Below are 288,358 nucleotides of genomic sequence, written 5' to 3' on the forward strand. Positions count from 1 at the left end.
TGTGTGACCCCCTCCCTCACTGCGTGTCCATCGCTCTGTGTGACCCCCTCCCTCACTGCGTGTCCATCGCTCTGTGTGACCCACTCCCTCCCTCACTGCGTGTCCATCACTCTGTGTGACCCCCTCCCTCAATGTGTGTCCATCGCTCTGTGTGACCCCCTCCCTCACTGCGTGTCCATCACTCTGTGTGACCCACTCCCTCACTGCGTGTCCATCGCTCTGTGTGACCCCCTCCCTCACTGCGTGTTCATCGCTCTGTGACCCCCTCCCTCACTGGGTGTCCATCGCTCTGTGTGACCCCCTCCGTCACTGTGTGTCCATCATTCTGTGTGACCCCCTCCCTCCCTCACTACGTGTCCATCACTCTGTGTGACCCCCTCCCTCCCTCACTGGGTGTCCATCGCTCTGTGTGACCCCCTCCCTCACTGTGTGTCCATCACTCTGTGTGACCCCCTCCCTCCCTCACTATGTGTCCATCACTCTGTGTGACCCCCTCCCTCCCTCACTGGGTGTCCATCGCTCTGTGTGACCCCCTCCCTCACTGTGTGTCCATCGCTCTGTGTGACTCCCTCCCTCACTGCGTGTCCATCGCTCTGTGTGACCCCCTCCCTCACTGTGTGTCCATCACTCTGTGTGACCCCCTCCCTCACTGCGTGTCCATCGCTCTGTGTGACCCCCTCCCTCCCTCACTGCGTGTCCATCGCTCTGTGTGACTCCTTCCCTCACTGCGTGTCCATCACTCTGTGTGACCCCCTCCCTCCCTCACTGCGGGTCCATCGCTCTGTGTGACTCCTTCCCTCACTGCGTGTCCATCGCTCTGTGTGACCCCCTCCCTCACTGTGTGTCCATCACTCTGTGTGACCCCCTCCCTCCCTCACTACGTGTCCATCACTCTGTGTGACCCCCTCCCTCCCTCACTGGGTGTCCATCGCTCTGTGTGACCCCCTCCCTCACTGTGTGTCCATCGCTCTGTGTGACTCCCTCCCTCACTGCGTGTCCATCGCTCTGTGTGACCCCCTCCCTCACTGTGTGTCCGTCACTCTGTGTGACCCCCTCCCTCACTGCGTGTCCATCGCTCTGTGTGACCCCCTCCCTCACTGTGTGTCCATCACTCTGTGTGACCCCCTCCCTCACTGCGTGTCCATCGCTCTGTGTGACCCCCTCCCTCCCTCACTGCGTGTCCATCGCTCTGTGTGACCCCCTCCCTCCCTCACTGGGTGTCCATCGCTCTGTGTGACCCCCTCCCTCCCTCACTGCGTGTCCATCGCTCTGTGTGACCACCTCCCTCCCTCACTGGGTGTCCATCGCTCTGTGTGACCCCCTCCCTCCCTCACTGCGTGTCCATCGCTCTGTGTGACCACCTCCCTCCCTCACTGCGTGTCCATCACTCTGTGTGTCCCCCTCCCTCACTGCGTGTCCATCGCTCTGTGTGACTCCCTCCCTCACTGCGTGTACATCGCTCTGTTGACGCCCTCCCTCACTGCGTGTTCATCGCTCTGTGTGACCCCCTCCCTCACTGCGTGTCCATCGCTCTGTGTGACCCCCTCCCTCACTGCGTGTCCATCGCTCTGTTGACGCCCTCCCTCACTGTGTGTCCATCACTCTGTGTGACTCCCTCCCTCACTACGTGTCCATCGCTCTGTGTGACTCCCTCCCTCACTGCGTATCCATCGCTCTGTGTGACCCCCTCCCTCACTGCGTGTCCATCGCTCTGTTTGACCCCCTCCCTCCCTCACTGCGTGTCCATCGCTCTGTGTAACCCCCTCCCTCACTGTGTGTCCATCGCTCTGTGTGACCCCTCCCCCCCACTCCGTGTCCATCGCTCTGTGTGACCCCCTCCCTCACTGTGTGTCCATCGCTCTGTGTGACCCCCTCCCCCCCCCCACTTCGTGTCCATCGCTCTGTGTGACCCCCTCCCTCACTGCGTGTCCATCGCTCTGTGTGACCCCCTCCCTCCCTCACTGCGTGTCCATCGCTCTGTGTGACCCCCTACCTAACTATGTGTCCATCGCTCTGTGTGACCCCCTCCCTCACTGCGTGTCCATCGCTCTGTGTGACCCCCTCCCTCACTGCGTGTCCATCGCTCTGTGTGACCCCCTCCCTCACTGTGTGTCCATCACTCTGTGTGACCCCCTCCCTCCCTCACTACGTGTCCATCACTCTGTGTGACCCCCTCCCTCACTGCATGTCCATCGCTCTGTGTGACCCCCTCCCTCGCTGCGTGTCCATCACTCTGTGTGACCCCCTCCCTCCCTCACTGCGTGTCCATCGCTCTGTGTGACCCCCTCCCTCACTGCGTGTCCATCGCTCTGTGTGACCCCCTCCCTCACTGCGTGTCCATCGCTCTGTGTGACCCACTCCCTCCCTCACTGCGTGTCCATCACTCTGTGTGACCCCCTCCCTCAATGTGTGTCCATTGCTCTGTGTGACCCCCTCCCTCACTGCGTGTCCATCGCTCTGTTGACGCCCTCCCTCACTGCGTGTCCATCGCTCTGTGACCCCCTCCCTCACTGGGTGTCCATCGCTCTGTGTGACCCCCTCCGTCACTGTGTGTCCATCACTCTGTGTGACCCCCTCCCTCCCTCACTACGTGTCCATCACACTGTGTGACCCCCTCCCTCCCTCACTGGGTGTCCATCGCTCTGTGTGACCCCCTCCCTCACTGTGTGTCCATCACTCTGTGTGACCCCCTCCCTCCCTCACTATGTGTCCATCACTCTGTGTGACCCCCTCCCTCCCTCACTGGGTGTCCATCGCTCTGTGTGACCCCCTCCCTCACTGTGTGTCCATCGCTCTGTGTGACTCCCTCCCTCACTGCGTGTCCATCGCTCTGTGTGACCCCCTCCCTCACTGTGTGTCCATCACTCTGTGTGACCCCCTCCCTCACTGCGTGTCCATCGCTCTGTGTGACCCCCTCCCTCCCTCACTGCGTGTCCATCGCTCTGTGTGACTCCTTCCCTCACTGCGTGTCCATCACTCTGTGTGACCCCCTCCCTCCCTCACTGCGGGTCCATCGCTCTGTGTGACTCCTTCCCTCACTGCGTGTCCATCGCTCTGTGTGACCCCCTCCCTCACTGTGTGTCCATCACTCTGTGTGACCCCCTCCCTCCCTCACTACGTGTCCATCACTCTGTGTGACCCCCTCCCTACCTCACTGGGTGTCCATCGCTCTGTGTGACCCCCTCCCTCACTGTGTGTCCATCGCTCTGTGTGACTCCCTCCCTCACTGCGTGTCCATCGCTCTGTGTGACCCCCTCCCTCACTGTGTGTCCATCACTCTGTGTGACCCCCTCCCTCACTGCGTGTCCATCGCTCTGTGTGACCCCCTCCCTCACTGTGTGTCCATCACTCTGTGTGACCCCCTCCCTCACTGCGTGTCCATCGCTCTGTGTGACCCCCTCCCTCCCTCACTGCGTGTCCATCGCTCTGTGTGACCCCCTCCCTCCCTCACTGGATGTCCATCGCTCTGTGTGACCCCCTCCCTCCCTCACTGCGTGTCCATCGCTCTGTGTGACCACCTCCCTCCCTCACTGGGTGTCCATCGCTCTGTGTGACCCCCTCCCTCCCTCACTGCGTGTCCATCGCTCTGTGTGACCACCTCCCTCCCTCACTGCGTGTCCATCACTCTGTGTGTCCCCCTCCCTCACTGCGTGTCCATCGCTCTGTGTGACTCCCTCCCTCACTGCGTGTCCATCGCTCTGTTGACGCCCTCCCTCACTGCGTGCTCATCGCTCTGTGTGACCCCCTCCCTCACTGCGTGTCCATCGCTCTGTGTGACCCCCTCCCTCACTGCGTGTCCATCGCTCTGTTGACGCCCTCCCTCACTGTGTGTCCATCACTCTGTGTGACTCCCTCCCTCACTACGTGTCCATCGCTCTGTGTGACTCCCTCCCTCACTGCGTATCCATCGCTCTGTGTGACCCCCTCCCTCACTGCGTGTCCATCGCTCTGTTTGACCCCCTCCCTCCCTCACTGCGTGTCCATCGCTCTGTGTAACCCCCTCCCTCACTGTGTGTCCATCGCTCTGTGTGACCCCTCCCCCCCACTCCGTGTCCATCGCTCTGTGTGACCCCCTCCCTCACTGTGTGTCCATCGCTCTGTGTGACCCCCTCTCCCCCCCCACTCCGTGTCCATCGCTCTGTGTGACCCCCTCCCTCACTGCGTGTCCATCGCTCTGTGTGACCCCCTCCCTCCCTCACTGCGTGTCCATCGCTCTGTGTGACCCCCTACCTAACTATGTGTCCATCGCTCTGTGTGACCCCCTCCCTCACTGCGTGTCCATCGCTCTGTGTGACCCCCTCCCTCACTGCGTGTCCATCGCTCTGTGTGACCCCCTCCCTCACTGTGTGTCCATCACTCTGTGTGACCCCCTCCCTCCCTCACTACGTGTCCATCACTCTGTGTGACCCCCTCCCTCACTGCATGTCCATCGCTCTGTGTGACCCCCTCCCTCGCTGCGTGTCCATCACTCTGTGTGACCCCCTCCCTCCCTCACTGCGTGTCCATCGCTCTGTGTGACCCCCTCATTAACTGTGTGTCCATCACTCTGTGTGACCCCCTCCCTCACTGCGTGTCCATCACTCTGTGTGACCCCCTCCCTCACTGCGTGTCCATCGCTCTGTGTGACCCCCTCCCTCACTGCGTGTCCATCGCTCTGTGACCCCCTCCCTCACTGCGTGTCCATCGCTCTGTGTGACCCCCTCCCTCACTGTGTGTCCATCACTCTGTGTGACCCCCTCCCTCCCTCACTACGTGTCCATCACTCTGTGTGACCCCCTCCCTCACTGCATGTCCATCACTCTGTGTGACCCCCTCCCTCGCTGCGTGTCCATCACTCTGTGTGACCCCCTCCCTCCCTCACTGCGTGTCCATCGCTCTGTGTGACCCCCTCCCTCACTGTGTGTCCATCACTCTGTGTGACCCCCTCCCTCACTGCGTGTCCATCGCTCTGTGTGACCCCCTCCCTCCATCACTGCGTGTCCATCACTCTGTGTGACCCCCTCCCTCACTGCGTGTCCATCGCTCTGTGTGACCCCCTCCCTCACTGCGTGTCCATCGCTCTGTGTGACCCCCTCCCTCCATCACTGCGTGCCCATCGCTCTGTATGACTCCCTCCCTCACTGCGTGTCCATCACTCTGTGTGACCCCCTCCCTCCCTCACTGCGTGTCCATCGCTCTGTGTGACCCCCTCCCTCCCTGTGTGTCCATCACTCTTTGTGACCCCCTCCCTCACTGCGTGTCCATCACTCTGTGTGACCCCCTCCCTCCCTCACTGGGTGTCCATCGCTCTGTGTGACCCCCTCCCTCCCTCACTGCGTGTCCATCACTCTGTGTGACCCCCTCCCTCCCTCACTGCGTGTTCATCACTCTGTGTGTCCCCCTCCCTCACTGCGTGTCCATCGCTCTGTGTGACTCGCTCCCTCACTGCGTGTCCATCGCTCTGTTGACGCCCTCCCTCACTGCGTGTTCATCGCTCTGTGTGACCCTCTCCCTCACTGCGTGTCCATCGCTCTGTGTGACCCCCTCCCTCACTGCGTGTCCATCGCTCTGTGTGACCCCCTCCCTCACTGCGTGTCCATCGCTCTGTGTGACCCCCTCCCTCACTGCGTGTTCATCACTCTGTGTGACCCCCTCCCTCGCTGCGTGTCCATCGCTCTGTGTGACCCCCTCCCTCATTGCGTGTCCATCGCTCTGTGTGACCCCTCCCTCACTGCGGGTCCATCGCTCTGTGTGACCCCCTCCCTCACTGCGTGTTCATCGCTCTGTGTGACCCCCTCCCTCACTGTGTGTCCATCACTCTGTGTGACCCCCTCCCTCCCTCACTACGTGTCCATCGCTCTGTGTAACCCCCTCCCCCCCCACTCCGTGTCCATCGCTCAGTGTGACCCCCTCCCTCACTGTGTGTCCATCGCTCTGTGTGACCCCCTCCCCCCCCCCCCCCCCCCACTCCGTGTCCATCGCTCTGTGTGACCCCCTCCCTCACTGCGTGTCCATCGCTCTGTGTGACCCCCTCCCTCCCTCACTGGGTGTCCATTGCTCTGTGTGACCCCCTCCCTCCCTCACTGCCTGTCCATCACTCTGTGTGACCCCCTCCCTCCACTGCATGTCCATCGCTCTGTGACCCCCTCCCTCACTGCGTGTCCATCGCTCAGTGACCCCCTCCCTCACTGCGTGTCCATCACTCTGTGTGACCCCCTCCCTCCTTCACTGCGTGTCCATCGCTCTGTGTGACCCCCTCCCTCACTGTGTGTCCATCGCTCTGTGTGACCCCCTCCCTCACTGTGTGTCCATCACTCTGTGTGACCCCCTCCTTCACTGCGTGTCCATCGCTCTGTGTGACCCCCTCCCTCACTGCGTGTCCATCACTCTGTGTAACCCCCTCCCTCACTGCGTGTCCATCGCTCTGTGTGACTCCCTCCCTCACTGCGTGTCCATCGCTCTGTGTGACTCCCTCCCTCACTGTGTGTGCATCGCTCTGTGTGACCCCCTCCCTCCCTCACTGCGTGTCCATCACTCTGTGTGACTCTCTCCCTCACTGCGTGTCCATCGCTCTGTGTGACCCCCTCCCTCACTGCGTGTCCATCGCTCTGTGTGACCCCCTCCCTCACTGTGTGTCCATCGCTCTGCGTGACCCCCTCCCTCACTGCGTGTCCATCACTCTGTGTGAACCCCTCTCTCACTGCGTGTCCATCGCTCTGTGTGACCCCCTCCCTCACTGCGTGTCCATCGCTCTGTGTGACCCCCTCTCTCACTGCGTGTCCATCGCTCTGTGTGACCCCCTCCCTCACTGCATGTCCATCACTCTGTGTGACCCCCTCCCTCACTGCGTGTCCATCGCTCTGTGTGACCCCCTCCCTCACTGCGTGTCCATCGCTCTGTGTGACCCCCTCCCTCACTGCGTGTCCATTGCTCTGTGTGACCCCCTCCCTCACTGTGTCCATCACTCTGTGTGACCCCCTCCCTCCCTCACTGCGTGTCCATCGTTCTGTGTGACCCCCTCCCTCCCTCACTGCGTGTCCATCGCTCTGTGTGACCCCCTCCCTCCCTCACTGCGTGTCCATCACTCTGTGTGACCCCCTCCCTCACTGCGTGTCCATCGCTCTGTGTGACTCGCTTCCTCACTGCGTGTCCATCGCTTGTGTGACCCCCTCCCTCCCTCACTGCGTGTCCATCGCTCTGTGTGACCCCCTCCCTCCCTCACTGGGTGTCCATTGCTCTGTGTGACCCCCTCCCTCCCTCACTGCGTGTCCATCGCTCTGTGTGACTCCCTCCCTCACTGCGTGTCCATCGCTCTGTGTGACCCCCTCCCTCCCTCACTGCGTGTCCATCGCTCTGTGTGACCCCCTCCCTCCCTCACTGCGTGTCCATCACTCTGTGTGACCCCCTCCCTCACTGCGTGTCCATCGCTCTGTGTGACTCGCTCCCTCACTGCGTGTCCATCGCTCTGTGTGACTCGCTCCCTCACTGCGTGTCCATCGCTCTGTGTGACTCCCTCCCTCACTGTGTGTCCATCGCTCTGTGTGACCCCCTCCCTCACTGTGTCTTCGTCGCTCTGTGTGACCCCCTCCCTCACTGCGTGTCCATCGCTCTGTGTGACTCCCTCCCTCACTGTGTGTCCATCGCTCTGTGTGACCCCCTCCCTCACTGCGTGTCCATCACTCTGTGTGACCCCCTCCCTCACTGTGTGTCCATCGCTCTGTGTGACCCCCTCCCTCACTGCGTGTCCATCACTCTGTGTGACCCCCTCCCTCACTGCGTGTCCATCGCTCTGTGTGACCCCCTCCCTCCCTCACTGTGTGTCCATCGCTCTGTGTGACTCCCTCCCTCCCTCACTGGGTGTCCATTGCTCTGTGTGACCCCCTCCCTCACTGTGTGTCCATCACTCTGTGTGACCCCCTCCCTCCCTCACTGCGTGTCCATCACTCTGTGTGACCCCCTCCCTCCATCACTGCATGTCCATCGCTCTGTGACCCCCTCCCTCACTGCGTGTCCATCGCTCTGTGTGACCCCCTCCCTCACTGTGTCCATCACTCTGTGTGACCCCCTCCCTCCCTCACTGCGTGTCCATCGCTCTGTGTGACCCCCTCCCTCCCTCACTGCGTGTCCATCGCTCTGTGTGACCCCCTCCCTCCCTCACTGGGTGTCCATTGCTCTGTGTGACCCCCTCCCTCCCTCACTGCGTGTCCATCGCTCTGTGTGACCCCCTCCCTCCCTCACTGCGTGTCCATCGCTCTGTGTGACCCCCTCCCTCCCTCACTGCGTGTCCATCGCTCTGTGTGACTCGCTCCCTCACTGCGTGTCCATCGCTCTGTGTGACTCCCTCCCTCACTGTGTGTCCATCGCTCTGTGTGACCCCCTCCCTCACTGTGTCTTCGTCGCTCTGTGTGACCCCCTCCCTCACTGCGTGTCCATCACTCTGTGTGACCCCCTCCCTCACTGCGTGTCCATCGCTCTGTGTGACTCCCTCCCTCACTGTGTGTCCATCGCTCTGTGTGACCCCCTCCCTCACTGCGTGTCCATCGCTCTGTGTGACCCCTCCCTCACTGTGTGTCCATCGCTCTGTGTGACCCCCTCCCTCACTGCGTGTCCATCACTCTGTGTGACCCCCTCCCTCACTGCGTGTCCATCACTCTGTGTGACCCCCTCCCTCACTGCGTGTCCATCGCTCTGTGTGACCCCCTCCCTCCCTCACTGTGTGTCCATCGCTCTGTGTGACTCCCTCCCTCACTGCGTGTCCATCGCTCTGTGTGACCCCCTCCCTCACTGCGTGTCCATCGCTCTGTGTGACCCCCTCTCTCACTGCGTGTCCATCGCTCTGTGTGACCCCCTCCCTCACTGCATGTCCATCACTCTGTGTGACCCCCTCCCTCACTGCGTGTCCATCGCTCTGTGTGACCCCCTCCCTCACTGCGTGTCCATCGCTCTGTGTGACCCCCTCCCTCACTGCGTGTCCATCGCTCTGTGTGACCCCCTCCCTCACTGTGTCCATCACTCTGTGTGACCCCCTCCCTCCCTCACTGCGTGTCCATCGTTCTGTGTGACCCCCTCCCTCCCTCACTGCGTGTCCATCGCTCTGTGTGACCCCCTCCCTCCCTCACTGCGTGTCCATCACTCTGTGTGACCCCCTCCCTCACTGCGTGTCCATCGCTCTGTGTGACTCGCTCCCTCACTGCGTGTCCATCGCTCTGTGTGACCCCCTCCCTCCCTCACTGCGTGTCCATCGCTCTGTGTGACCCCCTCCCTCCCTCACTGGGTGTCCATTGCTCTGTGTGACCCCCTCCCTCCCTCACTGCGTGTCCATCGCTCTGTGTGACTCCCTCCCTCTCTGCGTGTCCATCGCTCTGTGTGACCCCCTCCCTCCCTCACTGCGTGTCCATCGCTCTGTGTGACCCCCTCCCTCCCTCACTGCGTGTCCATCACTCTGTGTGACCCCCTCCCTCACTGCGTGTCCATCGCTCTGTGTGACTCGCTCCCTCACTGCGTGTCCATCGCTCTGTGTGACTCGCTCCCTCACTGCGTGTCCATCGCTCTGTGTGACTCCCTCCCTCACTGTGTGTCCATCGCTCTGTGTGACCCCCTCCCTCACTGTGTCTTCGTCGCTCTGTGTGACCCCCTCCCTCACTGCGTGTCCATCACTCTGTGTGACCCCCTCCCTCACTGCGTGTCCATCGCTCTGTGTGACTCCCTCCCTCACTGTGTGTCCATCGCTCTGTGTGACCCCCTCCCTCACTGCGTGTCCATCACTCTGTGTGACCCCCTCCCTCACTGTGTGTCCATCGCTCTGTGGGACCCCCTCCCTCACTGCGTGTCCATCACTCTGTGTGACCCCCTCCCTCACTGCGTGTCCATCGCTCTGTGTGACCCCCTCCCTCCCTCACTGTGTGTCCATCGCTCTGTGTGACTCCCTCCCTCCCTCACTGGGTGTCCATTGCTCTGTGTGACCCCCTCCCTCACTGTGTGTCCATCACTCTGTGTGACCCCCTCCCTCCCTCACTGCGTGTCCATCACTCTGTGTGACCCCCTCCCTCCATCACTGCATGTCCATCGCTCTGTGACCCCCTCCCTCACTGCGTGTCCATCGCTCTGTGTGACCCCCTCCCTCACTGTGTCCATCACTCTGTGTGACCCCCTCCCTCCCTCACTGCGTGTCCATCGCTCTGTGCGACCCCCTCCCTCCCTCACTGCGTGTCCATCGCTCTGTGTGACCCCCTCCCTCCCTCACTGCGTGTCCATCGCTCTGTGTGACTCGCTCCCTCACTGCGTGTCCATCGCTCTGTGTGACTCCCTCCCTCACTGTGTGTCCATCGCTCTGTGTGACCCCCTCCCTCACTGTGTCTTCGTCGCTCTGTGTGACCCCCTCCCTCACTGCGTGTCCATCACTCTGTGTGACCCCCTCCCTCACTGCGTGTCCATCGCTCTGTGTGACTCCCTCCCTCACTGTGTGTCCATCGCTCTGTGTGACCCCCTCCCTCACTGCGTGTCCATCACTCTGTGTGACCCCTCCCTCACTGTGTGTCCATCGCTCTGTGTGACCCCCTCCCTCACTGCGTGTCCATCACTCTGTGTGACCCCCTCCCTCACTGCGTGTCCATCGCTCTGTGTGACCCCCTCCCTCCCTCACTGTGTGTCCATCGCTCTGTGTGACTCCCTCCCTCACTGCGTGTCCATCGCTCTGTGTGACTCCCTCCCTCACTGTGTGTCCATCACTCTGTGTGACCCCCTCCCTCACTGCGTGCCCATCGCTCTGTGTGACCCCCTCCCTCCCTCACTCCGTGTCCATCGCTCTGTGTGACCCCCTCCCTCCCTCACTGTGTGTCCATCGCTCTGTGTGAACCTCCCACCCCCACCCAATGTGAGGCCATTGCTCAGGCAATTGTGACCATTCCTCTTGAGTGACCCACCACTCTGGATGTCCGTCGCATTGGAGTATAACTGTACAATGTGCCAAAAGAAGCAGCCCAGCCGAATTTGAAGCCGTTCTTCCAGTGCATCCATGCATACACGTGTACTTCTGTTGGGGGGGGGGGGATCACCCTGTAGCTACAGGGGTCCATATCTATTAAATCTTTGCTGTGTTAAATCCTTGCTGTGGTTGGGATGACTTCACTCCGTACAGATCAGGATTTGAACCTTCCAGCCCATGTGTCTAAGTGCCACGTTGAGTGGTGCACTGTCATCTGAGCTGCTCTGACACTTCTATAGTAAATAAAAGCACACTTGCTCAAAAAAACCCTCTATTTTTAAGAGTTGATCCAAAGCCAACTTCGATCCAGCTGGTTCTACCTGCAGATCGCTGTACCATGTGCTACTTGGCAAACAAGTTTAGGATGTGGGTGGAGATTGGTAACTTGCCATTGTCCTTTAGACTCCTGGTGCTGGTACCTCCTCTCATGATGCAACTCCTCGATGTGCCGACATTTTGACCAAGAGATGGATGACACCAATAATGCCGGCAAGACCGATGTTGGGGTTTCTAACTGTGTCACGGCCAGCCACGCCACTCCAAGCCAAGGCAGTAGTAGCCCACCTGAGAAAGAAGCCAGCCTCGGTTCTGCACAGGCTGGAGGCAAGTAATTCCGTTTTCTTTATCCACAGATTGTCCACGGAGACTTTGTGACGTGAGCAGCAATATTTGCAAACTGGAGCGCGACAGCTGGGAAAATAAAGTCACTTTTTTTTTTCAAACACGTTCCTTTTTTATTTAAATGCTTCCTGAAGTGTTTGTCCTCTCCTAATGGTTGTGGCTCATGTCGTTTCCATGGACACTAGCAATTTGGCCATTCTTCAAGAATGAGCATATGAGTGAGTGTTGCCAGCCTATTTAACTGTAGAGGGCTTCGCACTTGATCTTGCCCTTAGCTGCACTTTCCAGCAGGGGGCACTAAATAGTGATTGGGATGGGGACCCTCGCTACTTGGGCACCGACACCTAATTGTAGAACTGATATCAATTAACTCTGCACAGCCACCCGTGTCCACATTGTTCAGTATCACAGCAGTGAGTGGCTTTTGTCCTTCGAGCTGTTGTGCGAGTTAATGGACAACTTTGTGTGTTTTGTCACAGCCATACACGAAGGGGAGATTACCTGCTCCAACATTTCCACCATGTACTGGAGCCTATTATGGGAAAATTACAAGCACTGTGATTTTCGGTGCGCTGGTTTTAAAGAATGGGATGTCAGAAATTGGAACGCACACTACTCCCCCATTGGACACTCCTGGTGCAGAGCTCCCCGCAATGTGGTCTCTAGCAGAGCCGCAATGTGGGCGGAATGGGAGCACAGTGGGTTACCACTGTGTTGGTGTTGGTTTCCTCCGATCTCCTCCCACAGGTCGTGAAAGACGTGCTTGTTAGGTGAATTGGACATTCTGAATTCTCCCTCAGTGTAACCGAACATGTGCCGGAGTGTGGCGACTAGGGAATTTTCACAGTAACTTCATTGCAGTGTTAATAATAATAATGATGTGGAGATGCCGGCGTTGGACTGGGGTGAGCACAGTACAAAGTCTTACAACACCAGGTTAAAGCCAGATCATCGACATGGATACCACTATTACACGTGAGAACACCACCCACCAGGTACGCGGTACATACTCGTGCGACTCGGCCAACGTTGTCTACCTCATACGCTGCAGGAAAGGATGTCCCGAAGCGTGGTACATTGGCGAGACCATGCAGGTGCTGCGACAACGAATGAACGGACATCGCGCAACAATCACCAGGCAGGAATGTTCCCTTCCAGTCGGGGAACACTTCAACAGTCAAGGGCATTCAGCCTCTGATCTCCGGGTAAGCGTTCTCCAAGGCGGCCTTCAGGACCCGCGACAACGCAGAATCGCCGAGCAGAAACTTATAGCCAAGTTCCGCACACACGGGTGCGGCCTCAACCGGGACCTGGGATTCATGTCACATTACATTCATCCCCCACCATCTGGCCTGCGAAATCCTACCAACTGTCCTGGCTTGACACAATTCACACCTCTTTAACCTGGGGTTACCCCATCTCTGGATCTGTAAAGATTTAATCACCTGCTAATGCTCGCATTCCTAGCATTGTTTGGCATCTTTGAATTTGTCTATATATGTGTTTCTGGAACAGACCTCTTCATTCACCTGAGGAAGGAGCAGCGCTCCGAAAGCTAGTGACATCGAAACAAACCTGTTGGACTTTAACCTGGTGTTGTAAGACTTCGTACTGTTAATAATAATAATCGCTTATTGTCACGCGTAGGCTTCAATGACGTTACTGTGAAAAGCCCCTAGTCGCCACATTCCGCGCCTGTTGCTGGCCTTGTTCTGCATTACAAGCTAGCTGTTTAGCCCACTGCTAAACCAGCCCCACTAGTGGGCCTACGTGTGCCACTAATAAAGATTATTATGATCTACACCTACCCAGTGCTTTATTTAATTTTGAATTTCTGCCTTTTAGCGCAAGTTAATTTAGAATTGAAATGTCTTCATCTGTATTACTGTAGCGGAGGAAGACCGACCGAATCGTGATTTGGCAATGGGAGAGGGAAGTGGCAATCGTGCAGGGAATCGAAGCTGGGATTGTCCAGATTCTGTTTCCTCCGAGTCGGACGGATACACTTCTGATCTGGACAGCGTCCTGTCCGACGAGGAACTCTCCGAGAGACATGACTATCTCAGGTACCCCCTGCAAGACGTATCATTTAACTCTGCTGGCTTCTAAAGTGCTCCGCAAACTCCCTGTGTGTTCTACTGTCGAGGGAAGTGTTGAGTCAAATATTGATGTTTGGACTGCTATTTGGACTGGTTTTGGTAGCTATTCTGTGTAACACCTAAGGCACTGTTGTGTGTAGATTAGTGCTTTGTGCCCACATGGTTAAACCGGACACTTCTTGAAGGCCCAAGCTTGGTCCATACCCAGGTACTCGCTGGATTATCTGGCCCGAGAGATTAGTCAGAATCAGGAACCTGAGGCCACCAGAGTTATGTATGCCTGGCATCTGATTTCTGAATGTTTCCCGCTGTGTTCCTGTGCCATCAGTTCAGCAGTGTCTAAACACAAACGTTTTCTGCCACAACGGAACTGTTTCCTCCATGCAGCTGACATGGGAATTGCTGAGACCATATTAATATTCTCCATGGGGTACAGTCTGAAATCTGATGCTCTACGAGGAGTCGGTCCAGGAAAACATGCATGGGTAGCATGGTAGCTCAGTGGCTAACACTAGGGTTCGATTCCGGCCTCGGGTGACTGTCTGTATTGAGTTTGCACTTTCTCCCCGTGTCTGCGTGGGTTTACTTCAGGTGCTCCAGTTTCCTCCCACATCCAAAAATGTGCAGGTTAGGTGTGGTTGTGGGTTGCAGGGATAGGGTGGGAGCCTAGTTAGGGTGCTGTTTCAGAGGCTTGGTGCACGCTCTGATGGTCCGAATGGCCTCGTGCACTGTAGGGATTCTACACGTTAGCTGAGGGTGAAAGGAAAATCTACCTTAGATCCAACTCTTTAAGTATCCCAGTCCCCTTGCTAGGACACATTCTGGATGAGCCTCCACTCTCCAATAGCTTGGTAGTACCCAATTTGTCGGTTTAGAGATGAAGAATTAACACATGGCAACTCTCTGGAGGCCTGAGGAAATATACATTTTTTTCCCAATTAAGAGGCAGTTTAGCGCGGCCAATCCGCCTCCCCTGCACATCGTTTGGGTTGTAGGGGCGAGACACACGCAGACACAGGGAGAATGTGCAAACTCCACACAGACAGTGACCCAGAGCCGGGATCGAATCTGGGTCCTGGGTGCCGTGAAGTAGCAGTGCTAACCACTGCACCACCGTGCCACCCTTGGCCTAAGGAATTATAACCCAGCAACAATCGGCATTTACAAAAAAGAAATACTTTTATTCCATCACTCGTAAATATCCATTGTTGCCCGTAGAAACCTTTCCACCTCTAGATTAGCAGAGCTTAATGGCTCCAGTGCAAAGTAGTTTAACTTGCAGATAACACCAGGCTTGGGTTGAGGAAAGGGTGGGCAGCGGAGCATTGGACTTGGAGAACGCAGTCAGGTTTGCATTGGACTGGTAAGTAATGAATTGAGCTTTAATACAGACAAACCTGAAAGAAAGATAGGAGGCATCTGCCCCCCATCCATGAACAAAGAGTCCCAAGATGTGCAGGTTAGGTGGATTGGCCAGGATAAATTGCCCTTAGTGTCCAAAGTTGCCCTTAGTGTTGGGTGGGGTTACTGGGTTATGGGGATAGGGTGGAGGTGTTGACCTTGGTAAGGGTGCTCTTTCCAAGAGCCGGTGCAGATTCGATGGGCCGAATGGCCTCCTTCTGCACTGTAAATTCTATGATAATCTATGAGCTGCAATTGCTGAAAATCTTTTTTTTTTAAAATAAATTTAGAGTACCCAATTCATTTTTCCCAATTTAGCGCGGCCAATCCACCTACCCTGCACATCTTTGGGTTGTAGGGGCGAGGCCCACGCAGACACGGGGAGAACGTGCAAACTCCACATGGACAGTGTCCTGGGGCCAGGACCGAACCTGGGCCCTCAGTGCCGTAGGCAGCAGTGCTAACCACTGCGCCACCACGCCGCCCGGGGGAGTTCAACATTCTCAGCACTGTCTGGAGAAAGGGATTTCTCCGGAACTCCCGACTGGAATTATTAGTAACAGTCTTCAAACGAAACAGAAAAGGCTGGGATCACTCAGTTGAGTCTAGCAGCATCCATGTGAAAAACCTAGTTGAAAATGTAGTTGTCAGATCAGTTAAGGTCGGGTTGGTTTCTTCAAATATGCTGACGACCCTGTGACTGATTGTTGTCCTTTTTACTGTAGGTCTCTGTTGCGGATCATTGGGGATCCTCCCCCATTTCAATATTACACTGAGTTTGTGAATGCTATGAACAGTCCTGGAGTAAAAAATTCTTTCTCATTCCTGCATGCTGGAGGTAAGGGGTTTGATTAGATTACAGGGAGGCAACACTGTGTTTTCTGATTACATATCTCATTGATTGTTGTATTGGGAAATCACAAAAATATCATGTTTCCTTCCGCCTGGCTGAGCGGGGCGCTGGGAAGGCTGCATTTGCTGCCCGTCCTTAGTTAGCCTGACAATAATTGAAATACCCCTGCATTTGGCTATGATTCTGTAAAGTTACTTTGCTCATGTCCCCAAGTTGTGATGTTTTATTGCATGTTATTAGACTCATTCAAATATTTTATCCTGTAGTAACCAGGTTGATGCACGACAGTTACTATTACAGGTGTTAGTTACTCCACTACGTAAGGCGTCATCTACGGTAGTAATTGCTAATTTCATTGAATACATTTTTCTCTGATAGACAGTTTGAAGGTAAACGACTTGTCTTTCTAGGGAGGGAATCTCAATTACTCCATTCCGAAAACATGAATGACTCCTGGAGCTATTTATAAAGTTGGACATTTTTGTGACCTAAAACTGATGGGTGGTACGGCGACACAGTGGTTAGCACCGCTGCCTCGCAGCGCCAGGGACCTGGGTTCCATTCCGGCCTCGGGTGACTGCCTGTGTAGAGTTTGCACTTTCTCCCAGTGTCTGTGTGGGTTTCCTCCGGGTGCTCTGGTTTCCTCCCACAGTCCAAAGATGTGCAAGTTGGTGGATTGGCCGCGCTAAATTGCCTCATAGTGTTCATTGGTTATCTGCGATTACTGGGTTACAGGGATGGGTGGGCCTAGATAGGGTGCTCTTTAAGAGGGTCGGTGCAGACCCGATGGGCCAAATGGCCTCCTTCTGCACTGCGATGATTCTATGATGGAAGAGCATACTCTGACCATTGGTGGTGGGCCTAAACTGGGAGGCCTCTGCAGCATAGAACCTTCATTGGAGCAGGAGGCCTATCGGCCCATGAAGCCTGCACTGGCCCTCTGAAAGAACATTGTACATAGTCCTACTCCTGCTTATCTTTGTAACCTTGCACATTGACTTTTTTCAGAACGCAATCCAATTCCATTTTGAATACTTCAAAGAACAAAGAAAAGTACAGCACAGGAACAGGCTCCCCAACCTGCGCTGACCATACTGATGGTCTAACCTAAAACCTTCTGCACTTCCGGAGCCCGTTTCCCTCTATTCCCATCCTATTCATGTATTTGTCAAGATGCCCCTTAAACATCACTATCGTCCCTGCTTCCACCACCTTCTCCGGTAGCGAGTTCCAGGCACCCACTACCCTCTGCGTAAAAAAACAACACATCCCTCATACATCTCCTCTAAACTTTGCCCCTCGCACCTTAAACCTATGCCCCCTAGTAATTGACTCTTCCACCCTGGGAAAAAGCCTCTGACTATCCACTCTGTCCTTGTCCCTCATAATTTTGTAGATCGAATCTGCCTCTACCACCCTTTTGGGAAGTTTGTTCCTGATTCCAACCACCCTCCGGATGAAAGACCTTTACCTCACATATCTTCCCCTTCTGCGCATTATTTTGATGTACTCTTGAGAAGGAACAGTTTCTCACTTTACTCTCTCTATATCCCTCAGGATCTTGAATACTTGTATCAAGTCTCCTCTCAGCCTTCGTTTCTCCAACGAAAACAGATGCTACTTCTCCAATCTAACCTCATAGCTCCAGTTGTTTGTCGCTGGAATCATTCTTATGAATCTCCTCTGTACTCTTTCCATCCTACCTCAAGTATGGCACCAGAACTGGAAGTACTCCAGATGAAGCCTAACTATTGTCTTATACATGTTCAACATGACCTCCGCACCCTTGTACTCAACGGCCCATTAATAAAACAAAAGGATACCATCTGCTTTATTAACTGATCTCTCAACATGCCCTGCTGCCTTCATTGACTTGGGTTTAGATACACTGAGGTCCCTTTATCCCTACACCTCCCCGTTTCTCCCTTTATACTGTTTCTCCACATTCTTCCTGCCAAAATGAATCACCTCACACTTCTCTACTTCATCCGCCACTTGTCTGCCCAATTCACCAATATGTCAATGCCCTTTTGAAGTTCAAGACTATCCTCATTTCAGTTGACAACCCTTCCAATCTTCCTATCATCCACAAATTTTGAAGTCATGCCCTGCACACCACAGATCATTAACATATATTGGGAAGAGCAAGGGTCCCAACAGTGACCCCTGGGGAACCCCACTACAAACCTTCCTCCAATCGGAAAAACAAATATTTATCTCTGTTCCCTGTCACTCGGCCAATTTCTTATCCAGTTGCCTACTTTCCCTTTTATTCCATGAGCTAGATTTTGCTCACAAGTCTGTTGTGTGGCACTGCATCAAATGCCTTTTGAAAATCCATGTACACCACACCCACCGCATTGCCCTTATCAACCTTCTCCTTTACCACCTCAGTAAGTTCCAGCAAGTTAGTTAAACATTTTCCCTTAATGAATCCATGCTGGCTTTCTTTAATTATCCTGCACTTATCTAAGTGACTATTGATTTTGTCTCAAATTATAGTTTCCAGAAGTTTCCCCACCACAGATTTTCATCAGTGCCTCTGTAATCTCACCCCCACTCCGTATCCTTGGAGGTATCTCATCCTGGTGCCGTATCGATTTTGAGTAAAGATAACCTTTCCAACACCTCCTCCTTCTCAATTGTAAATTCCTGCAGTGTACCAGTTACCACCTCTCTCACCTCGGCCTGGGCAGCATCCTCGTCCTTTGGAAAGACTGCTGCAAAGTACTTATTTAACACCTCTGCGAGTTTGTACATTTTTCCCGTGTCTGCGTGGGTCTCATCCCCACAACCCACAAAGATGCGCAGGGTAGGTGAATTGGTCACGCTAAATTGCCCCTTAATTAGAAAAAAAAGAATTGGGTACTCTATATTGATTTTAAAAATACTTCCGCTATTTCTTCTGCCACCACATTGCAAGTCTCCTTTTTTTATTCTTAATCAGTCCTACTCTTTCTTTTATCTCCCTTTCATTATTTATATGCTGATAGAAGACCCTGGGATTACCTTGGGTTTCCCTCTTATCATAGATTATCATAGAATTTACAGTGCAGAAGGAGGCCATTCGGCCCATCGAGTCCGCACCGGCTCCTGGAAAGAGCACCCCACCCAAGGTCAACACCGCCACCCTATCCCCATAACCCAGTAACCCCACCCAACACTAAGGGCAATTTTGGACACTAAGGGCAATTTATCATGGCCAATCCACCTAACCTGCACATCATTGGACTGTGGGAGGAAACCGGAGCACCCGGAGGAAACCCACGCACACACGGGGAGGATGTGCAGACTCCGCACAGACAGTGACCCAAGCCGGAATCGAACCTGGGACCCTGGAGCTGTGAAGCAATTGTGCTATCCACAAGGCTACCGTGCTGCCCCAATAGCTTATCTTAGCTATTGGCCTTTATTCGTGTTTCTTCCTTGCTTTTCTGAGTTGTTTTTTCATCTCTCCTCTAGTCCTTCTCTATTCTGCCTGATTCTCCATTGCATATTCTACCTGGCATATGCGCACTTCCTAAACCATAAGATATAGGAGTAGAATTAAGCCGTTCGTCCTGTCGAATCTGCTCCGCCATTCGATCATGGCTGGTTTGTACCTCATTCCCATTCTCTTGCCTTCTCCCATAACCCCCGATCCCCTTATTAATCAGGAAATCCCCTCATTAATCAAGAACTCCAGTTTTGAGTTTGAGGTGCTGTTACCTACAGGGCTAAAGACCAAGAGCTGGAGGATGGAATCAGACAGAATAGTTCTTTCCTAGAACGTCAGTACGAAGTGAAGTCAATTTAGCCTCTCGTGCCTGCTCCACCGTTCAATAAGATCATGAGTGATCTCATCATGGCCTCTTCATCTGCACCTCTATCTGTCTCGTCATCCAGGGTGCTCTGAATTTATTTCTCCTCCCTTTCCCCTTCAAGGGAATATACCATGACATTGCCTTCAATACTTTTTTTTTAATTTAAAAATTTAGAGTACCCAATTCTTTTTTTTTCCAATTAAGGGGCAATTTAGCGTGGCCAATCCACCTACCCTGCACATCTTTGGGTTGTGGGGGCAAAACCCACGCAGTCACGGGGAGAATGTGCAAACTCCACGCAGACAGTGACCCAGAGTCTGGATCGAACCGGGGACCTCGGCTCCGTGAGGCAGCAATGCTAACCACTGTGCCACCGTGCTGCCCTTTGCCTTCAATACTATCTCTTTGAAGGTAGCCCATTCTTCAGCCATCGTCTTTTCTGGCAACATTTGATTCCAACTCACTCGACCCGGACGCATTATCGTCCCATGGAAGCTGCCTTTCCCCCACTTGACTATCCCATCTCTGAATTGCTCCTTGTCCTTTTCCGTGGCCAACCTAAACCTTATGATACAATGGTCATGGTCCCCTAAATACTCCCCATGATCCACTTGGGTCAACTCATTTCCCAGAACCAGGTCCACCAGTGCCTGCCCTCTCATTGCACTGGAAACATACTGCTACAGTATGTCTTATTGAACACTTGCCGTGCCAGAATGGGAGATCTGGGGATGGAATAATCTTCTCCAGCAGTGACAATGGAGCGTTTCTGTTTCCCGACATGAATGAGAAAGTGTGCTGCGATGGTCTTGGGGAGTGGGATTCAGGTCTGCATTCCCAGCACTGGGGTTTGCTTTGAAGCTCGGCAGTGGACCACAGTGACTGAGAAACCGCAGCCCTCTGAGCCAGCCACTTCCAAAGATTCACAGCGGTTATAGGTGAAGAAATGTCTGCTGAGATCTGAACTGTCCATTCAACCACGTTACCAGTTCCATAATATAGTTTTACCTTAAATTAAACAGGAAAGCAGAATCAAAAATATGCTAGACTCCGGAGATCAGTCAACATTTAGGGGATATGGGGCAAGATAAGTTGCAGATCAATCATGATCTCATTGAGTGATAGGACAGGCTCTGAAGGACTGAATGGCCTCTGCCCATTCCTGCAAGCTAGATATGTTCTTCACACGCTGAAGCCTGACAGACCCATTGTGTAATCCCAACCCTTTTCTTATTCTTTAACTGTTATGCAGACTCTGGTAATAATGCTTCCTTTTTACCCAGGAGGGGGAGAGCCTGTCCACGATCAGTACGCAGCGTTGTCATCGAGTAAAGATAAATCCTCGACATTTAACAGCACCGAAGAGGCGAGCACATCCAGTTTAGGAAATGCTTCCCAGTATAGAAAGGTTTGAATTTAACTTACCAATATCTTTCTTCCCCCCACTATTTTGTTGGCTCGCCAGTGCAATATGCCCAGGCCACAGGATTTCAGGCCTATACAAATACCACTTTGTAATCAACCTTCGAAGTATATGAAGACAGTTGGATGACGGATCCTCCTACCCTTTCTGGGGAAGCACCTCGTCTCAGCACGCCGATTTTCCTTTTCAGAATAGAAACTGATCAAAAGCTGTAGACAAGACCCTGTGTGCAGTGCTTCGTGGCACAAAACTCCCAAGAAATTTGGATGGTGGTCCCAGATTGCACCTTCCATTGATCTCCATTCATTCCATTCAGTCTGTGGGGATCAGTGGCAGATCCTATCATTTAAATTTTCGCGTCAGGCGCCTGAAATGTTATGATTCATCTTTTTTTTACGAACTGCTGACTGCGTTGGGGCTGGATTCTCCGATTCCCAACGACAAAATCGCGTTCGGCGACGGGGCACAGAATCCAAAATGACGGCAAAATCGGGGGCGGCGCCGCTTTCGCGATGCTCCGCCCCCTGAAAAGCAGCGTGCTCAGAGTACAAGATTTATAATCATCTAGATAGGAATGATATGATCAGGGATAGTCAGCATGGCTTTGTGAAGGGTAGGTCATGCCTCACAAACCTTATTGAGTTTGAGAAGGTGACTGAACAGGTAGACGAGGGTAGAGCAGTTGATGTGGTGTATATGGATTTCAGCAAAGCGTTTGATAAGGTTCCCCACGGTAGGCTATTGCAAAAAATACGGAGGCTGGGGATTGAGGGTGATTTAGAGATGTGGATCAGAAATTGGCTAGCTGAAAGAAGACAGAGGGTGGTGGTTGATGGGAAATGTTCAGAATGGAGTACAGTCACAAGTGGAGTACCACAAGGATCTGTTCTAGGGCCGTTGCTGTTTGTCATTTTTATCAATGACCTAGAGGAAGGCGCAGAAGGGTGGGTGAGTAAATTTGCAGACGATACTAAAGTCGGTGGTGTTGTCGATAGTGTGGAAGGATGTAGCAGGTTACAGAGGGATATAGATAAGCTGCAGAGGTGGCAAATGGAGTTTAATGTAGAGAAGTGTGAGGTGATTCACTTTGGAAGGAATAACAGGAATGCGGAATATTTGGCTAATGGTAAAGTTCTTGAAAGTGTGGATGAGCAGAGGGATCTAGGTGTCCATGTACATAGATCCCTGAAAGTTGCCACCCAGGTTGATAGGGTTGTGAAGAAGGCCTATGGAGTGTTGGCCTTTATTGGTAGAGGGATTGAGTTCCAGAGTCGGGAGGTCATGTTGCAGCTGTACAGAACTCTGGAACGGCCGCATTTGGAATATTGCGTACAGTTCTGGTCACCGCATTATAGGAAGGACGTGGAGGCTTTGGAGCGGGTGCAGAGGAGATTTACCAGGATGTTGCCTGGTATGGAGGGAAAATCTTATGAGGAAAGGCTGATGGACTTGAGGTTGTTTTCGTTGGAGAGAAGAAGGTTAAGAGGAGACTTAATAGAGGCATACAAAATGATCAGGGGGTTGGATAGGGTGGACAGTGAGAGCCTTCTCCCGTGGATGGATATGGCTGGCACGAGGGGACATAACTTTAAACTGAGGGGTAATAGATATAGGACAGAGGTCAGAGGTAGGTTCTTTACGCAAAGAGTAGTGAGGCCGTGGAATGCCCTACCTGCTACAGTGGTGAACTCGCCAACATTGAGGGCATTTAAAAGTTTATTGGATAAACATATGGATGATAATGGCATAGTGTAGGTTGGATGGCTTTTGTTTCGGTGCAACATCGTGGGCCGAAGGGCCTGTACTGCGCTGTATTGTTCTATTCTATTCTATTCTATTCTACACCGAATGCCATATCCACGGTGCTCCGTCCCCTGAAAAGCAGCGTGCTCAGAGTACACCGAATGCCATATCCACGGTGCTCTGTCCCCTGAAAAGCAGCGTGCTCAGAGTACACCGAATGCCATATCCACGGTGCTCTGTCCCCTGAAAAGCAGCGTGCTCAGAGTACACCGAATGCCATATCCACGGTGCTCTGTCCCCTGAAAAGCAGCGTGCTCAGAGTACACCGAATGCCATATCCACGGTGCTCTGTCCCCTGAAAAGCAGCGTGCTCAGAGTACACCGAATGCCATATCCACGGTGCTCCACCCCCTGAAAAGCAGCGTGCTCAGAGTACACCGAATGCCATATCCACGGTGCTCCGTGCCCTGAAAAGCAGCGTGCTCAGAGTACACCGAATGCCATATCCACGGTGCTCCGTGCCCTGAAAAGCAGCGTGCTCAGAGTACACCGAATGCCATATCCAGGGTGCTCCGTACCCTGAAAAGCAGCGTGCTCAGAGTACACCGAATGCAATATCCACGGTGCTCCGTACCCTGAAAAGCAGCGTGCTCAGAGTACACCGAATGCCATATCCAGGGTGCTGCACCCCCTGAAAAGCAGCGTGCTCAGAGTACACCGAATGCCATATCCAGGGTGCTCCGTGCCCTGAAAAGCAGCGTGCTCAGAGTACACCGAATGCCATATCCACGGTGCTCCGTGCCCTGAAAAGCAGCGTGCTCAGAGTGCACCGAATGCCATATCCACGATGCTCCGTCCCCTGAAAAGCAGCGTGCTCAGAGTACACCGAATGCCATATCCACGGTGCTCCGTCCCCTGAAAAGCAGCGTGCTCAGAGAACACCGAATGCCATATCCACGGTGCTCCACCCCCTGAAAAGCAGCGTGCTCAGAGTACACCGAATGCCATATCCAGGGTGCTCCGTACCCTGAAAAGCAGCGTGCTCAGAGTACACCGAATGCCATATCCACGGTGCTCCGTGCCCTGAAAAGCAGCGTGCTCAGAGTACACCGAATGCCATATCCAGGGTGCTCCGTGCCCTGAAAAGCAGCGTGCTCAGAGTACACCGAATGCCATATCCAGGGTGCTCCGTGCCCTGAAAAGCAGCGTGCTCAGAGTACACCGAATGCCATATCCATGGTGCTCCGCCCCCTGAAAAGCAGCGTGCCAGAGTACACCGAATGCCATATCCACGGTGCTCCGTGCCCTGAAAAGCAGCGTGCTCAGAGTACACCGAATGCCATATCCAGGGTGCTGCACCCCCTGAAAAGCAGCGTGCTCAGAGTACACCGAATGCCATATCCACGGTGCTCCGTGCCCTGAAAAGCAGCGTGCTCAGAGTACACCGAATGCCATATCCAGGGTGCTCCGTCCCCTGAAAAGCAGCGTGCTCAGAGTACACCGAATGCCATATCCAGGGTGCTCCGTCCCCTGAAAAGCAGCGTGCTCAGAGTACACCGAATGCCATATCCACGGTGCTCTGTCCCCTGAAAAGCAGCGTGCTCAGAGTACACCGAATGCCATATCCACAGTGCTCCGTGCCCTGAAAAGCAGCGTGCTCAGAGTACACCGAATGCCATATCCACGGTGCTCCGTACCCTGAAAAGCAGCGTGCTCAGAGTACACCGAATGCCATATCCACGGTGCTCCGTGCCCTGAAAAGCAGCGTGCTCAGAGTACACCGAATGCCATATCCAGGGTGCTGCACCCCCTGAAAAGCAGCGTGCTCAGAGTACACCGAATGCCATATCCACGGTGCTCCGTGCCCTGAAAAGCAGCGTGCTCAGAGTACACCGAATGCCATATCCACGGTGCTCAGTCCCCTGAAAAGCAGCGTGCTCAGAGTACACCGAATGCCATATCCACGGTGCTCCGTGCCCTGAAAAGCAGCGTGCTCAGAGTACACCGAATGCCATATCCAGGGTGCTGCACCCCCTGAAAAGCAGCGTGCTCAGAGTACACCGAATGCCATATCCACGGTGCTCCGTGCCCTGAAAAGCAGCGTGCTCAGAGTACACCGAATGCCATATCCATGGTGCTCCGCCCCCTGAAAAGCAGCGTGCTCAGCGTACACCGAATGCCATATCCACGGTGCTCCGCCCCCTGAAAAGCAGCGTGCTCAGAGTACACCGAATGCCATATCCACGGTGCTCCGTACCCTGAAAAGCAGCGTGCTCAGAGTACACCGAATGCCATATCCACGGTGCTCCGTACCCTGAAAAGCAGCGTGCTCAGAGTACACCGAATGCCATATCCAGGGTGCTCCGTACCCTGAAAAGCAGCGTGCTCAGAGTACACCGAATGCCATATCCACGGTGCTCCGTCCCCTGAAAAGCAGCGTGCTCAGAGTACACCGAATGCTATATCCACGGTGCTCTGTCCCCTGAAAAGCAGCGTGCTCAGAGTGCACCGAATGCCATATCCAGGGTGCTCCACCCCCTGAAAAGCAGCGTGCTCAGAGTACACCGAATGCCATATCCACGGTGCTCCGTGCCCTGAAAAGCAGCGTGCTCAGAGTACACCGAATGCCATATCCACGGTGCTCCGTGCCCTGAAAAGCAGCGTGCTCAGAGTACACCGAATGCCATATCCACGGTGCTGCACCCCCTGAAAAGCAGCGTGCTCAGAGTACACCGAATGCCATATCCACGGTGCTCCGTACCCTGAAAAGCAGCGTGCTCAGAGTACACCGAATGCCATATCCACGGTGCTCCGTGCCCTGAAAAGCAGCGTGCTCAGAGTACACCGAATGCCATATCCACGGTGCTCCGTGCCCTGAAAAGCAGCGTGCTCAGAGTACACCGAATGCCATATCCACGGTGCTCCGTGCCCTGAAAAGCAGCGTGCTCAGAGTACACCGAATGCCATATCCACGGTGCTCCACCCCCTGAAAAGCAGCGTGCTCAGAGTACACCGAATGCCATATCCACGGTGCTCTGTCCCCTGAAAAGCAGCGTGCTCAGAGTACACCGAATGCCATATCCAGGGTGCTGCACCCCCTGAAAAGCAGCGTGCTCAGAGTACACCGAATGCCATATCCACGGTGCTCCGTGCCCTGAAAAGCAGCGTGCTCAGAGTACACCGAATGCCATATCCACGGTGCTCTGTCCCCTGAAAAGCAGCGTGCTCAGAGTACACCGAATGCCATATCCACGGTGCTCTGTCCCCTGAAAAGCAGCGTGCTCAGAGTACACCGAATGCCATATCCACGGTGCTCCGTACCCTGAAAAGCAGCGTGCTCAGAGTACACCGAATGCCATATCCACGGTGCTCCACCCCCTGAAAAGCAGCGTGCTCAGAGTACACCGAATGCCATATCCACGGTGCTCCGTGCCCTGAAAAGCAGCGTGCTCAGAGTACACCGAATGCCATATCCATGGTGCTCCGCCCCCTGAAAAGCAGCGTGCTCAGAGTACACCGAATGCCATATCCACGGTGCTCCGTGCCCTGAAAAGCAGCATGCTCAGAGTACACCGAATGCCATATCCACGGTGCTCTGTCCCCTGAAAAGCAGCGTGCTCAGAGTACACCGAATGCCATATCCAGGGTGCTCCACCCCCTGAAAAGCAGCGTGCTCAGAGTACACCGAATGCCATATCCACGGTGCTCCGTGCCCTGAAAAGCAGCGTGCTCAGAGTACACCGAATGCCATATCCACGGTGCTCCGTGCCCTGAAAAGCAGCGTGCTCAGAGTACACCGAATGCCATATCCACGGTGCTGCACCCCCTGAAAAGCAGCGTGCTCAGAGTACACCGAATGCCATATCCACGGTGCTCCGTACCCTGAAAAGCAGCGTGCTCAGAGTACACCGAATGCCATATCCACGGTGCTCCGTGCCCTGAAAAGCAGCGTGCTCAGAGTACACCGAATGCCATATCCACGGTGCTCCGTGCCCTGAAAAGCAGCGTGCTCAGAGTACACCGAATGCCATATCCACGGTGCTCCGTGCCCTGAAAAGCAGCGTGCTCAGAGTACACCGAATGCCATATCCACGGTGCTCCACCCCCTGAAAAGCAGCGTGCTCAGAGTACACCGAATGCCATATCCACGGTGCTCTGTCCCCTGAAAAGCAGCGTGCTCAGAGTACACCGAATGCCATATCCAGGGTGCTGCACCCCCTGAAAAGCAGCGTGCTCAGAGTACACCGAATGCCATATCCACGGTGCTCCGTGCCCTGAAAAGCAGCGTGCTCAGAGTACACCGAATGCCATATCCACGGTGCTCTGTCCCCTGAAAAGCAGCGTGCTCAGAGTACACCGAATGCCATATCCACGGTGCTCTGTCCCCTGAAAAGCAGCGTGCTCAGAGTACACCGAATGCCATATCCACGGTGCTCCGTACCCTGAAAAGCAGCGTGCTCAGAGTACACCGAATGCCATATCCACGGTGCTCCACCCCCTGAAAAGCAGCGTGCTCAGAGTACACCGAATGCCATATCCACGGTGCTCCGTGCCCTGAAAAGCAGCGTGCTCAGAGTACACCGAATGCCATATCCATGGTGCTCCGCCCCCTGAAAAGCAGCGTGCTCAGAGTACACCGAATGCCATATCCACGGTGCTCCGTGCCCTGAAAAGCAGCATGCTCAGAGTACACCGAATGCCATATCCACGGTGCTCTGTCCCCTGAAAAGCAGCGTGCTCAGAGTACACCGAATGCCATATCCAGGGTGCTCCGTACCCTGAAAAGCAGCGTGCTCAGAGTACACCGAATGCCATATCCACGGTGCTCTGTCCCCTGAAAAGCAGCGTGCTCAGAGTACACCGAATGCCATATCCACGGTGCTCAGTCCCCTGAAAAGCAGCGTGCTCAGAGTACACCGAATGCCATATCCACGGTGCTCCGTCCCCTGAAAAGCAGCGTGCTCAGAGTACACCGAATGCCATATCCACGGTGCTCCGTACCCTGAAAAGCAGCGTGCTCAGAGTACACCGAATGCCATATCCACGGTGCTCCGTACCCTGAAAAGCAGCGTGCTCAGAGTACACCGAATGCCATATCCAGGGTGCTCCGTGCCCTGAAAAGCAGCGTGCTCAGAGTACACCGAATGCCATATCCACGGTGCTCCGTCCCCTGAAAAGCAGCGTGCTCAGAGTACACCGAATGCCATATCCACGGTGCTCCGTCCCCTGAAAAGCAGCGTGCTCAGAGTACACCGAATGCCATATCCACGGTGCTGCACCCCCTGAAAAGCAGCGTGCTCAGAGTACACCGAATGCCATATCCACGGTGCTCCGTCCCCTGAAAAGCAGCGTGCTCAGAGTACACCGAATGCCATATCCACGGTGCTCCGTGCCCTGAAAAGCAGCGTGCTCAGAGTACACCGAATGCCATATCCAGGGTGCTGCACCCCCTGAAAAGCAGCGTGCTCAGAGTACACCGAATGCCATATCCACGGTGCTGCACCCCCTGAAAAGCAGCGTGCTCAGAGTACACCGAATGCCATATCCACGGTGCTCCGTCCCCTGAAAAGCAGCGTGCTCAGAGTACACCGAATGCCATATCCACGGTGCTCCGTCCCCTGAAAAGCAGCGTGCTCAGAGTACACCGAATGCCATATCCACGGTGCTCCACCCCCTGAAAAGCAGCGGGCTCAGAGTACACCGAATGCCATATCCAGGGTGCTCCGTCCCCTGAAAAGCAGCGTGCTCAGAGTACACCGAATGCCATATCCACGGTGCTCCGTGCCCTGAAAAGCAGCGTGCTCAGAGTACACCGAATGCCATATCCAGGGTGCTCCACCCCCTGAAAAGCAGCGTGCTCAGAGTACACCGAATGCCATATCCACGGTGCTCCGTCCCCTGAAAAGCAGCGTGCTCAGAGTACACCGAATGCCATATCCACGGTGCTCTGTCCCCTGAAAAGCAGCGTGCTCAGAGTACACCGAATGCCATATCCACGGTGCTCCGTCCCCTGAAAAGCAGCGTGCTCAGCGTACACCGAATGCCATATCCACGGTGCTCCGCCCCCTGAAAAGCAGCGTGCTCAGAGTACACCGAATGCCATATCCACGGTGCTCCGTGCCCTGAAAAGCAGCGTGCTCAGAGTACACCGAATGCCATATCCATGGTGCTCCGTCCCCTGAAAAGCAGCGTGCTCAGCGTACACCGAATGCCATATCCATGGTGCTCCGTCCCCTGAAAAGCAGCGTGCTCAGAGTACACCGAATGCCATATCCACGGTGCTCCGTACCCTGAAAAGCAGCGTGCTCAGAGTACACCGAATGCCATATCCATGGTGCTGCACCCCCTGAAAAGCAGCGTGCTCAGAGTACACCGAATGCCATATCCACGGTGCTCCGTGCCCTGAAAAGCAGCGTGCTCAGAGTACACCGAATGCCATATCCACGGTGCTCCGTGCCCTGAAAAGCAGCGTGCTCAGAGTACACCGAATGCCATATCCATGGTGCTCCGTCCCCTGAAAAGCAGCGTGCTCAGAGTACACCGAATGCCATATCCACGGTGCTCCGTACCCTGAAAAGCAGCGTGCTCAGAGTACACCGAATGCCATATCCAGGGTGCTCCGTACCCTGAAAAGCAGCGTGCTCAGAGTACACCGAATGCCATATCCATGGTGCTGCACCCCCTGAAAAGCAGCGTGCTCAGAGTACACCGAATGCCATATCCACGGTGCTCCGTGCCCTGAAAAGCAGCGTGCTCAGAGTGCACCGAATGCCATATCCACGGTGCTCCGTGCCCTGAAAAGCAGCGTGCTCAGAGTACACCGAATGCCATATCCACGGTGCTCCGTACCATGAAAAGCAGCGTGCTCAGAGTACACCGAATGCCATATCCAGGGTGCTCCGTCCCCTGAAAAGCAGCGTGCTCAGAGTACACCGAATGCCATATCCACGGTGCTCCGTACCCTGAAAAGCAGCGTGCTCAGAGTACACCGAATGCCATATCCACGATGCTCCGTCCCCTGAAAAGCAGCGTGCTCAGAGTGCACCGAATGCCATATCCAGGGTGCTGCACCCCCTGAAAAGCAGCGTGCTCAGAGTACACCGAATGCCATATCCAGGGTGCTCCGTCCCCTGAAAAGCAGCGTGCTCAGAGTGCACCGAATGCCATATCCAGGGTGCTGCACCCCCTGAAAAGCAGCGTGCTCAGAGTACACCGAATGCCATATCCACGGTGCTCCGTGCCCTGAAAAGCAGCGTGCTCAGAGTACACCGAATGCCATATCCACGGTGCTCTGTCCCCTGAAAAGCAGCGTGCTCAGAGTACACCGAATGCCATATCCACGGTGCTCCGTCCCCTGAAAAGCAGCGTGCTCAGAGTACACCGAATGCCATATCCACGGTGCTCCGTGCCCTGAAAAGCAGCGTGCTCAGAGTACACCGAATGCCATATCCAGGGTGCTCCGTCCCCTGAAAAGCAGCGTGCTCAGAGTACACCGAATGCCATATCCAGGGTGCTCTGTCCCCTGAAAAGCAGCGTGCTCAGAGTGCACCGAATGCCATATCCAGGGTGCTGCACCCCCTGAAAAGCAGCGTGCTCAGAGTACACCGAATGCCATATCCACGGTGCTCCGTGCCCTGAAAAGCAGCGTGCTCAGAGTACACCGAATGCCATATCCACGGTGCTCTGTCCCCTGAAAAGCAGCGTGCTCAGAGTACACCGAATGCCATATCCACGGTGCTCCGTGCCCTGAAAAGCAGCGTGCTCAGAGTACACCGAATGCCATATCCAGGGTGCTCCGTCCCCTGAAAAGCAGCGTGCTCAGAGTACACCGAATGCCATATCCAGGGTGCTCTGTCCCCTGAAAAGCAGCGTGCTCAGAGTGCACCGAATGCCATATCCAGGGTGCTGCACCCCCTGAAAAGCAGCGTGCTCAGAGTACACCGAATGCCATATCCACGGTGCTCCGTGCCCTGAAAAGCAGCGTGCTCAGAGTACACCGAATGCCATATCCAGGGTGCTCTGTCCCCTGAAAAGCAGCGTGCTCAGAGTACACCGAATGCCATATCCAGGGTGCTGCACCCCCTGAAAAGCAGCGTGCTCAGAGTACACCGAATGCCATATCCAGGGTGCTGCACCCCCTGAAAAGCAGCGTGCTCAGAGTACACCGAATGCCATATCCACGGTGCTCCGTGCCCTGAAAAGCAGCGTGCTCAGAGTACACCGAATGCCATATCCACGGTGCTCCGTGCCCTGAAAAGCAGCGTGCTCAGAGTACACCGAATGCCATATCCAGGGTGCTCCATCCCCTGAAAAGCAGCGTGCTCAGAGTACACCGAATGCCATATCCAGGGTGCTCTGTCCCCTGAAAAGCAGCGTGCTCAGAGTGCACCGAATGCCATATCCAGGGTGCTGCACCCCCTGAAAAGCAGCGTGCTCAGAGTACACCGAATGCCATATCCACGGTGCTCCGTGCCCTGAAAAGCAGCGTGCTCAGAGTACACCGAATGCCATATCCACGGTGCTCCGTGCCCTGAAAAGCAGCGTGCTCAGAGTACACCGAATGCCATATCCAGGGTGCTCCGTACCCTGAAAAGCAGCGTGCTCAGAGTACACCGAATGCCATATCCATGGTGCTGCACCCCCTGAAAAGCAGCGTGCTCAGAGTACACCGAATGCCATATCCACGGTGCTCTGTCCCCTGAAAAGCAGCGTGCTCAGAGTACACCGAATGCCATATCCACGGTGCTCCACCCCCTGAAAAGCAGCGTGCTCAGAGTACACCGAATGCCATATCCACGGTGCTCCGCCCCCTGAAAAGCAGCGTGCTCAGAGTACACCGAATGCCATATCCACGGTGCTCCGTGCCCTGAAAAGCAGCGTGCTCAGAGTACACCGAATGCCATATCCATGGTGCTGCACCCCCTGAAAAGCAGCGTGCTCAGAGTACACCGAATGCCATATCCACGGTGCTCTGTCCCCTGAAAAGCAGCGTGCTCAGAGTACACCGAATGCCATATCCACGGTGCTCCACCCCCTGAAAAGCAGCGTGCTCAGAGTACACCGAATGCCATATCCACGGTGCTCCGCCCCCTGAAAAGCAGCGTGCTCAGAGTACACCGAATGCCATATCCACGGTGCTCCGTGCCCTGAAAAGCAGCGTGCTCAGAGTACACCGAATGCCATATCCACGGTGCTCCGTCCCCTGAAAAGCAGCGTGCTCAGAGTGCACCGAATGCCATATCCAGGGTGCTGCACCCCCTGAAAAGCAGCGTGCTCAGAGTACACCGAATGCCATATCCACGGTGCTCCGTGCCCTGAAAAGCAGCGTGCTCAGAGTACACCGAATGCCATATCCACGGTGCTCCACCCCCTGAAAAGCAGCGTGCTCAGAGTGCACCGAATGCCATATCCATGGTGCTCCGTCCCCTGAAAAGCAGCGTGCTCAGAGTACACCGAATGCCATATCCACGGTGCTCCGTACCCTGAAAAGCAGCGTGCTCAGAGTACACCGAATGCCATATCCACGGTGCTCCGTGCCCTGAAAAGCAGCGTGCTCAGAGTACACCGAATGCCATATCCAGGGTGCTCCGTACCCTGAAAAGCAGCGTGCTCAGAGTACACCGAATGCCATATCCATGGTGCTGCACCCCCTGAAAAGCAGCGTGCTCAGAGTACACCGAATGCCATATCCACGGTGCTCCGTGCCCTGAAAAGCAGCGTGCTCAGAGTACACCGAATGCCATATCCACGGTGCTCCGTGCCCTGAAAAGCAGCGTGCTCAGAGTACACCGAATGCCATATCCAGGGTGCTCCGTACCCTGAAAAGCAGCGTGCTCAGAGTACACCGAATGCCATATCCATGGTGCTGCACCCCCTGAAAAGCAGCGTGCTCAGAGTACACCGAATGCCATATCCACGGTGCTCCGTGCCCTGAAAAGCAGCGTGCTCAGAGTACACCGAATGCCATATCCACGGTGCTCCGTGCCCTGAAAAGCAGCGTGCTCAGAGTACACCGAATGCCATATCCACGGTGCTCCGTGCCCTGAAAAGCAGCGTGCTCAGAGTACACCGAATGCCATATCCAGGGTGCTCCGTCCCCTGAAAAGCAGCGTGCTCAGAGTACACCGAATGCCATATCCACGGTGCTCCGTGCCCTGAAAAGCAGCGTGCTCAGAGTACACCGAATGCCATATCCAGGGTGCTCCGTACCCTGAAAAGCAGCGTGCTCAGAGTACACCGAATGCCATATCCAGGGTGCTGCACCCCCTGAAAAGCAGCGTGCTCAGAGTACACCGAATGCCATATCCACGGTGCTCCGCCCCCTGAAAAGCAGCGTGCTCAGAGTACACCGAATGCCATATCCACGGTGCTCCGTGCCCTGAAAAGCAGCGTGCTCAGAGTACACCGAATGCCATATCCACGGTGCTCCACCCCCTGAAAAGCAGCGTGCTCAGAGTACACCGAATGCCATATCCACGGTGCTCTGTCCCCTGAAAAGCAGCGTGCTCAGAGTGCACCGAATGCCATATCCAGGGTGCTCCGTCCCCTGAAAAGCAGCGTGCTCAGAGTGCACCGAATGCCATATCCAGGGTGCTGCACCCCCTGAAAAGCAGCGTGCTCAGAGTACACCGAATGCCATATCCAGGGTGCTCCGTCCCCTGAAAAGCAGCGTGCTCAGAGTGCACCGAATGCCATATCCAGGGTGCTGCACCCCCTGAAAAGCAGCGTGCTCAGAGTACACCGAATGCCATATCCAGGGTGCTCCGTACCCTGAAAAGCAGCGTGCTCAGAGTACACCGAATGCCATATCCACGGTGCTCTGTCCCCTGAAAAGCAGCGTGCTCAGAGTACACCGAATGCCATATCCACGGTGCTCCGTACCCTGAAAAGCAGCGTGCTCAGAGTACACCGAATGCCATATCCACGGTGCTCTGTCCCCTGAAAAGCAGCGTGCTCAGAGTACACCGAATGCCATATCCAGGGTGCTCCGTACCCTGAAAAGCAGCGTGCTCAGAGTACACCGAATGCCATATCCACGGCCTCAGGCTATTGCCTGAGGCCCGCCCCGCGGTGCTCCATCTCCGACCGGCCGAGTTCCCAGCGGCGTGGGACTCTCATGGTCCCACCCGTCGGGAACTCAAGCCTGGCTGCTACGGACTCAGTCCAGCGCTGCCACTGTCGGGCGAGGGTCAATCCGCGGGCAGGGGGGGGCTTCATTCGGGGCTAGGGGCACTTGGGGGGTGGGGGGGGGTGCGGCTGGCCGAAGGAGGGGCTATTTTTGCGGTCCGCGGGCTGCGTCCGCCATGATGCACAGCGCAGCAGTTGGAGGCCTGCGCATTCGTGGCCACAGACCTGGATCTTATCGGCCGCCAGAGCTGGGAGCTCTTCGCTGCCTGGCTGCTAGATCCCCCGGAGCAGGGAATCGGTGGTCGTTTTGCCCCAGTTTTCCTGGCGTAAAACACCACCGTTCTCATGCCGGTGTGGGCAAAGAGAGACTCCAGCCCCTGGTGTATATTCCCAGCATTTCAATTTCCTACATTTGTTGTTGATTGTTTGGCCAGGTTCCTAGCAACTGTTTTCCTCCGTGTTGAGAATCAGCTTTTATAGTTTCCAGGGAGAGAATCCCTCCTCCTGATGATGCCGGTGCAACTGCTAAAATGCCAGTTTTGGGCTTTACTCTCCCCTTCCTGACTGCACGGCCACCAATAAATTAGGCTCTGGATCAGAGGCTGAAACAAACCAACCTTCCCAGAGCCAGACTTTGTGACATAATGTAGTTGCCAGGCTGAACGATTCTATGCTGGGGCACCAGTATCATGCAGGCTACCTTTCAATGCCTGTGTCGGACTTGAACACCACATGAACGTCTTGGGCTGAATAACTGTTTTTTGTGTGCTGTTCTCAGGGGAGAGGTCCTCTGAAGATAACCCTGAATTATTCTTGTAGTCCTAGGAGCAGGAATGTGCCTCGTGGGCCCACAAAAAGTATCCGGGCCGTTGCCGCCCTGGGACTGCCATGCTCTCCTCATCTGATATCCAGTTCCTTTGAATAATTGGGCGAGATATCCACAGGCAGCCAATGCAATCCTGACCACTTTGCGCAACTTTCAAACTAAATTTCTGCCCCCTCTGGGCTAATGTTGGTCACGTCACGGCAGCTGAAATGGATTTCTGATTTCAGGAACTATTTCAGGACATAAGTTATTATCGTGGTTCAGTCTTGTGTCAAACTTTGGTACTTAACAGCTGTGTCTCTCCCGTTTGTCCAGGTGGAGCATTCCAGTGTGGTCGCTCCATTCTCCAACAGAACTCTGTCACATCCATCGTTCCACTCCTTTTACGCTGCCGTCTCGTCTCAGCAGTCGCACAACTTCCCTGCTGAAGTCAATGACTCAGAATTCGAGAACCAAGAGTTCATTGATTCTCACTCTAAGCCTGATCGAACAGTGAAATCTGAAGCCAGCATCCTCCGTTCCCAAGACATTCACAGTAAGACTGAGTAAAGAACTGTGCAATAATACCATCGGAAATGGTGATAGCCGTTGTACCAGTCAAAGCTGTCTGTATGTAGTATTTATTCCCCAGCATGAGATGTAGCCAAATGAAATTCTATCTTTGGAAATCTCTTGTCTAAAACTTGCTTGCTTTTCATTTCAATCCTTCTCTATTTCAATGCCAGAAAGAGGAAAGAGTTTTTATCCGGGGCTCATCACTCCCACCGGGCATCCCCTAAGCACTTCATAATCAGTAAATTGCTTTTGAACTGCAGATACTGCTCTGCAGGAAAATGCGGCGGACAATGCATCGCAAACAAAAATAAATCTGTTTTGGTGCTGGTGTTCCTGCACATTCCCTCTGGAATTCCTGCTCTAAAACTCCACGTTTTGTCACTCCTCTTGCTACCTTTCAATGCCTGTGTCGGACTTGAACACCACATGAACGTCTTGGGCTGAATGACTGTTTTTTGTGTGCTGTAAATAGAACCCCTAAAGTGCAGCAGGCAGCCATTCGGCCCATTGAGTCTGCACTGGCCCTCTGAAAGAGCACCCCATCTGCCCCATAACCCCAGTTAACCTTTGGACTATAAGAGGCAAGGTGGCGCAGTGGTTAGCACTGCTGCCTCACGGAGCAGAGGACCCGGGCTCGCTCCTGGCCCTGGGTCACTGTCCGTGTGGAGTTTGCACATTCTCCCCGTGTCTGCGTGGGTCTCACCCCCACAACCCAAAGATGTGCAGGGTAGGTGGATTGGCCGCGCTAAATTGCCCCTTGGGCGGGGGGGGGGGGAAGAAAAAGGAAATATAAAATTCGCCTCAGTAATGGTGCGACACAGCACAGTGGTTAGCACAATTGCTTCACAGCTCCAGGGTCCCAGGTTCGATTCCCCGCTGGGTCACTGTCTGTGCGGAGTCTGCACATCCTCCCCGTGTGTGCGTGGGTTTCCTCCGGGTGCTCCGGTTTCCTCCCACTGTCCAAAGATGTGCAGGTTAGGTGGCTTGGCCATGATAAATTGCCCATAGTGTCCAAAATTGCCCTTAGTGTTGGGTGGGGATTCTGGGTTATAGGGATTAGGTGGGGTTACTGGGTTATGGGGATAGGGTGGAGGTGTGGACCTTGGGTAGGGTGCTCTTTCCAAGAGCCGGTGCAGACTCGATGGGCCGAATGTCCTCCTTCTGCACTGTAAATTCTATGATAATCTATGAATAATATGAATACTGAAAATGCTCCATGTTTGTTTTTCTTTGATACTCCTATGATGCACTTTTAATCTGATATGACATGAAAGATGTTGTTTAAATGTAAATTGCTGGCCAGACCTACATAAAAGAGCAAGTCCAAAGTCTCACCGCCTTTCCACATTTCTGTTTCAGTGCCAGTGATCCATCCTTGTGAGTTTTTCTACACTGACCCATTGCTGCCATCTGGTTATCGGGTGTACAACCACCTCTCACTTCCCACACGCCAGGTAATGAGGGAAAGGTTGGAAAATGTAGGTGGTTCAGATGTGGCGTTTTTTTGTTGAGTGGATTCATGTGGCCTCTCGTGCATCGTTGATTTTCATTGCTCCATTGCTGGTGCCTCAGCACTATTTCTGACATTCCCTCCCTCCTGCATTTCAGGCTCTCCTTAAAAGCCAAACCCAAACAAGTTTTTGGCTACCTGTCTTTTTAAAAATAAATGTAGAGTACCCAATTCATTTTTTTTTCCAATGAAGGGGCAATTTAGCGCGGCCAATTCACCGACCCTGCACATCTTTGGGTTGTGGGGGTGAGACCCACGCAGACTCGGGGAGAATGTGCAAACTCCACACGGACAGTGACCCGGGGCCAGGATCGAACCCGGGTCCTCGGTGTCGTGAGACTGCAGTGCTAACCACTGCGCCACCGTGCTGCCTCTTGGCCTCTCTTAATCTCTCCTTTTGTGGCTTAGTGTGAAGCACCCTGGGGCATTTTACTTTGTTAAAGGTGCTATATAAATGAAAGTTGCTGGTGTCTTGGCCGTAATGTCTGTAGGATAATGTTTTTTGGCTTTTGCCTGGTGGTAATGCCTCAAAATGAGGTCAGTAGTCAGATTGTGGCATTAAAACCAGCTATATGGGCAGCACGGTGGCGCGGTGGGTTAGCACTGCTGCCTCACGGCGCCGAGGTCCCAGGTTCGATCCCGGCTCTGGGTCACTGTCCGTGTGGAGTTTGCACATTCTCCCCGTGTTTGCGTGGGTTTCGCCCCCACAACCCAAAAAGATGTGCAGGCTAGGTGGATTGGCCACGCTAAATTGCCCCTTAATTGGAAAAAATGAATTGGGTACTCCTAAATTTATGAAAAATCAAATAAAACCAGCTCTATGGCTGTCGATTTATAAAACGACATCTACCACTAGGGGTCTAAAGCACCTCCTGGCTTCATGTGAGAGGCCCTATTTGGGTCCTATGAAATAAATATCGATTGTCATTTTAGTAGGAGCCTCTTCGGGACGCATTGATCAGTTCCACAGAGAATGGAACAGGCCCCTCTGGAAGGTAATCTTGAATCCAGGGTCCACAAAATAATCTCTGCCACTGCCCACTCTGGGACCCTCTTCCCGTTATTTGCATTGGCAGTAACACTCCAGCCCAACTTCCATTCTTCAGGCTGCACCGGGACACCCATTTGGTGCCCTGCAGCTTGTCCAGTACACTTTCATTTATTTTTTGCCCAAATTTGTGAGAGTTGGGAGCCTCAAACGATGCCCAAAAGTCAACATCTCATTCTGATTGTCAGCTTGACTCCATTGAATGAAGACAGCATCTTTAACCTATTTGATTCTGAAAATGAAGAAGCAGAAATAAATGATGTATTTTTAAAGATGCTGGATTGTGGTTGGGTTTATCTATGCATGGCCTCTTTGTACTGCTGAAATCGACTCTCTGATCAATAGTAACTTCAAACTCTCTGCTTTTGGAATAAGAGAGCCCACTTCAGCGATTTAATGGTGGGATTTTCGGAATCGTGCTGTTTTCCCCAGGATAAAAGCTGAACGTTCAACAATATGAAAATGTTGCACATTCTCCCCGTGTCTGCGTGGGTTTCACCCCCCACAACCCAAAGATGTGCAGGCTAGGTGGATTGGCCGCGCTAAATTGCCCCTTCATTGGAAAAAAAGAAATTGGGTACTCTAAATTAAAAAAACAAATTTAGTGAAAGTGCCTCCAGGTTGCTCTATTGTCTCGGCGTGGCTTCAGTCATTTTCGATTGACCTTTTCTGCCTCTCCCAAAACCACAGCTCTCCCTCAACAGACCAAGGATTAATTTAATACACTCTCCAGTGTATCGACCAAGTAACATTTACTGCACTAGAAGCACACAGCACAAAAGGAGACCATTTGGCCGATTCATGCTGACTCTTTGAAAGGCCTACAGCTTTCCATAGCCCTGCAATCTTTCGCCGTTTTCAAGAATTTATCTATTCCCTTTTGAAAATTACGACTGTATCCGCTTCCACCACCCTGTCAGGCAGAGTATTTAATTCACAATTCGCTGCAAAATAAAAATTCATCTCTCCCCTCTGGGTTCTTTTGCCAATTATCTTAATCCCGTGTACTCTGGTAATGAACGCTCCTGCCAGTGGACACTGTCCCCTTGATTCACTCCACCAAAACCCTTCCACCATTTGAAATGAAATGAAATGAAAATCGCTTATTGTCACAAGTAGGCTTCAATGAAGTTACTGTGAAAAGCCCCTAGTCGCCACATTCCGGCGCCTGTTCAGGGAGGCTGGTACGGGAATTGAACCGTGCTGCTGGCCTGCTTTAAAAGCCAGCGATTTAGCCCAGTGTGCTAAACCAGCCCCTCTGAAAACCTCTGGGTGGCACGGTGGTGCAGTAGTTAGCACTGCTGCCTCACGGCGCTGAGGACCTGGGTTTGATCCCAGCCCTGGGTCACTGTCCGTGTGGAGTTTGTACATTCTCCCCGTGTCTGCGCGGGTCTCACCCCCACAACCCAAAGATGTGCAGGGTAGGTGGATTGGCCACGCTAATTGGGGGGGGGGGAAATTGGGTACTCTTAAATTAAAAATAAATAAATAAAATTTTGAATACCTCTTATTAAAACTCCTTTTAACCTTCTCTGCTCGAAGGAAAACATTTACCCAAAAGGTACTCCCAACTGCAGACACCTATTCGATTCAGTGAAGTTACTGCTGTCTGCATTACAGAGGTGATTGATTGATCGATTTGATTTATTATCACATGTACCGAGGTACAGTGAAAAGTATTGCTCTGCGTACAGTCCGGGCAGAGCATTCGGAGTGTAGTACTACTCAATACAGAAGATGTGTGAAGAGATCAGTTCAGTCCATAAGACGGTGCTTCAGGAGTCTAGTAAAAGCGGGGAAGAAGCTGCTTTTGAATCTGTTGGTGCGAGCTCTCAGACTTTTATATCTCCTGTCTGATGGAAGAGAATAATCCGGATGCGAGGTGTCTTTGATTATGCTGCCCACTTTCCCAAGGCAGCGGGAGAGATGTTATATTGCATGACTTTCCTCTCTCCCTGACACAACCAATTATTTTCCAAAGGGACTAGCAACTACCTTTGCTAAGTGGGAATCTGCACCTCAGTGCTGCGAGGTCATTTGAATGCAAACAGCTTTAGTGAAACACAATTCCATCCTTGCCCAATGTCCCAAAGAAAAACTGTGGATGGTTGTGTTCCCCCATTCTTAGCACAGGCCAAGCATTGAACCTCAGCAGTTGCCTCCGTATTTCATAGCTCCAGGAGTTGGTAAACTTAACCATGTGACTAACAATTACAATTCTATTGATTCTGCAGGTGCTTCAAGGTCTACGACTCAATACTCCTTCTCCCATCATGTCTACATGTGTGGCTCCAAACATTCAGCCAGAAAATCACACTCCTTCCAGTCATGCTCCTCACTCTTTGAATAGTTGTCAGGAGCAAAGCAGCCCGATATCTAAAGCTGAGCGTGACGCCATCAGCACCTTGTTGGACCTTAGCCAATGTGGCCAGTTAGACAACACGGGGACACAAGCCCTGCAAGTAGCACAGAATAGCACATGTGCTCACCAGACATCAGATGTCCAGGATGTCAAAACGATTGGTGTTAACTTACCAGCTGGCCCGGGTATAAAGGACAGTGCTGACACCAATCGAAAGCACCTCCCGTTTCTTAACAACTGGAGCAATTCCTCATTCGAGTCTTCTGGAAACACAGAGCTTAATAAAATCTGGCACATAGCGGAGCCATGCGAACACTCCTCTTGGCAGCAAGATTCCACTCAAACATCCCCAAAATCTGACAGTAGACCGACGAGCACTTCCTCGGAGGCCGAGATTAAAACGTTAGACTCTGCAAAGTCGTGCGCTGGGACAGAGTCTGTAGACTTTGTGGATATTGTGCCAGAAGTTGCTCAAGAAATTGAAGTCAGCAATTATGATTTTCCTTCTTAATATATCCATATTGAGAAATGAGAAGAGTATTGGAAAAGATATAATGGGCCTCGGAAGAAATGAAGCAGCATTTGTGTGCCCGGAGAAGGGCAGGGATGGCAGTTGAGAGCAAGGGTCAACAGTCCATTATCCCATGTTGAAACTAGTTTTAATTCCACTCCAGAAATTCAACATGGCAAAGTTGATCTCTTCCCACGTGAAGTTGTGTCCCTCATTGCTTCCATACCGGCGTTAGTGAGTGTTAGGGTGAAATGGAACAGTTACACACTTAAAGCTGAGAAACATGAAGGTAGTTAAAATGTGTGATCCTTCTCTCTGAAAGGTACGGTGATACATCAGTCATCTACGCTGGTAACTGTCAGCTGTTGCACTGAATTGAATTCTACGGGTTTCATTTCCGAGAATTCACTGCAAGTAAGAAAATTGAACATTTGGTGATTGATAGACATTATTAAATGAAGAGTCTTTTAGAGTTCATGTCCCTGAGGAATGTGAAGCAGTGGCTACCCACTTTCAGTTACCCACCTTGAGGGGTTGGGCTTAATGAAAGGGTGGAGTGGAGTGAGAATCGATGAGACAGAGGTTACACTGTCTAACCGTGCAGTTTGTTAGGACGCGCAGTGAGGGGTCAGAAAAGCGCAGGTTTCCTGAGAGAAAGCTATTGTGATGAAATGAGCAAAGGCTCAAGTCAAATGAACAGGAATGAGTGATGTTCAGGGAAGTCACAAAGACATGTTTGCGTGAAATAAAGCCAGAAAGTGCTGGGACAACGCGACAGGTCTGGCAGCATCTGGGCGGAGAGAGCAACCAAAATAACGTTTGGAGTCCAAGGCAACTCTCCTTCAGAACTGAAGAGGCAGAAATGTGATTTGAGCTTTCATGCTGTCGAAACAGTAGGGGGGGGGGGGGCGGGGGAAGAAGAAGATTGGGAATAGGTTATATGGCAGGATAGAGTAAATCACAAAGATATCATGGAACAAAAGGCAAAGAGAATGGGAATATTAGTAGTAAAGGAACATTGCATTGGTCCAGAGTAGGTGATAATAGTAGAATCAAGGTCGGCCCTGTCTGAAAGTAAAATAGCAGAATGTGTTAATAGCAGAATAAAGGTCAGCCCTGTCTGAAAGCGAAAGAGCAGAATGTGTTAATAGCAGAATAAAGGTCGGCCCTGTCTGAAAGCGAAAGAGCAGAATGTGTTAATAGCAGAATAAAGGTCAGCCCTGTCTGAAAGCGAAAGAGCAGAATGTGTTAATAGCAGAATAAAGGTCAGCCCTGTCTGAAAGCGAAAGAGCAGAATGTGTTAATAGCAGAATAAAGGTCAGCCCTGTCTGAAAGCGAAAGAGCAGAATGTGTTAATAGCAGAATAAAGGTCAGCCCTCTCTGAAAGCGAAAGAGCAGAATGTGTTAATAGCAGAATAAAGGTCAGCCCTCTCTGAAAGTAAAACTTGAGAATACAAGATACAGACTGGCACTACCGGAAAAACAAAGAAAACCGAGGACAGATTTTATGGTCTGAAGTTGTTGAACTCCATGTTCAGTCCAGAAGGCTGTAACGTGCCGAATTGGAAGGTGTGCTGTCCTCAAGCTTGCACTGGGCTTCACTGGAGCATGGGCAGCAGGCTGTAATCTCCTCAACAACCTCCCCCATTTTGAATTCTCTCCCTCTCTCTCTCTCCCCTCCACCCCGTGCCAGTCTGTATCTTGTTCGCTCAGCTTTCAGACAGCACCAATCTTTATTCTGCTCTGAACACTCTGCCATTTTGTTTTCAGACAGTGCTGACCTTTAGTTTGCTATTAACACCTACTCTGTACCATTCCCACTCTTCGCCTTTTGTTCCATGGCTTCTTTGTGATTTAATCTCCCCTGCCCACTAACCTATTCCTGATCTTCCCTCTTTTTCCTCCCCCGACCCTCCACCTTTCTTCAGCTCCGAATAAGAGTTGCATCGGACTCAAAACATTAATGTTTCTCTTCCTGCAGATGCTTCCAGACCTGATGGGTTTTTCCAGATTTTCTGTTTTTATTTCAGCTCTCCAGCATTCATAGTATTTTGCTTTATGGTTGCACGTTAGAGGTTGGAGTTTGGTCCAGGGTTTTAACACGTTGAAAAATTCACATTACTTCATAAATCACTTCTGAGCTCAGCAGGATAATGTAAACTGGGAAATCTATGCAAGGTTAATTTTTTAATGGAGGAAGCATTGAAACAGTTTTAAACAATAACCCCTCAGTCTATATTCTCCCTTCGGGGCCTACCATGTGCACCCAGTGTCAAAGGTCTTAACAGGGGAACTATCCCCATGGATTGGAGCCTTGAATCACATCTTTGGTGCAAAATTGGACAGAACTGAGACACATTTCTCAAAATACCAGATGCTCTGTGGAATCTCATTGAATAAAAACTGACTCGGACTCATTCAGCCATGGTAAACCAATAGCATCATTGGTGAGATTTAATTTTGTGAAAATAACAGCCCAGTTTACAAAATACATCACATCCTTCAGTCACAAGTGAGGATGGTGGAGGTGATTTTGTTAAGGTTTTGATTTGCGTTTCTTCAAGTTAGGCAGTAGGCCTGCAGTCAAATGATGGTACCGTGGGATTTACCGCCTGACAATAGTTCATTCAATCAAAGGGGAATAGCAAATGTCTTTTTTGTTTGAGTAGAATGTTTCCATTTGGTTGAAGCGTTGTGTTAAATGCAGAAGGTTCACAAGGAATCCAGTCCAATGGATAGAGTGGTCAGCAGCAGTGAATGAAACCATGTTACAAGTGCAACACCAGGATGGAAAAGCAGCTCCCATCTTGTGACCTGAAAATAAAGATATTTACCACATTGCTTCCTCTTTTGGCTTTTCTCCGTGTTCCATGGGATTGCCTCAATTATAGTTGATCAGCCATCATATCGTACAACCCCTACAATGTATAAGGAGACCATTTGGCCCATCGAGTCTGCACTGACCCTCTGACTCTACCCACTGCGCCACCTCATCAACCCTGTTTGCATTTGGCTGATGGTATTACAGCCCAGTGTGCTTCTTGCCACTGACATTCTCCTTATCCTGGATGGGGACTGGGATCAATACACACTGATTTTGCTGCAACACTGGCTGGAGTGGCACTCATTCATACCTAGGACCTTCTGGCTCAGAGGCAGGGGCACTACCAACTGTGCAACATGAGCTCCCAGATACGGTACTGTCCATATGGGGTAAAATTAAATTTCAACGAATTTATACATGAATAGGGTGGGATTAGAGGGTTGTGGTCCCCGGAAGGTGTATAAATTCATGTATAAAGAACAAAGGAAAGAAAACTTGCTGCTGCAAAGTATGCAAACGGTTTTGCATAGCCAGATACAAGTGTTGAGATCTCTCTCCCACTTTATGGGCTTGAAATTAAGAAAATAGGCGTTGAAATTTAATTTTACCCCATATGGACAGTACCGTATCTGGGAGCTCATGTTGCACAGTTGGTAGTGCCCCTGCCTCTGAGCCAGAAGGTCCTAGGTATGAATGAGTGCCACTCCAGCCAGTGTTGCAGCAAAATCAGTGTGTATTGATCCCAGTCCCCATCCAGGATAAGGAGAATGTCAGTGGCAAGAAGCACACTGGGCTGTAATACCATCAGCCAAATGCAAACAGGGTTGATGGGGTGGCACAGTGGGTAGGGTCAGAGGGTCAGTGCAGACTCGATTTTATATGGACTTCCAAAAGGCATTTGATAAAGTGCCACACAAGAAACTTAACTAAGGTGGAAGCCCGCAGAGTTGAGGGCAAATTATTGAAATTGGTTGAGTGGCAGGTGACAGAGGTGAGGATAATGGGTAATTACTCTAATTGCCAGAAAGTGACTAGTGGTGTACTAGAGGGATCGGTGCTGGGGCTTCAATTATTCACATTATTCATTAATGACTTGGATGATGGGGGCAGCACTGCTGCCTCACGGCGTCGAGGACTTGGGACCGATCCCTGCCCCAGGTTACTGTCCGTGTGGAGTTTGCACATTCACCCCGTGACTGCATAGGTCTCACCCCCACAAGCCAAAGATGTGCAGGGTAGGTTTATTGGCCACGCTAAATTGCCCCTTAATTGGAAAAGAAAAGAATTGGGCACTTTAAAAGTATGGTAGAAAATGACATACGGTGGCATAGAAAGTCATATATTCAAATTTGCTGATGATTACAAAGTTAGGTGGCATTGTAGACAGCTTAGATGATAGCATAAAATTGCAAAGAGATATTGACAGACGAGGTGAATGAGCAAAAAGGATCGAGCAGAGTACTTTCTAAATGGAAAGAGGTTATGTACGGTGGATGTCCAAATGAATTTGGGGATCCCGGTGCATAAATACTTTAAATGTCAGGGACGAGTGCAGAAAACAGTCAAAAAAGGCTAATGGAATGCTAGCCTTCATATCTAGAGGATTGGAATATAAAGACACAGTGATTATGCTGCAGCTATACAAAACCCTGGTTAGACCCCATATTATTATTATTATTAATTAATTAGAGTCACTGAGCTGTTCTGGGCACCACATCTTAGGAAGGATATTTTGACCTAGGTGGGAGTGCAACATTAGTTTCAAAAAATGATACCTGGATTACAGAGGCTGAGTAACGAGGAGATATTACTCAAATGAAACTTGTTTTTGCTAGAATTTGGAAGGTTATGTGGTGATCTGATCAAAGTACTCAAAATATTAACAGGGAAAGACGGTAGGTAGAGATAAACGGAGATTCTAAAACCAGCGCTAGACCTTTCAGGAGAGATGTTAGAAAGAACTTCACTCAAAGGGTGTTAGAGGTTTGGAACTCCTACAAACAACAGTTGTTAATTTTAAATCTGAGATGGGATTTTGTCAAGCAAAAATATTAGGGGTGGCACAGTGGTTAGCACTGCTGCCTCACAACACCAGGGACTCGAGTTTGATTCTGGCCTTGGGTGACAGTGGAGTTTGCATATTCTCCCTGTGTCTGCGTGGGTTTCCTCCGGGTGCTCCGGTTTCCTCCCACTGTCCAACGATGTGCAGGTTAGGTGGATTGGCCATGATAAATTGTCCCTAGTGTCCAAAAAAGCAGCCCCGCTTGATCGGCACCCCTTCCACAAACAGTCACTCCCTCCACCACCGACGCACAGTGGCAGCCGTGTGTACCGTCTACAAGATGCACGGCAGCAACTCACCGAGGCTCCTCAGGCAGCACCTTCCAAACCCACCACCTCTACCATCTAGAAGGACAAGTAGCATATACCTGGGAACCCCACCACCTGGAGGTTCTCCTCCAAGTCACTCCCCACCCCAACTTGGAATTATATCGCCATTCCTTCACTGTCGCTGGGGCAAAATCCTGGAATTCCCTCCCTTTTCTTTTGTAAATTTGGAGTACCCAATTCATTTTTTCCAATGAAGAGGCAATTTGGCACGGCCAATCCACCTACCCTGCACATCTTTTTCGGTTGCGGGGGTGAGACCCACGAAGACACAGGGATAATTCCCGGCTTGGGTCACTGTCTGGGTGGAGTCTGCACATCCTCCCCGTGTCTGCGTGAGTTTCCTCCGGGTGCTCCGGTTTCCTCCCACAGTCCAAAGATGTGTAGGTGGATTGGCCGTGATAAATTGTCCCTAGTGTCCAAATAAAGGGTAGTTGGGGTTATGGGGATAGGGTGGAGGTGTGGGCTTGGGTAGGGTGCTCTGTCCAGGGGCCGGTGCAGACTCGATGAGCCGAATGGCCTCCTTCTGCACTGTAAATTCTATGAGTCAGATCAGATTTTAATCAGCGATGGAATCAAGGGTTTTGGGGATAAGGCGATAAAGTGAGGGTCGTACCAGATCAGTCATAAATGATCTCATTGAATGGTGGAGCAGATGCGATGGGCCGAATGGCCTACTTCTGCTCCTACATCTCGCGGTCTTGCTGAAACATACGTGATCCTGAGGGCACATGAGAGGGCAAGTGCTGAGACGATGCTTCCCTTTGTGGGGGAATCTAGGGCAGGGGGAGGGGTCCCAATGGAGTCTCTAATTTAAGATGGAGGTGAGGATTTCTTTTTCTCTGAGGGTCGCTAGTCTATGGAAATCTCTTCCCCTGGGAGTAGTGGAGGCTGGGTCCCGAATATTTTTTAAGGCTAAGTTAGGCAGATTCCTGTCTGACAAGGGTGTCCGAGGGTATAAGGGTAAGTAGAGGCCTCAAGTGGATCAGCTGTGATCTTACCAAATGGCACAGCAGGCTTGAGGGGCCGAATGGCCTGCCCCAATTCCAATGCATGTAGTACATTGCTGTAGATCCAGGGCAACTTCCATGTCGACTCTTCCTGTCCTGGCTAATGAGCGATTCTGGGTATCACTTTGTTCCTGAAGGCAGAGTAGAACTAATTCGCAAACTAAGTTTACTAAGAATGCACCATGGAATGCACTAAGGCGACACGATGGCGCAGTGGTTAGCAGTGCTGCCTCACGGCGCCGAGAACCCGCTTCCGATCCCGGCCCGGGTCACTGTCCATGTGGAGTTTGCACATTCTCCCCATGCCTGCGTGGGTCTCTCCCACAACTCAGGGTAGGTGGATTGGCCACGCTAAATTACCCCTTAATTGGAAATTTATTTTAAAAAGTAATGCACCGTTATATTTCCTTCACAAGGAAACTAATCGCTCCTGTACAAAGCCAACAGATTGGGTTGTAGCTCCAAATACACACGTACTGTTTCTCTACGCTCTACATACATGAAAAATGCAGCAAGGCAGATAATTGCCAAGATCTTCTGTTTGTAAGCGGCAGGAGTTGCTGAGGAACGAGTTCAAGTCTTAACTACACGGTGGAACAGTGGTTAGCACTGCTGCCTCAGCTCCAGGTGGATTGGCCAGGCTAAATTGCCCCTTAGTGTTAAAAAAGTTAGTTGACCCAAGGTAGGGTGCCCTTTCAGAGGGTCGGTGCAGACTCGATCGGCCAACAGGCCTCCCTCTGCACTCTATCAGCACGGTTCGATTCCCGTAACAGCCTCCCGGAACAGGCGCCGGAATGTGGCGACTAGGGGCTTTTCACAGTAACTTCATTTGAAGCCTACTTGTGACTATAAGCGATTTTCAATTTTTCATTTCATGATTACTTTTTTTAAAAATTCCAATGAAGGGGCAATTTAGCATGGCCAATCCATCTACCCTGCGCGTCTTTGGGTTGTGGGGGCGAAACCCACGCAGACACGGGGAGAATGTGCAAACTCCACACAGACAGTGACCCGGGGCCGGGATCGAACCCGGGTCCTCAGCAGTGAGGAAGCAGTGCTAACCACCGTGCCCCCTATTTTATGATTCTACTTACATACCTATCGTTACCCAGGGCCTGCATTCATCTCCAGTCCAGAGGACCCCCATCTCTGCTTCACTGTGAATATTGCCGCAGAGCTAATGACATTGCTCGGAGGCTGACCACAGCCTCTTGCCGCAGGCACGGGGACCGTCCCTGCATTAGATTGTCACACCCGATCCTGCAAAACCGCGCGAGGATGTCATGCCAAATGTATCAACCAGCTCTGCAGAGATGCATCAAGCATGTGACTGATGCCTCAACAGGAACACGCATTCTCATGACCTTTCCCGGGGAGGGGTGGTTAGGCATGAATTTAAGACTGCACAGAACTTTCCCTCATGAGTATAATCCTTGTAAAATTGAACAGCTGATATGATATATTGCAAGTTGTCTCGTGGAGCTGGCAGCTTCATTGGTCAAATAACCCGTCTCGGTGAAGGTGTTGGGTCAGGTTAGCCGAAGCATGTCGTCACGGGACACATTCAACACCAAATACAAAGTTAGGGCTCCCATGCTGATCTCGCACATTTAGTGAGAGAAGCTGAAGAAAAATAGTGATGTTGCTTTCCCTGGAGAGAGTTAGAGGTTGGAGGGCAATCAAGGCCATATTTTATTTATGAAAGATGACTTGACCTGTAACGTTAACGGTTTCACTCCACAGATGCTATCTGACCTGCTGAGAATTTTTAGTTGCTTTTTTATTACATATTTCGTGACATTGATAATTCACAGAAATATTCAGTCTGGTCAACAGCCTCCCAACACTTAACTCCCTACCAACGACCAACAAAATATTACCTCCCATTGGCCTACTTTCTCTTGTGAAATGTTAAACAAGGGACCAACTCTGGATCTGTGTTGGAACAGTGTTTTCCAAGGAAGAAGTCTTACAACACCAGGTTAAAGTCCAACAGGTTTGTTTTGAATCACTAGCTTTCGGAGCGTAGCTCCTTAGTCAGGAGACTTACCCGAGGAAGGAGCAGTGCTCCGAAAGCTAGTGATTCCGAACAAACCTGTTGGACTTTAACCTGGTGTTGTAAGACTTCTTACTGTGCCCATCCCAGTCCAACGCCGGCATCTCCACATCAGTGTTTTTTCCAAGGCATACCAGCAGTGGGTTGGAGGGGCATGGTTGAACTTGCTTGCCTAGGGCAGCGCGGTGGTGCAGTGGTTAGCATTGCGGCTTCACGGCGCCGAGGTCCCAGGTTCGATCCCGGCCCCGGGTCACTGTCCGTGTGGAGTTTGCACATTCTCCCCGTGTCTGCGTGGGTTTCGCCCCCATAACCCAAAGATGTGCGGGGTAGGTAGATTGACCACGCTAAATTGCCCCTTAATTGAAAAAAATTAATTGGGTACTCTAAATTTATTTTAAAAAAGGAAATTGCTTGCCAAGTCGTCTGGTATTATGTTCAACCCAAGCGGTGCCAAGCAGGGCGACAGCTGGCACCTTCGAACAAGCCCATACAGCACTTGCAACCCGACCTGATCTCTGGCATCCTGAACACAGCTAGTTAAGTTGCCGGACTGCATATGGAATCCCAGTTGGGGGGTGGGGGGGGAAGTAAACCTCAATTATTCACAGGTCCAAACGACACCGACATCAGAACCCCTTTAGATATAGAATAATAATAATCTTTGTCACAAGTAGGCTTACATTAACACTGCAATGAAGTTACTGTGAAAAACCCCTCGTCGCCACATTTCAGCATCTATTCGGGTACACTGAGGGAGAATTCAGAATGTCCAGTTCACCTAACAGTACGTCTTTCGGGACTTGTGGGAGGAAACCGGAGCACCCGGAGGAAACCCACGCAGACACAGGCGTACATGTCAATTTTGGATTGCAACACAAGTTATGGAACGCATTTTTTGCCTCCACCCTGTCCCTGTAACCCCACCTAACCATTTATGGACACCAAGGGCAGTTTAGCATGACCAATCCACTTAACCTGCACATCTTTGGACTGTGGGAGGAAACCGGAGCACCCGGAGGAAACCCACGCAGACACGGGGAGAACGTGCAGACTCCGCACAGACAGTGACCCAAGCCGGGAATCGAACCCAGGACCCTGGCGCTGTGAAGCAATAGTGCTAACCGCTGTGCTACCGTGCTGCCCGCTGTGCATGTTTGATTGTATCTTTCCTCCCAACAGACAGAATAATGGACACCCGTGAATTGAGTTGCCATCAGACTGGCCTCTAAAGCAGGGTTTCCCAATAGTCTACACACAGAGGCCGATTCTAAGAAAGCACATATCGCCCACCAGGCCAGCTCGACACGATGTCCCAGCTCTTAAAACAATGGATAAAATGAGCATGCCCTGGGCACAAAACAGATCCCTTTACCGTGGCTGAGGATTGCTCACTCACACCACTTCAGGATAGGATTAATAAGAAGCACATAACAGACACCGCAGTGGCAGAGTAAGCTGCCAGAGGGATTTATCCACAAAGTTATTTGCAGAACAGGCAGTTACTGACGTCACTTCCAGCAGCAGCAGCTTTTGTAAAAGGGTTAAACGGACAAGCTCATTAGTTCATGGCCTCTGCATGGCTTCCTCTGCAGAAATAGATTCCACGTCAGTACGAGACTGTGGCTGCCCGAACCTTCCTCAAAATGACAGGAGGCATTCCCTTGCGTATTTTATTTTCCCAATTAAGGGGCAATTTAGCATGGCCAATCCAACTACCCTGCACATCTTTGGGTTGTGGGGGCGAAACCCACGCAGACACGGGGAGAATGTGCAAACTCCACACGGACAGTGACCCAGAGCCGGGATCGAACCTGGGACCTCGGCGCCGTGAGGCAGCAGTGCTAACCACTGCGCTGCCCTGAAAGACAGCACTTCTGACAACGCAGATCTCCCCCTCCATTTTTGTGCTCAAAAACAATAATCTTTATTGTCACAAGTAGGCTGACATTAACACTGCAATGAAGTTACTGCGAAAATCCCCTCGTCGCCACATTCCGGCGCCTGTTCGGGTGCACAGAGGGAGAATTCAGAATGTCCAATTCACCTAACAAGCACGTCTTTCGGGACTTTAAATAAAATTATTAAATATATAGCTATGCAGCAATTTCATGAGAAGTATTGAGGGCGGGGAGATAAAGACCCAAATCCCGTTTACAAAATAGACTTTCAATCAAAAACGTCAGCAGCACCATCCTCAGCTTTACTGTTCTAATTTGGAGCCCAAACTCCCGCACAGCACTCGAGACCCATCACCAACACAGCTCTTTGGGGTGTTGTGCTATTGTAAAGAAGCTGCACAAGTATTAACTGCATCGGTCTCCAGTGACTGTGTCGGTGACCAGAGCATATGCACCCTCCGCACAGGGGACAATGGAACCCGGTTACAATAACGCAGCAGCTGCTGTTTGACCAGGATCGGTTTAATTCAGGCATCATTTCATCAACTTTTCCATCGGTTGCTCGATAAATAAATCACAATACAAGAGCAGAGAGTCGGGAAGTTTGCAGCTCAGTTATAGTGTGCTGCAGTGCCTGAGCACAGTTACACTCCCTTCCACTGGGGGAGGCAGAAGTTATAGAATGAATTCTGGTCAAACAAATCCAGTCTCTTCCAGGCGACCCATCCTTCCCTATGAGCATATCCCTTGTCCAGGGTCTTCCCGGAATAATGGGGATCCAGGACGAGGAGGTAGTGGTTCTCCGCGCCTGAGCACATGCCCAGGATCCCCTTTGAAGCGTTGTCATTGTCTCCGCCCATCATGACCGGGGACCCCAACGTGTCAAAGTGCAAGTAGAGCTCGTCGACCTTCTGCAGGAGCTCCCCTCCTCGGCGCACGTGGACGAGTTTGCACGGGACGTCGTAGAACTTGTCGATGCACAGGGCGATCTCGAAGGAGCCGATCCAGGTCTTGGAGCCGATGAAATTGGGGGGCTTGTCCTCCATTTCCACGAGAGCCTCCTGTGCCCCCTTTAGCGTGGCCACCCTGTGGTTATTTATGTTAGTCTGTTGCAAAATAATCCAGGAGGAGAGGGTCTGCATCGTCCGATAGCCACAGCCCCAGCCGCGGTCATCTGTGCCGTCGCAGCCGTAATGGTAATAAAGATAATCGCCCCGGATCAGGGACAGCCGCAGGATGTCGGCCTCTGGCTCAGGGAGAGGGAGGCCAGAGTGGATGTTCTTCACCAATTCCATGCTTGGGCCCTCGAGCAGCTAAACTGTGAAGGGAGAAATCCAAACAGTTTATTATGCACGTGCAGGTTAATGCTCCTAACTGCAAAAGCATTACCTGGCTTTTGGAATCAGTCACTTCAATTTTGTAACCAATATATATTTTTTCGTAATTTTCAAAGGCTTAAGATTCATAGAAAGTCCTCACTCCAACTCATCCTGTACAACAGCACGGTAGCACAAGTGGATAGCACTGTGGCTTCACAGCTGCAGGGTCCCAGGTTCGATTCCCCGCTGGGTCACTGTCTGTGCGGAGTCTGCACGTTCTCCCCGTGTGTGCGTGGGTTTCCTCCGGGTGCTCCGGTTTCCTCCCACAGTCCAAACATGTGCAGGTTAGGTGGATTGGCCATGATTGCCCTTAGTGACCAAAAAGGTTCGGAGGGGTTATTGGGTTATGGGGATAGGGTGGAAGTGAGGACTTAAGTGGGTCGGTGCAGAATCGATAGGCCGAATGGCCTCCTTCTGCACTGTATGTTCTATGTAACAATTATGGGGAAAGGACCAAGAAGTAAGGATTTCGGGGGCGCACGAGGGAGGGAGGGATGGGAGAGGGAGGAGTGGGGGTGGGGGGGGCATGCGAGGAAGGAAGGGGGGATGCGCACGATGTGTGCGCATTGGCGTGTGCGAATGACCTAATGTGTAGGTGGCCGAGTGCGAGGGGAGGGGTGTGTGAGTGAATGGAGGGCAGCGAGAGTGTGGGGGAGGAGTGCGAGTCATTCTTGTGGCCCATCTTAGTTTTCTCAAAACTCACCGCCACGTCCACACACCCACCCACACACCCACCCACAAACACTGACCCTTGCATTCGGGTGATTTTCATTACTTTTGTTTTTTAAACTTAACAATTTATTGCTATGACATCGCTGTACTTTCTGCTCAGCAATTCTTTCCTTAACACCTCAATTTCTTCTGCCAAACATAAATTTGCTCAGTGGCGCCTGGGAGTGATAAAAATATGCGGACGTGAGCAAAGGGGTCCTGTAAAGTCAGAGGGAGAGTGTACAGATTCGAGGGCATGATTCCAATGTGTAGAAAACACTGGTTCACCTACAGCTGGTCATTATGCTGTGTACAGTGACCAGAACGGTAAACAGGAGGAGCTACAGAGAAGACAAAAGGAATGAAAAGATATTTCATCTGTGGAGAAGTGACATGAACTATTGACGCCTACACTGGGAAAAAGGGGTTCAGTGGGGAGTTCTTTTTAAAAACTAAAAATTTTTTTATAGTACCCAATTCATTTTTCCCAATTAAGGGCCAATTTAATGTGGCCAATCCACCTACCCTGCACATCTTTGGGTTGTGGGGGCGAAACCCACGCAGACACGGGGAGAATGTGCAAACTCCACACGGACAGTGACCCAGAGCCGGGATCGAACCTGGACCTTGGTGCCGTGAGGCAGCAGTGCTAACCACTGCGCCACCGTGCTGCCCATTCAGTGGGGAGTTCAGCAGACTATTGAGGGTTATAGACCGCAGGTTTTAAAACCTTCCCCCTCCCTCCCTACCTTGGGCACACCAGATGTGACAATAATAATAACCTTTATCGTCACACGTAGGCTTACATTAACACTGCAATTAAGTTACTGTGAAAATCCCCTAGTCGCCACATTCTGGCGCCTGTTCGGGTACACAGAGGGTGAATTCAGAATGTCCAATTCACCTAACAAGCACGTCTTTCGGGACTTGTGGGAGGAAACCGGAGCAAACCCGCGCAGACACGGGCGTACATGTCAATTTTGGATTGCAACACAAAAAAAGGTTATGGAAAGCATTGTTTGCATTGTGAATCGGACACATTTGCGAGTCTGGTCGGGGGGGGTACCCAGCAGTGTGTCAGTATAGACAGCCCCCACCATCTATGTCACACCCGCGTATGGGGAGTGCCAACATTTGCGAGAGGTTTGCCAACTGTGCCAAAGGGTGGCCAGTACGCCGTCAATATTTGCAGGATGCTCCCCTGAAGGCCCATCAGTACTGAATAGATCAAAAAATAACTTGCGCGGCTCAATTAAAACGACCGATCCTTTGATGAATCCAGCCTCACAGGCCTCCAGTGAGAAAGACAGGTTCGAGCTGGCCACCATTTTAGAATTCAGGGTGTCCGGCGAGGATGCTGTAAACGGAGATTCTACTCTCCCACTTGCTCCACAACCCCAACCCCTCCCGTCACCGCGTGGCTGCTCGCGTCAACAAACCGTCCACGCAATACATTCACTCACTTTTACTGGCGAATCGGACGCTGGTAGGAGCAGAACTCAATCCAGATTTCTTCGCCTGAAGCCATGGGAGTCCCTTGTTCCCTGTTGCCCAACAAGACAGGATCAATGGAAAGTCAAAGGAAGAGCACAAGACGGCAAAATGGTTAACGATTAAGCACGTACCACCACACTGCTTGCAGGATATACGCCGCAGTCAATATTTAACAGACTGGCACCAATGTGATATAGGAATAGTTACTCTAGTTATTAAGTCACTGTTCAGGTGGCAAATCAGAGATCAGAATAAGACTGGTCCCCTTTCCAATTGGTAAATGAATGATTAGCAACGAACCCCACCATGACACCGCCGTTGGTTTATAAGCCGTCAATACATTTTGTTTATTGGTACAGGACCAAAAGAAAAAGCAGAGTGCAGAAACCGTTTTTAAACAAGACAACTTGGAGGACGCGCTTGTCCCTCACCTTCAATGCCATCTAGTCAAGGACCGAGTGAATCAATGGCTTATTCGAGTGTCCTAGGAACCGTAATCTAGGAGGAGATGCACTCAGGGTTCACTGGTTTCGATTCCTCTGCCTTATGAGAGATTGAGTCCACATTTGCAGGAGTTGAGAAGATTTTTTGAGGACTTGACAGGGTAGAAAAGATGGCCGAGAGTCTGTTCTCTGGTTTGAGTACTGTTGCCTTTTCTTACCCTTTATGCGAACCACACGCTGTTTCTTATATTGACCAAATGACCACACAATCAGGATGTTAGCTCAAAAACACAGTTTATTAATAACACAAGAGTTGTATCTCATAGAATTTACAGTGCAGAAGGAGGCCAATCGGCCCATCGAGTCTGCACCGGCTCTTGGAAAGAGCACCCACTCCAAGGTCAACACCTCCACCCTATCCCCATAACCCCACCCAACACTAAGGGCAATTTTGGACACTAAGGGCAATTTAGCATGGCCAATCCACCTAACCCGCACATCTTTGGACTGTAGGAGGAAACCGGAGCACCCGGAGGAAACCCACGCACACACGGGGAGGATGTGCAGACTCCGCACAGACAGTGACCCAAGCCGGGAATCGAACCTGGGACCCTGGAGCTGTGAAGCAATTGTGCTATCCACAACGCTACCGTGCTGCCCTGCAGCAATATCTCGTTGCAATAACACACGCGGCTCCGTACTAAACTACACCTAACGTCTAAGATGACCTTTACTTACCTTCGAGTGACCAGCTCTGTGCAAGGTAAGGCCTTTATCCGGGTCCATGTGGTCGGGTTGGAAGTTGTTTGGTTCGTCTCAGCTGGGCTGGTCCTTCAGGAATGGTCACGGGTCCTTGAACTTGGTTGTTCTGCTGCAGTTGGTCGCGCACAAGCCGGTCCCAAAAGAGATCGATCTCTGGTACGCAGGGCTTTTTATCCTTTGTCTCTTTCGCGCCCTTTTGGGTGGTCCTTACTCCGGGTCCAATGGATCGATAGGGTTCTCGATCACCCTCATCGATCTCAGCCAATTAGGGGGCGGATACCTCAATAGCTGGACTGGTCCCAGCTATCATTGTCCCAGGCACGTAGGCCTTTCCAAATAAGGGGGCTGGCGCCGGTTAGTCTGTTACTGTTGTAACTCCTTGATTCAAACTCTATTGTCCCGGGGGAAATGGTGATCGACTCTTAATGGATACAAGTTTCAGCCAAGTCTGGTTTCTTTGCACAATACACAGAGGCTGTGTACCAAATTGACAATTCCCATGGTCCTTTGCAGGTGGCCATTTTACATGGCTACAGTATCTAGCATGAGGGCGAATGGTCACACAGCCTCAGGATAAGGGGTTGGCCAATTAGGACGGAGACGAGGAGAAATTTCTTCACTCTGGTGAACAGATGGTATAGATCTTGAATATATTCAAAATAAAAGTCCACTTCACCCTGACATAACATTGTCAGCAAAGCAGTCCTGCTTCACATCAAACCTTCCCACCATAGAAAGCATCCTATCTGGCTACATCACAGTCTGGTATGGCAACTGCTCGGCCCAAGACTGCAAGAAACATCAGAGAGTCGTGAACACAGCCCAGTCCATCACACAAACCTGCCTCCCTCCCATCCATTGACTCCATCTACACCTCCCGCTGCCTGGGGAAAGCAGGCAGCATAATCAAAGATCCCTCCCACCCGGCTTACTCACTCTTCCAACTTCTTCCATCGGGCAGGAGATACAGAAGTCTGAGAACACGCACGAACAGACTCAAAAACAGCTTCTTCCCCGCTGTCACCAGACTCCTAAACGACCCTCTTATGGACTGACCTCATTAACACTACACCCTGTATGCTTCACCCGATGCCAGTGCTTATGTAGTTACATTGTATACCTTGCGTTGCCCTATTATGTATTTTCTTTTATTTCCTTTTCTTTTCATGTACTCAATCATAGAATTGACAGTGCAGAAGGAGGCCATCGAATCTGAACTGGCCCTTACAAAAAGCCCACATGTCCACACTATCCCCGTAACCCCACTTAACCTTTTTGGACACTATGGGCAATTTAGCGTGGCCAATCCACCTAACCTGCACATCTTTGGACTGTGGGAGGAAACCGGAGCACCCGGAGGAAACACACGCAGACACGGGGAGAACGTGCAGACTCCGCACAGACAGTGACCCAGCGGGGAATCGAACCTGGGACCCTGGAGCGGTGAAGCCACAGTGCCAACCACAGTGCCACTGATCTGTTTGAGCTGCTTGCAGAAAATACTTTTCCGTGTACCTCGATACACGTGACAATAAACAAATAAGCTCAGTGTAATCAAGATAAAATCACCACAAAGCCCAGCTTGTTTAAAAAGCTGTGAAAATTAAACTATAATGGACCAGTTAGTCTGGTCTGAAAATAAATGCTCGCGGGGGGGGGGGGGGGGGGAAGACACAGATTAAACTGTGCCAGGGATAATTTTAGATAAATATTCATATTCCTTTTTTAAAATATAAATTTAGAGTACCCAATTATTTTTTTCCAATTTAGCGCGGCCAATCCACTTAACAAGCCCATCTTTGTGTTGTGGGGGCGAAACCCACGCAGACACGGGGAGAATGTGCAAAGTCCACACGGACAGTGACCCAGAGCCGGGATCGAACCTGGGACCTCAGCGCCGTGAGGGAGCAGTGCTAACCCACTGTGCCACCCAAATAATAAAAATCCTGACCATGGAAAGTGTGTGTTCATTCACCGACCTCTTACTAATGCCCATGAGCGAAGCTAACAGAAATAGAGAGAACCCGATTACGCGTTACAGCCCTTGGCACTCCACATTGAGTTCAACAACTTTAGACTGTGGCCGTTCTCCATCTTAAACCCACCACTCCCTTTTTTTAAAAAAAAATTGCATACATTTATTATCTTGGGGCAATAATCCTCCCTCCCTCCCTCTCTTACCAGGCCATATGTCGTTTGCTCTTAAGGTTGCTACATCTTGTTGCAATCTCGCACTGTTACAGTTTCTCCCTCTCCTTAGTTCTGATGACGAGCAAAAGCAACTCTTAAAGATTAACGCTCATCTTCTCTCTCCCCCTACAGATGCTGCCAGATCTGCTGAGTTTTTTTCAGCACCCTCCGTTCTTGTATCAATCGCCTCCCAACCATTTCTGGATCCGTTTAAACAGAGATTATGGAGTTGACGATAGCAGATTTGTGCAAAGTCTGAAAATAAAAATGAGAAAAGTGGCTGATGGATTTAATCCTGAAAAGTGTGAGGTGATACTTTGGAAGGAGCAATGTGACCAGGAAGTATTTAATGAACGGCCTGACACTGGGAAGTTCCCAGGAACAAAGGGACCTTGACGTGTTTGTCCATAGATCTCTGAAGGCAGACGGTGGTGCACTAAGCATCAAGAACCACAAAGACATGTGAGACATTAACCAAGGCTTTAATACACTACATAGGAAGCTTGCCCGACACAGACGACCCCAGACAAAATGGGTCAGGTCTCAGAAGCTGGGTCTTATACCTAACTACCGGAGGAGTGGCCAAGGCGGAGCTCTCCGTGGCCAGGTCAGGTTACATACAGGTGACCGAACCTCTACAGAGCCACAGTACAATACACAGGATTACAGGGCCACGTTACACACTATTATATAATTATGTACAATGCTAGGGAAGTACAGTGGCGTATCACCACAGACGGGCAGCTTAATAAGGTGGTGAAAGACATATAGGACACTCGCTTTTATCAATCAAGAGTTGTATAGAACTTTGGTGAGGCCACAGCTGGAGCACTGTGTGCAATTCTGGTCACCACATTATAGGAAGGATGTGATTGCACTGGAGGGGGTGCAGAGACATTTCACACCAGGATGTTGCCTGGGATGGAATGTTTTAGTTATGAAGAGAGAGATTGTGATCATGGCCCCGGGTCACTGTCCATATGGAGTTTGCACACTCCCCATGTGTGGGTCTCACCCCCATAACCCAAAAGATGTGCAGGTAAGTGGACGGGCTGAGCTAAATTGATAGCACTGCTGCCTTACAGTGCCAAGGACATGGGTTTGGTCCCAGGTCACTGTCTGTGTGGAGTTTGAACATTCTTGCAATGGGTCTGTGTGGGTCTCACCCCCACAACCCAAAGGGCAGCTGGATTGGCCACATTAAATTGCTTTCAGCTGGCCCTGGACACGGATCCCCAGCTCGGAGACAGTCCCAGGTCCCCAGCTCAGAGCCAGTTCCGGACAAAAGTCCCCAGCTCAGAGCCGGTCCCGAGTCCCGGACTCCCAGCTCGGAGCTGGCACCAGACACGAGTCACCAGCTCGGAGCTGGCACCAGACACGGGTCCCCAGCTCGGAGCTGGCACCAGACACGAGTCCCCAACTCGGAGCTGGCACCAGACACGGGTCCCCAGCTCGGAGCTGGCACCAGACACGAGTCCCGCAGCTCGGAGCTGGCACCAGACACGAGTCCCGCAGCTCGGAGCTGGCACCAGACACGAGTCCCGCAGCTCGGAGCTGGCACCAGACACGAGTCCCGCAGCTCGGAGCTGGCACCAGACACGAGTCCCCAGCTCGGAGCTGGCACCAGACATGCGTCCCCAGCTCGGAGCTGGCACCAGACACGAGTCCCCAGCTCGGAGCTGGCACCAGACACGGTTCCCCAGCTCGGAGCCGGGCACCAGACACGAGTCCCCAGCTCGGAGCTGGCACCAGGCACGAGTCCCCAGCTCGGAGCTGGCACCAGGCACGAGTCCCCAGCTCGGAGCTGGCACCAGGCACGAGTCCCCAGCTCGGAGCTGGCACCAGACACTGTTCCCCAGCTCGGAGCCGGGCACCAGACACGAGACCCCCTGCTCGGAGCTGGCACCAGACACGAGTCCCCAGCTCGGAGCTGGCAGCAGACACGAGACCCCAGCTCGGAGCTGGCAGCAGACACCAGTCCCCAGCTCGGAGCTGGCACCAGACACGAGTCCCCAGCTCGGAGCTGGCAGCAGACACGAGTCCCCAGCTCGGAGCTGGCAGCAGACACCAGTCCCCAGCTCGGAGCTGGCACCAGACACGAGTCCCCAGCTCGGAGCTGGCAGCAGACACGAGTCCCCAGCTCGGAGCTGGCAGCAGACACCAGTCCCCAGCTCGGAGCTGGCAGCAGACACCAGTCCCCAGCTCGGAGCTGGCACCAGACACGAGTCCCCAGCTCGGAGCTGGCAGCAGACACCAGTCCCCAGCTCGGAGCTGGCAGCAGACACCAGTCCCCAGCTCGGAGCTGGCAGCAGACACCAGTCCCCAGCTCGGAGCTGGCAGCAGACACCAGTCCCCAGCTCGGAGCTGGCACCAGACACCAGTCCCCAGCTCGGAGCTATCTCTATCTCATTCTCTCCCCGCTAACCCGGGTCCTTACCTTCCCTCCAACCGCCGCCGGTGTTAATAAAATGGCGTCCACAAGCCCCGCCCCTCTACAGGCCCCGCCCCATCCGGCGGGACCCGGATGTGAACGCACTCGGCCCGCGGAGTGATTCTGACCAATCAGAGGGCGGCCCGTGTCCCCCCTCACTCAGCCCCGCCCCCATTCACCCTCCACCCCCTCCCCCTCACAACCCCTCCTCCCACTCATCCTCCACCCCTACCCCCACAACCCCCACCCCCTCACCTTCCACCTCACCCCCTCACAACCCCTCCTCCCCTACCCCTCCCCCACTTACTCTCCACCCCCTCACACCCCTCCCCCACTCACCCTCCACCCCTCCCCCCAACATCCACACACTCAACCCCCTCCCCCTCCCCCACATTCACCCTCCCCCACCTCGCATCCACCCTGCCGAACCCCATCACATCTCCTGCAGACCCCAGCCTCACGCCCTCAACCAGCCATCCCCTCACCCCACCCCACAAACAGCCTCCATCCCCTCACACCTCCTCCCCACCTACCCCTTCACTTTTAACTCTTTCTTTTTCCAATTAAGGGGCAGCTTGGCCAATCCACCTACCCTGCACAGCTTTGGGTTGTGGGGGTGAGACCCACGCAGACACAGGGAGAATGTGCAAACTCCACACGGACAGTGACCCGGGACGGGATCGAACCCGGGTCCTCGGCGCCGTGAAGCCCCGGAATAGTGAATTATGACGAGAAACGGAGATGAGAAAAGATGGGACAAGGCTAGAGTGGAGCATCCGATGTCTGTGTCCATGTAATTGTGTCTTTATCTTATGTCCTGGGTTTTTCATGTACGAAATGATCTGTCTGGACCGTACGCAGAACAATTCTTTTCACTGTACCTTGGTACACGTGACAATGAATCTAAACCTAAACATCGGCATGGACTGTGCAGTACTTCCTACAGAATCCTACAGTAGATTCTTGTGAGGCAAGGGTAGTAAAGAACGCGGAGCCAATGAAGGAAAATGGACTTTGGATTCACATCGACCTCTATGAGGGAACAGGTTCCAGGGGTAAACCAGGCTACACCCGGGGGAAGGAGCTCAATGCAATACCTGAGAGATTAATAAAATGCAGCACTGTGCAGCACGGTGTCACGGCTGTCTCACAGGGTCAGGGAACTGGGTTCGATACCAGGCTTGGGTCACTGTCTGTGCGGGAGTCTGCACTTTCTCCCCGTGTCTGCGTGCGTTTCCTCCGGGTGCTCCGGTTTCCTCCCATAGTCCAAAGATGTGCAGGTCAGGTGGATTGGCTATGCTAAATTGACCCCTAGTGTCCAAGGATGTGTAAGGTGGGGTTACAGGTTAGGGCGGAGGAGGGGGACCTCGGAACGGTGCAGACTCGATGGGCCGAATGGCCTCCTGCACTGTAGGGATTCTATGAGAACAGGAAAGGCGGTTTCATATTTTGGGTTGGTCAGGATCCCTTAATCAAATCCAACCTGATAATCTAAAATAAGCAGTCTGATAATCCTGATGTGGAGATGCGAGCGTTGGACTAGGGTGAGCACAGTAAGAAGTCTTACAACACCAGGTTAAAGTCCAACAGGTTTGTTTCGAATCACTAACTTTCGGAGCACTGCTCCTTCCTCAGGTGAATGCTAACCTTGATAATCCTAACCTTGCTTTACCCACTGACCGAACTGTTGTGACATATCCATCGTGTCATATTTGTGAACAGGGAAACGCAGAAAATGTGATGGACAGAAGGAGCCCCCTCGGCCCGTTGACTCGGTGCTAGCCCGACAAAAAGCCATCCAGTCCTTGTTCCGTGGCCCTGTAGGCTACGGTGCTCCAAGTGCATATCCAAGTCTTTTTTTATTAATGCGCCGAGGTCTGCCTCCACCAACCTTTGAGGCAGTGAGTTCGGAGGCGCCCTCTGCTCGGCCTGGCCTGGGCTCTGCAGGAATTGAACCTCAATCTCCGGGATGCTACTCTGTACGACCCTGGAGATAAATCTCCGGGACGTAAAGAAGTACTTTTTTTCCCCGTCTCATGGGAGTGTCCCTTTAAGAAATGTTTTGTCTTATCGCATGGCTTCAGTGATGTCATTGTGTGGGTGGAGCTGGGCTGTGGCTCTGAGTTTTACTTTCGCTTTGGTTTTGGGGCTGTTTTGATGGCTCGGAGTTTTGTTGCTTTCGTTTTCACATTTGGATGCTGTGTTCAGGCAGACCAGTTTCTTGGAGTTGCTCTCTGCATTTTAAAAGCTGTCTCCAGATTACGTGATAACTTGAAAATAAATAACTGCTTTCTGGAAGGAAGTCAAACCTGATGTTTTGAAAAGCAAACAAGTGTATACCCGATCTTGAGTGCTGTATGCTGGGCCACACCTTTGAAAAGGGTTTTCTGGTTTATGTGATGTTGTTATTGAATTGGAACAGTTAAGGGAGTATTCATTAAGGGTTATACATAGGGTACTGTAGCTGTGTGGGTATTTAGGTTTGTAGTTGATTAAAATGCTTACTGTGGGACTTCCGGGTGCGGCGATGACCAGCTGAGTCGCACGTTTCGGCAGCTCCCTGTGAAACGGACTTTTGGGCTCTTGATAGGAGCGCCAACGGCAATTTTAACGGCTGAAAACACCGTGTGGTAAACCAGAAGGGTGTTCCCCCTGGACACGGATGGAAAAAGGAGAGGAAAGTGGCCGGATTGCAGCGGATCCTTTGGAACAACGGCAAGGAAGGCAAGCAGAAACCAAGATGGCGTCGGAAGGTGGCAGTTTCATATGGGGCCCTGAACAACAAGAGTTTTTGAAACGCTGCGTGGAGGAGATAAAAAAGGAAATGAAGAAAGAGTTGTTGGCCCCGATATTACAGGCGATTGAAGGGCTGAAAGAGGAACAAAAGACCCAGGAGCAGGAGCTTCGTGAAGGCGAAAGCAGCAGAAAATGAAAACGACATACAGGGCCTGGTGGTGAAGTCGGAGATACAGGAGGCACACCAGAAACGATCTGTGGAGAGGTTGGAGGCACTGGAAAATAACGCAAGGAGGAACAACTTGAGGATTCTTGGCCTTCCTGAAGGTGTGGAGGGGGCGGACGTCGGGGCATATGTGAGCATGATGCTGCACTCGTTAATGGGGGTGGAGGCCCCGACGGGTCCGTTGGAGGTGGAGGGAGCATACCGAGTTATGGTGCGAGGATCGAGAGCAGGAGAAGCTCCCAGAGCCATAGTGGTGAGATTTCTCCGTTTTAAGGATAGAGAAATGGTCCTTAGATGGGCGAAGAAAACTCGGTGTAGTAAATGGGAGAACGCGGTGATCCGCGTCTATCAAGATTGGAGTGCGGAGGTGGCGAGAAGGAGGGCGAGCTTTAATCGGGCCAAAGCGGTACTTCACAAAAAAAAGATAAAGTTTGGAATGCTGCAACCGGCAAGACTGTGGGTCACATATCAAGGGAGGCACCACTACTTTGAGACGGCGGATGAAGCGTGGACTTTTATTGTAGAAGAAAAATTGGAATGATTGGACTACGAAAATGAACGTTTGGACAAAGTGGTGGGACGAGTGGGGGGGGGGCGAAGAGGGATTGTATGATTAATCCTGCGGTATGGTAACTTTTCTTTCTCCCACAGGTGGTGATGGGGGGAGGTGGGGAGGGAGAGGAGATGGGGCGTTGGCCATGGGAGGCGGGGCCGAGGGAGAGGCGCGGGCTTGGTTCCCGCGCTATGATAATTATGGCGGGAATAGAGAAGCAGGAAGGAGGGGGCGCCGCACGGGGCGAGCCGTGATCACGGGGGGAAGCCGAGGTCAGCCAGAGTTTGCTGACTTCTGGGAGCAACATGGGGGGAGTAATTACGCTAGCGGGGGGTCTAGCGGGGGGGGGGGGGGGGAGGGGGGGAATTACTGGGTTGCTGCTGCTGGGGAAAGGGGGGAGTGGGTACGGGAAAGGATGGGCGGGGGGGCACCGTCTGGGAGAAATACAGCCGCGTGGGAACTGGGCGAGAAGCTGGAAAAAGATGATGGCTAACCGGCAAGGGGGGGCGGGTGGGAAGCCCCCCAACTCGGCTGATCACGTGGAACGTGAGGGGGCTTAACGGGCCGATAAAGAGGGCACGAGTACTCGCACACCTTAAGAAACTTAAAGCAGATGTGGTCATGTTACAGGAAACGCACCTGAAACTGATAGATCAGGTTAGGTTGCGCAAAGGATGGGTAGGGCAGGTGTTCCATTCGGGGCTGGATGCGAAAAACAGGGGGGTGGCTATATTAGTGGGGAAGCGGGTAATGTTCGAGGCAAAGACTATAGTGGCGGATAACGGGGGCAGATACGTGATGGTGAGTGGCAAATTACAGGGAGAGATGGTGGTGTTGGTAAACGTGTATGCCCCGAATTGGGACGATGCCAATTTTATGAGGCGAATGCTAGGACGCATCCCAGACCTAGAGACCGGAAAGCTGATAATGGGGGGAGACTTTAACACGGTGTTGGAACCAAGGCTGGATAGGTCGAAGTCCAGGACTGGTAGGAGGCCGGCAGCAGCCAAGGTGCTTAAGGATTTTATGGAGCAGATGGGAGGGGTGGACCCGTGGAGATTCAGTAGACCTAGGAGTAAGGAGTTCTCGTTTTTCTCCTATGTCCATAAAGTCTATTCACGCATAGACTTTTTTGTGTTGGGTAGGGCATTGATCCCGAGGGTGAGGGGAACGGAATATACGGCTATAGCCATTTCGGATCATGCCCCACACTGGGTAGACTTGGAGATAGGGGAGGAAACAAGAGGGCGTCCACCCTGGAGAATGGACATGGGACTAATGGCGGATGAGGGGGTGTGCTTAAGGGTGAGGGGATGCATTGAAAAGTACTTGGAACTCAATGACAATGGGGAGGTTCAGGTGGGAGTGGTCTGGGAGGCGTTGAAGGCGGTGGTTAGGGGGGAGCTGATATCAATAAGGACACATAAAGGGAAGCAGGAGTAAGGAACGGGAGCGGTTGTTGCAAGAACTTTTGAGGGTGGACAGACAGTATGCGGAAGCACCGGAGGAGGGACTGTATAGGGAAAGGCAAAGGCTGCATGTGGAATTTGACTTGCTGACCACAGGCACTGCAGAGGCACAATGGAGGAAGGCGCAGGGTGTACAGTATGAATATGGAGAGAAGGCGAGCAGATTGCTGGCACACCAATTGAGGAAAAGGGGAGCAGCGAGGGAAATAGGGGGGGTGAGAGACGAAGATGGAGAGACGGAACGGGGAGCGGAGAGAGTGAATGAAGTGTTTAAGACATTTTATAAAAAATTGTATGAAGCTCAACCCCCGGATGGGAGGGAGAGAATGATGGAGTTTTTGGATCGGCTGGAAATTCCCAAGGTGGAAGAGCAGGAAAGGATGGGATTGGGAGCACAGATCACGGTAGAAGAAGTGGTGAAAGGAATTAGGAACATGCAGACGGGAAAGGCCCCGGGACCGGACGGATTCCCAGTTGAATTTTACAGAAAATATTTGGACTTGCTCGCCCCGCTACTGACGAGGACCTTCAACGAGGCAAAGGAAAGGGGACAACTGCCCCCGACTATGTCAGAAGCAACGATATCGCTTCTTTTAAAGAAGGAAAAGGATCCGCTACAATGCGGGTCCTACAGACCAATCTCCCTCCTCAATGTAGATGCCAAGGTCTTGGCCAAGGTAATGGCAATGAGAATAGAGGAATGTGTCCCGGGGGTGGTTCATGAGGACCAAACTGGGTTTGTGAAGGGGAGACAGCTGAACACGAACATACGGAGGTTGTTAGGGGTAATGATGATGGCCCCACCAGAGGGTGAAACGGAGATAGTAGTGGCGATGGATGCCGAGAAAGCATTTGATAGAGTGGAGTGGGATTATCTGTGGGAGGTGTTGAGGAGATTTGGGTTCGGAGAGGGGTATGTTAGATGGGTGCAGCTGTTGTATAGGGCCCCAGTGGCGAGTGTGGTCACGAATGGACGGGGATCGGCATATTTTCGGCTCCATAGAGGGACAAGGCAGGGATGTCCTCTGTCCCCATTACTGTTTGCACTGGCGATTGAGCCCCTGGCGATAGCGCTGAGAGGTTCCAAGGGATGGAGGGGAATACTTAGGGGAGGAGAAGAACACCGGGTATCTTTATATGCGGATGATCTGCTACTATATGTGGCAGATCCAGCGGAGGGGATGCCAGAAATAATGCGGATACTTGGGGAGTTTGGGGATTTTTCAGGGTATAAATTGAACATGGGGAAGAGTGAGCTGTTTGTGGTGCATCCAGGGGAGCAGAGTAGAGAAATAGAAGACCTACCGTTGAGGAAGGTAACAAGAGACTTTCGTTACCTGGGGATCCAGATAGCTAAGAATTGGGGCACATTGCACAGGCTAAATTTGACGCGGTTGGTGGAACAGATGGAGGAAGATTTCAAGAGATGGGATATGGTAGCATTGTCAATGGCAGGGAGGGTGCAGGCGGTTAAGATGGTGGTCCTCCCGAGATTCCTTTTTGTGTTTCAGTGTCTCCCGGTGGTGATCACGAAGGCTTTTTTCAAAAGGATAGAAAAGAGTATCATGGGTTTTGTTTGGGCCGGGAAGACTCCGAGAGTGAGGAAGGGATTCTTACAGCGTAGTAGGGATAGGGGGGGGCTGGCGCTACCGAGCCTAAGTGAGTAGTATTGGGCCGCTAATATTTCAATGGTGAGTAAGTGGATGGGAGAGGAGGAAGGAGCGGCGTGGAAGAGATTAGAGAGGGCGTCCTGTAGGGGGACCAGCCTGCAGGCTATGGTGACAGCCCCATTGCCGTTCTCACCAAGGAACTATACCACGAGTCCGGTGGTGGTAGCTACACTGAAGATTTGGGGACAGTGGAGACGACATAGGGGAAAGACCGGAGCACTGGGGGGGTCCCCGATAAGAAACAACCATAGGTTTGCCCCGGGGGGAATGGATGGGGGATATGGAATGTGGCAAAGAGCAGGTATAACGCAATTGAAAGATCTATTTGTGGATGGGAAGTTTGCGAGTCTGGGAGCGCTGACCGAGAAATATGGGTTGCCCCAAGGGAATGCATTCAGGTACATGCAATTGAGGGCTTTTGCAAGGCAACAGGTGAGGGAATTCCCGCAGCTCCCGACACAAGAGGTGCAGGACAGAGTCATCTCAAAGAAATGGGTGGGGGACGGTAAGGTGTCGGATATATATAGGGAAATGAGAGACGAAGGGGAGACTATGATGGACGAACTAAAAGGGAAATGGGAAGAAGAGCTAGGGGAGGAGATTGAGGAGGGGATGTGGGCAGATGCCCTAAACAGGGTAAACTCGTCGTCCTCGTGCGCCAGGCTAAGCCTGATTCAGTTTAAGGTATTACACAGGGCACATATGACTGGAACACGGCTCGGTAAATTTTTTGGGGTGGAGGACAGGTGTGCGAGGTGCTCGAGAAGCCCAGCGAATCATACCCATATGTTTTGGTCATGCCCGGCACTACAGGGGTTTTGGATGGGGGTGACAAAGGTGCTTTCGAAAGTAGTAGGAGTCCGGGTCGAACCAAGCTGGGGGTTGGCTATATTTGGGGTTGCACAAGAGCCGGGAGTGCAGGAGGCGAAAGAGGCCGATGTTTTGGCCTTTGCGTCCCTAGTAGCCCGGCGCAGAATATTGCTAATGTGGAAAGAAGCCAAGCCCCCGGGGGTGGAGACCTGGATAAATGATATGGCGGGGTTCATAAAGTTAGAGCGGATTAAGTTTGTCCTAAGGGGGTCGGCTCAAGGGTTTACTAGGCGGTGGCAACCGTTCGTCGAATATCTTGCGGAAAGATAGATAGGGGAGAACAAAGAAGGCAGCAGCAGCGGCCCAGGACTTGGGGGGGGGGGGGGGGGGGGGGGGTGGCCTGAGACAAGGCAGTTGCCAATTAGGGCTAGTTTTTATATTTTTTTTGTTATTTAATATTTATTTATTTGTTGTTGTTTTTGTTTAAATTTAAAAAGGTCATTATTATCTGTATTGTTACAATGTTGTGTAAAGGATGCACAATGTACTGTGTTGGTTGACCAAAAATTTTCAATAAAATATTATTTAAAAAAAAAAAAAAAATGCTTACCGTGTGTGTTTATAAAAATGTTAACTAAATCCATAGAATAAAGCTTGTTTTTGATTAAAAGTACTTAAGGCCTCTGTTGAATAACAGCTGAAGGGCCCTTGTGTTCATCGTAAATCAATAAACAGTTGTAGGTCAGGTGAACTCCATGATGTACATTGGAGTTTTCTAAACCCTGACCCATAACACCCGTCATTTTCTTTGAACATTTCTGTTTATCGGATATTGAACACTGTGGGAGAGGTGGGGCGGGGGGGTGGTCGTGGTGGTGGTGGGGGGGGGGGGGGGGGGGCAGTTTGGTTGACAGCCGAGCATCGCCCAGTTGGGTAATGCGTCTCCTTGCCTTCCGGTTGCCGTAGGGAGGCCGTGCGTCACGAGGACGGATGTGTCGGCCGGCTAAGGGTTGGAGTGTGGGAGCAAGTCAGGTGATGTGACCTCCAGGAATCAGAGTTGACAACCCTGTCCCCTGCACAAAAGTGTTTCTTGCCCCTAATCTCCCCGCCAATCCTTCAACCAGTGATTTTAAACCCGTGCTCCCTGTTTATTGAGCTCGCCGCTGAGGGAAATGGGTTTGTTCCGTCCACTCACACTTCGCACTGTTTTAGTACTCCGTATTTGTTTTTAAACCCAGCAATGTAAAGTGAAACAAAAATGTTCATTGACTTGAACGTCTGTGACACCGCCGTCATTTTTCATATTTAAATATACTCTTTATTAACTGATCAGGGTCTTGTACATCTCGGGCTTGCAAAAACAAGTAGAAAATCAGAATGATGCATCTTCCTCACCATTTCCGTCTATCAGACACCTCTGCTGTAAGTGACGGCGATTGACGGTACACACAGATTTTGGATTAAGTAGCTACCCTCCACGGACTGCATTTTGCTGGAGAAATCGCCCTGCCTTTACCGGGAGACTTTGCTGCAGTTTCGGTCATAGGTCCTGATTGCTGTAGTTCGCGGGGAGTCTTTCTCAAGTAGACTCTGTAGACTGTGTGCTCCAGCGCACTCTTTGAACAAGGGAGAAACGAACCACTCGCCCTTTATTACTCAATTATGTAACCATTGTCCAATCCCCAAACATCAACGTCCTGTAAGGGGGGGGGGGCATTGGCCACAAACCGCATTGGACCAGCCGTATGAATGTGGCAGGAGAAGCAGGTCAAAGGCTGGGCACAGAATAACCAGGGGGAGGTGGTGGTAATGGGACTGGACTAGTAATCCAGTGGTCCAGGCTAATTCTCTGGGGGCGTGGGTTCAAATCCCACCACAGCAGCGGGGGGAGGGGGGTGGGGAAATTTAAATTGAAGTCATAAGTCTGGAATGTGAAGCTTGTCTCAGGAACGATATTGATTATCGTAATAAACCCATCTGGTTCACTGATGTCCCATTGGAGGGAAATCTGCTTTGTGTATTTGTTAAGCTAAAGGGGTATAGTGCCTACTGCCATCAGACCTTTGAATGGACCTACCTCGTATTAAGTTGATCTTTTCTCTACACCTTGCTATAACTGTAACATTATATTCTGCAGTCTCTCCTTCCTTCCCTATGTACGGTGTGCATTGGTTGTACAGCATGAAACAGTACTTTTCACTGGATACTAATACATGTTACAATAATAAATCAAATCAAAATGAGTATTGTGTCATAATCCAATATTTTAATTTGAATTTTTTTTTATGTACTCAATTATTTTTTTCCAATGAAGGGGCAATTTAGCCCCGCCCCCGGAACCCCGCTGACTTCAAATGCTATCTCTTTCAGGCGAGCTTTTTGCAACAACTTAGATCTGAAGAGAAAGAGGTCGAAAATAGTGTTGCATTGCTTTCGGAGGTAATGGTGCCACCATGTGGAGGAACTAAGAATAGCAGGCACTACAACAACAACTTGTGTCTCACTAGCATCTCTAACAGCGAGATCAATTTTTAAAATCCCAAGTAGTTTAGCGCGCCGACGGCACGCCTTAAGGTAAAGGCACAACCCTCTGGTGTGTGGCGAAGGGAAGTGAGAGTATTCCAAAGGCCTCAGATGGAGGAGCAGAGAGTTCAGGTGGGTGGTGGGGGAGGATGTGGGTGGGTGGAATTACACAACTGGAGGAGAATACAGATATGAGGCGAGGGGTGAGGGTCAAGAGTGCCCAGGAGTGGGGATATCCAAAGCTGAGCTATAGGTCCATTACAACATGGTTGTCTCTGGCTTGTCAGGAGTTACTCCAGCCAGTGAGAGGGCGCATTGACGCTCAAGCAAGTGGGCAGACCAAGGGCGGACTGTGAGGCAGACTCCAGCTTTCCGACAATCTCCGCGTTCCTCCCTGCTTCAGTTGTTTTTGGCACCTTGGTTCTGGATCAGGGTGATGTGCTGGGACAGGTCGTCCTCCTCCTTCGCTGAGCTCCCCCTGGTGGACGTTCCCTTCACGCAACTTTCAACCGCAGCCTTGAGCTGAAGAGGGAAGAGACGACATTCAGAGCAAGCGACAAAGCTGTGCACAGCAGATAATGGTGGTTGGGTGAAACTTGGACAAATTTGGGTTGTATTTGGAAAAAGGCTATTGGGCGCAGTCATACTGGGGTACAGTACACACTCTATAACACTGGGGTACAGTACTGGTGGGGACAGGTCTGTCACTGTATAACACTGGGGTACAGTACTGGTGGGGACGGGTCTGTCACTATATAACACTGGAGTACATTTTCGGAGCGGGAGAGAGAGAGGGAGCCGGAGCGCAGCGAGTGCAGCTTGGGATTCAGGTAGGTGTTTAAACTTGCCCCCAGGTTCCAGCGGCCTTCATTTCCGGGAGCGGGAGAGAGAGAGGGAGCCGGAGTGCAGCTTGGGAATCAGGTAGGTGCTTAAGTGTTTGATTTTTACCTCTATTTAAGTTGGGCGGTTGCTAAACCCGAGGCACTACACTTGTAGTGTCTCCCACCCTTCCACCTCCTCTAATCTAAGAGGGTGAGTGAATATCAGGTAAGCTCTCTCTTTTCTTTTATCCGCAAGTTATAGCTTCAGATTTTTGGCTGGCGCAGTGGCCAGGGGTCTGTCGGGAAGGTAAGTTTACCCTTTAAAAACTTACCTTGCAGGAGAAGCGGCCTTCAGATTTTCGGTGGGCGCAGTGGCCAGGGGTCTGTTGGGAAGGTAAGTAGCTGGGAGAAATTTAACTCTTCGTGGATTGGTAAGTATTGTGATTGGTAAGTAAAATCCTTATCCCTTTCACTTATTCATTATTTGATATTATATTTGTAATCAGTTAAGGTAAAGTGTAAAAATGGCAGGATATCCCAGACCCGTGTTATGCTCCTCGTGCTCAATGTGGGAGTTCAGGGATGCGGCCGATGCCCCTGACTCCTTATTGTGCGGGAAGTGTGTCCAGCTGCAGCTCTTGTTAGACCGCATGACGGCTCTGGAGCTGCGGATGGACTCACTTTGGAGCATCCGCGATGCTGAGGCGGTCGTGGATAGCACGTTCAGTGAGTTGGTCACACCGCAGATTAGGATTGATGACGGTGACAGGGAATGGGTGACCAAAAGGCAGAAAAAGAGCAGGAAGGCAGTGCAGGTGTCCCCTGCGGCCATCTCCCTCCAAAACAGGTATACTGCTTTGGATACTGTTGGGGGAGATGACTCACCAGGGGAAGGCAGTAGCAGCCATTATGTCATTATGTAGTGCCCGCAGTCGGTCATCCTGTGCGTTGGCACAAGTACTACGGGACAGGGCATCAGGAGGATCATTGAGCTTACCTAGCCGGTATAAGATACTATAATTGTAGGTGGAGAGTTCGATCCTCCACCATAATATCTTATCATTTTTGATTTTACCTCGTTGTTTGTTGTCGAACATGAACGCAACTGGTGGTTGGTCAGTAACGAGGGTAAGTGGTTTTCCGGCCAGGTAGTGCCTCCAGTGCCGGACGGCTTCCACTATGGCCTGTGCCTCCTTCTCAACAGAGGAGTGGCGGATCTCGGGGCCTTGGAGTGTGCGGGAAAAGAAGGAGATGGGCCTGCCCGCCTGGTTGAGGGTGGCACCCAGGGCAAAGTCGGAGGCATCGCTCTCGACTTGGAATGGTGCAGACTCGTCTACGCATGCATGGCGGCTTTGGCGATAGCGGTTTTTAAGGAGTTGGAAGGCCTGGCAGGCCTCGGGCGGGAGGGGGAATGAGGGGGAACTGAGGAGGGGTCGGGCCTTGTCAGCGTACTCGGGCACCCACTGGGCATAGTAGGCAAAGAACCCGAGGCATCGCCTCAGTTCTTTGGGGCAGGTGGGAATGGGGCGTTCGAGAAGGGGGCGCAGACGGTCGGGATCGGGGCCGAGGACACCGTTCTCCACCACGTAGCTGAGTATGGCGAGGCGGGTGGTGCCAAAAACACATTTTGCCTCGTTGTACGTGAGATTGAGGCGTTTGGCAGTTTGGAGGAATTTAGTGAGGTTGATGTCATGGTCCTGCTGGTTGTGGCCGCAGATGGTGACGTTGTCCAGATACGGGAAGGTAGCCCGCAGTCTGTTCTGGTCCACCATTCGGTCCATCTCCCGTTGGAAGACCGAGACTCCATTGGTGACGCCAAAGGGTACCCTAAGAAAGTGGTAGAGGCAGCCGTCCGCCTCAAAGGCCGTGAGGTTACGGTCCTCTGGGCGGATAGGGAGCTGGTGGTAGGCGGATTTCAAGTCTATGGTGGAGAACACCCGGTACTGTGCAATCCGGTTGACCATGTCAGATATGTGGGGGAGGGGATACGCATCAAGCAGCGTGTACCGGTTGATGGTCTGACTGTAGTCAATGACCATGCGGTGTTTCTCGCTAGACTTGACTACCACCACTTGGTCTCGCCAGGGGCTGGTGCTGGGAGCAATGATCTTTTCCGAGAGAAGGCGCTTAATCTCCGCTCGAATGAACTGGCGGTCCCCGAAACTGTAACACCGACTTTTAGTAGCCACGGGCTTGCAGTCGGGGGTGAGATTAGCAAACAGTGAAGGAGGGGGGGGGAATCCTGAGCGTGGAGAGACTACAGGTGGGACCCGTGGGGGGGGGGGATCAGGGAAGAACTGGGGGTTGGAGACCGTGAGGGGGGGAGGGGGCCGTTAAAATGCAAGGTGAGGCTGCGCAGGTGGCATTGGAAGTCCAGGCCGAGGATCGCGGCGGCGCAGAGGTGAGGGAGGACCATGAATTTGACCATTCACTGAGAGGGTGACGATGCAGTAGCCCGAAACCTCGGCCGACTGGGAGTTGGAGGCCATGGAAATATGCCTGCGCGTGGGTAGTACCTTGAGGGAGCAGCGGCGCACGGTGTCCGGGTGGAGGAAGCTCTCCGTGCTGCCGCTGTCGAAGAGGCAGGTGACAGTGAAACAATTTACCTGAACCTCCATGGTGGATCTGGCGAGCGGATGCGGTCAGTCCTGGTCGAGGACGATGGATGCGATGGTGGAGCTGTTGGAGAAGGGTGCCGGATCCGGGGAGCGGCCTGCGGAAGAAGGTGGCGGCGCCCGGGCGTCGTAGGCTGCTGTTGGAGGCCAGGTTGCTGTCGTTGGCTGCATCTCAGTTGTTTGCAGCATTTCGGTCGAGTGCGCAGGACCGGAAGTGACGATCGGCGGTGGACCGGAAGTGACGTAAGTCGGGGTTCCGGGCGGCGCCCATGCAGACCACGTGGAGGGGGGGCCAGAGGCCGAGTGCGCAGGTCCGAAAGCGACGGTCGGCGGTGGACCGGAAGTGACGTGCGGCGGACCGGAAGTGAAGGAAGCCGGGCCGGGGATAATCAACGATGCGTCGCACGTGTGGAATAGCGAGCTGGGAACGGAGGATGGCGGCACCCAGGAGTAGCAGGCCGCGGTGTTGGACCCCGAGGCAGCGGTGGAGTGGCAGACTTTTGCAAAATGGCCTTTCTTGCCACAGGCTGAACAGGTAGCATCTCTAGCAGGGCAGCGTTTCCTGGGGTGTTTTGCCTGGCCACAAAAGTAACACTGGGGCCCAGGCATGATTTTTACTGCTGGTGTGGCTGGGTGGGCCGTGACTTGCAGGGGTTGTTGCTGGGCGGGCGGCAGGGAGGTAGCGGCCATGTAGGGAACGTGGGCAGGCGCATAGGAAGTTTGGGCAGGCGTGTAGGACGCATTATTGTCATAGGCTGCCTGTTGGGCCTCTGCCATAGTGACTGCCGTGTCCAGAGTCAGGGTAGTTTGTGCCAGTAGGAGTTGGCGAATTGGGACGGAAGCGATGCCGGCTACAAAGGCATCGAGCGCCAGGGCCTCAGTGTTCTGCTCAGCGGAGACTGCTGGCGCGTTGCAGGTGAGCGCGAGGGCACGGAGGTCCCGAACGAACACGGATAGGGGTTCACCCGGCTGCTGGTGCCGGGAGGCGAGGCGGTGGCGGGCGTAAATAGCAGTTCGTGCATACCGGCTTTTGAGCTTCATGATGGCATCGGCGTAGGTCGTTGTTCCCGTGATGAGGTCGAAAAGCCCGTAGTCGAGCCGTGAGCACAGCAGGTTGAGTCGGTCAGCGTCCGTTTTGGCGAAGGCGGAGGATACTTCCAGGTAGGCCTCGAAACACCGGAGCCAGCAGTTGAAAAGGTGGTCCGCGCGTGGAGCGTGGGGGTCGAGCGAGAGCTTGTCGGGTTTCAGGGCAGCCTCCATTATAACTGTAGTGTATTAAATTGATGCACTAAGCGTCAAGAACCACAAAGACATGTGAGACATTAACCAAGGCTTTAATACACTACATAGGAAGCTTACCCGACACAGACGACCCCAGACAAAATGGGTCAGGTCTCAGAAGCTGGGTCTTATACCTAACTCCCGGAGGAGTGGCCAAGGCGGAGCTCTCCGTGGCCAGGTCAGGTTACATACAGGTGACCGAACCTCTACAGAGCCACAGTACAATACACATGATTACAGGGCCACGTTACACACAACTATTATATAATTATGTACAATGCTAGGGAAGTACAGTGGCGTATCACCACAGCTTAATAAGGTGGTGAAAGACATATGGGACACTCGCTTTTATCAATCAAGAGCTGTATAGAACTTTGGTGAGGCCACAGCTGGAGCACTGTGTGCAATTCTGGTCACCACATTATAGGAAGGATGTGATTGCACTGGAGGGGGTGCAGAGACATTTCACACCAGGATGTTGCCTGGGATGGAATGTTTTAGTTACGAAGAGAGAGATTGTGATCATGGCCCCGGGTCACTGTCCATATGGAGTTTGCACACTCCCCATGTGTGGGTCTCACCCCCATAACCCAAAAGATGTGCAGGTAAGTGGACGGGCTGAGCTAAATTGATAGCACTGCTGCCTTACAGTGCCAAGGACATGGGTTTGGTCCCAGGTCACTGTCTGTGTGGAGTTTGAACATTCTTGCAATGGGTCTGTGTGGGTCTCACCCCCACAACCCAAAGGGCAGCTGGATTGGCCACATTAAATTGCTTTCAGCTGGCCCTGGACACGCATCCCCAGCTCGGAGCTAGTCCCAGGTCCCCAGCTCAGAGCCAGTTCCGGATAAAAGTCCCCAGCTCAGAGCCGGTCCCGAGTCCCGGACTCCCAGCTCGGAGCTGGCACCAGACACGAGTCCCCAGCTCGGAGCTGGCACCAGACACGAGTCCCCAGCTCGGAGCTGGCACCAGGCACGAGTCCCCAGCTCGGAGCTGGCACCAGGCACGAGTCCCCAGCTCGGAGCTGGCACCAGACACGGTTCCCCAGCTCGGAGCCGGGCACCAGACACGAGACCCCCAGCTCGGAGCTGGCACCAGACACGAGACCCCCAGCTCGGAGCTGGCACCAGACACGAGACCCCCAGCTCGGAGCTGGCACCAGACACGAGACCCCCAGCTCGGAGCTGGCACCAGACACGAGACCCCCAGCTCGGAGCTGGCACCAGACACGAGACCCCCAGCTCGGAGCTGGCACCAGACACGAGACCCCCAGCTCGGAGCTGGCACCAGACACGAGACCCCCAGCTCGGAGCTGGCACCAGACACGAGTCCCCAGCTCGGAGCTGGCACCAGACACGAGACCCCCAGCTCGGAGCTGGCACCAGACACGAGACCCCCAGCTCGGAGCTGGCACCAGACACGAGACCCCCAGCTCGGAGCTGGCACCAGACACGAGACCCCCAGCTCGGAGCTGGCACCAGACACGAGACCCCCAGCTCGGAGCTGGCACCAGACACGAGACCCCCAGCTCGGAGCTGGCACCAGACACGAGACCCCCAGCTCGGAGCTGGCACCAGACACGAGACCCCCAGCTCGGAGCTGGCACCAGACACGAGTCCCCAGCTCGGAGCTGGCACCAGGCACGAGTCCCCAGCTCGGAGCTGGCACCAGGCACGAGTCCCCAGCTCGGAGCCGGGCGCCAGACACGAGTCCCCAGCTCGGAGCTGGCACCAGACACGAGTCCCCAGCTCGGAGCTGGCACCAGACACGAGTCCCCAGCTCGGAGCTGGCACCAGACACGAGTCCCCAGCTCGGAGCTGGCACCAGACACGAGTCCCCAGCTCGGAGCTATCTCTATCTCATTCTCTCCCCGCTAACCCGGGTCCTTACCTTCCCTCCAACCGCCGCCGCCGCCGGTGTTAATAAAATGGCGTCCACAAGCCCCGCCCCTCTACAGGCCCCGCCCCATCCGGCGGGACCCGGATGTGAACGCACTCGGCCCGCGGAGTGATTCTGACCAATCAGAGGGCGGCCCGTGTCCCCCCTCACTCACCCTCCACTCCCTCAGCCCCTCATCTTCCACACCCTCCCCCACACTCACCCTCCACCCCTCCCCCTCACAACCCCTCCTCCCACTCATCCTCCACCCCTACCCCCACAACCCCCACCCCCTCACCTTCCACCTCACCCCCTCACAACCCCTCCTCCCCTACCCCTCACCCACTTACTCTCCACCCCCTCACACCCCTCCCCCACTCACCCTCCACCCCTCCCCCAACATCCACACACTCAACCCCCTCCCCCACATTCACCCTCCCCCACCTCGCATCCACCCTGCCGAACCCCATCACATCTCCTGCAGACCCCAGCCTCACGCCCTCAACCAGCCATCCCCTCACCCCACCCCACAAACAGCCTCCATCCCCTCACACCTCCTCCCCACCTACCCCTTCACTTTTAACTCTTTTTCCAATTAAGGGGCAGTGTAGCCTGGCCAATCCACCGACCCTGCACATCTTTGGGTTGTGGGGGTGAGACCCGTGCAGACACGGGGAGAATGTGCAAACTCCACACGGACAGTGACCCCGAGCCGGGATCGAACCTGGGACCTCGGCGCCGTGAAGCCCCGGAACAGTGAATTATGACGAGAAACGGAGATGAGAAAAGATGGGACAAGGCTAGAGTGGAGCATCCGATGTCTGTGTCCATGTAATTGTGTCTTTATCTTATGTCCTGTGTTTTTCATGTACAAAATGATCTGTCTGGACCGTACGCAGAACAATTCTTTTCACTGTACCTTGGTACACGTGACAATGAATCTAAACCTAAACATCGGCATGGACTGTGCAGTACTTCCTACAGAATATTCTTGTGAGGCAAGGGTAGTAAAGAATGCGGAGCCAATGAAGGAAAATGGACTTTGGATACACATCGAGCTCTATGAGGGAACAGGTTCCAGGGGTAAACCAGGCTACACCCGGGGGAAGGAGCTCAATGCAATACCTGTGAGAGATTAATAAAATGCAGCACTGTGCAGCACGGTGTCACGGCTGTCTCACAGGGTCAGGGAACTGGGTTCGATACCGGCCTTGGGTCACTGTCTGTGCGGGAGTCTGCACTTTCTCCCCGTGTCTGCGTGCGTTTCCTCCGGGTGCTCCGGTTTCCTCCCACAGTCCAAAGATGTGCAGGTCAGGTGGATTGGCCAATGATAAATTGACCCCTAGTGTCCAAGGATGTGTAAGGTGGGGTTACAGGTTGGGGCGGAGGAGGGGGACCTCGGAACGGTGCAGACTCGATGGGCCGAATGGCCTCCTGCACTGTAGGGATTCTATGAGAACAGGAAAGGCGGTTTCATATTTTGGGTTGGCCAGGATCCCTTAATCAAATCCAACCTGATAATCTAAAATAAGCAAAGTCTGAAAACACTGATGTGGAGATGCCGGCGTTGGACTGGGGTGAGCACAGTAAGAAGTTTTACAACACCAGGTCCAACAGGTTTGTTTCAATGTCACTAGCTTTCGGAGCACTGCTCCTTCCTCAGGTGAATGCTAACCTTGATAATCCTAACCTTGCTTTACCCACTGACCGAACTGTTGTGACATATCCATTGTGTCATATTTGTGAACAGGGAAATGCAGAAAATGTGATGGACAGAAGGAGCCCCCTCGGCCTGTTGACTTGGTGCTAGCCCGACAAAAAGCCATCCAGTCCTTGTACCGTGGCCCTGTAGGCTACGGTGCTCCAAGTGCATATCCAAGTCTTTTTTTATTAATGCGCCGAGGTCTGCCTCCACCAACCTTTGAGGCAGTGAGGTCGAAGGCGCCCTCTGCTCGGCCTGGCCTGGGGTCTGCAAGAATTGAACCTCAATCTCCGGGATGCTACTCTGTACGACCCTGGAGATAAATCACCGGGACGTAAAGAAGTACTTTTTTTCCCCCCCCTCGTCTCATGGGAGTGTCCCTTTAAGAAATGTTTTGTCTTATCGCATGGCTTCAGTGATGTCATTGTGTGGGTGGAGCTGGGCTGTGGCTCTGAGTTTTAATTTCGCTTTGGTTTTGGGGCTGTTTTGATGGCTCTGAGTTTTGTTGCTTTCGTTTTCACATTTGGATGCTGTGTTCAGGCAGACCAGTTTCTTGGAGTCTCTCTCTGCATTTTAAAAGCTGTCTCCAGATTACGTGATAACTTGAAAAGAAATAACTGCTTTCTGGAAGGAAGTCAAACCTGATGTTTTGAAAAGCAAACGAGTGTATACCCGATCTTGAATGCTGTATGCTGGGCCACACCTTTGAAAAGGGTTTTCTGGTTTATGTGATGTTGTTATTGAATTGGAACAGTTAAGGGGGTATTCATTAAGGGTTATACATAGAGTACTGTAGCTGTGTGGGGTATTTATGTTTGTAGTTGATTAAAATGCTTACTCTGTGTGTTTATAAAAATGTTAACTAAATCCATAGAATAAAGCTTGTTTTTGATTAAAAGTACTTAAGGCCTCTGTTGAATAACAGCTGAAGGGCCCTTGTGTTCATCGTAAATCAATAAACAGTTGTAGGTCAGGTGAACTCCATGATGTACATTGGAGTTTTCTAAACCCTGACCCATAACACCCGTCATTTTCTTTGAACATTTCTGTTTATCGGATATTGAACACTGCGGGAGAGGTGGGGCGGGGGGGGGGCGTGGTGGTGGTGGTGGGGGGCAGTTTGGTTGACAGCCGAGCATCGCCCAGTTGGGTAATGCGTCTCCTTGCCTTCCGGTTGCCGTAGGGAGGCCGTGCGTCACGAGGACGGATGTGTCGGCCGGCTAAGGGTTGGAGTGTGGGAGCAAGTCAGGTGATGTGACCTCCAGGAATCAGAGTTGACAACCCTGTCCCCTGCACAAAAGTGTTTCTTGCCCCTAATCTCCCCGCCAATCCTTCAACCAGTGATTTTAAACCCGTGCTCCCTGTTTATTGAGCTCGCCGCTGAGGGAAATGGGTTTGTTCCGTCCACTCACACTTCGCACTGTTTTAGTACTCCGTATTTGTTTTTAAACCCAGCAATGTAAAGTGAAACAAAAATGTTCATTGACTTGAACGTCTGTGACACCGCCGTCATTTTTCATATTTAAATATACTCTTTATTAACTGATCAGGGTCTTGTACATCTCGGGCTTGCAAAAACAAGTAGAAAATCAGAATGATGCATCTTCCTCACCATTTCCGTCAATCAGACACCTCTGCTGTAAGTGACGGCGATTGACGGTACACGCAGATTTTGGATTAAGTAGCTACCCTCCACCGACTGCATTTTGCTGGAGAAATCGCCCTGCCTTTACCGGGAGACTTTGCTGCAGTTTCGGTCATAGGTCCCGATTGCTGTAGTTCGCGGGGAGTCTTTCTCAAGTAGACTCTGTAGACTGTGTGCTCCAGCGCACTCTTTGAACAAGGGAGAAACGAACCACTCGCCCTTTATTACTCAATTATGTAACCATTGTCCAATCTCCAAACATCAACGTCCTGTAAGGGGGGGGGGGGGCATTGGCCACAAACCGCATTGGACCAGCCGTATTAATGTGGCAGGAGAAGCAGGTCAAAGGCTGAGCACAGAATAACCAGGGGGAGGTGGTGGTAATGGGACTGGACTAGTAATCCAGTGGTCCAGGCTAATTCTCTGGGGGCGTGGGTTCAAATACCACCACAGCAGCTGGGGGGGGGGGGGGGGGGGGGGGGGGGGGGGGGGATTTAAATTGAAGTCATAAGTCTGGAATGTGAAGCTTGTCTCAGGAACGATATTGATTATCGTAATAAACCCATCTGGTTCACTGATGTCCCATTGGAGGGAAATCTGCTTTGTGTATTTGTTAAGCTAAAGGGGTATAGTGCCTACTGCCATCAGACCTTTGAATGGACCTACCTCGTATTAAGTTGATCTTTTCTCTACACCTTGCTATAACTGTAACATTATATTCTGCAGTCTCTCCTTCCTTCCCTATGTACGGTGTGCATTGGTTGTACAGCATGAAACAGTACTTTTCACTGGATACTAATACATGTTACAATAATAAATCAAATCAAAATGAGTATTGTGTCATAATCCAATATTTTAATTTGAATTTTTTTTTATGTACCCAATTATTTTTTTCCAATGAAGGGGCAATTTAGCCCCGCCCCCGGAACCCCGCTGACTTCAAATGCTATCTCTTTCAGGCGAGCTTTTTGCAACAACTTAGATCTGAAGAGAAAGAGGTCGAAAATAGTGTTGCATTGCTTTCGGAGGTAATGGTGCCACCATGTGGAGGAACTAAGAATAGCAGGCACGACAACAACAACTTGCGTCTCACTAGCATCTCTAACATCGAGATCAATTTTTAAAATCCCAAGTAGTTTAGCGCGCCGACGTGGGACGGCTGAAGGCACAACCCTCTGGTGTGTGGCGAAGGGAAGTGAGAGTATTCCAAAGGCCTCAGATGGAGGAGCAGAGTTCAGGTGGGTGGTGGGGGAGGATGTGGGTGGGTGGAATTACACAACTGGAGGAGAATACAGATATGAGGCGAGGGGTGAGGGTCAAGAGTGCTCAGGAGTGGGGATATCCAAAGCTGAGCTATAGGTCCATTACAACATGGTTGTCTCTGGCTTGTCAGGAGTTACTCCAGCCAGTGAGAGGGCGCATTGACGCTCAAGCAAGTGGGCAGACCAAGGGCGGACTGTGAGGCAGACTCCAGCTTTCCGACAATCTCCGCGTTCCTCCCTGCTTCAGTTGTTTTTGGCACCTTGGTTCTGGATCAGGGTGATGTACTGGGACAGGTCGTCCTCCTCCTTCGCTGAGCTCCCCCTGGTGGACGTTCCCTTCACGCAACTTTCAACCGCAGCCTTGAGCTGAAGTGGGAAGAGACGACATTCAGAGCAAGCGACAAAGCTGTTCACAGCAGATAATGGTGGTTGGGTGAAACTTGGACAAATTAGGGTTGTATTTGGAAAAAGGCTATTGGGCGCAGTCATACTGGGGTACAGTACACACTCTATAACGCTGGGGTACAGTACTGGTGGGGACAGGTCTGTCACTGTATAACACTGGGGTACAGTACTGGTGGGGACGGGTCTGTCACTATATAACACTGGAGTACATTTTCGGAGCGGGAGAGAGAGAGGGAGACGGAGCGCAGCGAGTGCAGCTTGGGATTCAGGTAGGTGTTTAAACTTGCCCCCAGGTTCCAGCGGCCTTCATTTCCGGGAGCGGGAGAGAGAGAGGGAGCCCGAGTGCAGCTTGGGATTCAGGTAGGTGTTTAAACTTGCCCCCAGGTTCCAGCGGCCTTCATTTCCGGGAGCGGGAGAGAGAGAGGGAGCCCGAGTGCAGCTTGGGATTCAGGTAGGTGTTTAAACTTGCCCCCAGGTTCCAGCGGCCTTCATTTCCGGGAGCGGGAGAGAGAGAGGGAGCCGGAGTGCAGCTTGGGAATCAGGTAGGTGCTTAAGTGTTTGATTTTTACCTCTATTTAAGTTGGGCGGTTGCTAAACCCGAGGCACTACACTTGTAGTGTCTCCCACCCTTCCACCTCCTCTAATCTAAGAGGGTGAGTGAATATCAGGTAAGCTCTCTCTTTTCTTTTATCCGCAAGTTATAGCTTCAGATTTTTGGCTGGCGCAGTGGCCAGGGGTCTGTCGGGAAGGTAAGTTTACCCTTTAAAAACTTACCTTGCAGGAGAAGCGGCCTTCAGATTTTCGGTGGGCGCAGTGGCCAGGGGTCTGTTGGGAAGGTAAGTAGCTGGGAGAAATTTAACTCTTCGTGGATTGGTAAGTATTGTGATTGGTAAGTAAAATCCTTATCCCTTTCACTTATTCATTATTTGATATTATATTTGTAATCAGTTAAGGTAAAGTGTAAAAATGGCAGGATATCCCAGACCCGTGTTATGCTCCTCGTGCTCAATGTGGGAGTTCAGGGATGCGGCCGATGCCCCTGACCTCTTATTGTGCGGGAAGTGTGTCCAGCTGCAGCTCTTGTTAGACCGCATGACGGCTCTGGAGCTGCGGATGGACTCACTTTGGAGCATCCGCGATGCTGAGGCGGTCGTGGATAGCACGTTCAGTGAGTTGGTCACACCGCAGATTAGGATTGATGAGGGTGACAGGGAATGGGTGACCAAAAGGCAGAAAAAGAGCAGGAAGGCAGTGCAGGTGTCCCCTGCGACCATCTCCCTCCAAAACAGGTATACTGCTTTGGATACTGTTGGGGGAGATGACTCACCAGGGGAAGGCAGTAGCAGCCATTATGTCATTATGTAGTGCCCGCAGTCGGTCATCCTGTGCGTTGGCACAAGTACTACGGGACAGGGCATCAGGAGGATCATTGAGCTTACCTGGCCGGTATAAGATACTATAATTGTAGGTGGAGAGTTCGATCCTCCACCATAATATCTTAATCATTTTTGATTTTACCTCGTTGTTTGTTGTCGAACATGAACGCAACTGATCGTTGGTCAGTAACGAGGGTAAGTGGTTTTCCGGCCAGGTAGTGCCTCCAGTGCCGGACGGCTTCCCCTATGGCCTGTGCCTCCTTCTCAACAGAGGAGTGGCGGATCTCGGGGCCTTGGAGTGTGCGGGAAAAGGAGATGGGCCTGCCCGCCTGGTTGAGGGTGGCACCCAGGGCAAAGTCGGAGGCATCGCTCTCGACTTGGAATGGTGCAGACTCGTCTACGCATGCATGGCGGCTTTGGCGATAGCGGTTTTTAAGGAGTTGGAAGGCCTGGCAGGCCTCGGGCGGGAGGGGGAATGAGGGGGAACTGAGGAGGGGTCGGGCCTTGTCAGCGTACTCGGGCACCCACTGGGCATAGTAGGCAAAGAACCCGAGGCATCGCCTCAGTTCTTTGGGGCAGGTGGGAATGGGGCGTTCGAGAAGGGGGCGCAGACGGTCGGGATCGGGGCCGAGGACACCGTTCTCCACCACGTAGCTGAGTATGGCGAGGCGGGTGGTGCCGAAAACACATTTTGCCTCGTTGTACGTGAGATTGAGGCGTTTGGAAGTTTGGAGGAATTTAGTGAGGTTGATGTCATGATCCTGCTGGTTGTGGCCGCAGATGGTGACGTTGTCCAGATACGGGAAGGTAGCCCGCAGTCTGTTCTGGTCCACCATTCGGTCCATCTCCCGTTGGAAGACCGAGACTCCATTGGTGACGCCAAAGGGCACCCTAAGAAAGTGGTAGAGGCAGCCGTCCGCCTCAAAGGCCGTGAGGTTACGGTCCTCCGGGCGGATAGGGAGCTGGTGGTAGGCGGATTTCAAGTCCATGGTGGAGAACACCCGGTACTGTGCAATCTGGTTGACCATGTCAGATATGCGGGGGAGGGGATACGCATCAAGCAGCGTGTACCGGTTGATGGTCTGACTGTAGTCAATGACCATGCGGTGTTTCTCGCTAGACTTGACTACCACCACTTGGTCTCGCCAGGGGCTGGTGCTGGGAGCAATGATCTTTTCCGAGAGAAGGCACTTAATCTCCGCTCGAATGAACTGGCGGTCCCCGAAACTGTAACACCGACTTTTAGTAGCCACGGGCTTGCAGTCGGGGGTGAGATTAGCAAACAGTGAAGGGGGGAGGGGGAATCCTGAGCGTGGAGAGACTACAGGTGGGACACGTGGGGGGGGGGGGGGGGAGATCAGGGAAGAACTGGGGGTTGGAGACCGAGAGGGGGGGGAGGGGGCCGTTAAAATGCAAGGTGAGGCTGCGCAGGTGGCATTGGAAGTCCAGGCCGAGGATCGCGGCGGCGCAGAGGTGAGGGAGGACCATGAATTTGACCATTCACTGAGAGGGTGACGATACAGTAGCCCGAAACCTCGGCCGACTGGGAGTTGGAGGCCATGGAAATATGCCTGCGCGTGGGTAGTACCTTGAGGGAGCAGCGGCGCACGGTGTCCGGGTGGAGGAAGCTCTCCGTGCTGCCGCTGTCGAAGAGGCAGGTGACAGTGAAACAATTTACCTGAACCTCCATGGTGGATCTGGCGAGCGGATGCAGTCGGTCCTGGTCGAGGACGATGGATGCGATGGTGGAGCTGTTGGAGAAGGGTGCCGGATCCGGGGAGCGGCCTGCGGAAGAAGGTGGCGGCGCCCGGGCGTCGGAGGCTGCTGTTGGAGGCCAGGTTGCTGTCGTTGGCTGCATCTCAGTTGTTTGCAGCATTTCAGTCGAGTGCGCAGGACCGGAAGTGACGATCGGCGGTGGACCGGAAGTGACGTAAGTCGGGGTTCCGGGCGGCGCCCATGCAGACCACGTGGAGGGGGGGCCAGAGGTCGAGTGCGCAGGTCCGAAAGCGACGGTCGGCGGTGGACCGGAAGTGACGTGCGGCGGACCGGAAGTGAAGGAAGCCGGGCCGGGGATAATCAACGATGCGTCGCACGTGTCGAATAGCGAGCTGGGAACGGAGGATGGCGGCACCCAGGAGTAGCAGGCCGCGGTGTTGGACCCCGAGGCAGCGGTGGAGTGGCAGACTTTTGCAAAATGGCCTTTCTTGCCACAGGCTGAACAGGTAGCATCTCTAGCAGGGCAGCGTTTCCTGGGGTGTTTTGCCTGGCCACAAAAGTAACACTGGGGCCCAGGCATTATTTTTACTGCTGGTGTGGCTGGGTGGGCCGTGACATGCAGGGGTTGTTGCTGGGCGGGCAGCAGGGAGGTAGCGGCCATGTAGGGAACGTGGGCAGGCGCATAGGAAGTTTGGGCAGGCGTGTAGGACGCATTATTGTCATAGGCTGCCTGTTGGGCCTCTGCCATAGTGACTGCCGTGTCCAGAGTCAGGGTAGTTTGTGCCAGTAGGAGTTGGCGAATTGGGACGGAAGCGATGCCGGCTACAAAGGCATCGAGCGCCAGGGCCTCAGTGTTCTGCTCAGCGGAGACTGCCGGCGCGTTGCAGGTGAGCGCGAGGGCACGGAGGTCCCGAACGAACGCGGATAGGGGTTCACCCGGCTGCTGGTGCCGGGAGGCGAGGCGGTGGCGGACGTAAATAGCAGTTCGTGCATACCGGCTTTTGAGCTTCACGATGGCATCGGCGTAGGTCGTTGTTCCCGTGATGAGGTCGAAAAGCCCGTAGTCGAGCCGTGAGCACAGGAGGTTGAGTCGGTCAGCGTCCGTTTTGGCGAAGGCGGAGGATGCTTCCAGGTAGGCCTCGAAACACCGGAGCCAGCAGTTGAAAAGGTGGTCCGCGCGTGGAGCGTGGGGGTCGAGCGAGAGCTTGTCAGGTTTCAGGGCAGCCTCCATTATAACTGTAGTGTATTAAATTGATGCACTAAGCGTCAAGAACCACAAAGACATGTGAGACATTAACCAAGGCTTTAATACACTACATAGGAAGCTTACCTGACAAGGACGACCCCAGACAAAATGGGTCAGGTCTCAGAAGCTGGGTCTTATACCTAACTCCCGGAGGAGTGGCCAAGGCGGAGCTCTCCGTGGCCAGGTCAGGTTACATACAGGTGACCGAACCTCTACAGAGCCACAGTACAATACACATGATTACAGGGCCACGTTACACACAACTATTATATAATTATGTACAATGCTAGGGAAGTACAGTGGCGTATCACCACAGCTTAATAAGGTGGTGAAAGACATATGGGACACTCGCTTTTATCAATCAAGAGCTGTATAGAACTTTGGTGAGGCCACAGCTGGAGTACTGTGTGCAATTCTGTTCACCACATTATAGGAAGGATGTGATTGCACTGGAGGGGGTGCAGAGACATTTCACACCAGGATGTTGCCTGGGATGGAATGTTTTAGTTATGAAGAGAGAGATTGTGATCATGGCCCCGGGTCACTGTCCATATGGAGTTTGCACACTCCCCATGTGTGGGTCTCACCCCCATAACCCAAAAGATGTGCAGGTAAGTGGACGGGCTGAGCTAAATTTATAGCACTGCTGCCTTACAGTGCCAAGGACATGGGTTTGGTCCCAGGTCACTGTCTGTGTGGAGTTTGAACATTCTTGCAATGGGTCTGTGTGGGTCTCACCCCCACAACTCAAAGGGCAGCTGGATTGGCCACATTAAATTGCTTTCAGCTGGCCCTGGACACGCATCCCCAGCTCGGAGCTAGTCCCAGGTCCCCAGCTCAGAGCCAGTTCCGGATAAAAGTCCCCAGCTCAGAGCTGGTCCCGAGTCCCGGACTCCCAGCTCGGAGCTGGCACCAGACACGAGTCCCCAGCTCGGAGCTGGCACCAGACACGAGTCCCCAGCTCGGAGCTGGCACCAGACACGAGTCCCCAGCTCGGAGCTGGCACCAGACACGAGTCCCCAGCTCGGAGCTGGCGCCAGACACGAGTCCCCAGCTCGGAGCCGGGCACCAGACACAAGACCCCCAGCTCGGAGCTGGCACCAGACACGGTTCCCCAGCTCGGAGCTGGCGACAGACACGGTTCCCCAGCTCGGGGCCGGGCACCAGACACGAGACCCCCAGCTCGGAGCTGGCACCAGACACGAGACCCCCAGCTCGGGGCCGGGCACCAGACAAGAGACCCCCAGCTCGGAGCCGGGCGCCAGAAACGAGTCCCCAGCTCGGAGCTGGCGCCAGGCACGAGTCCCCAGCTCGGAGCCGGGCGCCAGACACGAGTCCCCAGCTCGGAGCCAGGCGCCAGACACGAGTCCCCAGCTCGGAGCCAGGCGCCAGACACGAGTCCCCAACTCGGAGCCGGGCACCAGGCACGAGTCCCCAGCTCGGAGCCGGGCGCCAGACACGAGTCCCCAGCTCGGAGCCGGGCGCCAGGCACGAGTCCCCAGCTCGGAGCCGGGCGCCAGACACGAGTCCCCAGCTCGGAGCCGGGCGCCAGGCACGAGTCCCCAGCTCGGAGCTGGCGCCAGGCACGAGTCCCCAGCTCGGAGCCGGGCGCCAGGCACGAGTCCCCAGCTCGGAGCCGGGCGCCAGACACGAGTCCCCAGCTCGGAGCTGGCACCAGACACGGTTCCCCAGCTCGGAGTCGGGCGCCAGACACGAGTCCCCAACTCGGAGCCGGGCACCAGGCACGAGTCCCCAGCTCGGAGCCGGGCGCCAGACACGAGTCCCCAGCTCGGAGCTGGCGCCAGGCACGAGTCCCCAGCTCGGAGCCGGGCGCCAGGCACGAGTCCCCAGCTCGGAGCCGGGCGCCAGACACGAGTCCCCAACTCGGAGCTGGCACCAGACACGAGTCCCCAGCTCGGAGCTGGCACCAGACACGAGTCCCCAGCTCGGAGCTATCTCTATCTCATTCTCTCCCCGCTAACCCGGGTCCTTACCTTCCCTCCAACCGCCGCCGCCGCCGGCGTTAATAAAATGGCGTCCACAAGCCCCGCCCCTCTACAGGCCCCGCCCCATCCGGCGGGACCCGGATGTGAACGCACTCGGCCCGCGGAGTGATTCTGACCAATCAGAGGGCGGCCCGTGTCCCCCCTCACTCAGCCCCGCCCCCATTCACCCTCCACCTCCACCCCCTCCCCCTCACTCACCCTCCACCCCTCCCCCTCACAACCCCTCCCCCATTCACCCTCCACCCTTACCCCCACAACCCCCACCCCCTCACCTTCCACCCCACCCCCTCACAACCCCTCCTCCCCTACCCCTCACCCACTTACTCTCCACCCCCTCACACCCCTCCCCCACTCACCCTCACAACCCCTCCACTCCCTCAGCCCCTCGCCTTCCTCCCCACTCACCCTCCACCCCTCCCCCTCACTCACCCCCACACCCTCCACCCCTCCCCCCAACATCCACACACTCAACCCCCTCCCCCTCCCCCACATTCACCCTCCCCCACCTCGCATCCACCCTGCCGAACCCCATCACATCTCCTGCAGACCCCAGCCTCACGCCCTCAACCAGCCATCCCCTCACCCCACCCCACAAACAGCCTCCATCCCCTCACACCTCCTCCCCACCTACCCCTTCACTTTTAACTCTTTTTCCAATTAAGGGGCAGTGTAGCCTGGCCAATCCACCGACCCTGCACATCTTTGGGTTGTGGGGGTGAGACCCGTGCAGACACAGGGAGAATGTGCAAACTCCACGCGGACAGTGACCCCGAGCCGGGATCGACCCCGGGTCCTCGGCGCCATGAAGCCCCGGAACAGTGAATTATGACGAGAAACGGAGATGAGAAAAGATGGGACAAGGCTAGAGTGGAGCATCCGATGTCTGTGTCCATGTAATTGTGTCTTTATCTTATGTCCTGGGTTTTTCATGTACGAAATGATCTGTCTGGACCGTACGCAGAACAATTCTTTTCACTGTACCTTGGTACACGTGACAATGAATCTAAACCTAAACATCGGCATGGACTGTGCAGTACTTCCTACAGAATCCTACAGAATATTCTTGTGAGGCAAGGGTAGTAAAGAACGCGGAGCCAATGAAGGAAAATGGACTTTGGATACACATCGACCTCTATGAGGGAACAGGTTCCAGGGGTAAACCAGGCTACACCCGGGGGAAGGAGCTCAATGCAATACCTGTGAGAGATTAATAAAATGCAGCACTGTGCAGCACGGTGTCACGGCTGTCTCACAGGGTCAGGGAACTGGGTTCGATACCCGGCTTGGGTCACTGTCTGTGCGGGAGTCTGCACTTTCTCCCCGTGTCTGCGTGCGTTTCCTCCGGGTGCTCTGATTTCCTCCCACAGTCCAAAGATGTGCAGGTCAGGTGGATTGGCTATGCTAAATTGACCCCTAGTGTCCAAGAATGTGTAAGGTGGGGTTACAGGTTGGGGCGGAGGAGGGGGACCTCGGAACGGTGCAGACTCGATGGGCCGAATGGCCTCCTGCACTGTAGGGATTCTATGAGAACAGGAAAGGCGGTTTCATATTTTGGGTTGGCCAGGATCCCTTAATCAAATCCAACCTGATAATCTAAAATAAGCAAAGTCTGATAATCCTGATGTGGAGATGCGAGCGTTGGACTAGGGTGAGCACAGTAAGAAGTCTTACAACACCAGGTTAAAGTCCAACAGGTTTGTTTCAATGTCACTAGCTTTCGGAGCACTGCTCCTTCCTCAGGTGAATGCTAACCTTGATAATCCTAACCTTGCTTTACCCACTGACCGAACTGTTGTGACATATCCATCGTGTCATATTTGTGAACAGGGAAATGCAGAAAATGTGATGGACAGAAGGAGCCCCCTCGGCCCGTTGACTCGGTGCTAGCCCGACAAAAAGCCATCCAGTCCTTGTTCCGTGGCCTTGTAGGCTACGGTGCTCCAAGTGCATATCCAAGTCTTTTTTTATTAATGCGCCAAGGTCTGCCTCCACCAACCTTTGAGGCAGCGAGGTCGGAGGCGCCCTCTGCTCGGCCTGGCCTGGGGTCTGCAGGAATTGAACCTCAATCTCCGGGATGCTACTCTGTACGACCCTGGAGATAAATCACCGGGACGTAAAGAAGTACTTTCCCCCCCCCCCCCCCCCTCGTCTCATGGGAGTGTCCCTTTAAGAAATGTTTTGTCTTATCGCATGGCTTCAGTGATGTCATTGTGTGGGTGGAGCTGGGCTGTGGCTCTGAGTTTTACTTTCACTTTGGTTTTGGGGCTGTTTTGATGGCTCTGAGTTTTGTTGCTTTCGTTTTCACATTTGGATGCTGTGTTCAGGCAGACCAGTTTCTTGGAGTCTCTCTCTGCATTTTAAAAGCTGTCTCCAGATTACGTGATAACTTGAAAAGAAATAACTGCTTTCTGGAAGGAAGTCAAACCTGATGTTTTGAAAAGCAAACGAGTGTATACCCGATCTTGAGTGCTGTATGCTGGGCCACACCTTTGAAAAGGGTTTTCTGGTTTATGTGATGTTGTTATTGAATTGGAACAGTTAAGGGGGTATTCATTAAGGGTTATACATAGAGTACTGTAGCTGTGTGGGTTATTTATGTTTGTAGTTGATTAAAATGCTTACTCTGTGTGTTTATAAAAATGTTAACTAAATCCATAGAATAAAGCTTGTTTTTGATTAAAAGTACTTAAGGCCTCTGTTGAATAACAGCTGAAGGGCCCTTGTGTTCATCGTAAATCAATAAACAGTTGTAGGTCAGGTGAACTCCATGATGTACATTGGAGTTTTCTAAACCCTGACCCATAACACCCGTCATTTTCTTTGAACATTTCTGTTTATCGGATATTGAACACTGTGGGAGAGGTGGGGCGGGGGGGGGGGGGGGGGTGGTCGTGGTGGTGGGGGGCAGTTTGGTTGACAGCCGAGCATCGCCCAGTTGGGTAATGCGTCTCCTTGCCTTCCGGTTGCCGTAGGGAGGCCGTGCGTCACGAGGACGGATGTGTCGGCCGGCTAAGGGTTGGAGTGTGGGAGCAAGTCAGGTGATGTGACCTCCAGGAATCAGAGTTGACAACCCTGTCCCCTGCACAAAAGTGTTTCTTGCCCCTAATCTCCCCGCCAATCCTTCAACCAGTGATTTTAAACCCGTGCTCCCTGTTTATTGAACTCGCCGCTGAGGGAAATGGGTTTGTTCCGTCCACTCACACTTCGCACTGTTTTAGTACTCCGTATTTGTTTTTAAACCCAGCAATGTAAAGTGAAACAAAAATGTTCATTGACTTGAACGTCTGTGACACCGCCGTCATTTTTCATATTTAAATATACTCTTTATTAACTGATCAGGGTCTTGTACATCTCGGGCTTGCAAAAACAAGTAGAAAATCAGAATGATGCATCTTCCTCACCATTTCCGTCAATCAGACACCTCTGCTGTAAGTGACGGCGATTGACGGTACACGCAGATTTTGGATTAAGTAGCTACCCTCCACGGACTGCATTTTGCTGGAGAAATCGCCCTGCCTTTACCGGGAGACTTTGCTGCAGTTTCGGTCATAGGTCCTGATTGCTGTAGTTCGCGGGGAGTCTGTCTCAAGTAGACTCTGTAGACTGTGTGCTCCAGCGCACTCTTTGAACAAGGGAGAAACAAACCACTCGCCCTTTATTACTCAATTATGTAACCATTGTCCAATCCCCAAACATCAACGTCCTGTAAGGGGGGGGGGGGGGCATTGGCCACAAACCGCATTGGACCAGCCGTATTAATGTGGCAGGAGAAGCAGGTCAAAGGCTGAGCACAGAATAACCAGGGGGAGGTGGTGGTAATGGGACTGGACTAGTAATCCAGTGGTCCAGGCTAATTCTCTGGGGGCGTGGGTTCAAATCCCACCACAGCAGGGGGGGGGGGGGGGGATTTAAATTTAAGTCATAAGTCTGGAATGTGAAGCTTGTCTCAGGAACGATATTGATTATCGTAATAAACCCATCTGGTTCACTGATGTCCCATTGGAGGGAAATCTGCTTTGTGTATTTGTTAAGCTAAAGGGGTATAGTGCCTACTGCCATCAGACCTTTGAATGGACCTACCTCGTATTAAGTTGATCTTTTCTCTACACCTTGCTATAACTGTAACATTATATTCTGCAGTCTCTCCTTCCTTCCCTATGTACGGTGTGCATTGGTTGTACAGCATGAAACAGTACTTTTCACTGGATACTAATACATGTTACAATAATAAATCAAATCAAAATGAGTATTGTGTCATAATCCAATATTTTAATTTGAATTTTTTTTTATGTACCCAATTATTTTTTTCCAATGAAGGGGCAATTTAGCCCCGCCCCCGGAACCCCGCTGACTTCAAATGCTATCTCTTTCAGGCGAGCTTTTTGCAACAACTTAGATCTGAAGAGAAAGAGGTCGAAAATAGTGTTGCATTGCTTTCGGAGGTAATGGTGCCACCATGTGGAGGAACTAAGAATAGCAGGCACGACAACAACAACTTGCGTCTCACTAGCATCTCTAACATCGAGATCAATTTTTAAAATCCCAAGTAGTTTAGCGCGCCGACGTGGGACGGCTGAAGGCACAACCCTCTGGTGTGTGGCGAAGGGAAGTGAGAGTATTCCAAAGGCCTCAGATGGAGGAGCAGAGTTCAGGTGGGTGGTGGGGGAGGATGTGGGTGGGTGGAATTACACAACTGGAGGAGAATACAGATATGAGGCGAGGGGTGAGGGTCAAGAGTGCTCAGGAGTGGGGATATCCAAAGCTGAGCTATAGGTCCATTACAACATGGTTGTCTCTGGCTTGTCAGGAGTTACTCCAGCCAGTGAGAGGGCGCATTGACGCTCAAGCAAGTGGGCAGACCAAGGGCGGACTGTGAGGCAGACTCCAGCTTTCCGACAATCTCCGCGTTCCTCCCTGCTTCAGTTGTTTTTGGCACCTTGGTTCTGGATCAGGGTGATGTACTGGGACAGGTCGTCCTCCTCCTTCGCTGAGCTCCCCCTGGTGGACGTTCCCTTCACGCAACTTTCAACCGCAGCCTTGAGCTGAAGTGGGAAGAGACGACATTCAGAGCAAGCGACAAAGCTGTTCACAGCAGATAATGGTGGTTGGGTGAAACTTGGACAAATTAGGGTTGTATTTGGAAAAAGGCTATTGGGCGCAGTCATACTGGGGTACAGTACACACTCTATAACACTGGGGTACAGTACTGGTGGGGACAGGTCTGTCACTGTATAACACTGGGGTACAGTACTGGTGGGGACGGGTCTGTCACTATATAACACTGGAGTACATTTTCGGAGCGGGAGAGAGAGAGGGAGACGGAGCGCAGCGAGTGCAGCTTGGGATTCAGGTAGGTGTTTAAACTTGCCCCCAGGTTCCAGCGGCCTTCATTTCCGGGAGCGGGAGAGAGAGAGGGAGCCCGAGTGCAGCTTGGGATTCAGGTAGGTGTTTAAACTTGCCCCCAGGTTCCAGCGGCCTTCATTTCCGGGAGCGGGAGAGAGAGAGGGAGCCCGAGTGCAGCTTGGGATTCAGGTAGGTGTTTAAACTTGCCCCCAGGTTCCAGCGGCCTTCATTTCCGGGAGCGGGAGAGAGAGAGGGAGCCGGAGTGCAGCTTGGGAATCAGGTAGGTGCTTAAGTGTTTGATTTTTACCTCTATTTAAGTTGGGCAGTTGCTAAACCCGAGGCACTACACTTGTAGTGTCTCCCACCCTTCCACCTCCTCTAATCTAAGAGGGTGAGTGAATATCAGGTAAGCTCTCTCTTTTCTTTTATCCGCAAGTTATAGCTTCAGATTTTTGGCTGGCGCAGTGGCCAGGGGTCTGTCGGGAAGGTAAGTTTACCCTTTAAAAACTTACCTTGCAGGAGAAGCGGCCTTCAGATTTTCGGTGGGCGCAGTGGCCAGGGGTCTGTTGGGAAGGTAAGTAGCTGGGAGAAATTTAACTCTTCGTGGATTGGTAAGTATTGTGATTGGTAAGTAAAATCCTTATCCCTTTCACTTATTCATTATTTGATATTATATTTGTAATCAGTTAAGGTAAAGTGTAAAAATGGCAGGATATCCCAGACCCGTGTTATGCTCCTCGTGCTCAATGTGGGAGTTCAGGGATGCGGCCGATGCCCCTGACCTCTTATTGTGCGGGAAGTGTGTCCAGCTGCAGCTCTTGTTAGACCGCATGACGGCTCTGGAGCTGCGGATGGACTCACTTTGGAGCATCCGCGATGCTGAGGCGGTCGTGGATAGCACGTTCAGTGAGTTGGTCACACCGCAGATTAGGATTGATGAGGGTGACAGGGAATGGGTGACCAAAAGCCATCAGACCTTTGAATGGACCTACCTCGTATTAAGTTGATCTTTTCTCTACACCTTAATAGAACATAGAACATAGAACAATACAGCGCAGTAACATTATATTCTGCAGTCTCTCCTCCCTTCCCTATGTACGGTGTGCATTGGTTGTACAGCATGCAAGAAACAATACTTTCACTGGATACTAATACATGTTACAATAATAAATCAAATCAAATCAAAGTGAGTATTGTGTCATAATCCAATATTTTAATTTAAAAAAATTTTTATGTACCCAATTATTTTTTTCCATTGAAGGGGCAATTTGGCGTGGCCAATTCACCTACCCTGCACATCTTTGGGTTGTGGGGGCGAGACCCACGCAGACATGGGGAGAATGTGCAAACTCCACACGGACAGTGACCTAGGGCCGGGATTGAACCCGGGTCCTCGGCGCCGTGAGGTAGCAGTGCTAACCACTGCACCACCTCGCCATCACACTCTTAATTTGTGCCTTGTAGATGGTAGACAGGCTTTGGGGGGGGGGGGTGAGTTACTCTCCGCAGGATTCCCAGCCCTTGATCTGCCCTGATAGCCACAGTATTTATATGGCTGGGTCCAGTTCAGTTTCTGATCAATGGTAACCCCCAGGATGTCGATTGTGGGGGATTCAGCGATGGTAATGCCATCGAATGTCATGGGGCGATGGTTAGATCGTCTCTTGTGGGAGATGGTCATTGCCTGGCACTTGTGTGGCACGAATGTAACTGGCCACTTGTCAGCCCGAGCCTGGATATGGTCCAGGTCTTGCTGCATTTGGACAGGGACTGATTCAGTATCTGAGGAGTCGCGAACGGTGCTGAACATTGTGCAGTCATCCGCAAACACCCCCACCTCTGACCTTATAGAACATAGAACATAGAAAATACAGCACAGAACAGGCCCTTCGGCCCACGATGTTGTGCCGAACCTTTGTCCTAGATTAATCATAGATTATCACAGAAATTACAGTGCAGAAGGAGGCCATTCGGCCCTTTGAGTCTGCACCGGCTCTTGGAAAGAGCACCCTACCCAAACTCAACACCTCCACCCAACACCAAGGGCAATTTTGGACACTAAGGGCAATTTATCACGGCCAATCCACCTAACCTGCACATCTTTGGACTGTGGGAAGAAACCGGAGCACCCGGAGGAAACCCACGCAGACACGGGGAGAACGTGCAGACTCCGCACAGGCAGTGATCCAAGCCGGGAATCGAACTTGGGACCCTGGAGCTGTGAAGCAATTGTGCTATCCACAATGCTACCGTGCTGCCCTTAATGATGGAAGGGAGGTGATTGATGAAGCAGCTGAAGATGGTTGGGCCTCGGACACTCCCCTGAGGAACCCCTGCAGTGATGTCCTGGAGATTGACTGTCGTCCAACCATCACAACCACCTTCCTTTGTGCCGGGTATGACTCCAACCAGCCGTACCCCCCCCCCCCCCCCCCCCACCTCCCGGAACCCCGCTGACCTCAAATGCTATCTCGTTCAGGCGAGCTTTTTGCAGCAACAATTTAGATCTGAAGAGAAAGAGGTCGAAAATAGTGTTACATAGAACATAGAACGATACAGCGCAGTACAGGCCCTTCGGCCCACGATGTTGCACCGAAACAAAAGCCATCTAACCTACACTATGCCATTATCATCCATATGTTGCATTGCTTTCGGAGGTAATGGTGCCACCATGTGGAGGAACTAAGAATAGCAGGCACTACAACAACAACTTGCGTCTCACTAGCATCTCTAACAGCGAGATCAATTTTTAAAATCCCAAGTAGTTTAGCGCGCCGACGTGGGACGGCTGAAGGCACAACCCTCTGGTGTGTGGCGAAGGGAAGTGAGAGTATTCCAAAGGCCTCAGATGGAGGAGCAGAGAGTTCAGGTGGGTGGTGGGGGAGGATGTGGGTGGGTGGAATTACACAACTGGAGGAGAATACAGATATGAGGCGAGGGATGAGGGTCAAGAGTGCCCAGGAGTGGGGATATCCAAAGCTGAGCTATAGGTCCATTACAACATGGTTGTCTCTGGCTTGTCAGGAGTTACTCCAGCCAGTGAGAGGGCGCATTGACGCTCAAGCAAGTGGGCAGACCAAGGGCGGACTGTGAGGCAGACTCCAGCTTTCCGACAATCTCCGCGTTCCTCCCTGCTTCAGTTGTTTTTGGCACCTTGGTTCTGGATCAGGGTGATGTGCTGGGACAGGTCGTCCTCCTCCTTCGCTGAGCTCCCCCTGGTGGACGTTCCCTTCACGCAACTTTCAACCGCAGCCTTGAGCTGAAGAGGGAAGAGACGACATTCAGAGCAAGCGACAAAGCTGTGCACAGCAGATAATGGTGGTTGGGTGAAACTTGGACAAATTAGGGTTGTATTTGGAAAAAGGCTATTGGGCGCAGTCATACTGGGGTACAGTACACACTCTATAACACTGGGGTACAGTACTGGTGGGGACAGGTCTGTCACTGTATAACACTGGGGTACAGTACTGGTGGGGACGGGTCTGTCACTATATAACACTGGAGTACAGTACTGGTGGGGACGGGTCTCTCACTGTATAACACTGGGGTACAGTACTGGTGGGGATGGGTCTGTCACTGTATAACACTGGGGTACAGTACTGGTGGGGACGGGTCTGTCACTGTATAACACTGGGGTACAGTACTGGTGGGGACGGGTCTGTCACTGTATAACACTGGGGTACAGTACTGGTGGGGACAGGTCTGTCACTGTATAACACTGGGGTACAGTACTGGTGGGGACAGGTCTGTCACTGTATAACACTGGGGTACAGTACTGGTGGGGACGGGTCTGTCACTGTATAACACTGGGGTACAGTACTGGTGGGGACGGGTCTGTCACTGTGTAACACTGGGGTGCAGTACTGGTGGGGATGGGTCTGTCACTGTATAACACTGGGATACAGTACTGGTGGGGATGGTCTGTCACTGTATAACACTGGGATACAGTACTGGTGGGGGCGGGTCTGTCACTGTATAACACGGGGGTACAGTACTGGTGGGGATGGGTCTGTCACTGTATAACACTGGGGTACAGTACTGGTGGGGAAGGGTCTGTCACTGTATAACACTGGGATACAGTACTGGTGGGGATGGGTCTGTCACTGTATAACACTGGGGTACAGTACTGGTGGGGATGGGTCTGTCACTGTATAACACTGGGATACAGTACTGGTGGGGGCGGGTCTGTCACTGTATAACACTGGGGTACAGTACTGGTGGGGACGGGTCTGTCACTGTATAACACTGGGGTACAGTACTGGTGGGGACGGGTCTGTCACTGTATAACACTGGGGTACAGTACTGGGGGGGACGGGTCTGTCACTATATAACACTGGGGTACAGTACTGGTGGGGACGGGTCTGTCACTGTATAACACTGGGGTGCAGTACTGGTGGGGGCGGGTCTGTCACTGTATAACACTGGGGTACAGTACTGGTGGTGACGGGTCTGTCACTGTATAACACTGGGGTACAGTACTGGTGGGGACGGGTCTGTCACTGTATAACACTGGGGTACAGTACTGGTGGGGACGGGTCTGCCACTGTATAACACTGGGGTACAGTACTGGTGGGGACGGGTCTGTCACTGTATAACACTGGGGTACAGTACTGGTGGGGACGGGTCTGTCACTGTATAACACTGGTGTACAGTACTGGTGGGGACGGGTTTGTCACTGTATTACACTGGGGTACAGTACTGGTGGGGACGGGTCTATCACTGTATAACACTGGGGTACAGTACTGGTGGGGACGGGTCTGTCACTGTATAACACTGGGGTACAGTACTGGTGGGGACGGGTCTGTCACTGTATAACACTGGGGTGCAGTACTGGTGGGGGCGGGTCTGTCACTGTATAACACTGGGGTACAGTACTGGTGGGGACGGGTCTGTCACTGTATAACACTGGGGTACAGTACTGGTGGGGACGGGTATGTCACTGTATAACACTGGGGTACAGTACTGGTGGGGACGGGTTTGTCACTGTATTACACTGGGGTACAGTACTGGTGGGGACGGGTCTGTCACTGTATAACACTGGGATACAGTACTGGTGGGGACGGGTCTGTCACTGTATAACACTGGGGAACAGTACTGGTGGGGACAGGTCTGTCACTGTATAACACTGGGGTACATTACTGGTGGGGACGGGTCTGTTGCTGTATAACACTGGGGTACAGTACTGGTGGGGACAGGTCTGTCACTGTATAACACTGGGGTACAGTACTGGTGGGGACGGGTCTGTCACTGTATAACACTGGGGTACAGTACTGGTGGGGACGGGTCTGTCACTGTATAACACTGGGGTACAGTACTGGTGGGGACGGGTCTGTCACTGTATAACACTGGGGTACAGTACTGGTGGGGACGGGTCTGTCACTGTATAACACTGGGATACAGTCCTGTTGGGAACGGGTCTGTCACTGTATAACACTGGGGTACAGTACTGGTGGGGACGGGTCTGTCACTGTATAACACTGGGGTACAGTACTGGTGGGGACGGGTCTGTCACTGTATAACACTGGGGTACAGTACTGGTGGGGACACGCCTGTCACTGTATAACACTGGGGTACAGTACTGGTGGGGACGGGTCTGTCACTGTATAACACTGGGGTACAGTACTGGTGGGGACGGGTCTGTCACTGTATAACACTGGGGTACAGTACTGGTGGGGACGGGTCTGTCACTGTATAACACTGGGGTACAGTACTGGTGGGGACGGGTCTGTCACTGTATAACACTGGTGTACAGTACTGGTGGGGACGGGTTTGTCACTGTATTACACTGGGGTACAGTACTGGTGGGGACGGGTCTATCACTGTATAACACTGGGGTACAGTACTGGTGGGGACGGGTCTGTCACTGTATAACACTGGGGTACAGTACTGGTGGGGACGGGTCTGTCACTGTATAACACTGGGGTGCAGTACTGGTGGGGGCGGGTCTGTCACTGTATAACACTGGGGTACAGTACTGGTGGGGACGGGTCTGTCACTGTATAACACTGGGGTACAATACTGGTGGGGATGGGTCTGTCACTGTATAACACTGGGGTACAGTACTGGTGGGGACGGGTTTGTCACTGTATTACACTGGGGTACAGTACTGGTGGGGACGGGTCTGTCACTGTATAACACTGGGATACAGTACTGGTGGGGACGGGCTGTCACTGTATAACACTGGGGTACAGTACTGGTGGGGACGGGTTTGTCACTGTATTACACTGGGGTGCAGTACTGGTGGGGACGGGTCTGTCACTGTATAACACTGGGGTACAGTACTGGTCGGGACGGGTCTGTCACTGTATAACACTGGGGTACAGTACTGGTGGGGACAAGTCTGTCACTGTATAACACTTGGGTGCAGTACTGGTGGGGACGGGCTGTCACTGTATAACACTGGGGTACAGTACTGGTGGGGACGGGTCTGTCACTGTATAACACTGGGGTACAGTACTGGTGGGGACGGGTCTGTCACTGTATAACACTGGGGTACAGTACTGGTGGGGACGGGTCTGTCACTGTATAACACTGGGGTACAGTACTGGTGGGGATGGGTCTGTTGCTGTATAACACTGGGGTACAGTACTGGTGGGGACGGGTCTGTCACTGTATAACACTGGGATACAGTACTGGTGGGGATGGGTCTGTCGCTGTATAACACTGGAGTACAGTACTGGTGGGGACGGGTCTGTCACTGTATAACACTGGGGTACAGTACTGGTGGGGACGGGTCTGTCACTGTATAACACTGGAGTACAGTAATGGTGGGGACGGGTCTGTCACAGTATAACACTGGGGTACAGTACTGGTGGGGATGGGTCTGTCACTGTATAACACTGGGGTACAGTACTGGTGGGGACGGGTCTGTCACTGTATAGCACTGGGGTACAGTACTGGTGGGGACGGGTCTGTCACTGTATAACACTGGGGTACAGTACTGGTGGGGACTGGTCTGGCACTGTATAACACTGGGGTACAGTACTGGTGGGGATGGGCCTGTCACTGTATAACACTGGGGTACAGTACTGGTGGGGACGGGTCTGTCACTGTATAACACTGGGGTACAGTACTGGTGGGGACGGGTCTGTCACTGTATAACACTGGGGTACAGTACTGGTGGGGACGGGTCTGTCACTGTATAACACTGGTGTACAGTACTGGTGGGGACGGGTTTGTCACTGTATTACACTGGGGTACAGTACTGGTGGGGACGGGTCTATCACTGTATAACACTGGGGTACAGTACTGGTGGGGACGGGTCTGTCACTATAACACTGGGGTACAGTACTGGTGGGGACGGGTCTGTCACTGTATAACACTGGGGTGCAGTACTGGTGGGGGCGGGTCTGTCACTGTATAACACTGGGGTACAGTACTGGTGGGGACGGGTCTGTCACTGTATAACACTGGGGTACAGTACTGGTGGGGACGGGTCTGTCACTGTATAACACTGGGGTACAGTACTGGTGGGGACGGGTTTGTCACTGTATTACACTGGGGTACAGTACTGGTGGGGACGGGTCTGTCACTGTATAACACTGGGATACAGTACTGGTGGGGACGGGTCTGTCACTGTATAACACTGGGGAACAGTACTGGTGGGGACGGGCTGTCACTGTATAACACTGGGGTACAGTACTGGTGGGGAAGGGTCTGTCACTGTATAACACTGGGGTACAGTACTGGTGGGGACGGGTCTGTCACTGTATAACACTGGGGTACAGTACTGGTGGGGATGGGTCTGTCACTGTATAACACTGGGGTACAGTACTGGTGGGGATGGGTCTGTTGCTGTATAACACTGGGGTACAGTACTGGTGGGGACGGGTCTGTCACTGTATAACACTGGGATACAGTACTGGTGGGGATGGGTCTGTCGCTGTATAACACTGGAGTACAGTACTGGTGGGGACGGGTCTGTCACTGTATAACACTGGGGTACAGTACTGGTGGGGACGGGTCTGTCACTGTATAACACTGGAGTACAGTAATGGTGGGGACGGGTCTGTCACTGTATAACACTGGAGTACAGTAATGGTGGGGACGGGTCTGTCACAGTATAACACTGGGGTACAGTACTGGTGGGGATGGGTCTGTCACTGTATAACACTGGGGTACAGTACTGGTGGGGACGGGTCTGTCACTGTATAGCACTGGGGTACAGTACTGGTGGGGACGGGTCTGTCACTGTATAACACTGGGGTACAGTACTGGTGGGGACTGGTCTGGCACTGTATAACACTGGGGTACAGTACTGGTGGGGATGGGCCTGTCACTGTATAACACTGGAGTACAGTACTGGTGGGGACGGGTCTGTCACTGTATAACACTGGGGTACAGTACTGGTGGGGACGGGTCTGTCACTGTATAACACTGGGGTACAGAACTGGTGGGGACGGGTCTGTCACTGTATAACACTGGGGTACAGTACTGGTGGGGGCGGGTCTGTCACTGTAAAACACTGGGGTACAGTACTGGTGGGGACGGGTCTGTCACTGTATAACACTGGGGTACAGTACTGGTGGGGACAAGTCTGTCACTGTATAACACTGGGATACAGTACTGGTGGGGACGGGTCTGTCACTGTATAACACTTGGGTACAGTACTGGTGGGGACGGGCCTGTCACTGTATAACACTGGGATACAGTACTGGTGGGGACGGGTCTGTCACTGTATAACACTGGGGTACAGTACTGGTGGGGACGGGTCTGTCACTGTATAACACTGGGGTACAGTACTGGTGGGGACGGGTCTGTCACTGTATAACACTGGGGTACAGTACTGGTGGGGACGGGTCTGTCACTGTATAACACTGGGGTACAGTACTGGTGGGGACGGGACTGTCACTGTATAACACTGGGGTACAGTACTGGTGGGAATGGGTCTGTCACTATAACACGGGGTTACAGTACTGGTGGGGATGGGACTGTCACTGTATAACACTCGGGTACAGTACTGGTGGGGATGGGTCTGTCGCTGTATAACACTGGGGTACAGTACTGGTGGGGACGGGTCTGTCACTATAACACGGGGGTACAGTACTGGTGGGGACGGGTCTGTCACTGTATAACACTGGGGTACAGTACTGGTGGGGGCGGGTCTGTCACTGTATAACACTGGGGTACAGTACTGGTGGGGACGGGTCTGTCACTATAACACGGGGGTACAGTACTGGTATGGACGGGACTGTCACTGTATAACACTGGGGTACAGTACTGGTGGGGACGGGTCTGTCACTCTAACACGGGGGTACAGTACTGGTGGGGACGGGTCTGTCACTGTATAACACTGGGGTACAGTACTGGTGGGGATGGGTCTGTCACTGTATAACACTGGGGTACAGTACTGGTGGGGACGGGTCTGTCACTGTATAACACTGGGGTACAGTACTGGTGGGGATGGGTCTGTCACTGTATAACACTGGGGTACAGTACTGGTGGGGACGGGTCTGTCTCTGTATAACACTGGGGTACAGTACTGGTGGGGACGGGTCTGTCACTGTATAACACTGGGGTACAGTACTGGTGGGGATGGGTCTGTCACTGTATAACACTGGGGTACAGTACTGGTGGGGACGGGTCTGTCACTGTATAACACTGGGGTACAGTACTGGTGGGGACGGGTCTGTCACTGTATAACACTGGGGTACAGTACTGGTGGGGACGGGTCTGTCACTGTATAACACTGGGGTACAGTACTGGTGGGGACGGGTCTGTCACTGTATAACACTGGGGTACAGTACTGGTGGGGACGGGTCTGTCACTGTATAACACTGGGGTACAGTACTGGTGGGGACGGGACTGTCACTGTATAACACTGGGGTACAGTACTGGTGGGAATGGGTCTGTCACTATAACACGGGGTTACAGTACTGGTGGGGATGGGACTGTCACTGTATAACACTCGGGTACAGTACTGGTGGGGATGGGTCTGTCGCTGTATAACACTGGGGTACAGTACTGGTGGGGACGGGTCTGTCACTATAACAGGGGGGTACAGTACTGGTGGGGACGGGTCTGTCACTGTATAACACTGGGGTACAGTACTGGTGGGGGCGGGTCTGTCACTGTATAACACTGGGGTACAGTACTGGTGGGGACGGGTCTGTCACTATAACACGGGGGTACAGTACTGGTATGGACGGGACTGTCACTGTATAACACTGGGGTACAGTACTGGTGGGGACGGGTCTGTCACTCTAACACGGGGGTACAGTACTGGTGGGGACGGGTCTGTCACTGTATAACACTGGGGTACAGTACTGGTGGGGATGGGTCTGTCACTGTATAACACTGGGGTACAGTACTGGTGGGGACGGGTCTGTCACTGTATAACACTGGGGTACAGTACTGGTGGGGATGGGTCTGTCACTGTATAACACCGGGGTACAGTACTGGTGGGGACGGGTCTGTCACTGTATAACACTGGGGTACAGTACTGGTGGGGACGGGTCTGTCACTGTGTAACACTGGGGTACAGTACTGGTGGGGACAGGTCTGTCACAGTATAACACTGGGGTACAGTACTGGTGGGGACGGGTCTGTCACTGTATAACACTGGGGTACAGTACTGGTGGGGACGGGTCTGTTACTGTATAACACTGGGGTACAGTACTGGTGGGGATGGGTCTGTCACTGTATAACACTGGGGTACAGTACTGGTGGGGACGGGTCTGTCACTGTATAACACTGGGGTACAGTACTGGTGGGGACGGGTCTGTCACTGTGTAACACTGGGGTACAGTACTGGTGGGGACAGGTCTGTCACAGTATAACACGGGGGTACAGTACTGGTGGGGACGGGTCTGTCACTGTGTAACACTGGGGTACAGTACTGGTGGGGACAGGTCTGTCACAGTATAACACTGGGGTACAGTACTGGTGGGGATGGGTCTGTCACTGTATAACACTGGGGTACAGTACTGGTGGGGACGGGTCTGTCACTGTATAACACTGGGGTACAGTACTGGTGGGGACGGGTCTGTCACTGTATAACACTGGGGTACAGTGCTGGTGGGGATGGGTCTGTCGCTGTATAACACTGGGGTACAGTACTGGTGGGGATGGGTCTGTCGCTGTATAACACTGGGGGACAGTACTGGTGGGGATGGGTCTGTCACTGTATAACACTGGGGGACAGTACTGGTGGGGATGGGTCTGTCGCTGTATAACACTGGGGGACAGTGCTGGTGGGGATGGGTCTGTCGCTGTATAACACTGGGGTACAGTACTGGTGGGGACGGGTCTGTCACTGTATAACACTGGGGGACAGTGCTGGTGGGGATGGGTCTGTCACTGTATAACACTGGGGGACAGTGCTGGTGGGGATGGGTCTGTCGCTGTATAACACTGGGGTACAGTACTGGTGGGGATGGGTCTGTCGCTGTATAACACTGGGGTACAGTACTGGTGGGGACGTGTCTGTCACTGTATAACACTGGGGGACAGTGCTGGTGGGGACGGGTCTGTCACTGTATAACACTGGGGACAGTGCTGGTGGGGATGGGTCTGTCGCTGTATAACACTGGGGGCAGTGCTGGTGGGGATGGGTCTGTCGCTGTATAACACTGGGGTACAGTACTGGTGGGGACGGGTCTGTCACTGTATAACACTGGGGTACAGTACTGGTGGGGATGGGTCTGTCACTGTATAACACTGGGGTACAGTACTGGTGGGGACGGGTCTGTCACTGTATAACACTGGGATACAGTACTGGTGTGGACGGGTCTGTCACTGTATAACACTGGGGTACAGTACTGGTGGGGACGGGTCTGTCACTGTATAACACTGGGGTACAGTACTGGTGGGGACGGGTCTGTCACTGTATAACACTGGGGACAGTGCTGGTGGGGACGGGTCTGTCACTGTATAACACTGGGGGACAGTGCTGGTGGGGATGGGTCTGTCGCTGTATAACACTGGGGTACAGTACTGGTGGGGACGGGTCTGTCGCTGTATAACACTGGGGTACAGTACTGGTGGGGACGGGTCTGTCACTGTATAACACTGGGGTACAGTACTGGTGGGGACGGGTCTGTCACTGTATAACACTGGGGTACAGTACTGGTGGGGATGGGTCTGTCGCTGTATAACACTGGGTCACACTATTTTAAGTTGATGTTTGCAAACAACATGTTAAACAGCAGAGAGGGTGATTAAGGTCAGTGGATTTGTTAACTGTGACGCGCTGGGACATTCAAAGGTATTTTGACTTCTCTCAGCTCACGCCTCCTGCCGTAACGTCAGTGTCTGGTACGATTGGGATAAGGACGCCTCTGGGACTATTACTTAGATTTGATGATCAGGTACAGATTGCAGAGATGCCCAAATGCAGTTTTGCACGTGTGCCTTCCTGCTCGCTGGGTGCTGGGTGAGGGCAACAGCGCTGTCTGAGGAGCTGTTCCTTTTCTGGCATGTCACTTAAACTGGTCACAACATCACAATGATGCAGTTATGTGCCCCGCGGATTGATTCCGTTTCAAATTGTGCGGGTTTTCGTCCTCTGCAAGGCCCCCCCCACCCCAGTCTCGAGAGAGTGCTCTTTCAGAGGGTCGGTGCAGGCTCGATGGGCCGAATAACCTCCGTGGGATCCTGCTGTGCCACCGATTGCCCGCTGCGTTTCCCACATCGCAGCAGCGACCTCACCAGAGGGGCTTCACTGGCTTCGGGGGCGTCCGGGGCCGTGACGGGGTGCTATACAAACGCAAGTCTCTCTCGTTCCTCAGCCCGTGCGGCTGGAGGCAGAACCTCCGCTGGGTGCAGGAGAGAGACGGCAGCGGACTTCCCTTACCTCTTTCAGGGCAACTACGCCAACCAGTCGTCCAGTGGAGGTCACGTAGGCAATCCTCAGTCCAAGGAGATTGAAGAGGTCGTAGCACTGTAATCAAAGAATGATTTTTTTAAGTAGTTAGGATTAGTCCGGACGTGATGAGGATTGAGTCTTGTTGCCTGCCTCTGTGTCTATTCTGATACGTTCCTGGCCTGTCTCCCACCTTACATCGACATGAACTTCAGCTCACCCTGCTGCCAGGTCCCAGCTCCCGCTCAGCCATCACCCCTTCACCCCGCCGGCTCCTCATAACTATCTTTATTAGTGTCACAAGTAGGCTTACATTAACACTGCAATGAAGTTCCTGTGAAAATCCCCTCGTCGCCACATTCCGGTGCCTGTTCGGGTACACACGGAGGGAGAATTCAGAATGTCCAATTCACCCAACAGCACGTCTTTCGGGGACTTGCGGGAGGAAACCGGAGCACCCGGAGGAAACCCACGCAGACACGGGGAGGTCGTGCAGACTCCGCGCAGACAGTGACCCAAGCCGGGAATCGAACACGGGCCCCTGGCGCTGTGAGGCAGCGGTGCTAACCACTGTGCTACCGTGCCGCCTCCTGGTCTGGGCGCCCCTCCTTAAAGATGCTCTTTAAAACCCAAACACTTCCAGCCGCCTGTCCCGACATCTCTCTGTGGCCGGGGGTCCAAACTTTTTCCTGTTAACACTCCTGTGAAGCACTCAGAGCAGCGGGGGGCAGCCTGAGGCCTGGGGGCCACGTGCGGCCCATCTGGGTTCTGAGTGCGGCCCACGGGACATTTTGTTGACCGTTGCCCACGCGCGGGGTCACCACATTCCGCTGATTCCCGTCCCATGTCCGTTTTTCCCCGCCCGGAATGACTGAAGTGATTCGCCCATAAAGCGAGGGCGAGTGAATCATAGAATCCCCACAGTGCAGGAGGAGGCCATTTGTCCCATCGAAAGAGCACCCTAGCGAGTCCCACATCGCTGCCCTATCCCTGAAACCCCACCCAACCTTTGGACACGAAGGGGCAATTTGGCAAGGCACACATCTTTAGACTGTGGGAGGAAACCGGAGCACCTGGAGGAAACTGTGGTGATATGCATCACTGTAAATACACAAGGGGTTAATGCAAATACATTAAGACTAAGTAAACACTAGAGGGAGCACCAGGGACATCATGACATGCAGACATACAGCTAATGAACACATAGAATAGGACACGGCCAATGGGCAGTCAAGACACCCAGAGGTGGCACTACCACAAGGGGGCATTACACAACCCATATATAAGGACAGGGCACACATGCTCTGTCTCTTTCCACAGGCGACACTCAGAGAGACAGGGGCAGATGAGAAGCATCACACCCACCACGATGCACCTACACACCACAGGGACTGCGGCAGTTCGAGAAGGCAGCTCACCACCACCTCCTTGAGGGGCCGATTGGAGATGGGCAATAAATGCTGGGCCCAGCCGGCGAAACCCACATCCCTTCAATGAGCAAGTCAAAGGTCGGAGCGAAGACCTCCCCACCAGAGAGGGCACTATAACAAAATGCTCACGTCTGACAGAGGACCAGAGGCTGCCCTCCCCTTTGAGGGAGAGCTGACTGGTGACGATTTAACCTGAGGGTCACCACACCTCAGGCGAGGGGCCAGGTTGAGAAGGCGGGGCCTCCATGATAGGTGAGAACATCGACCGGTCAGTCGATGTACCCTGTGCAAGCCATCTGCAAAGGGCAGTGCGATGTTCCTTATGAAGCCCTTCAAGATGGCTAAAAGTCGTAGTGTTATGTATCAAGCTATGTATTTCAAACAAAACTAGTTTATTTACACTACTTTAAATGGTTTGCACACCTCACTAAGTAATAGCTAAGAAAAGAACAATATTAAATCTGCGCTACAGAAATCTATAATATCTCTCTAATACAATTAACACCCTATCTCAACCCTTCACTAACACCTTCTCCAACACCTTCTCCCAGAATCCCAGGAGTCACAGTATATTTATATGACTACTCTGTGGAGCCATCTAGTGTTTTAAAAAAATATTTTTTTATTCAAATTTTTACATATTTTCAACAACCACCCCCCTTACAGAAATAAGAAAAAACAAAGAACACATAAATAAACATCTTATAGCTATGTCCCGTTTTCCCCCAATATACAAGCCCCCCATTAAATGATAATAAACACAGTAGTAAACACAAAGTACCTACCCCCCGCCCCCGGGTTGCTGCTGCTGCTGTCCACCTCCTAACGCCCCGCTAGAAAGTCTAGGAACGGTTGCCATCGTCTGAAGAACCCTTGCACAGATCCTCTTAAGGCACATTTTACCCTCTCCAATTGAATGAACCCTGCCATGTCGCTGATCCAGGCTCCCACGCTCGGGGGCCTCGCATCTTTCCCCTGTAGCAGAATCCTCCGCCGGGCTACCAGGGACGCAAAGGCCAGAATACCGGCCTCTTTCGCCTCCTGCACTCCCGGCTCGTCAGATACCCCAAATAGTGTGAGCCCCCAACTCGGCTTAACCCGGGTGTCTACCACCTTAGACACCGTCCTCGCAACGCCCCTCCAGCACCCATCCAGCGCTGGGCACGCCCAGAACACGACGGTGTGATTTGCTGGGCTCCCCGAGCACCTCACACACCTGTCCTCTACTCCAAAAAACCGACTCAGCCTTGCCCCAGTCATGTGCGCCCTGTGCAGAACCTTAAATTGTATCAGGCTAAGCCTGGCGCAAGAGGAAGAAGAATTTACCCTACCCAGGGCGTCTACCCACGTACCCTGGTCTATCTCCTCCCCCAGCTCCTCCTCCCATTTACCTTTCAGCTCCTCCACCGAGGCCTCCTCCTCCTCCATCTCCTGGTAGATCACCGAGACCCTGCCCTCTCCAACCCACCCCCCCGAGAGCACCCTATCCTGGATCCTGAGTGCTGGCAGCAGCGGGAACTCCCTCACCTGCCGTCTTACAAACGCCCTTACCTGCATGTACCTGAAGGCATTTCCAGAGGGGAGCCCGAATTCTTCCTCCAACGCCCCAAGGCTCGCAAACGTCCCACCAAAAACAGGTCCCCCATCCTTCTAATACCTGCCCTGTGCCAGCTCAGGAACCCCCCATCCATTCTCCCCGGGACAAACCGATGGTTCTCTCGGATCGGGGACCAAACCGAAGCCTCTGCCTCCCCCTATGCCATCTTGAGATACAAGAACATCTTGTTAACCCTTTACACTCCCTGCACTGTACATATCATTACAGGAGGATGTATTACTGGAGATGATGGGCCTCTTTTAGATAAAGTGACAAAGAGATACTGAGCTTGACCCAATCTCTGGAAATGCAAAACACACCAAAGAAATTGCAGCCCCCTTCTTATTTCAAAATTAATTTCAGCTCAGACAAAGGACATCAGCAATATAATGTTCCCTATGTACTGAATCCCTGCGATGCCCACCCATCACGGAATGCACCACTCGCACCAGTGGGGGTTTCTGTGGCATGACCAAGGAAACCACCCTCTCAAGGGGCAATTGGGGATGGGCATCATACCAGAGCAGGGCAGCCAAAACCACACGCTCCACCAGGTAGGTGGCCACTGTGCCCAGGCCCCAAGAGCAGGCTCACAAGGTGGGTTCCTCCGACTTGACCCATGCCCACCCTCCCCCCTCGCCCCTCACCTCCTCCACACCGCATGGTCAAAGATCAGGAGTGCGGGGCCGAAGTGACACAACACCGAGGGACAGCCGTCCCCCCTCCCACAAACCGCCCCCCCCCCCCTCAAAAGAGCAACCCAGAGGCCGCAACCTCTCCCGACCCCTTGGTGCGAAATGTGGACCCGTTCAGGGAGTACAGATGGTGCGGGGCAATCTGGGAACCCATGAAGTGATCTTAAAAACCTCTCCGATGGCTTGCGATCGGTCTCCCAGATTCCCGGCCCCTCCTGAAGGACCTGTCAGCCAACAGGACAACATCTACTTGACGATCGCTTGGATGTTTCAGCCAATGTCGGATTGATTCGGGGTGGGGGGGGGGGGGGGGGGGGGGGGGGTCGTCTTCGGAGGAGCAGAGAAAGGGCCGACGCCCTCTGGCGTTTGAGAGGTGATCCCGTTGAAACGCGTACAATCCTTTGAGGGTGTGACAGATCGATGCAGGAAGGACGCATCCCCTGACTGTACAGTCGGGAATGTGGAGAGTCACAGCCACAGGATAACGGGTGAGCCATTTTGGACAGGGGTGAGGAAAGCGTTTCAAACATTTGGACTCTATCCCTGAGAGCTGTGGATTTTCAGTTGTTGAGTAGATTCAAGACTGTGATTTTTTTGACACAAACGGAATCAAGGTCTACGGTGTGAAGCTTGTGGTGATATGGATCATTGTATATACACAAGGGGTTAATGTAAATACACTACAACTAAGTAACCACTAGAGGGAGCACCAGAGATGTCATGACACACAGACATACAGCCAATGGGTCATTACAACAGAACACAACCAATGGGTAATCAGACACCCAGAGGTGGCATTACCACAAGGGGGCACTACACAACCCATATAAAAGGACAGGGCACACATGCTCTGCCTCTTTCCACAGACAGACATCGAGAGAGTACATCAGGGTTGATCAGGAGCATCACACCCAGCACGTGGCTTAGAGCAGGCTGGTAAAGGTAGACTGAGTTACGGCAGTTAGATGAGCAGGAGAGTCGAACTCATTTAAGAACTGTGTTGAAATGAAATGAAACGAAAATCACTTATTGTCACAAGCAGGCTTCAAATGAAGTCACTGGGAAAAGCCCCTAGTCACCACATTCCGGCGCCTGTTCGGGGAGGCTGGTATGGGAATCGAACCGTGCTGCTGGCCTGCCTTGAAAGCCAGCGATTTAGCCCAGTGCGCTAAACCAGCCTATAGTTCAATAAACATATTGAACTCATTACAAAGTCTGGACCTTCCTTTGTAACATCAAGGAAGCAGCTTATGCTACACGAAGCAGCAGAACACAACAAAGCTAACTAAGATCATATTGAATGGGAGAGCAAGACTCTTTTACTTTTAATCTTTCCCAGGAAGTGGGCGTGAGCATTTAATTGCCCATCCCTAATTGCCCCTGAAAAGATGAGCCACCTTCTTGAGCCGCCGCACTGGGCTAAATCGCTGGCTTTGAAAGCAGACCAAGGCAGGCCAGCAGCACGGTTCGATTCCCCGTACCAGCCTCCCCGAACAGGCGCCGGAATGTGGCGACTAGGGGCTCTTCACAGTCACTTCATTTGAAGCCTGCTTGTGACAATAAGCGGTTTTCATTTAATTTCAGTCCCTCTGGTGTAGGTCCACCCACAGTGCTGTTAGGGAGGGAGTTCCAGGATTTTGATCGGCGACAGTGAAGAAATGGTGGTAAATTTCCAAAGGGTGGCATGAGGGTTAGCGGGGAACTTGCCAGCCGTGGTGTTTCGGTATATCGGCCCTTGTCCTTCTATGATGTGGAGATGCCGGCATTGGACTGGGGTGAGCACAGTAAGAAGTCTTACAACACCAGGTTAAAGCCCAACAGGTTTGTTTCGAATCACTAGCTTTCGGAGCGCTGCTCCTTCCTCAGGTGAATGAAGAGGTTTGTTCCAGAAACATATATATAGACAGATTCAAAGATGCCAGACAATGCTTGGAATGCGAGCATTAGCAGGTGATTAAATCTTTACAGATCCAGAGATGGGGTAACCCCAGGTTAAAGAGGTGTGAATTGTGTCAAGCCAGGACAGTTGGTAGGATTTCGCAGGCCAGATGGTGGGGGATGTATGTAATGCGACATGAATCCCAGGTCCCGGTTGAGGCCGCACTCATGTGTGCGGAACTTGGCTATAAGTTTCTGCTCGGCGATTCTGAGTTGTCGCGCGTCCTGAAGGCCGCCTTGGAGAACGCTTACCCGGAGATCAGAGGCTGAATGCCCTTGACTGCTGAAGTGTTCCCCGACTGGAAGGGAACATTCCTGCCTGCCGATTGCCGCGCGATGTCCGTTCATCCGTTGTCGCAGCGTCTGCATGGTCTCGCCAAGGCGCTCATCCAGGCAAGTGGAGAGTATCCCATCACACTCCTGACTTGTGCCTTGTAGTTGGTGGATAGGCTTTGGGGGGGGTCAGGGGTGAGTTACCCGACACAGGTTTCCCAGCCTCTAACCTGCTCTGGTAGCCGCAGTGTTTAGGGTCCCGAATAGTTTCTTGTTGCTCCTATTTCTTAAATTCTTACACAATACAACTGGAGAGGGAGCCATTGCGGGGTTCATGTATCTGGTCATCATTTTCTTCGAACGCCTTAAGTTATTAGTTACACCTATAATGGACAAGTGTCTGGGGAGGGGACATGACTAAGATGAGGATTCATGGGCGGCACAGTGGTTAGCACTGCTGCCTCACGGCGCCGAGGTCCCAGGTTCGATCCCGGCTGTGGGTCACTGTCCGTGGGGAGTTTGCACATTCTCCCCATATTTGCGAGGGTTCCGCCCCCTCAACCTAATCGCTTCACAGCTCCAGGGTCCCAGGTTCGATTCCCCGCTGGGTCACTGTCTGTGCGGAGTCTGCACATCCTCCCCGTGTGTGCGTGGGTTTCCTCCGGGTGCTCCGGTTTCCTCCCACAGTCCCAAGATGTGCGGGTTAGGTGAATTGGCCATTCTAAAATGCCCTTGGTGTCCAAAATTGCCCTTAGTGTTGGGTGGGGTTACTGGGTTATGGGGAGAGGGTGGAGGTGTGGGCTTGGGTAGGGTCCTCTTTCCAAGAGTCGGTGCAGACTCGATGGGCCGAATGGCCTCCTTCTGCACTGTAAACTCTATGATTCTAACCCAAAGATGTGCAAGGTAGGTGGATTGGCCACGCTAAATTGCCCCTTAATTGGAAAGAATGAATTGGGTACTCTAAATAAAAAAAAACAGCGAGGATTCATTCAACGGGGGATCTGTTCATTTCTCAATTGGCTTCAGGAAGGTTATGCACCATGATGGTGTTGGGTGATAGATGGTGGGAGAGTGGGAGTGGAGCAGTAAGGCATGGGTAGCTGATGTGGCGATGCCTCCAGGAATGCAGCTGTTGGGGGTTGACCACCCGGTCCCCAATATGAATTGGGGGTTGAAGATGGGACTGTTTCGATGCAGTCCCACCTTGACGCAGTGACCCTCTTCACTCAGCCAGCAGGGAACTCACACATCCGAGGAGAAGTAGACGGTTCAACACCAGCACTAGGACAAGGTCGAAACCTTTACCTCATAAAGTGTCTCTTTTTCCACCAGTCTGAATGGGGCAGGGTCAATGACACACTGGTCCAGCTTGAGCACTTCCTGAAGCTGAGCGTACTCCCAATCATCCACCTGCAGCGGGAACAACAAAGAAATAAATAATACTTTATTTAAGGCAAGAGACAAAGGCAATTTGGAGATTGGAGCCCCCAATCTGTCCCGGATGTACAGCGTGCTCAGATCTCATTGCAGCTGTTACGGCAATTTTTAAAAATCTTTTGGGATCATTTTATTCTTATATGTGTCAATTCTGAAGGTTGGAATAGTTCCCATTCAAAACACATAATTTAGATACTATCCCACTGTACCCCACTCAACATCAAACACTCCCAGGACAGGTACAGCACGGGGTTAGATACAGAGTAAAGCTCCCTCTACACTGTCCCCATCAGACACTCCCAGGTCAGGTACAGCACGGGGTTAGATACAGAGTAAAGCTCCCTCTGCACTGTCCCCATCAAACACTCCCAGGACAGGTACAGCACGGGGTTAGATACAGAGTAAAGCTCCCTCTACACTGTCCCCATCAAACACTCCCAGGACAGGTACAGCACGGGGTTAGGTACAGAGTAAAGCTCCCTCTACATTGTCCCCATCAAACACTCCCTGGACAGGTACAGCACGGGGTTAGATACAGAGTAAAGCTCCCTCTACATTGTCCCCATCAAACACTCCCAGGACAGGTACAGCACGGGGTTAGATACAGAGTAAAGCTCCCTCTACACTGTCCACATCAAACACTCCCAGGACAGGTACAGCACAGGGTTAGATACAGAGTAAAGCTCCCTCTACACTGTCCACATCAAACCCTCCCAGGACAGGTACAGCACGGGGTTAGATACAGAGTAAAGCTCCCTCTACATTGTCCCCATCAAACACTCCCTGGACAGGTACAGCACGGGGTTAGATACAGAGTAAAGCTCCCTCTACATTGTCCCCATCAAACACTCCCAGGACAGGTACAGCACGGGGTTAGATACAGAGTAAAGCTCCCTCTACACTGTCCACATCAAACACTCCCAGGACAGGTACAGCACAGGGTTAGATACAGAGTAAAGCTACCTCTACACTGTCGCCATCAAACACTCCCAGGACAGGTACAGAACGGGGTTAGATACAGAGTAAAGCTACCTCTACACTGTCCCCATCACACACTCCCAGGACAGGTACAGCACAGGGTTAGATACAGAGTAAAGCTACCTCTACACTGTCCCCATCAAACACTCCCAGGACAGGTACAGCACGGGGTTAGATACAGAGTAAAGCTACCTCTACACTGTCCCCATCAAACACTCCCAGGACAGGTACAGCACGGGGTTAGATACAGAGTTAAGCTCCCTCTACACTGTCCCCATCAAACACTCCCAGGACAGGTACAGCACGGGGTTAGATACAGAGTAAAGCTCCCTCTACACTGTCCCCATCAAGCACTCCCAGGACAGGTACAGCACGGGGTTAGATACAGAATAAAGCTCCCTCTACACTGTCCCCATCAAACACTCCCAGGACAGGTACAGCACGGGGTTAGATACAGAGTAAAGCTCCCTCTGCACTGTCCCCATCAAACACTCCCAGGACAGGTACGGCACGGGGTTAGATACAGAGTAAAGCTCCCACTACACTGTCCCCATCAAACACTCCCAGGACAGGTACGGCACGGGGTTAGATACAGAGTAAAGCTCCCACTACTCTGTCCCCATCAAACACTCCCAGGACAGGTACAGCACGGGGTTAGATACAGAGTAAAGCTCCCTCTACACTGTCCCCATCAAACACTCCCAGGACAGGTACAGCACGGGGTTAGATACAGAGTAAAGCTCCCTCTACACTGTCCCCATCAAACACTCCCAGGACATATACAGGAGTAAACCTCCCTCTGCAAAAGCTGCCAGGGATGGCGCAGTGGTTAGCACTGCTGCCTCACGGCACTGAGGACCCGGGTCCAATCCCGCCCCTGGGTCACTTTCTCCCCGTGTCTGTGTGGGTCTCACTCCCACAAACCCAAAGATGTGCAGGGTAGGTGGATTGGCCGCGCTAAATTGCCCCTTAATTGGAAAAAAATGAATTGGGTACTCTAAAGTTTAAAAAAACCATCTGGAGTAACTGGGTTGCATTGTGGATACCACACCTGGGGAAGGACACATCTGCCTGGGACGGTGGACGGTGCAGCACAGATTCAGCACGACAATCCCTGCACTCAAAAGGTTACATTGCGAGGCGGGGCTGCACAAACAAAAATGGTATTCTCTGGATATAGAAAGATAAGGGGTGATAGGGTCTGTTTAGCACAGGGTTAAATCGCTGACCAAGCAGACCAAGGCAGGCCAGCAGCACGGTTCGATTCCCGTACCAGCCTCCCCGAACGGGCACCGGAATGTGGCGACTAGGGGCTTTTCACAGTAACTTCATTTGAACCCTACTTGTGACAATAAGCGATTTTCATTTTCATCCAATTGTGGGGTTTAATATGATTATTGGGTAGCTTTTATTTTTTAGGTTCATTCACGTGATGCGCTGCAGTTCGTGTGCGGTGTAGGTACACCCGCAGTGCTGTTAGGGAGGGAGTTGCTGGACTTTGACCCAGCGACAGCGAAGGAACGGCCGATATATTTCCAAGTCAGAGTGGCATGAGGCTTGAAGGGGGACCTCCATGGTGGTGGGGTTCTCAGGAGTCTGCTGTCCATGTCCTTCCAATACTGGAGGTTTCCAGGTTCGGAAGGTGCTGTCGAAGGAGCTTTGGTGAGTTGCTGCAGTGCATCTTGTAGACGGGACACACGGCTGACACTGTGGCGGATGGAGTAGTGATCAAGCGGGGCTGCTTTGTCCTAGATGGTGTCAGCTTCTTGAGATCTGTTGGAGCTGCGCTCATCCAGGCAAGCATCCATCCAATTTCACCCAAAAGACGAAACTAATGGGTCATTCATCGCTTTCAATCATTGTGCGATCTTGCTACGCACAATACGAGCTGTCACATTCGCCCAACCTCAAGAAATAAGATTGTGAAGTGCTGAAGATGCGAAAGCTATATAAAAGCTAGTTATTTCTTTACAGCTGCTATGGAATACCATTACCTCCCACGCGGTCATCGTGTCAAACACTTCCTCTCCATCCTGCAACAGAAGCCAAATCAAGAGTATTTATTGAGACAGTCAGTATCTTTTATTCATTCAACATGAGGTTTCGGAGTATGAGCAACATTCCTCACCTCTGCTTTGCAATGGGGTACCTGGTTGATGCATATTCCCCCTATTTCTACGTTGGCAATTGGTCACCCTGGGGATCTACTTAGGTCATTTTATTTACTCTTTCATTGGCTGTGGGCCTTGCTGCCTAGGCCAGCATTTGCCCCTTGAGAAGGTGGTGGGTGAGCCGGCTTCTTGAGCCGCTGCAGTCCCTGTGGTGTAGGTACACCCACACTGCTGTTAGGGAGGGAGTTCCAGGATTTTGCCCCCAGCGACAGTGAAGGAACGGCCGATATATTTCCCAGTCGGGGTGGGGAGCGACTCGGAGGGGAACCTCCAGGTGATGGGGTTCCCAGGTATATGCTGCCCTCGTCCTTCTAGATGGTAGAGGTGGTGGATTTGGAAGGTGCTGCCTGAGGAGCCTTGGTGAGTTGCTGCCGTGCATCTTGTAGACGGTACACACGGCTGCCACTGTGCGTCGGTGGTGGAGGGAGTGAATGTTTGTGGAAGGGGGAGCAATCGAGCGGGGCTGCTTTGTCCTGGATGGTGTTGAGCTTCTTGAATGTTGTTGGAGCTGCGCTCATCCAGGCAAGTGGAGAGTATTCCATCACACTACTGACTTGTGCCTTGTAGATGGTGGACAGGCCTTGGGGGGGGGGTCAGGAGGTGAGTTACCCATGACAGAATTCCCAGCCACTGAATTGTCCTTGCTGCCACAGTGTTTATATGGCTGGGTCCAGCTTAGTTTCTGATCAATGGTGACCCCCAGGACAGAGCATCAAGTTGATAGAGGGGGAGCCAGTAATGTTAATGCCATTGAATGTCAAGGTGGTTAGACTCTCTCTTGTTGGAGATAATCTTTGCCTGGCACTTGTGTGATGGTAGTAGTGGCACAACCCTTGCACCAGGTCCCAACCTCGTCCAACCCGGCTGCCTCCAGTGTAGATATCGCCCGGGCTGTGCAGATGGCCTACCAGCCCCATGTCCATAACGCAATGGGCGGCGCTCCTTCCCAAAACTCCCTGCCTTTGCCCCTCCCCCAAAATAAACCACTCCATCAGCCAGAAGTTAAACTTCTTTCCCGAACTGTAGTGGGAGTGTCAAATTAATATGAGCTCTCCTTACCAGCGTATGGCAACGAAATCGCTTCTGCTTGTTCGGTTTTGATGGGCGTCTTTCTTGAATGACCTTGGTCTGTCAGGGAGAAAAGACACGGGTGAGAAACCTTATCTTTCCTCCTCTCCCTTCTATTTCTTGTACTTTTGTTCCTTTGTGTCTCTTGTGCAATGTCCCAGCATAGAGGGGGGGGGAGGGGCAAGCTAGTTCCATCAGCGCTGAGAATGTGCAGCCACCCTTCAAGGGGTGACTCGTCCTCCATGTTCCCTTCTCGTCTCCCTCCATGGCCGTTCCGTGCTGACGTCCCGATGCAGTGGGGATAGTCAATCAGCAGAAGACCTGCCTTTGACTGAACCGAGAGGACACCAGCTCTCAGGAGCAGAGACACAATAACCTTGCCTCCCCCCTCTCTCCCCACCACCCAGCAGCCAAGGCCCTCCATCCGCTGAGGAGGTTTACGCGGGATGGGTCGGTGATAAAGCCTTCATCAAGGCGAGCCAAGTATCTAAAGCCCTACCTCTTCATTCTCGATATAGATGTTGTCTTCTTGGTGGACCTGTTCATTTTCTGGAGGACGAGAGTCTGAAACAAAACCCCAGGGACATGGCGTGAGTGGGCTTTGCAATCATTTCGCACTACCACAATGCAGAAGCCCTTTGAGTCTGCACCAACCGGCTGAAAGAGCAACACATCCAGGCCCATTAAGACCGCCCCGTAAAGGAGGGAATCCAGGGAGACTTCGGAAGAACTTCCTGCACAACAGGTTGCCAGGACATGAATGCTTGATCAGGAACATTGAGGGTGGGAAGTCAAATCCAAAATGACTCATAACAATATTTGAAAAAGGTTTCCGGTGGCGGCTATGGAGTGAAAGGTCGGACGTTTGGCAGCTCCTGCTCTTGGTGGTCTTTTTGCGGCTTTAAGCTGGATTTCCACAGGCATTTTTCAAAATAAAGGTGTAAAAGCGAGGCGAAAAGGAGGTGACCCCGAGTTCGTGGAGCTGCGCCCAGGGAAAAATCGAAAAAGGAGAAATCAAAAGTTGGTTGGAAGTGAGGACCAGAGTTCGAGGCAGGACGCAGGGCTTGACCTTGCCAGCTCAGTGGTCGATGGACCAGTTGTTGAACTTCCCGACTGAGAAGTTCACTCAACATCGCAAGGGGTGTGCGGAGGCCCCGGCCCGGGCGGTGGACACGATCAGGGCGGTGGTCGACCGTGTGGAGGAGAGGCTGACGACCCAGGGACAGACCATCCAGAGGCTGGAGGAGCTGGCGGCGGAACGAGAGGAGCAGTCCACCGCGATGGCAGCGGAGATCGGGATGCTGCAGGACCAACGGAAATGACTGCTAGAGAAAGTGGAGGACCTGGAGAACTGTTCTCAGAGGCAGAATATTCGGATCGTTAGTCTGCCAGAGGGGAAGGAAGGATGGGATGGCGGTGCGTTCGTGGGGAAGATGTTGGAGAAGCTGATGGGGGAGGGTGCGTTCCCCAAGCAGTTGGATGTGGACAGGACCCACAGGGCTCTTATGCGTAAGCCCCAGGGACATGAGCTCCCGAAGGCGATGGTGGTGCGACTGCATCGGTTCCTAGACAAGGAACGCATCCTGAGGTGGGCCAGACAGACAAAACAGTGCATGTGGGAAGATGCTATGATCCGGGTGTACCAGGACTTGGGAGCAGAACTCGCAACAAGGAGGGCGAGTTTTAATAATGTGTCATGTGAGTGTACCTTTAAGAAATGGGTGTTTATAAATGGGTGTGTATATAAATATCTGTAGTGAGAGTACCTTTAAGAAATGGGTGTTTATAAATGGGCGTGCATATAAATATCTGCAGTGAGAGTACCTTTAAGAAATGGGTGTTTACTACTGCAGTGATGTCAGAGAGTGGGTGGAGCTGGGCTGTCTCAGCTTTTTACTTTCGTTTTAGGCTGTTTGCTGCAGGGTGTGTTTTAATTTCGTTTTCAGAGCTCGATAGCTGCAGTCACAGCCAGAAGGGGTATTAGTCTCTCTCTCTGTAATTTAAAAACTGTAAATCGATCCTTTGGTGATTTAAAATTAATAACTGCTCTCAGCAGTGACTTTAACCTGATGTGCTTCTGTTAAAAGTTCTTTTTTAAGTCTTATGGATGTGAAAAGGACAGCTTAAGGATTACTTAGTGTTGTATTCTTTGGGGGTTGTATTTGAATTAACGGTTGCTAAGATGTTCACTGTGTTTTAACTTGAGTTCATAGAATAAACATTGTTTTGCTTTAAAAAATACTTTTCCATTTCTGCTGTCCCACACCTGTAGAGTGGGCCGTGTGCTCCCCATACCACAATCTAGTAAAAGTTGTGGGTCAGGTGAACTCCATGATACACTTTGGGGTTCTCTAAACCCTGGCCCACAAAAGTGAAGACGGCCCTTTATGAGAAGAAAATTAAGTTTGGACTGCTTTACCCGGCCCGTCTATGGGTGACCTACGAGGGTCGGGAGCTGCACTTTGGCTCGCCGGAGGGACGCGGTGGACTTCCACGAAGGACAATAATAATATTTGAAAAAGAAAAATTCTGTCGGGAGAGACAGAAAAATAGGTGAACGGAACTGAGGAGGTGGCTTTTCGGAGAACTGGTACACAAGCAAGAGAGCGAACACGCAACAAAAAATGCCAACGTAATTAGAGATGGGCAATAAATGGTGGTCTAGTCAATGATGCCCTCATCCCATGGGCAAATAAACAAAAATAAATTTGTACAGAGACACATTAATGTACAGGATACAGCATTTATCGCTCCTACCTAATTGTGGTGGTAACGTGCTGCTTTCTTGAATATAATTGGATGGCTTGTTTAGTCATTTCATTGGCTAACCACATTGGCTAACCGGGTACGAATATCAGATTTCCCCCCCTACAGGGGCGTTAGTGAACCACATCCGTTCTTCCACCCACTCCGTCGTCTCATGGTCTCCGTTACTGGTAGTAACTTTTTAAAGTTGCAGACGTATTTAACAGACGGAATTTAAACTCTTCCATTGACTTGGTGGGATTTGAACTCGAGGCCCTCAACTATTAGTCCAGGCCTTTGGATTACTCATCCAGTAACACATACGCGGCTGTACCCTATCAAGATACGCATGTACCTTCTGTGGCTATGATCGATGCCGGTGTCCCTGTAAAAGGAGGTGGTATCCGCCAGTGCGATCGAGGCTTTCCGGGTCAGGTGGGCACCGCAGGGGACTGCCGTGTTTTATTGACCCCCCCCCAAATCACATTTTGATTTGATGCTCTAGTTTTCCTTTGAGATTCCGTGTCCCTTTAAAGGATTTGAAGTTTATCGCACAGTTTATTGATTCAGTTTATTTGGTTAAGGTGAAGAATCACGCACACGAATGCATGAATACACACGGACACCAAAGCACACACAGAACCCCAAATCAAAAATGAAATGGAAATCGCTTATTGTCACAAGTAGGCTTCAAATGAAGTTACCGTGAAAAGCCCCTAGTCGCCACATTCCGGCGCCCGTTCGGAGAGGCCGGTACGGGAATTGAACCCGCGCTGCTGGCCTGTGCTAAACCAGCATACAGATGCAGATACAAAATTACTTGTGCGCACAAGTCTGTGGACGCAACTTGCACTTGCGCGTACACAGAATGGATTCCCAGATAGGCATGCACACACAAACACAGATCCATGTTACTCACCGTCAGAGCCAATTATGTCGGAGCACGGGTGAATCTGTATTAAACAAAACATTAGGATTAACCTGAATTAATACAACGCTTGGGAACGACACACATTCTCTTCTGAAACCCACAGGCACATCTTGATATTCTTTACTTCTTTAAGTCTTTAAGTTCCCCTACCCCAATACACACACACACCCATTTTAAAAGTAAATAGAGCAACATTGGACAGACAATGAGCACCATTGTCTTCTGGCTTTATCCTATTCCTTTAAGGGCATGTGGCCGTCACTGGCTGGGCCCAGCATCGATTGTCCATTCCTAACTCCCCCCTTGAGAAGGTGGTGGGGGAGCCGCCTTCTTGAGCCGCTGCAGTCCCTGTGGTGTAGGTACACCCACTGTGCTGTTAGGGAGGGAGTGCCAGGATGTTGCCCCAGCGACAGTGAAGGAACGGCCGATATATTTCCCAGTCGGGGCGGTGAGTGACTGGGAGGGGAACCTCCAGGTGGTGGGGTTCCCCACGTGTCTGATGTCCTTGTCCTTCCAGCTGGGTGCGGTGGTGGGGCATATTAATCGTCGCTTCATTGCCCGTCTCCTCCACGGCTCTACTGAGGATTGGCTGAATGATGGGAGCTGGGATTTTTTACAAAAAATATACTTTATTCATAAAATCTCTAATAAACATTACAGAACATTGCGAATTGTCTTGACTGTACATTTCCATCAAAGTTACACATTCCCTTGACTTTCTTCCATTCAATTGGGATGACATTACCCACATATCCCTCTTTACGTTACAATTCTTTCTTAAATATGTACATCGTCAATGATGGGAGCTGTTGCTGGAGTTGCGAATGTCCTCACTCTGCACCAGAGAACGGCAATGCTCTAACTTTGTTGTGCGTTCATCAATAACTCCACACATATTTTGGTGGGCGTGGGACTTGGCAGTGACCTTAATGTTATTTTTAAAAATAAATTTAGAGTACCCAATTCTTTTCTTTTCCCAATTAAAGGGCAATTTAGCGTGGCCAATTCACCGACCCTGCACATCTTTGGGTTGCCGGGGCGAAATCCACGCAGACACGGGGAGAATGTGCAAACTCCACACGGACAGTGACCCGGGGCCGGGATCGAACCTGGGACCTAGGCGCAGTGAGGCAGCAGCGCTAACCACTGCCCCACCGTGCCGTCCTGTCCCGCCTCCACTACTCACCTCCTGATCTGACACTGCCTCCGCCGGTTGCCGCGACTGCTCCAGAATGTACCTCAGCCGTCTCGCTCGGCTAAGCTGCTCGGCGAGGAGCTTGGCCAGATTTTTGCGCTTGATGGATCCCAGGAGGACCTTGGACTCTGGAAAGCGAAAAGGAAGTTTTTACTTGACGCCCGCCACAATCTTCTGTTAATTGTAGTTCCGTCTATACCCTGGTGGTTTGATTCTTTTTTAAGGGATAAGCTTGGGTTACATTCTCACCCTTGCCAAATTTTCCAATCTCAAAGACATGGGCCCTCTGCTGGGGGTACTGTTCCGCTCTTCAACACCTTGTCCTCGCTGGAAATAGGTAATTGATTGTGGTTGATTGGGTGAGGCAGTTAAACAGTTCCCTTGCAACGTAGGGCCGCCTACGGGCTCACTCCCATCACATAAATAGCCAAGATGGCCCATTCAGCCCAACCAGTCCATATGGGTGCCTGTCCTCCACCCGAAGCTCCTCCCATCATTCCTCGCCCAAATCAGCCATCGTAACCCTCTATTCCCTACTCCACTTTTTTTTTTACGCATGCAAGGGATGTGGGGGTCGCTGGCTGGGCCCAGCATTTATTGTCCATTGCTAATTGCCCCTTGAGAAGGTGGTGGTGAGCTACCCTCTTCAACCGCTGCAGGCCCTGTGGTGTAGGTACACCCACACTGCTGTTAGGGAGGGAGTTCCAGGATTTTGACCCAGCGACAGTAAAGGAACGGCCGATATATTTCCCGTTAGAGAGAAGAAGGTGAAGAGGTGACTTAATTGAGGCATACAAGATGACCAGAGGATTGGATAGGGTGGACAGTGAGAGCCTTTTTCCTCGGATGGTGATGTCTAGCACGAGGGGACATCGCTTTAAATTGAGGGGAGATAGATAAAGGACAGATGTCAGAGGTAGGTTCTTTACTCAGAGAGCAGTAAGGGCGTGGAATGCCCTGCCTGCAATAGTAGTGGACTCGCCAACACTAAGGGCATTCAAATGGTCATTGGATAGACATATGGACGATAAGGGAATAATGTAGTTGGGCTTTAGAGTGGTTTCACAGGTCGGCGCAACATCGAGGGCCGAAGGGCCTGTACTGCGCTGTAATGTTCTATGTTCAGTCAGGATGGTGAGTGACTCGGAGGGGAACCTCCAGGTGGTGGGGTTCCCAGGTATCTGCTGCTCTTGTCCTTCTAGATGGCAGAAGTCGTGGGTTTGGAAGGTGCTGCCTAAGGAACCTCGGTGATTTGCTGCAGTGCATCTTGTAGACGGTACACACGGCTGGTGCTGTGCGGCGGTGGGGGAGGGAGTGACTGTTTGTGGATGGGGAGCCAATCAAGCGGGGCTGCTTTGTCCTGGATGATGTTGAGTTTCTTGAGTGTTGTTGGAGCTGCGCTCATCCAGGCAAGTGGGGAGTATCCCATCACACTCCTGACTTGTGCTTTGTAGATGGTGGACAGGCTTTGGAGGGGGTCAGGAGGTGAGTTACTCTCCGCAGGATTCCCAGCCTCTGACCTGCTCTGGTAGCCACAGTATTAATGTGTCTGGGTCCAGTTCAGTTTCTGATCAATGGTAACCCCCAGGATGTTGATAGTGGGAGATTCAGCGATGGTAAGGCCATTGAATGTCATGGGGCGATGGTTAGATCGTCTCTTGTGGGAGATGGTCATTGCCTGGCACTTGTGTGGCACGAATGTAACTGGCCACTTGTCAGCCCGAGCCTGGATCTGGTCCAGGTCTTGCTGCATTTCTGTTTATCCAGCTTCCCTTAAATGTATCAACACCATTTATCTCAACCACTCCCCTGTGGGAGCAAGTCCCACATTCTCCCCACTCCCTGTGGGAGCGAGTCCCACATTCTCCCCACTCCCTGTGGGTGCAAGTCCCACATTCTCCCCACTCCCTGTGGGTGCAAGTCCCACATTCTCCCCACTCCCTGTGGGAGCGAGTCCCACATTCTCCCCACTCCCTGTGGGAGCGAGTCCCACATTCTCCCCACTCCCTGTGGGAGCGAGTCCCACATTCTCCCCACTCCCTGTGGGAGCAAGTCCCACATTCTCCCCACTCCCTGTGGGTGCAAGTCCCACATTTTCCCCACTCCCTGTGGGAGCAAGTCCCACATTCTCCCCCACTCCCCGTGGGAGCAAGTCCCACATTCTCCCCACTCCCTGTGGGAGCGAGTCCCACATTCTCCCCACTCCCCGTGGGAGCGAATCCCACATTCTCCCCACTCCCTGTGGGAGCCAGTCCCACATTCCCTCCACTCTCCGTGGGAGCGAGTCCCACATTCTCCCCACTCCCCGTGGGAGCGAGTCCCACATTCTCCTCACGCCCTGTGGGAGCGAGTCCCACATTCTCCCCACTCCCCGTGGGAGCGAGTTCCACATTCTCCCCCACTCCCCGTGGGAGCAAGTCCCACATTCTCCCCACTCCCTGTGGGAGCGAGTCCCACATTCTCCCCTCTCCCTGTGGGAGCGAGTCCCACATTCTCCCCTCTCCCTGTGGGAGCGAGTCCCACATTCTCCCCACTCCCTGTGGGAGCGAGTCCCACATTCTCCCCACTCCCTGTGGGAGCGAGTCCCACATTCTCCCCCACTCCCCGTGGGAGCAAGTCCCACATTCTCCCCACTCCCTGTGGGAGCGAGTCCCACATTCTCCCCACTCCCTGTGGGAGCGAGTCCCACATTCTCCCCACTCCCTGTGGGAGCGAGTCCCACATTCTCCCCACAACCTGTGAGAGTGAGCCCCACATTCTCCCTGCGGGAGCGAGTCCCACATTCTCCCCACTCCCTGTGGGAGCAAGTCCCACATTCTCCCCACTCCCTGTGGGAGCGAGTCCCACATTCTCCCCATCCCTGTGGGAGCAGGTCCCACATTCTCCCCACTCCCTGTGGGAGCGAGTCCCACATTCTCCCCACTCCCTGTGGGAGCGAGTCCCACATTCTCCCCACTCCCTGTGGGAGCAAGTCCCACATTCTCCCCACTCCCTGTGGGAGCGAGTCCCACATTCTCCCCTCTCCCTGTGGGAGCGAGTCCCACATTCTCCCCACTCCCTGTGGGAGCGAGTCCCACATTCTCCTCACGCCCTGTGGGAGCGAGTCCCACATTCTCCCCACTCCCTGTGGGAGCGAGTCCCACATTCTCCCCACTCCCTGTGGGAGCGAGTCCCACATTCTCCCCACTCCCTGGGTAAAGAAGTTCCTTCTGAATTCCTGATTGGACCATCTTATATCGACACCCCAAGTTATGCTCTTCCCCACATAAAGAGGCATTGTCACTGAATCCACTCGATTAAAACCTTACATTACCATAAATATCCCCTCAACCTTCCTAAGCCTGACAACCTGACTAGCTTCAGCAAGACTAAATCCTCCTGAGGAGCTGTAGTGAGCTGTATCGTTAAGGAAGGATTTATGCCTCTCCACCGTGACATGATTAGAGTAGTGTGTCCACTCTGTATCGAATGGACATGGAAGTACGTCACCCAACACTCCCCGGCAAGTAAAATTCCTACATCCCATGTTCAAATCGGCCTGGGTCTGACCATCGTTCTCTGTTCATTACCCTTTCCTCCAAGTGACCATGCCTATCAGGTAAGGTCTTTGCTCAACTACCTTCTTTGATATATTTCATAGCAAGCACTATTCACACTCCCAATGTTCTTTCCTGCACCCAGGTTGTCCCACACAAGAAGCGGGGGCAACAGGAGCAGACAAGTCGGCCCGTCGAGCCTCCTCCGCTATTCAGAACCATCGTGGCCGATCTTACACTTCAACAATGTTAAAACATGCTGCTGTGCAGAGGGACCTGGGTGTCCTAGTGCATGAGTCGCAAACAGTTGGTTTACAGGTGCAACAGGTGATTGAGAAGGCAAGTGGAGTTTTGTTCTTCATTGATAGAGGGATGGAGTTTAAGACTAGGGAGGTTATGCTGCAATTGTATAAGGTGTTAGTGAGGCCACACTCCCCACCCCATTCCCCACTCTCCCCATTCCCCACATCCCTTAATTCCCCCAAGAGACCAAATATCGTTCTGTGACTTTGGGCCCGTTAATCGACACTCTTTCTCCAAGGTAAATAAATAACTTGGGCAGCGGGTAGGAGGTAGCTCTTCCAACCTCTTTTCCCCTATAATCAGGTTAGGACCGATCTGTATCATAGCTGCGTGTGCTCACCTTGGGTTCGTAACCTCACCTAACCAAAATCTACCAACCCCAATCTTTGAAATGTTCCGACAGTCATTGAATCCACAATATTCAGACTGTGCCTTTGCCACGATGGACACTGGGGCAGGATGTGTTTGATGTGGCTGTGGCTATTCGAGTGAGAATGCCCTGTTTTCACAGGCACAATGACACACGGATTACCTGTTGAATCAACCAGGGGAAATTGTTTCAACTCTGTGTTCTTCAGCAGGTTTCGGATGTCTTTATATTTCAAATCCTTTGCCAGATACTTCAGGTCTCTCACCATAAAGTCCTCTGCGTAGATATCGTGGGCACTGGAATGAGAAACCTGACAATCAGCAGGGAATCCGGTCGCCTCCAAACAGTAACCTGGGGCGAAATTCTCCGGTATCGGCACGATGTCCGCCGACTGGCGCCCAAAACGGCGCAAATCAGACGGGCATCGCGCCGCCCCAAAGGTGCGGAATGCATCTTTGGGGGCCGAGCCCCAACCTTGAGGGGCTAGGCCGGCGCCGGACGAATTTCCGCCCCGCCAGCTGGCGGAAAAGGCCTTTGGTGCCCCGCCAGCTGGCGCGGAAATGACATCTCCGGGCGGCGCATGCGCGGGAGCGTTAGCGGCCGCTGACGGCATTCCCGCGCATGCGCAGTGGAGGGAGTCTCTTCCGCCTCTGCCATGGTGGAGACGGAAGGGAAAGAGCGCCCCCACGGCACAGGCCCGCCCGCGGATCGGTGGGCCCCGATCGCGGGCCAGGACACCGTGGGGGCACCCCCCGGGGCCAGATCGCCCCGCGCCCCCCCCAGGACCCTGGAGCCCGCCCGAGCCGCCTTGTCCCGCCGGTAAGGTAGGTGGTTTAATCTACGCCGGCGGGACAGGCATTTTAGCGGCGGGACTTCGGCCCATCCGGGCCGGAGAATCCCGGGGCCCGCCAACCGGCGTGGCGCGATTCCCGCCCCCGCCAAATATTTGGTGCCGGAGAATTCGGCAACCGGCGGGGGCGGGATTCACGCCAGCCCCCGGCGATTCTCCGACCCGGCTGGGGGTTGGAGAATCTCGCCCCAGACTTGTGATTTCTTTATTTTGTCAACTCCGCTCCCGGAGCTCTGGCTCTCGTGGTGTTACGCTCCTACCCTCTGGCACATCGGGCAAGCGGTCATTTACCGAGCTCCGACAGATCAATCGGGGTCCAGCTATTTGACTGGAAGGTGCATCACAGCCAAGTCTGAGAATGTCCTCATCGGCCATCTACAGGCAACTGTAGAAACATTGTATGTGTACACACACACACAGGTACCCACACACCCACACACACACACAGGTACCCCCACACACACACACACACACACACACAGGTACCCGCACACACTCACAGGTACCCACACACACACACACAGGTACCCCCCCCCCCACACACACACACACACACAGGTACCCCCCCCACACACACACACACAGGTACCCCCCCCCCCCCACACACACACACAGGTACCCACACACACACACACACACAAACACACAGGTACCCCCCCCACACACAGGTACCCCCCCCACACACACACACACAGGTACCCCCACACACACACACACAGGTACCCCCCCACACACACACAGGGATCAGTGCTGGGACCTTTGCTCTTTGTAGTATATATAAATGATTTGGAGGAAAATGTAACTGGTCTGATTAGTAAGTTTGCAGACGACACAAAGGTTGGTGGAATTGCGGATAGCGATGAGGACTGTCGGAGGATACAGCAGGATTTAGATTGTTTGGAGACTTGGGCGGAGAGATGGCAGATGGAGTTTAATCCGGACAAATGTGAGGTAATGCATTTTGGAAGGTCTAATGCAGGTAGGGAATAAACAGTGAATGGTAGAACCCTCAAGAGTATTGAAAGTCAAAGAGATCTAGGAGTACAGGTCCACAGGTCATTGAAAGGGGCAACACAGGTGGAGAAGGTAGTCAAGAAGGCATACGGCATGCTTGCCTTCATTGGCCGGGGCATTGAGTATAAGAATTGGCAAGTCATGTTGCAGCTGTATGGAACCTTAGTTAGGCCACACTTGGAGTATAGTGTTCAATTCTGGTCGCCACACTACCAGAAGGATGTGGAGGCTTTAGAGAGGGTGAAGAAGAGATTTACCAGAATGTTGCCTGGTATGGAGGGCATTAGCTATGAGGAGCGGTTGAATAAACTCGGTTTGTTCGCACTGGAACGAAGGAGGTTGAGGGGAGACCTGATAGAGGTCTACAAAATTATGAGGGGCATAGACAGAGTGGATAGTCAGAGGCTTTTCCCCAGGGTAGAGGGGTCAATTACTAGGGAGCATAGGTTTAAGGTGAGAGGGGCAAGGGTTAGAATAGATGTACGAGGCAAGTTTTTTACGCAGAGGGTAGTGGGTGCCTGGAACTCGCTACCGGAGGAGGTGGTGGAAGCAGGGACGATAGTGACATTTAAGGGGCATCTTGACAAATACATGAATACGATGGGAATAGAGGGATACGGACCCAGGAAGTGTAGAAGATTGTAGTTTAGTCGGGCAGCATGGTCGGCACGGGCTTGGAGGGCCGAAGGGCCTGTTCCTGTGCTGTACATTTCTTTGTTCACAGGTACCCCCCCCCCCCCCCCCCCCCACACACACACACACACTGGTACCCCTCTCCCCCCCACACACACACAGGTACGCCCCCCACACACACACACACAAACACACAGGTAACCCCCCCCACACACACACACACACTGGTACCCCTCTCCCCCCCACACACACACACAGGTACCCACACACACACACACAGGTACCCACACACTCACACAGGTGCCCACACACACACAGGTACCCACACACTCACACAGGTACCCACACACTCACACAGTTACCCACACACACACACAGTTACCCCCACACACACACACACACACAGGTGCCCACACACAGACACAGGTGCCCACACACACACACAGGTACACACAGATACCCACACACACACACACACACACACACACACAGAGGTACCCACCCACACACACACACACACACACAGGTACACACACTCACACAGGTACATACACACACACACATACACACACACACACACACAAACGTACCCCCCCCACACACACACAGGTACCCCCCCCCACACACACACACAGGTACACACAGGCACCCACACACACACACAGGTACACACAGACACCCACACACACACACAGGTACCCACCCACACACACACACACACACAGGTACACACACACACACATGCACAGGTACCCCCCCCCACACACACACACACACAGGTACACACACACACAGGTACCCCCCCCCCCCCACACACACACACAGATACCCCCCCCCCCCCCACACACACACAGGTACCCCCCCACACACACACTGGTACCTACACACACACACACAGATACCCCCACACATACACAAGTACCCACACACACAAACACACAGGTACACCCCCCCCCACACACACACACAGGTACACACACTCACACCGGTACCCTCCCCCCACACACACACACAGGTACACACACTCACACAGGTACCCACACACACACACAAGTACACACACACACACACACACACAGGTACCCCCCCCCCACACACACAAACAGGTACCCCCCCCACACACACACACAGGTACACACAGACACCCACACCCACACACAGGTACCCACCCACACACACACACACACAGGTACACACACTCACATAGGTACCCACACACACACACAGGTACCCCCCCCCCCCACACACACACAGATACCCCCCCACACACACACACAGGTACCCCCCCCACACACACACACACAGATACCCCCCCACACACACACCAGTACCCTCCCCCCACACACACACACAGGTACCCCCCCCCCACACACACACAGGTACACACACACACACACAGTACCCCCCCCCACACGCAGGGGCCTCCCCCACACGCACACACAGGTTCCCCCCCCCCCACACACACACAGGTACCCCCTCACACACACAGACACAGGTGTCCACACACACACGCAGGTACCCACACACACACTCACAGAGACACAGATACCCACACACACACAGACACAGGTAACCGCACACACACAGACACAGATACCCACACACACACACACGTACTCACGTACCCATGCAGACACACCTACACACACACATAGACACATGCGGGAGGTGAGCGTGTGGTGAAGATCAAGGAGAAATGGGAAGCGGAGTTGGGAATGGAGATCAAGTGGGGAGTATGGAGTGAGGCACTGCGAAGGGTAAACGGGACCTCCTCTTGTGCAAGGATGAGCCTGATACAGTTTAAGGTGGTGCACAGGGTGCATATGACTCGGGCGAGAATGAGTGGGTTCTTTCAAGGGGTAGCAGATGAGTGTGAGAGGTGTGGGCGGGGGCCAGCGAATCATGCGCACATGATTTGGGGTTGTGAAAAATTGGGAAGATTCTGGGCGGGAGTGTTCGCGGTCCTAGCCAGGATAGTGGAGGAGGGAGTAGACCCGGATCCTTTGGTGGCGATATTTGGGGTTTCAGAGAAGCCGGAGCTCATGGAGAGGAGGAAGGCCGATGTTGTGGCCTTCGCCTCTCTGATTGCACGGCGGCGAATTTTACTGGAGTAGCGATCGGCATCGCCACCGGGGGTAGCAGCTTGGTTGGGCGACCTGTACAACTTCCTGCGGTTAGAGAAGATAAAGTATGAGTTAAGTGGCTGTGGTGAACCACTGTATTAGGAGATGTAAGGTAGGACCTGCACTACAGGTTCGTCGGTATCTCCTGCCGGCTGGCTCCGCCCACGGAGAACTGTGTAAATATGCATGCCCTCCAGTGCCCTGCCATTTCGCCAGCTGCCGCAGGAGGCCACGCATCGGACTGTAATAAAGCCACAGTTATACCCAACTTTAGTCTGTGCAATTGACCGTGCATCAGGGGCTCAGCAGGGGAGTTTGAGAAAAGGTGGGGGATGTTTGTGACCGTGTTTGAGGAGCTGTTCGTCGCAGGGGGGGGGGTGGGTGCGGGTGGGTGATGGGGAGAGGGGGGGGGGGTGTAAAAGGGGAAAACTCTGTACAGACTGTATAGTTGATTGTTGGGAAGTATGTTTCCCAGGGTGTTTATTTGCTGTAACCTGTTTTGATACATGTTTGTAATAAAATACATTTTTTAAAAACACATAGACACAGGCACACACTTCATAGAGACACGAGCATTGCTGCCTCACGGCGCCGAGGTCCCGGGTTCGATCCCGGCTCTGGGTCACTGTCCGTGTGGAGTTTGCACATTCTCCCCGTGTCTGCGTGGGTTTCGCCCATACAGCCCAAAGATGTGCAGGGTGGGTGGATTGGCCACGCTAAATTGCCCCTTAATCAGAAAAGAATAATTGGGTACTCCTAAATTTATTTTTTTAAAAGACGATCCTTCTTTGCGGTCTGAAGTGACCACAAGTGTCATTCACAATGTCAGGATGTCCCGGTATGCGTTACAGGCAGAGTCTCGTGTGCAGTCACTGTTAAAAAGACTGAACAGCACGATCTCACAGTGTGATAATGACCAGACCATCTGTTGTGGCAATGCTAGTTGAAGCATAAATATTTGTTTCCTTGTTTGAGACAGCTGGGACATCTGCCCAGACATTGAGAAAGATTTAATGTTTCATCCACAAAATGTCAGAGCAATGGTGGCCGATGTGAATGGATTTGGATGTCTCCAGGCGTCTGAACTCAGAAGAGGGCGAGCGCTACCCACGGAACCCCAGCTCACGCACCACGGGCGCCCGGAAGCATTTCTATCCCTTACCCACTTTTCCCCACCGTTAGCTTGGGCAGGTAGGGCAGCTTCTTCACAATGACGATCCCATCGAAGAAGGAGGGCTGGGACCGCTGGCTGATCACGTTGGCGACCAACACGGCGATGAGGACCGGCAGGATGTGGGACATCTGCCCCGTCAGCTCAAATACCAGCACCGCGGTGGAGATGGTGTGGGTGACCGCCCCGGAATAGGCCGCAGCCCCTACGGAGAGAGAGAGAGAGGGGGGGGGAGAGAGAAAGGGCACAATCACAGTAAGTCAGAGGCTCATTCAACACTGGAAACCGGACCGGTGGTGGCCTGCAAGTCCCTCTGTTCACAAGCAGCTGGATTCTCCCTCGGCGGGTTCCTCCGCATTGCCGGCAGCGCACCCACGCCCACGGATATCCCAACGGCGTGGGAATGCCCACAATGGGAAATCCCACTGCCCGGCAGCCGGAACGGAGAACCCGCCCAAGTACTCTATTCAACATGGAGAACAATTATCCCACTTGAGTCGTGCTGAAAAAAAAAGAAACATGCTGTCGAAGCTTTTCATCTTGCACTCATCAGGGCTGATGCAAGAATGCCAAATTTCAAAAGGGACCAGAAAGTTAAACTTCATGAGAAAGGGGTGCCGAATGGAACTATTTGTCTATAATTTGTTACCTATCTCCAGCACAATGGGCAGTAACTTTAATTATTGGAAATCCAAAAAGCCAGGAGTCATGGGACGAGAGAGGGAGAGAGAGGCGGAGAGAGAGAAGGATAGAGAGGCTGAGAGAGAGGCAGAGAGAGAGAAGGATAGAGAGGCAGAGAGAGAGGGATAGAGAGGCAGAGAGATAGGCGGAGAGAGAGAAGGATAAAGAGGCTGAGAGAGAGGGATAGAGAGGTGGAGAGAGAGAAGGATAGAGAGGCTGAGAGATAGAGAGGTAGAGAGCGGGATAGAGAGGCGGAGAGAAAGGGATAGAGAGGCAGAGAGAGAGGCGGAGAGAGAAGGATAGAGAGGCTGAGAGAGAGGGATAGAGAGGTGGAGAGGGAGGGATAAAGAGGTGGAGAGAGAGGGATAGAGAGGCAGAGAGAGAGGCGGAGAGAGAAGGATAGAGAGGTGGAGAGGGAGGGATAAAGAGGTGGAGAGAGAGGGATAGAGAGGCAGAGAGAGAGAAGGATATAGAGGCAGAGAGAGGGCGATAGAGAGGCAGAGAGTGAGGCGGAGAGAGAGGGATCGAAAGGCAGAGAGAGAGGCGGAGAGAGAGAAGGATAGAGAGGCAGAGAGAGAGCGATAGAGAGGCAGAGAGAGAGGGATAGAGAGGCGGAGAGAGAGGCGGAGAGAGAGGCGGAGAGAGAAGGATAGAGAGGCAGAGAGAGGGAGCGATAGAGAGGCAGAGAGCGAGGTGGAGAGAGAGGGATAGAGAGGCGGAGAGAGAGGCGGAGAGAGAGGGATCGAGAGGCTGAGAGAGAGGCAGAGAGAGAGACGGAGAGAGAGAAGGATAGAGAGGCAGAGAGAGAGGGATAGAGAGAGGCGGAGAGAGAGGGATAGAGAGGCTGAGAGAGAGGTGGAGAGAGAGGAGGATAGAAAGGCAGAGAGTGAGCAATAGAGAGGCAGAGAGAGAGGTGGAGAGAGAGGGATAGAGAGGCGGAGAGAGAGAAGGATAGAGAGGCAGAGAGAGGGATAGAGAGGCAGAGAGAGAGGGATAGAGAGGCAGAGAGAGAGGGATAGAGAGGCAGAGAGAAGGGATAGAGAGGCTGAGAGAGAGGCAGAGAGAGAGAAGGATAGAGAGGCTGAGAGGGAGGCAGAGAGAGAGGGATAGAGAGGCTGAGAGAGAGGCAGAGAGAGAGGCGGAGAGAGAGAAGGATAGAGAGGCTGAGAGAGAGGGATAGAGAGGCAGAGAGAGAGAAGGATAGCGAGGCGGAGAGAGAGGGATAGAGAGGCTGAGAGAGAGGCAGAGAGAGAGGCGGAGAGAGAGGCTGAGAGAGAGGCTGAGAGAGAGGGATAGAGAGGCAAAAAGGGAGAAGGATAGAGAGGCTGAGAGAGGGATAGAGAGGCGGAGAGAGAGGGATAGAGAGGCTGAGAGAGGGATAGAGTGGCGGAGAGAGAGAGATAGAGAGGCTGAGAGTGAGGCAGAGAGAGAGGGATAGAGAGGCAGAAAGGGAGAAGGATAGAGAGGCGGAGAGAGAGGGATAGAGAGGCAGAGAGAGAGAAGGACAGAGAGGATGAGAGATAGGGAGGCAGAGAGCGGGATAGAGACACGGAGAGGAAAGGATAGGCAGAGATAGAGATAGAGAGGCAGAGAGAGAGGGATAGAGGTGGAGAGAGAGGGAAAGAGAGGTGGAGCAAGAGGGATAGGAGGTAGAGAGAGAGGGATAGAGAGGCGGAGCAAGAGGGATAGAGGTGGAGAGAGAGGGATAGAGAGGTGGAGCAAGAGGGATAGGAGGTAGAGAGAGAGGGATAGAGAGGCAGAGAGAGAGGGATAGAGGTGGAGAGAGAGGGATAGAGAGGTGGAGCAAGAGGGATAGGAGGTAGAGAGAGAGGGATGGAGAGGCAGAGAGAGAGGGATAGAGGTGGAGAGAGAAGGTTAGAGAGGCGCAGAGTGAGGGATAGAGAGGCGGAGAGAGAGGGATAGAGAGGCGGAGAGAGAGGGATAGAGAGGCGGAGCAAGAGGGATAGAAGTGGAGAGAGAGGGTTAGAGAGGCGGAGCAAGAGGGATAGGAGGTGGAGAGAGAGGGATAGAGAGATGGAGAGAGAGGGATAGGAGGTGGAGAGAGAGGGATAGAGAGGCGGAGCAAGAGGGATAGAGGTGGAGAGAGAGGGTTAGAGAGATGGAGAGAGAGGGTTAGAGAGATGGAGAGAGAGGGTTAGAGAGGCGGAGCAAGAGAGATAGGAGGTGGAGAGAGAGGGATAGAGAGGCGGAGCAAGAGGGATAGAGGTGGAGAGAGAGGGTTAGAGAGGCGGAGCAAGAGGGATAGGAGGTGGAGAGAGAGGGATAGAGAGATGGAGAGAGAGGGATAGGAGGTGGAGAGAGAGGGATAGAGAGGCGGAGCAAGAGGGGATAGAGGTGGAGAGAGAGGGTTAGAGAGATGGAGAGAGAGGGTTAGAGAGATGGAGAGAGAGGGATAGAGAGGCGGAGCAAGAGGGATAGAGGTGGAGAGAGAGGGTTAGAGAGATGGAGAGAGAGGGTTAGAGAGATGGAGAGAGAGGGTTGGAGAGGCGGAGCAAGAGGGATAGGAGGTGGAGAGAGAGGGATAGAGAGATGGAGAGAGACGGATAGGAGGTGGAGAGAGAGGGATAGAGAGGCAGAGCAAGAGGGATAGAGGTGGAGAGAGAGGGTTAGAGAGATGGAGAGAGAGGGATAGAGAGATGGAGAGAGAGGGATAGAGAGGCGGAGAGAGAGGGATAGAGAGATGGAGAGAGAGGGATAGAGAGGCGGAGAGAGAGGGATAGAGAGATGGAGAGAGAGGGATAGGAGGTGGAGAGAGAGGGATAGAGAGGCGGAGCAAGAGGGATAGAGGTGGAGAGAGAGGGTTAGAGAGATGGAGAGAGAGGGATAGAGAGGCGGAGCAAGAGGGATAGAGGTGGAGAGAGAGGGATAGAGAGGCAGAGAGAGAGGGATAGAGAGGTGGAGAAAGGATATTCTAATGTCTGGAGCTAAGGCTACTGAGGGCATTGCCACCAATGGTGGGACGGTTAATGGAGGGAATCACAAGAGGCCAGAACTGGAGTGTTGTGGGGCTGGAGGAGGTCGCTGGGGGGAATGGGAGGTGGTGGTGCCAGCGGGGGGCAATGCCATGGGGGGATTGGTATACGAAAATGAGAATTTTATAAGGGGGACATAACTTGATAGGGAGCCAAGTTAGGCCAGCGAACAGAGGAGTGAAGGAGACTTGGATGCAGATGGCAGAGGTTTGGGTGAGCTCATATTTACAGAGAAGTGGGAAGGATGTCATTGATACGAACGTCCTCCTTGCCCCCTCCTGAATTACTCATTATTTGTGAGCCCAAGGGGCAGCACGGTGGCGCAGTGGTTAGCACTGCAGCCTCACGGCGCCGAGGTCCCAGGTTCGATCCCGGCCCCGGGTCACTGTCCGTGTGGAGTTTGCACATTCTCCCCATGTCTGCGTGGGTTTCACCCCCACAACCCAAAGATGTGCAGGGTAGGTGGATTGAACACGTTAAATTGGACCCTTAACTGGAGAAAATGAATTGGGTACTCTAAATTATTTTTTAAATTAAAACAAAAATAAAAATTTGTGAGTCCAAGGTGACGGAAGCGGGTTTCAACACAACTGCTACCCGGCAGAGGAACGTACTGTGGTGATACCAGGTATTGCGGTACCTGAGAGGCGAATGACCATTGGCTAGACCGCGGGGTCTACCATTGGCTAATGTACATAGCCCCGCCCTGAGACGCGGGGTATAAGAACCGATGCCGTCCCAGCAGCCTTCACTTTCTGTATCGTAGCTGCTGGGTACAGTTCCAGTTGATTAAAGCCGACTAGATATGACTCCCCTTCGTCTCGAGAGTTATTGATTGTGCATCAAGTACAAAATAAAATATGCTCAGTCACCGGCCAACGCATATCCCGAAGGAGTAATTTTGATGTGAATTCCCTCTGAAATGATTCCTTCTGGAAAGATCTTGGCCATTATCTCCCCATACAAACGCCCAAGACCAGCACCTGTGGAAAGAAGGAGAGATATTCACATTTTGCTAATTAAGTGAAATTTGAGCCATCGCGACACTCCCAGAGTAGATTACAGCACGGGGTTAGATACAGAGTAAAGCTCCCTCTACACTGTCCCCATCAAACACTCCCAGGACAGGTACAGCACGGGGTTAGATACAGAGTAAAGCTCCCTCTACACTGTCCCCATCAAACATTCCCAGGACAGGCACAGCATGGGGTTAGATACAGAGCAAAGCTCCCTCTACACTGTCCCCAGCAAACACTCCCAGGACAGGTACAGCACGAGGTTAGATACAGAGTAAAGCTCCCTCTACACTGTCCCCATCAAACACCCAGGACAGGTACAGCACGGGGTTAGATAGAGAGTAAAGCTCCCTCTACACTGTCCCCATCAAACACTCCCAGGACAGGTTCAGCACGGGGTTAGATACAGAGTAAAGCTCCCTCTACACTGTCCCCATCAAAAACTCCCAGGACAGGTACAGCATGGGGTTAGATACAGAGTAAAGCTCCCGCTACACTGTCCCCATCAAACACTCCCAGATCAGGTACAGCACGGGGTTAGACACAGAGTAAAGCTCCCTCTACACTGTCCCCATCAAACACTCCCAGGACAGATGCAGCATGGGGTTAGATACAGAGTAAAGCTCCCTCTACACTGTCCCCATCAAACACTCCCAGGACAGGTACAGCACGAGGTTAGATACAGAGTAAAGCTCCCTCTACACTGTCCCTATCAAACATTCCCAGGACAGGCACAGCATGGGGTTAGATACAGAGTAAAGCTCCCTCTACACTGTCCCCATCAAACACTCCCAGGACAGGTACAGCACGGGGTTAGATACAGAGTAAAGCTCCCTCTACACTGTCCCCATCAAACATTCCCAGGACAGGCACAGCATGGGGTTAGATACAGAGCAAAGCTCCCTCTACACTGTCCCCAGCAAACACTCCCAGGACAGGTACAGCACGAGGTTAGATACAGAGTAAAGCTCCCTCCACACTGTCCCCATCAAACACCCAGGACAGGTACAGCACGGGGTTAGATAGAGAGTAAAGCTCCCTCTACACTGTCCCCATCAAAAACTCCCAGGACAGGTTCAGCATGGGGTTAGATACAGAGTAAAGCTCCCTCTACACTGTCCCCATCAAAAACTCCCAGGACTGGTACAGCAAGGGGTTAGATACAGAGTAAAGCTCCCGCTACACTGTCCCCATCAAACACTCCCAGATCAGGTACAGCACGGGGTTAGACACAGAGTAAAGCTCCCGCTACACTGTCCCCATCAAACACTCCCAGGACAGATGCAGCATGGGGTTAGATACAGAGTAAAGCTCCCTCTACACTGTCCCCATCAAACACTCCCAGGACAGGTACAGCACGAGGTTAGATACAGAGTAAAGCTCCCTCTACACTGTCCCTATCAAACATTCCCAGGACAGGCACAGCATGGGGTTAGATACAGAGCAAAGCTCCCTCTACACTGTCCCCAGCAAACACTCCCAGGACAGGTACAGCACGAGGTTAGATACAGAGTAAAGCTCCCTCTACACTGTCCCCATCAAACACTCCCAGGACAGATACAGCACGGGGTTAGATACGGAGTAAAGCTCCCTCTACACTGTCCCCATCAAACACTCCCACGACAGGTACAGCATGGGGTTAGATACAGAGTAAAGCTCCCTCTACACTGTCCCCATCAAACACCCAGGACAGGTACAGCACGGGGTTAGATAGAGAGTAAAGCTCCCTCTACACTGTCCCCATCAAAAACTCCCAGGACAGGTTCAGCACGGGGTTAGATACAGAGTAAAGCTCCCTCTACACTGTCCCCATCAAAAACTCCCAGGACAGGTACAGCATGGGGTTAGATACAGAGTAAAGCTCCCGCTACACTGTCCCCATCAAACTCTCCCAGATCAGGTACAGCACGGGGTTAGATACAGAGTAAAGCTCCCTCTACACTGTCCCCATCAAACACTCCCAGGACAGATGCAGCATGGGGTTAGATACAGAGTAAAGCTCCCTCTACACTGTCCCCATCAAACACTCCCAGGACAGGTACAGCACGAGGTTAGATACAGAGTAAAGCTCCCTCTACACTGTCCCTATCAAACATTCCCAGGACAGGCACAGCATGGGGTTAGATACAGAGCAAAGCTCCCTCTACACTGTCCCCAGCAAACACTCCCAGGACAGGTACAGCACGAGGTTAGATACAGAGTAAAGCTCCCTCTACACTGTCCCCATCAAACACTCCCAGGACAGATACAGCACGGGGTTAGATACGGAGTAAAGCTCCCTCTACACTGTCCCCATCAAACACTCCCACGACAGGTACAGCATGGGGTTAGATACAGAGTAAAGCTCCCTCTACACTGTCCCCATCAAACACCCAGGACAGGTACAGCACGGGGTTAGATAGAGAGTAAAGCTCCCTCTACACTGTCCCCATCAAAAACTCCCAGGACAGGTTCAGCACGGGGTTAGATACAGAGTAAAGCTCCCTCTACACTGTCCCCATCAAAAACTCCCAGGACAGGTACAGCATGGGGTTAGATACAGAGTAAAGCTCCCGCTACACTGTCCCCATCAAACACTCCCAGATCAGGTACAGCACGGGGTTAGATACAGAGTAAAGCTCCCTCTACACTGTCCCCATCAAACACTCCCAGGACAGGTACAGCACGGGGTTAGATACAGAGTAAAGCTCACTCTACACTGTCCCCATCAAACACTCCCAGGACAGGTACAGCACGGGGTTAAATACAGAGTAAAGCTCCCTCTGCACTGTCCCCATCAAACACTCCCAGGACAGGTACAGCACAGGGTTAGATACAGAGTAAAGCTCCCTCTACACTGTCCCCATCAAACACTCCCAGGACAGGTACAGCACGTGGTTAGATACAGAGTAAAGCTCCCTCCACACTGTCCCCATCAAACACTCCCAGGACAGGTAGAGCACGTGGTTAGATACAGAGTAAAGCTCCCTCTACACTGTCCCCATCAAACACTCCCAGGACAGGTACAGCACGGGGTTAAATACAGAGTAAAGCTCCCTCTACACTGTCCCCATCAAACACTCCCAGGACAGGTACAGCACAGGGTTAGATACAGAGTAAAGCTCCCTCTACACTGTCCCCATCAAACACTCCCAGGACAGTTTCAGCATGGGGTTAGATACAGAGTACAGCTCCCTCCACACTGTCCCCATCAAACACTCCCAGGACAGGTAGAGCACGTGGTTAGATACAGAGTAAAGCTCCCTCCACACTGTCCCCAACAAACACTCCCAGGACAGGTACAGCACGTGGTTAGATACAGAGTAAATCTCCCTCTACACTGTCCCCATCAAACACTCCCAGGACAGGTACAGCACGTGGTTAGATACAGAGTAAAGCTCCCTCCACACTGTCCCCATCAAACACTCCAGGACAGGTAGAGCACGTGGTTTGATACAGAGTAAAGCTCCCTCCACACTGTCCCCATCAAACACTCCCAGGACAGGTGGAGCACGGGGTTAGATACAGAGTAAAGCTCCCTCTACACTGTCCCCATCAAACACTCCCAGGACAGGTACAGCACGGGGTTAGATACAGAGTAAAGCTCCCTCTACACGGTCGCCATCAAACACTCCCAGGACAGGTACAGCACGGTGTTAGATACAGAGCAAAGCTCCCTCTACACTGTCCCCATCAAACACTCCCAGGACAGGTACAGCACAGGGTTAGATACAGAGTAAAGCTCCCTCTACACTGTCCCGATCAAACACTCCCAGGACAGGTACAGCACGTGGTTAGATACAGAGTAAAGCTCCCTCCACACTGTCCCCATCAAACACTCCCAGGACAGGTAGAGCACGTGGTTAGATACAGAGTAAAGCTCCCTCTACACTGTCCCCATCAAACACTCCCAGGACACGTACAGCACGGTGTTAGATACAGAGTAAAGCTCCCTCTACACAATCCCCAAACACTCCCAGGACAGGTACAGCACAGGGTTAGATACAGAGTAAAGCTCCCTCTACACTGTCCCCATCAAACACTCCCAGTACAGGTACAGCACGTGGTTAGATACAGTGTAAAGCTCCCTCTACACGGTCGCCATCAAACACTCCCAGGACAGGTACAGCACGGGGTTAGATGCAGAGTAAAGCTCCCTCTAACACTGTCCCCATCAAACACTCCCAGGACAGGTACAGCACGGGGTTAGATAGAGAGTTAAGCTCCCTCTACACTGTCCCCATCATACACTCCCAGGACAGGTACAGGACGGGGTTAGATACAGAGTAAAGCTCCCTCTACACTGTCCCCATCAAACACTCCCCGGACAGGTACAGCACGGGGTTAGATACAGAGTAAAGCTCCCTCTACACTGTCCCCATCAAACACTCCCAGGACAGGTACAGCACGGGGTTAGATACAGAGTAAAGCTCCCTCTACACTGTCCCCATCAAACACTCCCAGGACAGGTACAGCACGGGGTTAGATACAGAGTAAAGCTCCCTCTACACTGTCCCCATCAAACACTCCCAGGACAGTTTCAGCACGGGGTTCGATACAGAGTAAAGCTCCCTCTACACTGTCCCCATCAAACACTCCCAGGACAGGTACAGCACGCGGTTAATAGAACCTAGAACACTACAGCGCAGTACAGGCCCTTCGGCCCTCGAATTTTCACCGTCCTGTGAAACCACTCTAAAGCCCATCTGCACTATTATAGAACATTAGATACAGAGTAAATCTTTCTCCATAGCTTCATAAAACATTCTGAAAATAATTTATGTGTATTCATACATTCTATAATTGCACATAAATCCGACAAGTAGCTTTCGCCTGTTGTAGCATTGTGATTCCATCTTAGCACAAAGTTACTGAATGCAGTGAGTAACCTGTTGTGAACAGAGTTAATCGTTTGGGCTGGGCTACACCGCCACATAGTGGCAGAGAGTGGGCAGTGCAGAATCTAGTCAAACCTGATAATAGTTCACCTGGGGAAACTGTATTGCAATGATGCTCAGCAATTAATTATGGTTACATAAGGGGGAGGCAGTGGCAGAGTGGTAATGTCACTGGACTAGTAATCGGGTGGCCCAGGCTAACCCTCTGGGGACACAGGTACAAATCCCACCACAGCCAGCTGATGGAATTTAAATCCAATTAATAAAAAGGTAATCTTTATCAGTGTCACATGTAGGCTTACATTAACACGGCAATGAAGTTACAGTGAAAAGCCCCTAGTCGCCACATTCCAACGCCTGTTCGGGTACACAGAGGGAGAATTCAGAAGGTCCAATTCACCTAACAAGCACGTCTTTCGGGACTTGTGGGAGGAAACTGGAGCTATGAGGAGCGGTTGAATAAACTCGGTTTGTTCTCACTGGAACGACCGAGGTTGAGGGGCGACCTGATAGAGGTCTACAAAATTATGAGGGGCATAGACAGAGTGGATAGTCAGAAACTTCTCCCCGGGGTAGAGGGGTTCACCCGGAGGAAACCCACGCAGACACAGGGGAGAACATGCAGATTCCGCACAGACAGTGAATCGAACCTGGGACCCTGGCGCTGTGAAGCAACAGTGCTAACCATGTTGCTCCTGGGATCATGACCATCAATTGTTATAATAAACCCAACTGGTTCACTGATGTCCCCTTTAGGGAAGGAAATCTTCCATCCTTACCCTGGTCTGGCCTACATGTGACTCCAGGCCCCCACAGTGATGTGGTTGACTGCTAACTGCCCCCCTCTGAAATGGTCAAACAAGCCCGCTCAGTTCAGGGGCAATTACGGATGGGCAACATCAGCGCTGCAGCGTTTATTCCTTAAATGGTCAAGTTTTGAGTGCTTACCATAAACGAAAACTGGCAGGAAGTAACCTGCAGGAACGACCATTGTCGTGGCCAGAAGCAGCATGAAGAACTGAAGAGGGGACAAAGAGACGAGAACGAGCATGACGCAAAGCTTCACTTTACCCATGAGGTGCCCCCCCCCCCCCCCCCGAGGTGCCCCCCCCCCCCGAGGTGCCCCCCCCCCCCTCGGAGTCAGAAAACGGTGGGCTCGGGAAGCACTTCAGAGCCTTCGATGACCCACTCACTGAGGGAGTGCTGCATGGCCAGAGCTGCTTTTTTTTTGGGGGGGGGGGGGGGTGAGATGGTAGGCCTACCCTCTCAGGTGGGTGCGAAAGAACCCGTGGAAGGTTGGCGAGTTCGCCCCGGCCCCCTGGAGTCCATTTCTCGGTCACTGCCAACCCGTCCCGATTTTCTGCTCGTTTAGAGTCACAGAACTGGACCTTCGCGGAGGCCGATCAGAAAGCTTTAACAATGGCGGGCAGGACCCAGATCCAGAGGCCCTGCCCCTGTTTCTGACAGACCCAATATTTCCAATTGAGGGGCAATTTAGCGTGGCCAATCCACCTACCCTGCACATCTTTGGGTTGTGGGGGCGAAACTCACCCAAACACGGGGAGAATGTGCAAACCGCACACGGACAGTGACCCAGAGCTGGGGTCGAACCTGGGACCTCGGCGCCGTGAGGCAGCAGGGCTAACTCACTGCGCCACCGTGCCGCCCCCTGGTAAGGAATAACTGGCACACACGCTTGGCGCACTGTGCGCAGTTTCTGGTCTCCTCGTCTGAGAAAGAATATCATTGCCTTGAATGTGTTCACTTGAGATTGGTCCCTGAGGTGAGAAGGTCGACCTCTGTTGAGAGGATGAGTGATTCGAGGCTACATTACCTGGAGTTTAGAAGATCGGGAGGGGTTCCCTTTGAAACTTACAGGATTCTGTCGGGGTTTGACAGGGTGGACACGGGGAGACTGTTTCCCCCTGGCTGGGGAATCTAGAACCCGGAGGGCACTGTCTCTGAATAAAGGGTCGGCCATTTTGGGACTGAGATGAGGAGAAACCTCTTCGCTTAAAAGGGTTGTGAATCTTTGGAATTGTGGGTTCTCCATCGTTGAATACGTTTGTTTTGTTATGGTCTTGTCGTAGCATAAGCTGCTTCCTTGATGTGCATTCTGACAAAGGAAGGTTCAGACTTGGAGATAGCTTTAACACGTTCAATGAACAGTTAATGATTCTCCTACTTGGATTCGACTCTCCTGTTAATCCTGCTGTAGCTACTCAGACTGACGAACCAGTCTGCTACAATCCACGTGGTGGGTGTGATGTTCAATCAACCCTGTGTCTGTACTCACTGAGAGTCTCCACTGGAAAGAGACTGAGCATGTGTGCTGTGTCCTTTTATATGGGTTGGTGTAATGCCCTCCTGTGGTCGTGTCACCTCTGGATGTGTCTTGACTGCCCATTGGTCGTGTCCTATCTTACTGACCTATTGGTTGAATGTCTGTGTGTCATGTCTCTGGTGCTCCCTCTAGTGTTTATCTAGTCTACGTGTATTTACATTAACCCCTTGTGTATTTACAGTGATGCACATCACCACAACGTTCATTTCTTGGATAGTTGGAGTTTCGGTTTCTCATGAATCAAGGTGTGGTAGTGTACCCCTTTAAGCGGGGTGGGTTCACAGAGTGCCACGTGCCCCGATCGGCCAATGGGGTCAGAGTGTGTGAACCCTGGGGGCGGAGCACGAGCTTCCCAGTTAGTTTTGTTTTGTAAGGGCCACGAAGAATCCAGCACGAGTTTCAAGGATATAAAGAACTAACATTTATTTACAATAACATACATACACACACACAACAGCAGCAACCTCGCTTACTGCTTACTCCTTCCTGCTGGTTCCAAACTGGCCAGCTTTATTTATACAGGGAGTCTGCTAATGATTTCCCCGCCCCCCTCATTGGGGAAGCTCATACTCCCACAGGATTGTGGGATTGTCATTAGTCCCCAGCCAATGGTAAGTAGGCAGGTTATAACATCCCCCCCCCCAATGGCCAAGGAATCTACCGAAGACCCTGGCGAAGGAGGGCGTCGGACTCGTTTTGCCGCAGGCCGGACACCATTTGCACGAGGCGCTGGATCAGGCGGCGTGTAACGAGACAGAGACCGGCGCTTCCGTGATGAACGGCGTAACGGTTGTACATCCACGGCCCGTGGGCCCGAGGATTCCCCCTCTGATGCCTCCTGTGTCTCCATCTCGGAGTCAGAGTCTGCTGCCTCCGTCATGTCAGCGTCTATCTCTCCATTCGGTTCTGTAACAACCTGCGCAGGCTTCGAGTGAGGCACCAGAGGACGATTGTGAGGACTACTTTCCATTGTCTCTGGTCTCTGCGGCTGTAGGAATGAGCTCCGGGGGCGGGGAATCTTTGGAAGGGATAGTCTTCAGGACCGAACGTGGTCTACATGTTTGCGCTGGAGACGACCCTGGGCTTGCACCTGGTGAGATATAGGGCCCGTTTGACGAAAGATTACGCCAGGGACCCACTGGGCACCACGAACACTGGGTCACCGGGCGCAAACTGCTGAATCGGACGATGCCGAGAAAATCCCTGTCCCTGCCATTCTTGTGTGCGGCGTACTTTTGCGCCAATGTCCGGGTAAACCATACTAAGGCGGGTGTGAAGTCTCCGGCCCATTAGGAGTTCTGCGGGAGCTACCCCAGTCACCGCATGGGGGGGTGGTCCTATACGAAAACAAAAAGCGAGCCAGTCTCGTGTCCATTGATCCGGAAGACTGCTTCTTTAGGCCTCTTTTGAATGTCTGCACTGCGCGCTCCGCCAACCCATTTGAAGCCGGGTGATAAGGGGCAGTGCGGATATGGCGTATGCCGTTCATCTTCATGAACCTCGCAAACTCCTCACTGGTGAATGGAGTGCCGTTATCCGTGACCAGCACCTCGGGGAGGCCATGTGTACAAAAAGACAAACGCATCTTCTCAATTGTTGCGCAGGACATTGTCCCCTGCATCTTATGCACCTCTAGCCATTTAGACTGGGCGTCGATTAATAAAAGGAACATGGATCCTTGAAAAGTGCCGGCGAAATCCGCATGCAAGCGTGCCCAAGGCCGCCCTGGTCATTCCCAGTGATGTAGGGGCGCGGCCGGCAGAAGCTTCTGATGCTCCTGACAAATGGAGCAGTTTTGGGCCACCTTCTCAATGTCGGCATCGAGGCCTGGCCACCAGACATAACTCCGGGCCAACATTTTCATCTTGGTCACACCTGGATGCCCATTGTGCGAGTCTCTTAGTATCAGCTCCTGTCCTTTTTCCGGGACAATCACACGCGTCCCCCACAAGAGGATGCCGTCTTCCACGCTGAATTCTGACAGCTTGGAGGAAAATGCCCGCAACTCGCCTGGGAGCTGTCTATGCTGCCCACCATACAGGACTATGTGTCGAACCTTTGACAGGATTAGCTCCGTCTGGGTCCACTCACGGATCTGTGATGCCGTGACAGGCAAGGTGTCCATAGAATTTAGGGTTGCAACCACCTCACCGGTCGTGGGGGTCGACATGGGGCCAGTCGATAAAGGCAATCGGCTCAGTGCGTCGGCATTTGCTATCTGCGTTCCTGGTTTGTGCTCCAGAGAAAACTCGTATGCAGCGAGCAACAAAGCCCAGCGCTGGATCCGTGCGGAAGCAATGGGCGGTATTGGCTTATCCTCTCTGAAAAGTCCCAGCAGAGGCTTATGATCAGTCACGATAGTGAAGTGGCGGCCATACACGTACTGGTGGAAACGTTTCACCGCAAAAACCACTGCCAGGCCCTCCTTCTCGATCTGCGCGTACTTTTTCTCCGCTGCAGTCAATGTGCGGGAGGCGAAAGCTATCGGCCGCTCGGCCCCGTTCTCCATCTTGTGGGACAGGACGGCCCCAATACCATACGGGGATGCATCACATGTGACGAGCAAAGGTTTTCCAGAATCATAGTGGGTTAGTAACCCAGACGACGACAATTGTTGCTTTACCCGCCGGAAAGCGGTTTCTTGCGGCTGACCCCAAACCCAGGTGTGATTTTTCTTTAGCAGAAGGTGCAAGGGGGCCAGCGTAGTTGCCAGATTGGGGAGGAACTTCCCGTAATAGTTTACAAGGCCGAGAAAAGAACGAAGATGCGAAGTGTCAGTCGGGGCGGGGGCATGTTGAATTGCACGCACCTTCTCTGCGACGGGGTGCAGACCCTCGCGGTCCACCCGATAACCCAGGTAGACTACTTCCTTCGCCTGAAAGACGCACTTTGTGCAACGTAAACGGACTCCAGCCTCCGAAAAGCGTCTAAGGACAGCCTCCAGATTTTCCAAATGTTCCTGCTCCGACGTCCCTGTGATCAAAACGTCATCTAAATAGACAGCGACATGCGGTAAACCTCTCAAAATGCCCTCCATAACGCGTTGAAAAATAGCGCAGGCAGAGGATACTCCAAAGGGCAAACGTGTATATTCATACAGGCCCCGGTGTGTGTTAATTGTTACATATGGTCGGGAGGCAGGGTCCAGCTCCAACTGTAGGTAGGCGTGACTCATATCTAATTTTGTGAACGAGAGTCCACCTGCAAGCTTCGCGTAGAGATCCTCTATGCGAGGCATTGGATAATGGTCGAGTCGGGAAACCGTATTCACTGTAAGTTTATAGTCGCCGCACAAGCGAACTGTGGCATCTGGCTTCATTACAGGTACAATTGGTGCTGCCCAGTCAGCGAAACGGACGGGCCTGATAATACCCAAAGTTTCCAAACGAGTGAGCTCCCCTTCTACCTTCTCGAGCAAGGCGTAAGGCACCGGGCACGCCCGGAAATAGCGCGGCGTGGCTCCTGGTTCGACTTAGATACGGGCTACGTCCCCTTTTATTTTCCCCAAACCAGGCTGGAATACCTCTGGGTATCGTCCTAGCACCTCAGTCAACCCTCCAGAAACTGTTTGGAGGATGTGCTGCCATTGCAACCGCAAATGGCGCAACCAGTCCCAACCCAACAGGCTGGGCCCATGGCCACGCACTACGACAAGTGGGAAACGCCCCTCCTGGCGTCCATAGACAACAGGGGTCATTGTAGTTCCTGCAATGTCCAGTGGTTCCCCCGTGTAGGTGGCCAACCTGGCCTGTGAGTCAGTTAATGTAAGGGTCTGTATACCCTGCTTGATGCGGTCGAATGTCCTCTGGGCGATCACGGAGACCGCTGCGCCAGTGTCCAACTCCATCTCCAGCGGGTGGCCATTGACCCGTACTGTCACCTTAATGGGGGCCACACGGGGAGCTGCCACACAATGCAGCTGCAGGCAGTCGTCCACCGTCTCCACGTCCTCAGGAGTGGTCGCCGCAGGTTCGTCCACATGGAAGGTACGGCCTCTGGGCTGGTCCCAGTTACGGCCCCTGTGCTGATCCCAGTTTCGGTCGGAACGACGGTGCCTCTGGCGTCCCCAGGACCGGCGTCTGCGACAGGGTCGGTGCCTACAAGTCTGACATAGACATGGCTCCTCATTCATTGGTTCTGGAGAAGGCTCCCTTCGGGGAGGAATGTCCGACGGCCACTGGTGTCGATCCGGACGTCGCCTCGCCCAAGGTACCGCAGGAGTGCGGGGGGATGTTTACGGACGGAAGGGGTTGCGCCCCAAGGCATGCACTTCCATTCCCTGTATCTCCTGCACTCCTCGTTCTGCGCTCTCTCGGGACAATACTATTTGAATGGCCTGTTGAAAAGTCAATGTTGGCTCAGCTAACAACTTTCTCTCGGTGGCCGCATTGTTAATACCGCAAACCAAACGGTCGTGTAACATTTCTGACAAGGTCTCACCATAGTCACAGTACTCCGCAATCCTGCGTAGCCTGGATAGAAAATCGGCAAGGGATTCTCCAGGGGTCCTCTCAGCGGTATTAAACCGGTAACGCTGGACTATCGTGGACAGGGTTGGGTTAAAATGTTGCCCCACTATATTCACAAGTTCATCAAGCGTTTTGGTGTCCAGCGCAGCTGGGTACGTAAGGCTCCTAATCACCCCAAACGTATGCGGCCCGCAGGCAGTGAGCAATATGACCACCTGGCGCTCGTTTTCGGTGATGTTGTTTGCCCAGAAATAGTAACGCATCCGTTGTGCGTACTGGTTCCAGCTTTCCAGCGCAGCATCAAAAACATCCAAACATCCGTACAGAGGCATGGTATAATAGAAAACAACTTCCAACCTGTATCCAACAAAAATCCAGGGAGGTGGCTTCAGCAGTGTAGACAGCTATCCACTTTAACCCTCGTCGCCAGTTTTGTGAGGGCCACGAAGAATCCAGCACGAGTTTCAAGGATATAAAGAAATAACATTTATTTACAATAACATATATATATATATATATATATGTACACAACAGCAGCAACCTCGCTTGCTGCTTACTCCTTCCTGCTGCTTCCAAACTGGCCAGCTTTATTTATACAGGGAGTCTGCTAATGGTTTCTCCGCCCCCTCATTGGGGAAGCTCATACTCCCACAGGATTGTGGGATTGTCATTAGTCCCCAGCCAATGGTAAGCAGGCAGGATATAACATTTTGTTTTCCAATTGGGGGCAGTGTAGCCTGGCCAATCCACCTACCCTGCACATCTTTGGGTTGTGGGGGTGAGACCCTTGCAGACGCGGGGAGAATGTGCAACCTCCACACCGACAGTGACCCAGGGCCGGGATCGAGACCGGGTCCTCGGCGCCGTGAGGTGGCAACTACTGTGCCACTGTGCCGTCCCGTTTCCCAGTTGGTTAAGAGTTTGGAGTCTTGAAACAGGGTAGCTTTTATCTCACTCTCTGCATATAGCTTGCTACTTTAATAAATCATTCATTCCTTAATCTACCTGGCCGTCGCCTGTTTGTCAGGGGAGCAGGTGGGAAGGCGGGCTTGAGGCAGGAGATAGTATTGAATGGCTGAGCAAGCTCAAGGGACCGAATGGTCTTCTGTTCCTGTTTCTTACATTCTTAATAGAGGAAGATTCCTTAGCGCCACTCAACTTCAATTGTCATTCTTTCCAACCTGCAATTCTCTTACAATAGAAATAATTACCTTTAGTATGATAAAGAAAGTCAACATTTCCAAAGACGAAAGTCTCATGTGGGTCCACTGAAGCCAGTTAGCGTTGTAGGTCGGGGCAGGAGGCTGCCTGGTGCTGTTCTCCAGCATCTGTTCATCCGAGCCCCACGTACGGTTATCAAAGAACGTTTCCAGGTGCTCCTTCATGGAGAGCTGTGATCAAAGGATTTGTGCTTAAAACAGAGAGATTACTTCAGCCGTACCCACATTTCGACTGAATCCAGCTGCATCTGTAACATAGGAAAGATCTGCTCCCAATCAACGTGTCCCTGTTGTAAATTCCTACACCCACCCTTGCAACAGAAAGTCCCTATGTAAACTCGTCACACTGTAATTACACCTCCCCACCTAACCCAAGTGGAGGCGCTGCAGCAGTGACTGGCCCGAGGTTGTACGTACAGCATCACAAGTTTACGGAGATGGTTCTCATTGTAAATGGGGGTCATAAAAATTTATAACTGGCGCAGTGGGTTAGCCCTGCTGCCTCACAGTGCCAAGGTCCCGGGTTCGATCCCGGCTTTGGGTCACTGTCCGTGTGGAGTTTGCACATTCTCCCCGTGTCTGCGTGGGTTTCGCCCCCACAACCCAAAGATGTGCAGGGTAGGTGGATTGGCCACGCTAAATTGCCCCTTCATTGGAAAAATGAATTGTGTACTCAAAAATTTTTTTAAAAAATTTATAATGTGAATACAGGGACATTTTTCCAATGAAGGGGCAATTTAGCGTGGGGAAGTGCAGCGAGACCTGGGTGGAACAGTCGCTGAAGGTCCAGCAGGTGGTGAGGAAAGCTAATGGCACGCTGGCCTTCCTAGCGAGGGGATTTCAGTATAGGAGTAGGGATGTCTTGCTGCAGGTACACAGGGCCTTGATGAGGCTACACCTCGAGTATCGTGTGCAGTTTTGGTCTGCTAGTTTGAGGGAGGACATTCTTGCTACTGAGGGTGTCCAGCGAAGGTTCACCAGACTAACTCCCGGGATGGCAGGACTGACATTTGAAGAAAGACTGGATCGACCGGGCTTGTACTCGCTGGAGTTTAGAAGACTGAGAGGGGACCTCATAGAAACTATAAAATCCTGAAGGGACTGGACAGGCTAGCTGCGGAAAGAAAATTCCCGGTGTTGGGGGCCGTCCAGAACTAGGGGTCACAGCCGAAGAATAAGGGGTCAGCCATTCAGGACTGAGATGAGGAAGAACTTCTTCTCTCAGAGGGTTGTGAACTTGTGGAATTCCCCACCACAGAAAGCTGTTGGGGCCGGTTCATTGGATATATTCAAGAGGGAGCTGGACGTGGGCCTTGAGGCTAAAGGGATCAGGGGGTAGGGAGAGAACGCGGGAGTGGGATACTGAATTTACACGATCAGCCATGATCATATTGAATGGTGGTGCAGGCTCGAAGGGCCGAATGGCCTCCTCCTGCACCAATTTTCTATGTTTCTAAATCTGCATGCCCTGGTCCAATTATCTACTACCCTTTAATTCCTTTACTCCCAGAGACTGGGACATCTATTGCCTTTTCCATTAAATGATTGAGGAAAAGCTTTCAAACTGTTTTATTGTGATTTAAATAGATCCAGAAGTCCTGCCCTAATTTCTGACAGATCCTATTTTTGCCTCAGGGAAAGGATGTGATTCACACACGGGGGAAACCCAAATCCAGCAAGGCCATTTGAACTCAGCACAGTGTTCAAATAGATCATTTTTCCGCTGGTTGAGGTGCGTTTCCCCCACTGTGTGACATACAATTTTTAAGAGTTGACATGAACGTTCATAACTGCCGGGGTACGGTCTGTATTACTGTCAAGAAATAAAGTAATTTAAATCTCCTGCCCTTTAAATTTTGAAAACAACAACCTGCTGTTTTCTCTCAAGTTTAAAAAAAAATCAGTGCTAGCAACTGTTTGTTGACATACCCAAAGGGCGACCTTTATAGTATTATTACTGCTTGACTGCTTCCAAAACCAATCATTATCACAATGGGGGCTGTAAGTTCACAATTTTATTAACAGCTATCAAGGGATTCACTGTCCTTCATGTGGGGCCGTGGAAAACAAATGTTTGTTTTTATAAAGGATTAAGTACTTAAGGGGATTTAAATGTATTGAGTGGACTTTTATCAAGGATGTGTTTTTTAAACAAAGCAAAGTCTGTAATAGATACTTGTCAATTTATTTTATTGCATCTCAGCATAGCTCCTAAGGTCTGTCCATGGTAATATTGTGTGAGATGGTTTAGAGGGTGTAAGGGCAAAGGGTTGTGGGTGAAGGTGTATGAGTTGGCATTAAGTGGACATGAGGACGATAAGGAGCCAATAGGATGAATCAGGGGAAAGGTTGGCAAGGAGGGTATCAGAGACTATGGGAGCATATCGAGGGGACTAGGTCACCACAAGTGTGGGAATGGGAGCCATTCAGATTGGGCGGAGGGACACGAGTTCACACGGAGGGTGTGAGGGATCATTGGGGATGGGGGTGGGCGTAGGTGGCACTGCCACTTTGCCAACGTGCCCCGAACAATTAAGTGATGAAGACTCTGGCTTAGAAACCAGACCGGGCTCATTTATGCACTGCGTGACCAGGGACCGGCAGCTCCAGGAGATCCCGGACCTCAGGACCCCAAGGCTCTTGACCGCCCCCCGCCCCCCCGGTCAGATTGTGCTCCCTTTCCCTCATCTCTAACACACTTAGAGAGCGAATAAACAAAGCCATTCGGGGAATGTGCACACATTTTGGAAAGGTGCTCCCGTGACTCATCTTCTGGGTTGTTCAAGGAGCAAACTTGGGAGTTTGACAACCACTTATTTTAATTCTTTGATCAGATGTGGGCATCGCTGGACGAGGCCAGCGTTTGTTGACCAACCCTAATTACCCTTGAACCGAGCATTCTCGCTCAGTCATTTCTGAGTGGGCAGTTAAAAAGTTGACCACATCGCTGTGTGGGGAGAGAGTCTGGAGTCACGTGTAGGCCAGACCGGGGCAAGGACGGCAGATTTCCTTCCCTAATGTGCATTAGTGAAGCAGATGGGTTTTTGGTCTCCGTCAGTGAGACCAGCTTCCAACTTCAGATTATTGGTTTCATCAATTGAATTGAAATGTGGTGGGATCCGAACCCATGTCCCCAGAGCATTAAGCTGGATTACCACTCCAGTGACGTTACCATCTCCCCGTAAACCCTCCACATGACTGGTGCCGGTGCCTATACCGAGGAGAGCGAGGATGTACTTTCCCGGTGTTACCGCCTGTGGATTCGGACTTGGTCAACGCTTCGATCTGACACGAGGTTCTGACACTACACTCTGACGGTGCTGAGGGCCTGTTCACGTACTTACCCTGGAACCGATGTATTGGCCCACACCATGCGGGAAGGTCACACTTGCCAGGACAAGAGCCACGAATCCGGCAAACAGAATCTTACTGCAGGAACAAAAATAGTTGTCTTCTAATTCAAGATACTGAGCATTTCACATCCAGCTGTTTCAAAGTCTCATCTGTAAAGGTGACACCTGTGCGAGAACAGGCGTAGTAGGCCCACTGATCCGCCCTTCTGAATGGCTCCAGACATCTTGCTACCATTTACTAAGGTCACGACTGATCTCCACCCTGACTCCATTTCCTCGCCTGATTCCCATGTCCTTAGTGTCTGAAAGTCTTGAATACAATCCACTTCAGTAGAGTATTTGCTCTGGACCTTTACTGGCTCAATCTGTCTGGCTCTGGCCTGTCCTGTGCCGCTGTAATATCATCGGCTCATTTCCCCATCCCGTTCCTCATCAGCCAGTTCATATTCGCTCGCCTCAAGACTCACAAGAGATCGCAATATTGACTGGCTCTGCCGTCACGCTGACAACAGGTAGGCCTGGATTTTAATGAAGCAATCACAGGGCAGGCTTGTTGCTGTCATAAGCTAAAGAGCACCACAGCGGCCAGTCTGTCGAGCAGCGACTTTGGGCTTCTGGGCCCTGCATTGTGTGAGCCGAGGGTGGGCGGGGTCAGGAGACGGAGATGGCGACTGACATAACTGGGGGTGGGGCCTGACATCATTGGGGGCGGGCCCGACATCATTGGGGGTGGGGCCCGACAACATTGGGGGCGGGGCCCGACATCATTGGGGGCAGGGAAGGGCAGCACGGCGGCACAGTGGTTAGCACTGCTGCCTCATGGAGGTCCCAGGTTCGATCCCGGCTCTGGGTCACTGTCCGTGTGGAGTTTGCACATTCTCCCCGTGTTTGCGTGGGTTTCGCCCCCACAACCCAAAGATGTGCAGGGTAGGTGGATTGGCCACACTAAATTGCCCCTTAATTGGAAAAAATGAATTGGGTACTCTAAATTTATATATAGAAAAATAATTGGGGACAGGGAGTAACATCATTGGGGGCAGGGACTGAAAATATTGGGGGCAGTGAGTGACATAATTGGGGGGGCGGGGACTGACATCATTGGGGGCAGGGACTGACATCATTGGGATGGGGCCTGACATAATTGGGGACAGGGACTGACATATATTGGGGGCAGGGACTGACGTCATTGGGGGCGGGGACTGACATACTTGGGGGCAGGGACAGACATCATTGGGGCGGGGACCGACATCATTGGGGAAAGAGCCCGACATCATTGGGGGCAGGGACTGACATAATTGGGGGCAGGGACTGACATAATTGGGGGCGGGGACTGACATAATTGGGTGCAGGGACTGACATCATTGGGGGCAGGGCCTGACATCATTGGGGGCGGGGACTGACATACTTGGGGGCAGGGACAGACATCATTGGGGGCAGGGCCTGACATCATTGGGGGCGGGGACTGACATAATTGGGTGCAGGGACTGACATCATTGGGGGCAGGGCCTGACATCATTGGGGGCAGGGACTGACATTATCGGGGGCAGGGACTGACATCATTGAGGGCGGGGACTGACATCATTGGGGCGGGGACCGACATCATTGGGGAAAGAGCCCGACATCATTGTGGACGGGGACTGACATAATTGGGGGCAGGGTCTGACATCATTGGGGGCAGGGCCTGACATCATTGGGGGCAGGGACTGACATTATCAGGGGCAGGGACTGACATCATTGGGGGCAGGGACTGACATCATTGGGGACGGGGACTGACATCATTGGGGGCGGGGACTGACATCATTGGGGACGGGGACTGACATCATTGTGGACGGGGACTGACATAATTGGGTGCAGGGACTGACATCATTGGGGGCAGGGCCTGACATCATTGGGGGCGGGGACTGACATCATTGGGGACGGGGACTGACATCATTGGGGACGGGGACTGACATCATTGGGGGCGGGGACCGACATCATTGGGGACGGGGACTGACATCATTGGGGACGGGGACTGACATCATTGGGGGCAGGGACTGACATCATTGGGGGCAGGGCCTGACATCATTGGGGGCAGGGACTGACATTATCGGGGGCAGGGACTGACATCATTGAGGGCGGGGACTGACATCATTGGGGCGGGGACCGACATCATTGGGGAAAGAGCCCGACATCATTGTGGACGGGGACTGACATAATTGGGGGCAGGGTCTGACATCATTGGGGGCAGGGCCTGACATCATTGGGGGCAGGGACTGACATTATCAGGGGCAGGGACTGACATCATTGGGGGCAGGGACTGACATCATTGGGGACGGGGACTGACATCATTGGGGGCGGGGACTGACATAATTGGGTGCAGGGACTGACATCATTGGGGGCAGGGCCTGACATCATTGGGGGCAGGGACTGACATTATCGGGGGCAGGGACTGACATCATTGGGGGCGGGGACTGACATCATTGGGGACGGGGACTGACATCATTGGGGACGGGGACTGACATCATTGGGGGCGGGGACCGACATCATTGGGAAAAGGGCCCAACATCATTGGGGACGGGGACTGACATCATTGGGGACGGGGACTGACATCATTGGGGGCAGGGACTGACATCATTGGGGGCAGAGACTGACATCATTGGGGGCAGGGACTGACATTATCGGGGGCAGGGACTGACATCATTGGGGGCGGGGACTGACATCATTGGGGGCAGGGACTGACATCATTGGGGCGGGGACTGACATCATTGGGGCGGGGACTGACATAATTGGGGGCAGGGACTGACATCATTGGGACAGGGCCCGACATCATTGAGGGCAGGGACTGACACCATTGGGGACAGGGACTAACATCATTGGGGGCAGGGACTGACATCATTGGGGGCAGAGACTGACATCATTGGGGGCAGGGACTGACATCATTGGGGCGGGGACTGACATCATTGGGGCGGGGACTGACATTATTGGGGGCAGGGACTGACATCATTGGGGCGGGGCTCGACATCATTGGGGGCAGGCCGCTACATCACCAGGGGGTGTGGTGTGTCATGGGTCCCCCACAAAGGTGGAGAGCGCGGACCCCCCGAAAGTGTAAGTCCGCCTCTGGTTGGAAGCAGAGTCTTTGAATACTTTTAAGGCAGGGGTGGATAGATTATTGATTAACGACAGTGCAGCACTCCCTCAGTACTGGCTGGAGTAGATGGCGGGGCTGAAAGGTTATTGGGGGGGTCGGCAGGAATGTGGGGTTGCGGTAACATTCAGATCAGCCTGATCTTATTGAATGGTGGAGCAGGCTCGAGGGGCCGAGTGGCCTCTTCGTGTGTTTGTGTTTATGTTTATATGCCTCCTCAGTTACCGCACCGTAAGAGAGAACTAGGGCTTGCCTGAGGGATTGCAGAAAAGAAATGGCCGTGACACCATTGTAAAGATGCTGTCCTTTCCCCGGGACACATACTTATCTGCCATGAATTTGGAAATCTTTTTGTGGTTAGTCATAAATATCGTGAGGTTCCGGTGGCAGAACAGATAAACACAACAGAGGCATCCGCACAAGACCCTGGGGAAAGTTTGAGAAAGGGAGATTATTAACGGCACAGACATTTGAGCTTTGTTTAACTTCTACTAACTTAAATTGCCAAATTCCTCCCCACACAGTAGAAAAATCTAACGCCCCCCCCCGGCGATTCTCCGGCCCGGCCTGGGGTCGGAGAATCCCGGCCGGCACCTCCGCATTGCAGGGCCAACACATCCCCGATTTCCACTCATGTGACCCCAGCCATTTGAAAATGAAATGAAAATCGCTTATTGGCACAAGTAGGCTTCAATGAAGTTACTGTGAAAAGCCCCTAGTCGCCACATTTCGGCGCCTGCTCGGGGAGGCTGGTACGGGAATCGAACCATGCTGCTGGCCTGCCTTGGTCTGCTTTAAAAGCCAGTGATTTAGCCGAGTGTGCTAAACCAGCCCATTTGTGTCAACTGGCTGTTTAACTCTGGGCGGCATCACAATTGAGCCCAATCCCGTCCTCATCCGACTTCCACTCCGACCCTCGGACGATTTCCCTGGGTTTTATCCCCAGTCTAACAATTGTGACATCTACGCCAGCCAGTACTGCGGGAGTGCTGCACTGTCTTCCAGATGATGCGTTGAACCAATATGGCCCGTCAGGTGGGTATAAAAGATCCCGTAGCACTATTTGATGATAATAGCTAACAATACGAAATTGGCAAATTTCATAAAATCCCTACAGTGCAGAAGGAGGCCATTCGGCCCACCGAGTCTGCATTAACCCTCCGAAAAAGCGCCCACACCCTCACCTTATCCGCATAACCCCATCGTTGGATACTAAGGGAGAATTTATCATGGCCAATCTACCTAACCTGCCCATCTTTGGACTGTGGGAGGAAACCGGAGCACCCGGAGGAAACCCACGCACACACGGGGAGGACGTGCAGACTCCACACAGACAGTGACCCAGCGGGGAATCGAACCTGGGTCCCTGGCGCTGTGATGCACCAGTGCTAACCCACTGTGACACCCGGGTTGTTAGCAGAACCTCGCTGTGCGCAAAGTGGCTGCCGTGGTTCCTCACAGTTTGCTTCCGTTGGCCCTGAAGTGCTTTGGAAATCCTTGCGGTTGCGAAAATTGCTTTATAAATGCAAGTCTTTACTTCCCTTATAAAGAAAGAGCAATTCCTCCGACTTACCCGAGAATGGCGAAAGACAGGAACTCCGGCAGGTCAAAGGGGAACTCCACCCTCCAGTTGGTAGTGAAGAGGACTGCCACGGTTTCTGAGGGAAGCAGGAGGAAGAGTCAGCCACAGGGTCCAATCTCCCCAAGGCGCCGTGCACTCAACTTCCATCTCGGACCTCCGGAATCAAAGCTGAGCGAATTGGGAATAATAATGCATCAAGGCTTCTCCGATGCTACCTGTAGCCCAGGGGCCCCGTGCAGCCCATCAGGGTTCTGAGTGTGGTCCACAAGATACTGGGAGGGATTTTCCTGCCTGTCTTACTAAAGTGATGCGCACGTCAAGCGAGGCACAAGAAGTTAAATGCTTGCACACTATGATTGTGAGAGCAGTGTGCTCCCTCTTCGTCCACTCAAAGCGCTCCTACGGTTCAATCACCAAGCCCACAAATTCCAGGTAGTCGCTGCAGTCAGCAAAATTACCCTCTCATAGAGTTATAGAGTTTTACAGCACAGAATGAGGCTCTTCTGCCCATCAGGTCTGTGTCGGCCATCGAGCACCCATCCATTCCAATCCCATTTCCCAGCACTTGGCGCGTAACCTTGTTTGCTGCGGAGTTTCAATCGCTCATCTCAATGCTTTTTAAAAAAAATATTTTTATTCTCCTCCTTTTTCACATTTTCTCTGGGAGTTACGCCCACCAACAATAAACAATAACCAGCAACAGATATGTCAATCCCCATATCCATAACAACGGTCCCATCCTCCCACCAACCCCCAAACATCAGCCCGCATGTTTACATAAACAAATGACAAAAAGGAATCAGGGATTAACCGTAGTCACCCTTAATCTACACAGCCCCCCTCCCCCCCAACTAATGTTCGATGTTATCCAGTTCTTGAAAGTGCATAATAAATAGTGCCCATGACTTGTAGAACCCCTCCGAGCTTCCCCTCAGTTCGAACTTAACCTTCTCAAGGGTCAAGTATTCCAACAGGTCCCCCCGCCACGCCAGGGCGCAGGGTGGAGAGGCTGCTCTCCATCCCAGCAGGATCCGCCTTCGGGCGATCAACGAGGCGAAGGCTCCGCTCCCGTTTCCAACCCTGGCTGGTCCGACACCCCGAATATGGCCTCCCGGGGACACGGGTCCAGTTTCGCACGCACCACCTTGGAAATTACCCGAAAAACCTCCTTCCAGTACTCCCCTAGCTTTGGACAGGACCAAAACATATGAACCTGATTAGCCCCCCCCCCCCCCCCCCCCCGCAACGTTCACACACATCTTCTACTCCTTCAAAGAATCGGCTCATCCTCGCCCTCGTGAGGTGCGCTCTCTCGACCACCTTCAGCTGTATCAGCCCCAACCTCGCACATGAGGTAGAGGCATTCACCCTCCGGAGCACCTCACACCAGACCCCCTCCTCTATAACCTCTCCCAGCTCTTCCTCCCACTTTGCTTTGATCCCTTCCAGTGGTGCCTTATCCTCTTCCAAAATAGCTCCGTACACCACTGACACTGCCCCCTTCTCCAGTCCCCTTGTCGTCAGCACCCCCTCCAACAATGTGGAGGCCGGTTCCTCTGGGAAGCTCTGTATCTCCTTCCTGGCAAAATCCCGAACCTGCATGTACCTAAACACTTCTCCCTGCTCCAGCCCACACTTCGCTTCCAGCTCCCTCAATCCTGCAAACCGACCCCGAAGAAACAAATCTCTCGGAAGGAGCGATCACAATACGGTGGAATTTAAAATACAGATGGAGGGTGAGAAGGTAAAATCAAGCACTAGTGTTTTGTGCTTAAACAAAGGAGATTACAATGGGATGAGAGAAGAACTAGCTAAGGTAGACTGGGAGCAAAGACTTTATAGTGAAACAGTTGAGGAACAGTGGAGAACCTTCCAAGCGATTTTTCACAGTGCTCAGCAAAGGTTTATACCAACAAAAAGGAAGGACGGTAAAAAGAGGGACAATCGACCGTGGATATCTAAGGAAATAAGGGAGAGTATCAAATTGAAGGAAAAAACATACAAAGTAGCAAAGATCAGTGGGAGACTAGAGGACTGGGAAATCTTTAGGGGGCAACAGAAAGCTACTAAAAAAAGCTATAAAGAAGAGTAAGATAGATTATGAGAGTAAGCTTGCTCAGAATATAAAAACAGATAGTAAAAGTTTCTACAAATACATAAAACAAAAAAGAGTGGCTAAGATAAATATTGGTCCTTTAGAGGATGAGAAGGGAGATTTAATAATGGGAGATGAGGAAATGGTTGAGGAACTGAACAGGTTTTTTGGGTCGGTCTTCACAGTGGAAGACACAAATAACATGCCAGTGACTGATGGAAATGAGGCTATGACAGGTGAGGACCTTGAGAGGATTGTTATCACCAAGGAGGTAGTGATGGGCAAGTTAATGGGGCTAAAGGTAGACAAGTCTCCTGGACCTGATGGAATGCATCCCAGAGTGCTAAAAGAGATGGCTAGGGAAATTGCAAATGCACTAGTGATAATTTACCAAAATTCACTAGACTCTGGGGTGGTCCCGGCGGATTGGAAATTAGCAAACGTGACACCACTGTTTAAAAAAGGAGGTAGGCAGAAAGCGGGTAATTATAGGCCAGTGAGCTTAACTTCGGTAGTAGGGAAGATGCTGGAATCTATCATCAAGGAAGAAATAGTGAGGCATCTGGATGGAAATTGTCCCATTGGGCAGAAGCAGCATGGGTTCATAAAGGGCAGGTCGTGCCTAACTAATTTAGTGGAATTTTTTGAGGGCATTAACAGTGCGGTAGATAACGGGGAGCCAATGGATGTGGGATATCTGGATTTCCAGAAAGCCTTTGACAAGCTGCCACACAAAAGGTTGTTGCATAAGATAAAGATGCATGGCATTAAGGGGAAAATAGTAGCATGGATAGAGGATTGGTTAATTAATAGAAAGCAAAGAGTGGGGATTAATGGGCGTTTCTCTGGTTGGCAATCAGTAGCTAGTGGTGTCCCTCAGGGATCAGTGTTGGGCCCACAACTGTTCACAATTTACATAGATGATTTGGAGTTGGGGACCAAGGGCAATGTGTCCAAGTTTGCAGACGACACTAAGATAAGTGGTAAAACAAAAAGTGCAGAGGATACTGGAAGTCTGCAGAGGGATTTCGACAGGCTAAGTGAATGGGCTAGGGTCTGGCAGATGGATTACAATGTCGACAAATGTGAGGTTATCCATTTTGGTAAGAATAACGGCAAAAGGGATTATTATTTAAATGATAAAATATTAAAACATGCTGCTGTGCAGAGAGACCTGGGTGTGCTAGTGCATGAGTCGCAAAAAGTTGGTTTACAGGTGCAACAGGTGATTAAGAAGGCAAATGGAATTTTGTCCTTCATTGCTAGAGGGATAGAGTTTAAGACTAGGGAGGTTCTGCTGCAATTGTATAAGGTGTTAGTGAGGCCACACATGGAGTATTGTGTTCAGTTTTGGTCTCCTTACTTGAGAAAGGACGTACTGGCACTGGAGGGTGTGCAGAGGAGATTCACTAGGTTAATCCTAGAGCTGAAGGGGTTGGATTACGAGGAGAGGTTGAGTAGACTGGGACTGTACTCGTTGGAATTTAGAAGGATGAGGGGGGATCTTATAGAAACATATAAGATTATGAAGGGAATAGATAGGATAGATGCGGGCAGGTTGTTTCCACTGGCGGGTGAAAGCAGAACTAGGGGGCATAGCCTCAAAATAAGGGGAAGTAGATTTAGAACTGAGTTTAGGAGGAACTTCTTCACCCAAAGGGTTGTGAATCTATGGAATTCCTTGCCCAGTGAAGCAGTAGAGGCTCCTTCATTAAATGTTTTTAAGATAAAGATAGATAGTTTTTTGAAGAATAAAGGGATTAAGGGTTATGGTGTTCGGGCCGGAAAGTGGAGCTGAGTCCACAAAAGATCAGCCATGATCTCATTGAATGGTGGAGCAGGCTCGAGGGGCCAGGTGGCCTACTCCTGCTCCTAGTTCTTATGTTCTTATGTTCTTTAGCGTCTTAATCCCCTTCTCTTCCCATTTCTGAAAACTTCCATCCCACCTCCTTGGCTCAAATCCGTGGTTCCCCCGAATCGGCATTTCCCTTGACCCTGCCCCGAAGTGTTGGCGAAACTGCCTCCAGATCTTCAATGAAGCTAGTAATTACCGGACTCCCTGAGTATTTCCCCGGAGCTATCGGGAGCGGCGCTGTTGCTAGTGCTTTCAGCCCCGACCCCCTGCACAAACTCTCCTCCATCCTGACCCACTGGGAATCAAACCCTCTGACCCAACTCCGCACCTTCATCTAAATGCTTCTTAAATGTTGTGAGGGTTCCCACCTCTCCCACCCTTTCAGGCAGCGAGTTCCCGATTCCCACCACCCTCCTCAAACCCCCTGCCCCGGGAGACGGTCTCGGCTACGACACTAGTGGACGTAGGAAGTTATCATATATATCATAGAATTTACAGTGCAGAAGGAGGCCATTCTGCCCATCGAGTCTGCACCGGCCCTTACAAAGAGCACCCTACTGAAGCCCACATATCTACCCTATCCCAGTAACCCAGTAACCCCCACTTAACATTTTTTGGACACGAAGGGCAATTTATCATGGCCAATCCACCTAACCCGCACATAGTAAGGGTGTGAAATGCCCTGCCTGCAACAGTAGTGGACTCGCCAACACTAAGGGCATTCAAATAGTCATTGGATAGACATATGGACGATAAGGGAATAGTGTAGATGGGCTTTAGAGTGGTTTCACAGGTCGGCGCAACATCGAGGGCCGAAGGGCATGTACTGAAAATGAAATGAAAATGAAAATGAAAATCGCTTATTGTCACAAGTAGGCTTCAATGAAGTTACTGTGAAAAGCCCCTAGTCGCCACATTCCGGCGCCTGTTCGGGGAGGCTGGTACGGGAATTGAACTGCGCTGTAATGTTCTATGTTCTATGTTCTTTGGACTGTGGGAGGAAACCGGAGCACCCGGAGGAAACCCACGCGCACACGGGGGAGAACGTGCAGACTCCACACAGACAGTGACTCAGCCGGGAATCGAACCTGGGACCCGGGAGTTGTGAAGCAACTGTGCTAACCACTGTGCTACCATGCTTTTTTATGTTCCTTTTGTACTTTAGGTAAGGTCAGCTTAAATATTTATTTTTGTTTGGACCATTTGAAGCTGATTGCAGTTCTATTCATAGGTTAATGATTCAGCATTTTCTATAACTCGTGATGAAATATTCGGTGTGCATTAAAAGGATTTAATCTTATTCATGGTTAGTGAATGAGCCCGATTTCAATTTTTAAAAAAATTAGAGTACCCAATTCATTTTTTCCAATTCAGGGGATTTAGCGTGACCAATCCACCTACCCTGCACATCTTTTGGGTTGTGGGAGCGAAACCCACGCAGACACGGGGAGAATGTGCAAACTCCACATGGACAGTGACCCAGAGCCTGGATCGAACCTGGGACCTCGGCGCCGTGAGGCAACAGGGCTAACCCACTGCGCCGTCGTGCTGCCTCGATTTCATTCAATTTTGCGGCCCACTTAGATGAAGGAGGACCACTCATGCGGACCACTCACCTGCCTAGGTGATGCACCGTCAATTACCACAAAGACGAGAATAGTGGAACAATCGAGGCTTTATTGAGCAAGAGGTTGTGCCTCCTGTAGCTGGAACCAGAATGGCTGCAGCATCGGAGAGCACACACTTGTATACCCCGCCTGCTGGGCGGAGCCAGCAGGCAGGGATTTACCGTTAATATACGGGCAGTGCCGTAATACACATAATATGCCACTAGTGGTGACTACCACACTAGGTTACCCATCACTGCCCATCACTGTTCCGAACCCTTGGCCTGCTCTACCGGGAGGCGCATGGGAATACCACCACCCCACAGGTTTCCCTCCAAATTGCACGCCATCCTGACTGGGAATTTTTTTTCTCTTTCATGCAATGTGGGTGTCGCTGGCTAGGTCCAGCACTAAAAGACATGTGTTGACTATCCTGTAACTGGGCCAGCAGGTGGCAAATACAATTAACAAGTGGATATTTGTAAAATAGGCAACATAATTGGATACTTCCTTAGCATTGTTCATGGGAAATAAAAGCACTTCAGAGCACAGGATTCAGGACAGCATATAGAGTGGCATATAATGTGTAGGTCTGAGAAGGAGGACTTTAAAAGTCTTCAGGAATTACAGATTCTTCTGGATGCAAATAAAAAATGACTGAAGCATTAATTTTACATTTTTTTGCCCCCCCCTCCGCATTTTGTTTTGTTTATTAATTATTTAAAGATGGGGACGACAAGGTTTTTTTCCCCAGTTGGGGTGAGAGGCCTCGTGATTAAAACCCCCAGGAATATGTCTAACAGGTGTTGGCGGCCCACTAGGCCCAAGAGTTTCCCTGACCCGCAGAGCCCAGTAACATGCCGCCATCTTTCTCGCTTTGCAATGGACGCACAGGGCTTCCAGTAACGTCATACCATGTTCGTTATTCACCACAGCCAGCACCCGGAACATCAGAGCGGCGCAGGTGGCAGCAAAAAACCCTCGCCAGTAATTCCGCACGGCAAAATGTGTGGCTGTTGTCTCCACGCTAAACAGGACACCTGGGAGCGACGTGGTGGGGAGGGGTGGGGGAGAGACAAGACAAGCAATTAGATGGGACCTGCATGGGAGCAGCTATAAATAATTCGACAGATAGCCGAGTGCCCACAATGGCATGACTCAGTTTGCCGCTTATAGGATCATCGACTGGCACAGCACAGAAGGAGGCCATTTGGCCCATCATCCTGGTTCTTCGGGAACACCATCCAATTAGTCCCACATCTCCCTGCTCCTTCTCCGCAGCCCGTTTATTAAAAATAAATTTAGAGTACACGATTATTTTTTCCAATTAAGGGGCAATTTTAGCATGGCCAATCCACCTGCCCTGCACATAGAATTTACATCATAGAATTTACAGTACATAAATGAAATGAAAATCGCTTATTGTCACAAGTAGGCTTCAATAAAGTTACTGTGAAAAGCCCCTAGTCGCCACATTCCGGCGCCTGTTCGGGGAGGCTGTTACGGGAATTGAACCGTGCTGCTGGCCTACCTTGGACTGCTTTCAAAGACAGCGATTTAGCCCAGTGTGAGGCATTTGGAGGCATTTGGCCCATCAAGTCTGTGCCGGCCCTTAGGAAAGGGCACCCCACTTAAGCCCACGCCTCCACCCTATCCCCGTAACCCAGCAACCACACCCAACCTTTTTGGACACGAAGGGGCAATTTATCACGGTCAATCCACCTACTCTGCACATCTTTGGACTGTGGGAGGAAACCGGAGCACCCGGAGGAAACCCACGCAGACACGGGGAGGGTGTGCAAACTCCGCACAGACAGTGACCCAAGCCGGGAACTGAACCCTGGACCCTGGAGCTGTGAATCAACTGTGCTAACCACTGTGCCACCGTGCTGCCCTATCTTTTTGGGGTTTGTGGGGGTGAAACCCCATGCAGACACGGGGAGAATGTGCAAACTCCACACGGACAGTGACCCAGGGCCGGGATTCGAACCCGGGTCCTCAGCCCCTGCAGTCCCAGTGCTAACCATTGCGCCACCGTGCTGCCCTCTCCCGCAGCCCTTTAATTATTTTTTTGCTCCCCTTCAATTCCCATTTTGGAAAGTTTAGAGCTGGGGGAAAATCAGGAGTGCATATCAATGGTCTAGCAATTGCGGAGCCCAGGCTAATGCTCTGGGCTCATGGGATCCAGTCCCAGGACGGGCGGTATTTAAATTCAATTCATAAAAGCTGGAATTGAAAGCTAGTGGAACTATAGACAATCCCAGATTCTCCGGTCTCTCGAGATGAATTGAATTCCCGCATCCCTGGCTCTAGTCTGATGAATCTCCTCCGGGCGCTCACTCCAAGACCTTTGCCATCCTTCTTAAAGTGTGGGGCCCAGAATTGGACCCTGCCCTCCAGCGGTGGCCAAACCTATGACTGGTTCGAGTTTAGGAAGGCTCATCGTTCTCTATCTTTTAATAAATTTAGAGTACCCAATTCATTTTTTTCCAATTAAGGGGCAATTGAGCCTGGTCAAGCCACCTACCCTGCACATCTTTGGGTTGTGGGGGCGAAACCGACGCAAACACGGGGAGAATGTGCAAACTCCACACAGACAGTGACCCAGAGCCGGGATCGAACCTGGGACCTCGGCGCCGTGAGGCAGCAGGGCTAACCACCTCGCCACCGTGCTGCCCACATCATTCTCAATACTCAATATTGATGTGGCCAAGGAATCCATGCATTTTTATAATGGTCTTCTCAAATAATCCCACCAGCTTCAAACATTTGCCGACATGAAAAGTCTTCAGGTCTCCCTGTTTCTGTGCCTTTTTTGGAATTGTACAATTTAGTTTATATCCTCGATCTTCCTACCTATCACTTCACCATTCTCGGCGTTGAATTGCATCGTCCCATTTCAGGAGCCAGTTGCTATCCTCCATGTTTCTGAGTTTTGTGCTGTATACTCAAGCCCAGGCCATTAACATTTATCAAAAAGAGTAATGGTCCAAGACCGATACCGGGGGTACACCACTCTATATTCTCTCCAGTCAGGAAAACAACTGTTCCCCATCCCCCACTAATCTCTGTCCCCTGGCCATCCTTTTAATCTTATAGCGTTTAATCTTACTAACAAGTCTATAATCTGGTATTTCCATAGACTCCGTAGAGTCCCCACAGTGCCGAAGGAGGCTGTTCAGCCCATTGAGCCTGCACCCTCCCTAACAATAGGCACTCCACCGAGTCCCACTCTCCCACCCTATCCCCGTAACCTAATCTGCACATCTTTGGACATGAGCGGACAATTTAGCATGGCCAATCCACCTAACCTTCACCTCTTTGTGACACTTAAGGGGCAATTTAGCGCGGCCACTCCACCTAACCTTCACCTCTTTGTGACACATAAGGGGCAATTTATCGCGGCCAATCCGCCTAACCTGCACATCTTTGGACTGTGGGAGGAAACCGGAGCGCCCGGAGGAAACCCACACAGACACGGGGGAGAACGTGCAGGCTCCTCACAGACAGTCACCCAAGGCCGGAGCCAGGCCCGGGATCCCATGTTGCCCTTGTGTAACCTTGCAAATCGTTCTTGTAAAGTCCCTGTTTGCACCATAGTCCACGCCTTGTTATCCTCGTGCCGGCCAATGCTCCAAGTGTGGTCCAAACAAGGTTCAGCTTAGCATTACTTCTCCATTTTTAACCCTAACCCTGTCGTTGCCGGATTTCCACGGCCTTGTGCGGCGCAGTGGTTAGCACAGCTGCCTCACGGAGCCGAGGACCCGGGTTCGATCCCGGCCCCGGGTCACTGGCCGCGTGGAGTTTAAAAATTCATTTTCTCCAATTAGGGGGCAATTTAGCGTGCTCAATCCACCTAACCTGCACATCTTTGGGGTGTGGGGGCGAAACCCACGCAGACACGGGGAGAATGTGCAAACTCCACACGGACAGTGACCCGGGGCCGGGATTGAACCTGGGACCTCGGCGCCGTGAGGCAGCAGTGCTAACCACTGCTCCGCCATGCTGCCCTCCATGGCCTTTGTTAACGTGTGGTGCCACGGGCAGTGATGCTCCCCGATCCCTTTGCTCCTCCCACCCGATTAAACACTCATTTTTCAAATGTTAAGCGACCGCCTTATTTTTTTTTTTTCTTTTCTTTCAAGGGCAGGCGCGTGACGGATTTGGTGAAAACACAGTCAGGAGGGAAGGGATGAAGGAGGAGGGAGGTCCTTACCTCCAACAGGTGCCGCAAAGCAACAGGCCACACCCACCGCCGCACCAGCGATCAGCATTTCATACTTGCGTCCTTTATTCTGCGTGGGGACAAGATGAATAGTCACGGACCGCTGCGAAATCTGAGCAACCGGAGGAGGCCATTCAGCCTCCGTATACCCGCCTTTGCCCCCTGCCCCTCAATACCCTTGTGCCAGGAACGCAGCAGTAGTTTTAAATGAGCCGTATATGTATTGTTAAATATTAGAAAGAAGGTATGGATTTAGGTCGGTTCAATTTAGTGGTTCGGTGTAAGAGGAGTAAAACTCTAGTTATATTCATGCTAGGCAAAGATGTTTGTACGTGTGAGGGTCTGGTCCGTTCAAACTGTGCTTCTATCGTGCTTAGAGAGGGCTGCTGCGTAAACAAGCTGGGAGAAGTAAAAGTTGTTGCTTAGCAACCGGGACACCTTTAGGGTAGGAAGGCTTTTTGAGTGTCGTTTTAACTGAACTTACAGAAGTTGGAGGAACGAAGCGAGGGGGTAAACTGCTCTCAGCTCTGCTAAAAACCGATAAGCCTCAAATGGCACACTTGCACAGTGGTTAGCACTGTTGCTTCACAGCGCCATGACCTGGGCTTGGGTTAGACTTTTTGTTGCTGTGAAATGAAGAGTCTAAAGTTCTTGTTTCCTTTTCACCAAGCACCATTTATTTCACTTCCACAGCCTTTGCACAAAACTCTTAACAACATACCACCTGACAGAGGCCACCTGAAGCCCCTTTACATATCAGTGTCAATTAATGGATACTTAACATAAATGAGACAACTAATTGCAATGTCTCTTGACCCATTACTTAACAGTCTCCCCTTCCTTGGAGAAAAAAAATAATTAGGTGGAAACATAATTTTAAGAAACTCAAAAACACACACAGGATTTCTCCCCTTTTTTTTTGTTTGGACGAGAAAGGAAAAAAAAGTAACAGAAACAAGCGCCCTTCATTAACAATATCCAAAAGTTTCTGTGAACTCGCCCCTCTTTTCGTAAAGCAGTCTGACAGTTGATAGCTCCTGTTGACCCATTTAATTTTTGTTATTTCCCCCATGTCCAACATCTGCTTCAAACTTGCGATGTCTATCCGTAACCTCTTTCCATTGACACTTTTTGTAGAGTGCACATTTTCCCACAGGGATTTATTGTCAATGTGACAGTCAATAGGTATATTACCTAAATCCCCTAATCCCAAAATTTCTGTCAATATTATACTTACATAAAAAGCCATATCCACCGCCTCTACAAGGCTTAACGTATCAGCAGCCAAAGTGCTTTTTACCACTCTCCTTATTTTCTTTGTTTCCCACACAAGTGGGCAACATTTACCATTGTTCCCCAAAAGGAAAATTATAAAGCCTCTTGCGCTTGAAACCCCATCACATAAATTTGCGTAGGACGCATCACTATAAACAATGAGTTTCAAGTGCTTAAGGTCACCTAAAACTGGGAACTTCAAAACACACTCCTGCATTTTTAGTTTGGCCAACGCTTTATTTGCTCTTATTATGTCTTCCGTTTTGGGATCATTCATTTTTGCACTCAACTCTAAGACATCAAAACTCACGTCCGGTCTAGTCTGTCTACCTAACCAGTTCAGTTGCCCAATTCAACTTCGCAGTTGCTCTTTTTCTATCTTTGAAACCATTGCGTCTTTTTGTGAAACTCGGCCACGACTAATTGCTATTGGGGTGATGCTTTCCAAATAAGATTGCTAACGTAAAGTTGCCCCTAACTTATTCTGTCCAATTTCCAGTCCAATATATTTAAATGCACCGGAAGCCTGACATCCAACCCTGAATCCTTTCCTCAAACCAGAGATTACAATAGCTTCAAAATCACTAGTCCCACCCCACAAAAAATCATCGACATGCATCATAAAGATGCCAGAAAGATTTCCTTTATAGTGCCAGTAAAACATTGCAGGATCTGCTTTCAACTGGCCACAGCCTAACTTTAACAAAACTGACCTTACCGAAAAATACCAGACTCTAGATGCATCATTTAATCCATATACACATTTGTTCAACTTCCAGAGTACCCCATCTGTGTTAGCTGCTTCTTTAGGAGGAAGGAGAAAAATGTCTCTCTGGAGCTGATGCCCCTGCAAAAAGGCAGCTTTTATATCTATAGATTTGCATTCCCATGCCTTTGTGGCTAATAGAGCCAAGAAGATCTTTAAAATAACCTTTCTTGCTGTAGGTGAATCTACCCTTAAATCCTGATCTTCTAAGTTTTCTTCAAATCCCCTTGCCACAAGCCTGGCCTTTGCCTTATAAGTTCCATCCGGAAGAACCTTTTCCGTTCAAATCCATCTGTGGGATAGAGCTCTTTGTCCCTTATCCGGTACTTCCGTGTACACCCCAAATTCACTCCAACTATGCAATTCTTGCTGTTTAGCTTCTTTAATAACTTCTACATCTAATTTATTTGAAGCCACCAAAATCTCACGTGCATGTGGGCTTCTACTCCTATTAGTATTCGTAGTCTTACTCATGTTCCGAGATCTTGACAAACTACGTCCCCTCTCCCGCCTGATATCTCGTTCTGTACTGCTACTGCTTGATCTTTCCCTTCTGCTGTGGGATGTCCTTTCAATAGTTCTCGACCTTTTCCTGTGGACCTGTTCACTATCCGATGTACTATCTGAACTGGCACTGCGTTTCTGTGCCCTCCATTTTTGAACTTCGTTTTCCCAATCCATTGTCTTGACGCCTTCCCCTGAATGCTGTACTTTCAACCAATGTTTATATTTTCCAGTGGCCTTCTCTGTTCTACTAATAACGGTTGCATCCTTCCATTGACTAGACCCTTCAGGCAAGTATGTCACTTTTGTACCAACTTTTGGCAGTTGCCCTTTCGGAAAAATGGCCTGTTTTAATTCACCAGAAGTGTTGTGTTCCTCCACAGAAACCCTGTCCATATCAGTTAATTGGTCCTCATAGTTCTGTAACACATGCGTACCAGATGACTCTGGTTCTTCGTCATGTCTGTCTGCTCTGTCTAAATTTGAAAATTTGTAATCTGTACCCATTATCCTTGATGAATGGACCCTAACAGTTTGATTACCATGTTGCAAAATAATTGTTTTGCCATCTATGCCTATGATCTTCCCTGAGCCTTTCCATTCATTAGAATTGTCTCTCTTATAGTATACCATGCCTCCTTGCTGAAAAACGGCTTCTGATGGCCGTACATTATGTCTTAAAGCTCTGCGAATTCTTTCAGAGACTTCTGCTTCCAAAAAAGCTTTTCTACTGCTATGTAATGCATTTAAATGTTCAGCAAAACCAGAGCTAATTGTAGTCCCCGCCCAAGCTGGAGGCTGGTCATCCAAAATGGACGGAATTTTAGAATTTCTACCAAACACTAATTGATAAGGACTATCGCCCCCAACCATCTGCAATGAATTCTTTGCATGTACTGCCCATGCTAAAGCTGAATTTAGCCTGCAATTTGGTCGATCTGCCAACATTTTCCGAAGCATGTCATCGATGACAGCATGATTTCTTTCACAGACACCATTACTAAATGAGCTTTCTGCAGCCGTATTCATAACTCTGATATTCATGTTTTCACACATATCCCTAAACTCATCATTAGCAAATTCTCCCCCATTGTCCGTTAGGAATTTTGCCGGTGGACCCATTCCTGTCCCTATCCATTTTTCCACGATTTGATCCAGAATTACTCTCTTTTCTTTACTTCGTACAATCGTTGATTGACTAAATCTGGTTGCTAAATGTACAAAATGCAAAATAAATATATTATTTGCTTTATCCCAGAACTTAAGGTCCATGGCCACAATGTCGTTAAAATCCCTGGCCAAAGGTAGGGTTACTATCGGTCGTGCTGGTGTCCTTCTGTACTTCCTACAAACTTCACAGCGGTCACTAACCTGTTCTATCAGTTTAGTATAGTCGTCATCCCTTACCCCTGCATCCTTTAATACATTTTTCAGCCTCCGAGGAGACGGATGTGCAAATTGCCGATGCAGTTTTAATACCACAAGCTTTTTATCAACTAAAGTCCCATTTTCAACTGCCATTAACACATCCTTAACCACTCTACTTGAAATATTATTTGTCAGTAATGAAATACAATAGTGTCCCGACTGTGTAAATTGTAAGTCCACCGTCTTTCCAGAAACTGTTGCCTTATCCTGTTCCATATCCAGTTTCATGTGTGCTTTCTTCATCGACGGTCTGCTCAGAAGTAAAGGTATTTCATTTGATACACCATCCGTGCTAATGAAATGATTCACTCCGGCAATATTGCAAGGGATCACCACTCTTTTCAGCGACTTCAGAGTATTATCATCCCCAAACCTGAAACTTGTGGAACTTTCAAATTCCCTAACCTTGTTCCGATTTTCAGCATTCAAAGAGTCCAGATAACATTTTAACCAGTCAATTCCACACACAGTAGATGTGCAGCCACTGTCCAATACAGCACAGTTGAAGGATTCTGCAACCAACACCCTCATTACCGGCGTAAAACTGCTTGTTAATAGGACAATGCCTTCTTTCTGGTCACTATCCTTTTTCTCTTCTGACTCTTCCATGTCATGTGTCGCTTCAAACACTATCATAAAGAGTTGGACAGTTGAAAGCATAATGGTATTGAGAGTCACATCGAAAACATCGATGTATCATGCCCCGTGCATTTCTGGGGTTCATCTTCCTATTGTAGGTTCTAACTGGGTTTCTGTCTTCATAATTTCCTTGTCTCGGTCTCCTTCTATAATCTTGAGCCCTGTTCGTAGCCATACGATTTCGCCATCCTGTTAGTAGTGTATCTTCCATATTCTGCCTTATTGCAGGCTGACCTATTTGGGTCATCAGAGCCATCGGAATCGAATGTTTCCCCAGAAACTTTTGTAAAGCTTTTGTCATCTGTTCGAATAAGGTATCCTTATCAGTAAACTGAACTCCTGTCAAAACCAGGAGCCTATCCATGTTGCTCACTCTAGCACAGTCAGGTAATTTAAAGGCCAACACAGACTGTGGAAATTCCAGGTTGTGTTTCTGCAGCCTTTTATATAGTCTGCCAAATTCCATTATATAGTCTTCCATGGAGATATCCTCCATTTTCCGGAACTTATCAAAATCCGACCATGCTTCATATGCACTTAACAAGTCATCTTTCTTATAAATCTTATCCATATAATGTAATAAAGTCTCCAGACCTTCTTCTGAGTCTAACTCTTCCAATTCCAGCTCAGAAAGCACTTTGTTTCGGATTTTACTGCCATATGGTAGAGAAAGAGCCAATGCCATACCTTATTTTCTCTTTCCCAAAGCAGTTACTTTAGTCCACATAACTACTGCACTTCCCCAGTGGTCGTACGATTCCCTTTCAGAAAATAAGGGGGGATAGTCATATCCAGCCATCTTTATCCTGGTTTCAGCCATGTATCTTTTTCATTTCCTTCTCACTCACTCCTTGGTTTGATCAGGAAAAGTTGTACCTTTCAAACCTTCACATTTGCACAGCGACCATCCTCTGCTACCATTGGTAGACGTTTTAGTTGCTGTGAAATGAAGAGTCTAAAGTTCTTGTTCCTTTTCACCAAACACCATTTATTTCACTTCCACAGCCTCTGCACAAAACTCTTAACACCACACCACCTGACAGAGGCCACCTGAAGCCCCTTTACATATCAGTGTCAATTAATGGATACTTAACATAAATGAGACAACTAATTGCAATGTCTCTTAACCCATTACTTAACATTCTGCTGGGAACTGAGTTTGTCTAGCAATTGGGATACATGTTGCAATTCAAGATGAAGCACAGTAAGAAGTCTTACACCACCAGGTTAAGTCCAACAGGGTTGTTCCGAATCACGAGCTTTCGGAGCGCAACTCCTGCCTCAGGTGAATGAAGAGGTGGGTTCCACAAACACATACATAGACAAATTCAATGATGCAAGAGGACACTTTGAATGCGAGTCTTAGACTTCGAAATAAATTGATGGTAATAAAAATGGGGTGTGAAGGTGGAGGAGAAAGTTCACAGTTGTTGAACTCGATGATAAGTCGTGAAGGCTGAAACGTGCCTAATCGGAAGATGAGATGCTGTTCTTCCAGTTCCTGTTTCTCAAGGTTTGAGTAAACCCTTGGAGTCCAGGCATTGTTCTGGTAAAAGCTGCACTCCGCTCCTTCCAATATCCTTCCTACGGCGTGGCACTCAGAACTGCTCACAATGTCTTTGTACAGCTGAAGCATGACTTCTACCCCCTTGTATTCTACTCCTCTCGATATAAAAGGCCAGCAATCCATTGATTTCAATGTTTGGGCTATTTTCAGTACCTGTACATGACATTTTAATGACCGATGTACTTTTGTTTTATTCAATGTGGCTGTTGTTAGTTAGGCCCGATGTTCATCACCCATCCTTAATTACCCTTCAGAAGGTGGTGGGAGAGCCGCCTTCTTGAGCCGCTGCAGTCCCTGTGGTGCAGGTACACCCACAGTGCTGTTAGGGAGGGAGTTCCAGGATTTTGACCCAGCGACAGTGAAGGAACGGCCGATATATTTCCCAGTCGGGACGGCGAGTGACTCGGAGGGGGACCTCCAGGTGGTGGGGTTCCCAGGTATCTGCTGCCCTCGTCCTTCTAGATGGTAGAGGTCGTGGGTTTGGAAGGTGCTGCCTGAGGAGCCTTGGTGAGTTGCTGCCGTGCATCTTGTAGACGGTACACACGGCTGCCGCTGTGCGTCGGTGGGGGAGGGAGTGACTGTTTGTGGATGGGGAGCCAATCAAGCGGGGCTGCTTTGTCCTGGACGGTGGTGAGCTTCTTGAGTGTTGTTGGAGCTGCGCTCATCCAGGCAAGTGGAGAGTATTCCCTCACACTCCTGACTTGTGCCTTGTAGATGGTGGACAGGCTTTGGAGGGGGTCAGGAGGTGAGTTACTCTCCGCAGGATTCCCAGCCTCTGACCTGCCCTGGTAGCCACAGTATTTATATGGCTGGGTCCAGTTCAGCGATCCTAGACTTCCACAGTTTCTAACCTTTCACCATTTTGGACGATAAGCTCACGTGCCTCCATTAAAAATGTACACACGCACAGGCCGACGGATCAGGAGCAGGACGAGGCCTCTCGGCCTCTTGGGCCTGCTCCCCCATTCAATACGATCATGGCTGCTCTGGTTGTGACCTCATCCCCACATTCTTGCCGACCCTCCCGATAACCCTTCACCCCCGATAACCTTTCACCCCCCCTTCGTTAATCAAGAATCTGTCCAGCTCTGTCTTAAAAATTTCCAAAGATTCTGCTTCCGCCGCCATTTTGAGGAAGAGAGTCCCAGAGACTCTGCCCCTCTCTGAGAGAAAATATTTCTCCTTATCACCGTCTTAAAGGGGCCATCCCCTTATTTTTAAACAAGACATTGTTCGAGAGACTTAGCAGAAACCAGTGGGAGCCTTGAACCGGCTCTGTCTGAAGCCACTGCAGGGTTATTATTGCTCGGTACAAGTTTACCTCTTTCGTTCCTGCGAATTTGACCATGACTTTTCCCAACAAAGTGGCGAGGATGGTTGCCATGTGAACAAAGGGACCCTGCAAACGTGAAGAAGGAGTCATTAAGTGCCACACCAATGAAAATGAAATGAAAATGAAAATCGCTTATTGTCACGAGTAGGCTTCAATTAAGTTACTGTGAAAAGCCCCTAGTCGCCACATTCCGGCGCCTGTTCGGGAGGCTGGTACGGGAATTGAACCGTGCTGCTGGCCTGCCTTGGTCTGCTTTCAAAGCCAGCGATTTAGCCCACTGTGCTAAACCAGCCCTGATGTATAAAGTCAGCTTTAGCGCAACGCGAATGGCAGATGTCGGGGAGGGGGTGGTGCTGGAGGAGGCGAGGGGTGGGCTGGAGGGGCCGGCAGTAATGGAACGACACGAGTGAGTTTAATTCTCTGCCTATGGCCCTTCCCTGTTCTGACCTCTGGGAGTGGCCTCTTTTGTGCTCTATTACTCTGTCAGCAAAAGCCACAACGTAGCGTCACTACGGGGCAGAAGGAGGCCATTCGGCCCGTCGGGTCTGCACCAACCTTCTGAAAGAACACTCAACCCACTCCTCCGCCCTATCCCCACTGTTATAACCTGCCTACTGACGATTGGCTGGGGACTAATGACTATCCCACAATCCTATGGGAGTATGAACTTCCCCAATGAGGGAGGCGGAGAAACTCCTACTATAAATAAGCTGGCCAGTCCAGGAACCAGGAGGAAGGAGAAGGTAGCAAGGGAAGTTACTGCTACTGTTATGTATATATTGTTATAGTAAATAAACGTTATTATTTTGTATCCTTAAAACTCGTGCTGGATTCTTCGGGGCCTTTACAAAACTGGCGACGAAGGTAAAAGTGATTTTCAGCTTTCTACACTGATCTTCAGCTGACTACACTGCTGAAGCCACCTCCCTGGATTTTTGTTGGATACAGGTTGGAAGTTGTTTTCTATTATACCATGCCTCTGTATGGACGTTTGGATGTTTTTGATGCTGCGCTGGAAAGCTGGAACCAGTACACACAACGGATGCGTTACTATTTCTGGGCAAACAATATCACTGAAAACGAGCGCCAGGTGGTCATATTGCTCACCGCCTGCGGCCCGCATACGTTTGGGGTGATTAGGAGCCTTACGTACCCAGCTGCGCCGGACACCAAAACGTTTGACGAACTTGTGAATATAGTGGGGCAACATTTTAACCCAACCCCGTCCACGATAGTCCAGCGTTACCGGTTTAATACCGCTGAGAGGGCCCCTGGAGAATCCCTTGCCGATTTTTTATCCAGGCTACGCGGGATTGCGGAATACTGTGACTATGGTGAGACCTTGTCAGAAATGTTACGCGACCGTTTGGTTTGCGGTATCAACAATGCGGCCACCCAGAGAAAGTTGTTAGCGGAGCCAACATTGACTTTTCAACAGGCAATACAAATAGTCTTGTCCCGAGAGAGCGCAGAGCGAGGAGTACAGGAGCTACAGGGAATGGAAGTGCATGCCTTGGGGCGCAACCCTTTCCACCCCAAAACGTCCCCCCGTACTTCTGCGGTACCTTGGGCGAGGCAACGACCAGACCGACGCCAGTGGCCATCGGACATTCCTCCCCGAAGGGAGCCTTCTCCAGAGCCAATGGATGAGGAGCCATGTCCGTGTCAGACTTGTAGGCGCCGACCCCGTCGCGGACGGCGGTCCTGGGGACGCCAGAGGCGCCGTCGTTCCGACCGAAACTGGGACCAGCCCAGGGGCCGTAACTGGGACCAGCCCAGAGGCCGTACCTTCCATGTGGATGAACCTGCGGCGACCACTCCTGAGGATGTGGAGACGGAGGACGACTGCCTGCAGCTGCATTGTGTGGCAGCTCCCCGTGTGGCCCCCATTAAGATGACAGTACGGGTCAATGGCCACCCGCTGGAGATGGAGTTGGATACTGGCGCAGCGGTCTCCGTGATCGCCCAGAGGACATTCGACCGCATCAAGCAGGGTATACAGACCCTTACATTAACTGACTCACAGGCCAGGTTGGCCACCTACACGGGGGAACCACTGGACATTGCAGGAACTACAATGACCCCTGTTGTCTATGGACGCCAGGAGGGGCGTTTCCCACTTATCGTAGTGCGTGGCCATGGGCCCAGCCTGTTGGGTCGGGACTGGTTGCGCCATTTGCGGTTGCAATGGCAGCACATCCTCCAAACAGTTTCTGGAGGGTTGACTGAGGTGCTAGGACGATACCCAGAGGTATTCCAGCCTGGTTTGGGGAAAATAAAAGGGGCCGTAGCCCGTATCCAAGTTGAACCAGGAGCCACGCTGCGCTATTTCCGGGCGCGCCCAGTGCCTTACGCTTTGCTCGTGAAGGTAGAAGGGGAGCTCACTCGTTTGGAGAATTTGGGTATTATCAGGCCCGTCCGTTTTGCTGACTGGGCAGCACCAATTGTACCAGTAATGAAGCCAGATGCCACAGTTCGCTTGTGTGGCGACTATAAACTTACAGTGAATACAGTTTCCCGACTCGACCGATACCCAATGCCTCGCATAGAGGATCTCTACGCGAAACTTGCAGGCGGACTCTCATTCACAAAATTAGATATGAGTCACGCCTACCTGCAGTTGGAGCTGGACCCTGCCTCCCGACCATATGTAACAATTAACACACACCGGGGCCTGTATGAATACACACGGTTGCCCTTTGGAGTATCCTCTGCCTGCGCAATTTTTCAACGTGTCATGGAGGGCATTTTGAGAGGTTTACCACGTGTGGCTGTCTACCTAGATGACGTGTTGATTACAGGGACGTCGGAGCAAGAGCATTTGGAAAATCTGGAGGCTGTCCTTAGACGCCTTTCGGAGGCTGGAGTCCGTTTACGTCGCACAAAGTGCGTATTTCAGGCAAAAGAAGTAGTCTACCTAGGTTATCGGGTGGACCGCGAGGGTCTGCACCCCGTCACAGAGAAGGTGCGTGCAATTCAACATGCCCCCACCCCGACTGACACTTCGCATCTTCGTTCTTTTCTCGGTCTCGTAAACTATTACGGGAAGTTCCTCCCCAATCTGGCAACTACGCTGGCCCCTTTGCACCTGCTGCTAAAGAAAAATCACACCTGGGTTTGGGGTCAGCCGCAAGAAACCGCTTTCCGGCGGGTAGCAACAATTGTTGTCGTCTGGGTTACTAACCCACTATGATCCGGGAAAGCCTTTGCTCGTCACATGTGATGCATCCCCGTATGGTATTGGGCTGTCCTGTCCCACAAGATGGAGAACGGGGCCGAGCGACCGATAGCTTTCGCCTCCCGCACATTGACTGCAGCGGAGAAGAAGTACGCGCAGATCGAGAAGGAGGGCCTGGCAGTGGTTTTCGCGGTGAAACGCTTCCACCAGTATGTGTACGGCCGCCATTTCACTATCGTGACTGATCATAATCCCCTGCTGGGACTCTTCAGAGAGGATAAGCCAATACCGCCCATTGCTTCTGCACGGATCCAGCGCTGGGCTTTGTTGCTTGCGGCATATGAGTATTCTCTGGAGCACAAACCAGGTACGCAGATAGCAAATGCCGACGCACTGAGCCGATTGCCTTTATCGACCGGCCCCATGTCGACCCCCACGACCGGTGAGGTGGTCGCAACCCTAAATTTTATGGACACCTTGCCTGTCACGGCATCACAGATCCGTGAGTGGATCCAGACGGAGCCAGTCTTGTCAAAGGTTCGGCACATAGTCCTGTATGGTGGGCAGCATAGACAGCTCCCAGGCGAGTTGCGGGCATTTTCCTCCAAGCTGTCAGAATTCAGCGTGGAAGACGGCATCCTCTTGTGGGGGACGCGTGTGATTGTCCCAGAAAAAGGCCAGGAGCTGATATTATCAGACTTGCACAATGGGCATCCGGGCGTGACCAAGATGAAAATGTTGGCCCGGAGTTATGTCTGGTGGCCAGGCCTCGACACCGACATTGAGAAGGTGGCCCAAAACTGCTCCATTTGCCAGGAGCATCAGAAGCTTCCGCCGGCCGCGCCCCTACATCACTGGGAATGGCCAGGGCGGCCTTGGGCACGCTTACATGCAGATTTCGCAGGCCCTTTTCAGGGATTCATGTTCCTTCTGCTAATTGACGCCCAGTCCAAATGGCTGGAGGTGCATAAGATGCAGGGGACAACGTCCTGCGCAACAATTGAAAAAATGCGTTTATCATTTAGTACGCATGGCCTCCCCGAGGTGCTGGTCACGGATAATGGCACTCCATTCACGAGTGAGGAGTTTGCTAGGTTTACAAAGATGAACGGCAGCCGCCATATCCGCACTGCCCCTTACCACCCGGCTTCAAATGGGTTGGCAGAGCGCGCAGTGCAAACATTCAAAAGAGGCCTAAAGAAGCAGTCTTCCGGATCAATGGACACGAGACTGGCTCGGTTTTTGTTTACGTACAGGACCACCCCCCATACAGTGACTGGGGTAGCTCCCGCAGAACTCCTAATGGGCCGGAGACTTCGCACCCGCCTTAGTATGGTTTTCCCGGACATTGGCGCAAATTGGGGCAGCACGGTAGCACAAGTGATTAGCACTGTGGCTTCACAGCGCCAGGGTCCCAGGTTCGATTCCCCGCTGGGTCACTGTCTGTGCGGAGTTTGCACGTTCTCCCCGTGTCCGCGTGGGTTTCCTCCGGGTGCTCCGGTTTCCTCCCACAGTCCAAAGACGTGCAGGTTAGGTGGATTGGCCATGCTAAATTACCCGTAGTGTCCATAAGGGTTGGGAGGGGTTATTGGGTTGCGGGGATAAGGTGGAAGTGAGGGATTAATGTGGGTCGGTGCAGACTCGATGGGCCGAATGGCCTCCTTCTGCACTGTATGTTCTATGTAAAAAGTACGGCGCACACAAGAAAGGCAGGGACCGGGATTGTCTCGGCATCGTCCGATTCGGCAGTTTGCGCCCGGTGACCCAGTATTCGTGCGGAATTTTGCTGTGGTGCCCAATGGGTTCCTGGTGTAATCTTTCGCCAAACGGGCCCTATATCGTACCAAGTGCAAGCCTAGGGTCGTCTCCAGCGAAAACATGTAGACCACGTCCGGTCCAGAAGATCATCCCCGCAAAAGATTCGCCGCCCCCGGAGCTCAGTTCAACAGCCGCAAAGACCAGAAACAAGGGAAGGTAGTCCTCCAAATCTTCCACTGGTGCCTCACTCGAAGCCTGCGCAGGTCGTGACGGGACCGAATGGGGATAGAGACGCTGACATGACGGAGGCAGCAGACTCTGACTCCGAGATGGAGACACAGGATGAATCAGAGGGGGAATCCTCGGGTCCACAGGCCGTGGATGTACAACCGCGCCGTTCATCACGGAAGCGCCGGTCTCCGTCTCGTTATACGCCGCCAGATCCAGCGCCGCGTTCAAATGGCGTCCGGCCTGCGGCCAAACGAGTTCGACGCCTTCCTTCGCCAGGGCCTACGGTGGATTCCTTGGCCTACTGACGATTGGCTGGGGACTAATGACTATCCCACAATCCTATGGGAGTATGAACTTCCCCAATGAGGGGGGCGGAGAAACTCCTACTATAAATAAGCTGGCCAGTTCAGGAACCAGCATGGAAGGAGAAGGTAGCAAGGGAAGTTACTGCTACTGTTATGTATATATTGTTATAGTAAATAAACGTTATTATTTTGTATCCTTAAAACTCGTGCTGGATTCTTCGGGGCCTTTACAAAACCCACCTAACCTGCACATCTTTGGACTGCGGAAGGAAACCGGAGCACCCGGAGGAAACCCACGCAGACACGGGGAGAACGTGCAGACTCCGCACAGTCACCCGAGGCCGGAATCGAACCCGGGACCTTGGCGCTGTGAGGGGGCAGTGCTAACCCACTGTGCCACCGTGCTTTTAACTTGTTTTTCTTTATTCTTTCACGGGATGTGGGCCGTCGCTGGGCGAGGCCAGCATTTGTTGCCCATCCCTATTCACCCTTGAGCCGAGTGTCTCGCTCGGCCATTTCAGAGAGGAGCAGTTAAGAGTCAACCACATTGCTGTGTGGGGTCTGGAGTCACATGTAGACCAGACTGGGATAAGAACGGCAGGTTTCCTTCCCTAAAGGGAGGGGACATGAAATGAAATGAAAATCACTTATTGTCACAAGTAGGCTTCAAATGAAGTTACTGTGAAACTTCCGGTGACGGCGGGTGGGAGGCAGCCGCGCGTTGGAAGGCTCCCATTCGGGAACGGCATTTTCGGGGAGTAACGCCCGGTCCTAGGGCCAGCGACGGCAGTAAAAGTCGGGAGATAGCGCAAGGAGAAGAAGGATGTCAAAAACACCAAAAAAACAGCCGGGAAAAAAGCGGCTGAAAGTCCGTTGGAGAGGGGAAAGGTCACCGCGGGGTCACCAGGAAAATGGAGGCTGGAGCACCAGGGGAGGCCGCACTGCTTACGGCTGAAGAACTAACTAAGGTGATGGCTGCGGAATTCCAAAAGCAGTTGGCGCAGATTGAGAAATGTATGGAGATGGTGAGGAAGGAGATAAGGGAGGTTTTGAATGTGCTGGTGGAGGAGGCGATTTCCCCGGTGAAGACGGCGGTGGCGAGCGCAGTGGCGGAGGTGCGAGAGCAAGGGGAGGCGCTGAAGGAAGTGGAGGAGACGGTATTGCAGCACGGTGATCAACTTGCCTCGATGGGGAAGGAGATGCGGAACGTGATGGATACTAACAAGGATCTGCGAGGAAAAATGGAAGACCTGGAAAACAGATCCAGGCGACAGAATTTGAGGATTGTGGGGCTGCCCGAAGGAGTTGAATGACCAAAGCCGACTGAGTATTTTGCCGCAATGCTGGTGAAACTATTGGGGGAGAGGGAGGATCCCTCCCGATATGAACTGGATCGGGCTCATCGGTCATGGAGGCCTGTACCAAAGGCGAGTGAGCCGCCAAGAGCAGTGACTCTGCTTCCGTAGGTACAGGGTGAAGGAGAAGGTCCTGTGCTGGGCCAAGCAGAAGCGGGTGGTGCAGTGGGCTGGAGCTGGTATACGTGTATACCAGGACTTTACGGTGGAGCTGGCGAGGAGGCGGGCTGCCTTCAACCGGGTGAAGAGGGCACTGTACATTGGCAAGGTGCGGTGCGGCATTGTATATCCAGCGAAGCTGAGGGTGACTTACAAGCTCAGGGACTTTTATTTTGGAACGTCGGAAGCAGCGGAGGAGTTTGCGAAGGCAGAAGGGCTGTGGCAGAACTGACAAATTGAGAAATGGCCATGTGCCGATGTAACCTCATGACTGTATTTTCTTCTTTTTTGTATCACTGCGCACGGGTGTAGAGGCTAAAGGAGCCAATGTTGTATATATTTGGACAAGGGAAGGGACGGGACTTTCACTAGAAAGGAGGGCTCTTTGGGGTGTAGGTGGATATGCGGGGTTTGTGTGCTAAAAGGGGATTGGGCTTTCCTAGGGCCGGGCAAGAGGGAAAGGGACCCGGGCGGGGGCCTCCACGCTGGCCGGTTTAAGCCGGCCAGTGAACGGGAGTGAGGTGGGGGGAGGGGCTGCGGCCATCGGAGCCTGGCAGAACAGGGTCCGAGTGGTCTAGCCGGGGTGGAAGGTTGGGGGGAAGGAACCGAGGTTGGGAGGAGGAGTTTTACAAGAGGCAGTGGACGGGAGGAGCTGGAGACCTGGGGGGGGGGGGGGCGGGGAGCTGTGTAAGATTAAGGGTGACTACTGCGTCCCACCTACTACCCCCCATCCGCCCCACAATAGGTCTCAGCAGTCTCTCTTTATAAATGCTCTTGGTACTAAATTTAAATAACACCCTCCACCCACGAATCTTAACAATATAATTAACATACTATTAACAATCAATGTCCACGTACCACTTTGCCCAGGAAAATGGTACTTCCAGCTGCCAGGGTGCAGATGACGCCAATGAGTTTCGCTACGAAGGTCCTGAAGGTGAAGAACTCGTCCAGCACCACACCTCGCAAGGTAACCTTCAGCTCTGGAATGCCAGACCCTGGTACGGCAACAGGAAACAGTCAAACAAAAACAGAATCCAGTCTCACAGAAAGAAGTAGCAACATTGGCACTGTGTACACAAAACAGTCCGTTATCCCGATAAGTATCTAAAAGGTCGGGAGGAAAATACATTCTTAATAATAATCTTTATTGTCACAGGTAGGCTTACATTGACACTGCAATGAAGTTACTGTGAAAAGCCCCTAGTCACCTCACTCCGGCGCCTGTTCGGGTACACAGGGGGAGAATTCAGAATGTCCAAATTACCTAACAGCACGTCTTTCGGGGCTTGTGGGAGGAAACCGGAGCACCCGGAGGAAACCCACGCAGACACGGGGAGAACATGCAGACTCCGCACAGACAGTGACCCAAGCCCGGGAATCGAACCCGGGACCCTGGAGCTGTGAGGCAACAGTGCTAGCCACTGTGCAACCGTGCTGCCCAAGCTCAGTACGGCCAGACACAAATTGAAATCTCTTCTTTGGTTTATGGAAGCACTTTTGCTGAATTAATAGTCCAGCGGTTCCTGACCTCTTCCTTTATGCGGACCGTGGATCGCCATCACGAACCTTTACGGCCCACAATGTACACAAACGTTTTAAACAGATTTTACAGAGCCTACTGCTGACGGGTATATCAACGGGTATTAAAAACGTAGCTATTTCTAATCTTTTGCAATGCACACTCACAAATACATTGCGGATTATATTGCACAGAGATGTTTGTGAAGCAAATTACACTGCGGATACTAATGTAACGTCGATTTTGCTAGGTACAATTGGATATATTTTTCCACTGACCACCTGCAATACTCTGGCCAACCACCAGGTTGGAACCACTGTAATAGACTACAATTCGGGCTGGATTCTCTGTAGCCCGCGCTGAAATTGTGTCCGGTGATCAGGTTGCGAATGGATTTCCATGCCAGAATCTGGGTCAGCGTCGGTTACACGCCGGTCTGCGATGAACCGCCCCCTCCAAACTGGCTTCATCGTGACGCGCACCGCGCGCCGTTTCAATGCCGTTGCCGCATCATCAGCCGGCCCGCCGCGATTCTCCGCACCCCCCCCCCCCCCAATGGGCTGAGTTCCCGACGCGGCGGGCCACGTGTAGACCCAACCCTGCGGGAACCCGGCGTGGTCGCTGTGGACTGTGTCCAGCGCCGCCACACTCGGCCGGGATCCGTGCCGTAGGGTGGGGTGGGGGGGGGGGCGCGTCTACCGCAAGGGCTGGGGGGACTGGTGGGGGGTGGCCGTGGGATGGGCTGTGGGTTCGTGGTTGGTGGGTTGGGGTCGCGCTCGTCCGCCGCCATGTTGTGCGGCGCGACCGGTTCAGGTCATCAGCCGTGCGCATGCGCAGCACGGGACCTGGCCATTCTCCGGCCGTTCCCGACGAGGTCTGCGGGAGTTTCAGTCGGTGCCGGTGCTAGCCCCTCACTGGTGCCGGAATCGGTGAGGGTGTCACCCCGATTCTTCGGTCGTGAAACACCACGGGTCCCACACCGGCATCGGCACTCGGCCGCAGAAACGGAGAATCCTGCCGATATCGATTATCTCAAAGACCTGTTGCACTGGTTCATCAGGTGACGTGCGATAGTGGGCGCGAGAGGGAGGCGTGGTGCTCCTGGACCAGTAATCCAGGGGGGGGGGGGGTTTGAATCCCAACAGGTCAGTTAATGACTCTGGGATTAAGAAGCCAGTCTCGGCGATGGCAACAAGGATAACCCTCATCGATTGTCAGACAAATCCATCTGGTTCACTAAAGTCCGCTTTAGGGAAGGAAATCTGCTCTCCTTACCCCGGTCTGGCCTACATGTGACTTTGTCCTGGGTGGTGTCGAGCTTCTTGAGTGTTGTTGGAGCTGCGCTCATCCAGGCAAGTGGAGAGTATTCCATCCCACTCCTGACCTGTGCCTTGTTGAGATTGTGGGCGGGTTTTGCAGAGTAAGGAGATGAGTAGCACGGTAGCATTGTGGATAGCACAATTGCTTCACAGCTCCAAGGTCCCAGGTTCGATTCCGGCTTGGGTCACTGTCTGTGTGGAGTCTGCACATCCTCCCTGTGTGTGTGCGTGGGTTTCCTCCGGGTGCTCCGGTTTCCTCCCACAGTCCAAAGATGTGCTGGTTAGGTGGATTGGCCGTGATAAATTGCCCTTAGTGTCCAAAATTGCCCTTAGTGTTGGGTGGGGTTACTGGGTTATGGGGATAGAGTGGAGGTGTTGACCTTGGGTAGGGTGCTCTTTCTAAGAGCCGGTGCAGACTCGATGGGCCGAATGGCCTCCTTCTGCCCTGTAAATTCTATGATAATTCTATGAAAGTTACTTGTCACATTCTTCAGATTGAAACAGCTATATTTTCAGGCAGAAAGATTTAGAAGTTAAACTGCAATAGCTGTTCAACATGGATCCTTTATTTTCACTTCCTAGCCTCAAATGCACAAAGTGCACAATGCAATTTTCAATGCACTATATTACACACTCCAGGATTCCCAGTCTCTGGCCTGTTCTGGTAGCCACAGCATTTATATGGCTGGGTCCAGTTCAGTTTCTGATCAATGGTAACCCCCAGGATGTTGATTGTGGGCGATTCAGCGATGGTAATGCCATTGAATGTCAAGGGGCGATGGTTAGATCGTCTCTTGTGGGAGATGGTCATTGCCTGGCACTTGTGTGGCGCGAATGTAACTTGCCACTTGTCAGCCCGAGCCTGGATATGGTCCAGGTCTTGCTGCATTTGTACGAATACCACGACACCACACAACCCTGTCATGGTAACCACGACACCACACAACCCTGTCATGGTAATCTCTGCAAGACGTGCCAGATCATCGACATAGATACCACTATTACACGTGAGAACACCACCCACCAGGTACGCGGTACATACTTGTGCGACTCGGCCAACATTGTCTACCTCATACGCTGCAGGAAAGGATGTCCCGAAGCGTGGTACATTGGCGAGACCATGCAGACGCTGCGACAACGAATGAACGGACATCGCGCAACAATCACCAGGCAGGAATGTTCCCTTCCAGTCGGGGAACACTTCAGCAGTCAAGGGCATTCAGCCTCTGATCTCCGGGTAAGCGTTCTCCAAGGCGGCCTTCAGGACCCGCGACAACGCAGAATCGCCGAGCAGAAACTTATAGCCAAGTTCCGCACACATGAGTGCGGCCTCAACCGGGACCTGGGATTCATGTCGCATTACATTCATCCCCCACCATCTGGCCTGCGAAATCCTACCAACTGTCCTGGCTTGAGACAATTCACACCTCTTTAACCTGGGGTTACCCCACCTCTGGATCTGTAAAGATTTAATCACCTGCTAATGCTCGCATTCCAAGCATTGTCTGGCATCTTTGAATTTGTCTATATATGTGTTTCTGGAACAGACCTCTTCATTCACCTGAGGAAGGAGCAGCGCTCCGAAAGCTAGTGACATCGAAACAAACCTGTTGGACTTTAACCTGGTGTTGTAAGACTTCGTACTGTGCTCACCCCAGTCCAACGCCGGCATTCCACATCATTGCTGCATTTGGACATGGACTGATTCAGTATCTGAGGAGTCGCGAACGGTGCTGAACATTGTGCAGTCATCCGCAAACACCCCCACCTCTGACCTCATGATGGAAGGGAGGTCATTGATGAAGCAGCTGAAGATGGTTGAGGCTGGGGCACTACCGTGAGGAACTCCCGCAGTGATGTCCTGGAGCTGAGATGATTGACCTCCAACAACGACAACCATCTTCCTTTGTATTAGATATGACTCCAACCAGTGAAGAGTTTCCCCCCTGATTCCCATTGGCTCCAGTTTAGCTAGGGCTCCTTGATGCCACACTCGGTCAAATGCTGCCTCGATGGCAAGGCCGGTTATTCTAACCTCACCTCTTGAGTTCAGCTCCTTTGTCCAGGTTTGAACCAAGGCTGCAATGAGGAGCTGAGTGACCCTGGCGGAACCCAAACTGAGCGTCCGTGAGCAGGTTATTGCTGAGTAAGTGCCGCTTGGTAGCGCTGCTGATGACTCCTTGCTGAGGATCAAAAGGAGGCAACTGGGGTGGTAATTGGCCACGTTGCATCTGTCCTGATTTTTGTGGGCAAAACACATCTGGGCAGTTGTCCACATTGCCAGTCGGATTCCAGAGTTGTCATACCTGGCCCAAAGGAAGATGGCCAATTATCTCAGTCCCAGGACATTTTTGCAGTTCAGCAATGACCTCCCTTCCATCATTAGATCAGTAGTGGGGTTGTTTGCAAATGGTTACAAAGCTTTAGCTTTGTCAGTTTGGTACGATTTCCGTAGAGACTGAATACATTTAAAAGTAAGTTCCACCTTTCAGTTAATAGCTGAAAGGATGACACAACAAGATTTCACATTTTAAGACTTTTACTGTAACAAAAGACGAAAGAACTCCTGACCAAACAATATCTCTGTAAGAAATTTGTATTTTAAACCACAAAACAGAACATTCATCTTTTCCTTTTCTCACAACCAAAAACACACTTCATAGATATATTTTACACTGTTCTTTAAGTGGACATTCAATTCTCCTGGTCCCGATTCAAAGCAATTCTTACGTCCCAAGCATTAACGTTTGTTCTTTTCCTTTCTCAACCTGGGACGTTTTAATCTCAGAACTGTCTTTTGCAGTGAGATTGATTCCCGGGATATTCCTCCTTGAGAGAAAGTTAGGTGAATCTTCCAACCTTATCTATTCCAAGCTCTCGCCCGTGTCCTGCTTGTTGAGTCACGGCATCTTGCTGCCTATAGCTGCTCTTCCTCTTCTAGATCCCAGCAGTCTAACCTTGCCTGTGAGCTTTCTGGGATATCTTACACCTTCCCCTCTCAAAGACTGCCATGGCAATGTGAATCACACAGGCCTTGTATCCAAGTAGAAATGATGATTAGCAGTCTATCCAATGTGGAAGTTTCAGTCTCTGTGAAGGAGATTCAATCACACCCCTCATTCAATCCCTGGTCTATGCTAAGTTAACTGGTTATGCTCCAATACTGAGAATTAATTCGCAGGTGATAGAGTTACTGGGTATTAATTCCCAGGTGACAGAGTATCAATCTTCTCCCATCTATCGCTAATGTTTTTCTCGGCAGGCTGTGAGGTCGGCACCAGGTAGGTTTTGTGCAACTTCCGGAACTGTTAGTTACACAATAGCATTGAACGAACAGGGACTTCAAGGGAATTTTCTGCACATGGGAAAGATGTGGCAAGGTGGAGGGAAGGGAAGAGGTGGGATGACGGGATCCCCCTGCTCCTAATGGCAGAACAGAGAGAAAGGATGCCATGCGCCAAAGGCTAGAGGTGGAAGGGCTGGAGAAAGTTGCAAAGGTCAGATGGGACAAGACCACGGTGAGCTTGAGATGTACGAAGTCAATAAGCAATGGATGATCCCATTAATGTTTTTGTTTATGCAAACTCCTCGCCAATAGGAGCCAACTCCCCACCTGTGTCGGGCCCACTTGGCCATCTTTCACTTGTAAGTTCAGGAGCTGAGTGTCAGAGAGCTATTCAACCAGAGTGATCATCGCCAACATCATCAGTTTCTATCCACATAACACCTTGTAGCCATCTGGGATGGCCACTTACAATAAGGAACAGAGAAGGTCGCAAAGGATAGTGGGAAAAATGGACAATACAAGATTCAGGCCAGCTCAGAGCCTGAATGTATATTTGCGAGTGAGGAATCCAGACGGTATCGAAACCCCCAACCGATTATAATTTGATGGCCCATCTCCGCCAGACAAAGGACTGATACTTGAGCGACCGATACAATCCCAGACATTCCGGCGCCACTCCCTGTACTCGGGAAGCGTAAACAACAGGGTCAATGACCGCTTAGGACACGCCCGGCCATCCAGGCACCCGCCCCTTTATTGGTTCGAATCGATCACAGTGATCAGGAATCACCCAATTAATGGGGTCCAAACTGAAAGACCGCCCAAAAGAGCGTGAAAACCCCCAAGTATAAGAAGAGAGACCGCCATGTGTTCGATCTCTCTTGGACCTGGCACCCCGGCCACGTCTACCTCCAATCGCAGCAGCAGAAGCAAGTTCAATGCCCACTACCAGACGGATGAGCCCAGCTGAGCAGCAGTTACTTCTCCATACCGATAGATCCAGATTCGAACCGCGGCCACTGTTCCTCTGACCTAAGCCGGGTGCCTGAAGTTAAGTACAGGTTGTCTTAGTTGATAGGTGTAATTTAACGAGTAGTGTTTATGTTGCATGATAATTGTGTGTAAATAAAGTACCCTTGACCTTGAACTAACTAACTGGTGTCTGGCTCTTTGACCGATAGCCGGTTGAACCTTGTGGTGGTATCATTCGATACCTGGCGACTCTGAGCAATACAATATCGATACCTAGAGCAAGGAGGGCAACTCAATATTTACAGTCGGTAAAAAAGGCAACAGCCTTTAGAAAATGAAATGTCCCAAGGTGCTTCACTGGAGTGATTTTAAAACAAAATATCACAGCCGGCCACATGAAGAGATGTTAAATCAGACTGCCCAAGGTTTGGTTTTAAGGAGTGTCTTACAGGAAGAAAGTGAGGTTGCGAGGTGGAGGGGTTTGGGGAGGGGATCGCAGAGCTTGGAACCCAGGCAGCTGAAGGATTGGCCACCAAACAGCGCAGCGATTAAAATTGATAATGGCGGAGAGGCAAGACTTGGAGGCAAGATACCTCATAGAATCACAGAGGGCAGAAGAGGCCCTTCAGCCCATCCACTTTGCGAAAAAACCCACCTGTCCTATCCACCTAATCTCATGTACCAACACTGGGCCCATAGTCTGGAATGTTAAGACAGGCCAGGTGTTCATCCAGGTACATTGTAAAGGATGTGAGGCATCCAGCCTCGACCACCCTCCCAGGCAGTTCCAGACCGTCTCTGGGTAAAAAAGGTTTTTCCTCAAATCCCCCCTAAACATCTTGCCCCTCACCTTGAACTTGTGTCCCCCTCGTGACTGACCTTTCAACTCAGGGGAACAGCTGCTCCCTATCCACCCTGTCCGTGCCCCTCATAATCTTGTCCACCTCGATCAGGCCGCCCCTCAGTCTTCTCTGCTCCAGCGAAAACAACCCAAGCCTATCCAACCTCTCTTCATAACTGAAATGTTCCATCCCAGGCAACATCCTGGTGAATCTCCTCTGCACCCCCTCCAGTGCAATCACATCCTTCCTATAATGTGGCGGCCAGAATTGCACACAGTGCTCCCGCTGTGGCCTCACCAATGTTCAGTACAACTCCAACATGACCTCCCTGCTTTTGTAATCTATGCCTCGATTGATAAAGGTAACTGTCCCATTTGCCTTTTCACCACCTTATTAACCTGCCCTTCTGCCTTCAGAGATCTATGGACAAACACTCTAACGTCCCTTTGTTCCTGGGAACTTCCCGGCGTCAGGCCATTCATTCAATACTTCCTGGTCACATTGCTCCTTCCAAAGTGGATCACCTCACACTTTTCAGGGTTAAATTCCACCTGCCACCTTTCTGCCCATTTGACCATCCTGTCTGTATCTCCCTGTCACCCAAGACACTCAACGTCACTGTTAACCACCCGGACAATCTTTGTGTTATCCGCAAACTTACTGATTCCCCCCCCCCCACATAGTCATCTCTGCCGTTTATATAAATGACAAACAATAGGGGACCCAGCACAGATCCCTGTGGTACGCCCCTGGTCACTGGCTCCCAGTCACACTAGCAGCCGTCTATCATCACCCTCTGTCTCCTACAGCTAAGCCAATTCTGAATCCACCTTATCAAGTTCCCCTGTATCCCAGTGCATTTGCCTTCTTTGTAAATCCCCCATGTGGAACCTGGTCAAAGGTTTTGCTGAAATCCATGTAAACTACATCAACTGCACTACCCTCATCGACACACCTCCTCAAAAAATTCAATCAGATTTGTTAGGCATGCCAAAGCCACGCTGACTATCCCTGATCAAACCTTGCCTCTGCAAGTGGAGATAGATTCTTTCCTTCAGACTTTTCTCCAATAGTTTCCCGAACCACTAACGTGAGACTCACAGGTCTGTAATTCCCTGGCTTATCTCTACAACCCTTCTTAAAAAGTGGAACCACATTCGCAGTTCTCCAGTCCTCTGGCACTCCCACCACGGCCAGAGAGGGATTAAAAATTTGGGTCAGAGCCCCTGCAATCTCGGAGGGTTGTGGAGCTGGGGGAGATCACAGAGATAGGGAAGGGATAAGGGCATGGAGGGATTTAAAAACGTGGATGAGAGGTTTAACGATCAAGACTTTGTTCGACTAGAAGCCAGGGAGGGTTAGCAAGCACAAGAGGTGATGGGGGAAAGGGGACTCTCTACGAGCTAAGGTTTACGGGAGGTAGAATGTGAGGGTGAAGGTATAACACCCGCTTCTGCACTGCCCCACTGGCGGACCTGTCTGGGCATTGAACCTTAGAACATAGAACATACATGCAGAAGGAGGCCTACTCCACTGAGAAGTCTGCATCGACCCACTTAAGCCCTCACTTCCACCCTATCCCCGTAACCCAATAACCCCATCTAACCTTTTTGCTCACTAAGGGCAACTTATCACGGCCAATCCACCTAACCCGCACATCTTTGGACTGTGGGAGGAAACCGGAGCACCCGGAGGAAACCCACGCAGACACGGGGAGAACGTGCAAACTCCGCACAGACAGTGACCCAGCGGGGAATCGAACCCGGGACCCTGGCGCTGTGAAGCCACAGTGCTATCCACTTGTGCTACCCTGCTGCCCAAACCGTCCGAATAATTAAGCCCTTTGGCAAGAAGAAAACAATTTCCTGAGCGCACATCGAAACACGGATGACCATGCTGTGCTCACGCGATGCACAGTGACGCGGACGGCGGAGATGGGTGTGCGTACCTGCGGCCTGCGGCGAGATGTACTTGGCCACTCCAGCCGACACCATGGTGAGGATGACGTGGTAGAGTACCCAGGAGAAGTACTGCAGGTACCGGTAATTTTCCAGCATGTCGTAGACCCACAGGTTGGCTGGCACAGAGAGAAGAAGGAAGAAGTGAAAATCAATGACTTACTTTACATGAGACGTCGTCTGTTTGTAGTTACAGGCTCCCTACTACATGGAGATCTTTGCCTCGCCACCCTTGCATCCTTGTCCTCCCATCATCAACTATAGCGAGTGGGAGACTGCAGAATGCTGCGGTACAGAGGGATCTGGGCATTCTTGTACATTAATCACAAAAGGTTAGCAAGTAATTAGGAAGGCAAATGGAATGTGTGCACGCGCGGTTGTATGCTGATGACAGGCCTGGGTGAACGGCTGCCATATTTATAGGGGGCAATGTACAGCAGGACGTTGCACGGTCATGGCTGGCAGCTGCAGGAGAGAATGTTGTAAATTTCTTTGCTCTTTTTAAAATAAATTTAGAGTACCCAATTCATTTTTTTTTCCAATTAAGGGAATTTTGGCGGTCAATTTGCTGGTATCCATGGATATTGGTGGTTATCTTGTCGGTATCCATGGATATTGGTGACCACCTTGTCAGTCTCTGTGGATATTGGCAGCCATCTTGCCAGTATCCATGGATATCGGCGGCCATATTGCCAGTATCCATCAATATCAGTGGCCATCTTGCCAGTATCCATCAATATCGGCAGCCATCTTGCCAGTATCCATCAATATCGGTGGCCATCTTGCCAGTATCCATCAATATCGGCGGCCATCTTGCCAGTATCCATCAATATCGGTGGCCATCTTGCCAGTATCCATCAATATCGGTGGATATCTTGCCAGTATCCATCAATATCAGTGGATATCTTGCCATTATCCATCAATATCGGCGGCCACTTTGCCAGTATCCATCAATATCGGTGGCCATCTTGCCAGTATCCATCAATATCGGTGGCCATCTTGCCAGTATCCATGGACATTGGCGGCCATCTTGCCTCCGCCAATATCCATGGATACCGGCAAGCTGGCCGCTGATATTCATCTGCACATGTATAGAAATACCATGACGTCACTGCTGGAGCCTGGAGTGGCAGAAGAGGGAGGGAAAGATTTGCAGACAGGGAAGCTAAAATCCTTTCCTTGTGGGATATTTTGCTGCAGTCACGTTGCTGAGTGTTACTAAACTCTGCCTCATTGGCCATCTTGCTAGTATCCGTGGATATTGGCAGTAAATTTCACGCCTCTGTCTCTCCAGCTCTCCAGCTAACCCTTCTTTTTATTTTTTAAATTTAGAGTAGCCAATTCATTTTTCCAATGAAGGGGCAATTTAGCGTGGTCAATCCACTTACCCTGCACATCTTTGGGTTGTGGGGGCGAAACCCACGCAGACACGGGGAGAATGCGCAAGCTCCACACGGACAGTGACCCGGGGCCGGGATTGAACCTGGGACCTCGGCGCCGTGAGGCAGCAGTGCTAACCACTGTGCCACCGTGCTGCCCTCAGCTAACTCTTTTAACATCTTCATTCCTACTTCAGCGGTGCAAAACACTTCAATCTTTATCTGGTCTCCGACCCTCCCAAAATCCATCCTATGTACCCGATCTGTACAAAGGTGAATTGATCCCTCTGCTATGTATTAATCGCTCCCGGTTGATTTACCCCCCACTTGTTTGCTCCTTGAACAGAGGTTTAAAAAGAATTGCATTTCAATAGCACCTATCATGGTTCACAATCCAGTGAATTACTTTGTGGTGTAATCTAGAGATCTAGGGCGGGATTCTTCCCTAACCGGCAGGACGGGCCGTACCAGCGCCGAGGAGTGGCATGAACCACTCCGGTGTTGGGCCGCCCAGAAGGTGCGGAATCCTCCACACCATCAGGGGCTAGGCCGGCGCCGGCGGGGTTGGCACTGCACCAGCCAGCGCTGGCCGGCGCGGGTTGGCGCATGCGCGGAACGCCAGCGTGTACTGGCATCATCGCAGCACATGCACAGGGGGGTTCTTCACCACGCTGGCCATGGCGGACCGTTACAGCGACCGGTGCGGAGGGAAAGACTGCCCCCACGGCACAGGCCCGCCCGCAGATTGGTGGCCAGATCCCCCCACGCCCCCGGCGAGGACTCCGCAGTCCGCCCGCAGAGCCAGGTCCCGCCAGTAAGGACCTGGTCTAATTTACGCCGGCGGGACCGGCCGAAAACGGGGGGCCACTCGGCCCATCGCGGGCCGGAGAATCGCCGGGGGGGGGGGCGCTGCCAACGGTCCCCGACCGACGTGGCGCAATACCCGCCCCCGCCAAAAAAACGGCGCTGGAGAACCCAGCAGCCGGCGTCGGGGCGGGATTCACGCCGTCCCCCGGCGATTCTCCAACCCGGCGGGAGGGTGAAAGGTTATCGGGGGTGAAGGGTTATCGGCAGGAATGTGGGGTTAAGGTTACAATCAGATCGGCTCTGATCATATTGAATGGGAGAGCAGGATCGAGGGGACGAGTGGCCTCCTTCCTCTCCTAATTCATAAGTTTGTAGTCAGCGTTATGATGTCGGACAGTCAGCAGCCAGTTTATGCACAGCAAGCTTCCACAAACAGCAATGTGACAATGTCAAAGCTATCTGTTTATAATGATTGAGGGAAAGCTTCCACATTCCTCTTGGGACTAACGTGATGGAGCATTCCACATCCACCGGAGAGGGCAGCCAATGCATTAATGTCTCTTCCTCCAGTCAGAAATGGAGCACGTGCAACTTCTCACAGATTAAAATCACGCAGGTCCTCAAAAAGCACCCTTCTCCAAAAAAGTAATATGCACAGAATTAAACAATAAAGCAACAATTTATTTAAGTTTACTTCAGGCCATTTTAGAATAGGAGTCCTTAAATGTGGGTGGCACGGTGGCACGGTGGGTTAGCACTGCTGCCTCACTGCGCCAGGGACCCGGGTTTGATTCCGGCCTCGGGTGACTGTCTGTGTGGAGGTTGCACGTTCTCCCCCGTGTCTGCGTGGGTTTCCTCCGGGTGCTCCGGTTTCCTCCCACTGCCCACAGATGTGCAGGGTAGGTGGGTTGACCGTGATAAATTGCTCCTTAGCATCCAAAAAGGTTAGATGGGGTTACTGGGTTACAGGGATAGGGTGGAGGTGTGGGTGTAAGTAGGGTGCTCTTTCCAAGGGCCGGTGCAGACTCGATGGGCCAAACGGCCTCCATCTGCACTGTACATTCTATGATTGTATTGTCATGAGAATGTTGCTTTAAGAAATGTTTGGCTGCTCATGTTACTGCAGTGATGTCATAGAGTGGGTGGAGCTGAGCTCTGGTTCTGCTTTTTAGTTTCACTTTGAGAAAAGCTTGGGTGTGTCTGTCTTTTTGGTTTCGTTTTTCCGTGTGTTGCAGCTGAAGTCAGACAAAGCAGGTGTACTGTTGAGCTCTCTGCCATGAAGGGCTATCTCGTAATCATTTGGTGAATTCAGAAGAATTATAAATGTTTTCAGTATTGAATGTAAACTCTGATGTGTTTCTGTTTAAAGGTTTGTTAAGTCTTTTCGGTGTAAAAGGACAGCATACAGGTTACTTAGTGTTGTATTCTTTGGGGGTTGTATTTGATTTACTGGTTGCTAAGATGTTCACTGTTTGTCTTAGAAAGGTTAACTTGTGTTCATGGAATAAACATTGTTTTGCTTTAAAAAATACTTTTCCATTTCTGCTGTCCCACACCTGTAGAGTGGGCCGTGTGCTCCCCATACCACAATCTAGTAAAAGTTGTGGGTCAGGTGAACTCCATGATACACTTTGGGATTCTCTAAACCCTGACCCATAACAGTATTCAGCCATTTGTTTGTGACATAGCTTAAGGAGGCCGCTGCATCCACCTTTTATTTAATTTGTCTCTGTTATGACCCCAACGAGACCCAGGGGGAATGACCCGATTAATCGCCCCATGAGCCTCATGCAATACGGGCTCCCCCACTGAGGGGCGGAGGCCCGTTGGCGGGATAGTACCCAATTCTTTTTTTCCCAATTAAGGGGCAATTTAGCACGGCCAATCCACCTACCCTGGACAAATACAACACTACGTAACCTGCATGCTGTCCTACCCTGCACATCTTTGGGTTGTGGGGCTGAGACCCATGCAGACAAGGGGAGAATGTGCAAACTTAACACGGGCGGTGACCTGGGGCCGGGATCGAACTTGGGTCCTCGGTGCCGTGAGGCAGCAGTGCTAACCAATGCACCGCCGTGCCGCCCCAGTGGGATAGTTAACTCTGGTCATTAAAAGCCGGCTCAGATAGGGACCGAGCTGCAGAGTAGGGCTGGCTGGGACTGGGACTGTTACTTGTCTGCACTTTACTCTGGCAATAAACCAACTGTTTAACCCTCCTTTCCGGACTCCTCTGTGACTCCTACATTGGCGACGAGGATAAAGCAGAACTATCGGCGCTGCTGATCATTTAGGGCAAGGCCACCTCTCTTCGCGGTTGGCACCATTTTGAAAATGTCACTCTTTGTCAGACTCGATGCGGGTCTGGAGGGCTGGACTCAGTACGCGGAGCGTATGAACTATTTCTTCAAGGCAAACGCTATCGTTGGGGATGATCATCAGGCAGAAATTCTTCTGACCGCCTGTGGGGCCGTCACTTTCAGCGTCATAAAGAACCTGATGTACCCCACGGCCCCAGACTCCAAGACGTTCAAAGAGCAAGCGGCACTCGTGACAAACCACTACGACCCCAAGCCGTCGGTTATCGTACGATACGGCTGAGAGGACCCCAGGGAAGTCTATTACCGGGTTTTTTGGTGCGATTACGGAAATTGGCGGAGTTTTGCGACTCTGGTCCGTCCCTACCCGAGATGCTACGGGACCGCCATGTATGCGGAGTAAACAATATGGCGGCCCGGCGGAAACTGCTGACTGAGCCATTGTTGGATAGAAAAGGCCGTTGCGTTCTCCACCTCATGAGAGAGTGCGGGGAAAGGAGTTCAGGAGCTCCAAGGGATGTCAGGGATGGAGGTAAACAGCGTAGGACCCCCCCCCACCCCCATTCCGGAGCACCGCTTACGCTCCAATTAAACCCGAATTTGACCTGCGATTTACTATTTAGGAGGCCTAGTGGTGCAGTGGGTAGCTGCCCTGCCTCTGAGCAGGAAGCTACCAGTTCGAATCCCACCCCAGGACTCGATGGTCAGGGAAGGTGTGTTCAAATCGCCCCCAAAACAAGTTGAATGCGTCAATCTGGAAAATAATCCTTCCACTGCGCCAATGGCTGGCGGTAAGGGCAGTGGAGACTCCTCCTCAGCTGGGCTTGATGTGGAATGGCGTCGCTCAAGCTATAAGCCTCTGGCGACAGACCAGCAACCTGTCCCAGGAAACCTAGCTATGCAAGCTGACAATAGTCTGCCTTAATTCACCACTAGGCATGGAAAGAGGGTTGGAATTTTCCATCAAACCGTAATATCTATAATGTCAACAATATCTACAATTTAATATCAAATCAATGTGTTAATTAAAAGTAAGGCAGTTAGTATGTCTTTTAAGAAGGTGGATACCACCCTGTGAGTCAGTTTCACCTGAAGGTTATCCTTGATCTTGACCTCTCGTGTCCAGTACCACAGGAAATCGGCACGAACCTTAAAAATCGTGTGCGCAATAGGACCAAACTGATTATTAATATCACTAATCCGTGAGAATTGTGTTGCCACGTCCGGTCACTACACTTTAGGGAGGATAGGAACCCTCGGGGCCGAGGTCCCAGGTTCGATCCCGGCTCTGGGTCACTGTCCGTGTGGAGTTTGCACATTCTCCCCCGTGTCTGCGTGGGTCTCACCCCCACAACCCCAAGATGCGCCGGCTAGGTGGATTGGCCACGCTAAATTGCCCCTTAATTAGAATTTTTTTTTTTTTAAAGGAAGGATAGGAACATAGGAATTAGGAGCAGAAGTCGGTAATTTAGCCCGTCGAGCCTGCTCCACCATTCAATCAGATCATGGCCGATTTCTTCCTGGTATCAAATCCCCCCCCCCCTCCCGCCTGTTGCCCATACCCCTTTAACCCATTTTTCAAATCAGAAATATATCTATTACTTCTTGAAGCCATTTAATGTCTCAGATTCCACCGTACTATGGGGGCAGCGGGTTCCACAACTTCACCACCCTCTACGAGAAGTAGTTCCTCCTCATCTCAGTTCCAAATCTACCGCCTCTCAAACTATATCCATGACCTCTCGTTCCACATTGCCCCACAAGGAGGAACATTTGGTCCACGTTTACTTCATCAATCCCTCCTATAGTAGCACAGTGGTTAGCACAGTTGCTTCACAGCTCCAGGGTCCCAGGTTTGATTCCCGGCTTGGGTCTCTGTCTGTGCGGAGTCTGCAAAACCTCCCCGTGTCTGCGTGGGTTTCCTCCGGGTGCTCCCACAGTCCAAAGATGTGCAGGTTAGGTGGATTGGCCGTGATAAATTGCCCTTAGTGTCCAAAAAAAAGGTTAGTTGGGGTTCCGGGAATAGGGTGGAGGTATCAGCTTGGGTAGGGTGCTCTTTCCAAGGACCAGAGCAGACTCGATGGGCCGTATGGCCTCCTTCTGCACTGTAAATTCTACGATATGATTCTATAATATCTCGATCAAATCCCCCCTCATTCATATAAACCCCAATGAATATAATATAACAATAATAATCGCTTATTGTCACAAGTAGGCTTCAGTAAAGTTACTGTGAAAAGCCCCTAGTCGCCACATTCCCGCGCCTGTTCGGGGAGGCCGGTACGGGAATTGAACCCATGCTGCTGGCCTGGTTCTGCATTACAAGCCAGCTGTTTAGCCCACTGTGCTAAACCACAGGCTAAGCCCCAACTGTTCAATCTCTCCTCATATGTCCACCCTTTCATCCCTGGTATCCATCTGGTGACCCTCCTCTGAACTGCCTCCAATGCCACCACATCCTTCCTCAAATAAGGAGAGCAAAACTCCAGATGTGGTCTCACCAACACCCGAAACAAGGATGTCAATGCTTTGGAGGAGGCGCAGAACTGCAGACTTCAGTTAACATGGAGAGGCTGGGACAGATCTCCTTCGAGCGGAGAAGGTGAAGGGGAGAGTTAATAGAGGCGTTCAACATCATGAGGGGGTTCTGATGGAGAAACCATTTCTGTTCATGGTGTCTCAGAAGGACACAATTTTAAAATGATCGGCAAATGATAGAAAAAAGAACATAGAAATATACAGCACAGAACAAGCCCTTCGGCCCACGATGTTGTGCCAACGTTTTGTCCTGGATTAAGAACAAATTAATCTACACCCCATCATTCTACCGTGATCCATGTACCTATCCAATAGCCGCTTGATGGTCCCTAATGTTTCCGACTCAACTACTTCCACAGGCAGTGCATTCCATGCCCCCACTACTTTCTGGGTAAAGAAACTACCTCTGACATCCCCCCTATATATTCCACTATTCACCTTAAATTTATGTCCCCTTGTAATGGTTTGTTCCACCCGGGGAAAAAGTCTCTGACTGTCTACTGTATCTATTCCCCTGATCATCTTATATACCTCTATCAAGTCGCCCCTCATCCTTCTCCGTTCTAATGAGAAAAGGCCTAACACCCTCAACCTTTCCTAGTAAGACCTTCTCTCCATTCCAGGCAACATCCTGGTGAATCTCCTTTGCACCTTTTCCAAAGCTTCCACATCCTTCCCAAAATGAGGCGACCAGAACTGCACACAGTACTCCAAATGTGGGCTTACCAAAGTTTTGTACAGCTGCATCATCACCTCACGGCTCTTAAATTCAATCCCTCTGCTAATGAACGCTAACACACCATAGGCCTTCTTCACAGCTCTATCCACTTGAGTGGCAACTTTCAAAGATCTATGAACATAGACCCCAAGATCTCTCTGCTCCTCCACATTGCCAAGAACCCGTCCGTTAACCCTGTATTCCGCATTCATATTTGTCCTTCCAAAATGGACAACCTCACACTTTTCAGGGTTAAACTCCATCTGCCACTTCTCAGCCCAGCTCTGCAGCCGACAGCAGATAATCTCATCACGAAGTGGGTGAGATGGGGGGAATTTTTTTTTCTTAGTTGCCGTTATCAGGAAGATGCTGCCGGACAGGGAGGTGGAAGCACGTTCAAGAGGAACCTTCAAAAGGGGAAACGGATGAAACGAAGAAGGGAATTTGCAGGACGATTGAAAAAGTGCAAGTTCTGGGACTGATTGGATAACTTGTTCAAGGGGCCAACACGGGGAAGATGGGGCGAACGGTCGCCATTCTGTGCTGTGTGATTCAACGTCAGAGTGGGATTCACTTGTCCTCTAAAATCCTCCCGTTAACGTGAAGGTTTTATTGCCAAGCTGCCCGGGTTACGATGGAAGGTGATTAGGTGCATTAATTACATCAGGCGGAAAGTCTCTCGTTACCTCGTTGAAACTTTGAAGTGATGACGTCCAGGCTGAAACTGATGGTGGCCATGAACATGCCCAGCAGAAAAAGAAATATCCAATCCTCTCCGAACTTCAGAATCTGCTTGCGCACAGACAGAATGAACGCTGCAATTAAACAAGGCACATCAACGTCGGGCTGTACACCAGGAACCTTATCAATCTCCCCGTCAATTTCAATAGACCTCACCAACAAATCAGCTTAACAGATACCTCTTGAATCAATGTCATGATAAGCGCCTTCAGATCGGTGACCAGGTAACAGGGTATAACCTAATCGCAAAATAGCCCAAATTCCTCGCAGCACTTCAAACCCCAAACTGAGATTAGGTTCAGTGAACATTGAAGCCATCAGTCTACCAATTGACTCCATTCTTTTTATATTCATTTACAGGATGTGGGAGTCGCTGGCTAGGCCCAGCATTTATTGCCCATCCCTAGTTGCCCTTCAGGAAGTGGTGGTGAGTAGCCACAGTGGTACACCCACTGTGCTGTTAGGGAGGGAGTTCCAGGATTTTGCCCCAGCATCAGTGAAGGAGCGGCCGATATATTTCCCAGTCGGGGCGGTGAGTGACTCGGAGGGGAACCTCCAGGTGGTGGGGTTCCCAGGTATCTGCTGCTCTCGTCCTCCTAGATGGTAGAGGTCGTGGGTTTGGAAGGTGCTGCCTGAGGAACCTTGGTGAGTTGCTGCAGTGCATCTTGTAGATGGTACACACGGCTGCCACTGTGCGTCGGTGGTGGAGGGAGTGAATGTTTGAGGAAGGGGAGCAATCAAACGGGGCTGCTTTGTCCTGGATGGTGTTGAGCTTCTTGAATGTTGTTGGAGCTGCACTCATCCAGGCAAGTGGGGAGTCTCCCATCACACTCCTGACTTGTGCCTTGTAGATGGTGGACTGGCTTTGGGGGAGTCAGGAGGGGAGTTACTCTCCGCAGGATTCCCAGCCTCTGACCTAGTCTGGTAGCTGCAGTATTAATGTGGCTGGGTCCAGTTAAGTTTCTGGTCAATGATAACCTCCAGAAAGGGAAGCACGGTGGCGCAGTGGGTTAGCACTGCTGCCTCACGGCACCGAGGTCCCAGGTTCGATCCCGGCTCTGAGTCACTGTCCGTGTGGAGTTTGCACATTCTCCCCGTGTTAGCGTGGGTTTCACCCCCACAACCCAAAGATGTGCAGGCTAGGTGGATTGGCAATGCTGAATTGCCCCTTAATTGGAAAAAGTGAATTGGGTATTCTAAAATTATTTTAAAAAAATGATAACCCCAGATTCAGGATTCAGCGATGGTAATGCCATTGAATGTCAAGAGATGGTGGTTAGATCCTCACTTGAAGGAGATGGTCATTGCCTGACACTAGTATGACACGAATATAATTTGCCATTGTCAGCCAAAGATGACAAATCAGGCTTACAGATAGAGCACAGGACCAGAGGGTGATTAGCTTTGGGATCGAAGCATGGTGAGAGTGAGGCAGTGGTTTAGATTTGGGATTGATACAGGGCTATGGGGAGAGAGTGGGGCAGTGGGATTAGTTTGGGGATTGATACAGGGCTCTGGGGAGAGAGTGGGGCAGTGGGATTAGATTAGGGATTGATACAGGGCTATGGGGAGAGAGTGGGGCAGTGGGATTAGTTTGGGATTGATACAGGGCTATGGGGAGAGAGTGGGGCAGTGGGATTAGTTTGGGGATTGATACAGGGCTATGGGGAGAGAGCGGGGCAGTGGGATTAGTTTGTGGATTGATACAGGGCTATGGGGAGAGAGTGGGGCAGTGGGATTAGTTTGGGGATTGATACAGGGCTATGGGGAGAGAGCGGGGCAGTGGGATCAGTTTGGGGATTGATACAGGGCTATGGGGAGAGAGTGGGACAGGGATTAGTTTGGGGATTGATACAGGGCTATGGGGAGCGAGTGGGACAGGGATTAGTTTGTGGATTGATACAGGGCTATGGGGAGAGTGTGGGACAGGGATTAGTTTGGGGATTGATGCAGGGCTATGGGGAGAGTGGGGCAGTGGGATTAGATTAGGGATTGATACAGGGCTATGGGGAGAGAGCGGGGCAGTGGGATTAGTTTGGGGATTGATACAGGGCTATGGGGAGAGAGCGGGGCAGTGGGATTAGTTTGGGGATTGATACAGGGCTATGGGGAGAGAGTGGGACAGTGGGATTAGTGTGGGATTGATACAGGGCTATGGGGAGAGTGGGGCAGTGGGATTAGATTAGGGATTGATACAGGGCTATGGGGAGAGAGTGGGGCAGTGGGATTAGTGTGGGATTGATACAGGGCTATGGGGAGAGTGGGGCAGTGGGATTAGATTAGGGATTGATACAGGGCTATGGGGAGAGAGTGGGGCAGTGGGATTAGTTTGGGATTGATACAGGGCTATGGGGAGATAGTGGGGCAGTGGGATTAGTTTGGGGATTGATACAGGGCTATGGGGAGAGAGTGGGACAGTGGGATTAGTGTGGGATTGATACAGGGCTATGGGGAGAGTGGGGCAGTGGGATTAGATTAGGGATTGATACAGGGCTATGGGGAGAGAGTGGGGCAGTGGGATTAGTTTGGGATTGATACAGGGCTATGGGGAGAGTGGGACAGTGGGATTAGTTTGGAGATTGATACAGGGCTATGGGGAGAGAGTGGGACAGTGGGGTTAGTGTGGGGATTGATACAGGGCTATGGGGCGAGAGCGGGGCAGTGGGATTAGTTTGGGGATTGACACAGGGCTATGGGGAGAGAGTGGGGCAGTGGGATTAGTTTGGGGATTGATACAGGGCTATGGGGCGAGAGCGGGGCAGTGGGATTAGTTTGGGGATTGATACAGGGCTATGGGGAGAGCGGGGCAGTGGGATTAGTTTGGGGATTGATACAGGGCTATGGGGAGAGAGTGGGGCAGTGGGATTAGTTTGCGGATTGATCCAGGGCTATGGGGAGAGAGTGGGGCAGTGGTTTAGATTAGGGATTGATCCAGGGCTATGGGGAGAGAGTGGGGCAGTGGGATTAGTTTGGGGATTGATACAGGGCTATGGGGAGAGTGGGACAGTGGGATTAGTTTGGAGATTGATACAGGGCTATGGGGAGAGAGTGGGACAGTGGGGTTAGTGTGGGGATTGATACAGGGCTATGGGGCGAGAGCGGGGCAGTGGGATTAGTTTGGGGATTGACACAGGGCTATGGGGAGAGAGTGGGGCAGTGGGATTAGTTTGGGGATTGATACAGGGCTATGGGGCGAGAGCGGGGCAGTGGGATTAGTTTGGGGATTGATACAGGGCTATGGGGAGAGCGGGGCAGTGGGATTAGTTTGGGGATTGATACAGGGCTATGGGGAGAGAGTGGGGCAGTGGGATTAGTTTGCGGATTGATCCAGGGCTATGGGGAGAGAGTGGGCAGTGGGGTTAGTTTGGGGATTGATACAGGGCTATGGGGGAGAGTGAGGCAGTGGTTTAGATTAGGGATTGATCCAGGGCTATGGGGAGAGAGTGGGGCAGTGGGATTAGTTTGGGGATTGATACAGGGCTATAGGGAGAGAGTGGGGCAGTGGGATTAGTTTGGGATTGATACAGGACTATGGGGAGAGTGTGGGACTGGGATTAGTTTGGGGATTGATACAGGGCTATGGGGAGAGAGTGGGGCCGTGGGATTAGTTTGGGGATTGATACAGGGCTATGGGGAGAGAGTGGGACAGTGGGATTAGTTTGGGGATTGATACAGGGCTATGGGGAGAGTGAGGCAGTGGGGTTAGTGTGGGGATTGATACAGGGCTATGGGGAGAGAGCGGGGCAGTGGGATTAGATTAGGGATTGATACAGGGCTATGGGGAGAGTGAGGCAGTGGATTAGATTAGGGATTGATCCAGGGCTATGGGGAGAGAGTGGGGCAGTGGGATTAGATTAGGGATTGATACAGGGCTATGGGGAGAGTGTGGGGCAGTGGGATTAGTTTGGGGATTGATCCAGGGCTATGGGGAGAGAGTGGGGCAGTGGGATTAGATTAGGGATTGATACAGGGCTATGGGGAGAGAGTGGGGCAGTGGGATTAGTTTGGGGATTGATACAGGGCTATGGGGAGAGAGTGGGGCAGTGGGATTAGTTTGGGATTGATACAGGGCTCTGGGGAGAGAGTGGGACAGTGGGATTAGATTAGGGATTGATACAGGGCTATGGGGAGAGAGTGGGGCAGTGGGATTAGTTTGGGGATTGATACAGGGCTATGGGGAGAGAGTGGGGCAGTGGGATTAGTTTGGGATTGATACAGGGCTCTGGGGAGAGAGTGGGACAGTGGGATTAGTTTGGGGATTGATACAGGACTATGGGGAGAGAGCGGGGCAGTGGGATTAGTGTGGGGATTGATACAGGGCTATGGGGAGAGAGCGGGGCAGTGGGATTAGTTTGGGGATTGATACAGGGCTATGGGGAGAGAGTGGGGCAGTGGGATTAGTTTGGGATTGATACAGGGCTCTGGGGAGAGAGTGGGACAGTGGGATTAGTTTGGGGATTGATACAGGACTATGGGGAGAGCGGGGCAGTGGGATTAGTTTGAGGATTGATACAGGGCTATGGGGAGAGCGGGGCAGTGGGATTAGTTGGGGATTGATACAGGGCTGTGGGGAGAGAGTGGGGCAATGGGATTGGTTTGGGATGGATACAGGGCTATGGGGAGAGCGGGGCAGTGGGATTAGTTTGGAGATTGATACAGGGCTATGGGGAGAGAGTGGGGCAGTGGGATTAGTTTGGAGATTGATACAGGGCTATGGGGAGAGTGAGGCAGTGGATTAGATTAGGGATTGATCCAGGGCTATGGGGAGAGAGTGGGGCAGTGGGATTAGATTAGGGATTGATACAGGGCTATGGGGAGAGTGTGGGGCAGTGGGATTAGTTTGGGGATTGATCCAGGGCTATGGGGAGAGAGTGGGGCAGTGGGATTAGATTAGGGATTGATACAGGGCTATGGGGAGAGAGTGGGGCAGTGGGATTAGTTTGGGGATTGATACAGGGCTATGGGGAGAGAGTGGGGCAGTGGGATTAGTTTGGGATTGATACAGTGCTCTGGGGAGAGAGTGGGACAGTGGGATTAGATTAGGGATTGATACAGGGCTATGGGGAGAGAGTGGGGCAGTGGGATTAGTTTGGGGATTGATACAGGGCTATGGGGAGAGAGTGGGGCAGTGGGATTAGTTTGGGATTGATACAGGGCTCTGGGGAGAGAGTGGGACAGTGGGATTAGTTTGGGGATTGATACAGGACTATGGGGAGAGAGCGGGGCAGTGGGATTAGTGTGGGGATTGATACAGGGCTATGGGGAGAGAGCGGGGCAGTGGGATTAGTTTGGGGATTGATACAGGGCTATGGGGAGAGAGTGGGGCAGTGGGATTAGTTTGGGATTGATACAGGGCTCTGGGGAGAGAGTGGGACAGTGGGATTAGTTTGGGGATTGATACAGGACTATGGGGAGAGCGGGGCAGTGGGATTAGTTTGAGGATTGATACAGGGCTATGGGGAGAGCGGGGCAGTGGGATTAGTTGGGGATTGATACAGGGCTGTGGGGAGAGAGTGGGGCAATGGGATTGGTTTGGGATGGATACAGGGCTATGGGGAGAGCGGGGCAGTGGGATTAGTTTGGAGATTGATACAGGGCTATGGGGAGAGAGTGGGGCAGTGGGATTAGTTTGGAGATTGATACAGGGCTATGGGGAGAGAGTGGGGCAGTGGGATTAGTTTGGGATTGACACAGGGCTATGGGGAGAGAGTGGGGCAGTGGGATTAGTTTGGGATTGACACAGGGCTATGGGGAGAGAGTGGGGCAGTGGGATTAGTTTGGGATTGATACAGGGCTATGGGGAGAGAGTGGGGCAGTGGGATTAGTTTGGAGATTGATACAGGGCTATGGGGAGATGGGGCAGTGGGATTAGTTTGGGATTGACACAGGGCTATGGGGAGAGAGTGGGGCAGTGGGATTAGTTTGGGATTGATACAGGGCTATGGGGAGAGAGTGGGGCAGTGGGATTAGTTGGGGATTGATACAGGGCTGTGGGGAGAGAGTGGGGCAATGGGATTGGTTTGGGATTGATACAGGGCTATGGGGAGAGAGTGGGTCAGTGGGATTAGTTTGGAGATTGATACAGAGCTATGGGGAGAGAGTGTGGCAGTGGGATTAGTTTGGGGATTGATACAGGGCTATGGGGAGAGAGCGGGGCAGTGGGATTAGTTTGGGGATTGATACAGGGCTATGGGGAGAGAGCGGGGCAGTGGGATTAGTTTGGGGATTGATACAGGGCTATGGGGAGAGAGTGGGGCAGTGGGATTAGTTTGGGGATTGATACAGGGCTATGGGGAGAGAGCGGGGCAGTGGGATTAGTTTGGGGATTGATACAGGGCTATGGGGAGAGAGTGGGGCAGTGGGATTAGTTTGGGGATTGATACAGGGCTATGGGGAGAGAGCGGGGCAGTGGGATTCGTTTGGGGATTGATACAGGGCTATGGGGAGAGAGCGGGGCAGTGGGATTAGTTTGGGGATTGATACAGGGCTATGGGGTGAGAGTGAGGCAGTGGTTTAGATTAGGGATTGATACAGGGCTATGGGGAGAGAGTGGGGCAGTGGGATTAGTTTGGAGATTGATACAGGGCTATGGGGAGAGAGTGGGGCAGTGGGATTAGTTTGGGGATTGATACAGGGCTATGGGGAGAGAGCGGGGCAGTGGGATTAGTTTGGGGATTGATACAGGGCGATGGGGTGAGAGTGAGGCAGTGGTTTAGATTAGGGATTGATACAGGGCTATGGGGAGAGAGCGGGGCAGTGGGATTAGTTTGGGATTGATACAGGGCGATGGGGAGAGAGTGGAGCAGTGGGATTAGTTTGGGATTGATACAGGGCTATGGGGAGAGAGCGGGGCAGTGGGATTAGTTTGGGATTGATACAGGGCTATGGGGAGAGAGTGGGGCAGTGGGATTAGTTTGGGGATTGATACAGGGCTATGGGGAGAGCGGGGCAGTGGGATCAGTTTGGGGATTGATACAGGGCTATGGGGAGAGAGTGGGGCAGAGGGATTAGTTTGGAGATTGATACAGGGCTATGGGGAGAGAGTGGGGCAGTGGGATTAGTTTGGGGATTGATACAGGGCTATGGGGAGAGAGCGGGGCAGTGGGATTAGTTTGGGGATTGATACAGGGCGATGGGGTGAGAGTGAGGCAGTGGTTTAGATTAGGGATTGATACAGGGCTATGGGGAGAGAGTGGGGCAGTGGGTTTAGTTTGGGGATTGATACAGGGCTATGGGGTGAGAGTGAGGCAGTGGTTTAGATTAGGGATTGATACAGGGCTATGGGGAGAGAGCGGGGCAGTGGGATTAGTTTGGGATTGATACAGGGCGATGGGGAGAGAGTGGAGCAGTGGGATTAGTTTGGGATTGATACAGGGCTATGGGGAGAGAGTGGGACAGTGGGATTAGTTTGGGGATTGATACAGGGCTATGGGGAGAGAGCGGGGCAGTGGGATTAGTTTGGGGTTTGATACAATGCTATGGGGAGAGAGCGGGGCAGTGGGATTAGTTTGGGATTGATACAGGGCGATGGGGAGAGAGTGGAGCAGTGGGATTAGTATGGGATTGATACAGGGCTATGGGGAGAGAGTGGGGCAGTGGGATTAGTTTGGGGATTGATACAGGGCTATGGGGAGAGAGCGGGGCAGTGTGATTAGTTTGGGGATTGATACAGGGCTATGGGGAGAGAGCAGGGGAGTGGGATTAGTTTGGGGATTGATACAGGGCTATGGGGAGAGAGCGGGGCAGTGGGATTAGTTTGGGGATTGATACAGGGCTATGGGGAGAGAGCGGGGCAGTGGGATTAGTTTGGGATTGATACAGGACGATGGGGAGAGAGCAGGGGAGTGGGATTAGTTTGGGATTGATACAGTGCTATGGGGAGAGAGTGGGGCAGTGGATTAGATTAGGGATTGATACAGGGCTATGGGGAGAGAGCGGGGCAGTGGAATTAGTTTGGGGATTGATACATGGCTGTGGGGAAGAGTGGAGCAGTGGGGTTAGTTTGGGATTGATACAGGGCGATGGGAAGAGAGTGGGGCAGTGGGATTAGTTTGGGATTGATACAGGGCGATGGGGAGAGAGTGGAGCAGTGCGATTAGTTTGGGATTGATACAGGGCTATGGGGAGAGAGTGGGGCAGTGGGGTTAGTTTGGGGATTGATACAGGGCTATGGGGAGAGATTGGGGCAGTGGCATTAGTTTGGGATTGATACAGGGCTCTGGGGAGAGGGTGGGCAGTGGGATTGTTTTGGGATCGATACAGGGCTATGGGGAGAGAGTGGGGCCGTGGGGTTAGTTTGGGGATTGATACAGGGCTATGCGGAGAGAGCGGGGCAGTGGGGTTAGTTTGGGGATTGATACAGGGCTATAGGGAGAGAGCGGGGCAGTGGGATTAGTTTCAGGATTGATAAAGGGCTATGGGGAGAGAGTAAGGCAGTGGGATTAGTTTGGGGATTGATGTGGGGCTATGGGGAGAGAGCGGGGCAGTGGGATTAGTTTGGTGATTGATACAGGGCTATGGGGAGAGAGTGGAGCAGTGGGATTAGTTTGGTGATTGATACAGGGCTATGGGGAGAGCGGGGCAGTGGGATTAGTTTGGGATTGATACAGGGCTATGGGGTGAGAGTGGGGCAGTGCGAATAGTTTGGGGATTGATACAGAACGATGGTGAGAGAGTGGGGCCGTGGGATTAGTTTGGGGATTGATACAGGGCTATGGGGAGAGAGTGGGGCAGTGGGGTTAGTTTGGGATTGATACAGGGCTATGGGGAGAGAGTGGGGCAGAGGGGTTAGTTTGGGGATTGACACAGAGCTATGGGGAGAGAGTGGGGCAGTGTGGTTAATTTGGGGATTGATACAGGGCTATGGGGAGAGAATAGGGCAGTGGGATTAGTTTGGGATTGATACAGGGCTATGGGGAGAGGGTGGGGCAGTGGGATTAGTTTGGGGATTGATACAGGGCTATGGGTAGAGAGTGGGGCAGTGGGGTTAGTTTGGGGATTGATACAGAGCTATGGGGAGAGAGTGGGCAGTGGGATTAGTTTGGGGATTGATACAGGGCTATGGGTAGAGAGTGGGGCAGTGGGGTTAGTTTGTGGATTGATACAGAGCTATGGGGAGAGAGTGGAGCAGTGGGATTATTACAGGGCTATGGGGAGAGAGTGGGGCAGTGGGGTTAGATTGGGATTGATACAGAGCTATGGGGAGAGAGTGGGGCAGTGGGATTAGTTTGTGGATTGATGCAGGACTATGGGGAGAGAGTGGGGCAGTGGGATTAGTTTGAGATTGATAGAGGTCCATGGGGAGAGAGTGGGACAGTGGGATTAGTTTGGGGATTGAAACAGAGCTATGGGGAGAGAGTGGGGCAGTGGGATTAGTTTGGGATTGACACAGGGCTATGGGGAGATGGTGGGGCAGTGGGATTAGTTTGGGATTGATACAGGGCTATGGGGAGAGAGTGGGGCAGTGGGATTAGTTTGGGATTGATACAGGGCTATGGGGAGAGTGTGGGACTGTGGGATTAGTTTGGGGATTGATACAGGGCTATGGGGAGTGAGCGGGGCAGCGGGGTTAGTTTGGGGATTCTTACAGGGCTATGGTGAGAGAGTAGGGCAGAGTGATTAGTTTGGGGATTGAAACAGAGCTATGGGGAGAGAGTGGGGCAGTGGGATTAGTTTGGGATTGATACAGGGCTATGGGGGGAGAGTGGGGCAGTGGGATTAGTTTGGGGATTGATACAGAGCTATGGGGAGAGAGTGGAGCAGTGGGATTAGTTTGGGGTGGGGAGAGAGTGGAGCAGTGTGATTAGTTTGGGGATTGATAAAGGGCTATGGGGAAAGAGTGGGGCAGTGGGATTCGTTTGGGATTGACACAGAGCTATGGATAGAGAGTGGGGCAGTGGGATTAGTTTGGAATTGATGCAGGGCTATGGGGGAGAGTGGGGCAGTGGGATTAGTTTGGGGATTGATACATGGCTGCGGGGAGAGAGCGGGGCAGTGGGGTTAGTTTGGGATTGATACACAGCTGTGGCGAGAGAGTGGGGCAGCAGGGTTAATTTGGGGATTGATACAGGGCTATGGGGAGAGAATAGGGCAGTGGGATTAGTTTGGGGATTGATACAGAGCAATGGGGAGAGAGTGGGCAGTGGGATTAGTTTGGGGATTGATACAGGGCTATGGGGAGAGAACGGGGCAGTGGGATTAGTTTCGGGATTGATAAAGGGCTATGGGGAGAGAGTGGGGCAGTGGGATTAGTTTCGGGATTGATGCAGGGCTATGGGGAGAGAGCGGGGCAGTGGGATTAGTTTGGGGATTGAAACAGCTATGGGGAGAGAGTGGGGCAGTGGGATTAGTTTGGCATTGACACAGGGCTATGGGGCGAGTGTGGGACAGTGGGATTAGATTGGTATTGATACAGGGCTATGGGGAGAGAGTGGGGCAGTGGGATTAGTTTGGGATTGATACAGGGCTATGGGGAGAGAGTGGGGCAGTGGGGTTAGTTTGGGGATTGATACAGAGCTATGGGGAGAGAGTGGGGCAGTGTGGTTAATTTGGGGATTGATACAGGGCTATGGGGAGAGAATAGGGCAGTGGGATTAGTTTGGGATTGATACAGGGCTATGGGGAGAGGGTGGGGCAGTGGGATTCGTTTGGGGATTGATACAGGGCTGTGGGTAGAGAGTGGGGCAGTGGGGTTAGTTTGGGGATTGATACAGAGCTATGGGGAGAGAGTGGGCAGTGGGATTAGTTTGGGGATTGATACAGGGCTATGGGTAGAGAGTGGGGCAGTGGGGTTAGTTTGTGGATTGATACAGAGCTATGGGGAGAGAGTGGAGCAGTGGGATTATTACAGGGCTATGGGGAGAGAGTGGGGCAGTGGGGTTAGATTGGGATTGATACAGAGCTATGGGGAGAGAGTGGGGCAGTGGGATTAGTTTGTGGATTGATGCAGGACAATGGGGAGAGAGTGGGGCAGTGGGATTAGTTTGAGATTGATAGAGGTCCATGGGGAGAGAGTGGGACAGTGGGATTAGTTTGGGGATTGAAACAGAGCTATGGGGAGAGAGTGGGGCAGTGGGATTAGTTTGGGATTGACACAGGGCTATGGGGAGATGGTGGGGCAGTGGGATTAGTTTGGGATTGATACAGGGCTATGGGGAGAGAGTGGGGCAGTGGGATTAGTTTGGGATTGATACAGGGCTATGGGGAGAGTGTGGGACTGTGGGATTAGTTTGGGGATTGATACAGGGCTATGGGGAGTGAGCGGGGCAGCGGGGTTAGTTTGGGGATTCATACAGGGCTATGGTGAGAGAGTAGGGCAGAGTGATTAGTTTGGGGATTGAAACAGAGCTATGGGGAGAGAGTGGGGCAGTGGGATTAGTTTGGGATTGATACAGGGCTATGGGGGGAGAGTGGGGCAGTGGGATTAGTTTGGGGATTGATACAGAGCTATGGGGAGAGAGTGGAGCAGTGGGATTAGTTTGGGGTGGGGAGAGAGTGGAGCAGTGTGATTAGTTTGGGGATTGATAAAGGGCTATGGGGAAAGAGTGGGGCAGTGGGATTCGTTTGGGATTGACACAGAGCTATGGATAGAGAGTGGGGCAGTGGGATTAGTTTGGAATTGATGCAGGGCTATGGGGGAGAGTGGGGCAGTGGGATTAGTTTGGGGATTGATACATGGCTGCGGGGAGAGAGCGGGGCAGTGGGGTTAGTTTGGGATTGATACACAGCTATGGCGAGAGAGTGGGGCAGCAGGGTTAATTTGGGGATTGATACAGGGCTATGGGGAGAGAATAGGGCAGTGGGATTAGTTTGGGGATTGATACAGAGCAATGGGGAGAGAGTGGGCAGTGGGATTAGTTTGGGGATTGATACAGGGCTATGGGGAGAGAACGGGGCAGTGGGATTAGTTTCGGGATTGATAAAGGGCTATGGGGAGAGAGTGGGGCAGTGGGATTAGTTTCGGGATTGATGCAGGGCTATGGGGAGAGAGCGGGGCAGTGGGATTAGTTTGGGGATTGAAACAGCTATGGGGAGAGAGTGGGGCAGTGGGATTAGTTTGGCATTGACACAGGGCTATGGGGCGAGTGTGGGACAGTGGGATTAGATTGGTATTGATACAGGGCTATGGGGAGAGAGTGGGGCAGTGGGATTAGTTTGGGATTGATACAGGGCTATGGGGAGAGAGTGGGGCAGTGGGGTTAGTTTGGGGATTGATACAGAGCTATGGGGAGAGAGTGGGGCAGTGGGGTTAATTCGGGGATTGATACAGGGCTATGGGGAGAGAACAGGGCAGTGGGATCAGTTTGGCATTGATACAGGGCTATGGGGAGAGAGTGGGGCAGTGGGATTAGTTTGGGGATTGACACAGGGCTATGGGGGGAGAGCGGGGCAGTGGGGTTAGTGTGGGGATTGATACAGGGCTATGGGGAGAGAGCGGGGCAGTGGGATTAGTTTGGGGATTGATAAAGGGCTATGGGGAGAGAGTGGGGCAGTGGGATTAGTTTGGGGATTGATACAGGGCTATGGGGAGAGAGCGGGGCAGTGGGATTAGTTTGGTGATTGATACAGGGCTATGGGGAGAGTGTGGGCCAGAGGGATTAGTTTGCGGATTGATACAGGGTATGGGGAGAGAGCGGGGCAGTGCGATTAGTTTGGGATTGATACAGGGCTGTGGGGAGAGAGCGGGGCAGTGCGATTAGTTTGGGGATTGATACAGGGCTATGGGGAGAGAGTGAGGCAGTGGGATTAGTTTGGGGATTGATACAGGGCTATGGGGAGAGAGTGTGGCAGTGGGATTAGTTTGGGGATTGATACAGAGCTATGGGGAGAGAATGGGCAGTGGGATTAGTTTGGGGATTGATACAGGGCTATGGGGAGAGAGTGGCGCACTGGGGTTAGTTTGGGGATTGACACAGAGCTATGGGGAGTGGGCAGTGGGATTAGTTTGGGATTGAAACAGGGCTATGGGGAGAGAGTGGAGCAGTGGGATTAGTTTGGAGATTGATACAGGGCTTGGGGAGAGAGTGGGCAGTGGGATTAGTTTGGGGAATGATACAGGGCTATGGGGAGAGAGTGGGGCAGTGGGATTGGTTTGGGATTGACACAGGGCTATGGGACGAGTGTGGGACAGTGGGATTAGATTGGTATTGATACAGGGCTATGGGTAGAGAGTGGGGCAGTGGGATTAGTTTGGGATTGATACAGGGCTATGGGGAGAGTGTGGGACTGTGGGATTAGTTTGGGGATTGATACAGGGCTATGAGGAGAGAGTGGGGCAGAGGGGTTAGTTTGGGGATTCATACAGGGCTATGGTGAGAGAGTGGGGCAGTGTGATTAGTTTGGGGGTTGAAACAGAGTTATGGGGAGAGAGTGGGGCAGTGAGATTAGTGTGGGATTGATACAGGGCTATGGGGAGAGAGTGGGGCAGTGGGATTAGTTTGGGGATTGATACAGGGCTATGGGGAGAGAGTGGGGCAGTGGGATTAGTTTGGGGATTGAAACAGAGCTATGGGGAGAGAGTGGGGCAGTGAGATTAGTGTGGGATTGATACAGGGCTATGGGGAGAGAGTGGGGCAGTGGGATTAGTTTCGGGATTGATACAGGGCTATGGGGAGAGAGTGGGGCAGTGGGATTAGTTGGGGATTGATACAGGGCTGTGGTGAGAGAGTGGGGTAGTGGGATTAGTTTGGGGATTGATACAGGACTATGGTGAGACGGTGGGGCAGTGCGATTAGTTTCGGGATTGATACAGGGTTATGGGGGGGAGAGTGGGGCAGTGGGATTAGTTTGGGATTGATACAGGGCTCTGGGGAGAGTGCGGGATTGTGTGATTAGTTTGGGGAATCATACAGGGCTACGGTGAGAGAGTGGGGCAGTGGAGTTAGTTTGGGGATTGATACAGAGCTATGGGGAGAGAGTGGGGCAGTGGGGTTAATTCGGGGATTGATACAGGGCTATGGGGAGAGAACAGGGCAGTGGGATCAGTTTGGCATTGATACAGGGCTATGGGGAGAGAGTGGGGCAGTGGGATTAGTTTGGGGATTGACACAGGGCTATGGGGGGAGAGCGGGGCAGTGGGGTTAGTGTGGGGATTGATACAGGGCTATGGGGAGAGAGCGGGGCAGTGGGATTAGTTTGGGGATTGATAAAGGGCTATGGGGAGAGAGTGGGGCAGTGGGATTAGTTTGGGGATTGATACAGGGCTATGGGGAGAGAGCGGGGCAGTGGGATTAGTTTGGTGATTGATACAGGGCTATGGGGAGAGTGTGGGCCAGAGGGATTAGTTTGCGGATTGATACAGGGTATGGGGAGAGAGCGGGGCAGTGCGATTAGTTTGGGATTGATACAGGGCTATGGGGAGAGAGCGGGGCAGTGCGATTAGTTTGGGGATTGATACAGGGCTATGGGGAGAGAGTGAGGCAGTGGGATTAGTTTGGGGATTGATACAGGGCTATGGGGAGAGAGTGTGGCAGTGGGATTAGTTTGGGGATTGATACAGGGCTATGGGGAGAGAGTGGCGCAGTGGGGTTAGTTTGGGGATTGACACACAGCTATGGGGAGTGGGCAGTGGGATTAGTTTGGGATTGAAACAGGGCTATGGGGAGAGAGTGGAGCAGTGGGATTAGTTTGGAGATTGATACAGGGCTTGGGGAGAGAGTGGGCAGTGGGATTAGTTTGGGGAATGATACAGGGCTATGGGGAGAGAGTGGGGCAGTGGGATTGGTTTGGGATTGACACAGGGCTATGGGACGAGTGTGGGACAGTGGGATTAGATTGGTATTGATACAGGGCTATGGGTAGAGAGTGGGGCAGTGGGATTAGTTTGGGATTGATACAGGGCTATGGGGAGAGTGTGGGACTGTGGGATTAGTTTGGGGATTGATACAGGGCTATGAGGAGAGAGTGGGGCAGAGGGGTTAGTTTGGGGATTCATACAGGGCTATGGTGAGAGAGTGGGGCAGTGTGATTAGTTTGGGGGTTGAAACAGAGCTATGGGGAGAGAGTGGGGCAGTGAGATTAGTGTGGGATTGATACAGGGCTATGGGGAGAGAGTGGGGCAGTGGGATTAGTTTGGGGATTGATACAGGGCTATGGGGAGAGAGTGGGGCAGTGGGATTAGTTTGGGGATTGAAACAGAGCTATGGGGAGAGAGTGGGGCAGTGAGATTAGTGTGGGATTGATACAGGGCTATGGGGAGAGAGTGGGGCAGTGGGATTAGTTTGGGGATTGATACAGGGCTATGGGGAGAGAGTGGGGCAGTGGGATTAGTTGGGGATTGATACAGGGCTGTGGTGAGAGAGTGGGGTAGTGGGATTAGTTTGGGGATTGATACAGGACTATGGTGAGACGGTGGGGCAGTGCGATTATTTTCGGGATTGATACAGGGTTATGGGGGGGAGAGTGGGGCAGTGGGATTAGTTTGGGATTGATACAGGGCTCTGGGGAGAGTGCGGGATTGTGTGATTAGTTTGGGGATTCATACAGGGCTACGGTGAGAGAGTGGGGCAGTGGAGTTAGTTTGGGGATTGATACACGGCTCTGGGGGGAGAGTGGGGCAGTGGGATTAGTTTGGGGATTGATACAGAGCTATGGGGAGAGAGTGGAGCAGTGGGATTAGTTTGGGATTGATACAGGGCTATGGGGAGGGAGTAGAGCAGTGGGATTAGTTTGGGGATTGATACAGGGCTATGGGGCGAGAGTGGGGCAGTGGGATTAGTCTGGGATTGATCCAGGGCTATGGGGAGAGAGTGTGGCAGAGGAATTAATTTGGGGATGATACAGGGCTATGTTGAGAGTGTGGGCCATGGGGTTAGTTTGGGGATTGATACAGGGCTATGGGGAGAGAGTGGGACAGTGGGATTAGTTTGGTGATTGATACAGGGCTATGGGGAGAGAGTGGGGCAGTGGGATTAGTCTGGGATTGATACAGGGCTATGGGGAGAGAGTGTGGCAGTGGGATTAATTTGGGGATGATACAGGGCTATGTTGAGAGTGTGGGCCGTGGGGTTAGTTTGGGGATTGATACAGGGCTACGGGGAGAGAGTAGGACAGTGGGATTAGTTTGGGGATTGATACAGGGCTATGGGGAGAGAGTGGGGCAGTGGGATTAGTTTGGGGATTGACACAGGGCTATGGGGAGAGAGTGGGGCAGTGGGATTAGTGTGGGGATGGATACAGGGCTATGGGGAGAGAGTGTGGCAGTGGGATTAGTTTGGGTATTGATACAGAGCTATGGGGAGAGAATGGGCAGTGGGATTAGTTTGGGGATTGATACAGGGCTATGGGGAGAGAGTGGCGCAGTGGGGTTAGTTTGGGGATTGACACAGAGCTATGGGGAGTGGGCAGTGGGATTAGTTTGGGATTGAAACAGGGCTATGGGGAGAGAGTGGAGCAGTGGGATTAGTTTGGAGATTGATACAGGGCTTGGGGAGAGAGTGGGCAGTGGGATTAGTTTGGGGAATGATACAGGGCTATGGGGAGAGAGTGGGGCAGTGGGATTGGTTTGGGATTGACACAGGGCTATGGGACGAGTGTGGGACAGTGGGATTAGATTGGTATTGATACAGGGCTATGGGTAGAGAGTGGGGCAGTGGGATTAGTTTGGGATTGATACAGGGCTATGGGGAGAGTGTGGGGCAGAGGGGTTAGTTTGGGGATTCATACAGGGCTATGGTGAGAGAGTGGGGCAGTGTGATTAGTTTGGGGGTTGAAACAGAGCTATGGGGGAGAGTGGGGCAGTGAGATTAGTGTGGGATTGATACAGGTCTATGGGGAGAGAGTGGGGCAGTGGGATTAGTTTGGGGATTGATACAGGGCTATGGGGAGAGAGTGGGGCAGTGGGATTAGTTTGGGGATTGAAACAGAGCTATGGGGAGAGAGTGGGGCAGTGAGATTAGTGTGGGATTGATACAGGGCTATGGGGAGAGAGTGGGGCAGTGGGATTAGTTTGGGGATTGATACAGGGCTATGGGGAGAGAGTGGGGCAGTGGGATTAGTTGGGGATTGATACAGGGCTGTGGTGAGAGAGTGGGGTAGTGGGATTAGTTTGGGGATTGATACAGGACTATGGTGAGACGGTGGGGCAGTGCGATTAGTTTCGGGATTGATACAGGGTTATGGGGGGGAGAGTGGGGCAGTGGGATTAGTTTGGGATTGATACAGGGCTCTGGGGAGAGTGCGGGATTGTGTGATTAGTTTGGGGATTCATACAGGGCTACGGTGAGAGAGTGGGGCAGTTGAGTTAGTTTGGGGATTGATACACGGCTCTGGGGGGAGAGTGGGGCAGTGGGATTAGTTTGGGGATTGATACAGAGCTATGGGGAGAGAGTGGAGCAGTGGGATTAGTTTGGTATTGATACAGGGCTATGGGGAGGGAGCAGAGCAGTGGGATTAGTTTGGGGATTGATACAGGGCTATGGGGCGAGAGTGGGGCAGTAGGATTAGTCTGGGATTGATCCAGGGCTATGGGGAGAGAGTGTGGCAGAGGAATTAATTTGGGGTTGATACAGGGCTATGTTGAGAGTGTGGGCCATGGGGTTAGTTTGGTGATTGATACAGGGCTATGGGGAGAGAGTGGGGCAGTGGGATTAGTCTGGGATTGTTCCAGGGCTATGGGGAGAGAGTGTGGCAGTGGGATTAATTTGGGGATGATACAGGGCTATGTTGAGAGTGTGGGCCGTGGGGTTAGTTTGGGGATTGATACAGGGCTACGGGGAGAGAGTAGGACAGTGGGATTAGTTTGGGGATTGATACAGGGCTATGGGGAGAGAGTGGGGCAGTGGGATTAGTTTGGGGATTGACACAGGGCTATGGGGAGAGAGTGGGGCAGTGGGATTAGTGTGGGGATGGATACAGGGCTATGGGGAGAGAGTGGGGCAGTGGGATTCGTTTGGGGATTGATACAGGGCTATGGGGAGAGAGTGGGGCAGTGGGATTCGTTTGTGGATTGATACAGGGCTATGGGGAGAGAGTGTGGGCCGTGGGGTTAGTTTGGGGATTGATACAGGGCTATGGGGAGAGACTGGGGCAGTGGGATTAGATTGGAGTTTGACACAGGGCTAGGGGGGGAGAGCCGGGCAGTGGGGTTAGTGTGGGGATTGATACAGGGCTATGGGGAGAGAGCGGGGCAGTGTGATTAGTTTGGGGATTGATTAAGGGCTATGGGGAGAGAGTGGGGCAGTGGGATTAGTTTGGGGATTGATACAGGGCTATGGGGAGAGAGCGGGGCAGTGGGATTAGTTTAGTGATTGATACAGGGCTATGGGGAGAGGGTGGGGCAGTGGGATTAGTTTACGGATTGATACAGGGCTATGGGGAGAGAGTGAGGCAGTGGATTAGTTTGGGGACTGATACAGGGCTATGGGGAGAGAGTGGGGCAGTGGGATAAGTTTGGGATTGATACAGGGCTATGGGGAGAGAGCGGGGCAGTGCGATTAGTTTGGGATTCATACAGGGCTATGGGATGAGAGTGGGGCAGTGCGAATAGATTGGGATTGATACAGGGCTATGGGGAGAGAGTGGGGTAGTGGGGTTAGTTTGGGATTGATACAGGGCTATGGGGAGAGAGTGGGGCAGTGGGGTTAGTTTGGGGATTGATACAGAGCTATGGGGAAAGAGTGGGGCAGTGGGGTTAATTCGAGGATTGATACAGGGCTATGGAGAGAGAACAGGGCAGTGGGATTAGTGTGGCATTGATACAGGGCTATGGGGAGAGAGTGGGGCAGTGGGATTAGTTTGGGGATTGACACAGGGCTATGGGGGGAGAGCGCGGCAGTGGGGTTAGTGTGGGGATTGATACAGGGCTATGGGGAGAGAGCGGGGCAGTGGGATTAGTTTGGGGATTGATAAAGGGCTATGGGGAGAGAGTGGGGCAGTGGGATTCGTTTTGGGATTGATACAGGGATATGGGGAGAGATCGGGGCAGTGGGATTAATTTGGCGATTGATACAGGGCTATGGGGAGAGGGTGGGGCAGTGGGATTAATTTGCGGATTGTTACAGGGCTATGGGGGGAGAGCGGGGCAGTGGGGATAGTGTGGGGATTGATACAGGGCTATGGGGAGAGAGCGGGGCAGTGGGATTAGTTTGGGGATTGATAAAGGGTATGGGGAGAGAGTGGGGCAGTGGGATTAGTTTGAGGCTTGATACAGGGCTATGGGGAGAGAGTGGGGCAGTGGGATTAGTTTGGGGACTGATACAGGGCTATGGGGAGAGAGCGGGGCAGTGCGATTAGTTTGGTGATTGATACAGGGCTATGGGGAGAGTGTGGGGCAGTGGGATTAGTTTGCGGATTGATACAGGGCTACGGGGAGAGAGTAGGACAGTGGGATTAGTTTGGGGATTGATACAGGGCTATGGGGAGAGAGTGGACAGTGGGATTGGTTTGGGATTGATCCAGGGCTATGGGGAGAGAGTGGGCAGTGGGGTTAGTTTGGGGATTGATACAGGGCGATGGGGAGAGAGTGGGCAGTGGGATTAGTTTGGGATTGAATCAGGGCTATGGGGAGAGAGTGGACAGTGGGATTAGTTTGGGATTGATCCAGGGCTATGGGGAGGGAGTGGACAGTGGGGTTAGTTTGGGATTGATACAGGGCTATGGGGAGAGAGTGGGGCAGTGGGATAAGTTTGGGATTGATACAGGGCTATGGGGAGAGGGTGGGGCAGTGTGATTAGCCGGGGATTGATACAGGGCTGTGGGGAGAGAGTGGGCAGTGGGATTAGTTTGGGATTGATCCAGGTCTATGGGGAGAGAGCGGGGCAGTGGGGTTAGTTTGTGGATTGATATAGGTCTATGGGGAGAGAGTGGGCAGTGGGGTTAGTTTGGGGATTGATACAGGGCTATGGGGAGAGAGTGGGGCAGTGGGGTTAGTTAGGGATTGATACAGGGCTATGGGGAGAGAGTGGGCAGTGGGGTTAGTTTGGGGATTGATAGAGGGCTATGGGGAGAGAGTGGGGAGTGGGATTAGTTTGGGATTGATACAGGGCTATGGGGAGAGAGTGGACAGTGGGATTAGTTTGGGATTGATCCAGGGCTATGGGGAGAGAGTGGACAGTGGGGTTAGTTTGGGCTTGATACAGGGCTATGGGGAGAGAGTGGGGCAGTGGGATTAGTTTGGGGATTGATACAGGGCTATGGGGAGAGATTGGGCAGTGGGGTTAGTTTGGGGATTGATACAGGGCTATGGGGAGAGAGTGGGCAGTGGGATTAGTTTGGGGATTGATACAGGGCTATGGGGAGAGAGTGGGGCAGTGGGGTTAGTTTGGGGATTGATAGAGGGCTATGGGGAGAGAGTGGGACAGTGGGGTTAGTTTGGGATTGATACAGGGCTATGGGGAGAGAGTGGACAGTGGGATTAGTTTGGGATTGATCCAGGGCTCTGGGGAGAGAGTGGACAGTGGGGTTAGTTTGGGATTGATACAGGGCTATGGGGAGAGAGTGGGGCAGTGGGATTAGTTTGGGGATTGATACAGGGCTATGGGGAGAGCGTGGGGCAGTGGGATTAGTTGGGGATTGATACAGGGCTGTGGTGAGAGAGTGGGGTAGTGGGATTAGTTTGGGGATTGATACAGGACTATGGTGAGACGGTGGGGCAGTGCGATTAGTTTCGGGATTGATACAGGGTTATGGGGGGGAGAGTGGGGCAGTGGGATTAGTTTGGGATTGATACAGGGCTCTGGGGAGAGTGCGGGATTGTGTGATTAGTTTGGGGATTCATACAGGGCTACGGTGAGAGAGTGGGGCAGTTGAGTTAGTTTGGGGATTGATACACGGCTCTGGGGGGAGAGTGGGGCAGTGGGATTAGTTTGGGGATTGATACAGAGCTATGGGGAGAGAGTGGAGCAGTGGGATTAGTTTGGTATTGATACAGGGCTATGGGGAGGGAGCAGAGCAGTGGGATTAGTTTGGGGATTGATACAGGGCTATGGGGCGAGAGTGGGGCAGTGGGATTAGTCTGGGATTGATCCAGGGCTATGGGGAGAGAGTGTGGCAGAGGAATTAATTTGGGGTTGATACAGGGCTATGTTGAGAGTGTGGGCCATGGGGTTAGTTTGGTGATTGATACAGGGCTATGGGGAGAGAGTGGGGCAGTGGGATTAGTCTGGGATTGTTCCAGGGCTATGGGGAGAGAGTGTGGCAGTGGGATTAATTTGGGGATGATACAGGGCTATGTTGAGAGTGTGGGCCGTGGGGTTAGTTTGGGGATTGATACAGGGCTACGGGGAGAGAGTAGGACAGTGGGATTAGTTTGGGGATTGATACAGGGCTATGGGGAGAGAGTGGGGCAGTGGGATTAGTTTGGGGATTGACACAGGGCTATGGGGAGAGAGTGGGGCAGTGGGATTAGTGTGGGGATGGATACAGGGCTATGGGGAGAGAGTGGGGCAGTGGGATTCGTTTGGGGATTGATACAGGGCTATGGGGAGAGAGTGGGGCAGTGGGATTCGTTTGTGGATTGATACAGGGCTATGGGGAGAGAGTGTGGGCCGTGGGGTTAGTTTGGGGATTGATACAGGGCTATGGGGAGAGACTGGGGCAGTGGGATTAGATTGGAGTTTGACACAGGGCTAGGGGGGGAGAGCCGGGCAGTGGGGTTAGTGTGGGGATTGATACAGGGCTATGGGGAGAGAGCGGGGCAGTGTGATTAGTTTGGGGATTGATTAAGGGCTATGGGGAGAGAGTGGGGCAGTGGGATTAGTTTGGGGATTGATACAGGGCTATGGGGAGAGAGCGGGGCAGTGGGATTAGTTTAGTGATTGATACAGGGCTATGGGGAGAGGGTGGGGCAGTGGGATTAGTTTACGGATTGATACAGGGCTATGGGGAGAGAGTGAGGCAGTGGATTAGTTTGGGGACTGATACAGGGCTATGGGGAGAGAGTGGGGCAGTGGGATAAGTTTGGGATTGATACAGGGCTATGGGGAGAGAGCGGGGCAGTGCGATTAGTTTGGGATTCATACAGGGCTATGGGATGAGAGTGGGGCAGTGCGAATAGATTGGGATTGATACAGGGCTATGGGGAGAGAGTGGGGTAGTGGGGTTAGTTTGGGATTGATACAGGGCTATGGGGAGAGAGTGGGGCAGTGGGGTTAGTTTGGGGATTGATACAGAGCTATGGGGAAAGAGTGGGGCAGTGGGGTTAATTCGAGGATTGATACAGGGCTATGGAGAGAGAACAGGGCAGTGGGATTAGTGTGGCATTGATACAGGGCTATGGGGAGAGAGTGGGGCAGTGGGATTAGTTTGGGGATTGACACAGGGCTATGGGGGAGAGCGCGGCAGTGGGGTTAGTGTGGGGATTGATACAGGGCTATGGGGAGAGAGCGGGGCAGTGGGATTAGTTTGGGGATTGATAAAGGGCTATGGGGAGAGAGTGGGGCAGTGGGATTCGTTTTGGGATTGATACAGGGATATGGGGAGAGATCGGGGCAGTGGGATTAATTTGGCGATTGATACAGGGCTATGGGGAGAGGGTGGGGCAGTGGGATTAATTTGCGGATTGTTACAGGGCTATGGGGGGAGAGCGGGGCAGTGGGGATAGTGTGGGGATTGATACAGGGCTATGGGGAGAGAGCGGGGCAGTGGGATTAGTTTGGGGATTGATAAAGGGTATGGGGAGAGAGTGGGGCAGTGGGATTAGTTTGAGGCTTGATACAGGGCTATGGGGAGAGAGTGGGGCAGTGGGATTAGTTTGGGGATTGATACAGGGCTATGGGGAGAGAGCGGGGCAGTGCGATTAGTTTGGTGATTGATACAGGGCTATGGGGAGAGTGTGGGGCAGTGGGATTAGTTTGCGGATTGATACAGGGCTACGGGGAGAGAGTAGGACAGTGGGATTAGTTTGGGGATTGATACAGGGCTATGGGGAGAGAGTGGACAGTGGGATTGGTTTGGGATTGATCCAGGGCTATGGGGAGAGAGTGGGCAGTGGGGTTAGTTTGGGGATTGATACAGGGCGATGGGGAGAGAGTGGGCAGTGGGATTAGTTTGGGATTGAATCAGGGCTATGGGGAGAGAGTGGACAGTGGGATTAGTTTGGGATTGATCCAGGGCTATGGGGAGGGAGTGGACAGTGGGGTTAGTTTGGGATTGATACAGGGCTATGGGGAGAGAGTGGGGCAGTGGGATTAGTTTGGGATTGATACAGGGCTATGGGGAGAGGGTGGGGCAGTGTGATTAGCCGGGGATTGATACAGGGCTGTGGGGAGAGAGTGGGCAGTGGGATTAGTTTGGGATTGATCCAGGTCTATGGGGAGAGAGCGGGGCAGTGGGGTTAGTTTGTGGATTGATACAGGTCTATGGGGAGAGAGTGGGCAGTGGGGTTAGTTTGGGGATTGATACAGGGTTATGGGGAGAGAGTGGGGCAGTGGGGTTAGTTAGGGATTGATACAGGGCTATGGGGAGAGAGTGGGCAGTGGGGTTAGTTTGGGGATTGATAGAGGGCTATGGGGAGAGAGTGGGGAGTGGGATTAGTTTGGGATTGATACAGGGCTATGGGGAGAGAGTGGACAGTGGGATTAGTTTGGGATTGATCCAGGGCTATGGGGAGAGAGTGGACAGTGGGGTTAGTTTGGGATTGATACAGGGCTATGGGGAGAGAGTGGGGCAGTGGGATTAGTTTGGGGATTGATACAGGGCTATGGGGAGAGATTGGGCAGTGGGGTTAGTTTGGGGATTGATACAGGGCTATGGGGAGAGAGTGGGCAGTGGGATTAGTTTGGGGATTGATACAGGGCTATGGGGAGAGAGTGGGGCAGTGGGGTTAGTTTGGGGATTGATAGAGGGCTATGGGGAGAGAGTGGGACAGTGGGGTTAGTTTGGGATTGATACAGGGCTATGGGGAGAGAGTGGACAGTGGGATTAGTTTGGGATTGATCCAGGGCTATGGGGAGAGAGTGGACAGTGGGGTTAGTTTGGGATTGATACAGGGCTATGGGGAGAGAGTGGGCAGTGGGATTAGTTTGGGGATTGATACAGGGCTATGGGGAGTGAGTGGGCAGTGGGATTAGTTTGGGATTGATACAGGGCTATGGGGAGAGAGCGTTGCAGTGGGATTAGTTTGGGATTGATACAGGGCTATGGGGAGAGAGCGTTGCAGTGGGATTAGTTTGGGATTGATCCAGGGCTATGGGGAGAGAGTGGGGCAGTGGGATTAGTTTGGGATCGATACAGGGCTGTGGGGAGAGAGTGGGCAGTGGGGTTAGTTTGCGATTGATCCAGGGCTATGGGGAGAGAGCGGGGCAGTGGGATTAGTTTGGGGATTGATACAGGGCTAAGGGGAGAGTGCGGGGCAGTGGGATTAGTTTGGGGATTGATACAGGGCTATGGGGAGAGAGTGGGGCAGTGGGATTAGTTTGGGGATTGATACAGGGCTCTGGGGAGAGAGTGGGGCAGTGGGATTAGTTTGGGGATTGATACAGAGCTCTGGGGAGTGAGTGGGCAGTGGGATTAGTTTGGGATTGATCCAGGGCTATGGGGAGAGAGTGGGCAGTGGGGTTAGTTTGGAGATTGATACAGGGCTATGGGGAGAGAGTGGGCACTGGGGTTAGTTTGGGATTGATCCAGGTCTATGGGGCGAGAGTGGGCAGTGGGGTTAGTTTGGGGATTGATACAGGGCTATGGGGAGAGAGTGGGCAGTGGGGTTAGTTTGGGATTGATCCAGGTCTATGGGGCGAGAGTGGGCAGTGGGGTTAGTTTGGGGATTGATACAGGGCTATGGGGAGAGAGTGGGCAGTGGGGTTAGTTTGGGATTGATCCAGGGCTATGGGGAGAGAGTGGGGCAGTGGGGTTAGTTTGGGATTGATCCAGGGCTATGGGGAGAGAGTGAGGCAGTGGGGTTAGTTTGGGGATTGATACAGGGCTATGGGGAGAGAGTGGGGCAGTGGGGTTAGTTTGGGATTGATCCAGGGCTATGGGGAGAGAGTGAGGCAGTGGGGTTAGTTTGGGGATTGATACAGGGCTATGGGGAGAGTGTGGGGTAGTGGGGTTAGTTTGGGATTGATCCAGGGCTATGGGGAGAGAGTGGACAGTGTGGTTAGTTTGGGATTGATCCAGGGCTATGGGGAGAGAGTGGGCAGTGGGGTTAGTTTGGGATTGATCCAGGGCTATGGGGAGAGAGTGGACAGTGGGGTTAGTTTGGGATTGATCCAGGGCTATGGGGAGAGAGTGGACAGTGGGGTTAGTTTGGGATTGATCCAGGGCTATGGGGAGAGAGTGGACAGTGGGGTTAGTTTGCGATTGATCCAGGGCTATGGGGAGAGAGTGGGCAGTGGGGTTAGTTTGGGATTGATCCAGGGCTATGGGGAGAGAGTGGGCAGTGGGGTTAGTTTGGGATTGATCCAGGTCTATGGGGCGAGAGTGGGCAGTGGGGTTAGTTTGGGGATTGATACAGGGCTATGGGGAGAGAGGTCAGTGGGATTAGTTTGGAGATTGATACAGGGCTATGGGGAGAGAGTGAGGCAGTGGCGTTAGTTTGGGGATTGATACAGGGCTATGGGGAGAGAGGTCAGTGGGATTAATTTGGAGATTGATACAGGGCTATGGGGAGAGAGTGGGGCAGTGGGGTTAGTTTGTGATTGATACAGGGCTATGGGGAGAGAGTGGACAGTGGGGTTAGTTTGGGATTGATACAGGGCTGTGAGGAGAGAGTGGGCAGTGGGGTTAGTTTGGGATTGATCCAGGGCTATGGGGAGAGAGTGGGCAGTGGGGTTAATTTGGGATTGATACAGGGCTGTGAGGAGAGAGTGAGGCAGTGGGATTAGTTTGGGATTGATACAGGGCTGTGAGGAGAGAATGGGCAGTGGGGTTAGTTTGGGATTGATCCAGGGCTATGGGGAGAGAGTGGGCAGTGGGGTTAGTTTGGGATTGATACAGGGCTATGGGGAGAGAGTGGACAGTGGGGTTAGTTTGGGATTGATCCCGGGCTATGGGGAGAGAGCGGGGCAGTGGGGTTAGTTTGGGATTGATACAGGGCTATGGGGAGAGTGTGGGGCAGTGGGATTAGTTTGGGGATTGTTCCAGGGCTATGGGGAGAGAGTGGGCAGTGGGATTAGTTTGGGGACTGATACAGGGCTATGGGGAGAGTGTGGGGCAGTGGGATTAGTTTGGGGATTGTTCCAGGGCTATGGGGAGAGAGTGGGCAGTGGGATTAGTTTGGGGATTGATACAGGGCTATGGGGAGAGTATGGGGCAGTGGGATTAGTTTGGGGATTGTTCCAGGGCTATGGGGAGAGAGTGGGAAGTGGGATTAGTTTGGGGATTGATACAGGGCTATGGGGAGAGAGTGGGCAGTGGGGTTAGTTTGGGATTGATCCAGGGCTATGGGGAGAGAGTGGGCAGTGGGATTAGTTTGGGGATTGATCCAGGGCTATGGGGAGAGAGTGGGCAGTGGGGTTAGTTTGGGATTGATCCAGGGCTATGGGGAGAGAGTGGGCAGTGGGATTAGTTTGGTGATTGGTCCAGGGCTATTGGGAGAGAGTGGGGCAGTGGGGTTAGTTTGGGATTGATACAGGGCTATGGGGAGAGAGTGGGCAGTGGGGTTAGTTTGGGATTGATACAGGGCTATGGGGAGAGAGTGGGCAGTGGGGTTAGTTTGGGGATTGATACAGGGCTGTGGGGTGAGAGTGGGGCAGTGGGGTTAGTTTGGGATTGATCCAGGGCTATGGGGAGAGAGCGTGGCAGTGGGATTAATTTGGGATTGATCCAGGGCTATGGGGATAGAGTGGGGCAGTGGGATTAGTTTGTGATTGATACACGTCTATGGGGAGAGAGCGAGGCAGTGGGGTTAGTTTGGGGATTGGTACAGAGCTATGGGGAGAGAGTGGGGCATTGGGGCAAGTTTGGGATTGATACAGGGCTCTGGGGAGAGAGTGGGGCAGTGGGATTAGTTTGGGGATTGATCCAGGGCTGTGGGGAGAGAGCGGGACAGTGGGGTTAGTTTGGGGATTGATACAGGGCTATGGGGAGAGAGTGGGGCAGTGGGATTAGTTTGGGTTTGATACAGGGCTATGGGGAGAGAGTGGGCAGTGGGATTAGTTTGGGATTGATACAGGGCCATGGGGAGAGAGTGGGGCAGTGGGATTAGTTTGGGGTTTGATCCAGGGCTATGGGGAGAGAGTAGGGCAGTGGGGTTAGTTTGGGATTGATCCAGGGCTATGGGGAGAGAGTGGGGCAGTGGGGTTAGATTGGGATTGATCCAGGGCTATGGGGAGAGAGTGGGCAGTGGGGTTAGTTTGGGATTGATCCAGGGCTATGGGGAGAGAGCGGGACAGTGGGGTTAGTTTGGGGGTTGATACAGGGCTATGGGGAGAGAGCGAGGCAGTGGGATTAATTTGGGATTGATACAGGGCTATGGGGATAGAGTGGGGCAGTGGGATTAGTTTGTGATTGATACAGGGCTATGGGGAGAGAGCGAGGCAGTGGGGTTAGTTTGCGGACTGATACAGGGCTATGGGGAGAGAGTGGGGCAGTGGGGTTAGTTTGGGATTGATCCCGGGCTATGGGGAGAGAGTGGGCAGTGGGGTTAGTTTGGAGATTGATACAGGGCTTTGGGGAGAGAGTGAGGCAGTGGGGTTAGTTTGGAATTGATACAGGGCTATGGGGAGAGAGTGGGGCAGTGGGGTTAGTTTGGGATTGATCCAGGGCTATGGGGAGAGAGTGAGGCAGTGGGGTTAGTTTGGGGATTGATACAGGGCTATGGAGACAGTATGGGGTAGTGTGGTTAGTTTGGGATTGATCCAGGGCTATGGGGAGAGAGTGGACAGTGTGGTTAGTTTGGGATTGATCCAGGGCTATGGGGAGAGAGTGGACAGTGTGGTTAGTTTGGGATTGATACAGCGCTATGGGGAGAGAGTGGGCAGTGGGATTAGGTTGCGATTGATCCAGGGCTCTGGGGAGTGAGTGGGCAGTGGGGTTAATTTGGGGATTGATACAGGGCTATGGGGAGAGAGCGGGGCAGTGGGATTAGTTTGGGTTTGATACAGGGCTATGGGGAGAGAGTGGGCAGTGGGATTAGTTTGGGATTGAAACAGGGCTATGGGGAGAGAGTGGGGCAGTGGGATTAGTTTGGGGTTTGATCCAGGGCTATGGGGAGAGAGTGGGGCAGTGGGGTTAGTTTGGGATTGATCCAGGGCTATGGGGAGAGAGTGGGGCAGTGGGGTTAGTTTGGGATTGATCCAGGGCTATGGGGAGAGAGTGGGCAGTGGGGTTAGTTTGGGATTGATCCAGGGCTATGGGGAGAGAGCGGGACAGTGGGGTTAGTTTGGGGGTTGATACAGGGCTATGGGGAGAGAGCGGGGCAGTGGGATTAATTTGGGATTGATACAGGGCTATGGGGATAGAGTGGGGCAGTGGGATTAGTTTGTGATTGATACAGGGCTATGGGGAGAGAGCGAGGCAGTGGGGTTAGTTTGGGGATTGATACAGGGCTATGGGGAGAGAGTGGGGCAGTGGGGTTAGTTTGGGATTGATCCAGGGCTATGGGGAGAGAGTGGGCAGTGGGGTTAGTTTGGGGATTGATACAGGGCTTTGGGGAGAGAGTGAGGCAGTGGGGTTAGTTTGGGATTGATACAGGGCTATGGGGAGAGAGTGGGGCAGTGGGGTTAGTTTGGGATTGATCCAGGGCTATGGGGAAAGAGTGAGGCAGTGGGGTTAGTTTGGGTATTGATACAGGGCTATGGGGAGAGTGTGGGGTAGTGGGGTTAGTTTGGGATTGATCCAGGGCTATGGGGAGAGAGTGGACAGTGTGGTTAGTTTGGGATTGATCCAGGGCTATGGGGAGAGAGTGGGCAGTGGGGTCACTTTGGGATTGATCCAGGGCTATGGGGAGAGAGTGGACAGTGGGGTTAGTTTGGGATTGATCCAGGGCTATGGGGAGAGAGTGGACAGTGGGGTTAGTTTGGGATTGATCCAGGGCTATGGGGAGTGAGTGGGCAGTGGGGTTAATTTGGGGATTGATACAGGGCTATGGGGAGAGAGTGGGGCAGTGGGATTAGTTTGGGATTGATCCAGGGCTATGAGGAGAGAGTGGGCAGTGCGGTTAGTTTGGGATTGATACAGGGCTATGGGGAGAGAGCGGGGCAGTGGGATTAGTTTGGGGATTGATACAGGGCTATGGGGAGAGAGTGGGGCAGTGGGGTTAGTTTGGGGATTGATACAGGGCTATGGGGAGAGAGTGGGCAGTGGGGTTAGTTTGGGATTGATACAGGGCTATGGGGAGAGAGTGGGGCAGTGGGATTAGTTTGGGATTGATCCAGGGCTATGGGGAGAGAGTGGGGCAGTGGGATTAGTTTGGGATTGATACAGGGCTATGGGGAGAGAGCGGGGCAGTGGGATTAGTTTGGGATTGATACAGGGCTATGGGGAGAGAGCGGGGCAGTGGGGTTAGTTGGGGATTTATACAGGGCTCTGCGGAGAGAGCGGGGCAGTGGGATTAGTTTGGGGATTGATACAGGGCTATGGGGAGAGAGTGGGGCAGTGGGATTAGTTTGGGATTGATACAGGGCTATGGGGAGAGAGTGGGGCAGTGCGGTTAGTTTGGGATTGATCCAGGGCTATGGGGAGAGAGTGGGCAGTGGGGTTAGTTTGGGATTGATCCAGGGCTATGGGGAGAGAGTGGGCAGTGGGGTTAGTTTGGGATTGATCCAGGTCTATGGGGCGAGAGTGGGCAGTGGGGTTAGTTTGGGATTGATACAGGGCTATGGGGAGAGAGTGGGCAGTGGGGTTAGTTTGGGATTGATCCAGGTCTATGGGGCGAGAGTGGGCAGTGGGGTTAGTTTGGGGATTGATACAGGGCTATGGGGAGAGAGGTCAGTGGGATTAGTTTGGAGATTGATACAGGGCTATGGGGAGAGAGTGAGGCAGTGGCGTTAGTTTGGGGATTGATACAGGGCGATGGAGAGAGAGGTCAGTGGGATTAATTTGGAGATTGATACAGGGCTATGGGGAGAGAATGGGGCAGTGGGGTTAGTTTGGGATTGATACAGGGCTATGGGGAGAGAGTGGACAGTGGGGTTAGTTGGGGATTGATACAGGGCTGTGAGGAGAGAGTGAGGCAGTGGGATTAGTTTGGGATTGATACAGGGCTATGGGGAGAGAGTGGACAGTGGGGTTAGTTTGGGATTGATCCAGGGCTATGGGGAGAGAGCGGGGCAGTGGGATTAGTTTGGGATTGATACAGAGCTATGGGGAGAGTGTGGGCAGTGGGGTTAGTTTGGGGATTGATACAGGGCTATGGGGAGAGAGTGGGCAGTGGGATTAGTTTGGGATTGATACAGGGCTATGGGGAGAGAGTGAGGCAGTGGGATTAGTTTGGGATTGATACAGGGCTATGGGGAGAGAGTGAGGCAGTGGGATTAGTTTGGGGATTGATACAGGGCTATGGGGAGAGAGTGGGCAGTGGGATTAGTTTGGGTTTGATACAGGGCTATGGGGAGAGAGTGAGGCAGTGGGATTAGTTTGGGGATTGATACAGGGCTATGGGGAGAGAGTGGGCAGTGGGGTTAGTTTGGGGATTGATCCAGGGCTATGGGGAGAGAGTGGGCAATGGGGTTAGTTTGGGATTGATCCAGGGCTATGGGGAGAGAGTGGGCAGTGGGATTAGTTTGGGGATTGATCCAGGGCTATTGGGAGAGAGTGGGCAGTGGGGTTAGTTTGGGATTGATCCAGGGCTATGGGGAGAGAGTGGGCAGTGGGGTTAGTTTGGGGATTGATACAGGGCTGTCGGGAGAGAGTGGGGCAGTGGGGTTAGTTTGGTGATTGATCCAGGGCTATGGGGAGAGAGTGGGCAGTGGGGTTAGTTTGGGGATTGATACAGGGCTGTCGGGAGAGAGTGGGGCAGTGGGGTTAGTTAGGGATTGATACAGGGATATGGGGAGAGAGTGGGCAGTGGGGTTAGTTTGTGGATCGATACAGGGCTATGGGGAGAGAGTGGGACAGTAGGATTAGTTTGGGGATTGATCCAGGGCTATGGGGAGAGAGTGGGCAGTGGGTTTAGTTTGGGATTGATACAGGGAGATGGGGAGAGAGTGGGACAGTGGGATTAGTTTGGGGATTGATCCAGGGCTATGGGGAGAGAGCGGGGCAGTGGGATTAGTTTGGGGATTGATCCAGGGCTATGGGGAGAGAGTGGGCAGTGGGGTTAGTTTGGGATTGATACAGGGATATGGGGAGAGAGTGGGCAGTGGGGTTAGTTTGTGGATTGATACAGGGCTATGGGGAGAGAGTGGGGCAGTGGGATTAGTTTGGGGATTGATCCAGGGCTATGGGGAGAGAGTGGGCAGTGGGGTTAGTTTGGGATTGATACAGGGATATGGGGAGAGAGTGGGCAGTGGGGTTAGTTTGTGGATTGATACAGGGCTATGGGGAGAGAGTGGGACAGTGGGATTAGTTTGGGGATTGATCCAGGGCTATGGGGAGAGAGTGGGCAGTGGGGTTAGTTTGGTGATTGATACAGAGCTATGGGGAGAGAGTGGGGCAGTGGGATTAGTTCGGGGATTGTTACAGGACTATGGTGAGAGAGTGGGGCAGTGGGATTAGTTTGGGATTGATACAGGGCTATGGGGAGAGAGTGAGGCAGTGGCGTTAGTTTGGGGATTGATACAGGGCGATGGAGAGAGAGGTCAGTGGGATTAATTTGGAGATTGATACAGGGCTATGGGGAGAGAATGGGGCAGTGGGGTTAGTTTGGGATTGATACAGGGCTATGGGGAGAGAGTGGACAGTGGGGTTAGTTGGGGATTGATACAGGGCTGTGAGGAGAGAGTGAGGCAGTGGGATTAGTTTGGGATTGATACAGGGCTATGGGGAGAGAGTGGACAGTGGGGTTAGTTTGGGATTGATCCAGGGCTATGGGGAGAGAGCGGGGCAGTGGGATTAGTTTGGGATTGATACAGAGCTATGGGGAGAGTGTGGGCAGTGGGGTTAGTTTGGGGATTGATACAGGGCTATGGGGAGAGAGTGGGCAGTGGGATTAGTTTGGGATTGATACAGGGCTATGGGGAGAGAGTGAGGCAGTGGGATTAGTTTGGGATTGATACAGGGCTATGGGGAGAGAGTGAGGCAGTGGGATTAGTTTGGGGATTGATACAGGGCTATGGGGAGAGAGTGGGCAGTGGGATTAGTTTGGGTTTGATACAGGGCTATGGGGAGAGAGTGAGGCAGTGGGATTAGTTTGGGGATTGATACAGGGCTATGGGGAGAGAGTGGGCAGTGGGGTTAGTTTGGGGATTGATCCAGGGCTATGGGGAGAGAGTGGGCAATGGGGTTAGTTTGGGATTGATCCAGGGCTATGGGGAGAGAGTGGGCAGTGGGATTAGTTTGGGGATTGATCCAGGGCTATTGGGAGAGAGTGGGCAGTGGGGTTAGTTTGGGATTGATCCAGGGCTATGGGGAGAGAGTGGGCAGTGGGGTTAGTTTGGGGATTGATACAGGGCTGTCGGGAGAGAGTGGGGCAGTGGGGTTAGTTTGGTGATTGATCCAGGGCTATGGGGAGAGAGTGGGCAGTGGGGTTAGTTTGGGGATTGATACAGGGCTGTCGGGAGAGAGTGGGGCAGTGGGGTTAGTTAGGGATTGATACAGGGATATGGGGAGAGAGTGGGCAGTGGGGTTAGTTTGTGGATCGATACAGGGCTATGGGGAGAGAGTGGGACAGTAGGATTAGTTTGGGGATTGATCCAGGGCTATGGGGAGAGAGTGGGCAGTGGGTTTAGTTTGGGATTGATACAGGGAGATGGGGAGAGAGTGGGACAGTGGGATTAGTTTGGGGATTGATCCAGGGCTATGGGGAGAGAGCGGGGCAGTGGGATTAGTTTGGGGATTGATCCAGGGCTATGGGGAGAGAGTGGGCAGTGGGGTTAGTTTGGGATTGATACAGGGATATGGGGAGAGAGTGGGCAGTGGGGTTAGTTTGTGGATTGATACAGGGCTATGGGGAGAGAGTGGGGCAGTGGGATTAGTTTGGGGATTGATCCAGGGCTATGGGGAGAGAGTGGGCAGTGGGGTTAGTTTGGGATTGATACAGGGATATGGGGAGAGAGTGGGCAGTGGGGTTAGTTTGTGGATTGATACAGGGCTATGGGGAGAGAGTGGGACAGTGGGATTAGTTTGGGGATTGATCCAGGGCTATGGGGAGAGAGTGGGCAGTGGGGTTAGTTTGGTGATTGATACAGAGCTATGGGGAGAGAGTGGGGCAGTGGGATTAGTTCGGGGATTGTTACAGGGCTATGGTGAGAGAGTGGGGCAGTGGGATTAGTTTGGGATTGATACAGGGCTATGGGCAGAGAGCAGGGCAGTGGGATTAGTTTGGGGATTGACACAGGGCTATGGGGAGAGAGTGGGACAGTGGGATTAGTTTGGGGATTGATCCAGGGCTATGGGGAGAGAGTGGGCAGTGGGGTTAATTTGGGATTGATCCAGGGCTATGGGGAGAGAGTGGGCAGTGGGGTTAGTTTGGTGATTGATACAGGGCTATGGGGAGAGAGTGGGCAGTGGGGTTAGTTTGGGGATTGTTCCAGGGCTATGGAGAGAGAGTGGGGCAGTGGGATTAGTTTGGGGATTGATCCAGGGATATGGGGAGAGGGTGGGACAGTGGGATTAGTTTGGGGATTGATACAGGGCTATGGGGAGAGAGTGGGCAGTGAGGTTAGTTTGGGATTGATACAGGGCTATGGGGAGAGAGTGGGCAGTGGGGTTAGTTTTGGCGCGGTGAACACCGACACAGGTACAATGGGCTGAACAGTCTCGCTCTGTGCTGCCACATTCTGATCCATTCGCCCCGTTCGATAGGTGGCAAAGCGTGTCGCTTACGTTTTAAGATCTTGAGCATTCTCTGAGCCCTCTTCCTCGCACCACTCCTCCCTTCGTCTGCCACAAAATAGCGCTTGTACGGGTCCCGAGCCTCCTCCTGCCCCGGTTTCCTGCCCTCCCTCTCTGCCCCGCCGTCCTGCGCTGGCCTGCCGAGTCCCTCGGCCGCCTCCTCCCTCGTCTCCTCCTTGTCCAAATCGTTCTTCTCCGAATAGGGAGGCATCTCGGAGCCGGTGCCGAGAGAGAGTTTGGATTGTGCTCCTCGCTGTGACTGGCCTGGGGCCTGGATTCCACTCTGCAACCGCAGGGCGAGCTGCTAGTTATTGGTTAATCCCTTTTTTATATAACCCAGGCTCGATAATCAAACTCCAGATCAAACCAGCCGGGCCCATCCATGGTGACCTGTTGTCATGATTGGCTATTGTTTTGTTGTTGCGAGTTCTGTGTGTGTGTGTGTAACTTATTCCTGATTACAAAATGCTTTGTCAAAGAAGGCGCAGCGAGTCAGGGGGCATTGCTGATATTGTCTCTCGGGGGGTGGGGATAAGTCAAATACCTGCCTGAGCTATTTTGATGTTTAATTTCGCCTGGGTTTAAAAAAAGGCCCTCCAATGTGTTAATCCTCCCCAACAGCTGCTGCCAATGCAATGGGGCTGGCGAAATAGCTGATCCTAATCTGGGCCGCTGACATGTCGGTCATTGTACCTGTACCCACCCCTCCCCACGCCCGCCCGCCCCCTCCCCAGCCCAGCACCCCGCCACCCTTCCCCAGCCCACCCCACAGTGTCTCGTGGCACAACGCTGGTTTGACTGTTTCTCACTCTCCCTTTGCGGGTGCCTCGCAAGGTGCTGTCATCTTCGCCCAGTCCGGTCAACAGCACGATGGAGCCACTGATAACCGGCATGCTCCACCTCACAAGGAGCTCCCCAAGGCGCCAAGTGGCCCGCCGATGATTTGCTGAGGTTCGATCAGGAAGTGTCGGCCGACGGCCTGCGCACAGCACAAAGAACGATATTCCATCGCCCGAATTTTAGGGATGCTAAAGTAGGCCAAGGTAGGGTGCTCTATTGGAGGATCTGTGCAGACACGATGGGCTAAATGGCCTCCTTCTGTCGTATAGGGGTTCTACGATCTCTTGATTCGACGCCTCCCAGACCCATCACTGAGTTGCACAAATATATATCCGAATCTCGGCCTCCATCTTGCTTTGTGTGGGATTTTTCTGCTGTTTTTGTTTTGTTTGCTTGTTTCTTTATTCCTTCCCTTTGGATTTGGGCATCTTCACTCCTGCCTCACACACCTGGGGCGAAATTCTCTGGAAACGGCGCGATGTCCACCGACTGGCGCCCAAAACGGCGCAAATCAGATGGGCATCGCGCCGCCCCAAAGGTGCGGAATGCTCCGCATCTTTGGGGGCCGAGCCCCAACATTGAGGGGCTAGGTTGGCGCCGGACGAATTTCCGCCCCGCCAGCTGGCGGAAAAGGCATTTGGTGCCCCGCCAGCTGGCGCGGAAATGACATGTCCGGGCGGCGCATGCGCGGGAGCGTCAGCGGCCGCTGAAGGCATTCCCGCGCATGCGCAGTGGAGGGAGTCTCTTCCGCCTCCGCCATGGTGGAGACCGTGGTGGAGGCGGAAGGGAAAGAGTGCCCCCACGGCACAGGCCCGCCCGCGGATCGGTGGGCCCCGATCGCGGGCCAGGCCACCGTGGGGGCACCCCCCAGGGCCTGATCGCCCCCCACCCCCCCCAGGACCCCGGAGCCCGCCCGCGCCGCCTTGTCCCGCCGGTAAGGTAGGTGCTTTAATTTACGCCGGCGGGACAGGCATTTTAGCGGCGGGACTTCGGCCCATCCGGGCCGGAGAATCGCGGGGGGGGGGGCCCGCCAACCGGCGCGATTCCCGCCCCCGCCGAATATCTGGTGCCGGAGAATTCGGCAACCGGCGGGGGCGGGATTCACGCCAGCCCCAGGCGATTCTCCGACCCGGCGGGGGGTCGGAGAATCTCGCCCCCCATCGGGGCACATCCTTTCCTTATTTACTGAACCCGTTTCCACTTCTTTTAGCTTTTCAACCAGGAAACCTTTCATCATTTCATCTCTCTTGTCCTTCAACCAATCACAGAAAGTCCTATCGGTTCCTCCGCCAGCCCCCCACTCCCTCTCTCGTCTAAGGCTCCAAATTTATCTTTCCTCAATTCCGATGAATGGTCGTCGACCCAAAACTTTAACTTTGGGCCAGACTTTCTGGGCACTCCTCGCTGGCAGGATCTTATGGTCCCACCCCAGCCGCGGGTTTCAGAGAGCGGCCTTCAATGGGAAACCACACTGACAGCAGCGGGTCAGGAGATCCCAGCGGAGGCCCCCTCTGCCGCTGCAGCACCCGCTGCGGAGGGCGAGCAACGGCCCACCCAATGTTTCTCTCCGTAGGAGCTGCCTGAGTTGCTGAGAATTTTCAGCATTTCCTGACTAGATTCTTAATTCTGTCTTGCAGTCGCACACACGCACACAGACTCACTCACACACACACACAGACACACACCCTCACATATACACACTGTCAGACACACACAGACATGCAGACATCGATACACCCTCTCACACACAGACACGCAGACACAGACACACCCTTACACACACTCATATACACACATGTCACAGACACATACACACACACAGACATGCAGACACACACTCATATACACGCTGTCACAGACACACCGTGCAGCGACACAGACACACACTCATATACATACATGTCACAGACACATACACACACACAGACATGCAGACACACACTCATATACACGCTGTCACAGACATGTAGAGACATAGACACACACCCTCACACACACACCATTCAGTGACACAGGCACACTCATATACACACACTGTCACAGACACACACAGTCGCACACATATACACAACATTTATACAACTCACTTACCCACACGCTCACATACTTACACATACCCTAACACCCTCACATATACCCACCCACACACACACTCCCAAAGGCACACATACCAAAACAGAGTCACACACACACACACCCTCAAACACATCCCCACATTCACACACATGTGGTGAATGGAACTACTGTTAATTCACCAGTGCACTGTGATATCATGTTACTGCTGTATCGTGTTACGTTATGTGTTTCACCCTGTGGGCTCCACCTATGGGCCATTGTACAGCTTCACCCACGGGGGGCTATGTCGGGGCATATCCGGGTTCGCCCATGGCTCCACCCCTTACAGGAAGTAGAAAGGCAGCTGACCTGCGGGGCCGCATTCATTGTTGTACCGGTCACAGGCAGGCTCAGTTGTAAGCTGATTAAAACCACAGTTTACTTCTCAACGTGTCTCTCAGTGAATTGATGGTCACATCAACACACACACACTCACTCTCTCATACAACCACAGACAACCACTCCCTCACACATAAACATCCTCACACCCACACACACATGCTCCACACTCTCACATCCACACACACAAGCTCACCTACAAACACCCTCACCTACAAACACCCTCACATACACAAGCACTCGCTCACACACTCACGCACACACACTAACACACACACACACACACCCAGACACACATGCCCACAGACACGCACACAGACACACACACTAACTCACACACACAGGCACAGTGATGCACTATCAATTACTACAAAGACGAGAGTAGTGGAATAACCGAGGCTTTATTGAGCAAAGATGTTGTGCCTACCAGAATGGCTGCAGCTCGGTGAGCACACACATTTATACGCCGCCCAGTGGGCGGAGCCAGCAGGCAGGGATTTACCCATGTACCTCTAGTATATGAGTCTTACCGTAATACATCTAATACAGCTAGTGGTGACTACCACACACACTCACACACACTTTCCATTGCCACATCAGTGATCCTAATCAAGAACTTTGCCCCTGGCCAATCTGCCTCCCCTCGGCCGAGACCCAGCCCAATGCGCCCCAGTATCCCTCCAATCGGGAGTGGGGAGGACGAGCAATGGAAAAAGGCCTCTGTCCTGAAAGCAGTGAAACAATTTCGGAGGCAGTGGATTGTGTGGAGCAGGGGTGCATTGTATACCGAGAAAGAGCGTTTTAATTCTCTATTTATTGCAGCTAAGAAAATAGAAAACGGGATTAAGGCCCTTTTGAGTTGGAGTAAATGAATTCCAGTCATTTAAACGTTTAAATCCGGGGCGTCCTGTGGCTCCACAGTAAGCGTCTTTGTTTGAAGCCCCTGTTGCTCTGAAAATGAAATGAAAATCGCTTATTGCCACAAGTAGGCTTCAAATGAAGTTACTGTGAAAAGCCCCTAGTCGCCACATTCCGGCGCCTGTTCGGGGAGGCTGGTGCGGGAATTGAACCGTGCTGCTGGCCTGACTTGGTCTGCTTTAAAAGCCAGGGATTTAGCCCAGTGTGCTAAACCTGCCCTCTTGCTCAACGTGGCAGTGTTAGCCCACTACTCGGCCCAAGCCTTGCCGTTGAGTGCTGGGGGTTGCGGGTTGTCAGACCGGGGGGAGAAGGGGAGGGGAACGCTAGGTTGTCGTCCGATTCACGCATCCCAATCATTGGCTAGATGGACTCAATGAGCCAACAGGATGGCAAAGAGTAAGTATCGGGGTATGGAGGGGAAGTGGAGGGACGGGGGTCAATTAACCGACAACAACTTGCATTTATATAGCAGCCTTATTGACGGTAAACATCTCCCAAGATGCTTCACAAGAGCGTCATTCATGACACTGAGCCATGTAGGGCAATTAGGGATGGCCGATTGAAGCTGTGCCTGGCCAACAATGTCCACATCCCAAGAATGAACAAGGGAAAAGTTGACCAAAAGCTTGGTTGGTATTAAGGAAAGTCTTAAAGGAGCAGAGGGAGCGGGGTGGAGAGTTTTTTTTGGGGGGGGAGGGTCGAGTTCCAGATCTTGGGGTCCAGGCAGCTGAAGGCACGGCCACCAATGGTGCGGCGAATACAATTGGGGATTCTCAAAGGCGATGAAGTCGAGACCGCTCAAACCAGAAGAGAAAGGAGAAGACGATCCCTCAACGGCGGGATTGGCGAACACAGCAGGTCCGCCAGCGCAGAAATGAAATGAAAATCGCTTATTGTGTCGGCTTCAAATGAAGTTACTGTGAAAAGCCCCTAGTCGCCACATTCCGGCGCCTGTTCGGGGAGGCTGTTACGGGAATTCAACCGTGCTGCTGGCCTACCTTGGTGCTGCTATCTCTATCAGATTCCACGTTCTCTCAGGGTAGTTTATTCCACAGAGGCTCAGAACCTTCCTCTCTCCCGCTGCAGGACCGGGCACTGGGCCAGACCAGACCAGGCTGAGCCCAGCGAGAAAACTGGCTCCTTCTGGGGCAGGAACATTGAAGTGAGATCGATGGCGAATCGCAGAGACCCTGGCCAGAACTCTCTGGCCTTTGGGATTCCCGCTGGTGGCGCACCCCCCCCCCCCCCCCCCCCCCCACCCCCACCCCTCGGGTTTCCCGGCGGCGTGGGGTGGCTTCAATGGGAAACCTCCCGACGAGGGACGGGAAGAGAGAATTTCGCCGCCAGCAAACGGCGCACAGCCAGGAAACACGGGCCTGACAGACTGGAGAATCCTATATCCTATCCCCTTAAATATTAACGCTCATCAGTTCCCCAGCAAGCTATTCGTATGTTTGTACATAAAACAAAGTCGACACTGAGGAGATATTCAGTCAGATGTCCAAGGGCTTGATCAAAGAGTCTTCAGGAGCGTCTGAAGAAAGGAGAGCAAGGCGGAGAGATGTAGGGAGGGAATTCCAGAGTTTGGGACCCAGGCGGCTAAAGGCAGCAAAATGGTGGACTGATTAAAATCAGGGATTTACAAGAGGTCAGAATTGGAGGAGCGCAGATACCTTGAAGAGCTGTGGGGGCTGGAGGAGACCACAGACACAGGAGACTGAGGGGGGCAGGGGGGACATGATTGAGATGCATAAAAAATTATGAGGGGCGTAGATTGAGTGGACAGGAAGAAGCTTTTTCCCTTGGTGGAGGGATCAATGACCAGGGGGCATAAATTTAAGGTTACTCAGTTTTGACTAATTTAGGGCAGCACAGTGGTTAGCCCTGCTGCCTCACGGCACCGAGGTCCCAGGTTCGATCCCAGCTCTGGGTCACTGTCTGTGTGGAGTTTGCACATTCTCCCCGTGTTTGCGTGGGTTTCGCCCCCACAACCCAAAGATATGCAGGGTAGGTGGATTGGCCACGCTAAATTGGCCCCTTCATTGGAAAAAATGAATTGGGTACTCTATATTTTTTTTTTTTAAGTTTGACTAATTTGCTAGAGTTCTCTGAAGATATAACAAGCACAGTGGATAATGGGGATCCTGTAGATGTGGTATATCTAGACTTCCGGAAGGCTTTTGATAAGGTGCCGCACAGAAGGTTGATTCACAAGGTGAGATCACATGGGATTAGAGGTCATTTATTATCTTGGATAGAAGACTGGCTGACGGACAGGAGATAGAGAGTCGGGAGAAATGGGTATTTTTCTAGATGGCTATATGTAACTAGTGGGGTGCCACAGGGTTTGGTCCTTGGGCCCCAACTATTTACAATCTACATTAACGACTTGGATACAGGGATAGACGTTTCTATAGCCAGATTTGCAGGTGACACTAAAATAGGTGGGTCAGTAGTTGCAACAAGGAAATAAGAACCTTTCAAATGGATATAGAGAGTTGAGGAGAGTGGGCCAAAATGTGGCAGGTGCAGTTTAACATGAATAAGTGCAAAGTCATACATTTTGGTCGGAAAAATGGGAAGGCAACCTATTATCTCAATGGGGAGAGACTTTGGGGTGCTCCGTTGCAGAGGGATCTGGGTGTCCTAGTGCATGAGTCACAGAAAACTAGCACGCAGGTACAGCAGATAACAAGGAAAGCAAATGGAACTTTGTCATTTGTAGCTAAAGGAACAGAGTATAATCCAGTGAAGCAGTTGAGGCTCCTTCATTAAATGTTTTTAAGATAAAGATAGATAGTTTTTTGAAGAATAAAGGGATTCAGGGTTATGGTGTTCGGGCCGGAAAGTGGAGCCGAGTCCACAAAAGATCAGCCATGATCTCATTGAATGGCGGAGCAGGCTCGAGGGGCCAGATGGCCGACTCCTGCTCCTAGTTCTTATAAAGGTAAGGAAGTGTTGTTGCAACTCTACAAGACATTACTGAGACCACATCCGGAGTATCGTGCACAGTTTGGGTCCCCTTATTTGAGGAAAGATGGAGTGGCATTGGAGGCAGTTCAGAGGAGGTTCACTAGATTGGTTCCAGAGATGAGGAGTTTGTCGTACGAGGAGAGATTGAACAGTTTAGGCCGATACTCTCTGGGGTTTAGAAGAATGAGAGGAGATCTAATTGAGGTGTACAGGATGCTAAAAGGGACGGATAAAGTAGACGTGAAGCGGATGCTTCCACTTGTGGGGCTTTCTCGAACCAGAGGTATAGGGAAGGATTCTCCCCGACCCAGGGGGTCCCGGCGCCGGGGGGTGGCGTGAACCACTCCGGCGTCGAGCCACCCCAAAGGTGCCACCTTCAGTGGTTTGCGTCACGCTGGCCGGCGGGGAAGGGGCTTGTCGCCAAGCGTGTGCTGGCGTCATCCCAGTGCATGCGCAGGGGGGATCATCTCCGCGTCGGCCATGGCGGAGGACCACACCGGCCGATGTGGAGGAATAAAGTGCCCCCATGGCACAGGCCCGCCCTTTGGGAGAAGTAGTTTCTCCTCAACTCTGTTTTAACTTTGGTACCTCTTATTCTCAGACAATGGGAGGGATTCTCCGACCCCCCCATCGGGGGCCGGAGAATCGCTGGGGGTGCCACTGCCAGCAGCCGCCGACTGGCACGGCGCGATTCCCACCCCCACCAAATCTCCGGCGCTGGAGAATTCGGCTACCCCAGAGTGCGGTGGGACCTTGAGTAAATTTCAGGAGGAGTTAGACAGGTTTTTAATTGGTAATGGGTTGAAGGGTTATGGAAAGCGGGCAGGACGGTGGAGTTAAGGCCAGCATGAGAATGACAGAGCAGACTCAATGGGCCATATGGCCTAATGCTCCTCCTGTACCTTATAAACTCATGTTAAGGAGCAGGAGGTTTGGAGAGGATTTGAGGGGAACTCAGAGGGTGGTGGGAGTCTGGAACTCGCTGCCCGAAAGGGTGGTGGAGGCAGAGACCCTCATAACATTTTAAGAAGTATTTAGATGATGCCAGGGCAGACACGGCTACGGCCAAGTGCTGGAAAATGGGATTAGAATAGTGATTGTTTTTGACTGGCGCAGAAGCAAGGGCCTTTTCTGTGTTGTAGATTTGTATGATGCTAAGAGGCCACGGGGAGGGGGGGGGGGGGTGGATTAGAGGGTGAGGATGCACTGAAGACAAGAGGCTGCTTGACCCCGTGGGGCCCAGTGTAGATCAGCAGGCACGGGGGAACAGGACAGACGATGGGCAACAGAGTTTTCGATGACCCCCGAGCCTGTGGAGGGCTGGGTGTGGGACAGCAGCCAGGAGTGGCTTGGCATGGTCGACTCTCGAGGGACGAAAGGCAAGGATGAGTTTCAACAGGAGACACTGAGATGGAGCAAGGCCGAAGTTGGCCGATGATGCGCAGGCGGAAAAGGCAGTCTTAGAGACGGCATGAAAGCGACCTCAATCTTGACATCTCCATTTGACCCTTAACCTTCATAGTCTTTTGGTGACAGACAATTGCAGATTTCCACTCTCCTTTGCGTGATTTCCACCTGGGCTCGAATTTTAAAACGTGTTAATTCGTTTTGAAAAAGTACTAAAAGTAGCTCAACTTTTACTCACAGCTCTTATAGTTGTCATGGTAACAGCCAAGGCCATTCTAAGCAGGAAATGCAATTCCCCTGGCTCCACGCCCACACTCCTGCCCGTGCCCAGAATAACACGGAGCGCTTGAAGGAGTTAAGAGACGATTTTCCATCAGGCTGATGATATTGTCAGAGGGGCTGCTTCAAATCTTTCACGGTGGACAAAATACTGCATTCAGAGCGAGATGATTCACAATGCATTTGTTCAGTGAGCGTTAACGCAAGAGATTAAAGTATTAATTACACACTGCCGCTTCACTCCCGAGAGCTGGCTCTCTCACCTGTCCTGTTGCGACCAGCAGTACCTCTCCCACTTTGCTTCAGCTCCACTTTTCGAAGGCGAGTCCAGATTAGAGTGCACTGACCAGCAGTGCTACCATAGGGTCCTTCGAGGTGGCAGTGGCCATGGGTTCAGAAGGTGTTGTCGAACGAGCCTTAGTGAGTTCCTCGAAGCACAAGGGCGTCAGATACCTGGGAACCCCACCACCTGAAAGTTCCCCTCCGAGTCACTCACCACCCTGACTGGGAAATATATCGGCCGTTCCTTCACTGCCGCTGGGGCAACATCCTGGAACTCCCTCCCTAACAGCACTGTGGGTGTACCTACACCACACAGACTGTGATGGTTTGATGGGGCAACTGGAGATGGCCAATAAACACTGGCCTAGCCATCCAAGCTCACATCACAGGAACAAACAAAAAAATCTCAGCTGCGCTGTCTGGTCCAGAGCTTTGGGATGGTGTCACCTCATTCATGGGCAGCACGGTAGCATTGTGGATAGCACAATTGCTTTGCAGCTCCAACGTCCCAGGTTCGATTCCCGGCTTGGGTCACTGTCTGTGTGGAGTCTGCACGTTCTCCCCGTGTGTGCATGGGTTTCCTCCGGGTGCTCCGGTTTTCTCCCACAGTCCAAAGATGTGCAGGTTAGGTGGATTGGCTATGCTAAATTGCCCCTAGTGTCCAAAATTGCCCTTAATGTTGGGTGGGGTTACCGGGTTATGGGGATAGGGTGGAGGTGTTTGCTTGGGTAGGGATGCTCTTTCCAAGAGCCGGTGCAAACTCGATGTGCCGAACGGCCTCCGTCTGCGCTGTAAATTCTATGATGATTCTGTGTCAAGAGGGCAAGAATACAAGACCAGGGGGGGAATACTTCTGACGCTCTATAAGGCTCCATTTGGAGTATTGTGAACTAGAACCAGAGGACACCATCTCAGACTAAAGGGACGATCCTTTATAACAGAGATGAGGAGGAATTTCTTCAGCCAGAGGGTGGTGAATCTGTGGAACTCTTTGCCGCAGAAGGCTGTGGAGGCCAAATCACTGAGTGTCGTTAAGACAGATAGATAGGATCTTGATTAATAAGGGGATCAGGGGTTATGGGGAGAAGGCAGGAGAATAGGGATGAGAAAATATCAGCCATGATTGAATGGCGGAGCAGACTCGATGGGCCGAGTGGCCTAATTCTGCTCCTATGTCTGATGGTCTAATGAGGCAACCACACAACCAAGGCATCCACTTGCCTACATATTAGAGTTGCCAACACTTCAGGATTGTCCTGAACTCTCCTGGGGTTGAAGGTTAACTCCAGTCAAAGTGGAAAAATACATACACAGTAATACAGGGCTATTTAGCATAGGGCTAAATCGCTGGCTTTGAAAGCAGACCAGCAGCACGGTTCAATTCCCGTGACAGCCTCCCCGAAAAGGCGCCGGAATGTTGCGACTAGGGGCTTTTCACAGTAACTTCATTGAAGCCTACTTTGTGACAATAAGCGATTTTCATTTCATTTCATACAGGTTCATAGGTAGGAGCCCATTCTCTGCAAACAAAAGGAACATGTCCAAGCCTTATACCTTTTTTGAAATACCACGGAGCCAGTGGTACCCTATTACTTTCTCCATAGCAACGTGTCAACCAATGGTCATTGGATAGACATATGGATGATAAGGGAATAGTGTAGATGGGCTTTAGAGTGGTTTCACAGGTCGGCGCAACATCGAGAGCCGAAGGGCCTGGACTGCACTGCTATGTTCTAATTAGCAAAGATTTGCTAATCAATCAACACCCTTTCCTCGCGAAGTGTAAATTGTTGTGATAGTTTGAAATTTGGCATTCTTGCATTTGTCCCAGTACAAGATGTGACGCTCCAACAACACGCCTCTCTTTTCAATAGTAAAGTATCAATTCAATTTTGCCATTATGGTTATCAAAATATTAGATTGGGGCATGCAGCTGACAATGAGCTGATGGCGTAGTGGTTTTGTCACTGGGCTTGTGATCCAGAGGCCCGGGGTAGTGGTCTGGGGGCCCGCATTCGAATCCCATCATGGCAGGTGGTGAAATCTGAATTCAATACAAACCTGGGATTAAAAGTCTGATGACAACCATGAAACCATTGCCGTAAAAACCCATCTGGTTCACTCATGTCCTTTAGGGAAGGAAATCTGCCTTCCTTATGCGGTCTAGCCTACATGTGACTCCAGACCCCACAGCAATGCGGTTGACTCGCAAATGCCCCGCTGAAATGGCCGATCAAACCACTCAGTTCAAGGGCAATCTGGGACATCCACATATTGTAAACAAATTCTAAAACTTACTTAGTTGGGTAACGGAGTGTTCACTATCTAAGAGACAAATTGCCATGACGATGATCGTGCCAAGCTGCAGTGGGGAGATGGGACGGTTGGGGGTGTGAGCTTCATTTCATAGATTACGTCCAACCAGCATTCGCAACCCAGCATTACCTTCGATGCCTGAATCCCAAGTGGCATTGCGATTACAGATTAAACAGCGTTCTGAATCAAGGCAGCGCCAAGCAGCCTGGGCTGGTACTGAGACCTGTTCAGCCTCTCCGAAAGTGCCACTGCTCAGTCACTGTTATTTGCGATTAATGTATACAGTTCACACTGCCTGAAGTATACCGAGCAGAGGATAAACTCCCAGGTCTTCATGAAACCACGGAGGTTTAAGGGCATAATACCCTTCGATGCTGGAATCCAGATATAAAGATCACGGACTGGAAAGGTCAACTAGGCAGCGAAAAGAGAGCTTTACTCTGTATCTAACCCCATGCTGTACCTATCCTGGGAGTGTTTGATGGGGACAGTGTAGAGGGAGCTTTACTCTGTATCCAACCCCGTGCTGTACCTGTCCTGGGAGTGTTTGATGGGGACAATGTAGAGTGAGCTTTACTCTGTAACTAACCCCGTGCTGTACCTGTCCTGGGAGTGTTTGATGGGGACAGTGTAGAGGGAGCTTTACTCTGTATCTAACCCCGTGCTGTACCTGTCCTGGAAGTGTTTGATGGGGACAGTGTAGAGGGAGCTTTACTCTGTATCTAACCCCGTGCTGTACCTGTCCTGGGAGTGTTTGATGGGGACAGTGTAGAGGGAGCTTTACTCTGTATCTAACCCCGTGCTGTACCTGTCCTGGAAGTGTTTGATGGGGACAGTGTGGAGGGAGCTTTACTCTGTATCTAACCCCGTGCTGTACCTGTCCTGGGAGTGTTTGATGGGGACAGTGTTGAGGGAGCTTTACTCTGTATCTAACCCCGTGCTGTACCTGTCCTGGGAGTGTTTGATGGGGACAGTGTAGAGGGAGCTTTACTCTGTATCTAACCCCGTGCTGTACCTGTCCTGGGAGTGTTTGATGGGGACAGTGTTGAGGGAGCTTTACTCTGTATCTAACCCCGTGCTGTACCTGTCCTGGGAGTGTTTGATGGGGACAGTGTAGAGGGAGCTTTACTCTGTATCTAACCCCGTGCTGTACCTGTCCTGGGAGTGTTTGATGGGGACAGTGTAGAGGGAGCTTTACTCTGTATCTAACCCCGTGCTGTACCTGTCCTGGGAGTGTTTGATGGGGACAGTGCAGAGGGAGCTTTACTCTGTATCTAACCCCATGCTGTACCTGTCCAGGCAGTGTTTGATGGGGACAGTGTAGAGGGAGCTTTACTCTGTATCTAACCCCGTGCTGTACCTGTCCTGGGAGTGTTTGATGGGGACAGTGTTGAGGGAGCTTTACTCTGCATCTAACCCCGTGCTGTACCTGTCCTGGGAGTGTTTGATGGGGACAGTGTAGAGGGAGCTTTACTCTGTATCTAACCCCGTGCTGTACCTGTCCTGGGAGTGTTTGATGGGGACAGTGTAGAGGGAGCTTTACTCTGTATCTAACCCCATGCTGTACCTGTCCTGGGAGTGTTTGATGGGGACAGTGTAGAGGGAGCTTTACTCTGTATCTAACCCCGTGCTGTACCTGTCCTGGGAGTGTTTGATGGGGACAGTGTAGAGGAAGCTTTACTCTGTATCTAACCCCGTGCTGCAACTATCCTGAGTGTTTGATGGGGACAGTGTAGAGGGAGCTTTATTCTGCATCTAACCCCGTGCTGCATCTGTCCTGGGAGTGTTTGATGGGGACAGTGTAGAGGGACCTTTACTCTGTATCTAACCCCGTGCTGTACCTGACCTGGGAGTGTTTGATGGGGACAGTGTAGAGGGAGCTTTACTCTGTATCGAACCCCGTGCTGTACCTGTCCTGGGAGTGTTTGATGGGGACAGTGTAGAGGGAGCTTTATTCTCTATCTAACCCAGTGCTGTACCTGTCCTGGTAGTGTTTGATGGGGACAGTGTCGAGGGAGCTTTACTCTGTGTCTAACCCCAAGCTGTACCTGTCCTGGGAGTGTTTGATGGGGACAGTGTAGAGGGAGCTTTACTCTGTATCTAACCCCGTGCTGTACCTGTCCTGGGAGTGTTTGATGGGGACAGTGTAGAGGGAGCTTCACTCTGTATCTAACCCCGTGTTGTACCTGTCCTGGGCGTGTTTGATGGGGACAGTGTAGAGGGAGCTTTACTCTGTATCTCACCCCGTGCTGTACCTGTCCTGGGAGTGTTTGATGGCCATTATAGTGGGAGATGTTTTCAGGGGTTCTTTCGGGATATATGAATGTTTGAAGGGTACTCCGGCAGAGAGTGGTAATGGTGTCCTGCCACGTCGGGGTGGAGGGCAGTGAGGGTTTTAGGGTTCCTGTTTGGAGGAGGGGGGGAAATCAGTCAGTGTGCAGGAATAAACATCAATACAGGGGAGGCAGGAGGTAGTGGAATAACGTGGAAAACCAGACTCGTGGCAAGTTCATGACCCCCGGAAGGGCCACAGTCCTCATCTCCCCCACAGAGCACAAACAACAAGCATACCGAAACTAAGACTTTACCCGTTTCTCCTCACATATATTGTCGATTAAATATGCCTTGATCTGCATCTTAACTGGAAGCCATATCACACCAGGTAATGTTGATGTGGACTGTCACTGGGATACGACAGTGCGTGTGTGCTACCTTCATACAGGAGTGAGAGTGGGGGAGTTAGCTTACCCTTTATACATTAATGACAAACATTGAGACACCAGTACAACGGCAACAAGAGACGTCCAAACGTGGATTGTGATCACTGCAATGAAGAGACCTGCATTTATATAGCACCTGTCACTGCGTTACAGCCATTCAAGTACGTATTTTCTGAAATCTGGTCAATGTTGCATTACAGGAAACCCACAGCCGATTTTTACACATCAAGCTTTCAAAACCAGAAACCCGCGTGATAATGACTGGGTCAGCGTGTCTTGTGAAGCTGGTTGAGTGGTCATTATTAATTCAGGACACAAGTGTGGGAGAGGGGACCCCACACCCGCCCCTCCCCCTAAGGTGGGAGACCTTTGCGGCAATGTTCAGGCAATCGAAAGAGATGCAAATAAATACGGGGAGCACGATTACAGAGTTAAAGAAGCCCTGGGACACAACATTCAGTCCTCCGTGAGGCTCTCTCTTTTACACCACACGTAACAATTCAGACAGAAACACGAGTTAATAACTGGATAGAAGTTTGTTCCCAGAAAGAAATATGTTATGCCAAAATGATGCAAAAGAAACAAGTTCAGCCCAGTCCACAGCATCCCAGATGTACAGCGATGGTTTATGGATGGGGAAAACGAAATGTTCAGGAATACTGTCCCCCTCGTGGGGGCACGGAGCCGCTACTTGGGGAGGGTGTGGAAGACCTTGATGTGAATGGCGGAGTTGTTCCTGGTGCGGGTCAGGGGCTCGCCCTCGTCCAGCTCCAGGTCGTCCACCAGCTCGACGGTAGAGGTGTTGGCCGCGATCTGCAGGGCCCCGAAGCTGCCGCCCTGGAGCTGCAGGGCGATGTTGATGGCCCGGTTGATGGCGAGCCCCAGGCCGTGGATGCAGATCTCGCTGAAGCAGCCGCTGTCCAGCATCTTCTGGCAGCGGGCCAGCTGCGCCTTGAAGTCCGTCTTCATGTTGACGTAGATGTCGTTCTTGCGCTTGGGGAGTTTGCGCGGCAGCCTCTTGCGCAGGGTGTACTCCACCTGGTCCATGTCCAACGCACCCTCCGATGCCGGCGCCAAGGGCTGGTTTTCAGCCATGCTCACTGCAAGGGGCACAAAACGGTAATATGGGTGGCGTGAATGAACAATACTGCACGAGGGAGGTGGTGGAGATTCGTAGATGCTGTGCAAAGCTGCAGAGGGGGGTGGGAATTAAAAATACAGCGCAAAGTCGAGTCGAGTCTGCACCGACCCTCTGAAAATGCATCCCACCTAGGCCCACTCCCCGGTCCCATCTCTGTAACCCCACCGAACTTGCACACCTTTGGATACTAAGGGGCAATTTAGCGTGGCCAATCCACCTAGCCTGGACATCTTTGGACTGTGGGAGGAAACCAGAGGAAACCCACGCAGACACGGGGAGAACATGCAGACTCCACACAGACAGTCACCCGAGGCAGCAGTGCTAACCACTGTGCCGCCGTGCCACCAGGGTCTCTGGGTTACTTGTCCAGTGACAATACCTCTATGCACTGATGCACGATCAATCACTACTGAAGCGAGATTGTAGTCCAATTGAAGGCTTTAATGAACAAGTAGTTACCCCAGCAGCTCTGGTACAGAATGACTGCTGTGGGTGAAACACAGACACTTATGCTCCGCCTGCTGGGCGGAACCAGCAGGCAGGTTCCACCACTCGTATTCCAGTAAAAGGTACATCCCACCTAGGTACCGCGATACCCCTAATATAGCCTACCACATGCACCACCTACCCCTGGATATTACAATTCTGAGATAGTGAGCGCCGGCTGTTCGGCCGTGCAAGGCATCGTCTGGGAAACCTGGCATTGTGCTGTGAGAAGCATTGTAATTCTATGGTGTTGAGCACTGGCTTCGACCTGGAAGGCATCACTAATCTGGGTGGTGACATTGGCTGTTCAGGCATCCATCCAAGGCATCATGGGTCGAGAGTTCCGAACCACGGCTGTTTGATCGTGGGAGGGAGCAGTGGTTAGCACTGTTGTCTCACAGCCCCAGGGAACCGGATTCAATTCCAGGTGGAAATTAAACTTCGTAAATTAGATTTGGGATTATAATTCACCGATTATAACACACGCTGGCCTTGCGATGGAGCCCACATCCCAGGAAATAACAAAGTATAGCTGAATAGCCGGCACTGACCACAGAGCCTCATGATGTCTCCCAAGGCCAAACAGTCAAGACTCACCACCATAGGCGCATCATGCCTTGAACAGCTGGTGCTCATCACCCAGGAATGGGAAGCCTCCGAGTGTTGAAGAGCCGGTGCACACCGCCCCAGAATGATGCCGCTGCCCAGGCCCAAAGAGCAGGTGCTCACCCCTCCGGAATAGTAATGCCTTCCGGGTCTGAAGAGCCAATGCTCACAGTCTATGAATGGTGACGTCACTCAGGGCTGAAGAGCCGGGGCTCACAACCCCAGCGGGACTCACAACTCCAGAGGCGTGATTCCCCTCCACCCCCTCCTCCCTCGGGATGTACATCCAGGGTTCACCGCACCGGAATGGTGATGCCTCCCTGGATTGAAGAGCCAGTGCTCAATACCTCAGAATGGTGATGCCTCCCAGGGTTGAAGAGCCACTGCTCAATACCTCAGAATGGCGATGCCTCCCAAGACTGAAGAACCAGGGCTCACCGCCGCGGAATGGTGATGCCTCCCGGGGCCGAATAGCAAGGGCTCACTGCCCGGAATGGTGATGCCTCCCAGGGCCGAATAGCAAGGGCTCACTGCCCGGAATGATGATGCCTCCCGGGGCTGAAGAGCCAGTGCTCACCATCGGGGCTCAAGCGACAACTAACGGGCTGTAGTGTTGGAGTGAAGCACAAACTAGGACTCCGATCCCCGGGCCTGCTGCTCGCTAACGGACATGCGCCTTGACCTCAACAAAATGGCGGCCGCCCTACCCCATCCACCTCCAGTTCAGCGCGACCGTAAGTCAACGAGTGTCAGGGAAGCGACAAGAGGGTACGGCGCCGTCACTGCCACTGACCTCCCGCACTCACACCATCCTCCGCCACGGCAGGCAGCGCTGCAGATTACTTTACAACAACAACAAGATGTGTGTCTACAGCACCTTTCACCTGAGAACACCCAGGAGCTTTATTGAATAAAATGTTGGCAGAAGGTGACTGGCGTATTATTTATCAGGGTCTGAGAGCCTTTCTTGTACCAGCTCTTCATATATTTCAATAAATCAGCTCTTGGCAATGCCCAGGGTTTGCTTCGGCCAATTGTGCTGCCTGGTTCCACCTCCATTGTATTGTCACATTGTTCACTGCCACGAAAAGTGCTGTTCCAAACCCCCGGCCTCAAATTCTCAATACTCTCCTTGCCAACCTCCTCCTGCATAAACACCAGCTCACCCAGAAACTCTGCCCCTCACCTCCCTGCGTTCCAATACATGCCAAATCCCACCAATTTATTACACCGGTCTTCGCCAACCCCCATCAGCTTCCACCTCTCCCAATCTAATGTCCTCCAAGGTCCTTGTGCTTACGCATAGGTCCATAAGATCATAAGACTATAAGACGTAGGAGCAGAATTAGGCCATTCGGCCCATCGAGTCTGCTCCGCCATTCAATCATGGCTGATATGTTTCTCATCCCCATTCTCCTGCCTTCTCCCCATAACCCCTGATCCCCTTATTTTGATCAAAAACCTATCGATCTCTGTCTTAAAGACACTCAGTGATTTGGCCTCCACAGCCTTCTGCGGCAAAGAGTTCCACAGATTCACCACCCTCTGGCTGAAGAAATTCCTCCTCAGTGTTGGTTAGATGGCTTTTGTTTCGGTGCAACATCGTGGGCCGAAGGGCCTGTACTGCGCTGTATTGTTCTATGTTCTATCTCTGTTTTAAAGGATCGTCTCTTTAGTCTGAGATTATGTCCTCTGCTTCTAGTTTTTCATGCAAGTGGAAATATCCTCTCCACATCCACTCTATCCAGGCCTCGCAGTATCTTGTAAAATTCAATAAGACCGTGGGCAGCACGGTAGCATAGTGGTTAGCACAATTGCTTCAGAGCTCCAGGGTCCCAGGTTGGATTCCCGGCTTGAGTCACTGTCTGTGTGGAGTTTGCACGTTCTCCCCGTGTCTGCATGGGTTTCCTCTGGGTGCTCCGGTTTCCTCCCACAGTCCAAAGATATGCAGGTTAGGTGGATTGGCCATGATAAATTGCCCTTTGATGTGACCGTTCACCACACCCTTATTGTCCAAAATTGCCCTTAGTGTTGGATGGGGTTACGGAGATGGGGTGAAGGTGTGTACTTGGGTCGGGTGCTCTTTCCAAGAGCCGGTGCAGATTCGATGGGCTGAATGGCCTCCTTCTGCACTGTAAATTCTATGATTTATGATTTCCCCCTCATCCTTCGAAACTCCAGCGAGTACAGACCCAGAGCGCTCAACCGTTCCTCATACGACAAGCTCTTCATTCCACTGTGGCAAGACCTCCCCAGGCTCTTCCAGGCCATAAGGGAGAGTAACGGCCATTAAGCCCATCATGTCTGTGATGGCTCCCTGCAAGAGCAACTCAGCAAATCCCCATCATTCCCCGTTCACCTGCTTCGGTAGCAGAACTTTCATCTGTCTGGTTCCCAATCCGTAGACCACCTGACAAAACTACCATCTTGCCGCCCCTCCCTCCTTCAACCATTGAAACCCACCTATACCTATTTCCGAACATATCCCTGGCTGCTTTGTCGTGTAGTGACTGCATTTCCCTGTAATGTGAAATGGGAAAAGTGCAGGGGATTGGGACTAATTGGTTCTTTTAAAGAGCTGGAGCAGGAGGGTGGCATGCGACACAGTGGTTAGCACTGGGACTGAGGTGCTAACGACCCAGGTTCGAATCCCGGCCCTGTCTGTGTGGAGTTTGCACATTCTCCCCGTGTCTGCGTGGGTTTCACCCCCACAACCCAAAGATGTGGCGATTAGGTGGATTGGCCACGCGAAAGTGCCCTTTAATTGGAAAAAAAAAATAATTGGGAACTCTAAATTTAAAAAAAAAAGAGCTGGAGCAGGTATGACAGCCATATGTTCTCTTGTGTTCTACGATTCTATGAAATGCTTTTAAACATAGAAATTAGGAGCAGGAGAACTTTCATCTGTCTGGTTCCCAATTCGTAGACCACCTCACAAATCTACCATCTTGCTGCCCCTCTCTCCTGAGGAGCTTTGACATCAGGAAATTAGGAGCTGTGCCAAAGAGTCATGTGGACTCGAAACGTTAGCTCTTTTCTCTCCCGACAGAATCTGCCAGAGACCTGCTGAGATTTGACAGCATTTTCTTTTTGGAATTAGGGGCAGGAGCAGGCCATTCGTCCCCATTCAGTCTCCACCCTCCACCCCACCTAGCCCGCTCCCCTGCCCTATCCGCATAACCCCCACCCTGTCCCCATAACCTTTCGGATGCTCGGGGGCAACACCCTGGTACTGCCACCTGGACACCCTGGCAGTGCCACCTAGGTGCCACTGGTGCCATTAGACTGGCATTGCCCAAGTGGCATCTTGATCGGGCCCTTATGAGGCGGGGAACTCGAGGACCCCCCCCTAGTCGGTAAGGTGGGGCGTTGGTTGGGGTGGGGGGGGGGGGAGGTGTCGGAGGCTGCTGTGGGGGGGGGGGGTTCAGTGATTGGGCCATCTCTTCCTGCACTGGTGAGCTGAGCAGGAAATCAGCCTAAATGCGGCCTTGGCGGGGCCTTTCCTGCCTAGGCCCGGGAAGGAAGCCCCGTTTAATAGCGGGGTCATTCGCGGTGCTGCGGGTGCCGGGAAATTACCCGGCTGGACGCGCCCAAAACGGGATTCTGTTTCGTTTCCATTAAATCGCGCCCCCAGATGTGCTGTAAATGCCGTATAAAGCGTTGTGGCACATAAGTAGTCCACTCGCCTGCATCCACTACCACTGGTGTCCACTAGGGCGCACTGCAGGTTCAAATTACAGCCAAATAGTGAGGCTCCCATTGCTTTCAAATTCTGCCTGAACTCGAGCAGTAAGTCAGGCATGAGGAGCCTCCTCGATCACAGAAATAAGCGCTTTCATCTCCTCAGGTGCCCAATGCCTGGCTGACAGTCTACAGCTTCATAGGGTTGAGGTGATAGATACAGAGAGGTCACAAGGTCAAAGCGGGCCCGACTACCTGGGCAGCACGGTAGCATTGTGGATAGCACAATTGCTTCACAGCTCCAGGGTCCCAGGTTCGATTCCGGCTTGGGTCACTGTCTGTGCGGAGTCTGCACATCCTCCCCGTGTGTGTGTGTGGGTTTCCTCCGGGTGCTCCGGTTTCCTCCCACAGTCCAAAGATGTGCCGGTTAGGTGGATTGGCCGTGATAAATTGCCCTTGGTGTCCAAAATTGCCCATGGTGTTGGGTGGGGTTATTGGGTTATGGCGATAGGGTGGAGGTGTGGACCTTGGGTGGGGTGCTCTTTCCAAGAGCTGGTGCAGACTCGATGGGCCGAATGGCTTCCTTCTGCACTGTAAATTCTATGATACCCCATTTTCTATGGCCCTGGGCAAATGGTTCGAAATACAGCCCCCCCCCCCCATCTGTCCCAGTTAATCGCAGATTCTAGAGAAGAGTGTTGGTCAGGGTACTGGGGCTGAATGAGATTTTGGGGTCTGACCGGGGGGCAGGGGGGGGGGGGGGGTGGGGGTGGAGATGGCAGCAGGAGGGGGTGGCTACGACCGTCTCTGCCTCAAACACTACAACTGGGAATGAATTCCCCCATGAGAAGAGGTTTCTCCTGCCCTTACACTTCATCCATCGCCGCCCCTCCCCCCGGTCCTTGTCACATCGCCTACTCCAAACAGCCGGTTTCTATCTGATATCCCAAATCTTTGGTCAATTTTCTTTATTCTTCCATGGGGGTCCAGAGATGTGCAGGTGAGGTGGATAAAATTGCCCCTTGGTATCCAGGGATGTGCAGGTTATGTGGGGGGGTTGTAGGGATGGGACGTGGGAATGGGCCGAGATGCTCTTTCAGAGGGTCGGTGCAGAATCGACAAGGTTGAGCAAGGTTGAGACGGCGGGGGGGGGGGGGGGGGGGGGGGAGGGGGGGGGAATCCATGAATAACAAACCTCGGCCGATACGGGATTTGAACCTGCGTCTGTTGGCGTCACTCGCATCGTGAACCAGCCGTCCAGCCGACTGGTTGTACCGGCCTCCCAGATGGAAATAGATCCTCAAGTGCCATTCCTGCCTCCTGGCCCCAAGGTTCCAAGCTCAAATCGAAGTGCGGGGCTTGAGTACAGGCCTGAGAGCACAGGCCTGAGAGTACAGGCCTGAGAGCACAGGCCTGAGAGTACAAGCCTGAGAGTACAGGCCCGAGAGTACAGGCCTGAGAGTACAGGCCTGAGAGTACAGGCCTGAGAGTACACCTGAGAGCACAGGCCTGAGAGCACAGGCCTGAGAGCGCAGGCCTGAGAGCACAGGTCTGAGAGTACAGGCCTGAGAGTACACCTGAGAGTACAGGCCCGAGAGTGCAGGCCTGAGAGCACAGGCCTGAGAGTACAGGCCTGAGAGTACAGGCCTTAGAGTACAGGTCTGAGAGTACAGGCCTTAGAGTACAGGCCCGAGAGTACAGGCCCGAGAGTGCAGGCCTGAGAGTACAGGCCTGAGAGTACAGGCCCGAGAGTGCAGGCCTGAGAGTACAGGCCCGAGAGTGCAGGCCTGAGAGCACAGGCCTTAGAGTACAGGCCCGAGAGTACAGGCCCGAGAGTACAGGCCTGAGAGCACAGGCCTTAGAGTACAGACCCAAGAGTGCAGGCCTGAAAGCACAGGCCTGAGAGTACAGGCCTTAGAGTACAGGCCCGAGAGTACAGGCCCGAGAGTGCAGGCCTGAGAGTACAGGCCTGAGAGTACAGGCCCGAGAGTGCAGGCCTGAGAGTACAGGCCCGAGAGTGCAGGCCTGAGAGCACAGGCCTTAGAGTACAGGCCCGAGAGTACAGGCCCGAGAGTACAGGCCTGAGAGCACAGGCCTTAGAGTACAGACCCAAGAGTGCAGGCCTGAAAGCACAGGCCTGAGAGTACAGGCCTTAGAGTACAGGCCCGAGAGTGCAGGCCTGAGAGCACAGGCCTCAGAGTACAGGCACGAGAGTGCAGACCTAAGAGCACAGGCCTGAGAGTACAGGCCTTAGAGTACAGGCCCGAGAGTGCAGGCCTGAGAGCACAGGCCTTAGAGTACAGGCTCGAGAGTGCAGGCCTGAGAGTACACCTGAGACTACAGGCCTGAGAGTACAGGCCTGAGAGTACAGGCCTTAGAGTACAGGCCCGAGAGTACAGGGCTAAGAGCACAGGCCTGAGAGTACAGGCCTTAGAGTGCAGGCCTGAGAGTGCAGGCCTGAGAGCACAGGCCTTAGAGTACAGGCTCGAGAGTGCAGGCCTGAGAGTACACCTGAGACTACAGGCCTGAGAGTATAGGCCTGAGAGTACAGGCCTTAGAGTACAGGCCCGAGAGTACAGGCCCGAGAGTACAGGCTTGAGAGTACAGACCCGAGAGTGCAAGCCTGAGAGCACAGGCCTTAGAGTACAGGCCCGAGAGTGCAGGCCTGAGAGCACAGCCTGAGAGTACAGGCCCGAGAGTACAGGCCTGAGAGTACAGGCCTGAGAGTACAGGCCTGAGAGTACACCTGAGAGCACAGGCCTGAGAGCGCAGGCCTGAGAGTACAGGTCTAAAGAGTACAGGCCTGAGAGTACACCTGAGAGCACAGGCCCGAGATTGCAGGCCTGAGAGCACAGGCCTTAGAGTACAGGCCCGACAGTACAGGCCCGAGAGTGCAGGCCTGAGAGCACAGGCCTTAGAGTACAGTACCCGAGAGTACAGGCCTGAGAGTACAGGCCTGAGAGTAGAGGCCTGAGAGTACACCTGAGAGTACAGGCCTTAGAGTACACCTGAGAGTACAGGCCTGCGAGTACAGGCCTGAGAGTACAGGCCTGAGAGTACACCTGAGAGCACAGGCCTGAGAGTACAGGCCCGAGAGTACAGGCCTGAGAGTACAGGCCTGAGAGTGCGGGCCTGAGAGCACAGGCCTTACAGTACAGGCCCGAGAGTACAGGCCTGAGAGTACAGGCCCGAGAGTACAGGCCTGAGAGTACAGGCCCGAGAGTGCAGGCCTGAGAGTACAGGCCCGAGAGTACAGGCCTGAGAGTACAGGCCTGAGAGTACACCTGAGAGTACAGGCCTGAGAGTACAGGCCCGAGAGTACAGGCCTGAGAGTACAGGCCCGAGAGTGCAGGCCTGAGAGTACAGGCCCGAGAGTACAGGCCTGAGAGTACAGGCCCGAGAGTACAGGCCTGAGAGTACACCTGAGAGTACAGGCCTGAGAGTGCTGGCCCGAGAGTACAGGCCTGAGAGTACAGGCCTGAGAGTACAGGCCCGAGAGTGCAGGCCTGAGAGCACAGGCCTTAGAGTACAGGCCTTAGAGTACAGGCCCGAGAGTGCAGGCCTGAGAGCACAGACCTTAGAGTACAGGCCTGAGAGTATAGGCCTGAGAGCACAGGCCTTAGAGCACAGGCCCGAGAGCACAGGCCTTAGAGCACAGGCACGAGAGTACAGGCCTGAGAGTACAGGCCTGAGAGCACAGGCCTTAGAGCACAGGCCCGAGAGTACAGGCCCGAGAGTACAGGCCTGAGAGTACAGGCCTGAGAGCACAGGCCCGAGAGTACAGGCCTGAGAGTACAGGCCCGAGAGTACAGGCCTGAGAGTAAAGGCCTGAGAGCACAGGCCTGAGAGTACAGGCCTGAGAGTACAGGCCCGAGAGTACAGGCCTGAGAGTACACCTGAGAGTACAGGCCCGAGAGTACAGGCCTGAGAGTACAGGCCTGAGATTACAGGCCTTAGAGTACACCTGAGAGTACAGGCCTGAGAGTGCACCTGAGAGTACACCTGAGAGCACAGGCCTGAGAGTACAGGCCTTAGAGTACTGGCCCGAGAGTACAGGCCCGCGAGTACAGGCCTGAGAGTACACCTGAGAGTACAGGCCTGAGAGTACAGGCCCGAGAGTACAGGCATGAGAGTACAGGCCCGAGAGTGCAGGCCTGAGAGTACAGGCCCGAGAGTACAGGCCTGAGAGTACAGGCCCGAGAGTACAGGCCCGAGAGTACAGGCCTGAGAGTACACCTGAGAGTGCAGGCCTGAGAGTGCTGGCCCGGGAGTACAGGCCTGAGAGTACAGGCCCGAGAGCACAGGCCTGAGAGTACAGGCCTTAGAGTACTGGCCCGAGAGTACAGGCCCGAGAGTACAGGCCTGAAAGTACAGGCCCGAGAGTATAGGCCTGAGAGTACAGGCCTAGGAGTACAGGCCTGAGAGTACACCTGAGAGTACAGGCCCGAGAGTGCAGGCCTGAGAGCACAGGCCCGAGAGTACAGGCCTGAGAGTACAGGCCTAGGAGTACAGGCCTGAGAGTACACCTGAGAGTACAGGCCCGAGAGTGCAGGCCTGAGAGCACAGGCCTGAGAGTACAGGCCTGAGAGTACAGGCCTGAGAGCACAGGCCTGAGAGTACAGGCCTGAGAGTACAGGCCTGAGAGTACAGGCCTTAGAGTACAGGCCCAAGAGTACAGGCCCGAGAGTGCAGGCCTGAGAGTACAGGCCTGAGGGTACAGGCCCGAGAGTACAGGCCTGAGAGTACAGGCCCGAGTGTGCAGGCCTGAGAGCACAGGCCTTAGAGTACAGGCCCGAGAGTACAGGCCTGAGAGTACACCTGAGAGCACAGGCTTGAGAGTACAGGCCCGAGAGTACAGGCCTGAGAGCACAGGCCTTAGAGTACAGACCCGAGAGTGCAGGCCTGAAAGCACAGGCCTGAGAGTACAGGCCTTAGAGTACAGGCCCGAGAGTGCAGGCCTGAGAGCACAGGCCTCAGAGTACAGGCACGAGAGTGCAGACCTAAGAGCACAGGCCTGAGAGTACAGGCCTTAGAGTACAGGCCCGAGAGTGCAGGCCTGAGAGCACAGGCCTTAGAGTACAGGCTCGAGAGTGCAGGCCTGAGAGTACACCTGAGACTACAGGCCTGAGAGTACAGGCCTGAGAGTACAGGCCTTAGAGTACAGGCCCGAGAGTACAGGCCCGAGAGTACAGGCTTGAGAGTACAGGCCCGAGAGTGCAAGCCTGAGAGCGCAGGCCTTAGAGTACAGGCCTGAGAGTACACCTGAGAGCACAGGCCTGAGAGCGCAGGCCTGAGAGCGCAGGCCTGAGAGTACAGGTCCGAGAGTACAGGCCTGAGAGTACGCCTGAGAGCACAGGCCCGAGATTGCAGGCCTGAGAGCACAGCCTGAGAGTACAGGCCCGAGAGTACAGGCCTGAGAGTACAGGCCTGAGAGTACAGGCCTGAGAGTACACCTGAGTGCACAGGCCTGAGAGCGCAGGCCTGAGAGCGCAGGCCTGAGAGTACAGGTCCGAGAGTACAGGCCTGAGAGTACACCTGAGAGCACAGGCCCGAGATTGCAGGCCTGAGAGCACAGGCCTGAGAGTACAGGCCTTAGAATACAGGCCCGAGAGTGCAGGCCTGAGAGCACAGGCCTTAGAGTACAGGACCAGAGTACAGGCCTGAGAGTACAGGCCTGAGAGTACAGGCCTGAGAGTACAGGTCTGAGAGTAGAGGCCTGAGAGTACACCTGAGAGTACAGGCCTGAGAGTACTCCTGAGAGTACAGGCCGTCGAGTACAGGCCTGAGAGTACAGGCCTGAGAGTACACCTGAGAGCACAGGCCTGAGAGTACAGGCCCGAGAGTACAGGCCTGAGAGTACAGGCCTGAGAGTGCAGACCTGAGAGCACAGGCCCGAGAGTACAGGCCCGAGAGTGCAGGCCTGAGAGTACAGGCCCGAGAGTACAGGCCTGAGAGTACATGCCCGAGAGTGCAGGCCTGAGAGTACAGGCCCGAGAGTACAGGCCTGAGAGTACAGGCCCGAGAGTACAGGCCCGAGAGTATACCTGAGAGTACAGACCTGAGAGTACAGGCCCGAGAGTACAGGCCTGAGAGTACAGGCCCGAGAGTACAGGCCCGAGAGTGCAGGCCTGAGAGTACAGGCCCGAGAGTACAGGCCTGAGACTACAGACCCGAGAGTACAGGCCTGAGAGTACACCTGAGAGTACAGGCCCGAGAGTGCTGGCCTGAGAGTACAGGCCTGAGAGTACAGGCCTCAGAGTACAGGCCCGAGAGTGCAGGCCTGAGAGCACAGACCTTAGAGTACAGGCCTGAGAGTACAGGCCTGAGAGCACAAGCCTTAGAGCACGGGCCCGAGAGCACAGGCCTTAGAGCACAGGCACGAGAGTACAGGCTTGAGAGTACAGGCGTGAGAGCACAGGCCTTAGAGCACAGGCCCGAGAGTACAGGCCCGAGAGTACAGGCCTGAGAGTACAGGCCTGAGAGTACAGGCCTGAGAGTATACCTGAGAGTACAGGCCCGAGAGTACAGGCCTGAGAGTACAGGCCTGAGAGTACAGGCCTTAGAGTACATCTGAGAGTACAGGCCTGAGAGTGCACCTGAGAGTACACCTGAGAGCACAGGCCTGAGAGTACAGGCCTTAGAGTACAGGCCCGAGAGTACAGGCCTGAAAGTACAGGCCCGAGAGTGCAGGCCTGAGAGTACAGGCCCGAGAGTACAGGGCTGAGAGTACAGGCCCGAGAGTACAGGCCCGAGAGTACAGGCCTGAGAGTATACCTGAGAGTACAGGCCTGAGAGTACAGACCCGAGAGTACAGGCCTGAGAGTACAGGCCCGAGAGTGCAGGCCTGAGAGTACAGGCCCGAGAGTACAGGCCCGAGAGTACAGGCCTGAGAGTACACCTGAGAGTACAGGCCCGAGAGTACAGGCCCGAGAGTACAGGCCTGAGAGCACAGGCCTGAGAGCACAGGCCCGAGAGTACAGGCCTGAGAGTACAGGCCCGAGAGTACACCTGAGAGTACAGGCCCGAGAGTACAGGCCCGAAAGTACAGGCCTGAGAGCACAGGCCTGAGAGTACAGGCCCGAGAGTACAGGCCCGAGAGTACACCTGAGAGTACAGGCCCGAGAGTACAGGCCCGAGAGTACACCTGAGAGTACAGGCCCGAGAGTACACCTGAGACAGTGGCGCTGTCTTTTGGATGAGGCGTTAACCCAAGGGCACACCTGGCCTCTTAGGTTAATGTAAAAACCGTGGTTCCCCAAAGGTAGGTTGTGACACCCACCCTCCAGTGGAGGTCAGGGGATGAACAGTTGGGGGCCGCGACATGTGACCCTGGTTTGCTCTAGAGGGGGAGGAGCGGCGTGGGAGTACCTTCAAGTGACCCCAAGCGTGACAGGGTCACGTCATAATGAATGGCAACCCCAATTGGAAGATCAATGAGTGGGGGAGGGAGGTCATCTGCAATTGGAGAGTTTTGGTGGGGGGAGAGGGTGGGGTTGTCAAGTAGGTAACCCCTGTGCGGAAGGTTCCGGAACTCTCCATTAACGCGATGCATCTAATATATTAATAGAAGTGTCATCAACTTCAAATGGTAAAAACAAAATAAATATTTGCACTTTGGACAGAGAGAGAGAGTGCACGGCTCTGATAGGCCAGCCTTCTCCTTCAACGTCATCTTCCCGCACTATCCCTTGATGTCACTGGTGCAGGGAATTCCAAGGATTTACCAGCCTCTGAGTGAAGAAATTCCACCTCATCGCAGAACCTAAATGGCCTGTCCCAGTTATTCTGAGCCTGTGCCCCTGCCCCTGGAGCACATCTCGCCCGAGGCAAGAGGGCCAATTCATTCAAGTCGTTCCCAGCGCCTGAGGCTGGCGGCCGGGGCGGGGTTGTTGACTGGCGGCGATTGTGTGAAAGATTCACGGTGGGATCGGCCAGCGTTGCAGAGGCTGTGGCGTTTCCCTTTGGCGTGCCGCCCACGGAAATGCAGCCTCTGGCCTTGGCAACAGCTGGGAGTGCTGTAACCGAAGGCGGATTCTTTGCTCCCGCTGCAGGGAACGGGAGACCTGGCCGAGCGCCAAATTCTCCGTCCTCGCTGGGAGCGGTAGCGGACGAGGATTCGCAGCGGAGAATCCCGGCCTGGGCCTCTGAGCCTACGACCAAGGAGGCAGTGAGAATTAGCATACGAATGCGAAAGAAGCATATGATCTAAATAGGAGAGATTAAAGTGCTCCGAGGTGCAGAGAGATCTGGGTGACCTGGGGCATGAAGAACTCGAGGTTAGTTTGCAGGCACAGCAAGTCATTCGGAAAGTGAATAGAATGTAATTGTTTATTGTGAGGAGAATGGATTACAAAAGTAGGGAGGTTATGCTTCAGTTGTACAGCATTGGTGAGACCACATCTGGAGTACTAATAATAATCTAATAATCTTTATTAGTGTCACAAGTAGGCTTACATTAACACGGCAATGGAGCTACTGTGAAAAGCCCCTCGTCGCCACACTCCGGAGCCTGTTCGGGTATACAGAGGGAGAATTCAGAATATCCAATACACCCAACAAGCACGTCTTTCGGGACTTTGTGGGAGGAAACCGGAGCGCCCGGAGGAAACCCGCGCAGACACGGGGAGAACGTGCAGACTCCGCACAGCCAGTGACCCAGCGGGGAATCGAACCTGGGACCCTGGCACTGTGAAGCAACAGTGCTAACCCACTGTGCTACAGTTTGTGTACAGTATTGGTCTCCTTATTTAAGGAGGGGTCATAGAATCTCTACAGTGCAGAAGGAGGCTTTTCGGCCCATTGAGTCTGCACCGACCCTCTGAGACAGCACTCCATAAAAGCCCCCGTCCCGCCCTATTCCAATAGCCCCTTAACCTAACCTACACAAATTTGGACGCTAAGGGACAATTTGTAAAAAAAAATGTAGACTACCCAATTCGTTTTTTCCAATTAAGGGGCAATTCAGCGTGGTCAATCCACTTATATTAAGTTGTGGGGATGAAACCCACGCAGACACGGGGAAAATGTGCAAACTCCACACGGACAGTGACCCGAGGCTGGAATTGAACCTGGTCCTGTGAGGCAGCAGTGCTAAACACTGTGCCATCTGTCATAATATACACCAGTATATCATGGTGCAGACACACACTGATGGACACACAGCGGGACCAATCAACACACACAACACCGCAGCCAATCACCAGTTAGAGCACACGCACTATAAAGACAGGGGGCATCAGAGCTCCCGCTCATTCGGGATGCAGCCTCCTAGAAGGACAGAGCTTACAGCTTACAGCACAGATCTTCACCATGTGCTGAGTGCATAGACTGGTTAGGACAGGCATAGGTCTTTAGTTTAATTTAACATCGTGTTAACCCACAGTGAAAGTATGTTCAACAGTTTCTAACTTAATAAAATAGTGTTGTACTATTTTAAGCGTTGGTGGCCTGTATGTGTTACACGGATCCAGAGCACCCAACACACCATGATACCAGGAGTTGAGGGATATTAGTACTTCTTAGACCTACCTGCAAGTGATCTGCCTTCCACCAGAATACAGTCATCCTGCAAAATGGACAGCGCCCGCCCGCCGCCTCCGCTCCGCATCACCGGTAACCTAGGGGCCAACTGGAAGATATTCAAACAACGCTTCCAGCTCTACCTTGAAGCCACAGACCGGGAAGATGCCTCCGACACCAGGAAGATCGCTCTCTTCCTATCCACGGCCGGGGAACATGCCATCCACATTTTCAATTCTCTCACCTTTGCTGATGATGAAGATAAATCAAAATTCAAGATGGTCCTCCTCAAGTTTGACAGTCACTGCGACATCGAGGTGAATGAAAGTTTCGAGCGCTATGTATTCCAACAGCGTTTGCAGGGTAAGGTGAACCTTTCCAGTCCTTTCTCACCCACCTCCGCATTCTTGCGCAGTCCTGTAATTACGGGCCCACCTCCGACTCCATGATACGCGACCAGATCGTTTTTGGTGTTCAGTCGGACCCCCTACGCCATCAGCTCCTCAAGGTAAAGCAGCTCACCCTAGCGACCGCCATCGAGACCTGCATGCTACACGAACACGCCACTAGTCGGTATTTCCACATCCAAGCGGTTGAAACGGCGCGGCAAGGACCCCACGAGGCAGAACGGGTCCAAGCAATCGAGCAACTCCAGGGCCTCAGCCTGGATGAGGGCGGCCATTTCACGCGCTTTTTGCGGACTCCCGCGCTTGTGCGCACCGAACAAGGGGACGGCGACGTCGACGAACGTACTGCGCAGGCGCGCACCGCGTATGACCGCACCGCGCATGCGCGGTGGCGCAGTGAACGTACTGACGCTACAACGTGCGGCAACTGTGGCTCCGCCCACTTAAAGCGGCAATGCCCTGCCAAATCCCGGCGATGCCCGAGATGTGGCAAACTTGGCCACTCTGCTGCTTTATGCAGATCAGCTCAGCCTGCCAACTCACATCACTCCAGCCAGCCTTGCAGGAATGTCCGGCCCATTCACCCCACGGTCACTGAGTCCGATGCGGACCTACTACCCGTTATTGACACCGAGGATCCAAAGGCGCCTTTTCGAGTCGGTATCGTTACAAAAAACTGGGTGTCCCCGAAGCAAAGAATCCAGCCTCTATCGGTATACAGCATCGATCCAGACGATGAGTGGTGTGCCACCCTGACGGTCAACCAGAATTTGTCGCCCACCTCAGAGACTTAATTTATGAACTTTGCGAACTTATAGACTCTCTGAATTGTTTTGTTGCTTTGTTTGATCGTTTCCCTGGTTTGTATATCGTGTTGATCTCGTTATTCTTGTTGCATACTGCTTCTCTGCACCAGGCACCTTCCCATGTAAATAGCTTAGTTCTCATGTACATAGACCTGTAAATATGTCTTCGCACCCCACACGTAGTTAGAAACATTCTCACCATACACTATTTATTGCCACACATATACATTCTTTTATAAAAGGGGGGATGTCATAACATACACCAGTATAACATGGTGCAGACACACACTGATAGACACACAGCGGGACCAATCAACACACACAACATCGCAGCCAATTACCAGTTAGAGCTCACTCACTATAAAGACAGGGGCATCAGATTCCCGCTCATTCGGGATGCAGCCTCCTAGTAGGACAGAGCTTACAGCCTGCAGCACAGATCTTCACCATGTACTGAGTGCATAGACTGGTTCGGACAGGCATAGGTCTTTAGTTTAATCTAACATCGTGTTCACCCACAGTGAAAGTATGTTCAATAGTTTCTAACTTAATAAAATAGTGCTGCACTATTTTAAGTATTGGTGGCCTGTATGTGTTCCACGGATCCAGAGCACCCAACACATCACCATCTTGTCCCCCGATGGATGTTGAGAGCAGTTTTGAGAGAAGATTAATACGTGGACTGGGAGGGTTGTGACATGAGGAACGGTCGGAGAGGTTTATATCCACTCGAGTTTAGAAGAGTGAGATCGAAACCTTTAAGATCCTGAGGGGGTGTTGGCAGGGGGGATGTGGAGAGGAGGTTTCCTCTTGTGGGAGAATCGAGAAGCGGGGGGGGGGGGGGGGGGGGGGGGGGGTCACCGTTTAAAAATAAGGGGGTGGGCCCTTTAAGGCGGAGATGAGGAGAAATATTTTCCCTCAGAGGGGGGCGGAGCCTCTGGAACTTTCTTCTTCAAAATGGCGGCGGAAGCCGGATCTTTGAATATTTATTTTTAAAGCTGAGGTGGATAGTTTCTTGATTAACAGGGGTGGGGGTGAAAGGTTATCGGGGGGGGGGGGAATGTACGGTTGAGGTCACAATCGGGTCAGCCCCGATCATGTTGAATGGAGCAGCAGTTTAGACAGTCTGAGTGACCCACTCCGGGGATCGATTCTCCCGTGCTGGGCCCGAGAAACGCCGCAACCGTGCCATGCCGCCCCGAGGCCGGGCCACCGATTCTCTGGCCCAGGTGGGCCGAGCGGCCGCGCGGAAACGGCAGAGTCCCGCCAGCGCCGTTCACCCCTGGTCGCTGCCGGCGGGAACTCTGCGCGAAGGGTCGGGGAGGGGGGCGGCCTGTGGGGGGAGGGGCCTCCGATGGGGTCTGGCCCACGATCGGGGCCCACCGATCGGCGGGCCAGCCTCTCCCCACCCCCCCCCCCCCGGGTCTACTTTGTCGCGCGGCCAGCCACTGAACCCCCACGCCATGTTGCGTCGGGGCCGGCACGCTGAAGAAGTTCCCCGCGCATGCGCAGCCCAACTGCGTATGCGCGGGTTGGCGCGGTGCCCATTTGGCGCCGGGAAGTGAGGCTGGAGCAGCGTAAACCATAGGTACACCCACAGTGCTGTTAGGGAGGGAGTTCCAGGATTTTGCCCCAGCGACAGTGCAGGAACGGCCGATATATTTCCCAGTCGGGGCGGTGAGTGACTCGGAGGGGAACCTCCAGGTGATGGGGCTCCCAGGTATCTGCTGCCCTTGTCCTTCTAGATGGTAGAGGTGGTGGGTTTGGAAGGTGTTGTCTAAGGAACCTTGGTGAGTTGCTGCAGTGCATCTTGTAGACGGGACACACGGCTGCCACTGTGCGTCGGTGGTGGAGGGAGTGAATGTTTGTGGAAGGGGAGCAATCAAGCGGGGCTGCTTTGTCCTGGATGGTGTCGAGCTTCTTGAGTGTTGTTGGAGCTGCGCTCATCCAGGCAAGTGGAGAGTATCCCATCACACTCCTGACTTGTGCCTTGTAGATGGTGGACAGGCTTTGGGGGGGGTCAGGAGGTGAGTTACTCTCCGCAGGATTCCCAGCCTCTGACCTGCCCTGGTAGCCACAGTATTAATGTGGCTGGGTCCAGTTCAGTTTCTGATCAATGGTAACCCCCAGGATGTTGATAGTGGGCGATTCAGCGATAATAATGCCATTGAATGCGAAGGACCGATGGTTTGATCCTCTCTTGTTAGAGACGATACTAAAGTTGGTGGTGTTGTCGACAGTGTGGAAGGATGTAGCAGGTTACAGAGGGATATAGATAAGCTGCAGAGCTGGGCTGAGAGGTGGCAAATGGAGTTTAATGTAGAGAAGTGTGAGGTGATTCACTTTGGAAGGAATAACAGGAATGCGGAATATTTGGCTAATGGTAAAGTGCTTGGAAGTGTAGATGAGCAGAGGGATCTAGGTGTCCATGTACATAGATCCCTGAAAGTTGCCACCCAGGTTGATAGGGTTGTGAAGAAGGCCTATGGAGTGTTGGCCTTTATTGGTAGAGGGATTGAGTTCCGGAGTCAGGAGGTCATGTTGCAGCTGTACAGAACTCTGGTACGGCCACATTTGGAGTATTGCGTACAGTTCTGGTCACCGCATTATAGGAAGGACGTGGAAGCATTGGAAAGGGTGCAGAGGAGATTTACCAGGATGTTGCCTGGTATGGAGGGAAAATCTTATGAGGAAAGGCTGATGGACTTGAGGTTGTTTTCGTTGGAGAGAAGAAGGTTAAGAGGAGACTTAATAGAGGCATACAAAATGATCAGGGGGTTAGATAGGGTGGACAGTGAGAGCCTTCTCCCGCGGATGGAAATGGCTGGCACGAGGGGACATAGCTTTAAACTGAGGGGTAATAGATATAGGACAGAGGTCAGAGGTAGGTTCTTTACGCAAAGAGTAGTGAGGCCGTGGAATGCCCTACCTGCAACAGTAGTGAACTCGCCAACACTGAGGGCATTTAAAAGTTTATTGGATAAACATATGGATGATAATGGCATAGTGTAGGTTAGATGGCTTTTGTTTCGGTGCAACATCGTGGGCCGAAGGGCCTGTACTGCGCTGTATCGTTCTATGTTCTATGTTATTGCCTGGTACTTGTATGGCACGAATGCTACTTGTCACTTGTCAGCCCAAACCTGAATGTTGGTCAGGTGAAGACGCATAAGTGTATTGCAGAGTAAGACGGAATGGAGTATGATGCAGAATAGCACAGAGACTGAAGATTGTTCCAGGGTAATGCAGAAACTGGAGTGTGCTACGAAGCAGGTGGTGAGTTGTGTGCTCACTTCTAAGCCGCTCGTTATATCCAAGCTAAGAGCTGCACCGTTGTAGCATTGGGGTCCGAGGTTCCTGAGTGCAGTGGCTCTCAGTGTCGTACAGGACTGTAGTCATGCATGTACCCTGACCCCAAAATTATTGTTATCCAAACAGGCTCTTTTTAAGAAACAGGCGCACTAAATGATGTGTCACTAAAAGATGACTCTAATCAAGTCCGTTCCCTATAACCCCACCAGGTCTGGAGTCAGCCTGCTCTATTTTTCTTTGTGTAAACGTTCGTATCCAGTCGAAAGCCTTTTTTCAGCCTTGGTTCCAGTCCGAAGCCAGTCGCCGCGACAGACTCGGGGGACGCAGACTCTGCCAGGGGTCTGCGTCCGTTCTGTGGGCCGCGGAGCAGAATAACAGCGACGGCAGGGCAGAGAATTCTCTGAATTGCTCCGGAGTCAGTCCGGCTATTGTTAGGACGATTAGCCTGTTCCACATGCAGATCTAGTTTCAGCCACTCTAAGTTGTTAATGTCATGATATGCAGGCACACACACAGAATGATATATAGACAAGCAGCTAATGGACACAGAGAACAGGACCTGACCAATAAGCAGGCAGGACACTCAGGGGTGGGAGCTGACTATAAAAGACCCGAGGCACTCACACTCCGCCTCTTTCCACTGATGAACATCTAGAGAGTCAGTCAAGGGTGTTGTTACAATCTCACACCTCCAGCACGTGGCTAAGGGCTAGTCTGGTTCAGTCAGACAGAGTAACCACACTTAAGTTAGCAGAGAGTCGAACTCACAGAGAACTGTGCTATTAGTTCAATAAACCTGATTGAACTAACTTCGAGGTCTGGAGTATGTTTCTGATCTAAGCTGCACCCAGTTGCAGTCAGTGTTAGGCCAGTGTACCTAACATGACATGATACCAGGAGACTATTAATTTAAGATGGCTTACCTCAGTCCGTTCCGTGACGACCAGCAAATGTATCCCGGCACCATGGAGAAGATTCAGGCTCCTCACCAGCTCAGGACCTCCGGCAATCTCAGTGCCAATTGGCGGATATTCAAGCAAAAGTTTCTGCTGTACATCGAAGTCTCAGACCTCGAGGGTGCGTCTGATGCAAGAAAGATCGCGCCTCTCCTCTCAACAGCGGGTGATCAAGCCATCCAACTCCTCAACTCGTTTAACTTCACCGAAGGCCAAGACAAGACAAAGTTTCAGACCATCCTGGACAAGTTCGATAGTCACTGTGAAGTGGACACCAATGAAATCTTCGAGCGCTACATATTCAAACAGCTTCTACAAGGTAAAGATGAATCTTTCAATGCCTTCTTAACTAGCCTCCGCCTGCTAGCACTGTCCTGCAACTTTGGTGATATTGCTGACTCCATGATCAGAGACCAAATCATGTTTGGAGTTCACTCTGATCCTCTGAGAGAGCAGCTCTTAAAAATCAACACCTTAAAAATCAAGCATATGACCCTGCCAGTCGCGATTGAAACATGCACAGTGCATGAGCACGCAAAAAATCGGTATTCCCAATACAAATCGGTTGAAAATGAGAAACTTGCCTCCCACGAGGCAGTGAGTGTGCAGGCCATCTCCCGGATGCAGCGTCTCAGCATTGAAGACCGCGGCCATCTCGATCGCTTTTCCCAGAGCCCCACACATGCGCGATGCGAACGGGATAACGAAGCGGCCGACACCCACACTGCGCAGGTGCAGACGTCTGCCGACCGCACTGCGCATGTGCGACGATGTACACCGCGTCACGACGTCGACGTCACGACGTGCCCGAACTGTGGCAACGCCCACTTAAAGGGGCACTGCCCTGCAAGAGGCAGGCGATGTTTAAACTGCGGGAAGCCTGGACACTATGCAGCCTTGTGCAGGTCTGCACCACCAGTCAGAGGGAGGCCAGCGCTCCCAATTCCAACGACGGCGCGTCCAGAATGTGCAACGACGATTGCAGGATTCTGATCCTGGCAGTACAACGGATCCAGAGGACGAGTGCCTGGAGTCTGCCTACCAAGTGGGCATCATTACCACCGTGAACATGCCGCACCTAACTCATCTCGCATTCAGTCCATCCTCGCTGTGGATTCGGAGGGTGAATGGCGTGCGGTGATGCAGGTCAACCGCTGCTCCGTCCAGTTCAAGCTGGACACAGGTGCTTCTGCCAACCTCCTCTCACAGGCAGACTTCAAAGGCATCAAGAAGCCCCCCAAGGTCCTTCCAGCAGCCTGCCAGCTCCTGGACTATATTGGTAATGCCATCACGGCACTGGGGTCCTGCCATCTACTCGTCTCCAACCGGAGCACCCATGCACGGCTAAGGTTTGAAATTGTCAAGCCGGACAGGGCATCCCTACTGGGCGCGCATGCCTGCAAAAAGCTAAACCTGGTGCAGCGGGTTTATTCAATGACATCCTCCAACGTGGATCTTCAAGCCGGTATTGACGACATCCTCGCTCAGTATCCAGATGTGTTTGACGGGATGGGCACTTTGTCATATCGGTACAAGATTCTACTGCGACCTGATGCCAAGCCAGTGGTCCACGCACCACGCCGGGTCCCGGCTCCGCTGAAGGAGCGCCTGAAGGAACAGCTCAAGGAGCTGCAGCAGCAGGGAATCATTTCCAGGGTAACCGAACCGACTGACTGGGTCAGCTCGATGGTGGTGGTTAAAAAACCCTCTGGAGACCTGCGCATCTGCATTGATCCCAAGGATCTCAACCAGAATATAATTAGTGAACACTACCCCATCCCGAAGCGGGAGGAGCTCACCAGTGAGATGGCACATGCACGGTTTTTCACAAAGTTAGATGCGTCACATGCATTCTGGCAAATCCAGCTGGATGAGTCCAGCAGAAGGCTCTGCACCTTCAACACATTGTTTGGCAGGTACTGCTATAACCGTATGCCGTTCGGCATCGGACATATTTCATCGCATCATAGAGCAGATGATGGAGGGCATCGAAGGGGTTCGTGTGTACATGGACGACGTCATCATATGGTCCACGACCCCTGAAGAGCATGTTTCCTGTCTCCAGCAGGTATTCCGCTGTGTCCATGCCAATGGCCTGAAGCTGAACAGGGCCAAATGTTGCTTTGGCATGTCGACACTCAAGTTCCTAGGAGACCAGATCTCTCAGCAGGGCGTGTGTCCCGACACAGACAAGGTCAAGGCCATCGCAGCCATGAAGGTCCCGGAAGACAAGTAGGCGGTATTGCGCTTCCTGGGCATGGTCAATTTTCTGGGCAAGTTCATCCTAAACATGGCCTCACACACCACGGCCCTACGAAACCTAGTGAAGAAGTCCACTGCCTTCGAGTGGAAGGTGGCCCATCAGGCAGAGTGGTTGGAGCTAGCCAAGCTCACCACTGCACCCGTATTGGCATTTTTTGACCCAGACAGGGAAACAAAAATCTCGACAGATGCGAGCCAGGATGGCATCGGTGCGGTCCTGCTACAACGTGATGACACTTCCTCCTGGGCACCGGTTGCCTACGCATCAAGGGCAATGACGCCCACCGAACAAAGGTATGCACAAATCGAGAAGGAATGCCTGGGCCTTCTCACTGGCATCCTCAAGTTTCATGACTATGTCTACGGCCTGCCGACGTTCACTGTTGAGACGGATCACAGGCCCCTGGTCCACATTATCCACAAGGACCTGAATGACATGACGCCTCGGTTACAACGCATCCTCCTCAAACTCAGAAGGTATGACTTTGATGTGGTCTACATGTCTGGCAAGGAGCTCATCATTGCTGCGACACTGTCCCGCTCCATCACCGTGCCTACTGAACCACCGAACTTCATCCGGCAAATTGAGTCACAGGTTGAGTCACAGGTGCAGCTGTGTGCTAGCACCCTCCCGGCATCTGATGAGAAGGTGATTCGTATCCGTGAGGAGACAGCCAAAGACCCCCTCTTGCAGCGTGTTATGCAACACCTCGCCGATGGCTGGCAAAAAGGGCAGTGCCCTCAATTTTTCAATGTAAAGGACGACCTGACGGTGGTTGATGGCATCCTCCTCAAACTGGACTGGATTGTAATTCCACACAGTCTCCAGAGCTTGGTGCTCCGCCAAATCCATGAGGGCCACCTGGGTGTGGAAAAGTGCAGACGCAGAGCCAGGCAGGCTGTCTACTGGCCCGGGATCAGCCAGGACATCGCGAATATGGTCCTTAACTGTGCGACCTGTCAACGCTTCCAGCCAGCGCAGATTAAGGAGACACTTCAGCAGCATGAAATCGAAACTTCTACGTGGTCCAAGGTTGGCATCGACCTCTTTCATGCAAATGGTCGTGATTACGTGTTAATCATTGATTACTTTTCCAATTACCCTGAAGTCGTGAAGCTCTCAGACCTCACATCTCGGATCGTCATCAAGGCCTGTAAGGAGACGTTCTCCAGGCATGGTATCCCACTCACTGTCATGAGTGACAATGGCCCGTGCTTCAGCAGCCATGAATGGTCTCTGTTTGCCCAGGCGTATCAGTTCAAACACGTCACTTCCAGCCCACACTATCCGCAGTCAAACGGAAAAGTTGAGAAAGGAGTGCACATAGTGAAGCAGCTCATCTGCAAGGCCGCGGATTCTGCATCTGACGTTCACCTTGCGCTGTTTGTGTACAGAGCGACCCCACTGTCCACTGGCATGTCGCCGGCTCAACTCCTGATGAACAGGGACCTGCGAACGACACTTCCAGCCATACACGTGCCCAACCTGGATCACCTCCCGGTGCTGCAGAAGGTGCAGCAACTCCGAGACCGACAAAAACAGGGCTATGATGCTCATGCCACCGATTTGCCAGTGTTATCCCCGTCAGACACTGTTCGGGTCAAGGTCCCTGATGGAGACTGGTCATCTCCAGCTGTCGTTGTTCGACAGGCTGCCCCCCGCTCGGATGTTGTGCGTCTGGCTGATGGTTCTGTTGTGCAACGAAACAGACGGGCACTGCGCAAAGTGGCCTGCCCGCAACCACATTTTTCTCCGTTTCCTTCTGTTGTTTTGTCACCTCCTGATAACTCGACTCACAAGGCCACCAGTCAGGCTTCAATCTTGCCCATCAAGACGCTGTCGACCCCACCACCACCTCTCCGGCGGTCGACCAGGATCAGACGCAAGCCACAGAGACTGGACTTATGAACATTTGTTCTATTTGCTATGTTCTGTGTTCCTGCATTAGCTAGCTCTTTTCACATGTACATATGTTCACATCCACTGCATGTATATATGTTAATATTGGCCTATTCTTGTAAATACGCTCACATATGTCATCCAAACATTAAAAAAAAGGGGAGATGTCATGATATGCAGACACACACATAATGATATGCAGACAAGCAGCTAATGGACACAGAGAACAGGACATGACCAATAAGCAGGCAGGACACTCAGGGGTGGGAGCTGACTATAAAAGACACAAGGCTCTCACACTCCGCCTCTTTCCACTGATGAACATCTAGAGAGTCAGTCAAGGGTGTTGTTACAATCTCACACCCCCACCACGTGGCTAAGAGCTAGTCTGGCTCAGTCAGACAGAGTAACCACACTTAAGTTAGCAGAGAGTCAAACTCACAGAGAACTGTGCTAACTGTGCTATTAGTTCAATAAACCTGATTGAATTAACTTCAAGGTCCGGAGTATCTTTCTGATCTAAGCTGCATCCAGTTGCAGCCAGTGTTAGAGCAGTGTACCTAACACGACAGTTTACACTCCAGCTTGAGGGAAGGGGGGGGGGGGCAATACCGGGAGGGCTAGGAACTCATTTCGTTTCATTTTCCCCACTTTTTCCCCTAACTGTCCCGATGGGTGGCATACAAAGAACAAAGAAGAATACAGCACAGGAACAGGCCCTTCGGCCCTCCAAGCCTGCGCCGATCACTGTCCTATCCGGAACACCCGCCTGTGTCCTTCTATACCCTGTCTGTTCATGTGCCTATCCAGATCATTCTTAAAGGTCGCTAACGTACCTGCCTCAACCGCCTCACTTGGCCGTGCGTTCCAGGCCACCACCATCCTCCGTGTAAAAAACTTCCCCCGCACATCCCCACTGAACCTTCCCCCCTCCTCACCTTGAACCTGTGCCCCTTGTAATTGTCATTTCTGCCCTGGGAAAAAGCCTCCAACTTTTCACCCTATCTATACCCCTCATAATTTTGTAAACTTCTATCAGGTCGCCCCTCAGCCTCCGTCTCTCTAGGGAGAACAATCCCAGTTTATTCAATCTCTCCTCATAGCTAATACCCTCCATACCGGGCAACATCCTGGTAAACCTTTTCTGTACTCTCTCCAAAGCCTCCACGTCCTTCTGGTAGTGCGGTGACCAGAATTGGACACAGTATTCCAAATGTGGCCGAACCAACGTTCTATATTTTACTCAAGAGAGTAGTAAGGGCGTGGAATGCCCTGCCTGCAACAGTAGTGGACTCGCCAACACTAAGGACATTCAAATGGTCATTGGATAGACATATGGACGATAAGGGAATAGTGTAGATGGGCTTTAGAGTGGTTTCACAGGTCGACGCAACATCGAGGGCCGAAGGGCCTGTACTGCGCTGTAATGTTCTATGTTCTATATAACTGTAACATAACTTTAGGGCTTTTATACTCGATACCCCGTCCTTTGAAGGCAAGCATGCCATATGCTTTCTTCACCACCGTGGTGGCACAGTGGTTAGCACTGCTGCCCCACAGCCGTTTCATCAATGACCTCTCTTCCATCATAAGGTCAGGAATGGGGATGTTGGCTGATGACTGCACAATGTTCAGCACCGTTCTCCTCCGTTACTGTAGCTGCCCACGTCCGAATGTATCAAGACCTGGACAACATTTCTGTTGGGCTGAGAAGTGGTCAGTTACATCTGTGCCACACAAGTGGCCAAGTGACCATCTCCAACAACGTGCAATCTGACCACTTCCCCGTGATGTTCAATGGCATTCCCAGCACGGACTTCCCTACTCTTAACCAGGACCACCGAACGGAAAACCCGCGAGAGACAGAAACTCCCCACCTGAGTCCCCGGAACCTGTCCACATCTCTACACGAGTTAGGAAACCCTGCTGGTGTTAAGTGTGAGAATTTTCCAACCGCAACACTGGTTTCTCTTGGTGTCTTTTTTCTGATATTGAAGTGAAACGTTTGCGGAAACAGTGAGAACTCAAACCTCCCTTTCATTAAACAGAAATAAAAGTATTAATTAAATGGGCAGCACGGTAGCACAAGTGGATAGCACTGTGGCTTCACAGCGCCAGGGTCCCAGGTTTGATTCCCCGCTGGGTCACTGTCTGTGCGGAGTCTGCACGTCCTCCCCGTGTCTGCGTGGGTTTCCTCCGGGTGCTCCGGTTTCCTCCCACAGTCCAAAGAGGTGGATTGGCCATGATAAATTGCCCTTAGTGTCCAAAACGGTTAGGACGGGTTATTGGGTTACGGGGATAGGGTGGAAGTGAGGGCTTAAGAGGGTTGGTGCAGACTCGATGGGCCGAATGGCCATCTTCTGCACTGTATGTTCTATGTAAAGTATAGAAAGATCATGAAACACTACAGAGAGTTTGTGAGATTGTGTGTTTGAGTGTGTGTGTGTGGTTGAGTGCGAGTATGTGTGTGCGTGTGACAGTATGTGTGTGAGTGTGTGGTTGAGTGCGAGTATGTGTGTGCGTGTGACAGTATGTGTGTGAGTGTGTGGTTGAGTGCGAGTATGTGTGTGTGTGTGACAGTATGTGTGTGAGTGTGTGGTTGAGTGCGAGTATGTGTGTGCGTGTGACAGTATGTGTGTGTGTGTGTGTGGTTGAGTGCGAGTATGTGTGTGCGTGTGACAGTATGTGTGTGAGTGTGTGGTTGAGTGCGAGTATGTGTGTGCGTGTGACAGTATGTGTGTGAGTGTGTGGTTGAGTGCGAGTATGTGTGTGCGTGTGACAGTATGTGTGTGAGTGTGTGGTTGAGTGCGAGTATGTGTGTGCGTGTGACAGTATGAGTGTGAGTGTGTGGTTGAGTGCGAGTATGTGTGCGCGTGTGACAGTATGTGTGTGAGTGTGTGGTTGAGTGCAAGTATGTGTGAGTGTGTGGTTGAGTGCGAGTATGTGTGTGCGTGTGACAGTATATGTGTGAGTGTGTGGTTGAGTGCGAGTATGTGTGAGTGTGTGGTTGAGTGCGAGTATGTGTGTGCGTGTGACAGTATGAGTGTGTGTGTGTGGTTGAGTGTGAGTATGTGTGTGCGTGTGACAGTATGAGTGTGAGTGTGTGGTTGAGTGCGAGTATGTGTGAGTGTGTGGTTGAGTGCGAGTATGTGTGTGCGTGTGACAGTATGAGTGTGTGTGTGTGGTTGAGTGTGAGTATGTGTGTGCGTGTGACAGTATGAGTGTGAGTGTGTGGTTGAGTGCGAGTATGTGTGCGCGTGTGACAGTATGTGTGTGAGTGTGTGGTTGAGTGCGAGTATGTGTGTGCGTGTGACAGTATGAGTGTGTGTGTGGTTGAGTGTGAGTATGTGTGTGCGTGTGACAGTATGAGTGTGAGTGTGTGGTTGAGTGCGAGTATGTGTGAGTGTGTGGTTGAGTGCGAGTATGTGTGTGCGTGTGACAGTATGAGTGTGTGTGTGTGGTTGAGTGTGAGTATGTGTGTGCGTGTGACAGTATGTGTGTGAGTGTGTGGTTGAGTGCGAGTATGTGTGCGCGTGTGACAGTATGTGTGTGAGTGTGTGGTTGAGTGCAAGTATGTGTGAGTGTGTGGTTGAGTGCGAGTATGTGTGTGCGTGTGACAGTATATGTGTGAGTGTGTGGTTGAGTGCGAGTATGTGTGAGTGTGTGGTTGAGTGCGAGTATGTGTGTGCGTGTGACAGTGTGAGTGTGTGTGTGTGGTTGAGTGTGAGTATGAGTGTGCGTGTGACAGTATGAGTGTGAGTGTGTGGTTGAGTGCGAGTATGTGTGAGTGTGTGGTTGAGTGCGAGTATGTGTGTGCGTGTGACAGTATATGTGTGAGTGTGTGGTTGAGTGCGAGTATGTGTGAGTGTGTGGTTGAGTGCGAGTATGTGTATGCGTGTGACAGTATGAGTGTGTGTGTGTGGTTGAGTGCGAGTATGTGTGTGCGTGTGACAGTATGTGTGTGAGTGTGTGGTTGAGTGCGAGTATGTGTGCGCGTGTGACAGTATGTGTGTGAGTGTGTGGTTGAGTGCGAGTATGTGTGAGTGTATGGTTGAGTGCGAGTATGTGTGTGCGTGTGACAGTATGAGTGTGTGTGTGTGGTTGAGTGTGAGTATGTGTGTGTATTGATGCGACCATCAATTCATACGAGACGATTAGTGGAAGTGAACAGTGGTTTTAATAAGCTAGGTCTGTGCCTGCCTGCGACTGCTCTGTACTGAGTGCCGCCTACAGGCTGCAGGTTTATATACCACCCCCGAGGGGGCGGAGCCACAGGCGGAGCCCACAAGGGCATCAACATAATACAACAGAATACAGTGGTGAATTGTAGCAGCAATACGTTCACCACATGTATGTGAGAGTGTAACAGGTCCTCAGTGCTGTGAGGCAGCAGTGCCAACCACTGTGCCACCGTGCTGCCCCTATGTGTGAGTGCATATGTGAGAGTGTGTGTTTGAGTCTGAGTATGTGTGTGTATGAGTGTGTGTTTGAGGGTGAGTGTGTATATGAGAGTGTGTGTTTGAGTGTGAGTGTGCGCATGTGTGTGTATGTGAGAGTGTGTTTGAGTGTGACTATGCATGTGTGTGTGTATGTAAGCATGTATGTTTGAGTGTGAGTATGTGTGCATGTGAGTGTGTATGTGAAAGTGTGTGTTTGAGTGTGAGTATGTGTGTATGTATATGAGAGTGTGTTTGAGTGTGAGTATGTGTGAGTGTGTATTTGAGAATGTATGTTTGAGTGTGAATATGCATGTGTGTGAGAGTGTGTTTGAATGCGAGTACGCGTGCATGTGTGTGTATGTGAGTGTGTGTTTGAGTGTGAGTATGTGTGAGTGTGAGCATGTGTATTTGAGAGTGTATGTTTGGCTGTGAGTATGTGTGTGCAGACATTGTGTGTATTTGAATGTGAATATGTGTGTATTTGAGTGTGAATGTGTGAGTGTGAGAATATGTGTGTGTGTGAGTGGATGGCACAGTTGTGTGTGTGTGATTGAGTGTGTCAATGAGTGTGTATGCGTGTGAGTGCGTGAATGTGAGTATGTGTGTGAGTGTGTGGGTGAGTGTGTTTATGTGAGTGTGTGTGAGTATGTGTGTGTGATTGAGTGTGTGTGTGCATGCATGTGCGTGCATGTGTAAATATGTGCATGTATGAGTGCATGCAAGTGCGTGTGTGAATATGTCAGTGTGTGAGTGTGCGTGCGTGAGTGTGCATGCATGTGAGTGTGTGCGTGTGTATGTGCATGCAAGTGTGTGTGTGAGTGTATGTCAATGTGTGTGAGTATATGCGAGCGAGTGTGTGTACGTGTGTGTGAGTGCATGTGAGTATGTGAGTACATCTGAGTGTGCGTGTGTGTGCGTGCAAGCGTGTGTGAATATATGCGTGCATGTGAGCACTTGCGAGTGTGTGTGTTTGTGCATGCCAATGTGTGTGTGTATGTGAATGCGAGTGCGTGTGTGTATGTGCGTGTGTGTGAGTACGTGCGAGTGTGTTTGTGTGAGTGCATGCCAATGTGTGTGTGTAGTACTTACGTGCGAGTGTGTGAGTAGTATGTGCGTGCAGAGTGTGTGTGTGAGAGTATTTGCATGCGTGTAAGTACATAGGGTGAACTACAGGGTTGGGCATGGAACCCTCTCTCTCAGGACTGACACAGTTCGAATGGCCAAGCAGGTAGTGTGCGGAGGTAGTGCCTCTGTATGGTAAACCGCTGTTACACCTTTATTAGGTGATGTAAGGTAGGACCTGTACTACAGGTTTGCCGGGAGTCCCTGCCTGCTGGCTCCGCCCAGTAGGCGGAGTATAAATATGTGTGTCCTCCATTCAGCAGCCATTTCACCAGCTGCTGTGGGAGGCCACACATCTTCGAGCAATAAAGCCTCAGTTGTATCCAACTGTATCTGTATCTAGTCTTTGTTCAATTGATCGTGCATCACTCTGGCGGGCTCGATTCAGCACCCTGTGACAGGAGACACTTACTTCACCAGAGGAGGGGAGAAAATGAGTGGCACGGGGGCTGGGGAGAGAGTGAGAGTGGGGGAAACACTCTTCGAGTATTGAAAGCTCTCCCTAACCAGCGGCATGATAACAATGGGCTGAGTGGTTCTCCGTCGGTACTCAGGCGCCAGCTTGTATTATTAGGACAATCTTTTCACATCTTCAGCTGTCCTGATTCTACCCCCCACTCCCCCACCCCCACCGGTCCACCCATATTATTCCAGCAAATGTTTACTGCACAATTGCCAGCGAATGGATCAGTGACACAAGTGTGCAGAGCATCACAGGCTATTTACAACCCAGCCTCTCCACAATCTCTGTGTCTCTTCCCTGCCAATTGTGTCCTTAACTGATGGGACAGGTCCTGCGAGCAAGCACACTGTGCGCGGTCGGTTACTGTCGGCATGTGGCTCCTCTGGCAGTCAGACATGTCCTCCGGCACGTAGAGTGCTGCATTTGGCCGATAGCCCACCTTCCTTCAGAGGAGCTAACCTAGGTTTCCTGCCTTGTAGCGTCGAGGATGAATAACAAAAGGCTCGAAACCCTGGAAAGTGTAGCCTCCGGACCTGGACTCCCCCAAGTGCGCGTTGACCTGACCAGATGTGTCTTCCTCCGGCAATGGTTACACTAGATGACCCCGCGTTGAACTGAAAGGTTGACTTGTCGGTGTTTATTGATGGTTCAGAGACAAAGGAACGTCTGGAACGTTTACTTCAGTGAATGTGGCGTCTCTCTGGGTGGTTGCAATGCTGGGGACAGGCACCAGTCGCACCGGGTTTGACCCTAGGCTACCTCATGGCCCTGTGGTCTGTGGATCACGTTCTATTCAATATTATTTAGAGAGGAGGCAGGGTGGCGTCTGTTACACTATCAACAGAAGTAATGAAAACACCAAGAAACGTGCTTTCGTTTTTGACTCTGTCTTCTTTCCCCCCCGCGCTGTTCGAAACAACGAGCGACCAACACGCTGATGCGTGGCCCTCAGACCCAGGGTCTCAGTTTAGGGGCCCAAAGGTCATGGGTTCAAACCCCACTTCGGAGGCTCCGGCACATTGGTGGACATTGCCGGTGCCAAGCGAGCGTTGCACTGTCGGAGGTGTCCTCATTCAGATGGGGGGGGCTGCTGGAAGGGTGCGCAGGCGGGATTGGGGCATTGAGGCAACAATCATATCATCCGTGATCTTTACCGAGTAGCGGAGCAGCCTCGAGGGTCCGAACGGCCTGCCTCTTGCTTCACGGCCCCTGACTCCTCCTGCAGTCAGAGGCAGGGATGAAAGGGGGGGGGGGGGATGGGGGCATGGATGGATACCTCCAAGGGGCACGGCTAGTGGACGCCAGCCAACCACCCACTCCAAACCACCATCCGCCTGGGTGAATGGTCTTGGCTGACCTAAAGGCCCAGGTGGTTAGCGTTTCTATGCAGCCAAGGCAACGTTTTTTTCTATGGGGACTTGTGGGTGATGGAGGCAAGGCCAATAGTGCCTGAGTGAGGGTTGTTCACTTTGAAAGAAAGAATGAGAAGGCGGATTATTCATAGAATTTACAGTGCAGGAGGAGGCCATTCGGCCCATCAAGTCGGCACCGGCCCTTGGAAAGAGCACCCTACCCTATGCCCACACCTCCACCCTATCCCCGTAACCCCACCTACCCTTTTTTGGACACTGAGGGCAATTTAGCACGGCCAATCCACCCTAACCTGCACATCTTTGGACTGTGGGAGGAAACCGGAGAGCCCGGAGGAAACCCACGCACACACGGGGAGGACGTGCAGACTCCGCACAGACAGTGACCCAAGCCGGGAATCGAACCTGGGACCCTGGAGCTGTGAAGCAACTGTGCTAACCACTGTGCTACCGTGCCGCCCCATTATTATTCAAATAGAGAAAGGCATGGTAGCATTGTGGATAGCACAATTGCTTCACAGCTCCAGGGTCCCAGGTTCGATTCCCCGCTGGGTCACTGTCCGTGCGGAGTCTGCACGTTCTCCCCGTGTGTGCGTGGGTTTCCTCCGGGTGCTCCGGTTTCCTCCCACAGTCCAAAGATGTGCAGGTTAGGTGGATTGGCCGTGCTAAATTGTCCTTAGTGTCCAAAATTGCCCTTAGTGTTGGGTGGGGTTACTGGGTAATGGGGATAGGTGGGGTTACTGGGTAATGGGGATAGGGTGGAGGTGTGGGCTTGGGTAGGGTGCTCTTTCCAAGAGCCAGTGCAGACTTGATGGACCGAATGGCCTCTTTCTGCACTGTAAATTCTATGATCAACTTCTATGATCTATGGCTGTAGAAAACTGTAGCTCAGAGGGACTTGGGGGACCCTTGTTCATGAAAGCAGACAGGTTCAATAGGGAGTAGGGAGGCAAATGGAAGTCTGCCTTTATTTCAAGGGAGCTGGAGTGTAACAGTAAAGAGGTGTTGCTGCAAATGTACAAGATACTAGCGAGGCCACATTTAGAATACTGTGTACTATCCTGGTCCCCTTATTTAAGGAAAGATATATTATCATTGGAGACGGTACACAGGAGGTTTACTAGGATGATCCCAATTATGGAGGGGATGCCAAATGAGGAAAGATTAAACAGGTTGGGTCTGTTCTCCTTGGAGTTCAGAAGAATGTGAAGTGAATAAGGATGGCACGGTGGCACGGTGGGTTAGCACTGCTGCCTCACGGTGCCAGGGTCCCAGGTTCAATTCCGGCCTCAGGTGACTGTCTGCGCGGAGTTTGCACGTTCTTCCCCGTGTCTGCGTGGGTTTCCTCCGGGTGCTCCGGTTTCCTCCCACAAGTCCAAAGATGTGCAGGTTAGGTGGATTGGCCTCGCTAAATTGCCTCTTAGCGCCCCGAGATGTGCAGTTTAGGTGGGGTCACGCGAATAGGGCAGAGAATTGGGCATAGATAGGGTGCTTTTTCGGAGGGTCGGTGCAGACTCAATGGGCCGAATGGCCTCCTTCTGCACCATAGGGATTCTACGATAAGGACAAAAAAGGCCGGTTTCCTCCCACAGTCCAAAGATGTGCAGGTTAGGTGGATTGGCCATGATAAATTGCCCTTAGTGTCCAAAAGGTTAGGAGGGGTTAATAGGGTTTCGGGGATAGGGTAGAAGTGAGGGCTTAAGTGGGTCGGTGCAGACTCGATGGGCTGAATGGCCGCCTTCTGCATTGTATGTTCTGTGTTCTGTGTATGCCGGGAAGCCTCTGGTTTTCCATTGTTAAGAAGAGAGTGCGGAGCTTCACTCTCACAGCCCTGAAACGCCCAAGCTACAGTGCTGCTCGCCTCTCACATGACATGACAGATTTAACTCTCCCCACAGATCACATCCGGGCAGCAGCAGGAGATGTAATGGCTTCGGGTGGCACAGTGGTTAGCACTGCAGCCTCACATCTCCAGGGACCCGGTTCGATTCCCGGCTTGGGTCACTGCCTGTGCGGGAGTCTGCACGTTCTCCCCGTGTGTGCGTGGGTTTCCTCCGGGTGCTCCGGTTTCCTCCCACAGTCCGCAGGTGCTCAGGTTTGGGTGGACTGGCCATGCTAAATTGCCCTTAGTGCCCAAAACGTTAGGTCAGGTTACTGGGTTACGGGGATAGGGTGGAGGCGTGGGCCTAGATGGGGTGCTCTTTCCAAGGGCCGGTGCAGACTTGATGGGCCGAATGGCCTCCTTCTGCTCTGTGAATTCTATGATCCTGAACGCCCTGCGCAGACATCACCCTCAGATGTCAGCACACGGCGAGTGGCCGGTAGTGGTGTCTGAATGATGGCCAGTGCTTAATAATGCACTTGTAGGGTTATTGAGGGGGGGGGGGGGGGGGCTGCCTCAAACAACCCAGGTCGCAGCACGCGCACCCCAATTACTGGGCCGGCCCGTAAAATCCAGGACGGGCTGATCACCATGGTGACGCCGGGCCCCACAGCAATGTGGTCGCCTCTGAAGATGAGCAGGTCAGGGCGGATTGGTCGCACTAAATTGGCCCTTAGTGTCCAAAGATGTGCAGGTAAGGTGGGGCTATGGGATAGGGCTGGGGGGGCGGGGGAGCGTGCCGAGGTAGAGACTCGATGGGTTGAATGGGCTCCTATCGCACTTTAGGGATCCTATGGATGGACTGCCCTCTGAATAGGCCGAGGGAGTCACTCAGTTGAAGGACATTTAGGGATGGGGCTGAAATATGCAGGCCTCGCCAGCCACGCCCACACCTCATGAGGAAAAAGAAAATGGCGGCTGTTCTGAGCATTTCCAGAATTTTCTGTCTCCATGGCAGGTTTTCGGCGTCCGCAGTATCCTGCTTCGCGATGGCTTCAATGACCCAGCTAGCTGCCGTCAATCATCAACAATGCTTTTGAAGGGCTGCCGACCTGCTTGGCTCACATCCCCTGTTTACCAAGCCGACTATCCCTATCCCTACAGAGAGATAACCCTTGTTTGCTAGCTATCGACCGCGTAGCCCCAGACTGGCCTACACGAGACCAACCGGATTAATAATCTTTATTAGTGTCACAAGTAGGCTTACATTAACACTGCAATGAAGGTCCTGTGAAAATCCCCTAGTCGCCACATTCCGGCGCCTGTTCGGGTACACTGAGGGAGAATTCAGAATGTCCAATTCACCTAACAAGCCCGTCTTTCGGGACATGGGAGGAAACAAGAGCACCCGGAGGAAACCCACGCAGACACGGGGAGAACGTGCAGACTCGCACAGACAGTGACCCAAGCCGGGAATTGATCCTGGGACCTTGGTGTTGTGAAGTAACAGTGCTAACCACTGTGCTACTGTGCTAGAGGGGGTACAGAGATAGGGAGGGGTGTAGGGGCTGGAGGAGTTTACAGAGATAGGAAGGGGGTGTAGGGGCTGGAGGAGGGTACAGAGATAGGGAGGGGGTGTGGGAGCTGGATGAGGTTGCAGAGAAAGGGAGGGGGTGTAGGGACTGGAGGAGGTCACAGAGATAGGGAGGGGATATAGGGGCTGGAGGCGGCTACAGAGATCGGGAGGGGTGGTGTTGGGGCTGGAGGCGGTTTTAGAGATAGGGAGGAGTGGGGTGTAGGGGCTGGAGGCGGTTACAGAGATAGGGAGGGGGATGTAGGGGTTGGAGGTGGTTACGTTGATAGGGAGGGGGGTGTCGGGGCTGGAGGAGTTTACAGAGATAGTGAGGGGATGTAGAGGCTGGAGGCGGTTACAGAGATAGGGAGGGGTGGTGTTGGGGCTGGAGGCGGTTATAGAGATAGGGAGGGGGGTGTAGGGGCTGGAGGCGGTTACAGAGATAGGGAGGGGGATGTAGGGGTTGGAGGTGGTTACGGGGATAGGGAGTGGTGTGGGAGCTGGAGGAGGGACAGAGATAGGGAGGGGTGTGGGGGCTGGAGGAGGGTCAGAGATAGGGAGGGGGTGTGGGGGGCTGGAGGAGGGTCAGAGATAGGGAGGGGGTGTAGGGGCTGGAGGAGGGCACAGAGCTAGGGAGGGGGGTGTAGGGGCTGGAGGTGGGTCAGAGATAGGGGGGTTGGAGGAGGGTCAGAGATAGGGAGGGGGTGTGGGGGGCTGGAGGAGGGTCAGAGATAGGGAGGGGGTGTAGGGCTGGAAGAGGGCACAGAGATAGGGAGGGGGATGTAGGGGTTGGAGGTGGTTACGGGGATAGGGAGGGGTGTGGGGGTTGGAGGAGGGACAGAGATAGGGAGGGGGTGTAGGGGCTGGAGGAGGGTCAGAGATAGGGAGGGGGTGTAGGGGCTGGAGGAGGGCACAGAGCTAGGGAGGGGGGTGTAGGGGCTGGAGGTGGGTCAGAGATAGGGAGGGGGGTGTAGGGGTGGAGGAGGGCACAGAGATAGGGAGGGGGATGTAGGGGTTGGAGCTGGTTACGTGGATAGGGAGGGGTGTGGGGGTTGGAGGAGGGTCAGAGATAGGGAGGGGGTGTGGGGGGCTGGAGGAGGGTCAGAGATAGGGAGGGGGTGTAGGGCTGGAAGAGGGCACAGAGATAGGGAGGGGGATGTAGGGGTTGGAGGTGGTTACGGGGATAGGGAGGGGTGTGGGGGTTGGAGGAGGGACAGAGATAGGGAGGGGGTGTAGGGGCTGGAGGAGGGTCAGAGATAGGGAGGGGGTGTTGGGGTTGGAGGTGGTTACGGGGATAGGGTGGGGTGTGCAGGTTCAAGGAGGGACAGAGATAGGGTGGGGGATGTAGGGGTTGGATGTGGTTACGGGATAGGGAGGAGTGTGGGGGTTGGAGGAGGGACAGAGATAGGGAGCGGGATATAGGGGCTGGAGGAGGGTCAGAGATAGGGAGGGGGTGTAGGGGCTGGAGGAGGGTCAGAGATAGGGAGGGGGTTTAGGGGCTGGAGGAGGGTCAGAGATACGGAGGGGGGGTGGGGGCTGGAGGAGGGACAGAGATAGGGAGGGGGGTTTAGGGGCTGGAGGAGGGTCAGAGATAGGGAGGGGGGTGTGGGGGCTGGAGGAGGGACAGAGATAGGGAGGGGGTGTAGGGGCTGGAGGAGGGTCAGAGATAGGGAGGGGGGTGTCGGGGCTGGAGGAGGGCACAGAGATAGGGAGGGGGTGTAGGGGTTGGAGGAGGGACAGAGATAGGGAGGGGGATAGGTGCTGGAGGAGGGTCAGAGATAGGGAGGGGGTTGTCGGGGCTGGAGGAGGGCACAGAGATAGGGAGGGGGTGTAGGGGTTGGAGGAGAGACAGAGATAGGGAGGGGGGTGTCGGGGCTGGAGGAGGGCACAGAGATAGGGAGGGGGGTGTAGGGGCTGGAGGTGGGTCAGAGATAGGGAGGGGGGTGTAGGGGCTGGAGGAGGGTCAGAGATAGGGAGGGGGTGTAGGGGCTGGAGGAGGGCACAGAGCTAGGGAGGGGGGTGTAGGGGCTGGAGGTGGGTCAGAGATAGGGAGGGGGGTGTAGGGGTGGAGGAGGGCACAGAGATAGGGAGGGGGATGTAGGGGTTGGAGCTGGTTACGTGGATAGGGAGGGGTGTGGGGGTTGGAGGAGGGTCAGAGATAGGGAGGGGGTGTGGGGGGCTGGAGGAGGGTCAGAGATAGGGAGGGGGTGTAGGGCTGGAAGAGGGCACAGAGATAGGGAGGGGGATGTAGGGGTTGGAGGTGGTTACGGGGATAGGGAGGGGTGTGGGGGTTGGAGGAGGGACAGAGATAGGGAGGGGGTGTAGGGGCTGGAGGAGGGTCAGAGATAGGGAGGGGGTGTTGGGGTTGGAGGTGGTTACGGGGATAGGGCGGGGTGTGCAGGTTCAAGGAGGGACAGAGATAGGGTGGGGGATGTAGGGGTTGGATGTGGTTACGGGATAGGGAGGAGTGTGGGGGTTGGAGGAGGGACAGAGATAGGGAGCGGGATATAGGGGCTGGAGGAGGGTCAGAGATAGGGAGGGGGTGTAGGGGCTGGAGGAGGGTCAGAGATAGGGAGGGGGTTTAGGGGCTGGAGGAGGGTCAGAGATAGGGAGGGGGGGTGGGGGCTGGAGGAGGGACAGAGATAGGGAGGGGGGTTTAGGGGCTGGAGGAGGGTCAGAGATAGGGAGGGGGGTGTGGGGGCTGGAGGAGGGACAGAGATAGGGAGGGGGTGTAGGGGCTGGAGGAGGGTCAGAGATAGGGAGGGGGGTGTCGGGGCTGGAGGAGGGCACAGAGATAGGGAGGGGGTGTAGGGGTTGGAGGAGGGACAGAGATAGGGAGGGGGATAGGTGCTGGAGGAGGGTCAGAGATAGGGAGGGGGGTGTCGGGGCTGGAGGAGGGCACAGAGATAGGGAGGGGGTGTAGGGGTTGGAGGAGAGACAGAGATAGGGAGGGGGGTGTCGGGGCTGGAGGAGGGCACAGAGACAAGGAGAAGGTATGGGGGCTGGAGGAGGGAACAGAGATAGGGAGGGGAGTGTAGGGGCTGGAGGAGGGCACAGAGATAGGGAGGGGGGTGTTGGGGCTGGAGGAGGGCACAGAGACAAGGAGAAGGTATGGGGGCTGGAGGAGGGCACAGAGATAGGGAGGGGGAGGTAGGCGTTGGAGGAGGGACAGAGTTAGGGA

The 288,358-nt window shown here is 52.4% G+C and overlaps 5 protein-coding genes across 16 annotated transcripts; 1 reads left to right on the top strand and 4 right to left on the bottom strand.

Annotated features, from left to right (window-relative positions):
- Positions 1–11,368: 11,368 nt before the first annotated feature.
- On the top strand, positions 11,369–41,718 carry LOC140404822 (uncharacterized). Its single transcript, XM_072493559.1, has 7 exons — positions 11,369–11,566; positions 13,476–13,650; positions 15,810–15,922; positions 21,024–21,148; positions 35,175–35,394; positions 36,774–36,868; positions 40,207–41,718. The coding sequence occupies exons 1-7, from the start codon at positions 11,407–11,409 to the stop codon at positions 40,843–40,845; spliced, it is 1,527 nt and encodes a 508-aa protein (XP_072349660.1). The 5' UTR covers positions 11,369–11,406; the 3' UTR covers positions 40,846–41,718.
- A 9,809-nt stretch (positions 41,719–51,527) lies between these two features.
- Positions 51,528–77,087, bottom strand: ufsp1 (UFM1-specific peptidase 1). 7 transcript variants are annotated; one of them, XM_072493419.1, is made up of 5 exons: positions 60,438–60,473; positions 57,992–58,255; positions 55,787–56,431; positions 54,575–54,655; positions 51,528–52,339 (listed from the first exon to the last, which is right to left on the bottom strand). In XM_072493419.1, the coding sequence occupies exon 5, from the start codon at positions 52,314–52,316 to the stop codon at positions 51,666–51,668; it is 651 nt and encodes a 216-aa protein (XP_072349520.1). In that variant the 5' UTR covers positions 52,317–52,339; positions 54,575–54,655; positions 55,787–56,431; positions 57,992–58,255; positions 60,438–60,473; the 3' UTR covers positions 51,528–51,665. The 7 variants fall into 7 exon arrangements, with proteins under 7 accessions (XP_072349520.1, XP_072349518.1, XP_072349516.1 ...); XM_072493417.1 differs by lacking the exons at positions 55,787–56,431; positions 60,438–60,473 and adding an exon at positions 77,026–77,041; XM_072493415.1 differs by lacking the exon at positions 55,787–56,431.
- A 3,140-nt stretch (positions 77,088–80,227) lies between these two features.
- Positions 80,228–88,412, bottom strand: LOC140404733 (uncharacterized). The gene is made up of 3 exons (XM_072493423.1): positions 88,360–88,412; positions 85,082–86,355; positions 80,228–81,988 (listed from the first exon to the last, which is right to left on the bottom strand). The coding sequence occupies exons 2-3, from the start codon at positions 86,348–86,350 to the stop codon at positions 81,866–81,868; spliced, it is 1,392 nt and encodes a 463-aa protein (XP_072349524.1). The 5' UTR covers positions 86,351–86,355; positions 88,360–88,412; the 3' UTR covers positions 80,228–81,865.
- A 3,257-nt stretch (positions 88,413–91,669) lies between these two features.
- LOC140404734 (chloride channel protein ClC-Kb-like) lies at positions 91,670–235,399 on the bottom strand. The gene is made up of 24 exons (XM_072493424.1): positions 235,115–235,399; positions 201,262–201,390; positions 192,806–192,934; positions 183,775–183,914; positions 175,919–175,996; positions 168,410–168,488; positions 165,108–165,233; positions 158,628–158,712; positions 157,379–157,480; positions 153,919–154,003; positions 150,566–150,745; positions 143,490–143,559; positions 137,521–137,631; positions 132,966–133,179; positions 127,346–127,479; positions 122,966–123,102; positions 121,768–121,801; positions 118,603–118,667; positions 118,095–118,163; positions 116,859–116,897; positions 113,755–113,859; positions 106,508–106,594; positions 96,173–96,973; positions 91,670–93,413 (listed from the first exon to the last, which is right to left on the bottom strand). Exons 1-23 carry the CDS (start codon positions 235,332–235,334, stop codon positions 96,851–96,853), a joined length of 2,541 nt encoding a protein of 846 aa, XP_072349525.1. The 5' UTR covers positions 235,335–235,399; the 3' UTR covers positions 91,670–93,413; positions 96,173–96,850.
- Positions 235,400–249,407: 14,008 nt separating this feature from the next.
- On the bottom strand, positions 249,408–252,267 carry pop7 (POP7 homolog, ribonuclease P/MRP subunit). Of its 6 annotated transcripts, none has more exons than XM_072493430.1 (2): positions 252,123–252,267; positions 249,408–250,412 (listed from the first exon to the last, which is right to left on the bottom strand). In XM_072493430.1, exon 2 carries the CDS (start codon positions 250,405–250,407, stop codon positions 250,000–250,002), a length of 408 nt encoding a protein of 135 aa, XP_072349531.1. In that variant the 5' UTR covers positions 250,408–250,412; positions 252,123–252,267; the 3' UTR covers positions 249,408–249,999. The 6 variants fall into 6 exon arrangements, with proteins under 6 accessions (XP_072349531.1, XP_072349530.1, XP_072349527.1 ...); XM_072493429.1 differs by having other exon boundaries at positions 251,984–252,232; XM_072493426.1 differs by having other exon boundaries at positions 251,940–252,232.
- Between the last annotated feature and the right edge of the window lie 36,091 nt (positions 252,268–288,358).

This window comes from Scyliorhinus torazame, chromosome 31 (assembly GCF_047496885.1).
Source record: "Scyliorhinus torazame isolate Kashiwa2021f chromosome 31, sScyTor2.1, whole genome shotgun sequence".
Classification (NCBI taxonomy): Eukaryota; Metazoa; Chordata; class Chondrichthyes; order Carcharhiniformes; family Scyliorhinidae; genus Scyliorhinus; species Scyliorhinus torazame.

Excerpts from the sequence above, each read along its gene's own strand:
- LOC140404822 (XM_072493559.1), top strand. The coding sequence starts at position 11,407 with ATGTGCCGACATTTTGACCAAGAGATGGATGACACCAATAATGCCGGC. Across the intron at positions 13,651-15,809 it reads GAGAGACATGACTATCTCAG|GTCTCTGTTGCGGATCATTG; the intron begins GTACCCCCTGCA and ends TTTTTACTGTAG. Across the intron at positions 21,149-35,174 it reads ATGCTTCCCAGTATAGAAAG|GTGGAGCATTCCAGTGTGGT; the intron begins GTTTGAATTTAA and ends CCGTTTGTCCAG.
- ufsp1 (XM_072493420.1), bottom strand. The coding sequence starts at position 52,316 with ATGGAATTGGTGAAGAACATCCACTCTGGCCTCCCTCTCCCTGAGCCA.
- LOC140404734 (XM_072493424.1), bottom strand. The coding sequence starts at position 235,334 with ATGCCTCCCTATTCGGAGAAGAACGATTTGGACAAGGAGGAGACGAGG. Across the intron at positions 143,560-150,565 it reads CTTTCTTTATCATACTAAAG|TTCTTCATGCTGCTTCTGGC; the intron begins GTAATTATTTCT and ends TCCCCTCTTCAG. Across the intron at positions 118,668-121,767 it reads CGACATAATTGGCTCTGACG|ACTCTCGTCCTCCAGAAAAT; the intron begins GTGAGTAACATG and ends GTTTTGTTTCAG.
- LOC140404733 (XM_072493423.1), bottom strand. The coding sequence starts at position 86,350 with ATGGAGGCTGCCCTGAAACCTGACAAGCTCTCGCTCGACCCCCACGCT. Across the intron at positions 81,989-85,081 it reads GATCCACCATGGAGGTTCAG|CTCAAGGCTGCGGTTGAAAG; the intron begins GTAAATTGTTTC and ends TTCCCACTTCAG.